We start from the raw sequence: 268,692 nt of genomic DNA on the forward strand, positions 1-268,692 counted from the left end.
TAGATAGTCGAGTTCCCTTCTTCCAAAATCAAAACAACTACTGAGAAATAATTGATCCTACGGCCGTGAGTTCGGCTGTACTGTCATCAATTCTTCAATGTCATCTCCAATAGTCACCGGCCTGTGTGACTGTGATCAGACGAATGTTAGGATCTGCATAAGGAAGTTGATTCTGTAAAAGCAGAACTTGAATTTCTATAGAAGGAGAGTGATTTGTAAAATAGGAAGTTGCTAAAATTTGAAAAAAAAAAAAACTCCTTGGGCTAAAATTTTTTTGAAAGGATTTGATCTTGCCAGATTTCTTATTATAAAAAATGTAAAAAAGGCTATGAGCTGGATGACAAACAAGTTTCCTTTTTTTAAAAAAAAGTAAATAAATAGTAAAATAAAAGAGGTCTCCGCATGAATATAGATCACACCATAGAACTGATTTTGTTATTTAAAAAGGTGCGCAAGTTTTCTCATGCAGCAATTGTGATGAAACCGATCGTTTTAAATAAAATTGTAATCACATTAAAAAGGGCAAAAGAACACTACAAGTGCCATAACTTGTGTACGGCGCTCACTTTGGTGTCATAAGTTTTTTTTGGATCACTTTAGTGCTAAAATTTTTGAAAAACGATCACTTAAGTGCTAAAATTTTTGAAAAACGATCACTTAAGTGCCAACTCCGGTGCCGTACACAATTTTTCGCCGGAAATCCGACGTGGCATTTTTTTTATTAATTTCTGAAGCTGACGTGGCTCGCCGGAGATTGGCACTTAAGTGATCGTTTTTCAAAAATTTTAGCACTTAAATGATCGTTTTTAAAAAAATTTAGCACTTAAGTGATCGTTTTTCAAAAATTTTAGCACTGAAGTGATCCAAAAAAAACTTATGACACTTAAGTGATCGTTTTTCCTCCGACTTGGCACCAAAGTGATCCGAAAAAAAGTTATGGCACCAAAGTGATCTCCGTACACAAGTTATGGCACTTATAGTGTCCTTTTGCCTATTAAAAAGGGCAAGAAAATTTCTCGGGCATCCAATGTAACATCATTTTTTCTTCTAACAAGAGAGGACCTTATTGGGAAAATCCCTTATGTTGTTTTGAAGATGACAAAATAATCAAAGGCTATTAATGTGTGTATTGGTTAAGTAGTCCTCTTACTACTTATACTCGAGGTCGCTGATCTGGCGAGGCCGAGCCCTTGCCGGCCTCAGGCGAGGTCGAGCTCGCTTGAGACTGGCGAGCTCGAGTCTCGTCACAGGCCGATGAGGCCGAGCTTGCCCGATTCCGGCGAGCCCGAGGCCTTGCCGATCTAGCGAGACTCGACCTCGCCAGATCCGACGAGCCCGAGGCCTTGCCAGATCAGGGAGCTCATCCTCGCCAGTGGCCGGTGGCCGGACGCCGGCCATCGTCGTGGCCGACCACTGGCCAAAAATAAAAGAAAAATTAAAAATAAAAATTGGATTTAAAAAAAATATTAAAATTAATAAAATAAAAAATAAAAAAATAATTAAAAATTGTATTGTATGAAAATTTTTAGTAATATAATTTTTAAAAAAAGTCATAAGAAATAATTTTTCCTATATTTAGTTAAATATAGAAGTGTTTTAGCAATATGGGTCGGGATCGGGTATGGATTGGGTATGGGTCGGGTCGGGTATGAGTCGGGATATTTACATTACAAATAAATGGGTCATAAACGGGTTAATGGGTCAATTTGGTTCAGACCATTTATGATCCAACCCAAACCTGACCTGACCCGACCTACCCGTTTAATAGGTCTAGTAAGAGGTGATATATGCACAAGCCACTATGCCGATGATGTCAGAACCAACAGCTAATATGACGAGCGCTCTACCATTGTTAAGAAAGCTCTGCTGATATTGACGGATCATTATTGATATTAAGGGTGAACAAGATATTAGGCATCTAGATGTCTACAAATTAAAAGGACTTTTAGATAAGGTGAACATCTATATTTTGCTTCTCCTACTATTTGAAATTTAACTTGTTACATTTTGCAAAAGTCTTTCATAGTTCCCAAACAACCTATTCGCTCTCTCCCCCCCCCCCCCCACCTCCCTTTCTAAGTTGTATTGTTAGCCCTAACAATTGGTATCAGAGTCTCGATGTTTGTTATTTGAAATTTTATACTTCAGAGCATAAAGATCTTGTTATATATAAATATAGAAGAGCTATTATTTCAAATTTCTTTTTGATGATAATCAATTCTTTCAATTCAAGATTTTTGGAATTACTTTATTGTTTTTAAGGATTTCTTTGTGTTGAATCGAAGTCTTCCGTATCTGTATTTTACTAAAGGATCTTCAATATTGTTAAAATTTCATGAACTCTTCTTCTTGGCTTTGAAAGATTTTTTTTCTAATTACCTTGATTACGTTCTTTGGGTAGAAGTTTATCTTAGTCCCAAATGAGCAAGTTTATTTTCAAGCATTAATGTTTATGGATTCTTCTAAACAAATGAATTTGCTCAATCTTAGTGTCTTAAGTTCGTCTTGTTCGTTTCTTACCCCACATGCTCTTACTACAAGCAAGAGGAAGGATAACCACAATTCTAACTCATCAATTCATTCATCTACGACAATCAACACATCTACTTCTAATGGAATGAAAAGTGCAACAAAAGCAATGGTCATGATGAATAAGCAAATAGTTGCTATGATCAAACATGGACTAGCAACTCCAACATCAAGAAGATCTCCTATTCAAGTAGCTAGAAAAGAATAACCACCAGCCCCACATTCTCCTACTCGTGACGATATCCATAGAAGACTTGCATTATGTACAAACTTTTCTTGTTGATAATGAGTATGAGAAAGGTAAAGTCGACACTAGTTTGCTCATAAAGAAAAAAGATGATGATATTCTGTAGATTCAAATATATGTTGATAATATCATCTTTGGATCTACTATCGAGCTGTTATGCAAAGAAATTGCTAATATCATGAAGGGCGAATTCGAAATGAGCATGATGGAAGAACTGAACTTCTTCCTTAGTTTACAGGTCAAAACAAATCAAAGCTGACCCTTTCATATTTCAAGAAAAATACGCCAGGAATTGGTAATGAAGTTTAGGATGGAAGTTGCGAGAAATGCGATACACCAATGGCACCATCAATCAAACTTGACAAGGATGAGAAAGGTACGTTCTTGATACACTCACTATCTTGCATATATTATCATGTTTTCTACAAGAAAATCTTAGTAGTAAGAGAATCCATCCATGCAAAGTTTGACGAATCTTCAATAACAAAATTAGTAGCGGCAAAGTTCATTGATAGCAGCAATTTTCGCTAATGAGAGCATATTTCGCTGACAGCAGCATATGCGCCTATTAAGCCTATAAATTGTGTTATTTTCAAAATTCTGAAAATTCTACTCTACGCATTGAAATCATAAATTATTGGAGATATATCAAAATGCTTTGAATGATACGAGCAAGCCCCTAAAAGCTTCATATTAAAGATTGAGTAGTTTCTTGATTGAAATGTTTATAGATGTTACTCTTATTTGTTCAAAAGCAAGGGCATGATACATGACTTAAGATTTTATATACTTAACATCATTTGTGCAAGAGTTTGTTGAGTTTCGTTGACACCTAATTTTTAGCCGACGCATCACACAAAGGTAAAAACTTGAGATTAGAATTGCTGATCGCGACAAGGCCTATTTCTCAACCAAAAAGAATCATTCAACACTTTTTCTTGCATAAGCGTATCATTTCCAAGTTGTTGCACTTTGATCTCAAAAAGTCAAAATGTTGACTTTAGAGCTGACTTTTCAGTCAAACTTTGACCCAAAAGTCAACCCTAGGTCAAATCTTGGTTTTTTGGCGTGAAAAGTCCCAAAATTGTGATGACATTTTCCTAACTAACCATTGCCTATTCTTTGATTTTTATGATTGTGTTCAAAATTACGAGATGTGTTCTTCATGAAAGTTGTAGTCGAGATCTTGAGCTTTCTAATTATATCAATTTCATTAAAATTAAAGCTCATTTGGTCATTCAAAAGTTTTATCAATGTGCCGATCCATTTTCGCACTCTGATCTGGGAATTTGCTTCCTTGAATGTGTTTTGCAATTTTAATGAATTAGAAGTCCTTTTTTGCAAAAACTTACAATTGAAAAGTTGTTCATTGGGGTCTTATTTTGTAAACTGGAGAGTATGAGGACCTAAAAGCAAATTTTATAAGGTCAAATTGGCAATAAATCAGACAAGGTCGGTTACGGCCTATAAAACAGTTTTCAGTGTAGTCCCCGAGAAAACATGTAATTTTCTTATAGTTCAAGGGTTTTTTTGAAAACTTCAAAACGTGAAAGTTGTTAATTACTGAATGAACTGAGATTTCTGTCAAACTTGGCAGGCTTTTGAAATTTCAAACTATTTTTACCGAATTTTACATCTCACGGGTTAAAACCGGGTCGAAATTGAACTGCCGGGTCATTTTGTCAAATTTCGGGATTTTCGATGCAAAACTGGTTTAAGTGGTCTTCATGACATTTACATTTCACATCCTAATCTTTCTATTAATGCCTGAATCATGTCAATTGGATTTCGTTTGATGGGCTAATTGAATTGAAACAGAATCAGTCCATATTTGAGACTAATTGAATAAGTGACCCTTCATTGGTTCATTTCTCCTTGTGTGACTGATTGTGAATCAAGGTCAAATGACCTAATTGCATGTTTAATTTGATGCTTATGCATGTATTTGTTAGATGAATGGATTGGTGCGATGCATGCTCGATGCTTAACCAATTGGGGTCGCCTAGAACCGAATTTAGGGGTTAATTAACGTTGATCATCGTTATGTGAATACAAATAGTGACCAATTGTCATCGACCATTAATCAATGAATCTTAGTAATTAGGAATGGGGGTTGATCGAAATGCATGAAAACCAAAAGGCTGACCCCGAGGCCATTCCGAATGCTTGATCGATGTGAACTTTATTGATTGTTTCGTTTAAGTGATTACATGTGAATGGATGAATGAAAAAAACGACACCACTAATGATGGCCATGCGAGGCGGTCCATGGAGGAGACGGCCGATGCTCACGAAGATGGTGATAAAGACCGATGTCCTATCCGGTCTCGAACTTGTAATAGCTAGTTCAATTCAACTAATCAACAAGATTGGCATAAATTTTTAATAATAAAAAATGGTTTCAGTTAGAAAGATCACTAAAAATCCAAAAAAAGAATCAAGTATAGTTTTTTTTATCGTGGCTTAGCTACTATCAATAATGAATAAGGGGCATCTGCAACGTTAGTGACTTTGAGAATACTTGAAAAGGGTTTACTACACACTTTGTATCCAATGGTCGGAATTGATGACCCGACCTTTGATGAGTGAAAACATAGGATTTCTTATGGCCTTGGTCATGAGGAATCGATTACCCTATCTAGGATAGGTTTATATCTTAGAATTCACATTAGTCTCAATAGCAAGCTTTTGGTGGCTCATGTCTTGAAGCTCAACAACAAAGCCATGTATATTCTTTGCACGACACCGTATCGAGTTTTCATTCCTCAACACCCGCAAGTTGCGGCTTTTCCTTTATTGTGCTTAGAATAGCTCGTCTCTTCAATACATTGAATGTTTAATTCCCGCACCGCTTCTCAATACATTGAATGTTAATTTTTATTTTCTAAACTAAGATAGGTTAGTATAGAATGCTAAATGAAAATCATAAAAACAGGATGCATGGACATTAGAATGGTGACAAAAGCCTCTTTGGACTAAAATGGTAAACCAAATTTGCATGATCATTTGGAAATCATTCAACTAGTTAGTGGTACCGAAAAGACATTAATAGCAATATTAACGTAAGCAAATCCCTGAACCTAGAAAACTTTAGTTGTGTGGAATCGAAATAAATCTCCCGTATCTCAATTGGGTTTCTAACCAACCCATTAGTAATTGTTAGTGGTGACTTCTTATAACACATGCTCATAATAAAAATGGGATAGTCCCAAAATGTCGCGCAAGGTATGGGGCTTGGGAGCACCCCAACCTATGATTTGATGAGCCTTTTGAGTCATTCTTTTTGGATGAATCAATCAATGTTCACATTCTTGGGTAAGTACCTCTAAACCCGTCTTGCCAGGGGTGGGTAGTGATAGACTGCAACTTGATTACGAACTTAGTGGACTTAAGCCATAAAAACTTGTTGGTTGATTCATTAACGTGGTTTACCTTGATGTGTAACATCCTGAATTTCGACCTATTTCCGGGATCCCACGAAATGGATATTATTTCTCATCTGATTTTAGTATGTCTCGCCCGGAGCTGGCCCTTCGCGGGATACTGACCAATGGGAAAGGCTAACTAGGAAAACGGTACGTAGACCGGGGACCCGATCGCGAATCGGGCACCGATTCCGGGAAATGGCGGGAAAGTATTTTGGGCTAGTGTGGGCCAATTCTAGGGAGGCGACGAATTTGGTTTGGCCAACGATGTACGATCGGATCGCAGGTGATTCCGCTCGACCGAGAGTGCGCGTGGCAAATAAATCCCGAACCTGAACCGAACGATCGTGACCCCTGGAATAACCAATAATTCCTTGTACTATCCCAGTAATCGAGACCGTCACGACTCGAGGGACCCTAGGTCGATACGCGTAACCCCTAAACAGCCACCCGTCAGTGAGAGGCTCTAAAATTCTGAATTGAGCAATTTTGATCGCCAAATTGGACCCGAACTTTGATGTCGAAATTATATGAGTGTTTGCGACTATTTTGCGAGGCCGACGTCATTTTTGAGTGGCCACACATATTTGGGGTCGGTACGGTCGAAAAATGGAATTTCGACCCGGGACCGGAAAATTACCGTTTTGCCCCTATGACTCATTTTTAGGGTTCCGAATTTTGGGCCATTTTTGGGGATTAAATTTGGATATTTTAATGTATATTTCAGCCCAATAATTCAAGGGGTGAAAGACCAAAACGCCCTTGGATATTTTGGGTTGGATTATTGAGAACCAAGTGTGTAAAGGGCAATTTTGGAATTTGGAAAAGTTGGTCAAAGTTATTATTGCCCAATCCTCTCTCTCTCCTACCATTTTCCTCCCCTTCAGCCGTGCACCCCCCTCCTTCCATGCCACTCCTCTTCTTCTCTTTCTTTTTCATCTTTGTTTGGCCGTGAGAGGCCCTCGCCGGAGGACCGCCACCACCGCCGCCGGAGCCGATCCGCCACCGCCACCACCTTGCCTTGCACCACCATCCAGCCGTCCCACTCTCTCTCTCTCCCTTTCCTCAGCTGCGTGAGCAGCCTCCATCGTGGACCGCCATCCGCAAGCCACCGCCGTTTGCGCCGCCGTGAGGATGCCGGAGCGCCGCCGCTGAACCGGGTCGATCCAGCTGCTGTTCAGCCCTTCTCTCTCCTTGTTCAGCCCACTTTTGAAGCCATAAACCTAGTGAGTGAAAATCCTAACCCTTAATTAGGATTATGTGCACTTTGGACAAGTTTTAGGGGTTATTAGGGTATTTTAGGGGTTGATTAGAGTGGGCTGATTTGGGCTGAAGTTATGGTGATTTTAAGGACCTAATGTGATGATTTAGGGATGGTTTAAAGGCTGTGGATCATTGGATTAGTGGTTGGTTATGTTTGGTTTGCTTGGTGGTGCAGAATTGTTGATTTCCGGTACGGTTACTGTTGCGTCATCGGATTTTGTTATTTTTGGTGTGACTTGTGTGGGCCGAATTTGAAGAAGTGTTGTTCCTGAAAGTTGTTCCCAACATCTTGATGTATAACATATTTTAATTTGGGAATTTTTGGAAATCGTTTGATGCCATTCGGAAGTCCATCTTTGGACCGAAATAAAACTGCCCGATTTACTGTTCACACGACCTTCGGGTCTGTTCGAATTTTTATAAATTTTTTTCAGGCCTATTTTAAAAATACTTCCTTCACAAAAATTGTTGGGGACATTGGTGGCTATAACATATAAAAATTTCAAGGTTTTCCAAAATGATTTGGGTACCGAATGAGTTGTATTTTGATGACCTGAGGGGCTGTCCACTACAAAAAAATAAGGTTTTAGCCACGAATTTTGCCACGAAAAATTCGGCAAAATTCGTCGCTAAATGAATTTGCGACGAATTTTGCGACGAAAAAAATTTCGTCGCTAATTCGGCGTCGCAAAATTTAGCCACGAAAAATTTCAATTTTCGTCGCTAATTTGCCACGAAAAAAAATTCGTCGCAAAATTCGTCGCAAATTTTTCGTGGCAAAATTCGTGGCAAAATTCGTCGCAAATTATTCGTGGCAAAATTCGTCGCTAATTTGCCACGAACTGTATTCGTCGCAAAATTCATCGCTAATTTGTCACGAACTATATTCGTGGCAAAATTCGTCGCTAATTTCCCCCGAAAAAACAAAAAAAAATTCTATTTTTTTAAACAAATTTTTTTTTGCCACGAAATGTATTCGTCGCAAAATTCGTCGCTAATTTGCCTCGAAAAAGCAAAAAAAAAATTATTTTAAAAAAAAAATTCTATTTTTTTAAAAAAATTTTGCCACGAACTGTATTCGTAGCAAAATTCGTCGCTAATTTGTCCTGAAAAAACAAAAAAAAATTTCGAAAAAAAAAAATTTTCAAAAAAAATTCTATTCTCTAGCTCAGAAATTAACAGGGATATAACCAACAAACAATTTAAACTGTCTATTTCTCTGAGACAGCTAAGAAATTAACGAGCCGGTGACGAAAAGATTACTATAGCAATGTGCAAGTTTGGTATCAACGCCTAATACGCAAATTTCCTGTAAAAACACTAAATGGGATTATCTATCGCCTATCACATATGTAATGGATTTATCTCGAGTCCTTTTTTTTTTTGCCGTGTATATCAATACTTGACTTTGGCTAAATTTCTCAGGTAACTTTAGACCTAAAAGAATCATCATGTAACTAACTGCATCCTTGTGTGTACATGCTTATTCTGGCTGCACCTATGATTTAATTCTAGGACATCTTACAAAAGGTATTTCCTTTGCATGACTTTCAAGCATCCGAAATAACTCCACAAATTCTAACAATATGTTGAAAGACCAAGCAGTTCCAGAAATGAGTACCATTCGGTAACATAGATATAAACAGCAAGTACCATCTATGTTCAAGGAAATGGAGATGTAAATGTGACAAATTCGGAGGGTAATATAAAAAGTCAGTTCACATAACTATTAATTGTCAAATGCAAACAATAACAACCAATTGACTGAAGAGAACTTAATGAGATCAAAATTACAGTGTCACAAGACCTACCTAAATGACAAGCATAAGAACAAAACTAGTCACTAACATTTTCTACTTGTTGAATTCAGATCCTATATACATTCAAAAAGCAACAGTCGACAAGATCATATAGGAGCATGAAACTACCTTGACTCCCCCTTAATTCAGAGATCATAATAAGATACGCCCACTTCACCTACAAGTCAAAAGACATATTTATTGGGAAGAATGAACATGGATACCAACAAGAAGCTACAACATTAAATCCTCAACTTAAGATTATTTCCAGTGATATCATGGACTATATGCAAAGTTGATATTATTCAAGTAATATCCACCATTTCTTGGAAAATAATCTCACAAACGACATTCAAGAACTGCTCAATTCGAAGACTCTGATGCTATGACATAATTGTCAAGAGGGTAAATCTCCCATTATCAAGAGAGAAAATAGTAGGGTAAACATAAACTACTGTCCATCAGCCAATATTACTGCCATCAATACCTATATCCATATGTATCCAAAAAAATTCCAACAAGAAGAGAACTACATCAGAAAACAAAAAAAACTGTTACGGTCCAGCATCTGACGTTTACTTTACACAAACTTACTGGTATATCAATATGTGTCAAATACTTTCATCTAGAATATTTTAAACTGGCTGCTTGCAAAGAAGACTGACAACATGATCTCCTGATGAGGTGCCCACAATTAGCATTACATAGCTTAGCTGTAATAAGAACCAAAAGACAGAACTCCACCACACAAAATGGCAATAAAAACTAGCAAATTTGAAATAATGAGGATAAGGAACTCTAGGAACAGAAAAACAGCAAGCATACTCCTCCTTAAACATTGTAGAAAAATCGTACGAAGAACCGTTCTCTAAACACAAAACTAACAAATGCTCAATCAAAACACATAGTACGCACTCGCACTACAAAATGAAAGCTTACAAGAACTACACTCCAGATGAAGGGAACAAGATACAAGACAGAAAATGCACCACTTAAATGCGACAGATCAGAACATAAACAATACAACTCCTAATAAAGCCAATTCTAAGCTTGTTAAACTTCCAAAAATTATAATCATCCATATAGCAACTGAGAAACGTAAAGGAAAATCACTTGATAACAAACAAAATTCTAATAGTAAACCAAAGAGCACCACTGATAAAATTAGTCTGCAGCTGAACTATGTATATTACCGGAAAACATTGGCAACTCATCAGCAGAAACCAAACTAAGCTGCTCACAAGCCAACAGACAATTCACATACAAGAATCCGAAAACCAATACAGATCAGAACTTCATTTACCTTGTTGATGTGGGGCAAAGAAGAGTCCCTTGCTTGTCTATCTTGCCAACTCGAATCGAAACAAGTGGCATGCAAAAGCATATGGCCAGTATTCCAACTTCTGCAGGCTCGAAATGCTGATGATTAAAAACAAAAGCAAATCCAATAAGCCAAAATCAAACAACAACTTGAACAAATTACCCAAACCTTCTCAATAACGGTCCAATCATGCAATATCTCATAAAGGACTCTGAATCATCCGTACGAAAATTAAAATTGAAAAGAGACTCCCTATCATCAGTAGCACGGTAAAGCGTTTATCCCTCACAGGCCACCAAAACGTAGCCATACATGCTACATACGCCGCGATTATCTCGAAATCAATCCTCAGGCAATGAAATAAGCAAAAAAACCCTAACGCTTCGAGCCAGATAGACACTTAATCCGGATCGAAACAATAAGTACCTGACTGAGGTGAGCCAACAACCGATCCGCAGCCGCGCTGCTCGACTCACTCGACTTCAACAACGGCTTAAATCTCTCATCCGCGCGGCAGGCCCCAACCACTTGCATATCGAGCACCTGCAGCCACTGCAGAACCCTATCCTCCCGATCGCTCCGCTGCATCAACAGATCTCCGTCGCCTCCCCCGATGAAGACGTCTGTCAGTCTCTCCGCCATCCCAATCTCCTCGGCTGCCCCCCTCGAGACCCTCGAGCTCGGCCCGGACTCCACCGAGGACGCGTCGATCGACGACAGATCGCCGGGCTCGTCGCGGTCCAGTCGCGTCCGGCGGTTCTCGCCGTTCTCTCCATCGCCGGAGCTAGCCATGGCGAATCTCGATCGCACCTCGCCGAATTCAGGCGAACCGCTGGAAGAAACTCGAGATAACGAACCGGAAAACCACTGATTCCGAGCTCCGAGGGGGCGGAAACCACCGGCGAGAGGCGAGAACAAAGGGAGAAGGGGGAGGGGACTATTGTTGCCATCCATCGTCGGAAGCGCCGCCGAATCGATCGGGTTTGGAGTCAGGAAAACCCTAGACGCGTGCGGCGATCGCCGGAGGCCGCAAGAAGCAGCGCCGGATTCGGGATCGGACCTGCGAATTCACGACGATGAGGCATCAAATTCGCCGAAGACGCAAGCAAATTAGAGGTTGGATTTTGTAGATCAGGGCGACTTGAGAGGCTTGGGGGTGTGGGAGAGGGAGGGAGAACAGCGAGGGGGATCCGAGAGAGAGAGAGAGAATCGGGGTGAGGGCGGGCAGATAAAAGAATTTAGCGACGAACTTCTGTGTTCGTTGCAAAATTCGCCACGGAATAAAATTCGTGGCTAAATTCGTAGCTAATTAGCCACGAATTTAGCCACGAAAATAAATTTTAACTTCACTTTTCCTGATTTTTTTTATATTCATGGCTAAATCTGTAGCTAATTATCCACGAAATAAATTCGTGGCACAATTCGTGGCTAATTAGCCACGGATTTAGCCACGAAAATAAACTTTCGCTTCACTTTTCCTACTTTTTTTTACGTTCGTGGCTAAATTAGTGGCTAATTAGCCACGAAATAAATTAGTGGCAAAATTCGTGGCTAATTAGCCACGGATTTAGCCACGAAAATAAACTTTCGCTTTACTTTTCCTATTTTTTTACGTTCGTGGCTAAATCTGTGGCTAATTAGCCACGAAATAAATTCGTGGCAAAATTCGTGGCTAATTAGCCACGGATTTAGCCACGAAAATAAACTCTCTCTTCAGTTTCGCCACGAAATAAATTCGTGGCAAAATGCGTGGCTAATTAGCCACGGATTTAGCCACGAAAATAAACTTTCGCTTCAATTTACCTATTTTTTTTTTACATTCGTGGCTAAATCTGTGGCTAATTAGCCACGAAATAAATTCGTGGCTAATTAGCCACGGATTTAGCCACGAAAATAAACTCTCTCTTCAGTTTCGCCACGAAATAAATTCGTTGCAAAATGCGTGGCTAATTAGCCACGGATTTAGCCACGAAAATAAACTTTCGCTTCACTTTACCTACTTTTTTTTTACATTCGCGGCTAAATCTGTGGCTAATTAGCCACGAAATAAATTCGTGGCAAAATTCGTGGCTAATTAGCCATGGATTTAGCCACGAAAATAAAACTCTCTCTTCAGTTTCGCCACGAAATAATTTCGTGGCAAAATGCGTGGCTAATTAGCCACGGATTTAGCCACGAAAATAAACTTTCGCTTCACTTTACCTACTTTTTTTACATTCGTGGCTAAATCTGTGGCTAATTAGCCATGAAATAGATTCGTGGCAAAATTCGTGGCTAATTAGCCACGGATTTAGCCACGAAAATAAACTCTCTCTTCGGTTTCGCCACGAAATAAATTCGTGGCAAAATGCGTGGCTAATTAGCCACGGATTTAGCCACGAAAATAAACTTTCGCTTCACTTTACCTACTTTTTTTTACATTCGTGGCTAAATGTGTGGCTAATTAGCCACGAAATTGATTCGTGGCAAAATTCGTGGCTAATTAGCCACGGATTTAGCCACAAAAATAAACTCTCTCTTCGGTTTCGCCACGAAATAAATTCGTGGCAAAATGCGTGGCTAATTAGCCACGGATTTAGCCACGAAAATAAACTTTCGCTTCACTTTTCCTACTTTTTTTACATTCGTGGCTAAATCTGTGGCTAATTAGCCACGAAATAAATTCGTGGCAAAATTCGTGGCTAATTAGCCACGGATTTAGCCACGAAAATAAACTCTCTCTTCACTTTCGCGACTATTTTTATTTTCGTGGCTAAATCCGTGGCTAATTAGCGACGAATTTGTTTTTCGTTGCTAATTCCGTCGCAAATTAGCCACGGAAAATTGTTCGTCACAAATTCCGTCGCAAATTAGCCACGATTTTTTTTTCGTCGCAAATTCTGTCGCAAATTAGCTACGGAAATTTTTTCGTCGCTAATTAGCCACGAATTTAGTTTTCGTCACAAATTCCGTAGCAAATTAGCCACGAATATTTTTTCGTGGCTAATTTTCGTGGCTAAATCCTCATTTTTTTGTAGTGGTCCGAGCGAACCGGATTTCGTCTGACTTTGAGTGTCAAAACGAGGTGTTTACGTTTAGAACTGGGTTTCGAGTTATACATGGAAAATGTTCATCGAGATGTTTTCTACAACATATCCAAATTTCAGAATTTTTGGAATTGATTTACTATTTATTTCAAATGGATTTCGGCCACTGTGTAACTGCTCAGTTTGGACCCGATTTTGTTCACTCTCGGTTTTTATCTCTCTCGGACTGATTGGTGGCTGTCCACATTGAGGCGTGACCGGATTTAAAATCGACAATGTGAGTATAACCTTCTAAACCCGGTCTAGGACAGTGTACATTTTTAGACGGACCCGGTTTAGTTTATTAGTGGTACGATTTGAGGAGAATTGATATTGATAGTTCGAGGCTGAGGTGAGATCGCGATTAATTTGATGGATTATTGTGGCGATCTAGTGGCGAATTGGAGGTCGATAATAGGGTGAATAGTGGCTGTCCCCAATAATGGATATTCGGATTGGTGTCATTAAATTGGAGATTTATTGGCTGAATTGCCGGGTATGCCCGGGTTGACTGGCTTATTGATTGTCATGCTCAATTGTTTAATGCCATGCCGCCTGACTGCGTGTTCAAGCAATGCGGTGTGTGATTGGCCAATCATTGATGTGAATGTTATTGCCCAAGTGCGTGAATTATGTTTTGGGTCACATGGTACTAGTTGGCCAAGCGCGCATGTTATGCGAATAAGTATGGGCAATTGATTGGCTATTTGAGCACGTTGATTTGGCATGTTTGTTGAAATGCCGTGCTGAAATTGAATGCTTATGTTGCATTGTACGACATTGCATGGCCACGCATTGTGTATGCCGAGAATGGGGCATGAGATGAGATTGTGTGAGAATGCGTGCCTGACATGAGCATGTGATCACCTAATTGCCCTGATGCGTGTTACGCGGGGTTCAGATAATAACTGGCTATGTGTATGTGTGATCACATTTCGCCCTGATGCGTGTTACGCGGGGTGTGTCGTCCTCATGAACTTTGAAGCAGGACGATGCCCGGTACGTCCGGAAGACGACCATCCTGATGCGTTTTACGCAGGCTCTGGTTCGTGGGGAGATCAGTGTTGCGCCTCATGCACTTTGTAGCAGGCTAGAGACACTGGGCCAGATCGGTGTTGCGCCTCATGCACTTTGTAGCAGGCTAGACGCACCGGGCCGGGAATTGTGATGACTCGAGTCGTAATGAATAATAATAATGGAGCATGAGCCAGTGTGCAGTGTGAGCCAGAATGAAACATGGCATGATGATGACATTTGCATGCATAAGAATGCATGGGCCAGTGTGCGAGTATGCAAGACTCGGTGAATGGCATGCGAGATGAACACTTTGAGTATGAGCATGCGTATGGCGTATGTGTGAAAATGTGTGCCACGTATGTGCCGTGATTATTATATCGAACTATTTAACCTGCAGGGTCAGCAAGGTAAGCGATCCGGGCTCAAGGGCCTAGGTCATTTGATTGACATCATTGTCGGTTGTTGTGTTGATTGCTTGTCGGGAGGTGCATGTTAGCCTAGTTTCGGTTTAGGAGGCCTACTCACTGAGATTCGTCTCATAGTTGTTTAAACCCCGTTTTTTAGACCCCTATTAGAGGATACCTGGTGTACCCAATCAATATAACGATCCGGAGCCCATAGAGCAAGATCCCGAACAGGTTGGCGAGGTCAAGTAGAAGGATTCGGAAGATGAGATAATCGAGGCTGAGTCCGTGTCATCAGGATTCGATCCCGATTAAGTTTCCTAGGATCAGTCTTAGCTTCCCTTAGATCGGGCCGGTAACCCTTTGATTGTAGCCCACCATAGACTGCCCCCTTGGCCACTTAGTCATTTTGTTAGTAGTGGCCGTCGACCCGCTTTTGTTTGGAGATTTGTATTGGTGTATCGTGGACATTGTATATGTTTTGAAGTTCAATGCAAGTCTTGATTATTAGGCTTTTAATTGTTCGTCGTTCCTGCTACCCTTGGTCATGTATTTTTTGTACGGGTGTTGTAATTATTGCTTCCGCATGTACCTTATGCTCTGTTTTGGGAGTTGGGTCAGCAACGCGTCCTGGGACGTCGCATCAAAATAGACCGGTACGTGGGTTGATCGCGCTTCGAGGGGTTCGGGGCGTGACATGATGCGCATGTCAAAGTCGTGTGGAAAATGAGATAAGTCCACTAACCATGTTTTAAATGGTTTTGAAGGTTGGGAGTCATAAGGGGTGGCATAATTGTAAAACCTTTATTTTATAGGAGGAGTTAAGATGTATGGAATGAATATTGAGATTATATTGACGCGGCATTGCTTTAGTTTGAGTGAATGTTTACTCGCTTTAGCACGACACAATTCATGCACAACCCGCGGTCTAAACCCCCCAATCACATTAGGAACCATTGGGAGGTATTGAGAATGGAACCCAAGTGAGCAATACTCGTGGTGATCCATTCCCAAACCTGCTTGCCTTGATTAGTAAAAAGTGCACCAATCGACGTTAATAGTGGGGGATAAGCTCATTTTATCTAATCAAGGTGGGAGCCTTAAGCCTTTAGAATCTCAACCTTTAGGTGTCAAACCTCACTTGTTTTCATACGATGTGTCTTTGTGATTGCCATTCTCCTTCATTTGGTAGGTTTCTATGTATTGTTTCGATATTTCCTTACCTCACTTTCATTTATGCGATTTAAATTTCATGACATGTTTTCTTTGTGACATGAGATGAATAATCGTGATGCGCTATTAGGCTTAGACAATTGGATATGTCCGAGCTCCGAATCATCCTTGTACCAAGAGCTCTTGTAGGGATATAGGAAGGTCTCGAGTCGAAGCATAAGGAGTACATTGAGATGAGGATTGGATACCTCATCTCACTCTTGTATGTGCAGCTGCGCATCGCAATGATCAAAGCATTGTCCCATTTTTTGAACCCTAAGACATCGACATTTGTCTTTGGTCAAAATGAATTGGACCCTACAATTGAGGAGTACGATATTGATGTTGGAAGAGTCGGTTCTTTTGGTCAAGTTAGTCCTCCGATAGATATGGATCACATTCCTCTTTTAAGTCAATTCCTAGGGGTCGATTGTTCCTAAATCAAAGGTGTCTTTAGAGGAAATTGCAACGCTCTCCTTTTCACATTCTTAGAACGACATTTCTTAGGTTTGCCTAAAGAAGCAGGTTATCTAATTCCAAGAGTTTTTCTTCTAGCATTCTTTGATTTTGTAATCTTTCCATACACAAAAAAGACTATGAATCCCTTAATAGTCCACATTGTTACTCTAATTTGCATGTTCAAGAGGTTCACCAACATGATCTTAGGTGAAGCCTTTGTGTCACTCAATAGATCCAAAACGAAAATGGTGGTAGTCTTAAAGCCCCTATTGGTCTACTCAAAATTTGGCTAGCCTCTCATCTCAAAGATTTCGGTTTAAACATGAAAATCCTAGGTGTTTGCAAAAAATTTCATTCTATCATACTTTCTGGTGATACAGAAAAGTTCTTCCCATATTGGTCATTTTCCATGTGGTTCAATTTTCTCAAGAATCTCTCTCCTAATCAAATCCTATGGCATATTCGTTGGCTAAGAATTCCCGAGGTATGCCTTACTAAAGGACTCGACAACCCAATCCCACTTTTGGGTCTTACGGGGTCTACATCTTATTACCCTTTAAGGGTGGTCCGTTGGTTCAAAAGATTCCACCATCCCTCAAGTTGAGGTTATATTGTTTTGACTATAGCAAAGATGTCTTCAAAAATGACCAAATTGCAAATTTGAAAGAAATGGTCAAAGGAATCGTCAATATGTGGAACGATCGCCGCCCTAAACCTATCTCATGATCAACAAATTGGAGTTAGAAGGAGACATGAAGATACACCATGCTACATCCATCGCTTTGTCAAGCCCGAACTCAAGATGGATATCCCCAACGTTCCCGAGAAGCCGACGCATATAGCCGACGCCACACGAGCTCTTAGGGAAAGGGATTAAGTTTTAGCTGAATTGGAACATTAAGCCCAAGAAAACAAACGGATTAAGCTTTAGCCAAATTGATAAGATCCATTTGGAAATTGGCTATATTCCATTGGAAATTCTCTCTTTATGCATTTTCAATTCCTTAGAGTGGATGCATAGGGTTTCCTATTATACATTCTCAGTAATGATGTAGTAGGATTTTCCCTTCATTTTACTTGTAGATGTATAGGGATTTTTTCATAAATTTTGTTGTAATTAGTGATTTTCCCCTTTCATATATTTTTCCGAAATTTTAATGGAATATAGATGGGGCATCTTAATTAATTATCATATGTTACCCCTTCAACTGCATAATTTCTTGTGAAGAAATGTTGATAAGAAATAATTTATATGAGATTGGGATCATATGAATACTTCTTATCTCTATTTCATTGAAAGAAAATATAAAATTGAAGGTTTTTATATTTTCTTTTTGTTCTTTTTTCCATATACTAACTTAACCTCTTTTTTGTTTTTATTAAACAAGGTAATAAAAAATGGAACGAGGGATATCCCATGTAAGGACCCGTTCTCAAGTTAGAATGGATCAAGAAGATGCCAACGTTCGAATCACTAATGTCGAGATCAACTAGCTCAAATAGCTGCCATGTTAGCGGAAATGAAAGTTGCAGCTTCACATGCTACAAATGAGGCACTGCCCATGCCTACTGTGCCACTTGAGCTGCAAATTGATGATCACACTGATAGGGAATAGTTGGAAATGTCACTGTGGTCACACCCGTCGTAATTGATCTCGAATCCACTCCAAAGAAAGAAACTGTATTTCCCAAGGGTGAGGAAAGTGCTAGATGATTGGCGAAGATTGAAGAACACCTATACATGCTGCAAGGCTATCAAATGCAAGGAGTAGACAAACTCTCTCCATATAGCAAAGTGAACACTACAAAAAAACTGATTTTTTCCGACGAAATTTCCAACGAAAAGTTTGGAAAAATTCGTTGGAAAACGAATTTCCAACGAATTTTCCAACGAAAAAAAATTCGTTGGTAATAGGTCGTCGGATTTGCGATGAATTTTATTTCGTTGGAAAATTCGTTGGAAAACTCGTGGCTAAATTCGTTGGAAAAATTACAAAATTTTTTTTCCAACGAAAAATTTGTCGTTGGAAAAATTACAATTTTTTTTTGGTCGAAAAATCGTGGAAATTTTTTTTCCAACGAAATTTTTTTTTTTTTTGAAAAATCCCCCTCGCCGCCGGCGAGGGCCGAGCTCGCCCAGATCTGGGCGAGCTCGAGCTCGTCGCCGGCGAGGCCCAGCCTCGTCGCGGGCTGGCGACGAGGAGGCGATCGAGAAAAGGAGGGGGAGAGGCGGGCGACGAGGGGCTCGGGGGAGCCGAGGAAGGGGTGGCGGCCGGGGAGGGGGCGGAGGTGCGGGGGACGGGGGAGTCGAGGGTGAGGAGGAGGCGGTCGAGGTGGACGAAGTGGCCGAGCTGGAGGCGGTTGGAGAGGATGAGGTCGGCGTCGCAGTCGGAGAGGGAGACGTAGGTGGAGTGGAGGGAGTCGGAGAGGTGAAGGACGAAACCGTGGTTGGGCCAGAGGTCATCGGGGGCGGCGAGGGCGGGGACGATGCCGACGACCTGGAGGAGGGCGGAGCAGTGGTCGCCGGCGACGCGGGCGTTGGAGGAGTTCATGGACTGGAGGAGCTTCAGGAGGATGCCCTGCGTGAGGGTCGCCATCTTCCCCGGTCTGCTCTCTCTGCTCTTCTGCTTCTGCTTCTCTGTCTTTGCGTGTGTACGTGTGTGGTGAAGAAGGTGAGGGACGCGACGATAGAAGAGAGAGGAGAGAGAGAGAGTGACTCTGTCACGAGATTCAAATTCAAAATCCCGCGAATATTACTAATTTTTCAGTGTGTATAATTTTCGTTGGGAAATTCGTTGGAAATTTCCAACGAATTTTCCCACGAAAATAGTACACACTGAAAAAATTCCCCGGAAAATTGAAATTCGTTGGAAATTTCCAACGAATTTTCCAACGAATATAAAAAATGCCGAACAAGACCGATTTTTTTGAATTCGTTGGAAATTTCCAACGAAAAAAAATTCGTTGGAAATTTCCAACGAATTTTCCAACGAAAATAGTACACACTGAAAAAATTCCCCGGAAAATTGAAATTCGTCGCAAAATTCGTTGGAAATTTCCAACGAAGTTTGCGACGAAAAATTTTTCGTCGGAAAACTCGTGGCTAAATTTGTTGGAAAAATTACAAAATTTTTGAATTACAAACTTCGTTGGAAAATTACAAACTCGTGGCTAAACTCGTGGCTAAATTTCCAACGAATTTTCCAACGAATATAAAAAATGCAGACTAATATCGGGTTTTTTTGAATTCGTCGCAAAATTCGTTGGAAATTTCCAACGAAAAATTTTTCGTTGGTAATTACCAACGAATTTTGCGACGAAAAATTTTTCGTTGGAAATTTCCAACGAATTTTACTTTTCGTTGGAAAATTTGTCGCAAATTTGCGACGAAAATTTTTTCATTGTAAATTTTCGTGGCAAAAATCCGATTTTTTTGTAGTGGAAGGTTTCGGAAACTTGCAAAGAACCAGAGTTTGTGAGGAAGTACGATGGCACTAGATGTCCCAAAAATCATCTGAAGTACTACTTGGGAAAGATGGCCCGATTCTCAGACAATATTTCACTCCTCATCGACACATTTCAAGATAGTTCGATGGGTCATGCTTTGTCTTGGTTCATCGAACTGGATTTAGAAAAGATTCATGGATGAGAAGACCTCGCTGATGAATTTTTGCAACAATATAAGTTCAACTTTGAGATCGTTCCTATTAGAGAGGACTTAGTACGAGTGGAGAAAAAGAGAATTGAGTCATTTAAGGCCTTTGTCCAAAGATGGAGAGCCATGGCATCACAAGCGAAACCATTGTTAAGCGAAAAGGAAACTATGCAGTTGTTCATAAAGATGCTACCTTGGAATATCTCCAAAAGCTTTATAATACAAGTTGCCTGACATTCTCACACCTCGTGGAGGTTGGCGAGAGTGGAATAGTCAATTCGTAATGGAAGAATACCCGAAGGTGGTGCTAGAAAATTTCCAATGAAGAAAGATATAGAATCTGCTATCGAAGAAGCATTCATTCAAAATCCTCGTGTCGAAGCCACGTTTGGCTCCCTCGCAAAAATCGGTTGTTCTATCTGGAAGTTCATCTTAAAGTTATGAACAAAAAGGGAAAGCACCGCAAAGGCAATTTTCTCCGTTGCCGAGACCATTATCATAGCTTCTGCCCATGCTCCTCGAATAAAGAATGGTAGCCAATGAGGTTCCACGAGATAATCCTCCAAAGTTCATCGAATTCGACATTACAAAAACTTGCAAATACCATTTGGGCGTGAAAGGCCATAGTACCGACAGCTCTTTGATGTTGAAGATCAAGGTCCAAAGTTTGCTCAACAAAGGGACCTTGTCTTTCAACGATGCTGTTTTGAATGCGCAACAAAATCCATTGCCCGATTATACCGAAGGTGTGAACATGGTTGAGACGAATGCAGTTAAGCAAGCCTTTATAGTAGATATACCCAAGCTGCATGAGATCCGGGTAGCTAGACACTATGAAAAAGGCAATGACATCTTAAGAGAAGAAAAGATGGTGTGCATATCCAAGATGATTGACATGGGAATAATCCAGAACATGGGAGAAGATTCGGATACCATGATGATGTCGGCCGTTATTGATCTATCTTCCAAGAATTTAATTTGCGATTTTGAAGAGAAAGAAGTCGAAGTCGTACCCACTAAGACAATAGTTGAGGAAATGGAGGCCATGAAAATCTCAATGTCGATCTTACACCAGAAGTGGTTAAACCTCTACCTGTCAAAGAAGATGAAGAGGTTGTCTCAAACACTAATTCTGAGTGATGTTAGAAGAACCCATTGGGATTACGATTACTACGTTAAATACTCGCTTCCTCCGAGTTTCTTTGTTGATCTTAAAGACATTGTCCCTGATGGATGGGGTGGTATGGAAGACATCCTGGAACATGAAGAAGGGAGGGTAGTTATGATAACTCCTATTGTGATTGACTTGTCCGAAGAAAATGCCTCCTATGAAATCAAGCCGATGGGGATAGAACCTATTGTGATTGACTTGACTGAAGGAAGTGCTTCCTATGAAATCAAGCCAATGGGTGTAGAGTCTGTTGTAATAGACCTATTGGTAAAAGACTTCGAGTCAATTGAAATCTCGAAAGATGACTTCGAGCCTATTGTGATCAAATTACTATCATTGTGAAGGATGAGGAAATAAGTATTGAAGTTACTCCAATGTTTCATCAAAGAGCTAATCCATGGAATTATGGAACGAATGAAATTGACGCCATCACTCGATCGGGTCGTTGTTATGCACCTTGAGAAGGGGTTGAAAAGAAAGCTATTGATGAAGTCTATTTACTCACCACAAAATCGAAGTTTCCGTAAAATGAAGTCTATTTACCAATGATAATGTCCTCGGTAAGACAATCCAAATATAAAAACCAAAAAAGAGATTAAATAAAGTATTCACTCAATAGATAGATATGCGAATAAATTACAAGATAGAAAGAAATATACATGACTTACTCGACTCAAACTTTTTTGCATTCTCAATGCACTCTTCAACATTAATCGGCACACAAATGGTTCTCAACCAATCTTGAGTGCAAATCAAAACTTCCACCACTCTAAGAGTCAAAGAACTTCGAAAGCCGTCAAGCACATGTCCTAATGTACTAAAAGTCGACTTTGAAGCAATGGTAGTCATAGGAATGGATAAAACATCCCGAGCCATCAAAGATAAGATTTATACTTTGACCCAATACTCTTTCACCGTCGCAACCTACCTTTCGCGTTGGTTTTGCAATTTAAATTCGAATTGATTCTAAAGCTTCTATGTAAGGAGTCACCACTAGCCTAATGAGGTCGGCTAGAAACCAAATGAGGCATTGGAGGATACCTCACTTTCTATGCAACAAGAGAACTAGGCATCAGGGATTTGATTACACTAGTCGTCTAACTAGTACTCTTTCGGTATCTAATCTTGACTATTTGCTAACCAAAGTGTCAAGGTAGCCAATCGAAGATCTTAAGGTCCGTCCTAACCAGTCTAAATATGAAAATAACAACCAGTATATTAGAAGTGCGCAATCAAATAAAATCAAATGAAAGAGCGCAAAGAGCGACCTAGCATCTTCTTTAAAAAAAAGCATGCAAAAGCTCTATTGAAAGCCCTAATGGCTCATTTAATTTGAGCACAATTTTTTAATCAAAGATTTTCTCACATTTTAAAAAGGAAACTACTCAAAATCTAAAATCTAAGCCTTATCCTAATTTTTTTTTAGGAAAAATTAATTTTGTTAAAAAAATAAAATAAAATTTTTAATCTGAATATGGGGACTCGGGTTGGATCTCTAGATCTAGGCTGAGTTGGAACCGACCTAGCTTCACCGACCCGAGTCGCCAAGCCCCCTAGCCGGATTGGGCCTGATATGCGAGCCTAGTCTAGCTCAAAATAAAATAAGAAAAAAGGGCAACCCCTAAAAACTAAATGGCAAAAGGACACTATAAGTGCCATAACTTGTGTACGGTGCTCACTTTAGTGCCAAAAGTTTTCGCCGGCTCACTTAAGTGCCAAATTGGAGGAAAAACGATCACTTAAGTGCCAAAAGTTTTTTTTGGATCACTTCAGTGCTAAAATTTTTGAAAAACGATCATTTAAGTGCTAGAGTTTTTGAAAAACAATCACTTAAGTGCCAATCTCCGGTGAGCCACGTCAGCTTCAAAAATTAATAAAAAAAATGCCACGTGGGATTTCCGGCGAAAAATTGTGTACGGCACCGGAGTTGGCACTTAGGTGATCGTTTTTCAAAAAATTTAGCACTTAAGTGATCGTTTTTCAAAAATTTTAGCACTAAAGTGATAAAAAAAAACTTATGGCACCAAAGTGAACACCGTACACAAGTTATGGCACTTGTAGTGTTCTTTTGCCAAAACTAAATATACTATAAACCCAACCCACTAAAAAAAACCCCAGCCCAAAACCATACTAAACCGACCTAAAACAAAACAGGCATGAGAACACAAGCCTGGCTCGACCCGGTTATGGCATGAATGACCCAGCTCGAAGCCCCCTAGCCTTGCGACACCCTTGTCGCAAGAGGGATGTGGCCATAGCAAGAGATGCCACCTGTCTTCACTCGGCTGAGGGTGCGTCGACTCGACCAAGCTAGGCCGAGTGCTCGGCTCCCGCTTGGCCGGTGGTGACACCGTTGGCTAAGAGCACCCCTCGGCTGAACGCAAACAACTACAAAAAACGATGTGGCAATGGGGATGCGTCGAAGCGACCAAACAGCCAACTCCCGGGAATGGCAAACAGTATAGAAACACCACAACATAATGCAACACGTACAGACGATTTGGTTTTAGCCAAAACGAGGAAACAAAAACCGGATCTCATTCAGGCATTTCCATGAATAGTTAAAGCACGCTACAAAAACGAAGATTTTTGGTTCAACCGAGACTCAAACCCGGGTCGGGACTCTCGACATATGACATATAGGAACACGGTAACAAAATACAAGGGCGACGTGGGCCGGAGCTCATGCGAGCCGCACGACCATGAGCTCCAACCCAGCATGCCCAAAACAAGGCAAACTAGAATGCCGGGAAAGGGAAAGAAAAGGCAAGGGCGGCGGCCTATGGCACTCCCTACTCAGCTTGGTGGCGACAAATAGGGGGGCGAGTTCTATAGATTGGACCACGTCCAATCGCCTCGCCTGCCTCCTAGCCGGGATCCTCGAGAAATCCACCGAATTGAACCAACAAAATGGGAAACTCACCGGAAAACTCGAAATCGTGGAAAAAGGGCCAGGGGCTTGGTGGTGCCGACTAAGGGGTAGGTTTGCATTGGTGACGACCAAGCACCGTTCAGCCGAGATAGATTTCGACTCCCACTTCTCTCATTCCCTCCCAGTCTCTCTCTTAGCTCTTGGTCTCCTCTCTCTCCCTCTGCTCTCAGCATCTCTCTGTCTCTCGGTTTTAAGGCTGACTGACAGGCGCGCATGGCTTCTACCACTACCAGCCTGTCGCGGCCAGTATGATCCCGACCAGCGGGTCACGCTGACCTCTACTCCTCTGCTCACGTCCATTCCCTGCAGCCCTTGTGATGGACAGGGAAGAAAAGGGTTTAAAGAAAAGCAGATGGGGCCGGGCCAAGAAAGAAGGCTGGGCCAAAAAGAAAAGGAAAAAAAAGAATAGGCCGGGCCCAAACGTGTTGGAAAATGGGAGGGGCCGAATTAGACCGATCCAATTGAATCGGGTCGAACCAGCCCTAATATTTTTATTTTTAAATTTTTTATTAATTTTTTAATTTTTTTTTTAAGAAAACCTTATTACTATTTGCTATTATATATTTTTTTATATTTTCATAAGGAAAAGACAACCTACTGAACCAACGAAATTAGGCATCAACATCCACCACATCAAAAGGTCAAGATTAAAGGTATCTTCACTTTCAACTTTAAGAAACCGATCAAGTTCATATTTGTTTTCATCAAGCACTATTTTCTTCGGGTAGAGAAAGCTTTTTCGCCAAGTTTGGATATCATACTCATTGTTACCTTCATTGTCATCAGCATTGGAACCACTACTACTAGTACTCACACTTAAACCACCAAAATTTCGTTTACTAGAAGAACCAACAAAGGATTGCTCATAAAATTCATACAAATGCTCCAAGGCAAGCTTCACATTATCATGCGTCTCATCAATTTTCGCTTCATCATCATAAATTTGCCCATAACAGAACTTCACATAATTCAACTTTTTTGTAGGATATAATGCAATCGCAATCAACGCCATCATATTTACTCTATCCAAACTCCCATAATATTTTTCAAACTTCTCTTTCATCTTTATATCCATAGCTTGAAGCTTAGGGTCCAAAGTATTTGCTGCATTATTCAAATATTTATACAAAAGAGCTATCCCCTCAAAATAATCATTTGAAGTAATATATGAACTCTTTGACATCTGTTTGGTGGCATCATAAAATTGTTGTAGAAATTTAGAAGGAATTATGACATTTTCCCAATCTTCATCTTAGGGAGAATCATTGTCAAACTCCCTTAAGAAAGTTAAATCTCTTCTTCCATCCTTTCAAAAGCTTTCATGAACTTTATGACGGTGTCTAACATTAGGTAAGTGGAGTTCCATCTAGTGGCAACATCAAGACAAACCGAACCCTTGTACATAATCCTTTCACTCTCAATACAAGATTGAAATGTTTTAGCTCTTATGGGAGAACTCCTCAGATTCCTAACTATGTTTCGGATACGTGCAATAGAATCGCGCACCTCATTTAATCAATCTCTTACAATCAAGTTTAATAAATGAGTAGTGCACCTCATATGTAAAACATCACCATTCAAGATCAAAAACCTTTCTCTTGAAAATTTTTCCTTCAAATAACCAACGGCCATATCATTGGAACTAGCATTATCCATGGTTATTGTAGACGTCTTATTTTCTATTCCCCACTTATAAATGCATTTCTCCACCATTTTTTCAATCTCCCTACTCTTGTGACTATGCCTCACCACAAACTTGATGATTCTTTTATGCAACTTCTAGTTTTCATCAATAAAATATACAATAAGACATAAATAGTTCAAGTTTTGAATGGAACTCCACATATTAGTCGTGAATGCAATCCTAGAATTAAGCTTATCCTCCTGGAGGATAAGCCTCGGTGTTAAGAAATATTACTTGGTGATAGTAGATGATTATATTATATTTACTTGGGTTATATTCCTTGCACATAAGCATGAAGCATTTTGATATTTCGTGAAATTTGCAAAAAGAGTTCCAAATGAAAAAGGGATATAGCACTACTTTAACAACTGATCATGATTGAATATTTGAAAATTACGAGTTTTTCAAAATTTTGTGATGAAAATGATTTTTGAGCACAACTTTTCTGCTCCCCGCCTGCACTCACAACAAATTGGAGTTGCAGAGAGAAATAATTAATCTGTCTCTACAATATATTGGCAAGAGCAATCTATATAAGCATATAAATATTAGACGTTATTTTACTCGAGATCATGATAATGGCAATTTGTATATTCATTTTCATGAATTACGACAGACCAATTCGGATGTATGAAGTCCTACTTGTTTCGCCTCTTCCTTTCTTCAGAGAGACGAATTGCAAAGCGACTAAGCGCATCTCCATTGGTGCCTTCTCCTTCAATCTCTTCAAACCTACCAGTCTCCAAGTTTACCCTCGACACCGGTTTCTGCAATAGCATCTGCCCTATTTCCATGAGCCTCTGTAGATTCTCCGGGGTCGCAACATCAACTGATGATTCTTCTCCGGTCAAGGTGTCAGCCTATTTCGGAGCAACCCGCATGAAATGATTTCGAAATAAGTCACGTGGTCGCGAGCCAGTCTAAAGCACTACAATGACCATGTTTCATGAAGCTAAAAGCAACGTTAGGAATCCATCTCGTACCTGAATCCGGAGGTAATTGTATTTGCAATGTAAGAACTGGAAGAGAGTTGACAAGTGAATATCGACCATATCGGAGCTCGCATCACTGAAGATATCAACTAACGGAGTGAAACCATTGTGAAAGATCCAATTGATGAGTCCCCATCTAGAAGCCTCGGTTGCACTATACTTCTCTTCATACTTGGCCACACCAGTACCAAGTGATAGCACTAGTATTTGATCGGTCTCTCTTAGATTTATGTTCTTGAACTCTTCGTTTTGCAAGAGGCTCTCTCTCCTAATGTGGCTCAGAGCAACTAGGGTCTGCAAAACACAAGATTGCATATTGTTAGTTTTCTCTTTTCTTGCTTCTTTTGGCCTGAGCTATTAACTGGTTTTGATAAGCTTTATAACAAACGAAACTTGATAATGTTACGATATAATTGAAAAAAAAAACTTTGCTTGTACTTTTCTGTCATATAGTCAGACACCAAATTAGGGCATCTTAGAAAAGTTTAGCAAATAATAACAGTGTAATGCCATTATGCATTCATAGTATCATGGTATTATACCCGAACCTTCATTCTCGTTCTTGCACTTACAGGATTATTTGCGGCGACCCCACCGTCAATGAGATCGAAGCTACGAGTCTTCCCGTTCTTGTCTCTAGTCTTGAAGCAGTGCGCCGGGAGGTACGTCGGAGCTGCAGAGGTGCCAATGCAAACATCCACCAACCGCGCATTCTTTAGAGGATTCGCTCTTGCCTGTCTCCCATCAATCGTAAGAAACTCGAAAGAGTCATAAGGAATTCAAACTAAACCGATGGTAAAAGGATCCATATCTATCTAGAGTCGGCAAAATCAGGGTTATACGGACGAGTTCGGGTTCTTACGTCGTTGGTAGAGAAGATGACCGGTTGGAGACGCTTGATGTCGAAAGCCGGGACGATGACATTGGTCAAGGTTTGACTGAGAGTGTTGTCTCCGAGCAAGCCGTTGACTATGGATCGCAACTTCTCACCGTCATACTTTGGCCCCGTGATTGCGTCCACCGAGCTTATTATTGAACTCATCAAGTCATTGCGACTGTTTGAAAGTTGAATAAGACACGTTATAGATTTCCATGAGAACCGGGATACAGTGAACATGATATCGAAAGCGAGTCCAACTGATTAAACAAATCCATACTACAAAATGAATGCCAATGTTATTAATCCGTAGTAAGTGATATCATTTGAAACGTTTGATTAATTAACAAACATCACTTATGATGATTATATTTATAGTAACAATTGCCTCTAAAAGGGGTACATAGGACTCTGGCGTGTATGGGATTGATAATTCTCCTTGCAATGAGTTCTTTTCTTGCACTCTACATTTATATTGCTTCCAACTAGGATTTTGTGCTTGTCTCATTAAGTAATATGAGGTTTTTATTTCAAAAAAATATAGTTTAATGAGCTTTAAATGTTTCTAATTATCAATTATTGAAAACTCTAACAGTATTTGTTACTCTTCCTATTAAGTATTTCTCCAGAAGATTATTCTTATTTTTCTCTCAATATTAAAATAAATTTGTTGATTACATAAAATTTCCCTATGTCATATAACAAAGATAATTAGGAGTTTTATAAGTATTATCGAGTTCCAATTTTAACATTTTCAATATATAATATGAACTAAGAATTCCGCCCTTATTATATTTAAAAGAGCAAGTGGTATACAATACAACAAGTAATTTACACCAAAATAAATATTCCGAATCTGTTCAAATAAAAGAATTCACTTTCGATTAACGCACAGACATACTATAGGCTTATCTGATTACAGACATTTTAAGCGACTTCTCCATCGTACTTTCCTCTTGAGATTATTCCTTGAATGTTCAAGTGACACAAAGAATTATATTAAAAAAGGAAAAGGAAAGGGTTTAACATAACTTACTTTTTCTGTGGAAATATTTCGGGACAATGCTCTAAGTAAAATTTATTAATGTCACAAGCTGCAAACATTGGACGATGGTCCTTATTTGGTGCTGAAATCATGGCCGTCACCAATCCACCCGTGCTTGTCCCTGCAATAATGTCAAAGTAATCTGCAATTCTCGAATCCGGTCCGTCCAGTTCCTGTATATTTCATCAACTTTAGACCACTGCTATGATCACGCAAAGGACTGTTCATATACATGTAAAACTACTCTTGTTGATTCCTAACAGCAGTTTAGAATGTGAAAAGGGGTGCTGTAATTTTTATGAGCTGCTTGGCAAACTCTTCACAGTTGCAACACACCATCAAATCCACACTAGCTTATGCAACTTTCGCCAAGCTGCCTCACCCAGCATTCAGCCATCTGCCTACACCGGCAGTGCGATCAGATTGGGATACTGCCACACTCGATATTATACTAGTCCGTTGTCGAAGGTCATCCAACATCAGCCACAGAGAAAACATTGACAAATAAAATAAGTGGATGCTATTACTTGAAGCTTGGATTCGAGAAAGGCAAGGATCGTGCCGGGAATAATCCCTCTCACACCGCCTCCATCAATGCTCAGGACCGTCACTATCTTCCCACTTGGAGATCCACTTCTTGCCATGGACATGACTGAGAAGCTCGGCTTAAGAAGATTGAAAACACAACGTGTAGTTCACAAATTAATCTGAAATTATTAACAGTTAAGAGACGTGCAGTGTGTGTATATATATATACACATTCATACATATACATATACATATACATATACATATCCTTGTAGTATTTGCATAGAATTTGCAGATGTTTGGGACGGAGTCTCGCATGGAGGTAGTTTATCTACTTCTCTGATTCTTGAAAGTTACTTCTGGGAAAAGTATATAATTCTAAGAACAAGAATATGCGAGCAGAGTCGAAGCTTCTCCTTTTGCTGATTGGGCCAACTGATGGAAGTGTTAAGCGGCAACCTTGGAAGAAGAGGGGAAGGTTTGCCGGCATCAAAGCTCTTTGATACCTATGATTCTAGTATTTTCACAGAAGGACGTTGTAGACGTTCAAGACGGAGTCTCGTATGGAGGTAGTTTATCGTATTCTTTGATTCTTGAAAGTTACTTCTAGGAAAAGTATATAATTCTATAAGAAAAAGAATATGCGAGCAGAGTCAAAGCTTCTCCTTTAGCTGATTGGGCCAACTGATGAGAGTGCTAACTGCTAAGCGGCAACCTTGGAAGAGGGGAAGGTTTGCCGGCATCAAAGCTCTATGCCTCTATAGCCCTATAGCTGTACAAGAGATTTGATAGGTTGAATGAAACTGGAATCTCATTGGAAGTTGTTGGAATAATGAACTCTCTCAATTGTGCCTATTCAGTTATCGAGCTGTTTTCTTTTGGCAACTTCTGTTTCTGTCACACCTTTTGTTGATTATTCCAAAGTCTTTCCATCCACTTTAGTGAAAAAAACACACAGTGATGGAGCCGAAAAAAATGAAGGAACACGTAAAGTCTTATGCAGACTTCAACTGGAGATGGCATGAATGTGAAGGGGAGTTCTACATTCCCATTTGTTTGTTTTTCTCATGCACCTGTATCTCGTATACCGGCAGTTTCCTATATCAATACGTGCCGGGCAAAACATAACTTAAAGTTATGCATAGGGACCCTATCTTTTATCCTGGACGCGTAATCCCAAAAATAATTTGATCTTCAAGCTACAACAAATTACCTTAAATTTACCATCAATTGTTGTTTCAAAAGACGGGTACGATTGCATTGCATTGGTCATATATACTCATAGAGGCACCATTAGATATCTATTGGTAGTGAAATAGCGGTACAGAACGCATTACGAGAGGCAACCAACTTGGCCCAAGGAGAAAAATGAGATAAAAAAGCTACTTATCGGACCAGGCAGTCAGTCAAAATTGCAATCCAGATTGCGCTACAAATCTGGATGTGGCGAGAGGATGTCGATCTCGACTGGACATAGTCCCGCACTCATTTAGGATCGGAGCTAAAACCATGCATAACATTGTTTTACTATAGGAAAAATGACATAAACAGTCCCTGAACTTTGGCTCAATATGCAATTTGGTTCATGAAGTTTTAATTTGTTCAATATAGTCCCTGAACTTTAGTCTAATGTTTAATTTGGTCGCTGAATTTTTAATTTGTTCAATGTAGTCTCTAGACTTTTGGTACATGATTAATTTAGTTCTTAAACTATATGAAAATGTTCAATGTAGTCCTGAGCTAAAACCATGCATAACGTTGTTTTGCTATACTAATGACTAAACAAAATTTTTTATTAGGCCTAACTAAACAAAGCCAAGCATGGGCCGCCATTACCGGGCCCATATGCTTCGGTGGCGCGTAGAAAGCAAGCTGGAGAGGGCGAATCCGATGCGTCGCGCAAAGCATGAGCGCACTGCGCACCCTGCGCATCCTAATTCCACCTGTTCCTTCTCCTCCTCCTCCTCCGTCGTTCTCGCCGTCGCCGTCGCGTTCGCCACGCGCATTGTCACTCCCGAGCTCGAGATCGGGGCTCACAACCCTGTTCTTCGCTCCACGGCGGTCGAGGGCGCAAGGTCCGGGGCCGAATCGCGAGCCTGCCATGTCGGATTCGAACTCGAGGTCTGACCCTGTCCTAGATTCATTTCGGTGCGTGCGTTCTGGTTGTTTGGTCACGTTGGTGACGATGACAAATGATCTATTGACTGTTCCAATCGATTGAGTGGACTTTCCGTGTCGTTTCTTTCGTTTCGATTGATTCCTGTGCGCGCGTTCTGGTTTTTCCCCGGTCACCTGTCAGCGTTGCTGCTGGTTTGGATTGCAACGGCGCTGCTCAATCGGTTCCGATCGGCGCTGACTATGCCGAAATCGTCGTCGTCCGTCACGGTGAAACGGAGTGGAATGCTGATGGAAGGATTCAGGTTTTCTATGCTTCTGGAATTCTCTTTAGTTGTGTAGAATTTGCTGATTACCTATTGCAATACAGAAGGCCCGTGTCGCACAGTATAGGATTGTTGCCCATTGTGCGACAAGCGAAAAGAATACAAATGCAAATGCTAATTTAATAGAGGCATCATTTTGGTGAATGATATCAGTTCTTGTCAAGTTATGTAGCTGCAATGCTGCGTTGGGGCTACATATGTCTGTAATTGCATAGTGAATCCACCATTACTAGCATTTGCTTGAGAATACAGCTTATTTTCATTCTGCTCTTTTCCTATGTAAAAATGGAACCTTTGATGGCAACGTAACATTCAGGGTGAGCCAAAAATATGATAGAGAATACCTAATGGCAAAGAATATCTACACTGTACCTCGAATGGTTCATGGTTTCTATACAGTTTTTATGATTAAGTGATCAATATTCATAACATGATAATACATGCCTAATAGGATTAGAGAAAAATCGTTACTAGGTTGTGGTTGCTCGGCATTTATTTATGAGTTTAAGCATATATATCTCCAATTGTGTTGGTATCTGCCATCTCTTGCCTTTTGTTTAAGAACTTGTTTCTGCCTCTTTCTCTATTTACCTTCGTTTGATTTATTTCATTACATTTAACAGGGACATCTGGATGTCGAATTAAATGAAACTGGGAGGCAGCAAGCAACTGCAGTGAGTATTTTATGTGATATGTTGTCCCTTTCTTTGGACTGACCAACTGGTTTATCTCCTTCTTCTAATGTTATCCCTGAAAGGTGGGTGAAAGGCTTTCCAGAGAAGGAAAAATCTCTGCAATTTACTCATCCGACCTAAAACGAGCTTTTGAAACAGCAAATTCGATTGCAACTGCTTGTGGTGGACTGGAGGTATGAATGTAGCGGGAACATTCTTGATCTGGCATTCCATTTAGGGTTAATACCATAAAAAACCCCAAATTATGCCCACTATAACACAAATACCCCGAACTTTTTAGTGTCACTAAAAACCCTAAACTTGCCTATTGTGACATAAATACCCTGAACTTTTGTTTGTGTCATAAAAAATAAAAAACTTATATCAGTATGACAAATATACCCTGGATGGAACTGAAATAGAGGGTATATATGTCACACATTTATAAGTTTGGGTTTGTTCGTGACACAAAAAAAATTTAGGAGTAATTGTGTCACCGTGGGCAATTTGAGAGTTTTTGGTGACACAAAAAAAGTTTGGGGTAATTGTGTCGCAGTGAATATAGTTTGGGGTTTGTTGTGGTATTTGCCCTTCTATTTATGAGAATTACACGTGAATTTTGGCATTATCCATTTGGTGGTACAAAAACCCAATATATACGTAAATTTCAGACAGTGATGTAGAGCTAAAAGATTTCATTAGATTTTATCTTTACTTGTTGGAAAGTTCAGAATGTTGTAAAATTTTTGTTTATTCTTACAATTCGATTAGTAATTGGGTCTTCAGAAATATCTTGAATATTTTTTTTTTCAAATGAGAATCTAGGTTATCGCGGATCCAAATCTTCGGGAAAGAAATCTAGGGGAGCTTCAAGGACTTCAGCTACGTGCTGCATCTAGTGTCTGTCCTCAAGCCTATAAAGCCTTTCTGTCGCCCAAGACAGATCAAGAAATCCCGGTGGGTTTTGATTTGCACTGACCTCAACATAAAGCGCCCAACTTTGGTCAAATTTCATTTTGCCACTAAGTTTAAGTGTGGAACTATCCATAATGTGGATTTTGCTAAATTCGTAGTTTTTGTCATTGGAGTTGTTAAATCGTTCAGGTGATGTGTTCTTTTCTATGTGTTGTATACACAGCTAAAAGATTTCAGTCCCATTTGTTAGCCTGTTTAACGGTTTCGCATCTTACATGTTCTTTGTGTAATCTGTTAAAGATAGTAAAGCTTGTGTCTCATAGGTTAGGTGTTCCTAGATAGACATTTACTGAGAAAGAGCTTGGCAGTCTGCAGGGTTCAAATTGGTTCATAAGTGGAATGTGTGACCAGTGTTTCTCTTGTTTCTTCTACACACAGGGCGGTGGTGAAAGTATTGATCAGCTTTATCAGCGCTGCACTACATGCTTGCAAAACATCAGTATGAAGCATAAAGGTAAGAGATCATTTATGTTGCTTATTCGCCAGAATTGGGGAGAGTTAGCTAAATGCTATGTTAGTAGTTTTATACATAAAGTGACTCCTCGCATAATGTTGACTGGGCACTATGATACTTATATTTTGCCAGTTTAAAATTCCCGTAGCTTCTCTCTAAAGGAGTTTTTCCTGGATCGCCTTTTTCAGTCTTGAAAACAAAGCATCACTGGACTTGCTGCACAGCTTTAATTGTTGTTCTAATGTTGCTGATGCTCTTTGCTTTTAAATGCCCTTTCTTCAGTTTGCTTGCTTTGTTATAGCTGAAGAAAGACGAAGATGATAATGACAATGATTTAAATTCGCTTTCTGTTTACTCCTAAAGAATTCTGATACAATTTAAGCTGGAAAGAGAAATTGCAAATAAAACTTTTCTTTCCTGCGCAGGAGAGCAAGTAGTAGTGGTCACTCATGGTGGTGTCATCCGATCGCTTCATAGGCGGGCTTGCCCAAAAACGCGGTCTGGTGGGAAGGTGCTGAATACTTCTGTCAACATTTTCCACTTGTCTGATGGGGACAAGTGGGTATTAAAATCTTGGGGCGATGTTAGTCATCTCAGGCAAACAGAATATCTTGAAACAGGGTTTGGTGGGGATAGATCTTCTGGTTAGATCACCTATGCTAAATGCTGTTCCAGTAGCCCTACTAGTAATGAGGTACGGTAAGACCAAAATCAGTGGGGAGAATCGAGAGGTAGCGTATATTGATTCTTCTAACGACAGGCATTATTTATCTTAATGGCCCAGAAGAGTCCCACTCTATGGTCACTCAACCGCAGTGTCCGGGTGCCCCAATTGTTAGAAGTGCCCACATAAATTTAAATTGCTTGACATAGTCAATTGTGTCCAGCCACTTACTCAACTCCTTTTATTAATTATACAAATCTGATAAATGCATCAGTACCTTCAGGTATTGGTAATTATGTCTGATTAATATCATTTGGCGGTTCTATATTTGCAGCTTTCTTTATAGGTTTCTTCTTGAGCGTTGTGCACTTAGCATGCACGAATTCATTTGGTGAGGTCTGCTTGATTGTGGTCTCCCTTGGATAGCTTTTCTGTTTTACCCTCTTATCGCCGATGTTTGGTGTTTTTGGTTCACTCAGCTCCATTTGTGGCATTCAGTCCTATTTCCATACATAAGATAATCTAAGGTCTGTCGAATCGTGGATAGATATATGTTTGGATAGTTTTTGAGACCTAAACCTGTCGGATTGTTTGCCAATTGTAAATCCTGGCATAAATACCACGAAGACATACACGAGTTTTCATCAGTTTCATTACATTGCATTCTCTATATTTTTAGAATACAAGTTTGCATCTTCGAGCCTGTTTAGCAAGCTGAAATGACCTAAATACCTTCCTTTAAAGAAAAAGCCCCAAAAAATTCCTACTCTCGGACCTCCCACCTACCAGCACCCTCCTCCACCACGGACCACCAAACCCGTTGCCTCTCACGACGTCGTCGTCACGGCAGGCCTTGAGAAATGTTCTTGAGAAAGACTGTTCAGCTAATGCATAGAGATTCTTGCGAGTTGTTCCTATTTGTCTCTCTTTTTCTCCCTTTCCATTTGTTGGATTCCTATAGTTCGTGAGCATTAAAGAGAGCATTGTGACATGGCTCAAGGGAGCGAAGGGCTCCGAGCCTGTCCGTGAACGAGACGTGGCCCGTCCATGAATGGGACGTGGCTCATCCATGGACGGGACGTGGCTCATTCGTGACTAGGCGCAAGCACCGTTCGCGACCCTTCAGTTCTCTCTGACACATGACCCTGCAGCTTTCCTTGGCAGGCGTCCCTTGAGCTTCTCCACGCCCCTAGGGTCTTTGGAACTTATTGTATAGCTATGTAATGATTATATCGGTTCAAACACCATTGTTGGATCGTGAGGGGATCAACGGATCAGATTAGACCCGCACTTGTATATATAGGGGACTTTCCCCCTTCATTTGGACATGATCATTCGCAAGGAAATACTACTACGATGCTTTCTCTCTATTCTGGTGAATCGAGTGTGTGAGTATGTAAGGCTAACTTAGGAGTGATCCTAAGGCTGCGCGAGTGTGGAATCGTTGTGAATTGACCAACCCATGACAAGTGGTATCAGAGCCTTCGTTCCTAACACAATCGCTGACCCACTTTCCAGTGCCGCAAATGTTCAAGGTGAGGACCGCGAGAATCGTGGAAGGGTGACTAAGAGAGTTGGCACCCAAACTGGGAGGAGTCGTGCTGCCCCCAGCTCGAGGGATCTAATGGGTGACTTGGAACGTCAAATGACGATATTAAAGGGAACCGTCATGGACGTTCGAGGGATAGTCGATGACCAGCAACAGATCGTCGAAGGAGTGGAGACCGAAAGGGAGGAGCTCTTGGCCGAGATGCAAGAGCTCAAAGCCGACATGGGAGAGCTCCGCGATGAGGTGCTGGGGCCCGTGACTCACAAGCTGCAGCAACGAGATGAGACTTGGGAGGCCGCGATAGCGGCCATGCGCGCTGAGATCACCAAGCTCAAGGGAAAGCTCGCGAAGGTAGAAGCAGCACGCGTGAATGGAGTGATTACTATGCATCTACGCATGGACGCACCCAAGTCGAGAGAGTTCAAAGGCTCGCGGGTGGCCAAAGACGTGGACAACTTCCTGTGGTTCATGGAGTGGTACTTCCAGGCCACGGGGATGAACGACGACACGACTCGGGAAAACACAACAGCGATGTATTTAGCTGATAATGCTTTGCTGTGGTGGCGTCACAGGTTAGACGATAGGAGTGGCGACCCTATCACGACCTAGGCCAATTTTGTCGAGAAATTTCGGCAAAACTATTATCTCACCTATACGGAGGAGGAAGCTCGCGACAATCTCAAGCGCCTTGAACAAAAGGGTACCATACGTGAGTATGTGAAGCGGTTCTCAAAGTTGCTACTCCAAATATCGTCAATGAATGACACGGAGGCGTACCACCAGTTCATGAGTGGCCTCAAGCCGTGGGCCAAACAAGAGCTCAAACGGTGCAACGTGAGAGATCTCACGACGGCCACTTCCGTGGCGGAGTTCTTAAAGGAACCTAAAGTTTCGTTTACAGCCAAACCTGACTTTCGTCCGATGGATAGGGCTAATGGTGGGGGAGACCGGAACAAATACAAACGCCCGAATGGAGGCAAGCCAACACAGGCACCACCTAGAGCCCAATTGGAGTCAAGCAGTTGGAGACAACAGAAGGTACACACCTTTAAGTTCTTCTTTTGCGACTGGCCACACATGACTCGGGAGTGTCCTAAGAGAGGCAAGCTGGCGACCCTATGCAAAGAAGATAAGCCGTGAGAGGAGGTGCGGTTGGGTTCGCTGCGAATCCTTAATTCAATTAAGGCCAAGGAGTCTAAAGGAATGATGTTTGTGGACGTGAAGATCAGGACTACCACGATGAGTGCGCTCATGGATACCAGTGCGTCCGACCTCTTCATATCCTAAGAGGCCGCAAAGAAGCTGAATCTTAGGGTCGAGAAAGGAGAAGTTGGTTGGCTCAAAACAGTAAACTCCAAGGAGATCCCGACTAGCGGTGTGGCTACGGACGTAGAGCTTCATCTTGGTCCACGGACCAGCAAGGAAGACATCGAGGTAATCCCCCTTGACGATTATGATCTTGTGCTGAGTTTGGGGTTCCTTGATCGTATAAATACGGGTGTAATGCCCTTTGCGGATTGTATATGTATTATGGACACACGATGCCAATGCGTGGTCCCAATCCATCGCAAGTCGGGACGCGATCGGAAGATGATCTCGGCTATGCAGCTTAAGAAGGGAGCAAACAAGGAACAAGGGCGAGGTGGCCTTCTTGGCAACCTTGAAGGTTGAGGATGATAAGGGCAAGGGCAAGAAGAGTGAAGTTCCAATCGAGGTGGCATACGTCCTCGATTCGTTCCAAGACGTGATGCTGCCCGAGCTGCCCAAGAAGTTGCCGCCTCGAAGAGAAGTGGATCATAGGATCGAATTGGTGCCCGATGCTCGACCATCGGCCATGGCGCCCTATCGCATGGCACCGCCCAAGTTGGAGGAACTACGGGCAACTCGATGCGGGGTACGTTCGGCCATCCAAAGCTCCGTTCGGTGCTCCGGTCCTATTTCAAAAGAAGCACGACGGGTCCCTCCGTATGTACATCGATTACTGGCGTTAAATAAGCTCACCATAAAGAATAAGTATCTGATCCCCCTCATTGCAGACTTATTCGATCAGCTTGGGGAATCCCGATGGTTCACCAAACTTGATCTTCGGTCAGGTTACTACCAAGTACGGATCACCGAAGGGGACGAGCCGAAGACCGCATGTGTAACACGATACGGGTCATATAAGTTCCTCATCATGCCATTTGGCTTGACCAATGCGCCGGCCATATTCTGCACCTTAATGAACAAGGTAATTCACTCGTTCATTGACCGGTTTGTTGTGGTTTACCTTGACGATATTGTTGTCTATAGCCGGACACTCAAGGAACACGTCGAGCACTTGAGTCTTCCAGGTCTTGTGTGAGAATGACTTGTTCGTTAAACGAGAGAAATGTGCCTTTGCCCAATGGGAGGTGCCGTTCTTATGGCATCTCGTTGGGAATGGACAAGTACAGATAGACGTGGCCAAGATCCGTACCATTGTCGAATGGGAACCCCCGACCAAGGTGACTGAGCTGAGGTCGTTTCTCGGCCTCACAAATTACTATAGACGCTTTGTTTGGGGATATTCAAGCATCATCGTGCCACTCACAGACATGTTGAAGAAAGAAAGGCCGTGGGAGTGGACAGATCAATGCCAAGAAGCGTTCGATCGGCTGAAGCGGGCCATAACCGAAAAGCCAGTGCTCGTGCTGCCCGATCATGCCAAGCCATACGAAATAGAGACTGACGCTTCCGATTTTGTGATAGGTGGTGTTCTCAAGTAGGATGGACACCCGGTGGCGTTCGAGTCTCGGAAGTTGAATGAGACCGAGCGACATTACATGGTCCAAGAAAAGGAGATGACCGCGGTGGTGCACTGCCTTCGTACGTGGAGGCACTATCTCCTGGGATTGAAGTTCATCATACGGACGGATAATGTGGCCACTAGCTACTTTCAGACCCAAAAGAAGCTGAGTCCGAAACAAGCTCGGTGGCAAGACTTCCTAGCCGAGTTCGACTACGTGCTGGAGTATAAACTAGGAAAAGCCAATTCAGTGGCCGATGCCTTGAGCCAGAAGATGAAGTTCGCTAACATCATAAGTCGACCCAGCTGCCCATGGATCGATCGTATCAAGAAGGGGCTCAGGCATATGATCCAACAACCCAGCAACTCATTGGGTACGCGTGGAAAGGCAAAACTAGGTAATTCTGGTGGGAGGACGATCTCCTCTACACTAAGGGACGACGACTATATATGCCGCTCTACGGGAAATTAAAGAAGAAAGTGTTGCGAGAGTGCCACGATTCCAAATGGGCAGGACATCCAGGGAGTCACCACACTATGATGCTCGTTGAGGACTAATACTAGTGGCCTCACATGCAGGACGACGTCGAGGCGTATGTGACAACATGCCTCGTGTGCAAGATAAGATCGAGCAATGTTCGCCATCGAGGCTCCTCGAGCCACTTCTCGTCCTGGAACGTTCATAGGAGAGTGTCTCCATGGACTTCATTGTGAATTTACCCAAGTCCGAAAGATGTCGGACCCTCATGGTCATAGTGGACCGATTCTCTAAGTACATGACATTCGTGCCTGCAACAAAGGATTGTCCGGCTGAGGAGGCGGCCAAATTATTCGTCAAGCACGTCATCAAATACTGGGGAGTCCCACGGAAGATCATGAGCGATCGCGATTCTCAGTTCACCGGGCGATTTTGGACCGAGTTCTTCAAGTTGCTGAGGTCGAACCTAAACTTCTCCACGAGTTTGCATCCCCAGATCGACAGGCAGATGTAGAGGGTGAATGCACTTCTCGAAAATATATCTCCGATACTATGTAAGCACAACGCAAGCAAATTGGGCGAGACTGATCGATGTAGCTCAGTTCTCGTACAACTTACAGCGGAGCGAGTCCACAAACCAGAACCCGTTCGAGATCGTGACGGGGCAGTGGCCACTCACTCCGAGTACAGTTGCCTCGGGGAATAGCCCGTCCGCATACAAATTCGCCAAAGAATGGCATGAACAAGCAAACTTGGCGCGGACGTGCCTACACAAGGCCTCCAAACGCATGAAGAAATGGGCCGTCAAGAAGCGACGGCATGTGGAATTCCAGGTGGGGGACCAAGTGTTAGCCAAGCTACACACGGTCCTCCGATACAGGGACATGCACAAAGACCTTATCCGTCGCTACGAGGGACCCTTTTGAGTGCTCAAACAGGTAGGGAAGGTCGCATACAAACTAGACTTGCCATCAAAGCTCAAGCTACACCCGATATTCTATGTAAGTATGCTCAAGCCTTTTCATATAGATGAGGGAGACCCGGACCGAGAGGAATCGCAGCGGGTACCGCTTGGGGTAAAAACCTTGTATGACCTAGACTTCGAGTGCATCATGGCTGACCGGATCATACGGAAGAAGTATCGGGCGTTGAGACGAGAATACTTGGTTCGATGGAGAGGTCTTCCAGAGAGTGTAGCAAGCTGGGAACCCTTCGAAGCTTTTTGGCAGTTCCAAAAACACATTGATACATTTCATGGCGAAGACGCAACGAGGGCGTCGCCCAATTAGGTGGGGGAGAATGACACGGCCCAAGGGAGCAAAGGGCTCCGAGCCCATCCGTGAACGAGATGTGACCCGTCCGTGAATAGGACATGGCCTATCCATACACGAGACGTGGCCCATCCGTGACTAGGCGCGAGTATCGTCCATGACCAGGCGCGAGCACCGTCCGTGACCCTTCTGTTCCCTCTGACACACGACCCTGCAACTTCCCTTGGTAGGCATCCCTTGAGCTCCCCCACGCCCCTAGGACCTCTGAAACTTCATGTATAGCTATGTAATGATTGTATTGGTTCAAACACCATCATTGGATCATGAGGGAATCAACGAATCAGATTAGACTCGCACTTGTATATATAACGGACCCTCCCCCTTCATTTGGACATGCTCATATGCAAGGAAATACTATTACGCTGCTTTCTCTCCATTTTAGTGAATCGAGTGTGTGAGTGTGTAAGGCTGACTTGGGAGTGATCCTAAGGCTGCGCGAGTGTGGGATCGTTATGAATCGACCAACCCATCACAATTGCATCCTCACATACCAAGTTTCTGATTCGACTGAGGAAGAATTAGATTAGCTTGTTTCTCCCTTCCTATCCTTCGTAACGAGGTATTTAACCTCGCCAAGATCGGAAAATATGTTCATTTTATTTTATCGTTCGACAAATCGCCACATCATTTTATAAGTGAAATCAAGTTGAATATTATACATACACACACCCCTAATGACATCACCTTGCATACCTTTGGGGTTGCTTACGTCGTGTGCGTATTTTACATCAAACAAGGCAAACAAGTTGAAAGAGATCAAATGGAACAAAACTAAGGTTCAAGAGTCAACTTGAATATTGAGCGAAAGTTTGAGGACCAACCATGCCATTTATCCCTTTCTTTTTTACCATGTTATCTATTAACAGACATTTGGTGTCAAAACTTGGTGAGAAGCATGATTTACTCGATTGTTATTTTCTTTAGGATATTTTCATTCTTCGCTCTCTTATTTATGAGATTTGAAAAAATTTAAGTCCTTGAATTCTCAATTTGTTTTATCAAATCCTTTAATTTTTGTGTAATCGAGTAATTTTGGTTAAGTTTTTTAACATGGCTGCTGGTACTGCTGCATTGTAAATATTTAAAAAAGAGAAAAAAATATGTTTGGAAGTTCTGCTTAATAAAGAGAAAAAAGAAAGAGCTGAATAGAGATACAAAAAGATCCCCCGATCACATGAGATTAGTGTTCGTGAGGATTGTTGCTAAGGCCACCCTGCCTTAGAAAAAGGTTAGTATCGCACAAAAGTAACACCAAAAGTAAGTTGCAGTAGAGTACAAACTTCATTCGTTTCACGGAAAAATAGATTATTCAAATTTTTTTTTCTAAAGTGATTGCTTATATCACTTATGAAAATGAACGAATGAAAAATATTTTTATAATCCGTAAAAATGTTCAAACATACATTTTTGTTGATAATGAAAACAATTTCCATTGACTAATTGTTTTAAGTAATACAAGCGATCGTTTTTATAAATTTTCCAAATCATTTTTTTTTCGCCAAGCAAACAAAACCTAAATGATTGACGCTTCCCAAGTTAGAAGTTGTTGGAAGTCCCGAGAAGAAAGTGAAGGTAGCCATTTACGAAGAGATCTCAACAGTCAGACGCTCCAAATTTGCGAAAGTCTAGAATTGCCAATGTTCATTAGTCTAAAAGTGTCGAGTTCAAAAGTGCTCCAAACTTACAAGTTACTTACAGCAAGGGGGATTAGTAGATTAATGAACAGTGATGAAACATGTTGAAATTCGGGTGAGGGGAAATTGACGGTGGACAGAATGTCTCATATCACAGGGACGAGGGCTAGTAATAGCTTGCCACATGTTACAAGGACACGGGCGACACCAAGCCCCACTAGAGATGGTTATACGGCAGGATACGTAAGTCGTGCCTAAAGAGTTCCGCCTATCAAGTCGAAACTGTAGGAGATATCATAGTCCACTCGGAATAACTCAGGATTCTGCCGCTAATTTTACGTCATTCTTGCATAAAGCAATGTTTTGTGGAGCGAACTTACAACAAATCCCTAAGTAAAAATACTTGTTAGTAAGTTTGGAAAATAATAACAATAATATACTTAATTTTGGGCTTAATTAAAAAAAAAGGATTAATACAACGAAAAACTCCAAACTGGTACACATGTAACAATTTTACCCCGAACTAATTTTTTGACCACCAAGGACCCTAAACTGGTACACCTGTGATAAATTTACCCCAAACTATTTTTTTGACCATCGAAAACCCCACACTGGTATACATGTGATAAATTTACTCCGAACTATTTTTTTTACCATAAAAAACCCTACACTGGTACACTTGTGACAATTTTATCTCTAACTAATTTTTTGACCACAAAAAATCCCAAACTAGTACACCTGTGACAATTTTATCCCAAACTAATTTTTTGATCACTAAAAACCTCAAACCGGTACATTTGTGACAAATTTACCTTCCGTTAATGTCCATTAAATTGGATTAATATCACCGAAAATCACAAATTGATAAACTTATGACAAACAAAGGGGTAAAATCCCAAACTGGTATACCCGTCAACTATCACGTGTCATCAACCTTAGAAATTTGACAGTAAAATTTAACGGAAATTAACAGAGGGTAAATTTGTCATAGGTGTACCAGTTTGGGGTTTTTAGTGGTTGAAAAATTTGTTCGGAATAAAATTATCACAGGTGTATCAGTTTAGGATTTTTTGTGATCAAAATATTAGTTCGGGGTAAAATTGTCACAAGTGTACCGGTTTGGGGTTTTTTGTGATCAAAAAAATAGTTTGGGGTAAAATTGTCACAGGTGTACTGATTTAGGGTTTATTGTGGTATTAGCCCAAAAAAAAGCACCAACTTTATTTTGAGTGACAATTTTGGCCCGAATTTTTTTTTTGTCTCATAAAAAATCACAAACTTTCACTTATATCCCAAATCTAGCCCAAACAATTTGAAACTTTCACATCACAAGGGCCTGATTTGAAACTCGAGTAAAATTTGGTGTCTTTTATTGAGACAAAAAAAAGTTAGAGTTAGAATTGTCACTCAAATTAAAGTTGGTGCTCTTTTTTGGAATTAGCCCCTAATTTTGCGTAAAACTGACCAAATTGTGCCACACGTTTTGTCCCTGCACAAGAACCTATGAGTCAAAAAAAAAAATTTGGTACCATGCAAACAAAACAGAATGCTTATAGACATGTTTCTCTTTCGTTTTTTTTAACGAAATGGTGACTATATATAAATTTAATAAGAGCAAATGAGTGCCATGCATATAATAGAGTTTTATGGAAAGCGCCATTGGATTTGTTAGATAAACGTGTTTAAGTTTAATTTATAAATATTTTACGGACAAGATTTGTGGGTGCAAAAAAACAGAAAAATCTGAATCCAATTTGGAAAGAGGCAACAGGCAAACCAAAACATTGAATCAAATTAAACAGGATACTTAAATTGCCTGGTAGTAATTAATCGAGAAAGGAAGTAAATTGGAATCAAAAGATTGGACCAAGCTACTAGACATGGTCAATAAAGAAATAGAATTATATATAGAGACGTAGGGTCAGTTAGTTTGATAAAAAAAAACCATTTTTCAAATAATTTTTTGACTTATCAAGTGTTTGGATGCTGGAAAACGAGTCGATCGACAAAAAGCCATTTCTATGATCTGAAAACAACAAATTTAGATTGGGGTAGAAAGAATTCATTTTCTTTGATTTCTTGCTTGTCCAAGTAAGAAGAATAGATCCCTTTATGTCTATTTCCTTATCTCTCATCAAATTTTTTCTTTTTTTTCTTTGATAACTCTATATGTTTTTTCCATTAATCTTGTCTACCATCCGGAAAAGTGCCAAAAAAGTCATAAACTTTTTGCATTAGTACCAATTTAATCCTAAATCTTTTTTTTGGTGCCAATTCAGTCCTAAACCTTTTGCATTGGTGCCAATTTAGTCCTAAACCTTTTTTTGGTGCCAATTAAGTCCTAAACCTTTTAAATTGGTGCCAATTCAATCATAAACCTTTTGTTTTTGTGCCAATTTAGTCCTTCCGGTCAATTTTGATCGGAATTTGCCGACGTGGACGCCTGCCGGCCGGTCACCGACGCCGACGTGGCACCGATGTGGACAACTTTAATAATATTTTAATATTTTTTTGAATTTTTATTTATTTTTCCTTTTTTTTCTTTTTTTTTCCACTTTTTTTTTGTCCCCCCTCCTTCCTCTGGCCGGTCGCTGGTTCGGCGACCGGCCAGAGGCCAGAGGCCTGCGAGCTCGACCTCGCCGGCCACTGGCGAGGGCGGCGGCCTCGCCCGACCAAGGCGAGGCTCGAGCCCTCGCCGGGCGAGGCCACCGCCCTCGCCAGTGGCCGGCGAGGTCGAGCTCGCCGGCCTCCGGGGAGGGCTCGAGCCTCGCCATGGTCGGGTGAGGCCCGACCTCGCCGGATCTGGCGAGGTCGAGCCTCGCCCGACCAAGGCGAGGCTAGCCCTCGCCGGGCGAGGCCGCCGCCCTCGCCAGTGGCCAGCGAGGTCGAGCTCGCCGGCCTCTAGCCTCTGGCCGATCGCCGGACCGGCGACCGGCCAGAGGAAGGAGGGGGGGACCAAAAAAAAAGTGAAAAAAAAAGAAAAAAAAGGAAAAAAAATAAAAATTCAAAAAATTATTAAAATATTATTAAAGTTGTCCACATCGGCGCCACGTCGGCGCCGGTGACCGGCCGCCGGTCGGCAGGCGTCCACGTCGGCAAATTCGGGTCAAAATTGATCGGAAGGACTAAATTGGCATAAAAATAAAAGGTTTAGGACTGAATTGTCACCAATTTAAAAGATTTAGGACTTAATTGGCACAAAAAAAAGGTTTAGGACTAAATTGGCACCAATGCAAAAGGTTTAGGACTGAATTGGCACCAAAAAAAGGTTTAGGACTAAATTGGCACTAATGCAAAGAATTTAGGACTTTTTTGGCACTTTTCCCATTTCTTAAATATACTTCATTGATGCTCACGTTCTTCTACATTCTCAAAAACACCGTCGCATATAGTATTTTACAAATATGATCTCATAATTTTTTTTCAATTTCTATGTAATTCTTGTTATTTTGATAGATTGCAGAATAGACAAAGAAGGTGTCGATATGAGTTGATTTTAGTGGATGCACTTATTATCAAATACCATAAAATCAGTTTGTTTTGTCAACTTGTTTTCAACAACAAATAAACATCGGAAAATGATTTATGTTTTCCAAATCTTAATTTCATGAAAATATTTTCCAACGACAGAAATTTCTTAGTGAAAAAAACAGACTCGTAATTATACTTGAAATAACGAAAAAGCAACCTAAAGTATCATGACAAAACCCCGCTTCTTTTCGAATGCGTGATTTTCTTTTTTTAATTTGCGAACAAATTACAATATGTAAAAAATTATATTCAAATAAGAAAAGCGACCATCCTCTCCAAACAAATAAAAGAGTTTCAAGAGAACACAAGTAGTTACATAACTTAGAAAATGAAAAAATCAAACGAGTGAATTCGATGGAATCCCGACCAAACAAAATTCTCTGCAAGTGCAATTGCGGGGCCCAGTGTAACGGTGGTTGTGGTGTTCAACCGCCGCCGTGATGACGGCAGTGGAGAGAGAGAGAGAGGTGACGTGGACTCCACGCTCGTCGAAGCAAAGTTGATTTTTTTTATTAGAACTATATTCGACAAAAAAAAAAAGACAATAATAATCTTATAATGTTTTTCGAGAATCATTTGGTCTGGTTAGGTTGGCACCGGGAAGGCGAAGGCCTCGAGACCGTGGAGAAAGGGATGCCTTCTGCTTTCTCCGTCATCGGTCGTTTATGAACTTTCCTGCGAAAGATCGTGATGACGACGAAGACGAGCGCGTTGGTCTGCAACTTCTCGTGTACTTATTGATCGTTCACACTGGGAGGACCGAGGTGACTACCAACGCCTCCGCATCAATGTTTTCGGCTATGACATGTTCAGAAACTTCATTCGAGACTAATGGGTCTCCGTTGCTTATTCGCCAAAACGGTTCGCACGTCATCGCTCACGACTCGGTTCAGCGCTCAACGGCGATCGAGGACGCTAGGTGCAGAGCCAAATTGCGTGCCTGCCATGTCGGATTCGAACTCGAGGTCTGACCCTGTCCTCTATTTTCGCCCACTTTTTCCTTTGCGTGTCGTGATGTTCCGCCCAATCTGGAGGAATGAAAACCTCTGGAATCAGTGAGCTTAAGTTATTTTTGGGCGGGTGTTCTGTTTTTTGTCATGTTAATGACTTGCTGCTAATAAAGCAAATGATCTATTGACTGTTCGTATCGATCGAGAGGACTTTCGGCGCTGTTTCTTTCGTTCACCTTGTTTCCGGTCTTTCGGACCGTTTTCCAGACGAATGTCACCGCGGGAGTGTCTGAATTTGCGTTCCCTGTTCGTCTTTTTATCTTTTACTTTTTTGTTTTTGTGGTAGCTTCTGTCTTCAAGTGCCTGAGGCTAACCTGTACTCTCTTTTCCCGGGTATTTGTCAGGGTTGCTGCTGATATGGACTGCAATGGCAATGCGCAATCGGTTCCAGTTGGAGTAGACTATGCTGAAATAGTTGTCGTGCGTCACGGTGAAACGGACTGGAATGCTGATGGAAGATTTCAGGTTTTCTATGGTTCTGGATTTCTCTCTAGCCTTCTAATTTTGTAGAAATTGCTGATTACCATATAGACGGTTGCATGTAGTACTATTTGATATTTGCCCTTTTGTGACAAACGAATAGGTTACAGTGCAAAGGCATCATTTTGGTGAATGACATCAGTTCTTGTCAAGCTATGTAGCTGCATTGGGCTACATATATCTGTAATTGCATTGTGAATCCACCAGTACAAGCCTTTGCTTGAGAATACTATGTTGATTTTCATGCTTCTCTTTTCCTATATAAAATGGAAACCTGTGATGGCAAGGTAACATTCAGGGTGAGCCCAAAAGATGATAGACAAGATGTAATGGCAAAGAATATGTACACTCTACCGCTAAGGTTTTATTTCTTCTATTACAGCTTTTGTGATAAAGTGATCAATATTCATTCCATGATAGGACGTGCCTAATAAGATCAGAGAAAAAGCATTACTGAGTTGTGGTTTCTCCGCATTTATGCGTGGGTTTAAGCAAATATATCTCTAATTGTGCTGATATCTGCCATCTTATGCATTTTGCTTAAGAACTGGTTTCTGCCTCTTTCTCTATCTACCTTCAAATTGCTTTATTTCATTACATTTAACAGGGAACTCTGGATGTCGAATTGAATGCAATTGGAAGGCAGCAAGCAATTGCAGTGAGTATTTTCTGTGATATATCATCCCTTTCTTTGGACTGACCAATAGGTTTATTAACATCTTCTGTTATTTTCCCTGAAAGGTGAGTGAAAGGCTGTACAGAGAAGGTAAAATCTCTGCAATTTACTCATCTGACCTAAAACGAGCTTTGGAGACGGCAAATATGATTGCAACTGCTTGTGGTGGACTAGAGGTATGTAGTGAGACTGTTCTTGATCTGGCATTATATCTATGAGAATTACACGTGAATTTTGGCATTATCCATTTAGTGTTACAAAACCCAACGTATACCTATATTTCAGATAGTAATGTAGAGCTAAAACTTTTCATTACATGTTATCTTTATTTGTTGGAAAGTTCATAATGTTGTAAAAGTTTGTGTTCATTCTTACAGTTCAATTAATGATTGGGTCCTCTGAAATACCTTGCATGTTGTTTTCAAATGAGAATCTAGGTTATCACGGATCCAGGTCTACGGGAAAGAAATTTTGGGGAGCTTCAAGGCCTTCAGCCACATGTTGCAGCTAGTGTCTGTCCTGAAGCCTATAAAGCCCTTCAATCGCAGAAGACGGATCAAGAAATTCCGGTGGGTTTTGATTTGCACAGAGCTTGACATAATGCACCTGATTTTGATCAATTTTCATTTTGCCACTTAACTTTCAGTATGGAGACTATGCATAATGTGGATATTTCCAACTTTATAGTTTTTGATGTTGGAGTTGTTCAATGGTTCAAGTGACATGTTCTTTTCTATATGTTGTATACACAGCTATAAGAATTTCAGTCCCATTCTTTTGACTGTTTAATGGATTCAGTCCCTTTCTTTTGTTTAATCTGTAAAACATAGTAAAGCTCGAATGTCTCATGTGAGCCATTACAAAACAAAGGATTACAACATAAACATTTATTAAGATTTTGGCAGTCTGCAGGGTTCAAGTTGGTTCATAAGTGGAATGCCTAACAGTGTTTCTCTTGTTTCTTCTGCACGCAGGGTGGTGGTGAAAGTATTGATCAGCTTTATCAGCGCTGCACTATGAGTTTGCGAAACATTAGCATAAAGCACAAAGGTAAAGAGATTATTTACGTTGCTTATTCCCCAGAATTGTGGAGTGTTCTGCTAACCAAAGTTTTATACATGAAAGTGGCTCCTTGCTTAGTGTGTGTTGTTTGGTCGAAAAAGCTCCATAACTTTCATTACGTAATAGCCCGAGAGAAGACAGTACTAGCTTCAGAACATAGCAGCTCCAAAAGAGTAGAGGGGGGATAAGATACCTATTCAAAGGTAGGGCTTTGTTGCGGTGGGGCTTTAACAACCCGATCCGCAACCTTATTACACCCTCTTTTGCAGTGGCCTATCTTCAAAGACTGAAACTTCTCCATACTGTTTGCGGATGATTTAATACTATTTCTGGATGGAAAAATTTCTGAGTGTCTGGATGTTGCCGCGGTTTTGCCTTGCTCCGAGCAGGCCATTAATCTCAACAAATCAGGTATGTTTTTCAGCAAAGATTGCCCCCAGAACTTGAGACGCAATTTGAGCTCTGAGATAGAAAAGACTAGGAAATACTTGGGAATTCCATCTAATTGGGGCTGTTCTAGAAAGGAGATGTTTGCCTGGATTATTGCAAGAGTTAACTCAAAATTAGAGGGCTGAAAAGAAAAGTTGATATCAAAGGCAGGGAAGGAAATTCTGTTAAAAGTGGCGGTACAAGTGATACCACAGTACGCAATATCCATATTTAAAATTCCCCTTTATATTTGTCATGCCGTTGAATGAAAGATTGCAGCGTTTTGGTGGAAAAACAGTGAAAATAAATGGGTTTGCATTGGAGAAAATGGGAGCTCTTGAAAGCAAGAACAGATGGAGGACTGGGGTTTAGAGACTTAATCAAGTTTAATGAGACAATGTTAGGGAAGCAAACATGGAGATTAATTCAAAACCCATATACTTTTTGGAGCAAGGTCTTTAGAGGTCTATACCATCCACATAGTGATTTTTTACACTCGTTGAATAGTGTTGACTGGGCACTATAATACTCATATTTTGCCAGTTAGAATCTCCGCAGCTTCTTTTAAAGGAGTTTTTCCCGGATTACCTTTTTCAGTCTCGAAAACTAAGCATCACAGGACTTGGTGAACAGCTTTAGTTGTTGTTTTAATGCTTCCTAGGACTTTACAGATGCTCTTTGCTTTTAAATGCTCTTTCTTTGGTTTGCTTGCTTTGTTATTGAAGAAGAAAGACTAGGACAATGACAAACATGATTTAAATGCGCTCTCCGTTCACTAAGAATTTCTCCTACAATTTAAGCTGGAAACAGAAATTGCAAATAAAACTTATCTTCACTGCGCAGGAGAGCGAGTAGTAGCGGTCACTCATGGTGGTGTACTCCGAACGCTTTATACGCGGGCTTGCCCAAATAAACCGCCTGTGAGGTTCTTGAATACTTCTGTCAACATTTTCCACTTGTCCGATGGGGACAACTGGGTCTTCAAATCCGGAGGTGATGTTAGTCATCTCAGCCAAATAGAATATCTGAGAACAGGGTTTGGTGGGGATAGAAGTTCTGGTTAGATCAAACTATTCTGGATGCTGTTCCGGTAGCCCTACCTGTAATGAGGTACGATAAGCCTTTCTGAGAGGCATGATTCACTCACTTGTTATTGTCTTAAAGGATAATTTCATTCTTGGTCCTCATGTTATGCCATTTGTCCAATTTGAGTCCTTGAATTCTCAATTTGCGATATTGGATCCTTTAGTTTTTGTCGTTTCTGAAATCGAGTCATTTTTTCCTTAATTAACTCAACCGTTCTAACATGGCTACTGAAAGGGCAATTTTAAATATTTGAAAAAGAGAAAAAAAAAACAGAGCATATGTTTGGAAAATATGCTTAATAAAGAGAAAAAAAGAGCAGAACACAAAAGGAAAAAGGATGAAGAAAAGTTTTGTTTTAAAATATAGTTTTAATGAGCTTGAATATTTCAAATTAGCAATTAAAACAAATTCTACCATTTTTTGTAACTCTTCCTATTAAGTATGTCATACCCTCAGGCTCCGTTTGTTTCGCGAAAACTATTTTCAGGAAAACGTTTTCCTCTTTTTCCGACGTTTGATTCGCGTAGGAAAATGAGTCATTGGAAAATATTTTTCTACCAAAACTTAAATTTAGGAAAATGATTTCCATTTTCGAAAATCAAAAGTTATTTTCCAAAATATAACTAGATAGCAGCGCGTGGACAAGCAACTTTATGTTTGGGCATGGGAACCCCAATGCTCATTCCCGCGTCCTTGGCAGTAGTGCCGGGACCCCGGTGTCCTGGGCCTGGGTCTGTCGAGGCTGGGCCTAGGATCATCTAAGTGGCGCCCGAGATCCTAGCATACGTGCCCAAGTCCATCGAGGCCGAGCTCGGGACACCGGTGCGTGGGATATGCTAGGCCCGAAAATTGCTGACATGGACGTCAGATGTTCTACACGGCACGATTAGCAATGACATGTACAATTTTTACAATTTTAAAAAAATCGAATTTTTTAATAAAATTTATTTTATTTCTTCTTTTCTTTCTTCCTCCGTCTGTTCCCGGGCCTCGCTGATGGCGGGCGATCGGTCATGGGAGAGGGCCGGCGACCTAAGGCCGACGAGCTCGAGCCTCGCTCGATCCCGACGAGCTCAAGCATTGTTGGCCTCGAATGAGGCTCCACCTCACCAAATCCGACGTGGTCAAGCTGGAACTCTAGTCTCGTCGACCTTGGACGAGCTCAAGCCTTCGCCCCGAGGTCGACCCTCACCGACCTCTCCTGTGGACGGTTCAGCCACTGGCGGAGAAAGAAAGAAAAAGAAAAGGAAAATAAAGAAAAAATAACAAATTAAAAAAATTATTAAAAAATTCGAATTCAAGTTTTTTAAATTGTGAAAGTTGTCCATATCACCACCAGCCATCCTACTAGCACGACCGATGTTTGTGTGAGCAATTATTGTAATCTTCCCACCCGAATAATGCAGGTCTATATAGGAATATCAAGATTTTCTTTACCAAATGACAGAAACATTTTTCCAGTTCATTTTCAGATTTTAACTAAACATCAGAAAATATTGTCATTTTCCAAGAAAATGACTTTTCGAAAAACATTTTCCTCGAAATAAACGGAGCCTTATTGTTTTAAATATCTCTATGTCATAAAAAAAACCAATTAGAAATTTTCTAATTATGATGAAGTCCAGATATTTTATATCATAAAGAATTTCGTCTTTATTTTATTTAAAAGAGCAAAATTCATATAAAATAATATACAATATAACAGATAATTTACTCAAAGTACATATTCCAACTTTACTCAAATAAAAGATTAAGGCTCGCAAAACATATGCATACGTGACATAAACATATACATATTATTATTTTTTTGTTAATACCACGGAAAACCTCAAATTGATACATTTGTGACAAATTTACCCCAAACTAATTTTTTGACCATCAAAACCCCAAACTGGTACACCCGTGACAAATTTACCCACCATTAGTTTTCGTTAAAATTTACTGTTAAATTACTGAGTTGGATGACAAGTGGTAGTTAACAAGTATACCAGTTTGGGGTTTTACCCTTCGTTTGTCAAAGGTGTACCATTTTGTGATCTTTCGTAATATTAATCAAATTTAACGGAAACTAATGGAGGGTTAATTTGTCATAAATGTACCGGTTTGGGATTTTTAGTAGTTAAAAAATTATTTTTGGGGTACATTTATCACATATGTGCCAGTTTAGGGCTTTTGGTGGTCAAAATATTATTTGATGTAAATTTGTCACAGGTGCACTAATTTTGGGTTTTTCGTGGTATTTGTTGGGAAAATTCTTATGTTGTTTTAACGATAACAATGACAATCAAAGGCTACTAATATGTGTATTGATTGAGTAGTGCTAGGTGATATATGCACAAGCCGAGATACAGATGTTTGTCATAAACAGCACCAGAACATTCTAATAACTATCTAGAGTGCTTTGCCAATACCTAAGTGAATAAAATATTGAATAATTGAAGATGTCTACAAGTTAGAAGATCTTCAGATAAGGGGGACATCCGAAAGGATCTTGATCGAGAGTGAACAAGTCGAGAAGAACGGGGATGTTCATGATGGCTTGGAGGTACAAAGATTGGGTGAATAGTTGGATGGACATGGTGATGGTGAACAAGCCTAGAATGATGATTTTTGGTAAAGCTTGGAAGGATCATGAAGATAAACAGCTTGGTAGAGTCAAAATTACCAATATGCTTGGAATGATTAGAAAGATGAGCATCATTATTAGGTGCAACGGATTTCTAAAGATCAGCAACATGAAGATGTTTCATCGAAGCTGAAGAGATCAGGTCATTCATGCTATTATAGCAACGGATCATTGAGTATAACCGTTGGTTCACTATTATAGTCGTTGAAGGGTGGAGCTGCACAACGGAAGATTGGGAAGTCTATCGGGGAACAGAAGCAAGCCTCTGTCAGAAATGTTAGAGCAATTAGCGTTAGGACAGTAGCTGCAGAAGCTATTTTAGGTAGCCTACAACTATTCAGGATAGACTGTATGGGCAATCCCATCCTCGGACAACAACACCAACGGATCTATAACGGCCAATTGATCTTCTCACGCATCTCCAACGGGAAGATTTAAGATGTCTATTTAAGAGAAAAGCTTCCAAGCCAAAATGTTAGAGAGCACAATATAGAATTCAAATATTTGCTTTGAGCTGCATTCTCTGTTGATATTGTTTCGTTCTCTTGAAAGATCTTCTCCGTGATAATCTTGCCGTTTAGTAATCGTGTGAAAGATTAAGTGTACAAAAGTAAGTGATATAGCTGAGTCCTGATAGTGCAATCAAGTTAAAGTTTTTGGTTTTTTAGGGTATTAGGCCCTTTTAAATTATTCCTTGATGTTCAAGTGACTCGAAGAATTGCTTACTTTTTCTAGGGAAATATTTCAGTACTATGTTCCAAGCAAAATTTATTAATGTCGCAAGCTGCAAACATGCGATAATTGTCGTTATATGGTGCTGTAATCACGGCTGTCATCAATCCACCTGTGCTTGTCCCTGCAATTATGTCAAAGTGACATGATTTCTCGCATCTGGTCCATCTAGTTCCTGTAAATTCTGTTGACTATAAACCACCGATATGATCACCATAAAAAAGAAAGACTATTCATATAAATGTAAGTGCTCATGTTGACTCTGCGACACAATCTGATACAGCTTCCTAATAATAGCTACAATGTGACAAGGGATATTGCTAATTTTATATGATACTTGACAAACTCTTCATAATTGCATCACCATCAAATCCGCGATAGTTTATGGAGCTTTCAGAAAGCTTCCCCACCCAGCTTTCACCGAGCTACCCATACCGATCTTGTAATCAGGATGGGAGACTGCCACACTTAATAGTATACTAGTTGGTTGTCGACCGTCCAACATCATCCACAAAGAAAATATTGACAAATAAAATAAGTGGATGCTATTACTTGAAGCTTGGATTCGAGAAAGGCAAGGATCGTACCGGGAATGATCCTTCTCACGCCACCTCCATCAATGCTCAGCACCGTCACCATCTTCCCGCTTGGAGATCCACTTCTTACCGTGGACATGACTGAGAAGAACTCGGCTTAAAGAAGAATCAAAACACAAAGTGTTGTTCTCAAATTAATCTGAAATTAATAGCAGTTAAGATACGTGTAATATTATATATTGATGGGAACCTATCCTTATGGTATTTGCACGGAAAGCTTATATGGAGGTAGTTTATTGTATTCGACGATTCTTGAAAGTTAGGTTTAGGAAGTAAATAATTCTATAAGAGTAAGAATATGCGACATGGGTAGAAGCCTCTAATTTCGTCGATTGGGCCAACTGATGGGAGTGCTAAGCGGCAACCTTGAAAGAGGGGAAGGTTTGCCGGCATCAAAGCTCTAAGGATGGGTGTTCTGTACCAGCTCGAACCCCCACGGCTATAGAAGAGACGGGATAGCTTGAATGAAACTGGAATCCTCTGGGAAGTTGGAATAAATGAGCTCTCCACTAGAGATGTGCACTGGTCCCTGTCCAACTAGGAATCGACCGGACCGGATTAAACCATCAATTTTGGGTGATTCCTAGTTTCAAATATTTGGAATCAGGAATGACCGATCAGGTTCCTGATTTCATAAAAGAAACTGGATCGACTAGACTGATTGACAGGCCAAAACTTCTTAACTTTTTTTAATTTTTTAATTTGAAGCCCTCTAATTAGTAAATTATTTTTAGTTTGAAGCACTATGTTGGAAAACTCTCATTCTAAGGAATAAAAGAAGTCACCGATTCTAGGACCGACCTTGAAACCAGATCCGATTGGTGGGTTCGGTCCTGTATGGTTTCAGGATAAGGTGGGTCGGTTATTGATTCTACAAACTAGGAACTAATGATGCTCGATACCACCCGTCTGGGTGGCGCTGCTGGAAAGGGCACTCTTCCTCTCGCAAAAGGTTGAGTGTTCGAATCCCGGGCGTCGCAGGGTGACTTAACCGGTGCACGTGTGTGGTGGCTAGCACGTGTCGCCTCCAGGGTTTACCTCCCGGCTGTCGGCCGTGCCGGGGTTCCCTGGGTTACCAAAAAAAAACTAATCATGCTCGATTCGATTTCAGATTCCAATATTAGAATCGACCCATCTTAGAACCGATCACCCCTTCTCTCCATTGTGCCTAATCAATTATTGAACTCTATCTATTCGTGACTTCTATTGTTGTCACGCCTTTTTTTATTGTTCCACAGTCTTTCCATTCACTTTAGTGAAAAAAGAAAACTATGGATCCAAAAGAAGAAAATGAAGGAAAAACTGAGGTATCCTATAAATTTACCTTGAAGACTGCATGGATCATGATTCCTATTGATATACGTGCTCATTATCATTCGAGACATAATTTAAAGCCATGCGTTGCGACCTTATCTTTTATCCCCGACACATTACAAAGTTAAAGTATGTTAAGAATATTTATAGTGAGTTTTAGTGGGAGTGGGACCACAGCCAACTGTTTTAAAAGCTTAAATTATTAGATGAAGGCGTGGTTTAATATATAATTACTCTAACACTCTCCTTCATACTTAGTCTGGTCATTTTTTGTCTAATACTAAGCGTGGACATATTTAATTGGGGAGACAAATGGGGCCTTGGAAGATTTGAAATCAAGACATTCAGCTCTGATACCATGTGAGATTTTGTGGGAATACAACGAATTGTTCTAAAAGCTTAAGCTATTAGATGAAGGCGTGGTTTAATATATAATCACGCTAACTTTCATGATATTTGAATAAACGATAATGTGTAGGGTTAATGTCCCAAAAAACCCCATACTGATACATCCGTGTCACATTTACCCCAAAATAATTTTTGTGTTATAAAAACTTCCGAATTGGTACACCCGTGCCACATTTACCCTAAAATTGTGCATCAATGCCACATTTACCTTAAAATAATTTTTTATGTCATAAAAAACAACAAACAGGTGCACTCATGCCAAATTTATCCCAAACTGATGCACTCATTGTTGACACCCGATTTTTAGCTCTTTATTTTTTTTCATATTTTCAAAAATCTCAAAATTAGGATTAGAAATCTTGGCCAAGCCTAGAAACCTATTTCTAAACCAAAAATGATTTTTTTAGCATTTTCCTGAATTTTTCTTTAATTTCTTTTAGTCAAAATAAGTGAGAAAATCATGAAAAATAGCAAATGGAATCAGAAAATTCCATAAAAATAGTCATTAGTCTTATTTTAAATCCAATTTCATTAATGAATCATCAATTTTGAAAAATATCAATCGGGCATGTGTTTTTCCTAAAATTGGGCAAAATTAAACCCGAATTGAACCAAAAATGCAATTAAATCTTTTCTAGTCATTTTTAAGTCATGGTGTCTTCACAACAAATGATTCTGGGACCTTGAATTACATAATGGTTGGTCCAATTGCACAATTTGTTAAAGAAATCAGAAAACCCCAAAATTCAATTGAAAATTAGGAATTTTTAAACCCAAATTGGGAATCGTGTCCAATTCGAAATTGTTGAACCATAAGATCATCATTTCTAGGGTTAATCAGATGTGGGTAATTCAATTTTGGCACCAATTTTGCCTAATCGGGTCGTTAAGACATTGAATTGAACAAAAACCTACTAACCCGAGTATAAAAATTTGAAAATCTTGGACATGATTATGACAAAAAATTGGGAAATATAACATGTTTGGGTTTAGAATATGATGAGGAATTCAATTTTGGGGTTTAATTTGGGAAATTTGGTCGAAATTGGACTTAATTCGAATTTTTAAGTAAAACCGGGCCTGCCGGGTCGACTGGGTCAGCCCGATCCGACCCGGTCAGTCTTCTTCCTTACCCGGTTTGCCTAGAATGCCCATAAAACCCAGAAAATATCTTCAGCCCTTGGACTTTGCCGACCTTCTCCGATCAATTTAACACGTTTTAATTGAGTTAGCCAGTTGGAGAATCTCTAGCTGGCGCTAGAGAATCGATCCAACCGATCGGAGGTCGGTTCTAACTGAATTTGGGCGGGAAAAATCGATGAACAAAAGTGTAAGAAACATAATGAAATGCATACAAGCTGTTCGACGAAATTCCAAAAAGAGAGAAGAGAGAGAACTAGAGAGAAGAGGAGAGAGATTGAGCAAGAGAGTGAGTTGAGACTCCCTGAGATCGAGCGATCGGCACTTTTCCGGTCGGAAAAGCGCCGGCAAATCGATCCCGATGGTGAATCTCCTCGCTAGAAAACATGCGACAAAGCTGACTGAGAGGCTCTAAAACTGAGCTTCGGCCAGGCAATCTGGGACTTTCTCGATGATACGAAGAACACTACCTTGAAGAACAAACGTCGGGGAATCGTTCCAGAGCCTTCTTACCTCTCAGAATTTCAGATTTGACATCCATTTAAGAAGGTAAAGTTCGTTTACAATTACGTTTTGACAAAAATCCAAAATATGTATTTGAGCTCAATCATGTTTGATCATATAATTTTCTTCGTGATTTTGAGTTTATTGATGTCTAAAACGTGTTCCTGATCATGTTTTACATTGTTTGATTGCAACTTGGATGGGATTATGCATTTGACTGAGTCGGCCGTCCATGAAAACCTTCGCCGGAGCTTCCTAGACCTCGTCGGAGCGTTTTTGTGACCAATCATCGCTCAAGTTAGTGATTTTTGACTATAATTCATGCTCTGATGATTGTTTTGAGCGATAGAAATGGCTAGGGCGCTAGATTTATTGATCTGAATGTTAGAACCAATTGTTAGAACTGTTTCGAGTTAGGTGTTTTAGATCAGTTTTTCGCCGACCGGCGATGGTTCGACGACGAACTAAGGAGGCTAGATAGTTGGAGGATGATATGGACTCAACATTACACCAATTAGAATGGTTAAAATCCCGCCGGAAGGTCGTCGAAGGTGACCTTGAACCGACGGCATCGAGAACATTTGAACCAGAATCATGCACACCACCTGTTCGAGGAAATGCCACAATGAAGAGAAAGAAAAACGGCACCGATTTGGTGCTGTGCTCGCCGGAGCGCCGACCCGCGCCGGCGAGTCCCGGTTTGACCAAGCCAAACCGAGTAAAATTGGGCCGGTCCAGTTCGCCATTTTCGGCGGGAAAATTAAATAATAAAAAAATCTAAAAAAAAATTCAAAATTCAAAAAATTAGAAAAAATTGGAAAAATCAATAAAAAATCATAAAAAGTAAAAAAATTAAAAAAAATTTCAGAAAAATTTTAAAAGTTGGAAAATTTCAATAAAAATTCAAAAATTTTTAGAAAATCCATAAAAATTCATAAAAAAATCAGAAAATCTAAAAAAGTTCAAAAATTCATAAAAAAAATTTCAAAAAATAATAAAAATCAATTCTCGGTTAATGAAATTCTCAGAAATTCAATTTCCGAAAAAAAAAATTTCAAAAACTCACAGAATGGTTCAAAAATACTGTGGCCAACCTTAGAAAGTGAAATTTGAATTTTTGGAAGTACCCAAGCGGCATTTTTAGAAAATCTCAAATTCAAGGGTTATAACCCCTAAAAAACACTAAAACTCTAAAAAAGACACAAATCATGGAATGAATAAGCCTTTAGGGCTTCATTAGGATTTGGATGTTTTTGGGTGCATTTTGATTTTTAGAGACAATTTAGGATTGTTTGGCTTGATTGACATTGATTGTGCATATTAATTCTTGATTGATTTCCCCGCAATTAGAATGGATAGGATTAGTGGATAGGCCTCGGAAACTTGTGTGACACGTTAGACATTATATCATTCTTAGGTACCGAAAGGGCGTTAGAGATTTCAATTTGGGATCATTAACGTAACCAAGTTCCCGTACTCAGAATCTCTGGTTCGTAGAATCGTGGTATTTCTCCCATACCCCGATTAGGTTTCTAGTCAACCTACCAATAATGACTAGTGGCGACTCCAAAATAGAGAATTTAGACTAAATAGGAAACTATCATCCGCTGTCACGTGAGGTATGGTCTGGGAGAGACCCTTGCACGGAAATACTTCCTTAGCGTGTAAACCCCGAAATTCCCAAAAAAAAGCTCGGCGCGACAGGCTTGGCGACTCCGCTGGGGAAGTTACCATTTTTAAGTGGACTTAGGTCTAGATAGAACGATACGCTTGTAATTTGTGCTCGCAAGGATCCTAGGTACGTCCCGTTGACAATTGTGTTAAATGTTTTTGCAAACGGGAGGTATAAGGGGTGCAGTCTGTGTTAACCTTTATTTTGCAGGATGGTGTCGGGAATGAATGTGAAATGATTATTTTAGAAGTGTCGTTTGATTACTAATTGCTATGCATGCATTTAAATAGTTTTAGCACTACACCATTAGCACACACCACCCGTGGCCCAACCCCGGCTACACTTAGGGCTACCTTTAGGAGGTATGTGTTTAGGCGAAACTGTGAGCCGATTGCTCATGGGATCGTTTAAATACAATACCGATCACTGAGATGGAATAATATTCTTTCACTTTAGGCTGATTGCCTATTGGGATGGAATCTCTTATCCATTAAGGTGGTGGCCTCAAGCCTTTAGAATACCTTACCCTTTTAGGCGTCAGAACCTCACTGGTTGCATTCGCTTGTCTTTGTGGTTGGTATACCTAAAACCAAACCGAAACATTTTGGTAAGCAAGTATCGTTCAATTTCCTCCTTTTATAATTTTGCAAATTAGTTGGTACATTTTCAAAAATGCCTAAATGGTTATCAATGATTGGTTTAAATGCCCTTTCGTATTAGAATGAATGATTAAGACGACGTACTCCATTATGACCATTCTTTCATTTTAGATAAAATGTATAGATTTGCGGCATTCAATTGTTTATCCATTCATTTCGATATATTCGAAATTGTAAATCATAGTTTAGGACTTTATGGTCTAAATGGAGTGTGACGAAATGGGCATTTACACCAAACATTGAATTCATCCCTGATTTCAACTATATGCTCTTTTAAGGCCTAAATGGATTTAAAGTGACATTTGCATTACTTTTTAAGTATGCAAGTATACTTTACCTCCATTTTACCTTAAAAGGACATATAATTGAAATGGAAGCATTAAAATTAATCGGTAATCCATGATGAATAATAATCAATTTCTTTTACGTGCTTTAGATCGAAATGGGGAAACTAGACATACAAGTCATTCCGATTCCAAGAAAGGAGCTTTTGGCATAGTGGGTAAACATGACAAAAGACAATAAAGCATACATGAAGGAAAGACTCGGGTATTTGTTCAAGCTCATCAACCTGGAATACCAAGTGAGCTTAATTCAAGCATTATCCAATTTCTGGGAAGTTACCATCGCCACATTTCAATTGGACGAACAAGAGAAGATACCTACGCACTGGAGTAAGAAGATTCTCTTGAACTTTTGCTACCAGCCTTTTCCATTGCATTTTGTTGATTACAGTTTCAAAATTCTTGTGATTTCATTTGCAGTTTTAGTTCAGTTGCAATTTCCATTCCTGTTGATATAGATGTAATCACGTTTTTCAATTCAATAAAAGTGATCAAATATTTTGTTAAGGACATATAGAAACGAAACCAAATCTATGATGAACATTGTCTTCGTTCGTGAGGCTTGAGGCTTTGGGTTTCTATATTGCTCCTCATTGCGAAAATGATTTTAAGAGCAAGGAAGTCTGATGATATGAGGACCGGCTCTGTCTTTATATTTTTTCAAAATAAATTTCAAAATGAATTTTCAAAAGGTTTTTCATAAGACGACATGCATTATTTTGCTTTGTATGTGATTATTAATCATGTTTGTTACATGTCAGGCATGAGCATTCGCATATCCATAATAGGTTCTTATGTGGCCCAAATCTTTCCGAGGGGATCGCTTGCGATATTGAAGAAGATAACGAGGATGAGGAATAGGTAAGAAAGGAATGGATTCGTCATGAAGAATCAAAGCCACTCACATTAGCGAAAATGATCACTGTTAATCTGGGAGATAAAGAGAATCCCAAGGAAGTTAAGATTGGAGAAAGTCTTCCCTCAGCAAAAGCAGAAAGAATCATAGATTTGCTCAGAGAATATCAAGATATATTCGCATGGTCTTATGCTGACATGACAGGCCTTGATCCGAGCATAGTTGAACATGCATTGCCAATCGATCCAAGTATTCCGTTAAAGAAGCAAAAACTTAAACGAACGAAGCCGGAATTGGCAAAGAAGATAGAAGAAGAAGTTATGAAATTGCTCAAAGTCGGTTTCATTGAAGTGGTACCATATTTAGAATGGGTTGCCAACGTAGTACCTGTAATGGAGAAAGATAGTCGAGTACGGGTATGCATTGATTATCGCGATCTAAATAAAGCAAGCCTTAAGGATGATTTCCTGCTTCCACATATCGATGTATTAGTGGATAGCACTGCTGAGTTCGAAACATTTTCATTCATGGATGGTTTCTCAGGTCCTCATGAAGAAAGAGGATAAGGCGAAGACATCCTTCATAACACTATAGGGCACATTTTGTTACAAGGTGATGCCTTTCGGTTTGAAAAATGCTGGTGCCACATATCAAAGGGCAATGGTAATTTTGTTCCATGACATGATGCATAAAGAAATCGAAGTATATGTGGACGACATGATCGCAAAATCCAAACAAGGAGAAGATCATGTTGAAGTGCTTCGCAAGTTGTTCGAAAGACTTAGAAAATACAAGTTGCGACTAAACCCCAACAAGTGTGTATTCGGGGTAAAATCTGGCAAACTACTAGGATTTGTGGTCAGTAGCAGAGGCATCGAAATAGATCCCTCCAAGATCAAGCCAATATACGATTTAAAGACTCCTTTTATGGCAAAAGAAGTGAGAAGCCTATTGGGGCGATTAAACTACATTGCTCGTTTCATCTATCAGCTTTCTGAGACTGCTAAACCATTCTTCAAATTGTTGAAGAAAAATGCCAAAGTGAAGTGGGATGCGGAATGTCAACAAGCCTTTGACAAGATCAAAGAATATCTGGTATGCCCACCAGTGCTGGTACCACCAATCCCTAGGGTTCTGTTGATCTTATATTTGACGATTCACTATGAGTCGTTAGGAGCGGTGCTTGTACAAAGAAGACCAAATGATGGTAAAGAACAAACCATTTATTACTTGAGCAAGAAGTTCACAACATCATAAATAAATTACCCGGCAGTCGAAAAGACATGGGTTGCATTGATTTGGGTGTTACACAGATTAAGGCAATACACCCTCCATCATCAAATTTTACTAGTGACTGAGAATGATTCGATCAAGTACCTTCTTGAGAAATCCTCCTTGGTCGGGAAATTAGCAAAGTGGCAAGTCTTATTATCTGAATTTGACATCATAAGTTCATCCCAAAAGTCAGTCAAAGGACGAGCAATAGCAGACATGTTGGCTGAAAATTCGCAGAATATCGCCAATCCTGAAGAACAACTTGATGATCGTATATTAACAATGGTCGACAATAAATGGACCATGTATTTTGATGGTACAACCAACTTATCTGGATCAGGAACTGGGGCGGTACTGATCTCCCCAGAAGGCCAACACTATCTGGTATCTGCGAAACTGGTATTTTCATGCGTGAATAACGTCGCTGAATACGAAGCATGCATTCTCGGCTTGCAATTAGCCTTCTCAATGAAAGTAAAGAGGTTGCAAGTATATGAAGATTCTATGATTATCATATTGCAAACAACTAGTGAATGGCAAACTCGAGATGTCAAACTAATTCCTTATCACAGATACTTAGAAGAGATGATAGAAAAATTCGAAGAAGTAACGTTCGATTATCTCCCAAGAGCTCATAATCATTTTGCAGATGCTCTTGCAACTCTGTCATCTTTACTACAAGCTGAAGATGGTATGAATATAAAACCATTGAGAATTAATATTCTTGAATAACCAGCTCATTGCATGATGGTCCAGGCAGAGTTTGACAACGAACCCTGGTTTCATGACATCAAAAGGTATCTTCAATCGGGAGTATTTCCTGAAGGAAGCCAACTAGGTGACAGGAAGTTTATAAGGAAGATAGCCAACAAATTCTTCCTCAGTGGTCAAACCCTTTACAAAAAATCATTTGATTCAACTCTACTAAGATGTGTGGATGTTACAGAAGCTGAATAGATCATGAAAGAGATTCATGAGGGTGAATGTGGACCACACATGAATGGACATCTCCTAGCCCGAAAGATTATGAGGTTGGGATATTATTGGATGACAATGGAAATAGATTGCATCCAACATGTGAGATGTTGTCATCAATGTCAAGTTTATGGGGACAGAATCAATGCACCGCCAAATGAGCTACATCAAATGTCTGAGCCATGGCCATTTTCAATGTAGGGCATTGATATGATTGATCCGATCAACCCCAAGGCCTCAAATGGGCACCGGTTTATTCTGGTTGCTATTGACTTATTCACCAAATGGATTGAAGCAAACTCCTACACGAATGTTACTGCCAAGAATGTTGCAAGATTCATTAGGCAGGACATCATTGCTAGGTATGGGGTTCTAGAAGCAATAATTACAGACAACGGTTCAAATCTAAATAACAAGATTGTGGATGATTTACTCGAATACTTCCACATCCGACATCTGAACTCATCTCCATATCGTCCACAAATGAATGGAGCAGTTGAAGCGGCAAATAAGAATATCAAGAAGATATTGGCCAAGACAGCTGAAAATTATCGTGATTGGCACGAAAGGTTGCCATATGCTTTGATGGCACACCGAACTTCAATTCGAACATCAACTGGAGCAACCTCGTTTTCCTTGATTTATGGAATGGAAGCAGTGCTACCTGTTGAAGCAGAAATTCCTTCATTAAGGATACTATCTCAATTGAAGCTTTCAGAAGCTGAGTGGATTCAACAAAGATATGAACAACTCAACATGATCGATGAAAAGAAATTAAGAGCTATATGCCATGGGCAAGCTTATCAGAGAAGAGTAGCTAAATCCTTTAACCGAAAAGTGAAATCAAGGCATTTCAAAATAGAGGATTTAGTAGTGAAGAAAGTCATCCTCAATAATTCAGATCCTCGTGGCAAATTCACTCCGAATTATGAAGGTCCATACATTGTAAAGAAAGTCCTTCCTGGAGGAGCATTGATTCTTATAGATATGGTTGGAACAGAATTGGTCTATCCTGTAAATGCAGATGCTGTCAAGATTTTCTACCCATGAAATGAAGACGAACATTCAAGAAGAGATTTGGGTCACTTTAGAACATGTGCATATCATGCATATCACGTATTTCATGAACATGTTTATCTATTTTGAAGAAGAAAGCAAAAGGAGTCCGAACTAGTCGATGGTTATAGAATCCCCAACAAAGTTGGCAAATGATAGAGGGAAGTATCATTTCCAATTCAATTTTTCTGATGATGTTCCCTAATGTGCTTTTCTTCTTTTTATCATCCCTAGGGAGACAAAGAAAAGGGAGCAACAAAAGAAGAATCCCCAGTGGAACCAAAGCAAAAATATGCAAACAAGAGGGATCTTGGTAAATTGATCAGACAGGTATCCCTAAATTGTGAGTGCATGTGTTAAAGAAGTTGGCTTTCTAAGAGAAAATCGAACTTCTTCTTCCTTAAGCGAAATGACACTAAGACTGAGCAAAACAAAACAGATTGTTTTGAAAAGAAAATACCTCAGAAATATTTCAAATCAAAAGTTTTGAAACACGCTTTCTTTGAGATTCCATTAAGAATCAAAATTCCCTAAAAGGGATAATTTGACAAAAGGCTTTGAAAAATTTCAAAGAAAAAGTTTGGATCAAATCAAATGGAAAGACCTTCAAATGATGAAAGGTAAGTCGTATCCAAACACGTCCCTTATACACTCAAATTCAAAGTGAAGGAGTGAGTGAGAAAAACTTATCCAAAGGAAATAGGGGATGTTCGCAATAATTACATGGATTGAAATGATGAAAGGCAGTCATTTCACTATCCCAAACACATGCTTATCCCTCGCAAACCAAATTTGAGCCTAAACAGTGGAGAAGATTTTCAAAAAACAACCCTATTAAGAACCACCCCACATTGGGGAAAATTAGGAGGTTTGTGGTTGACAGCAATGGAAAATAGGATCAAGAAAGATTCTATTGTATAATCTTGCATCAATCTTTCTGTGATAACTTCAGATGAAGTCATATGAGAGCTCTAGACATCCCAAAGAGGAAGAAGAGCACTTCATTTCTTATATCCAAACACATTACCTTTGGCAAAGCCCAATTGAGCCTGAATATTCATTTCAGAATCTTAAATTGGTGATCATCTCTTTACACTGGAGCATAAGCATATGATCCACTTTAAATAGATAAGAAACAAAAGGCATGACACAGAGTCCTTAGAACTCAAAAAGGTTAAAGGCAAAAGAATCAGGGGCATGAAAAAGCAGTGTGCCTGGTAAAAGCAAAGCCGAATGCTCAAGAAAAATGAAAAAAGAAAAGGAAATTCAAAAGAAAACTCAAAATAAAAAAGGTCATGACAAAGCAAAGCCAAGATCATGAGAGATCATAAATCATAACAAGTGAGAATGAGCAAAAGAAAAGAGATCGTAATGAATGTTTAGGGGACTCTAATCTTCGTAAAAAGAAAGATCCCTAGTGAACAAAAGAGGAAAGGGGTGGTGATGCTAAGAAGATCACCAATTTCATAAAAACCCTGAATTCAAACAAATGAGCCTTTTTTGAGCCTGCCCAATATCAACAATACAACCTCTCCCCAAAGACTCTTCAGATTGGGATGTTGAGAGTAGAAACATGACTTTATGCTAAGAAGTCATCGCTCAAAGAAGTGTATGCAATAATATCTTGTCTTGTCCTTGAGGTTCTTAACTTGTAGACCTGAAATAAGTTATGACGAAATCCTTTTTCTTGGCCTCAAAATGCCTATCCTTTGAATAGCTATTGACCAAGCCAACATTACAGTCCTCCGAAAGACCTTATCGGATCAATTAGATTGTATACATTGCGAACATCTCCGAACACCTGAGGATTGATTAAGAGAGATAAAATTGAGGGATATCAGACAATTCCTATTTCAATCAGATGAAGAAAAGACCAAGTTCATAGATTGAGACAAATCCTTTCTAATGAAGGTTTTCTAAATGACCATTTCAAGCATTTCTTGAAAGATTGCAAGCACTTTGTTCAAATAATTCCTTAAAAAGGAAATTTGATTGTCTGAAATGCATTAATGCAAAGAATGCATGTTTCCAGACCATGTTTCAAAAGGTTTTTGGTCAACTTAAAATCAAGTTTTTAAACAGTTTGTGGTAAGCTAAAAAAACCACACTTCAAACAGTTTTTGATTAATTTCAAAACCACTTTTCAAAATAGTTTTTGGTCAACTAAAAATCATACCAAGGTTAATGAAACCTTAAAATCACATAACTCATGATCAAGGCACTCATTGTTTGAAGCCTTCTCAAATCCTGCTGACGAGGAGCCCCAGGTACACATTGTTCAAGTTCTTTTCAAAGTCCTACTGACAAGGAGTCACTAGGCAATTTTCAAAGTCCTACTAGCGAGGAGTCACTAGGCAATTTTTAAAGTCCTACTAGCGAGGAGCCACTAGGCAAATTCTCAAAGTCCTACTGGCGAGGAGCCACTAGGCAATTTCCAAAGTCCTACTGACGAGGAGTCACACTAGGCAATTCCCAAAATCCTACTGGCGAGGAGCCACTAGGCAATTTCCAAAGTCCTACTGGCGAGGAGCCACTAGGCAATTTCCAAAGTCCTACTGGCGAGGAGCCACTAGGTAATTTCCAAAGTCCTACTGATGAGGAGTCACTAGGCAATTCCTAAAGTCCTACTGGCGATGAGCCACTAGGCAATTTCCAAAGTCCTACCGACGAGGAGTCACTAAGCAATTTCCAAAGTCCTTCTGACGAGGAGTCACAAGACAAATTTTCAAAGTCCTACTAGCGAGGAGCCACTAGGCAAATTTCCAAAGTCCTACCGGTGAGGAACCACTAGGCAAATTCCCAAAGTCCTACTAACGAGGAGTCACTAGGCAATTTCCAAAGTCCTACTGGCGAGAAGCCACTAGGCAATTTCCAAAGTCCTACTGACGATGAGTCACTAGGCAAATTCCAAAGTCCTACTAGCGAGGAGTCACTAGGCAATTTCCAAAGTCCTATTGGCGAGAAGCCACTAGGCAAATTTCTAAAGTCCTACTGGCGAGGAGCCACTGAGCAAATTTCTAAAGTCCTATTGGCGAGGAGCCACTAGGCAAATTTCCAAAATCCTACTGGCAAGGAGTTACTAGGCAATTTTTAACGTCCTACTTGTGAGGAACCACTAGGCAAATTTTAAAGTCCTACTTGTGAGGAACCACTAGGCAAATTTTCAAATTCTCAGGTGAGGAGCTTCAGGTGTTCATGGTTCGTGGGTTCGTCCTTAAACCACGAAATCAGAATAATCATCATAATCATCACCGCCATCAATTCATACTTTTGGATAAGCAACAAAGAGATGCTCACAAACAGGTAAGTTTCTCTCTCTCAATCATTAAGAACCTCTCAAAATGTGTTCTGAAAAGAAAACCTTTAGATTAGATCACGAATTTCAAAGGCAGGATCCCTAATCAATTGTTGTGAAATTTCCATTTTGTCTTGTTCATTGAGTCAACTAAAAATTCAGGTGTCACCTTGTCTTTGAGATCAATATGTAACGAGCTCAATCTCAAATAGGGCAGTTGTTGACACATGATTTTTAGCTCTTTTTTTTTTCATATTTTCAAAAATCTCAAAATGAGGATTAGGAATCTTGGCCAAGCCTAGAAACCTATTTCTAAACCAAAAATGATTTTTTTAGCATTTTCCTGAATTTTTCTTTAATTTCTTTTAGTCAAAATAAGTGAGAAAATCATGAAAAATAGCAAATGGAATCATAAAATTCCATAAAAATAGTCATTAGTCTTATTTTAAATCCAATTTCATTAATGCATCATCAATTTTGAAAAATCTCAATTGAGCATGTGTTTTTCCCAATATTGGGCAAAATTAAACCCGAATTGAACAAAAAATGCAATTAAATCTTTTCTAGTCATTTTTAAGTCATAGTGTCTTCACAAAAAATGATTATAGGACCTTGAATTACATAATGGTCGGTCCAATTGCACAATTTGTTAAATAAATCAGAAAACCCCAAAATTCAATTGAAAATTAGGAATTTTTAAACCCAAATTGGAAATCGTGTCCAATTCGAAATTGTTGAACCATAAGATCATCATTTCCAGGGTTAATCAGATGTGGGTAATTCAATTTTGGCACCAATTTTGCCTAATCGGGTCGTTAAGACATTGAATTGAACAAAACCCTACTAACCCGAGTATAAAAATTTGAAAATCTTGGACATGATTATGATAAAAATTGGGAAATATCACATGTTTGGGTTTAGAATATGATGAGGAATTCAATTTTGGGGTTTAATTTGGGAAATTTGATCGAAATTGGACTTAATTCAAATTTTTAAGTAAAACCGGGCCTGTCGGGTCGACTGGGTCAGCCCGATCCGACCCGGTCAGTCTTCTTCCTTACCCGGTTTGCCTAGAATGCCCATAAAACCCAGAAAATATCTTCAGCCCCGGGACTTTGCCTACCTTCTCCGATCAATTTAACACGTTTTAATTGAGTTGGCCAGCTGGAGAATCTCTAGTTGGCGCTAGAGAATCGATCCAACCGATCGGAGGTCAGTTCTAACTGAATTTGGGCGGGAAAAATCGATGAACAAAAGTGTAAGAAACATAATGAAATGCATAGAAGCTGTTCGACGAAATTCCAAAAAGAGAGAAGAGAGAGAACTAGAGAGAAGAGGAGAGAGATTGAGCAAGAGAGTGAGTTGAGACTCCCTGAGATCGAGCGATCGGCACTTTTCCGGACGCGAGCTCAAGTGCAGGGTCATAAGGCACAGGCACTAAGGGTTCGGACCCGGCCTAAATGGACCCGAGCATGGGTACCATGGGCCCAGGCCTGAGCACCGAGGTTCTGAGCCCGGCCTCAATGGACCTAGGTCCAGCCTTGATGGACTCGTGCTCGGACGTTAGAGACCTGGTCCTGGCCTCAATGGACCCGGGCCTGGCCTTGATGGACCCGGCTCGGGTGTTGGAGACTCGGGAACTAGTGTTGGAGTTTTGGTGTTCAAATTTAGACTTTTGGGTCCAAGCGCCAATATCTACTTATATTTTGGAAAATGTTTTCCGACTTTATCAAAGAGGAAATCATTTTCCTGAATTTAAGCATAAGTTTTCCATTGACCGGGAAAATATTTTTCATTGACTCATTTTCCTAAATGAACCGAATGCCGAAAAATGAGGAAAATATTTTTCGCTACATGAACGGAGCTTTAGTTGAACACCACTCGCCGTTGTGCCCTGTCGTTATCACTGTTGCAGCTGAACACCACAACAACTATTAAACTAGGCCCCGCAATTGCACTTGCGCAGAGATTTAATCCCATGGAAAAATTAGGATCGACCTTAGCCCCTAAACAAAAATATTGGTTAAATTGCATATATATTTTAGGTTCATTTTAATTGAGCTTATATAATTGCATTAAATTTGAATTGAATGGACTGTTATGGCGATGTTATGAGCTTAATTGAATTATTTGAACTAAACCCACAAGATTGTAATTTTCAGCCTAGCCCATTGAATATCCTTGTGGCCAAAATTACATGAGAGGTGTACTTTTTTTTTGTGATCGAATGAGAGGTGTACTTGGGATGCCTGATGAAAAAAGACATAGAACCAGAAATTGTGAAGAACTTTATGTTAAAGACCCTTCATCTCCAAGGCTGGGAAAAGAGAATTGATAACTTCACTCTTGGAGGAGGAGTTATGCCCGCAAGCTTAAAAGTCGGTTTTGACTTGCAAGAAAAAAAGGAGAGACTAGTAGTGGATTTTGGTGGTAGTGCGATAGGAAGAGTTGCACTTGTTGATTCAGGGTTATGGTAAATCATACTATATTTTGGATTGTTGGTTTTGGCGGATAGTGATTTATATTTCTCATCTTATGGATTGTTGTTTTTGGTGGATAGTGATTTCTATTGTTCATCTTTTACTTGAAATCATTTCATCACTTATATTTTTGTTGCTAGAAGAAATGAAACCAGAAAAATGAACAAAAGAAAAACAAGTTCTCGGGTAGACCCTGGAACCGGACAAGAAAAAGAGGGTAGGTTCCAAAACAAGTTCAAAGTCAAACATAGTAGATTCCAGGTTCCAAAAACTGGAAATCGGTTATAACAGGGTAGGTTCCATGTTCCAGGTATAGAACCTACCCATCTTGAAACCGATCAACTCTAGTCACTTTTATGTAAAATAAGCATATTATTATATTATTTTCCAAACTTACTAACCGGTATCTTTACTTAGGGATTTATTGTAAGTTTGCTCTATATAACATTGCTTTCTACAAGAATTACATAAAATTAGTGGTAGAATCCTGGATTCCAGACGATGACATACCTGAGAGTTTTAGCTTGATAAGCAGGATTTCTTAGGAATGACTAGACTTGTTAAAGGGGTCTTAAACCCATATATGACCCATTTAAAAAATAAATGAGTTATATATAGGTCACTCCAACTTTGAAAAGCCCATCTTAAATGAGTCTTAAAGTTTTAAGCCTATCATAAATGGGCCTTAATGGGTTGAGTATGGAACCCATTTTCAACCCATCCATTAAGCCCACATACATTTTCCCCCTTTTATAAAAATATTTTTTGTAAAAATCGAAATTATTTTTATTTTTATTTTTTTCTCTTTTTCTTTTCTCTTTTCTTTTCTTTCTTTTTTCTTTATTTTCGACCAGTGGCAGGCTGATGATCGGCCACCGGCCACAGGGGAGGGATGACCTCGCCGAAGGCCGGTGAGGCCTTGGGCTCGCCGAAATCAAGTGAACTCAGCCTCGTCGGCCTTGGGCGAGGCTCTAGCCTTGCCGATCTGGTGAGCCTCGAGCTCGCTGGCCCCGGGTGAGCTCGAGCTCGTCGATCCGGAGAGGTCGAGCTCACCCGATTCCGGCGAGGTGGAGCCTCGCCCGAGGCTGGTGAGGCTCGGCTTGCCGGAATCGGGCGAGCTCGAGCTTCACCGGCCTTCAACGAGCTCATCCTCAATTGTGGCCGGTGGTCGGCCACTGGCCAAAAATAAAGGAAACACAAAAAAAAAAATATTGATTTTAAAAAATAAAAAATAATTAAAATTATGAAAATGAATGCATGAAGTAAAATCAAATCAGATTTTATATACTAAACGTCGGAAAATATTTTCTAGTTCATTTCAAGTTTTAGCCAAACAATGGAATTTTTTTATTTTCTTGGAAAATGACTTCATGGAAAATATTTTATAAAAATGTTGCATTTTTCACGAAACAAACATAACCTTAATTTTTCTAAAAAAATTATAAACATTGTTAGCTAGCTTTGTATTGTATGAAAATGTTTTAGTAGTATAAATTTTAAAAAAAGTCATAAGAAACAAGTTTTCCTATATTGAGTTAAATATAAAAGTATTTTAGTAATATGGATCGGGTTGGGTCGAGTATGGGTCGGGATATTTACATTACAAATAAATGGATCATAAACGGGTTAATTGATCAATTTGGGTCGGACCATTTATGACCCAACCCAAACTACCCGTTTAACAGGTCTAGGAATGACTTACGTGTCCTGCCAAATGACTGTCTTTAGTGGGTTTTGGTTTCACTGATATCCTTGTAACACGTGGCAAGCCATTATTAGCCCTTGTCCCCATGATACGAGAGAACCTATCCATCGTCAACTTCCTCACACCCGAATTTCAACATGTCATCCTGTCTATTAATCAATATATCCCTCTCACTATAAGTAACTTGTTAAGTTTGGAGCACTTATGAACTCGACCCATTTAAGACTTCTGAATTTTGGCACCTCGGACTTTCACAATTCTAGAGCATCAACCGTTTGAGATCCCTCCATAAATGGCTACCTTCACTTTATTCTCCACACTTCCAGCGACTTCTAACATTTGAAGTGTCAACCATTTAGGCTCCGTTTTGTTTCGGGGAAAATGAATTATTTAGAAAATATTTTCTTAAAATGATCATTTTATATCGCTTACAAAAATGAAGGAACAGAAGATATTTTTCCAAATCGTTCATTTTCAGCGAAACAAACAGAGTAAAAATAATCCAATCCACTACGATCACTAGCTCCTTTTATGCTCTCTCTACTACAACTTACTTCTAGTGTTACTTTTGTGCGATAGGAAAATTGTCCAAAAAGTCCTAAACTTATTGTACTTTTGTCAATTCAATCTTAAACCTTTTAATTATGTCAATTGAGTCCTAAATATTTCCACATTTTTCCACAAATGAGGGTTCAATCGAATTCATATTACGTGCTTTGGTTTTGCGACATGAATGATGCATCATTGTGGCATGTTGGTTGTATTATTATCTGACGTGCAGGGAGGTGTATGAAGGATCCCAAGTAGGTTCGCCTGTGATTGTTAGTATGATTAGTTGTTTGTGTCAGGTATGTGTTGTCTGGAGGTACATGATAGCCTAGGTGGGGTTTAGGGGTGTACTTATTGAGATGTAATCTCATGGTTGTTTCAACTAAATATTTCAGAACCCCGGTCTGATCAATGAACCTTCCGCCGCCGCCGCAGCGTTTTGCAATACCGTTGCACACCGACATTAACCTGGTAGAGTACCCAACAGACGAGCAGGAGACTCAGGAGGATTCAGATTCAGAGGACGAAGAATCAGACTCGGAGTGGACGCCAAGTAAAGGGCGTTGGGGCAAGTGTAGGGGTTGTGGAATAGGCTTTTGAAGCGTACTATTTTTGGTGATAGGGTACCTAGGTTATTGATCCTTTTTTTATATCGGTGGTATGTAGTGGGGCGATGCGGTGTGCTTGTATATATGCGGTTTTGTAAATTGTGGATATTATATAAGTTTGAATGATAAATGAATTTGTGCATTCTCCTTGATTACCCCAGTTATTATCGTCCGGGTATTGGTGGTTTCCCCTGTTGATATAAATATCTGATAAGTTTAATTTGGGTCGGCGATACCCTGGGATGTCGCATCATTCGACCAGAGGAGAGTGTCGCGTGCTCGAAGGGGTTCGGGGCGTGACATATTCGCTAATCCTAACCATTTTAAACGAGGAGGAAATCAATCAATTATTAGAAGCATAATCAATTCAAGCCACAATCAACAATCCTAATATCGTCTCTAAAAGAAAAATCAAACAAAACAATCAATGCCTAATGAAGCCCTAAAGTAAAGGCTTGTTCATTTTGGGAGTTTTTTTTTGGGTTCTTTAGGGGTTAGACCCCTTTTAGGGTTTTTTAGGGGTTAAGCTCCTTTTACCCTAAATTTGGGATTTTCTAAAAATACAACTTGTGCATTTCCAAAAATTCTAATTTCACTTAAAAGGGGTGGCCACAAGCATTTTGAGCCATTCTACAATTTTTGAAATTTTTTTTTCGGGAAAATTTTTATTTGATTTTTTTACTTCCCAGAAGGCTAAATTTTTATTTGATTTTTCTAATTTTTGTATGAATTTTCAGAATTTTCTAAATTTTGGATTTTTTGGATTTTTCTATTTTTATTATTTTATTTTATTCCAAAGCAAACCGGACCGAACCGGTTCAGATCGGTTAGACCAAGTCGGACCGGCTTGGCCAGCGCCGGCGGTGCCCCGGCGAGAACGGTGCCCAAAACGGCACCGTTTTGCTTTTTCTATTGTAGCATTTTTACAAACATCTCAAGGGCATTAGTCTTAGTTTTCCATTTTCGGACAGCTACTTTGGGCCAATCTCAGGTGACCTTCCAGCCACATTCCGATCATTCTATCCGATCCCAAACCTTCACCAAATGATCCTTTACACATCCATACTTATTAGATTGTCATTGAACCTCCATAAGCCATTGCTTTTCAAGTTCAAACTTCTCTACTTAATCTGGAAATCATCTCCTAAAACTAAACTAACCTAACATGTTCTAACATTCAGATTATCAAACAGAACGTCCTAGCCATTTATAGTAATCAAAACAACAACCAGAACATCAAATAGGATTAGAAACACTAACTTGAATGGGCATTGGCTGCTAGAAAGCACTCCGACGAGGGCGAGCAAGTTCCGGCGAAGGGAATACAAGACCGTCTCGGTGCAAAATGCAAGTTCAACGATCCAAAATGCAAGAATCGAGCAAAAACTAATTAGAAACGGAAACATGGAACTTGTAATCAACAATACAGCAAAAAAATCGCAAGATCAACTAAGATTTAACTCGATTATTGACTTCGGCATTTTATCAAACAACTAACATACAACTGCGAAGGATTTTTACCTTCGTCGACGATGGCCGAAATGGAGTTTTCGAACCACTAGGCTACTTCAGTTTAGTTCTCCTACACTTGTACTATCACCCACAACGATCAGCTTCGCCAGGAAAGTCGCTGGTTGGTTGATCGGAGCTCGTTTTCAGGGGTTCTCAATCAGTTATTTGACCGGAATAGGAAAGCGGAGGTCACAGCCAGGGGCCGATTTGCCGGCGCTCCTCCAGTTAGGGCGGCATGGAACGCTCGGTTGGGGACCTCTGACCCTATCCCTCTCGCTCTCTCTCTCTCTCTCTCTCTCTCTCTCTCTCTCTCTCTCTCTCTCTCTCTCTCTCTCTCTCTCTCTCTCTCTCTCTCTCTCTCTCTCTCTCTCTCTCTCTCTCTCTGGCATTCGGTCGAATAGCTCCCCTCATGATAACTGGTTTTTCCGCCCCTTTTTCTTCTCTTCCATAAGGCAGTTCTCAACTCTAACCTACTCACCGATCAGTTAGAACGGATAATAATGGACAGCTGGAGATTCTCCAACTGTCCATTTCGTTTTTCACATGCTGGAATGAGTAGTTTTAGGTCAGTGAAGGGGCGGGGCCGAGTAGATTTTTTCTTTTCATTTTCCCGTGTATGCCCAGCCAAGTGAAGAAGAAGACCGACCCGGGTCGGTTCAGGTCGGATCCAATGACCCAACAAACCCAGGTTGGTCTAATTTTACAATTTTAACCCCATTTTGACCCAATTTCACGATTTTGACCCCAAATTTTGATTCCTTGACACTTTCTACCTTGAAATGTGAGATCAATTTGAGTTTTTATTTCAATTAGACCAAAAACTCCAAAATTTAGATTCGGATCAATTGGGCATTTATTCAATCCAGTGTCCAAATGATCTAATTAAGCCAAATTGAGGCAAAAAATTGAATTACACATGTTCAATTAACCCTATGGAAGGTATAAGTTTCAATCGAAAATTTCAAATTGAATAAGATCCCCAATTTGGGTATTAAAATCCCTAATTTTCAATTAATTTTGGGGCTTTTTAATTCCTTTTGTCAAATTGTGAAATTGGACTGACCAATATGAAATTTAAGGTCCCAGGATCAATTGTTGTGAAGACACCACAGCCCAAAAATGACTTAATTGGATTTTTGGCTCAATCAGGATATGAAATTACCCAATTTCGGGAAAAATATATCCCTAACTGAAATTTTATAAAATTAAAACTTCAGGACTGAAATTGGTATTAAAAGAAGACAAATGAATATTTTTTTGGAATTTTTGAATTCCATTTAGTATTTTTCTCGATTTTTCTCCCTTTTTAGCCAAAAGAAATCAAGGAAAAATTCACGAAAAATCTAAAAATTTTATTTTTTGTTTAGAAATAGATTCTTAAGCATGGCGAAAGTTCCTAATGCTAATTTTGTGATTTTTTTATGTAAAATTGAAAAATGAACAAAAAATCATGTGTCTACAGCGACTTCGCCAAATCCGTTTAGGTGGAGCCTTGCTCAAGCCTCTAGCGAGGCTCCAGCTTGACCTCGCATGTGTCCAATGACCGGCAGAGATAGAATAAAAAAGAAAAAATGAAAAGAAAAATAAAAAAATAGTTGAAAAATACGAATTATTTTATATTTTTTCCTAAGAAAATCAAATCACATTTTCTGTGTCAAATGGCAGAAAATATTTGATAGCTCATTTTCTGATTTTAGCCACATACCGAAAAATATTGTCAATTTCCTAGAAACTGACTTTCTGGAAAACATTTTCCCAAAAAAGAATGGTTTTGCGAAAAACATTTCTCGGGAAAACATTTTCCTCATTTTCTAGTGTTTAGTTTGCTTAGGAAAATGAGTCAACGGAAAATTTTTTCCTACCAAAGCTTAAATTAAAAAAACAAAAAAATTGAATTTTTAAAAAAATTAAATTAAATTAAAATTAAAAGTTAGTAAAAATTTAGAATTTTTTTTGCCTAAAATAAAATCATGAGGTTGAAATCATTTTCCAATAAAATCCAAATATCTAGAAAACGATTTTGATCATATATCGCCAAACAAAGGAAAACTAACCTTATTCCTAGAAAATGATTTTCAGGAAATCACTTTCCTGTATCATTAAGTTTTTCGCGAAACATATGACCTGCCATGGATATTGATGAGAGAGAGAGGGGTGTGACGTGGACTCCACGTGCGTCGTGGCAAAGTTGAACAGTTTTAGGTAGAGGAAAAGAAAAGTCAACGACGATAGGAACGATGTAAAAAAATTCGAAGACCTCGTGGGCTAGGTGTACCGGGGAAGACGAAGACATTCGGATCATAAAGAAAAGGACGCCTTGTGTTTTGTCCATTGTCCGTCATTTATGAACATTTCTATGAAAGATCATGCAGACGAAGACGCCACGGCATTGCTCTGCAACTTTCGTGTACATATTTATCGTTTACTCTAGGAAGACCAAAGCGAAGGCCAACGGCTCCAAATCAATGTATTTTGCTATAAAATGTTCTGCGACTCCATCAAGATTAATGGGTCTACGTCTGCTTATTGGCCAAAACACTTCGCACGTCGTCGCTCCTGAACTCGAAGGTTGGGACTCGCAACTCCGTTCATCTCTCCACGGCGATCAAGGACGCACGGCCCGGAGCCAGATCGCGAGCCTGCCATGTCGGATTCGAACACGAGGTTTGACCTCGTCCTTTATTTTCGTCAACTTTTTTCTTTGTTTGTCGTGAGGTTCCACGAAATTTGGAGGATAATGGAAAACTCTGGATTGGACGAGCTCAATTTAGTTTTGTGGGTGCGTTCTGTTTTTTCTCATGTTGGTGATGATGAGAACTCGCAGCTGATGAAGCAAATGATCTATCCACTCTTCCGATTGGTTCTGTGGACTTTCGAACACTACAAAAAAAACATGACTTTTGCGACGGAAAATTTTTCGTCGCTAATTTGCGACAAACTTTGCGACGGATTTCTAAATCAATCGCAAATTAGCGACGGAAAATAATCCGTCGCAAATTTGCGACGAATTTTGCGATGGATTTATTTTCCGTCGCTAATTTGCGACGGAAAATAATTCCGTCACAAATTCCGTCGCAAAATCCGTCGCAAATTTGCGACAGATTTTACGACGGAAAATAATTCCGTCGCAAAATTCGTCGCAAATTTGCGACGGATTATTTTTCGTCGCAAATTTGCGACGGAATAATTTTCTGTCGCAAATTAGCGACGGAAAATAATCCGTCGCAAAATTCGTCGCAAATTTGCGACGGAAAATTAGTCGTCGCAAAATTCGTCGCAAATTTGCAACGGAAATTTGGTCGTCGCTAATTCCATCGCAAATTAGCGATGACTAATTTTCCGTCGCAAGTTTGCGAAGACTTTTGCGACGGATTTATTTTCCGTCGCTAATTTGTGCAACGAAATTTACCCTTTTGCGACGAAAGTAGTGACGAATATTTTATCCGTCGCAATTTTGCGACAGATTTTGCGACGAAAAAGAATTCGTCACTAATTTGTGACGAAAAATTACTTTAGTCATATGCACCCCACCCGTCAATTTCTCTCTCTCAGTACTGATTCCTCACGTCGCCCGCTTTTCTCCCGCCTTCTGCCTCTTTCATTTCTCTCAATAATCCGTGCGCGCAGAAATCAATCTCGGTAAAGCTTTTCCACCGGTAAGTATCGTAGCTAATTTCGTGACTAAACATGCGACTAATACAGTCCTGTCCTTTCTATTCTTCGCTGGATGCGAATTTTTTTTTTTTATTGACGTTTTTTTCTTTTTTTGTTGTAACTCGATGGCCGGTCGCCGGACCGGCCACCGGCGAGACCTTGCCGGCCTTGGGGGGAGGCCGAGCGGCCTCGCCGACCATAGGCCGAGGTCGCTCGGCCCCCCCATGGCCGGCGAGGCCGCTCGGCCTCCCTCCATGGCGGTCGACCTCGCTGTCGCCCGGATCCGGGCAACGGCGAGGTCGACCCGGCGGCCATGGCGAGGCTGGTCGGCCTCCCCGAGATCCGGGCGAGGCCGCCGTGGCCGGCGAGGTCGACCGGCGGCCTCGCCCGGGTGTGGCGGTCGACCTCGCCGTCGCCCAGATCTGGGCGATGGCGAGGTCGACCGGCGGCCACGGCGAGGCCGAGCGAACTTGCCCCATGGCCGGCGAGGTCGACCGGCGGCCATGGCCAGGCCACTCGGCCTCCCCCAGATCTGGGCGAGGCCGAGCGGCCTCGCCGGTGTCAGCCGGTCGCCGGACCGGCGGCCATGGTGAGGCCACTCGACATCGCCGGCGTCAGCCGGTTGCCGGACCGGCAACCGGAGAAAAATATAAGAAGAAAAAAAAATTAAAAAAAATTCGGAAAAAATAAAAAATTATTTAAAAATGAATGTTAAGTGATTTTGCTTTTATTTAGGTACGTGTCCAATTGAAGGTCTCGCAATCCAAGTGAACGTTGAAATTCTCTTCAAATTAACCACTTTCTGCTACCAAGATTTCAGTCAAATATCTGGGTAAGGTAAGTCTTCTTTACATGATAATTTTTTTAATTTTTTCAATTTCAAAGTAATTATTGCGTGAAAAACAAAATTTTAATTTTCATAATTTTATGGTTTTAATTAAGAACAGTAGATATGATATTTTAAATATTTTACGAGATTTTTTTATTTTAATTAAGACACAATGCAAAGAGACAGGGCTTGGATGTATAATAAGAACTTACCTGGACGTCAAGGATTGACCGATGAGTTTCGTACTGGGTTAGAACTATTTTTAGACTTTGCTAGTACTAAATATGAGTTCATGGATGGAAATAAGTTAAGGTGTCCGTGTAAAAAATGCAGTAATGGTAAATTTAATGTGTGTGATAAAGTTAGAGAACATCTTTGTAGATTTGGGTTTACTCCGAATTATTATAATTGGACTTGCCATGGTGAACCATTTATATCTGATGAAGGATATCGAAGAAGTGACCAATTTTTAGTTAGGGAAGAATGTAGCTATTATGACCAATTGAACCCGTACGAGAGGATGGTGATTGATGTAGCTGGTCAGAATTTTATTTCAGAATCGAACCATGCAAGTACTAGTTTTACTCCTACACTTGAATAAGTGGGTACTAGTCATGCATCACAATTGGAAGAGATAGGAGTAACGGGTTTTGATGAGAATGTATGTAATGGAGCTTCTTCATCTAATCAGTTCTTGGAAGTGATGAAAGCAGCAGATGAACCTTTATGGGCAGGTTGTGACAATCACACTAAGTTATCAGTGACAGCAAGACTGTTAAATATCAAGGCAGAGCGTAATGTGTCTGCGGATTGCTTCAACTCTTTTGTTGAAGTAATGCGGGAAACAATGCCTCATGATAACATAATTGCAAGTGATTTTTACGATATAAAAAAGCTAGTGGATAACTTAGGTCTTCCGGTTGTAAGGATTGATGTATGTAGTAGGGGTTGTATGTTATATTGGAGAGATGATGAAAATGCAGAATCTTGCAAATTCTATAGCCAACCCAAGTACAAGATTAACAGGAGGCCAGGTTGTAATCAGAAGCGTAGACCATGCAAGCAAATGTTTTATCTGCCCTTAATCCCCAGATTGCAAAGGCTTTATGCGTCTCAAGCCACTGCTGAACACATGACTTGGCATGCAAATCATGAAACAGAAGAGGGTCTAATGTGTCATCCTTCAGATGCAGAGGCATGGAAACATTTTGATAAAACATACCCTGAGTTTGCGATAGAGCCTCGAAACATCAGGTTAGGTCTCTGTGCCGATGGATTTGCCCCATTTAGGAAATCAGGAAAAAGTTATTCATATTGGCCAGTTATCTTAACGCCGTACAATCTTCCACCCGGTATGTGCATGAAGACACCTTATATGTTTTTTACATTGATCGTGACTGGCCCGCAAAATCCGAAAAAGTTAATAGATGTTTATATGCAACCATTGATTGAAGAGTTACAACGGCTATGGGAGGAAGGTGTCCTTACATATGATGTTTCTACCGATCAAATATTTATAATGAAGGCTGCTCTTCTTTGGACGATAAATGACTTTCCAGCTTACGGAATGTTATCTGGATGGAGTACAGCTGGGATCTTAGGATGTCCGATATGTTTGGAGAGATCAAAGTCATTTAGATTAAAACATGGAAAGAAGCCCAGCTATTTTGACTGTCACAAACAATTTTTACCGATAAATCATACATTCAGAAGGAATAAAAAAGAGTTCATCAAGAATAGGACTGAAAGAACACGTCCACCATTGAGGTTGAACGGCGAGCAAATTTGGGAGCGGGTGCAGGACTTTCCAACTGTTGTTTAGAACCCTCACAGTACGACTTTTGCGTACGGAAGTACACATAAGTGGACAAAATGCAGTATATTTTGGGATCTACCGTATTGGAAGGCCCATCTTATTCATCATAATCTTGACGTCGTCATGCACATAGAAAAGAATGTTTTCGACAATGTCATAAATACCGTGATGGATGTCACCGGAAAAATAAAAAACAACTTGAACGCAAGAAAACATATGAGAGATATTTGTGATCGGCCAACACTAGATGTGAATGCAAGCAGCAGGGGACCAAAACCAAAAGTAGTTTATACATTGGATAAGGAGCAGAGGCGAGTTGTTTGTCAATGGTTGAAATCTGTGCAGTTTCCTGATGGATATGCTTCGAACCTCGGGAAATGTGTTGATTTGAATGAATGCAAGTTAACAGGTTTGAAGAGTCATGATTGTCACATATTGATGGAAAGACTAATTCCAATAGCTTTCAAGGAAGTTCTACCGAACTTTGTATGGGGCGCCATTACAGAGTTAAGCAATTTCTTGCATGATATTTGCTCGACAGTGTTAAAAGCATCACACATGGAGAAACATGGAGAGAGATATTCCAATTATTCTTTGTAACTTAGAAAGGATATTTCCTCCATCGTTTTTTGATTCGATGGAGCATCTCTTAGTTCACTTGCCTTATGAGGCCAAAGTTGCAAGTCCCGTCCAATTTCGATGGATGTATCTATTTGAGAGGTAATTTTTTTAAAAAATAAAGTTAAAATTACCTTATTATATATTATGTTCCGATAAGCTTCTTTCTATTGCAACTAGATTCTTATATCATTTGAAGAAAAAAGTGAAGAACAAGGCATGTGTTGAAGCTTCAATTTGTAATGCGTATATTGTGGAAGAAGTGACAACATTTGCGTCATACTATTTTGAGCCGCACGTGCAGTGCAAGAGGCGGAGAGCAGGCAGAAATGATGAGGGCCCCAGTGATCCCAATTGCAAAGCATTCTCTATTTTCAATTATCTGGGTCGACCAAGCGGCGCATGTCAGTTTCGTTACTTAACAGGCGAAGAATTGCATGCAACCCATACATATATTTTACTAAACTGCCCAGAAGTCGAGCCATACTTCGTGTAAGTGTAAATTTGCAAATATATGTATTGTGTGTCAAATATTTGCTAATATATAAATGGTATTTATATATTACTAGGATTTTCCAAACTTCAATGTATGGACTACCACCAAATGAGTTTGACCGTTTGTGCGATGAACAATTTGCAGCATGGTTCAAAACATATGTAAGTTGCCTATGGACCAAAACCAAGTTATTTAAATTTTATACATCATTTATTAAAATATATATTATTGACCTTGCGTGTGTAACCTTAGGTTCACAGTAATCATGATGAACTTGGAAAGCAAGGATTGCTATATCATCTGTCATGGGGTCCACAGTTAAGAGTACGAAGTTGGCCAGCATATTTCATAAATAGATATAATTTTCACACTCAAGAATATGGAATGAGAAAAGCCACAATGAATAGTGGTGTGTGTGTTCGGTCATCCAATGGTGGCAGTTCCAAAGATGATTTTTATGGCTTGTTGGATGAAATCATAGAGATAGAGTACCTTGGACCTTTAATGATGCGGGTTGTGTTATTTAAGTGCAAGTGGTTCGACCCCGTCAAAAGAATGAAGGTGCATACGAAGTTTAATTTGGTTGAAATAAATCACAAGAAAAGGTATATGAAATATGAACCATTTGTCTTGGCACAACAAGCAATTCAAGTATGTTATGCATTATATCCTAGTTTGAAACGTGACAAAGCTGATTGGTGGGCTGTATGTAAAATCAAAGCACGGAGAAAAATCGAGGAACACTGGAAGGATAGAGCCTATCAACAAGAGGAAGTTTGTAACACGGTTGAAACTGAGGAATATAACATTCCAACTTTACGAGATCCATGTGGAGCAATGATAGATGTGGATCCAACTGAAATTTGCGAATTAAATGTACAATATGGTTCAGAATATGATTTTGAGACAGATGATGAAGATGATGCTCATGAAGAAGATGACGATGAAGATGAAGATGAAGATGAAGATGAAGATCAAGACGAGGACGAAGACGAAGACGAAGATGAAGACGAAGATGAAGATTAAAATTTTTGTAACAAAACACTAATGATGTGTAATTATTATTGCGACAAGTGTTATTTTGGTTGTCATAATTATTATTATTGTTCATGTTATTATTGTTATTGTTATTATCATTATTGTTGTTGTTATTATTGTTGTTGTCGATTATTCATATTAATTAAATTGATCGTCGGAAAATTTCTCGCTAAATGCTGACAACTCAAATATTATTCGTGCGATGACATTTGCGATATTGTATTTTCCATTGGATTTGCATCGTTGCTAATTTCGTCGCTCATTTTACGATAATAACTTATTCGTGGCTACTGTTCATCGAAGATTTATCGACGGAAGTGAAATTCACGGCAATTTTTCGAATCCGTCGCAAATTTGCGACGGAGTCGAAAATGTCCTTTATTTTTGGAATCCGAAATAAATCCATCAGAAATTTGCGACGGAAAAATAATTCCGTCGCAAAATTTTTGACGAAAAAAAATTACGTCCAAAATTTGCGACGGAAAAAACAATCCGTCGCAAAATTTTGGAAGACCAAAAAATTACGTCCAAAATTTTTCGACGGACAATATTTTTCCGTCGCAAATTTGCAACGGACAAAAAAATCCATCGCAAATTTGCGACGGACCATATTTTTCCGTCGCAAAATTTTGGACGGACAAAAATTATGTCCAAAATTTGCGGTGGACAAAATACGGAGAAAAAATGTCCGTCGCAAATTTGTGACGGACAAAATAAATCCGTCGCAAAATTTTGGACGAAAAAAAATTACGTCCAAAATTTGCGACGGAAAAATATTGTCCGTCGCAAAATTTTGGACGGACAAAAACTTACGTCCAAAATTTTGCGACGAACAATATTTTTCCGTCGCAAATTTGAGACGGACAATATTTTTCCGTCGCAAATTTGAAACGGACAAAAAAATCCGTCGCAAATTTGCGACGGACCACATTTTTCCGTCGCAAATTTGGGATGGGAAAAAAATTCCCTCCCAAATTTGCGACGGACAAAAAAATCCGTCCCAAATTTACGACGGACATAAAAATGTCCGTTGCAAATTTGGGACGGAAACCTGCCCAAATTTGCGACGGACAAAAAAAGCCATCGCAAATTTGCAACGGATAAAAATTCCGTCGCAAATTTGCGACGGACCAAAAAATGTCGGTCGCAAATTTGGGACGGATTAAAAAAATTCCCTCCCAAATTTGCGACAAACAAGAATATGTCCGTCGCAAATTTGCGACGGACCAAAAAATGTCCGTCGCAAATTTGCGACGGACAAGAATATATCCGTCACATATTTGCGACGGCTAAAAATTCCGTCGCAAATTTGCGACGGATCAAAAAATGTCCGTCGCAAATTTGCGACGAAATGGAAAATCCGTTTCAAATTTTCGACGGATTCGAAAATGCCCTTATTTTTTGAAATCCGTCGCAAATTTGCGGCGGATCCTTTTTTTTTATGTCCGTTGCAAAATCCGTCGCAAATTTGCGACGGATTTTTTTTCCGTCGCAACCACATTCGTGCACGTTTCAAATTTTTTCGCCCGTCTCTCTCTCTCTCTCCGCCCTGCATGCTCACGTGCCCCGTCACGCCCACTCTTCTTTTCAGACTTTGTCCCTTCTTCCTTTTCTTTTTCTTTTTCTTTTTCTCTTCTTCTTCTTCTTCTTCTTCTTCTTCTTCTTCTTCCCGTTGTCATCGACGAGTACCGTGGACCATTTGCGCCAGCCCGCCGTCGCCGTCGTCGCCCTCCCGCCCGGCAGCTCCCTACCGCTGTCGCCGTCACCTTCGCAGTTGCCGTCATCGTAGCCGTCGCCGCCGCCGCCGTCGCCTGCCCGCGCGTGTGCTCGCCGATCGCTGTGGCTTCGCCGCCGGCAGCCCGGCTCGCCGTGCGCCTCGCCCGCCCGCCTCGCGGCCGCCCGGCGAGCCGACTCAAGGCGTCGCCGCCTAGCCTCGCCCCGAGCTCGCCGCGGCCCGGCAACCTCCCGGCGCCGTCGTCGCCCGGCCGCCGCCCGGCTCGCCCGTGCGGCTCCCCGCCGCGGCCGCGCGGCCGCCCGGCCGGCCCGAAGCCATCGCCGCCCGGCCTCGCCCAAGCTCGCCGCCGCCCGTGCAGCCGCCCGACGCCGCCGCCGCCTAGCGATCGCCGACGCCGTCGCCGCCCATCCTCGCCCGAGCACTTGCCGTCGCCGTCGCCGCCCGGCCCGTCGCCGTCCAGCGGCCGCGCACGACGCCATCGCCGTCCCGGCCTCGCCCGAGGACTTGCCATCGCCGGTGCCGCCAGTGCCGCTCGACACCGTCGCCGCCGCCCGCCGTCGCGCCCAGTCGCCGCCCAGCCGCCGCCGCCTGACGCCGTCGCCGTCCAGCCGCCGCCCAGCTCCACCTTCGTTTGCCCGACCGTGGCCGAGAGCCATGCCGAGCGCCTGGCCGACTAGCCACCACTTGGGCCCGCGCCCGTGCCGAGCCCCCCACTGGCCGAACTGCCATAATATAATTATTGTTTGATTTTTCTTGACCTTGAATCAAGTAAGCGACTCCCTAAACCCTACCTAATATAATGAGTATTAATTGGACTTGTTTAGGGATTGTTTAGTGTCGGATTGGTTGGCTAAGTTAGGGGCCGATTTCAGGATTGCATGTGGCTTTGATCGATGTTTAAATGGATATAATTTGTCGATTATGTCGCCGATTAAGCGTTCAATGACCATCGTGTCGTTAATTAAGCGTTTTTTCAGAAAATGCATTAAAATTGATAAATTCTAGATAAATTCATAAAAATTTCCAAAAAATTAAAAAAAGTCAGATTTTAGGAAAATATTAAATTTGGTGAATTTTTTTTTTAAAATAAAAAAACCAAAATTTCAAAATATCACAAAATTGCTTAAAATAACTGTGGCCACCCACTTTGAGTGAAATTTAAATTTTTTTAGGTGCCTAAAAAAATTTAAAAATAATAATAAAATAAAAAATTTCAAAACTTTAGAAAATTGCTTAAAATACCTGTGGCCACCCACTTTGAGTGAAATTTAAATTTTTTTAGGTGCAAAAAAAATTAAAAAATAATAATAAAATAAAAAATTTCAAAACTTCACAAAATGGCTTAGAATACTTGTGGCCACCCACTTTGAGTGAAATATAAATTTTTTTTGGGTAAAAAATTTTAAAACTTCACAGAATGGCTTATAATACCTGTGGCCACCCACTTTTAGTGAAAGTTACATTTTTTTAGGTGCCCAAAAAAATAAAAAAATAAAAAAAATTCAAAACTTTACATAATGGCTTAGAATACCTGTGGCCACCCACTTTGATATAAATTTAAATTTTTGTAGGTGCCCAAAAAAATAAAAAAATTTCAAAACTTCACAGAATGGCTTATAATGCTTGTGACCACCCACTTTGATTGATGATCATGTGGCCGAGAACGAAGATTATGTCGCTGAAATTGATGTTTCATGGTTGTTCTTGTACTTAATGAATTATTGTGTGGTTTGAAAGTGGATCGTGTGGTTAATTATGGCTATTGTCGGCTTAGCATGGCATATCGTGCTCATATATTGATGTTTGATATCAAAATGAGTGCGATTCATAGTATATTTGTTCGTAGGAAATTGCACGTCATAAACACTCGGCATTGGCTAATTAAGAGGGAACATTTTCTGCTTTTGAGCCAAAATGGTAAGCTTCGTCATGTACGTCATTATGTGTCCGTAATACGTGTTCATATTTTTTTACATATTTGTCTAACCTTCCTACTTGTCAGTATAAACGTAGAGGTCACATGTATAGAAGACCAGCCCTTTCCTCGTCTTCGTCCCCATCCCTTTCCTCTTCCCATGTCCTTTCATCTAACCATCAACCACTATATGCTGATGGACAATATGGACACGTTGGCCCTTCTTCCAACACTCAAGAACATGTTAGGGGAATTGGCCACATGCGAACTGAATCTCCTCTAATTCCATCTCCTTTAGATCTATCTCCTTCCGTTCCACCTTATTATCCAGCGCAACAATCGAATAATGACGGAAACACAGGTGAAGAAGATAACCGATTCATGCTATACCCATTTGGAGATTCGTAAGTACTTCATTTTTTTTTAGTATATGTAATATTTATGGCTTTAGATATGGATGTCAACTGAATTGTCGATGTTGCACAATATTCGTATGTTTGCAGATTCACGAATGCTCCGTTTGTTGTGAGGGAACTGAATAAAATAGTTAAAAACTATTGGATGGGGCAGTATATATACAGAAGTGTTCCACAAGAAGTGAAAGATTTGTGGTGGAATGAGTTCAAGGTAAGTTTTAGATATTCTATTTTCTCACCAACTAAGTTCGGTGTAGTATATTGATGGTTAACAATGATGTAAAGGGACCATAACAATGATACTAAAAGGACCAGATATTTTCCCCGAGATGAACTTAACAAAATCTATCGCCGAATTGTCTGGTGCATGGTAATGGATATGTGACCATCATAATAACTTTCAGTTTTTCTTGTATTGATTGCAGTGGAAGTTCAGGTGGGCTGAAGAGGAAGAGAATGAAGTGAGAAGAATTTTTCAGAAGAAAGTCAGTGATTTTATACGAAATGTGATGAATAGAGCGAAGATCAAGAAAGTGAAGCCGGCTTTCATTACAGCTGACAATTGGACGGAAATTAACAGAATTTGGAAAACTGAAAAGAGTCAGCAAATCAGTGAGCAGAATAAAAAGAATCGATCTTCTAGTTCTAGTGAAGGGTCTGCCACATATGCTGAGGGCTCTATCAACATTGGGGAGCATCGCAAACGACTGGTAAGTCTGTTAAATAAGTTATAAGTTAATTTAATTTAATTACTCATGTTTACATTTTGTAGGCACATGAATTGGGGACGGAACCCACATTTGCAGCTACATTTGAACGCACATTTCAAAAGAAAGATAAGACATGAACTGGCGATCGAGCAAAAGCTGTTAAGGTATGTAAGGTTATACTTTGGACTTTATGGAAACTAGAATGAAAACCGTGAATGCTTTTAATGTTTATGGTAGATATATATATGAAGTTATTTTATTTTCATCTATATTGTTAATGTAGGAAAAATATGATGAACTTTTAATGAGCAATGCTAGTGGTAGTTATGGTTGTGCTGCGTCTAAGCCTGAGGTTGACAGTATGGCATTATGGATGGAGGCAACGGGTGGGATGAAAAAAGGAAAAATATTTGGGATGGGATCCTTGTCAAGGATGTACATGCCGAATCATGCTGGAACTTCATCATCCAATGCGACTGGTCGAAGGAGGACACGACATGACGAGCAATTGACCCAAGAAGTGAACCAACTGAAAAATATAATTGTAGAGAGGGACGAAGAAATAAATGACTTGAAACAACAAATGCAAATCGTTATGCGACACCTCAACATCAATCGCGATGAGGTTCCTCCTGTACCTCCCGCCAATCCAATAGGTGATGGGCACAATGATGAGCGACACAATGATGCTGAGATTGATGATGATGATGATGATTTTCTTGGTCCTTTCTAGTTAAAATTCCCAAAATCGGGGGTAAGCTTGCTTCACAATCTTTCATGACATAAGTGCAGTTTCACCCAATATGTTCCTGCCCTACAATTACTTTTTGTGCACAACTTTCTTACAACTAGGTTCTTTGCTTGCGAAAAACTGAAAATTTAGAGATCCCAGGATGACATGCTTGTTAAAAAAAATCATGATATTTGAACATTGTAGAAATACATGCCTTAATTGACTTTGAGTCCTCTCTTCCTGGGAATTGATGTTGGTAATTCACCTCTCTAAGTCATTAAACTGTTGAATGCTGTTTGGACAAGGATCTAATTTTTCCTAGGTGACAGAAATACGGTTTACCAGGGTGAAAAAACTACAGTGGATGTCAAAGTTGACTCATATTCATACGTAAGAACATTGATGTTCGTCCTGAAATGTTTTTTTGTTAACCCTCTTACTTGTTTTTTTATACCTAGTTCCACATCCATGCATAAACAATTCTTTTATATTCTGGACTGATTGAATATCTTTATTTATGTATCCACATTTCATCAGGTGTCGACAAAAGTGACTGCTTTTGATGTCCTGTTGAGTACCAAAGCTGCCCAATCTTGTGTCTGGTTTGTCGATTTTTCGTTTTTTAAGCAGAATCTATGGTTGTCTCGCCTCCTATGAATGTTTTGAATGTATTATAAGATTGGATATCAAAAAGCATCATGTCAGACTTTGTAACTTTGCATATATCATTATTTTTTGCAGACTAGCATCTTTCCTTCAGTTATATTTTTCAATTATATGGCATTGTGTCTGGTTTGTTCGTTTTCTATTTCTGAAGCAGAATCTATGGTTGTCTCGTGTCCTTTGATTGTTTTCAATGTATTACATGATATTCATTAATACGTAGCTATTGATATGGACAAGATTTGATGGTCGAAATGGTGAAAAATTTGCGACGAATATTTAGAGGCGAATTTTGCGACCATTACAGTTCGTGGCTAATTTGCGACGAATAAGTAGCGACGAATCAAGTTCGTGGCTAATTTGCGACGAATACATTTTGCGACGAACAAAGTTCGTGGCTAATTTTGCGACGAATTTTGCAACGAATTTTGCGACAAATTTTGTGACAAATTTTGCGACGAATAAAGTTCGTGGCTAATTTTGCGACGGATTTTGCGACGAATTTCGTGACAATTTTGCGACGAATAAAGTTCGTGGCTAATTTGCGACGAATTATTTGCAACGAATTTTGCGACGAAATTTGTGACGAAATTTGCAACGGATTTTGCGACGAAATATGCGACTAAATTTGCGACGAATTTTGCGAGGGTTAGTGTTCGTGGCTAATTTACGACAAATTAATTGCGATGAATTTTGCAACGGATAATGTTCATGGCTAATTTGCGACGAATTTTTCGACGAATTAATTGCGACGAATTTTGCGACGGATAGTGTTCGTGGCTAATTTGCGACGAATTATTTGCGACTAATTTTGCGACGAATTTTTTTTCGTCGCAATTTTGCTACGGAAATTGAAATTTTCCGTCGCAAAATTTTGCGACGACCTATTAGCGACGGAATTTTTTCCGTCGCTAATTTCGTCGCAAATGCGATTTGCGACGGATTTTGCTTCTTTTTTTTCCGTCGCTAATCCGGCGTTTTTTTGTAGTGGAAGTTGTTTCTTTCGTTTCACTTGTTTGCGAATTCTTTCGGACCATTTTCCAGACCAATGTCACTGTGTGAGCGTCTTAATTTGCGTTTAATGTTCTTCTTTTTATCTTTTCATTTTTTATTTTTGTGGAAAATTCCAAATAATGACATGACGTGCCCTCATTTTCTCAAATAAGACATGAAGTGAACTTTATATCAAATAAGGGTCTGAAGTGGCATATTAGTCTCAAATAAGGGTCTGAAGTGGCATATTAGTCTCAAATAAGGGCATGAAGTGATCATGACATTTTCAAATAAGGGCCTGACCTCACCGGTCGCTGACCGGTGAAATATTATGGCCGATCAAGGGCATTTTTGTCAAAGACAATTTTAATTTTATATTATTTTTTTCTTTTTTTTCCTTTCTTTTGTTTTTTTCTTTTTCTTTTTTTTATTTCTTTTCTTTTTTCCTTTTTCTGGTTTTCTCTTTGTTCTTCGCCGGTGGCTAGCTACCGGCGAAGCCCAAGAAGGGCTGGGCGAGGGTCGCCCATGGCCGATCTGGCAAGGGTCGCCCTCATTGGCAATAGGTGAGGCCGTCCTCGCCAGCCATGGGCGAGGCCGGCCTTTGCCAAATTTGAGTGAGGCCAGTCTCGCCTCAGCGAGGCGACCCTCGCCCTGGGTGAGGCTAGAAAGACGATCGACTCTAACTCAATATCCGCAAGCTTGTCGGAATCCGAAACAATGTGAAAATAGGGGAAAGTTGAGGAGGAAACCCTTGGACTGATCGTGAGAGCCTCCTTCATGGCGATCGGAGCGTTGGCCGTAGCCATGGTAGCTCAGATTTGAGGGTCGAGGAAGCCTCGAGGCGAAGACATCTGGGAGGAGGGTTCCGGGCATTGGGGTGGGTGTTCAAGTCACTGCACAAATCTGATGCAGCGATGAAACCCTGAGGGGGGGAGGCCGACCCTTGCCCGATCTTGGCGAGGGCCGACCTCGGCCATGGCCGGCGAGGCAACCCTAGCCCAGATCTGGCGAGGGCAGCCTTGCCCTCGACGAGGCCGGTGAGGCCTGTTGCTGGCAAGGGGTGCCCTCGCCTAACCCTTCCCGACCTTCCGGCCACCGGCGAAGAACAAAGAGAAAATTAGAAAAAGAAAAAAGGAAAGGAAAGGAAAAAAGAAAGAAAAAAATTCAAAAAAGTTAAAAGACGAAAATGCTCTTATCATCATGAAAGTCTTGCCCTTTTTTTGAAACAAATATAGCCACTTCAGAGCCTTATTTGAAACAAAATTCACTTTAAACCCTTATTTGAGAAAATGAGGGTACTTCAAACCCTTATTTGGAGTTTTCCCTTGTTTTTGTGGTAGCTTCGGTCTTAATGCGTGTGAGGTTAACCACTACCCTCTTTCATGGGTTATCTATCAGGGTTGCTGCTGATCTGGTTTGCAATGGTGATGCTCAATTGGTTCCGATTGGCGGAGACTATGCTGAAATCGTTGTCGTGCATCACGGTGAAACGGACTGGAATGCTGATGGAAGATTTCAGGTTTTCTTTGCTTCTGGATTTCTCTTTAGCCTTCTTATTCTGTAGAAATTGCTGACTACCTATGACGATATAAAATGCGCATGTAGTACACTAGTTGATTTTTGCCCATTGTGTGACAAACGAACTAGATACAATGCAAATGTGTTTAGTTGATAGAGGCATCATATTGGTGATTGATATCAGTTCTTGTCAAGCTATGTAGCTTCATTGGGCTACATTTATCTGTAATTGCATTGTGAATCCACCAGTACAACTGTACAAGCCTTTGCTTGAGAATACTATGTTGATTTTCCTACTTCTCTTTTCCTATATAAAATTGGAACTCTCGATGGCAAGGAAACACTCAGGATGAGCCCAAAAGATGATAGAGCAAGATGTAATGGCAAAGAATATGTACTCTCCACCGCTAAGGTTTCATATCTTCTATTACAGCTTTTGTGAGTAAGTGATCAACATTCCTTACGTGATAGGACATGCCTAATCGAATTAGAGAAAAAGCATTACTAGGCTGTGGTTTCTCCCTATTTGAGTTTAAGCAAATATATCTCTAATTGTGCTGATATCTGCCGTCTCATGCATTTGGTTTAAGAATTGGTGTCTGCCTCTTTTTCTATTTACCTTCAAATTTATTTCATTACATCTAATAGGGAACTCTAGATGTCGAATTGAATGAAATTGGGAGGCAGCAAGCAACTGCGGTGAGTATTTTCTGCGATATGTCATCCCTTTTTTTGGACTAACCAACAGGTTTATTAACAACTTCTATTATTTTCCCTGAAAGGTGAGTGAAAGGCTGTCCAGAGAAGGTAAAATCACTGCAATTTACTCATCTGACCTAAAACGAGCTTTGGAGACGGCAAATCTGATTGCAACTGCTTGTGGTGGACTAGAGGTATGAATGTAGTGAGACCGTTCTTGATCTGGCATTCTATCTATGAGAATTACACGTGAATTTTGGCATTATGTGTTACAAAACCCAACGTATACTAAAATTTCAGATAGTGATGTAGAGCTAAAAGATTCCATTAGATGTTATCTTTAGGGATAAGTGCACTAGAAGTTCTAAAACTTATCAGGAAAGTGCAATTGAGTCCTAAAACTTTCAAAAAAATGTGATCAAGTCCTAAAACTTATCACGAAAGTACAATCAAGTCTTAAAACTTTCAACAAGTGCAATCAAGTCCTAAAACTTTTCACGAAGGTGCAATCAAGTCCTAAAACTTATCACAAATGTGCAATCAAGTCCTAAAATTTTCAAAAAGTACAATCAATGGAAGGACTTGATCGAACCAATTTGACAAGTTTTAGGACTTGTTTGCACTTTCGTGACAAGTTTTAGGACTTATTTGCACTTTTTGAAAGTTTTAGGACTCAAGTGCACTTTCCTAACAAGTTTTAGGACTTAATTGCACATTATGAAAGTTTTAGGACTCAATTGTACTTTCGTGATAAGTTTTAGGACTTTGAATGCACTTATCCCTTGTCTTTATTAGTTGGAAAGTTCAGAGTGTTGTAATAGTTCGTGTTCATTCTTACAGTTTGATTAATGATTGGGTCCTCTGAAATATCTTGCATGTTGTTTTCAAATGAGAATCTAGATTATCAAGGATCCAGGTCTCCGGGAAAGAAATTTTGGGGAGCTTCAAGGCCTTCAGCCACATGTTGCAGCTAGTGTCTGTCCTGAAGCCTATAAAGCCCTTCAATCGCAGAAGACGGATCAAGAAATTCCGGTGGGTTTTGATTTGCACAGAGCTTGACATAATGCACCTGATTTTGATCAATTTTCATTTTGCCACTTAACTTTCAATATGGAAACTATGCATAATGAGGATATTGCAAAATTCATAGTTTTTGTCATTGGAGTTGTTCAATGGTTCAGGTGATGTGTTTTTTTCTATATGTTGTATACACAGCTATAAAAATTTCAGTTCCATTTTTTTGGCTGTTTAATGGATTCACATCTTGCATGTTCTTTTTAATTTGTAAAACATAGCAAAGCTCACGTCATGTGTTAGGCTTTACATAACGAAGGATGGCAAGACAAAACATTTATTGAGAAAGATTTTGGCAGTCTGCAGGGTTTAAATTGCTTCATAAGTGGAATGTCTGATCAGTCATTTCTCTTGTTTCTTCTGCACACAGGGTGGGGGTGAAAGTGTTGATCAGGTTTATCAGCGGTGCACTACGTGTTTGCGAAACATCAGTATGAAGCACAAAGGTAAAGAGATTATTTATGTGGCTTATTCACCAGAATTGATGAGTGTTCTACTATCCTAAATGCGATGTTATTAGTTTTATACATGAAAGTGATTCCGTGCATAGTGTTGACCAAGCACTGTAATACTCATTTTTCTCTGGTTCGAATCTCCATAGCATCTTTTTTTACAGGAGTTTTTCCCAGATTACCTTTTTCAGTCTCGAAAACTACGCATCACAGGACTTGGTGAACAGCTTTTATTGTAGTTTTAATGCTTTCTAAGACTTCAATGATGCTCTTTGCTTTTAAATGCCCTTTCTTTGGTTTGCTTGCTTTGTTATAGAAGAAGAAAGACTAGGACAACGACAACCATGATTTAAATGCGCTCTCCGTTCACTAAAGAATTTCTAATACAATTTAAGCTGGGAACAGAAATTGCAAATAAAACTTTTCTTCACTGCGCAGGAGAGCGAGTAGTAGCGGTCACTCATGGTGGGGTACTCCGAACGCTTTATATGCGGGCTTGCCCAAATAAACAGCCTGTGAAGTTCCTGAATACTTCTGTCAACATTTTCCACTTGTCTGATGGGGACAACTGGGTCTTCAAATCCGGGGGTTATGTTAGTCATCTCAGCCAAATAGAATATCTGAGAACACTGTTTGGTGGGGATAGAACTTCTGGTTAGATCAAACTATTCTGGATGTTGTTCTAGTAGCCCTACCTGTAATGAGGTACGATAAGGCCCGCTGAGAAGCATGATTCACTCTCTTGTTATTGTCCAAGGATAATTTCATTCTTGGTCCTTACGTCATTCGATTTGTCCAATTTAAGTCCTTGAATTCTCAATTTGCGCTATTTTTTTGGTAGAAAAGGTTATTTAATCCATTCTCAATTTGCGTTATTGGATCCTTTAGAGTTTGTAATTTCTGTAATGAGTCTCCTTAATTAACTTAACCATTCTAACATTTCGACCAAAAACATTAATTAACCGTTCTAAAATAGCTACTGATAGGGCAATCTTAAATATTTGAAAAAGAGAAAAAAACAGAGCATATCTTTGGAAAATATGCTTAATAAAGAGAAAAAAAGAGCAAAACAGAAAAGGAAAAAGGTTGAAGAAAAGTTTTGTTTTAAAAAAAATAGTTTTGATGAGCTTTAATGTTTCATATTAGCAATTATCGAAAATTGTACCATTTTTTGTTACCACCCGCCTGGGTGGCGCTGCTGGAGCGCGCACTCTTCCTCTCGCAAAAGGTTGAGTGTTCGAATCCCGGGCGCCGCAGGGTGACTTAACCGGTGGCACGTGTGTGGTGGCTAGCACGTGTCGCCCCCAGGGTTTACTCCCCGACTGTCGGTCGTGCGGGGTTCCCTGGGTTACCAAAAAAAAAAAAAATATGTCCTTGGAAGACCATTGGCTCTGTTTGTTTCGCAGAAAACCTTTTTCCTAGAAAATATTTTCCTCATTTTCCCGCATTTGGTTCGCTTAGAAAAATGAGTCAACGGATAATATTTCCTAGTCAATGAAAAAGGTTTTCCTACCCTAAGTTAAATTCAGGAAAATGATTTCCTCTTTCAAAAATCAGAAATCATTTTCCAAAATATAATTAGGTATCGGTGCTTGGATCAGGAACTTTGTGCTTGGGCACAAGAACCCCAATGCTCGTTCCCGAGTTCTTGGCAATAGGATCCCTCACAATCGGGCTCAGGACCATCGAGGTTGAGTCCATGTCCATCTAAACCGTGCTCGATACCTTGGCATCTGTGCCCAAGTCCATCGAGGCCGAGCCCGAGACACTGGTGCCTAGGATGCTAGGCCCGGAAATTGCTGACATAGAAGTCAGCCGTCCTACACGGCACGACCGACGTTGATCTAAACAGTTTTTTTAATTTTTTTGAAAAATTTTGTATTTTATATTATTATTATTTTATTTTATTTTTGTCTTTCTTCCTTTGCCGATCGCCGAGCCTCGGCAATGATCGACAATCAGCATAAGAGAGGGCCAATGAACACAAGCATTGCCAACCTCAGGCAAGGCTCCACCTTGCTAGATCCGGCGTAGTCGAGCATTGCCGGCATCGGGTGAGCTTAACCTTGTCGGCCTCGGGCGAGCTTCATCTCACCGGGATCTAGCAAGCTAGAGCCTCACTAGAGGCAAGCGATGTCGACCTTCACTGGCCCTCTCTTGTGGCTGGCCATTGAGGCCCAGTGACTAGTTGAGGAAGAAAGAAAACGAAAAGAATGAAAAGAAGAAAAACAATAATAAATAAAATAAAATAAAAAATTTTATTAAAAAATCAATTTTTTAAATAATTGTAAAAATTGTCCACATCAGCTAACCATGCTAGGAGGACGGCTGTCAACCATGTCAACAAATTTGGTAATTTTCCTATCTTAATAGTATGTCTATTTAGGAAAATCTTGATTTTCCATACTAAAAGATAGAAAATATTTTCCAATTCAGTTTCAAGTCTCAGCTAACACACTAGAAAAATATTGACCTCTTGAAATTTTTTTTTTCAGAAATGTCACATTTTCCGCGAAACAAACGAAACTTAAATTAATATAATAACAATATTAAACATTTTCATATAGTGCAGGGATTAAATTAAATATATACCAAAAGTTCATGAACTACATTGCACAAGTTTAAAGTTTAGGGATGACATTATATATTGAAGCAAAGTTCAGAAGCCATTTGTGTTATTATCTCTATTTTAGTGTTTGTTTGAGGGAAAGTGTTTCTCTGAATCCGTTTTCCGGATTTTCACCCGTTTGGTTCACCGAAAATGGTTAGTCAACTGAAAACACTTTCCATTCAAGGAAATCATTCATATATAAAATTAGGAAAGTGAATTCCCTAATAAAAGAAGCTGAAAACATTTTCCAAAACTGCTCATATTAAATTTGCTAATACTTTTTCTTTTCTTTTCTTTCTTTCTTTCTTTTTTTCTTTTTTTTATTTTCTTTCTAAGAAGGAAAACATTCATGTATTTTCTTTTCTTAATAAAAATAATTTAAACTAATTTAGAAAATATAAATTTTTTGATAATTTTCACCATTAGATTTTCTTTACCAAACAACTGAAAAATACTTTCCAAGTCTTTTTTAGGTTTTAGCCAAACATCGAAAAATGAACTCATTTTCATGGAAAATGACTTCCTAGAAAGTATTAACATTTTACGCGAAACAAACGCATTCTTATACTCACTTGTCGTACCACAAGCTGGGGTAAATGCAACATGAGTATCTTCTTTTAAGGTAAATGTGGCACGAGTGTACTAGTTTGAGAATTTTTTGGACGCAAAAATTAGTTTGGGATAACTGTGACACGGGGATACCAGTTTGAGAGTTTTTGTGACATGGTAATTAGTTTGGGGTAAATATGACAAAGGTGTACCGGTTTGAAGTTTTTGCTGGTATTAGCCCTAGCCCTAATGTTTACGGTGTCTTACACTATTAATATTTTATAAGGATAGTTACACAAATGGTGCCTAAACTTTGGCTCAATGTGCAATATCGTCTCCAAACTTTTAATTTATTCAATATGGCTCATGAACTTTAAATTTGTTCAAAGCGGTCTTTAAATTTTTTGTACATATTCAATCTTGTCTTTGACTACATGAAAATGTTCAATAATGTCCTTGAATTCTGAACTTGAATTAATAAAAGGACAAAATAGAACATTTTCATATAGTTCATGGATTAAATTGAATATGTACAAAAAATTGAGGGATCATATTGAACAATTTTAAAGTTCAGGGATCACATTATATATTGAGCCGAAGTTCAGAGACTATTTGTGTTATTTTCCGGATACAAAGATACCCAAAGTCCACTAAGACAAGTCGAATTGGGCTTGGGCTGGTTGTTTCTCTAGGTGGGCCCATTTTACCGGGCCCATCCGCTTTGTGGCGCGTAGAAAGCAAGCCGGAGAGGTCGAACCTGATGCTTCGCGCAAAGCATCAGCGCACTGCACACCCCGCACATTCCAATTCCACCGGTTTCTTCTTCTTCTTCTTCGTCATTCTCGTCGTCGTTTCGCACATTGTCGCTCCTGAACTCGAAGATTGGGATTGAGACTCGTTTCATCGCTCAACGGCGATCGAGAACGCAAGGTCCAGAGCCGAATCGCGAGCCTGCCATGTCGGCTTCGAACTCGAGGTCTGACACTGTCCTCTATTGTGGTCGACTTTTTGCTTCGTGTGTCGTGACGTTCCGCGAAATTTGAAGGACAATGAAAACCTCTGGAATCGCTGAGCTCGATATATTTTTGTGCTTGCGTTCTGTTTTTTGGCATGTTGGTGATGATGAGAACTTGCTGCTGTCAAACCAAATTATCTATCGACTGTTGTTCCGATCGATTCGGTTGAGTTTCGATGTTGTTTTGATCACCAATGTCACTGTGTGAGCGTCTTAGGTTGAGTTAAATGTTCGTTCTTTTGATCTTTTTTGTTATTATTGTTAGCTTCTGTCTTCATATTGCGTGAGGTTAACCAGTACTCTTTCTTCCCGCTTTCTGTCAGGTTTGCTGCTGACTTGGGTTGCGACGGCATTGCTCATTCGGTTCCAGTTGGCGTAGCCTATGCCGAAATTGTTGTCGTGCGTCACGGGGAAACCGAGTGGAATGCTGATGGAAGAATTCAGGTTTTCTTTGCTTCTGGGTTTCTCTTTAGCCTTCCGATTTTATAGAACTTGCTCATCACCTATTATAATATAAAAGGTGCATGTAGAACAGTATTTTATTGTTGGACATTGTATGACAAACGAACAGGATACAATGCAAATGCTAAGTTAATAGAGGCGTCGTTTTGGTGAATGATATCAGTTCTTCTTAAGCTATGTAGCTGCATTGGGCTACATATATCTGCAATTGCATAGCGAATCCACTATTATTAGCCTTTGGTAAATGATATCAGTTCTTGAGAATACATGTTGATTTCCATACTGCTCTTTTCCTATGTAAAAATGAAACCTTTGATGGCAAGGTCACATTCAAGGTGAACCAAAAAGATGACAGGGAAGATGTAATGGCAAAGAATATGTACACTGTACCTCTAAAGCTTCGTACTTTCTATTACAGTTCTTGTGATCAAGTGATTTATAACATTATAGGACATGTCACTGCCTAATAGATTTAGAGAAAAAGCATGACTAGGTTGTGGTTTCTCCTCATTTATTTATGAGTTTAAGCAAGTATATCTCCAATTGTGCTGATATCTGCCATCTCATGCATTTTGTTTAAGAACTTGTTTCTGCCTCTTTTCGTATTTACCTTCGGTTACTTATTTCATTACAATTAACAGGGACATCTGGATATCGAATTAAATGAAATTGGGAGGCGGCAAGCAACTGCAGTGAGTATTTTCCATGATATGTTGTCCCTTTCTTTGGAGCGACCAACAGGTTTATTTCCTTCCTCTGGTGTTTTTTTCTGAAAGGTGGGTGAAAGGCTGTCCAGAGAAGGTAAAATCTCTGCAATTTACTCATCTGACCTAAAACGAGCTTTGGAGACGGCAAATCTAATTGCAACTGCTTGTGGTGGACTGGAGGTATGAATATAGTGAGACTATTCTTAATCTGGCATTCTATTTATGAGAAATACTCATGAATTTTGGCATTATCCATTTGGTGTTACAAAACCCAAAATATACGTAAATTTCAGACAGTGATGTAGATCTAAAAGATTCCATTAGAGGTTATCTTTATTTGTTGGAAATTTCAGAATGTTGTAAAAGTCCGTGTTCATTCTTGCAGTTCGATTAATGATTGAGTCCTCCGAAATATCTTGCATGTTGTTTTGAAATTTGAATCTAGGTTATCCAGGATCCAGGTCTCCGGGAAATAAATCTAGGGGAGCTTCAAGGCCTTCACCCACGTGCTGCAGCTAGGGTCTGTCCGGAAGCCTATAAAGTCCTTCGATCGCAGAGGACAGATCGAGAAATTCCGGTGGGTTTTGATTTGCGCTGAGCTCGAAAAAAAGCACCTGACTTTGGTCAATTTTCATTTTGCCACTAACTTTCAATGTGGAAACTATGCGTAATGTGTGTAAATATTTCAAAATACATAGTTTTCGTCATTGGAGCTATTTAAATGGCTCACTCGATATTATATACACAGCTGGAAGAATTTCTGTCCCATTCTTTTGGCTTTTTTGATGGATTCACATCTTAAATCTTCTTTTAATCCATAAAAGATAGTAAAGTTCTCATCTCATATATTAGGCATTACAAAAAGAAATAGTTACTAGATAAACATTATCAAGAGAGAGTTTGGCAGTCTGCAGGGTGCAAATTGGTTCATAAGTGGAATGTCTGATCTGTGTTTCTCTTGTTTCTTCTGCACACAGGGTGGTGGTGAAAGTATTGATCAGGTTTATCAGCGCTCCACTACGTGTTTGCGAAACATCAGTATGAAGCACAAAGGTAAAGAGATTATTCATGTTGATTATTCGAGTGTTCTACTAAGCTAAATGTGATGTTAATAGTTTTATACATGAAAGTGACTCCTCGCATGGTGTTTACCGGGCACTATAAGTTATACTTTGCTGGTTCGAATCTCCTTAGCTTCTTGTAAGGAGTTTTTCCCGGATTACCTTTTCTGGTCTCGAAAACTAAGCATCTCAGGACTTTGCTGAACAGCTTTAATTGTTGTTTTAATGCTCTCTAATTGTTGGTGCTCTTTTCTTTTAAATGCCCTTTCTTCGATTTGCTTGCTTTGTCATTGCAGAAGAAAGACGAAGACGAGACGACCATGATTTAAATGTGCTTCCTGTTCACTACTAAAGAATACCGATACAATTTAAGCTGGAAACAGAAATTACAAACAATTTTTTTTCTTCACTGCGCAGGAGAACGAGTAGTAGTGGTCACTCATGGTGGTGTAATCCAATCGCTTCATAGGTGGGCTTGCCCAAATAAACGGTCTGGCAGAAAGGTACTGAATACTTCTGTCAACATTTTCCACTTGTCTGATGCGGACAACTGCATCTTAAAATCCTGGGGTGATGTTAGTCATCTCAGCCAAATGAAATATCTGAGCACAGGGTTTGGTGGGGATAGAACTTCTGGTTAGATCGACCGGGCTGGATACTGTTCCAGTAGCCTACTAGCAGTGAGCTATGGTAAGACCAAAATCAGTGGGAAGAACTGAGAGATAGCATATATTGATTGTTCGAACAACATGTATTATTTTTCATAATGGCCCAGAAGAGTCCTATCCTATGGTCACGTAACCAAGTGTTTTGGGTGCCCCAATTGTTAGAAATACCCAGTTAAAGATTAATTGTTTGACATTGTAAATTGTGTCCAGCCACTTGATCATTTCTTTTTATTTGTGATAAAACCTCGTATATGGATTAGCATGGACAGGTAATGGTGATTATATCTGATTATATCTTTACTGGTTCTACATTCGTAGTTTTCTTTATGGGTTTGTTCTTGAGCTCTGTGCGTTTGGCAAGCATGGAATGCATTAGGTGAGGTCTGCTTGATTTAGATCTCCCTTGGATGGCTTTTCTGTTTTATCCTTATGCGTGGACGTTTGGTGCTTTTGGTTCACTCGGCTATGTCGGTGGCATTCAGTCCTACCTCCATACATGTGAAAAACTAAGGCCAGTCGAGTCCTAGATAATATGCTTGGATTGTGTTTGAGATCTGGCCAATTCTTGATCATAGGATAAATACCACGAACACATACACGAGTTTTTATTAGTTTTTATTAGTTTCATTACATTTGCTATTTTTTAAAATACAATTTTGCATCTAAAGTCTATTTAGCATAACTAAATGAGAAAATTTTAAATAAGGGCATGAAGTGCCCTCTTCAGTATCGACTGTGCCACGTAGGATAGTTGGTGTTAACTAGACCACATTAGTGATTTTCGGTTAAAATTGATCAGAATGACTAAATTGGCAAATCATCAAAAGTTTTAGAACTAAATTGGCACAATTGAAAGGTTTAAAACTGAATTGGCAAATTATCAAAAGGTTTAGGACGAAATTGGCCAAATTGAAATGTTTAGGACTAAATCGGTATAAATGCAGTAGGTTTAAGACCTTTTTGGTAATTTTCCCATGAGGTATTTTTCACCAAGATAAAAAAATCTATTTATTTTATTTGATCGCTCAACAAATCCCGAAATCATTTTATAAGTAATTCTAGTTTAATTAAAAATCTGTATACATATATGTATATATATAACATGCACCTGATGATATCACCCTGCATACCTAGGGTTGCTAATGTCATGTGTGTATCTTATATTGAACAAGGTAAAAGAGTTAAGAGATCAAATCGATAAAAAATAAGATTAAGAACCAAATTGAATATCAAGCAAAAGTTCAAGAACTAATCGTGCCATTATCCCCTCTTTTTACGATATTACATGCTAAGAGACACTGGGTATCAAAACCTACTGAGAAGCATGCTTTACCGAATTGTTATCGTCTTAAAAGTTATCTTCATTCTTGGTTATTTAAATTATAAGAGTTGTCCAATTAGTGTTCACGAGATTTATTGCTGTTGTCCCCCTACCTTACAAAAAGGTTAGTATTGCACAAGAGTAACACCAGAAGTAAGTTGCAGTAGAGAGAGCATAAAAGGAGTGAAGTGATTGTTAGGGGCATTAAATGGGTGGGTTGGGTCGAAAATAGTCAGATCCAAATTGATCTATTTAACCCATATTAATCCATTTTTATGCAATACAATTTTGATGACCCATACCCGATCCAATCCATACTCGATTCGTCCTATTTTATTAAAACACATAATTTAATCTCTTCGTGTTAATGTGTTTTTCTTGGCTTTGTACACCCATTTGACACCAATCGTTTTCTTGTCCTTCGGAAGATCATCAAGCTCGAATGTTTGGTTTTTCTCAATAGCTTCAATCTCATCATTCATGACTTTCCTCCAGTTTTCTTCTTTGGTGGCATCATCGAAGACAATCGGCTCACAATCAAGAAGGCATACAAGGTGAAGCTCATCGGTGGCTTCATAAAGCTCAGACAATCTCCTTGATCTTGCTAGTATCGGTTTATCAACACCATTTGAAGAAGTTGGTGATGATGGGCTTGACAAAGATATTGGAGAAGAAGGTGAAGAGTGATCCTTCAACTCCGTTTGGCTGGAATCACCATGAGCATTCTCTTCATCTTCTGAATTGTCTTCCCATGTGCCTTCTTCATCAAACTTGACATCTCTACTTATAGGCACTTTCAAAGTGTTAGGATCGAATAATCTATAGGCTTTGGATGAGGAGTCATGTTCGATAAAAAATGAGCTTTTTGCTCGTTTGACATCTTTGATCTTTTCTGGTCCGGGACATGAGCATATGCAATGCTTCAAAAAATTCTCAAATGCGAAACACTAGGTGTTTTGTCGGTCCATGCTTCTTGTGGAGTTACGCTTTGAAGTCCACATTTGGGACATCTATTTTGAAGGGAAGAAGGACATTACAAGTGTCAAAAGTTATGTACGGCGCTCATTTGATGCCAAAAGTTTCTTTTGGATCACTTCAGTGCCAAATTTTTTGAAAAATGATCACTAAAGTGCTAACTCCGATCTAATTGGTCGGAAATCCGACGTGGCTTTTTTTTTTATTAATTTCTGATGCCAACGTGGCTCGTCAGTGGTCCGGTCAACATGTATAGTCAGCATGTACACTTAAAAACGATGTAGTGTAGCTTATTTCCCCTAATAAGAATCCTAAATTCCCAAATTGAAAACCATAGTTGGCCGAATTCACCCTATTTTGGTTTGCCCCCCAAATAAGTGCTCAAGATTGCAAATGGAGGGCAAGAGCTTCAGCAGCGGCTCAAATTCAGCTCAAATTCACTTCGCTCTTTGGTTGCAAGCTGAGTTTCGTCCCGTCTTCCCCCACGATTCTGACTCTGCAGTCACCTAATTCTCTCACTTTGGCTATGAGCAATCCCAAACTCGCCTCACTCTTGCGGTTGTGGTGGTGACATGAAAGGAGGCTCATCACTCAGTCTCTCCCTTCCACCATTATCAAATTGGGGGGTGTGGGTCTGCTTGCTCTCGGGCAATTGAGATGAATTGCCAAGTGATTAACACTTCCTCCCTGTCTCCATCTTTGTGTTCCTCCTCCCGCAATCCCATCCCCAACTCCCCCCGTAAGTCGCTTCCTTCCCGCTCTTCTTTAACTCCCCTCGTTGCTCATGTCGCATAGTTACGCCTCCCCTGATTGCTGCGTTCGCTGATCTGTGGCCACCTCTTGGTCTCGCTGGGCACACCCACCATTGCTTATGCTGCTCTTTGGAAACCCCTTTGGCCTGATGAGTTCTTTTTTCAAGTCCATGTGGACTGCTTTTTAAACAATATACCATGTCACCTTTTTTTAATTATAAAAGTCACGTATTAATTTTGGCCGGAATTTCTCGCCGTTGGCACTTAAATAATCGTTTTTTTTTCAATTTGGCATTTAAGTGATTTGACGAAAATTTTAGCACTAAAGTGAGCGCCGTACACAATATTTGACACTTGTAGTGTCCTTCTTCCATATTGAAGACAGACCGTAAGCATAATAGCTTCACCCCAGAGCTCTTTAGGCCATTTTTTGCTTTTCAACATGCTTCGAACCGTGTCAAGAATAGTTATGTTATTTCGTTCAGCCACACCATTCTGTTGAGGAGAATATGGAGCCATCAAGAAATGCCGAATATCATGATCCTCACAGAATTTGTTGAATGTGACTGAAGTGAATTCTCCTCCATGATCAGTCCTCATAGCTTTGATCAAATAGTCAATCTCTTTTTCAGCTAAGTTCTTGAATTGTTTGAAAGTATCAAACACTTCTGACTTTTCCTTTAAGAAATGCACCTAAGTTTTTTAAGTAAAATCATCGATAAAAGTAACAAAATATCGATGATTACCATATGATTAAGGAATTATTCGCATCAGAATGAATCGGCTCAAGTGGCTTATTTGCTCAATAAGTTGCTTCTTTTGGATAGCTAGTTCTAGAATGCTTGCCAATCTCACACCCTTCACGTAATTGATCTGGATGATCAATATGTGGTAAGCCATAAACCATTTTCTTGCGGGAAAGCAAATTGAGTCAACTAAAATTGAGATGGCCAAATCCCAAATGCCACAACCATGAAGGATCATTGTAACATCCTGAATTTCGATCAATTTCCGGGATCAATGATATTGATATTATTCCTCAATTAATTTTAGTGAGTCTCGCCCGGAATGGATCCTTCACGGGATACTGACCAATAGGAAATGGCTAACTAGGAAAACGGTACGTGGACCAGGGAATCGATCGTGAATCGGGCACCGATTCCGAGAAACGACGAGGAAATATTTTGGGCCAACGTGGGCCGATCCTAGGAAGGTGATGGATTTAGTTTGGCCAATGACGTATGATCGGATCGCGGATGATTCCGCACGGCCGAGAGTACGCGTGGCGAACAAATCCTGAACTAAATCCGAACGATCGCGACCTTCGGAACTAGCGATAAATCCTCGCGTTCTCTCGGTAACCGAGACTGTCACGACCCGAGTAACCCTAGGTCGATACGTGTAACCCCTAAACAGCTGCCCGTTAGTGAGAGACCCTAAAATTGTAATTGAGCGATTTTGATCGCGAAATTGGATCCGGACTTGGCATCGAATTTCGGGGTCGTGTGCGACTATTTTGCGAGGACAACGTCATTTTTGAGTGGCCAAATATATTTGGGGTCGGTACGATCGAAAAATGGAAATTCGGCCCGGGACCGGAAAATTACGATTTTGCCCCTAGGCCTATTTTTGGCATTCCGAATTTGAGGATAATTATGGGACATTATTTTGGCGAAAATAAGTGGATAATATCAGCCCAAAAAGATTGAACCAAAACGCCCTTAGATATTTTGGCTTGGATTAATATGGACCAAGTGAGAGAGGGACAAAATGGGAATTTGGAAAAAGTTGGTCAAAGTCTATTAGAGGCCAATAATGTTCTCTCTCTCCTCATTTCTTCCCATCCAAGCCAACACTCCCCCTCCTCTCCTCTCTCCCTCTCGCCGGCCACCCTCTTCCTCTCTCTCAGCCAAGTTCGCCGACCGCCGGAGCCGCCGGCCGCCGTGCCGCTTGTCCACCGAGCACCACCACCACCCGACCGACCTGTTTTCTCTCTCTCTCCTTTCCCCCTAGGCCGCCGGACCAACCCCTCGGCCGCGTGGAAGGAACCATTGCCGCCGCTCGCCGGACCGCCGTGGGAGAAGCAAGCCGCCGCCGTCGTGAACCGCCGCTTGAGCCGTCCGTTCTCCTCGCCGGTTCAGCCCCTTTGGAGCTTAGGATTAGGTGAGTAAACTATCCCTAAATCCTAATTAGGCTAATTAAGCATTTCTAGATGGGTTTAGGTTAGTTTAGGGATTAATTAGGTTGGAATTAAGTTTGATTAATTGCTGATTGTTGGAGGCTGATTTGGTGATGATTTGGGGAGTCCAATGGAGTGTTTTGAGGATAATTGTTGGCCTAGAGTGAACCGATTCGGTGTCTGTCCATAAGGTGAGCGATCGGACTTAGGTGGATTAATGGGGAGCTTAAGTGTGAATTGGCCGTGAATGCCATGTTGTCCGATTGATGGTTGATTTGTGTTGATTTAGATGCCAATTTCATGATGTCATGTTGTGTATTTATAGTGGCCGAATATGAGGTGGTATAGAGGGCCTCGAATGTGCGAACTTACGTTATGTTAATCGCACGATTTAAGTGCCATTGGTGTGCCGGGTTCAATTTGGACTAAATTGACGAATTGGGAGACTTCATGGGTTATTTTGAAGTTGATTTATAGCCGAGAATTACCGGAATTAGTGGCTGCTATATGATGATTAAATAGCCTAAGTTCGAGCGATTTGGGGTTTAATGAGAATAATTCCCGAACATGCTACGTTTGAATGATCTAGTGGCTGATTTGTGCCCATTGGTGATTAATTTGATGAGGCCATGTTGAGTGTCTTGTGTGTGTGGCCGAGAATGAAGTGGCATGGCGAACCTTGAGTGTGCGAGCTTATGTCGTGCTAGTTGCATGAACTATGTACCAATGATATGTCGAAGCCTAATTGCATTGAATTGCTTGTTTGGGCGTGCTAGTATGTTAATTTGGGCATGTCGTGGCTGGTTTGAATTGAATAATTCTTTGGGCATGCTAAAGTGTTAATTAAGCACGTCATGAGGCGAATTGGGCATTTTGAAATGCACGTTGAATTGGCATAATTATTTGTGTGCCTAGAATGAAATTGGATGCTCATTGTGCATCGTGTGATTGCCCGAATGCTAGATTGCATGGCCATGCATTTCCCTTGCTGAGCATTGGCTCGAGATGAGATTTGTCCGAGTATGCGTGCTTGACATGAGCATGTGATCACCTAAAATGCCTTGATGCGTTTTACGCGGGGTTCAGATAAAACTAGCTGTGTGTATATGTGATCACTAAGGGCCCTGACATGTTTTACGCGGGGTCGATTCCGTCCGGATGCGTTTACGCGGGACGATGCCCGGTACGTCCGGAAGACGGCCAGCCTGATGCGTTTTACGCGGGTTTTGGTCCGTAAGGAGATTGGTGTTGCGCCTGATGCGTTTTACGCGGGCTAGAGACACTGGGCCGGATGCGCATTGCGCGGGCCGTGAAGTGTTGTTGGCCCGAAGCGTTTTTTTACGCGGGTCGGGCCCGAAGCGTTTTTACGCGGGTCGAGATATTTGGTGGCCTGAAGCGTTTTTACGCTGGTCGATTAATAATGAGAAATTGGCCGTGTGCAAGTCTGCATAGTTGAGCCGGACCATGAGCATGACATATGTGTGCCAGAGTGTGTTGAAAGTTGTGCATATCGGTGATTTGTGTGCGGTACATGCACTAATGAGCATGAGCATGCGTATGGCGTACGTGTGATCAGTGTGTTTGCGTATGTGCCGTGAATATTATTATTATGAAATGCCTAACCTGCAGGGTCAATTGTGTGCTCGATCTGGGCCCGAGGGCCTAGGTCTGTTGTTGTGGCTTTGATTGTTGTGTTTTGTTTGCCTGTCAGGAGGTGCATGTTAGCCTAGTTTAGGTTTAGGGGGTTTTACTTGCTGAGATTCGTCCCATTGTTGTTAAAACCCAATATTTCAGACCCCCAGCCATGAACCCGGGAAACCCGTCTCCTCGTTTTGGGATACCCAGTCACGTGGATAATCAGCAGGTGGAGTACCCTCTAGGAGACGGTCGAGTTTATGTGAAGCACTCGAGTGTGATTTGGGTTGACGAGGGCGGAGTACTCCTGAAGCCCTATTCGTACGTGGCGTGGACGTATCGAGATGGTTTAGAGGAGACCGGCCCACTGAGGAGTTTTGACATCCCCTATGATGGCATTGGTGAATGGGACCCTTCGGCACTCAAGCCTCCCGATGGCGAGATCGTTGATCCCGAGAAGCCGGATAAGGAGCCACCTGTGGTGACCCCAGTGGAGCCGCAGGCTGTACAGCCATTGCAAGCGATCCCTCCGGAGCTCGAGTCAGAGGACTCAGGAGATAGTGGAGTAGAGGATGACCCTTAGGCGCCACTGGGCTAGTTTAGGGATTGTGTAGAGTAGGTCTGACCGGTCGCTTTTTGGAAGATAGGTCGACCTCTAGTGTAGTTAGACTAATCCAACCACCTATCCCTTTTTGGCGTGTCGGTGGTTCTTGGAGGCTCGTCTCGCTAGGTTTATTGTATTGGAGTTTGTAGGCTCGGTTCGATGGCATCGGTTTATGTATATGTTTCCCTGATTAATGTAAGTTTATATTTTGTAATGCTGGTTGATGCCCTACCCATGGTCATGTGTTTTATTTTGTACGGGTTTATATATATTGCTTCCTCATGTGCAATGCTCTCTGTGTTGGGCGTTGGGTCGCACTAAATTCGACCTAGGAAGGGATGTTGGCCGCCGTGGAGTTCGGGGCGTGACAATCATCCACGCATGCCTTTAAGCATCAAGTCATTTCATGTTTTATATTGAGAGTTAACATCTTGCTCTTCGACATCTTCACATTTGTAATCATTTTATTATTTTGGTCTCTTAGCACAAGGCTAAGGTCTTTCATGTTGATAGTATAACATTTCTCCAAAAGTTGTCCCAAACTCAAGATATTACTTGACATTTTAGGTACATAATAAATATTATATTTAAACTGATGTGCACCATTCTCCAAACGAATTAGAATTGTACCTTTTCCTTTGACAAGAATTTTAGGAATTATCACCGAACGAGACTTTCCCCTTAATTGTCTCATCTAACTCAGCAAACATCGCCTGCACCATGTGGTTGCTTGTACCGGTGTCCAAGTACCACATATCATTTTGTCTACCTTCATCTTCTTTAATGCCAATAAAAGAACTTGCTCGGCATCATTCACCAAATTTGCCTTTTCATCTGCTCCGCCGCTTTCTTTGCACCAACAATCAGAAGGATAATGGCCAACTTTATTGCAATGAAAACATCGAATTTTAGATTTATTATACCATGGGCTTCTCAAGTTCTTTCCTCTTCCATGAACGCCTCTTTGATTCTGGTATCTACTATCGTTTCAAGCAACAACTCCTCTGCTTTGTCCACAACCTCTACCTTGAAAGTGACCTTGGCCTCGACTTCCACCACGATCTTGATTAGTCCCTCAAGTTTGAGCGGGATCTTTTTTTTACTCCTTTTCATTTCGGATGGTCAACCGAGTTTGGAGTAATTCCTCCACCGGCTCATGCTTGTTTCTTTTGAATCTTTCTTCTTGGGCTTGCAATGAAGCCAGAAGTTCATCAATCCTCTTCGATTGCAACGGCAATGTGATCATACTTCTTGTCTAAGGACCAAAGAATCTTCTCAATAGCTCGAACATCGAGAACATCTTCACCAGTCTTTTTCATCTGGTTGACAATCGCCAAAACTCTTGTAAAATAATAAGCAAAGACTCTTTCGTATGGATTACCTCGAATTCGCTTCTCAAAGTTTGAAGACGAATCTTTTGAACATTTTGTACTCCTTGATGTGTGTTGTGAAAATATCCAATGTCTCCTTAGACGTAGAAGCATTCAAAATCTGCTCAAACATATAATCACCTAAAGCTCGATAGATGATTGACAGGGCATAGTTCTTTTGCGCGAATCTTCTCCAAATCATTCTTCCAATTTTGACTCAAGGTAGCTTCATACTCTGGCTCATCATAGCTTGTGTTGACAAGTTCCCACACACCACAGGTGCCGAGTAGGGCTTTCATTCTAACAGCCCAATTACCATAGTTTTCTTTTGTAAAATGAGGGTATTGTGTGGCACCCTCAATCCGACGTCGCTTAATTACGCATTATTGGATTTATTTGGTCTCGTTAGGCATCAATCAAGAGGGTAAGACCCATCTTACCACATTGAACCTTGATTGATTTTGAGGATATTGCACATTAAGACAATATGTGCATGATTGGTGTCCTATAATTGATTAACCTATAGTTTTCATTTAAATGCAACTTCTATAAGCCTTGATTGAGATTAGACAAATTTTGGCCTTATCTTGGTGGCTTGGGCGCCACTTTTGGGGAAGAAGGAGAAGAGGGCCCACTTGATTAGTCTCTAGAATTGATTTCCCCTAGCTTATAGCATGTGCTCTTGTCTAGCATTAATGAGACTAGATGTAGATATTTTCTAAATGGCTTCTTGTCCATAAGTTTGCTTGGTTGGGAGCAAATTAAGGAAAGACTATGATAGCCTAAGCTTAAAGCCATTGAGTGCAAGTGAATTATTGGCTTCTCCCTCTTCTTGCAAGACCACTTAAGAGGATAACACTCTCCTTTTTCTCATTCATCACTCTCACTCACTCTCATTTCTCTCATTTCTCTCTTTCTCTCCTTCCCTCTCATGCCACCACCATCACCGCCGACCATCACCACCGTCGGGTCGCTGCCGCCTCGTCGCCACTCACCACCACCACCGCCGCTCGCCACTCACCGCCGTGCCGCCATCCCTTCGTTGCCACCATCGCCGAGCCGCTCACCGAGTTGTCGCCACTCACCACTCGCCGCCGTGCCGTCGTCCGTGCCTCCATCTGAGCCGCTCATCGTCCACGCCGCTGCCATCCATGCCATGTCGATGCTCGTTCGCCGTCGCCTTTCACTCTTCACCACCCGTAGTTTGAACGGTTTCGTAAGTGGTTTCTCTATACTTTGGCTAGGGCACTATTCTACACGTGTTGGACTTGGGTTTAGCCTTGCTTGAACTTGTTCTGTCATGGGTTTGGCTTGTTGAATGAAGGTGATAGTGGTTGTTGCAAGTCCATTTAAGCTTCTGGAATTGAGCTAGATGAGCCAAAATTTCGTGAGTATCAACTAGAGCTTGAATTTTTTAAGTTTGGTTTGAAACCTAGATTTGCTATTGATGTACCTCTTCAGTTTACTATTTTTGTAGAGATTCTTGTAGGTCGAATCTGAAGTTATGTTCCTCACAAAAGTTGTTCTTCACATCTTGAAGTTTAACATATTTTAAATCTGGAATTTTTAGAGTTTATTTGGGTCGTACAAAAGCTCATCTTCAAACCATGTTTAAACTGCCTAGAAATACAGTTTTTCTGACCTACATATCTTTTCAAATTTTTATAAATTTTTTCAGATCTATTTTCAACAAACTTCCTTCACAAAAGTTGTTAAGGAATTTTCTATCTATGACATATAAAAATTTCGAGGCTTTTAAAGGTGATTTGGGTACTAAAAGAGATATATTTCGAGGATCGAGTTGTATGTTCTAACGAGCTGATTTCGGGTCTGAATTTGAGTGACAAAACGACATGATTACAGACTGAACTGGGTTTTGTGCTCTGCATAAGAAATGTTTATCAATGTGTTTTCTGTGACATATCCAAAATCTAAAATTTTTGGAGCTCATTTACAATTTATTTTGAAGGGATTTCGGTTACTGTGCAAGCTGCCCAGTACCCAATTTCAAAGATGCACTACTTTCTTTACGTGTGATTATTTTAGTACATTTTTATGTGTGAGGAATTTAGATGTTCTAAGTGCGTGAGTATGAAACACTCTTGCATTGGCCTAAGTGGAAGATAATAATTGGCTTGAGTGATTGATATGCTTGCCTGATCACATAAATGGTTCCGTACTCGTATGATTGCAAGGGACAATGCCCAATGGGTTTCGGTTTCCGTTCGCGATAGAATTCGGAACGATGCTCTTAATTGAATGCCGTATTCGAGTGAGGTTGAGATGTTGCCGTGCCCGATAGGGTGGGATGATGCCCGGTTATGCCAGATGACCACCGACGTGAGTGTCGGTCATGGCCCTGAGCGGTCATAATAATTAGATCAAGTGTGGATGCATTGTGTATTAATTATGTGGTATAACGTGTTCTTGATTACTATGTATAATTGTCGCATGTCGATTAGAAGCAAGGCTTCGCGTGTGATTATTGATTGTGTTCTTGGCATGATTAAGATGATGGATTTACTATTCGTGTTTCCGAGGCGAGGTTTCATCCTACTCGAGGTTTAGAGATTTCACTTATTGAGTTTTGCTCATGTGTTGTGAATTAAACTTTTTCAGGACCTTAGGATGGACACACAGATAGTGCGTTTTGAGGTCCCAGTTGACCAAGACGTAGAGATCATTGAATTTGTAGCACCAGGAACGGATACGGTGTATGAGGAGTACGCCACGACCATTTGGGTCGATGAGGTGTTCTTTTTGAGTTAGCCCTCGTGAATAGAGGAGCTAGGTTTAATCCCGACCCCTTTTGTTTGAATCGGAAAAATGCCTGTAGTTATGAATTTGTATTTTGCTAACGTCCGATTGTTAACATGCATATATATATATATATATATATATATATATATATATCAAGTGTGTTTTGCCTATGTGTTTTCTTTGCTATCCTTTATATGTTGTTGATTGGGTGATGTTTAAGTACGCTTCCGCATGTGCTTAATTGAATGATAGAAGAAACAGGTCGGCGATGCCTTCTGGGACATCGCATTTCAATGACCGCTCAGCTGTCACGCGCCCAAGGCTCAGTGGATAGGGTTCAGGGTGTGACATATTGAAGAGGAAGTTGAGTGTTTATTGAGGCCATGATCACAAACCGCATGCTCTGTTACCAATTTGATGGGATAATTTGAAGGTAAGACACTCACAACTCAAGGAAGAGAATGAGACCTACAGGCTTTTTACTTAATTCACCTTATTCCACCTAATCATAGACGTTTACAAGACTCGCCGATTTATAGGCTTGTTACATGATTGTTACTCTTACTCTTAAATGACTCATAAATATATCTACCATTCCAAAAAGATAGATTCTTGGGAATTTACGGAACATTGATTAGCCCTAGTAACACAAACAGACTCTTGAAAACAATACTACAATAAAGATGTCGCGACCTCCTCGAATCGGCCCTCGATCGCCAAAGGGGTTTGGCTAATGGATTATTAAGTTAAATCTAGATCGAGCTCTCCCAAGCCCAAACTAATTTGCGACGTAAGTTTAAGTTGTTAACATGCAAATCATTTTCATCTAGAAGTCACCACTAATCGATTTGTGGTGGGTCGATTAGGCACCCAAGTAAAGCATGGGAGAAATGCTTCACTCCTACAAACTAGAGATTCAATGAGTACGGGGACTTGGTTACACTAATTGACAAACTAGTACCATTTCGGTACCTAACCTTGTTCAATTACCACCTGACTTGTTCTCACTAACTGGGAGTCTCAAAATTCCATCCCTAATCAAGCTAAGGGAAGCAACAATCAATACTTGAACCTAACGTGCATAATCAACCACATGCGAGATTAAATTGAATGCGCAACTCAAAGTGTGTGAATCAGGCAATGTGCAATCAAACATAACGCTAATCACGCAAAAGGGGCAAGAAAAGTCAATTCCGGAGCCCAAATAATATTTTTTGATTTTCGAAAATTTTAAATTTTTTTAAATTTTTTTAATAAAATAAGAATTCCGGACCGGGTCTCCTGACCCGATCCGCCCGACTTCCTTACCCGGCTCTCCGACCAACCCGGGACCCCCGTTTAGCAATTTCTTTTCTAATAATTTTTTTTCTTTTCCCTCTTTTTCTTTTTCCTTTCTTTTTTGTTTCTTTTTCTTTTCTTATTTTTCTTTTTACTTTTTTCCTCCCCTTCCTCCATGCCATCTGCCCATGCACGTGATCTTCTTCCCCAAACTTCTCTACTTCAATGGCCCTTCACCGAGACCTCCCCATGCTTCTACCGAGACTTCGCCGGGGGCCCCCCATCGTCGCCCGACGGCTCGGCTCATGCTGGCCACATCGACGACCGCCACCAGCTCTACACCCTAGCCGCTGGCCAACGCGCCTACCAAACGGTCGATTGCAAAAACTCGATTTCCCGGCCCCCGAACTCGCGGTCATGAGAGTAACATTAAACCTAAGCAACCAAACATACACGACATGGAATAGAAAATAACGAACTTACGGGGGTGGCCTCGAGCCGTAGGCATCACCGTTGACGAAAAGCTTTCCGGCGGGTGGGAGGTGCACAAGTGGCTGACTCGAATCAAGGAATTTGGGAAGTTTCTAAGCGAATCTTATGACTGAGAAGCAAGAACACAAACAAAACACTTTGCAGTGAATTAAAATATATTCTCCACCGAACTTCCATCGTCAGCCGCCATATCCTAGCACCATTGTCATCCATCAACTATTCAAGATTTCGCAAAATACGGTCACAACGTGACTGGACCAAACATGGCATTTAAAGGGACTCGATAGAAAAACCGCTTCGGACTCATTCAGGCTTGTTACGAGGCCTTTGCTTCACCGACCCACTTCATCGTGCATTCATACGGCTCATAAAAAAAATACAAGGAAGAGGGTGGACAGAAACACGAAACAGGGGATGCTTGGATTCAGACAAAATCGTAGATTAGTGCCATGTGACTCCTAGTGATAGGCATGCCAACATAAGAGAAAGGCATTTACAAAATCGGTTTAAACATTTCAGCAAACAGGTGGTGACCGCAGATTGAGAGGAAGATATTGACCTTTTTTTAAAACTCGAACTCAAGTCTGGACTCAAAGGGAATCATTACGAAACAAACGAAATCAAACATGAAAGCCGCTCAAACTCAACATGCATGTCGACTTAAAGAGACCGAGACTTGACTTCACGGTTCGACCAAAATGGCGCTAGGCAATGGGAGTTCACGGGAATGAGTTTTTACCGTTAAAATCCCTACCCAGCCCGGAGACGGTGGCTAGCGGGCGAGCTTGAGATGAATCGAACTATGACCGACCGCCCCGCGAGGCCTCCGAGCCGAGATCCTCGGGAAAAGGGACTCGAGCCAACAAGAAACTCACCGAAGACGTGGGAATCGGCAGAGAGGAAATGTGAAGGAGGGTGCCGGCAGGAGGTTGTCGGACGGCAAGGATGGAGGTGACTGGTCGGGTAAGAGGTAGAACGAGTGCGTGAGGCCAGGAGAAAGAACCCCGAACTGTGTGTCCTTGTAGATAAAAAAATGTCCTCTTCGAGCTCCTCACTCCTCTCTCTCTCTCTCTGAATCTCTCTGGAACTCTCTTCTCTTCCTCTCTGTTCTCTCCTCTCCCTTTTTCTCTCGAGCTCTCTATTCCTCTCGGTTCCTATCTCTCGGTGCCTTTCTGGAACTCTCCTCTCTTAACTTCCCCTCTGCATGTATTGATTGTAGGTTTTCCTTTTTCGTGTGAATGTCGACAGAGACCAGAGAGATAGCAAGAAAGGCGCGCCCCTCAGTCCATGGAAGAGCTCTCCCTCTTGTCTTTTCCTTTTTATCTTTTCCTTCCTCCTTCCTTCGTTCTCCTCTGGCTTCTTCTTTTTTTTTTCTCTATTCTCGTTCTTTTTTTGGTTTGCGCAGAACCCCTCTTTTTCGTCCTCTTCCCCCATTTCTTCTTTTTCGTAAGTCAAAGAGGCAGAGCCTCTGTCCATGGGGAAGAGCTCCCTTTTTACTTTCTTTTTTTCCTTTTTTTTTCTTCTTTTTTTTTTCTCTTTTCTTCTTCTTTTTTTTTTACATTTTTATAATGATTTTTTAACACAAAATAAAAATAAAATAAAATAAGAGGAAAATATGTTTTCACTAAATTCTATTAATGCAAATGCGCCTGCCAATTAATTTAATGAAAATATTTTTGTTTAGGGATTAAAAATTAAACCCTAAATTTTTTATGCGATAAAACCCTAAATGATTTAGCAAAATTTAGGTGTCAACAGCTGCCTCTCTTTGAAGGGGAGCTCGAAGAGGTTCCCTTCAAAGATAAGAGACACTTAAATTTTGTTCATAGAGGGCATGGGAAGATGCATGCGTTATGATTTGACTTGGATTTTTTTTTTTTATACCTGCCACACCGTGTAAGAACGGGCTTTTGGCTAAATAAAGTCTCACCATATAAAGAAATAAACTCTGGGCTACGAAAGCTCGCCAGGTCGATAAGGTGTTATGGGCTGCAAAAGCACACCGTGCAAAGAAAAGGACTCTGGGCTGCGAAAGCTTGCCAGGTTGAAGGGGTGCTCCGGGCTGCAGAAGCTCACCGTAAAAAGAAAAAGACTCTGGGCTGCGAAAGCTCGCCAAGTCGAAGGGATGCTCCGGGCTGCAAAAGCTCACCGTGCAAAGAAAAAAACTCTGGGCTGCGAAAGCTCGCCAGGTCGAAGGGGTGCTCCGGGCGTGCAAAGAAAAAGACTCTGGGCTGCGAAAGCTCTCCAGGTCGAAGGGGTGCTCCGGGCTGCAAAAGCTCACCGTGCAAAGAAAAAGACTCTGGGCTGCGAAAGCTCGCCAGGTCGAAGGGGTGCTCCGGGCTGCAAAAGCTCACCGTGCAAAGAAAAAGACTCTGTATTGACATTTAGGGACTAAAACCCTGTAAACGTCGGAAATTCCACCTAGGGATTAAAACCCTATGAGCAGCTAAGATCCCGCCTAGGAACTAAAACCCTATGAACGACAATAGGAACAACACCTTGAAGGAACACCTAGGGACTAAAACCCTATGAACGTCTAAGATTCCGCCTAGGGGCTAAAACCCTATTGAACGACAAAGGGAATAAAACCCAGAAGGAACGCCTAGGGACTAAAACCCTATAAATGTCGAAGATTCTGTTTAGGGACTAAAACCTTATGAACAGCTATGATCCCGCCTAGGGACTAAAACCCTATGAACGGCAACAGGAACAACAGCTTGAAGGAACGCCTAGGGGCTAAAACCCTATGAACGTCGAAGATTTAGCGTAGGGACTAAAGCCCTATGAGCAACTAAGATCCCACCTAGGGGCTAAAACCCTATGAACGGCAATAGGAACAACAGCTCGAAAGAACAACTAGGGACTAAAACCCTGAAAGCACGCCTAGGGACTAAAACCCTATGAACGGCAAATTGCACTCAAGATTTTGAAATACCTAATGTTTTTCACTCGGGATTTTAATGCCTAAGGTTTTCACTTAAGACTGTATGTGCCTAAGGTTTTTCACTTAGGGCTTTATGTTGTAAAAAACGTGGTTTAAAGATAGACCAGTGGACCTTTAGAAATCAGGGTTTCGGAAAAGACCTAGAACCTTTTGAAATCGGGGTTTAAGGGAAGACCCGGAACCTTTTGAAATCAGGGTTTCAGGAAAAAACCCAGAACCTTTTGAAATCGGGGTTTAAGGGAAGACCTGGAACCTTTTGAAATCAGAGTTTCAGGAAAGACCCAGAACCTTTTGAAATCGGGGTTCAAGATAAGACCCGAAACCTTTTGAAATCGGGGTTTAAGAAAAGACCCAGAACCTTCTGAAATCGGGGTTCAAGGTAAGACCCGAAACCTTTTGAAATCGAGGTTTAAGGGAAGACCCGGAACCTTTTGAAATCAGTGTGTTATGCAATAAATGCATAAACCTTTGCATTGCGTGGTTTAAGGACAAACGCACAAACCTTCAGAAAGCATGATCTCGCATGGGGAAGACTTCTCATGTAAGAATGGTTTCGGGCTGTTAGAGCTCACCATATCTGTCGAATATTGAGAAAATTTCGAGGAGGCATCTGCACATCTAACAGGACGTGTTATAACAAGTGCTCTGGTAGCGAATGCGTACCAGGCAAGATAACGTCATGAGAGGCCATATCAAAATGGTATCATCAAATGAGAAAGCATTGATTGCATGAGCGATTCAAGCTAGTTTCGATTGTTTGGAAAATATTTTGCATCAGTCAACATAACAAGATTGTCATCAGGCTTGAGAAGTGTCATTAATTATCAAATTCCCTTAGGAGAAAGTCTTTTGTCAAAATGATCATAACTCATGAAGAGAGCCCATTAAGCCTGCCAAACAAGAATTCCTTAGTCTAAAAGGGCTTCTCACATACTTTCAAGAAGTCTGTTTGATCCCATCCATTAAGGCGGTAAATGGTATGATCGCTTATTACTCCTCTCATTACCAGTGTCGAAGGTTCGGAGAATCATTCGCAATAAGTACACATTGACCAATCCATGAGGTCTTTTGTAAGGACTATAATGCAGGCTTGGTCATGGTTTCAACAACGGATAAGCATCAATGGCTAAGAAATGAAATAATCATTGATCATCATTTTCGTCAGGTTTACAAGTCAAGAAACCTTAAGATAAGATAAGATAAGACAACCTTGCCTCCACTTCTTCAAGCGACAGCTTCTTTGTAAAGTCCTTATTTTCACTTGAATCATCCCAATCAGAAGAGACTTCGGGAAAGGGTTGTAATGTTGGTTCAGTGAAAGTCTTGAAAGGCTCAAAAATTCTCAAATGGGATTTAAGAGTTGGTGATTATCATGGCATCATTACCGTATCATCTAATCTTTTCGAAGGCACTCGACTTTTGAAATCCGACTTGTCTCGAAAGTCCATTGGCTAATCATTTCAATGCAAGAGCTTTGCTCTTTTCTCTAATGGCGTTTGCACTTGCCATGATCTTTCTTTCTTTCTTTCTTTTGTAAGCATTTTGCTTTTGACATGTTTTTTTACAAGAGAACTTTTCTCTGGATGTGACCTTTTTTTTTTACGGGCATTGGCCTTGCTTTTACTAGGCATACTGCTTTTTCATGCCCCCTAACTTTCATTTGACTTTTGCTCATTTGAACATTTTGAGCTCCTAGGACTTTCGAAATTTTTTTACACGCTATCACATAAGTACCAATTGCCTTGGTAAATTATGCGCCTTGCCCCAGTGTGGGGAGACAATCACCACTCGGGCTTTTGAAATGAATATTCAGGCTCAACATGGCTAAACAAAGGGTATGAGTGTTTGGGTAGAGAAAGAAATGCCCTTCTTCATTTTGGGATGTTTCGAGCTTCCATAAGGATTTACCTGAAGTTACCACAAAAAGATTGATGCAAGTAAGGGTAAAGAAATCTTTCTCATCTTTTTCACCATATAGTGTCAACCAAAATCTCCAATTTGCCCCATTGTAGGGTGGTTCTTGACAAGGGTATTTTGTGAATTCTTCACATTTAAAGGCTCAAATGGGCTTAACTATGATCACCTATAGTGTGTAGGATAGACGAAAGAAATGCTTCTTTTCACTTTGATCCATGTACTACTTGCGAATGAATCCCTCGTCCTTAAACAACACGAGTTTTCTTCTCCACTCAACTCTCAAAGTATTTACGGGACGTGTTTGGGAATGGCTTGCCTTTCTTCATCCTAAGCATTTCTCACTTGGCATTATTAACATCTCCTTTCATTTTGTTGAGATCAGTAAAGTTGATTAATCTCCATAGGAAATTTTGATTCAAAACGAATGATCCATCAAGCATAAAGACAACCTTTGGATAAAGATGATGTTTAGAATTTTTGTGAAACGTTTTCTTTCACAATTTCTACTTTTGTGCTCTCTTTTTTTCAATTTCCATTTTTGTGCTTGTTTTTACAAAATCATTAAAACTCTTTTATTTTGTAATGAAAATTCTCTATTTGACTTTCATTTGAATTTTGGGAGAAGGGTACTTACCTGCGGCATGGCAACTTGGTAACCCTGTAAAGAATAAGAAAGAATGTGTCAGTGCATGAATCTTTATAGATTGAAAAATTGAAAACGATATACCATTACCCTTTACTTGCACTTGTCCTTCGGGTATTTGATGCCTCCTATCAAAGGAAAATAGAATCATGTTAGAATTGGAATCAACATGGGCAATTGGAAACGATACAATTTACCCTTCATTTGAATTCGCCGTCTTGGGTGTTTGACAACTCCCTTCATTTGAGTCTGCTTCCTTGTATGTTTGGCAACTCTCTTCATCCGCTTTCATTTGCCTTTGACTTTCGGCATTGTTTCGATATTTGAGGGCATTGTCCCTTGGATGCTTTTCCCCATCTATTGCATGTTTCCTTGGTAGGAGGTGTCGCCTCCGCGGTCAATGTGCGCCTTTGTCTATGAGAGATGAGACATGTTAGTTCGATCCTAAAATTGAATTGGACTAATTTAGGAACGATACACCCTCTTTGTGTTGAATCGAATGACTCCGCTTTATCATGCATCATGGGTGAGGGTTACTGCCGTTTGAGTGACCTGCCCTGTTTATCACCCTGCAAAAAAGGGAAATGGAACATGTTATCTCCATTCTCGATTGAACTTAATTTAGGAACGATACATCCTTTTGTGCTAAATTGGATGGTTTTGTCACGATTTGTTGGCGGGAGGCGTTGCCTCTATGGTCAGTTACACTCCCTTTCAATGTGTGTTGCCTCATCATGCTTTATTGGAAGAAGTTGTTGTCGCCGTGGTCAAACACATTATTTAATCTGCAAAACGAGAGATGGTACAAGTCATTTTCCATTTTCAATTGGACTAATTTGGGAACGATATACACCCTTTTCTTTTGGGATGGTGCAATTATGGACTGAGTTGTCCTCCTCATGCAATCCTGTCGATTCCCGGGAATTTGCCTTACATCAACTCTTTTTCTCTTCACGAATTCTGCACAAAGGGAGGAACAAGTCATTCTTTAAATAAATCGAATTTAATTCGGAACGATTACAACCTTTTACTCGGGGGCACAATTTGATGATTGATTCTTGCTCGTGTACATCCACGCCTTGAAGGATCATTTCGCGAACCACCAATAATCATCTCCACGCTGGATTAAATGCCAAGAACTATTTGAGGGCGCAAGAGTTGCGGCTACTAATGCTCAGCAATTCCAAATGGATCATAGCTCATTCCTCTTCTTGTCTTTTGACAATATCGTTTGGATAGTCCGCATCCATATATGCGGACCCGCCAAAGAGCTTCCCATGAGTTATAGATGTCACCAACCCAAGAAGTAGCCTTGGTGCCGAGGAATCTTCGCACATTTCTTCTTTTGAGAGGGTTGTCAAATTGATATGAGATTCTCCAAGATGAGAAATTTCTATGGACTCTGCTCTGAAAACAATAGGGATTACTTGAAGCACAAATTTTAAGAGCATTGCTTCATCCACGTTGACGATTGAAGAAAGAAGTGGATTCACAAATGTGACCCTAAGGTCAAATTTCAAATTTAGGAATGTTCAGATGTCATCCCTCCTCGGTCTCATTTCCCGAAAATGGTGAAGCGTAAAGGCTTAGTGGATTCTTGAAATGGAGCTCTTTATGAACACTAGGGTATCATCATCTATGCCAAGAGCCGCAAGTCCTTCCATCCTTCATCAGTGGGAGACTAGCCTTTTCCATATTGCTTCAAGGCAAGCATGAGAGATCGTGATGATCTCTTACCATTAATCAAATTTGTGATCTCCTTTTTTAAGCTCCCAACCATTGGCTCGAATTCTGGAAATATAATCAAGCAAAGCTGGTCTTCACTTGTGTCGGGGATCCCTATCAGGCACAATGTCGTGGTGCGTATCAGACCTTCACGCCTGAGAAGCCTTCTTCTAATGTCCACGATTGCTAGTAGCGGAAAGTTTCCCCGGTTTACAATGTCCAGAGAGACCTCAACAATGAAAATTATTCCTCCAATCTCGTGGTTCTCGGAGCAACAAAATGAGAAACTTTCTGATGAAACCATCATGGAATCTCACTCCTAGCGATATTCAAGTTGTCCAAATGCTTTGGAGCAACCTTTTCAATTCGTCTTTTCACTGCTAGGATGCATGCCTTGCAACCAACCAGGAATAAAATGCCTTAGACGCTTCATGGAGACCAGGGACATCAACTAAATTGCTGCAATTAGTAAAGTCCAGCTCCATCTAAACCATCCACATTTGTCAAGTCGTACATGCGCTCCAACGCATTACAGTTCACCATATTTGACTCAAGCAAGCTCGCGAGAAGTGGAGGCAGATACAATGAGATAAATCGAGTTTTTTTTTTTTAGAAGTACAAGGCTCTCTCAGACCGGATGGAAAGTTGAAAAAATCATTACGACCCAAATCCAAATCCTGCAAGAAGGCAGTCCTTTCAAAATTATCGGGGATTCTTCCCAAAAATCCCCAAGCATGAGCACTCATTTCCTAAAGCCTTAGTTGCTTTGAATCCAGAAGCCGCCTCTATTCCAGTTTAAAATCTCAAGGATGTGAGCAGACTTCATCATGCACATGTTTGCATGAATCAAACGCCAATCTGATGTGTGTTCCAAGAGATTACTTATGGAGTTTGAGAAGACAGACAGTATACTTTGAGACTTCAAGAAATTATTTCTTCTAGACCCAGTGAGTAATGATTCTTTTCTTCTGTTATCCATCTGGCAAGTACAATGAGAATCACTTTGTACTCTCTACGACACAATTCCTTCGACGCTCATGCCTTGCTGCATGTGTCTCGAGTTCAAAGGGGCCACACTTTAGTTTTGTAGGGAAAGTGAATGCCAATCTCGAACAACCCTTTCATTTTACCTGTTTTCATGAAAGAAAATGTAAAACAAGTCAATTGCTACATGAGAAGTTCTTATTGGAACGACGACATTTTACCATCCCAGAATGTTTCTCTCGAGTCTCCGTGGAAATTCAACCCATATGGGTAGATTGCAGCATCTCCAATTGGACCCAAAGCAAAAAGCTACTTATGACCTTGAATTTGAGTTGCATGATTTACAAAAACATTCAATTTGGTTCACAGTCAATGCCCAAAACGCGAAACATGATTTCTACTAAGAACAAAGACGATGACAAAGTACAAAAAACTCTTGCATAGAAGAGTGCAATAAACAAATCTCGTCCTAGCTTCTAAGTTCACTTCTTGGCGTGGTCGAGCGAGAAGATTCCAAAGAAGGGTCATTGCGTATAACCTTCAAAAGGAAGACAATGTCAGTACGTGAATGAAAAAAGTGATCTCTCAATGAAGCCGCCTCTTATAACGAAAGCAAGGCGACGATACGTGCCCCATGGTCCCTATTTGCGAGGATTTGGTATTTCGCCAAGGTTTCGTAGTAAGAGGAGACATCATTAAAAGATCAAATCGTGGCTATCAATCGAACGCCCATTCTATTCCAAAAGTTTTGTGTGCAAGATGTGGCATCAATTGTGAAAAACTTATTTGACTTCGGTTTTTGGAAAGACGAGACAATTCTTGTTTTAAGAGAAATACACAAAATGTGATTTGAATCCCGATTCCGAAATGTGAACAAGAAAGAATTTTGTTGAAAATGTGATTTCAATTTTATGCCCCAAAATACAATCTTGACTTGGAAGAATTTCTATACAAAACGTGATTTTAAGCCCATCATTGAAAATTTAGACAAGATCATCTGTTTTGTAGGGCCAAATCGGAGATATTAGAGATTTATGCTCAAGGCTCACTGTCAAGAGTGATTGCCTGAAATTTTCAATTATAAGCTTATATCACCTAGGGCATTCGATTGATTTCCACGAATTTCAAAAATGAAAGTTTGAACCAAAAGTGAACAAGTAAAGAGAGAAACCATACTTACATTGGATGACAAACTTTTAATTACATAAACATGCGAATGTAACGTGCGGCTGATTCCTACTCTAGACGGCTTAACAAAGTGAAGCTAAGAGGGTGATTTGACCATCGCAGTCTCGCGTTGGTGTCAGGTCCTCTTAACTCCGGCTTAGTCGAAAGAGATATCCTATAGTCACGCGGTCTCGCGGACAAGGATAAACACTTACGACACCAAGAAAGAATTTTTCGGGGAAAAGAAAGGCAACCTCTACATCGCAGTCTCGCGTTCAAGGTTGTATCTTTCTTAACACCATCCTAAAGTATCCTATCGCGGCCCGGGTCCGGCAGCATGGTTGTGTGTGCAACAGTGTAGTGCCGAAACATTTAAAGTATGCACAACAGTTTATAAACAAATGACACTTCAAGAGTTCGAAAAAATAAAAATTCATTCCCAAACCCCAAACCTGCAAAACAAGGGGTCAACAATCACTCATCATCTTATAAGTCCCAACTGCAAGAACATTCACATTAGGGGCATAATTGAACAAGATAAACGGCCTAAGTCCACTAAGAATTCTATTCAAGTCCCCAGCGGAGTCGCCAAGCTGTCGCGACCTCCCCGAATCGGCCCTCAATCGCCTAAGGGGTTTGGCTAATGGATTACTAAGTTAAACCTAGATCGAGCTCTCCCAAGCCCATACCAATTCGCGACTTAAGTTTAAGTTGTTAACATGCAAATCAATTTCATCTAGGAGCCGCCACTAATCGATTTGTGGTGGGTCGATTAGGCACCCAAGTAAAGCATGGGAGAAATGCTTCACTCCTACGAACCAGAGATTCAATGGGTACTGGGACTTGGTTACACTAATTGACAAACTAGTGCCCTTTCGGTACCTAACCTTGTTCAATTACCACCTGACTTGTTCTCACTAACTGGGAGTCTCAAAATTCCATCCCTAATCAAGCTAAGGGAAGCACCAATCAATACTTGAACCTAACGTGCATAATCAACCACATGCGAGATTAAATTGAATGCACAATTCAAAGTGTGTGAATCAGGCAATGGGCAATCAAACATAACGCTAATCACGCAAAAGGGGCAAGAAAAGTCAATTCCGGAGCCCAAATAATATTTTTTTATTTTTGAAAATTTTTTAATTTTTAATTTTTTTTTTAATTTTTTTAATTTTTTTTAATAAAATAAGAATTCCGGACCGGTTCTCCTGACCCGATCCGCCCGACTTCCTTACCCGGCTCTCCGACCAACCCGGGACCCCCGTTTAGCAATTTCTTTTCTAATAATTTTTTTTATTTTCCCTCCTTTTCTTTTTCCTTTCTTTTTTGTTTCTTTTTCTTTTCTTATTTTTCTTTTTACTTTTTTCCTCCCCTTCCTGCATGCCTTCTGCCCATGCACGTGATCTTCTTCCCCAAACTTCTCTACTTCAATGGCCCTTCACCGAGACCTCCCCATGCTTCCACCGAGACTTCGCCGGGGCCCCCCATCATCGCCCGACGGCTCAGCTCACGCTGGCCACATCGACGACCGCCACCAGCTCTACACCCTAGCCGCTGGCCAACGCACCTACCAAACGGTCGATTGCAAAAACTCGATTTCTCGGCCCCCGAACTCACGGCCATGAGAGTAACATTAAACCAAAGCAACCAAACATACACGACATGTAACATCCTGAATTTCGACCCATTTCCGGGATCCGACGAAGTGGATATTATTTCTCATTTGATTTTAGTACGTCTCGCCCGGAACTGGCCCCTCGCGGGATACTGACCAATAGGAAAGGCTAACTACGAAAACGGTACGTAGACCGGGGACCCGATCGCGAATCGGGCGCCGATTCTGAGAAACGGCAGGGAAGTATTTTGGGCCAGTGTGGACCGATTCTAGGAAGGTGACGGATTTGGTTTGGCCAACGACGCACGATCGGATCGCGGGTGATTCCGCTCGACCGAGAGTGTGCGTGGCAAATAAATCCCGAACCTGAACCGAACGATCGTGACCCCTGGAATAATCAATAATTCCTTGCGCTATCTTGGTAATCGAGACCGTCACGACTCGAGTGACCCTAGGTTGATACGCGTAACCCTAAACAGCCACCTGTCAGTAAGAGGCTCTAAAATTCTGAATTGAGCAATTTTGATCGCCAAATTGGACCCGAACTTCGATGTCGAAATTCTATGGGTGTTTGCGACTATTTTGCAAGGCCGACGTCATATTATGTTGGTCACACACATTTGGGGTCGGTACGGTCGAAAAATAGAATTTCGACCCGAGACCAGAAAATTACTGTTTTGCCCTTATGGCCTATTTTTAGGGTTCCGAATTTTGGACAATTTTGGAAAATTATTATGGATAATTATGAGTCAAAATTCAGAATTATTGATTGACCAAAAGGGCCCTCAATTATTGGATGAGAGTGATTAATGGCCATTGGATCAAAGGGTAGAATGGTCAAGTGTCCAAGATTGTGACAAATGTCTTCCACCTTTGACCATTTGACCACTCTCTCTCTTCCTTCATTCCATCTTCCACGGCCACTTCCTCCTCCTCTCCCTATTTTTGCCGTTCACTCTCTTCTTCCCCCTCTCTCTCACGCCTCACTCTCTCTTCTCTCTTCCCTTGGCCGTAAGGCGACCACCGCCGGGAGCAACGTCGCCGCCTGTTCACCGCCAAGCGCCGCCGTGAGGACGCCGGAGTGCCGCCGCTGAACCAGTTCAATCCAGCCACTGTTTGGCCCGTTTTTCCCCTTGTTCAGCCCACTTTTGAAGCTTAAATCTAATGAGTGGAAATCCGAACCCTTAATTAGGATTAGGTGCACTTTGGACAAGTTTTAGGGGTTAATTAGTGGGGGCTGATTTGGGCTGATGTCGTGGTGATTTTAAGGGCCTAATGTGATGATTTAGGGATGGTTTTAAGGTTGTGGAGACTTGGTTTAGAGGTTGTATGAGCTGGATTTGCTTAATGGTGCAAGTTTAATGATTCTCGGATTACTGATTTTACTGTACCTCTGCGCTTTGTTATTTTTTTTGTGATCATTGTGGGCCGAATCTGAAGAAGTCTTCCTCATGAAAATTGTTCCCAACATCTTTAAGTATAACATAGTTTAATTTGGGAATTTTTGGAAATCATTTGAGGCCATTCGGAAGTCCATCTTTGGACCGAAACAAAACTGCCCGATTTACTGTTCACTCGACCTTCTGGTCTGTTCGAATTTTTATAAATTTTTCCAGGCCTATTTTCAAAATATTTTCTTCAAAAAAATTGTTGGGGACATTTGTGGCTATAACATTTAAAAATTTCAATGTTTTCCATAGTGATTTGGGTATTGGCTAAGATGCATTTTGATGGTCAGGTGGCCTGACCGGACGGATTGATTTTTGTCTGACTTCAAGTGACAAAACGAGGTGTTTATGGTTTGAACTGGGTTTCTAGTTCTTCACAGAAAATGTTCATCGAGATTTTTTGTATAACATATCCAAATTTCATAATTTTTGGAATTTATTTACCATTTATTTCAAATGGATTTCTGTCACTGTGCAACTGCCCAGTTTGGACCCAATTTTGTAAATTTCCGGTTTTTCTCTCTCTCGGACTGATTAGTGGCTGTCCTCTTTGGATCCGAATTTGATTAAAATGGACTAAGTTGAGGTTAATCGGATTCTTGCCATGAATGGTCCGAATTAAGCGATTCAGTGGCAATTTGGTACTTGATTGGGTTCCATTGTGTGGTGACACGTGTGTATATTTGTTGGCCAAGATTGATATGATATTAGTGGGCCTTGATTGCGCAAGTTTTTGTGTGCACCAATGTTGTGAATTGGGTGCCGTGCTGAATTATGTTTAATTGAAATTGGGCATGCCAATGAAATGCTGGTTGATTATGTTATGGCACAATTGAATATGTTGGTATTATGGAAGTGCATGCCCGTATTTGAAATTGGTGCTCGTTATGCATCGTGTGATTACCCGAGTGCGGGAATTTGCATGGCTACACATTTTGTGTGCAGAGAATGAGCATGTGTGATCACCATAAATGCCCAAATGCATTTACACGGGGCTCAGATAAAATTGGCAGTGTGCCGTGTGATCACTTAAGGCCTTCGAGTCGTGGCCTTCGGGTTGTGCCGTCCTGATGCGTTTACGCGGGACGATGCCCGGTTCGTCTAGATGATTAAGGAGATCGGTGTTGCGCCTGAGGCGTTTTACGCGGGCTAGAGACACTGGGCCATATGTGCTTCGACGCGGGCCGCGGAGTGTTGTGGGCCTTCGGGTCGGAATATTTATTGGCCTTCGGGTCGTGGCCTTCAGGTTGATTTACAAAATTGTTAAAATGAGCCGCATGCCAGAGTGCATTGCTTGAGGTAGTTCATGAGCATGGCAAATGTGTGCCAGAGTATGTGACTGATGTGTGTGCCGGTGATTTGTGTGTGAGGCATGCACTATTGAGTATGAGCATGCGTGTGGCGTGCGTGTGACCAGTGTGTCGCGTATGTGCCGTGCTTTATACAAAATGCCTAACCTGTAGGGTCAGCGAGGTAAGTGATCCGGGCTCAAGGGCCTAGGTCATTTGATTGACGTTATTGTCCATTGTTGCGTTGATTTGCTTGTCGGGAGGTGCATGCTAGCCTAGTTTCGGTTTAGGCGGCCTACTCACTGAAATTCGTCTCATAGTTATTTAAACCCCATTTTTTAGACTCCTGATAGAGGTTGCCTGGTGTACCCGATCCATATGAGAATCCGGAGCCCATAAAGCAGGATCCCGATCAGGTTGGCGAGATCGAGCAGATGGATTCGGAGAATGAGATAATCGAGGCTGAGTCCGAGTCATCAGGATCTGATCTCAATTAAGTTTCTTAGGATCAGCCTTAGCCTCCCTTAGGTCGGGCCAGTAACCCTTCTGATTATAGCCTCACCTTAGACTGCCCCTTGGCTACTTAGAGATTTTGTTAGTAGTGGCCGTCGACCTGTTTTTGTTTGGAGATTTGTATTGGTGTATCGTGGACACTGTATATGTTTTGAAGTTCAATGCAAGTCTTGATTATTAGGCTTTTAATTGTTCGTCGTTCCTACTACCCTTGGTCATGTATTGTTTGTACGGGTGTTTTAATTATTGCTTCCGCATGTGACTTATGCTCTGTTTTGGGAGATGGGTCGGTGACGCGACCTGGGATGTCGCATCAAGATAGACCGGTACGTGGGATGATCGCGCTTCGAGGGGTTCGGGGCGTGACACGACATGGAATAGAAAATAACGAACTTACGGGGGCGGCCTCGAGCCGTAGGCATCACCGTTGACGAAAAGCTTTCCGGCGGGTGGGAGGTGCACAAGTGGCTGACTCGAATCAAGGAATTTGGGAAGTTTCTAAGCGAATCTTATGACTGAGAAGCAAGAACATAAACAAAACACTTTGCAGTGAATTAAAATATATTCTCCACCGAACTTCCATCGTCAGCCGCCATATGCTAGCACCATTGTCATCCATCAACTATTCAAGATTTCGCAAAATACGGTCACAACGTGACTGGACCAAACATGGCATTTAAAGGGACTCGACAGAAAAACCGCTTCGGACTCATTCGGGCTTGTTACGAGGCCTTTGCTTCACCGACCCACTTCATCGTGCATTCATACGGCTCATAAAAAAAATACAAGGAAGAGGGTGGACAGAAACACGAAACAGGGGATGCTTGGATTCGGACAAAATCGTAGATTAGTGCCATGTGACTCCTACTGATAGGCATGCCAACATAAGAGAAAGGCATTTACAAAATCGGTTTAAACATTTCAGCAAACTTGCATGGACTGGTTGGGTGTCGCGAGATTGCTGGAGTTAATGAGACGACTGCCGAACACCATTGAGATCACTTGAAAACCTGCTGTAATCCGCCTAGAGTTGCTGAGCACGTTGAGATCACTGGAGTAACTTGGAAACTTGCAGGAGCACCATCAAAGCCGCTTGCGTTGGAAGGCTGGTCGATGTCATCGAGGAAACAAACCAAGGCTGAAGACGACCGGGAAGGTCAAGTGGTCGTTGTGGAGGTCGCTGTAAATCATGGCTGAGCATGAAGGCACAGCAACGTGAAACAGCCACGGCAAGGGAGCAAGGTCACAATGGAAACCTCTTATGACTGAAATAGGGACAACTCTAGTTTGTATTGTGGTCTTTTGGGTGGGTCTCCCTTTTCTTTCTTTTTCTTCTGTTTTCTGTTTTCTGAACCTCCTTTTGTCGTCTCTCAGTGCGGTTAACATTTTTGGCGTCTATTTCAATGTGGTGAACTTGAATCTCGATTCTCCAATGGTTTCTCTTTTGCTTTTATATAATGGTCACGCTTTTTCCACTCTTTCTTTAGCTAATATACTACCTATAACAGTATTTTGACCATATTATCTTTAGTGGGTCCCACTTTTTCAACATCATCTGTTATTTAGTTTTTTCTTTTCTTTTCTTGTGGGTTCACCTTCCTCCTTCTTAATTTTCTCTATTCTCTCTCTCCCGAAGGTAATTTTGGCCATATCTTATTCCTCTTAGTTGAATCTAATCTTGGTTCAAGTCTTGGTGGTAATTCATCAATTATCCAGAAATGAAGATAACCCTCTCTCATCTCAATTCCGCTCCAAAATATTTTTACATTTTCCAATTAGCCAAGAAGATGGAAAGAAAGGGGAGAAGAAGAAGAAGCTTCAAAGTCAAAATTTTATTTTTCTTGCTCTCATCTAAAGTAAATGGAGCCATTTCGTTGATGGGTTTGATCTTTTTCGTTTTCTTTGTTTTCTTCATCGGCTACTGAATTATGACAGACAACATGACTCCCAACACAGTCATCGTCAACTGAATTATGACCATAAACTACAGGAACATCATAGTCCTCCTCCTCCTCCTCCTCTCTCTCTCTCTCTCTCTCTCTCTCTCTCTCTCTCTCTCTCTCTCTCTCTCTCTCTCTCTCTCTCTCTCTCTCTCTCCGCCTTTGATCTCTCCATTTCTTGTTCCTCTTCTTTTTCACCGTGACAAACATATTGAGTAACCTTTGCTTCAGCTAACCACTCTTGACTCTCTTTCTCCCATAGTCTCACCCTCAGCACACCATTTCTTCTCTTTCATCTCTCCCTACTTCACTCTGTCTCAACCACATAAACTATCCTTTTAAGCTTCGCACAAACCACCTCGATAAACTGTTTTGGTACTTGGATTGATACGAGAGAGAGAGAGAGAGAGAGAGAGAGAGAGAGAGAGAGAGAGAGAGAGAGAGAGAGAGAGAGAGAGAGCGTCATCCAACCACATGGCGAGCATTCACCCGTGGATCTTTTCTCATTCGAGCTTCATCCACCCCTGGTTCACCAAGACCTACTCTTGGGATGCCGAGACCCTCACCAAAGCCTGCCACCACTACCACCACCTCATCCAATAACTCTGACACTCTCACCCCGACGTCATCACCCCCTTCCTCAAACACCACTTTGAGCTTGTGCCTTCTACCCCTGCCGCTGCCGCCGCCACCGCTGCTCCCTTGGGGTCTGACCAAGAGGCCATAGCGTGAAGCACAGCGAGTCTCCATTCCGACCACCAATATGACTACTAACATCGTCTGTTGAGAGAGATAAGATGGAAGGTGGGACCCACAAGAAAAGAAAAAGAAAGAAATCAAACGAACATCACATTTGAGAGAAAGAAAAATGAAAAAGATGCTGAAAAAGTGGGACCCAAGGAAGATAAACACTAAAATTGGGAGTGTATTAGCTAAGAAAGAAGTGAAAAAGCGCGGTCCTTATATAAGTCCGAATCTTATTTTTTTCTTTCAATCTTCTCTTTCCTTTTTTTTAAAAATTGAGTACATATTCTTTTAAGATACAAGCCCCTCCTCCTGCGATTACTTCCTTATAATTTTTCCGAAGATAAAGATATTCTAATTATCTCAATATAATTCCCATGGATATTAACTTTATTTCTTCTTAATTTGGTTAGAAAATGTAGCCTTGCCAAATCAAGACCTCTTAAGTACACCTCTTATGTAATTTCGGCCACAAAGATATTGAATGGGCTAGGCCGAAAATTACAATCTTGTGGGCTTAGTTGAGATAATTCAATTAAGCTCGTAACCTCGCCGCACTAGTAAGTTCAATCTTGTCAAGCTATGTAGCTGCATTGGGCTACATATATCTGTAATTGCATTTTGAATCCACCGGGACAACTGTACAAGCCTTTGCTTGAGAATACTATGTTGATTTTCCTACTTCTCTTTTCCTATATAAAAAAATTGGAACCTGTGACGGCAACGAAACACTCAGGGTGAGCCCAAAAGATGATAGAGAAGATGTAATGGCAAAGAATATGTACACTCTACCGCTAAGGTTTCACATATTTTATTACAGCTTTTATGAGTAAGTGATCAATATTCCTTACGCGATAGGACATGCCTAATAGAATTAGAGAAAAAGCATTACTAGGTTGTGGTTTCTCTGCATTTGAGTTTAAGCAAATATTTCTCTAATTGTGCTGATATCTGCCATCTCATGCATTTGGTTTAAGAATTGGTGTCTGCCTCTTTTTCTATTTACCTTCAAATTTATTCCATTACATCTAATAGGGAACTCTAGATGTCGAATTGAATGAAATTGGGAGGCAGCAAGCAACTGCGGTGAGTATTTTCTGTGATATGTCATCCCTTTCTTTGGACAAACCAACAGGTCTATTAACATCTTCTATTATTTTCCCTGAAAGGTGGGTGAAAGGCTGTCCAGAGAAGGTAAAATCTCTGCAATTTACTCATCTGACCTAAAACGAGCTTTGGAGACGGCAAATCTGATTGCAACTGCTTGTGGTGGCCTGGAGGTATAAATGTAGTGAGACTCTTCTTGATCTGGCATTCTATTTATGAGAATTACACATGAATTTCGGCATTATCCATTTGGTGGTACAACACCCAATGTATACGTAAATTTCAGACAGTGATGTAGAGCTAAAAGATTCCATTAGATGCTATCTTTATTTGTTGGAATGTTCATGATGTTGTAAAAGTTTGTGTTCATTCTTACAGTTTGATTAATGATTGGGTCCTCTGAATGATCTGGCATGTTGTTTTCAAATGAGAATCTAGGTTATCAAGGATCCAGGTCTAATAGAGAGAAATCTTGGGGAGCTTCAAGGCCTTCAGCCACATGTTGCAGTTAATGTCTGTCCTGAAGCCTATAAAGCCCTTCGATCACAGAAGACGGATCAAGAAATTCCGGTGGGTTTTGATTTGTGCAAAGCTCGACAAATGCACCAGACTTTGGTCAACTTTCATTTTGCCACTAACTTTCAATATGGAAACTATGCATAATGTAAATATTGCAAAATTCATAGTTTTTGTCAATGAAGTTGTTCAATGGTTCAGGTGATGTGTTTTTTTCTATATGTTGTATACACAGCTATAAGAATTTCAGTCCCATTCTTTTAGCTGTTTAATGGATTCACATGTAAAATATTTATTGAGAAAGCTCACATGTCATATGTTACGCTTTACATAACAAAGGATTACATGTTAAATATTTATTGAGAAAGATTTTGGCAGTCTGCAGGGTTTAAATTGCTTCATAAATGGAATGTCTGATCAGTCATTTCTCTTGTTTCTTCTGCACACAGGGTGGTGGTGAAAGTATTGATCAGGTTTATCAGAGGTGCACTGCGTGTTTGCGAAACATCAGTATGAAGCACAAAGGTAAAGAGATCATTTATGTTGCTTATTCACCAGAATTGTGGAGTGTTCTACTATCCCAAATGCCATGTTAGTAGTTTTATACATGAAAGTGACTCCTTGCATAGTGTTGTCCGGGCACTATAATGCTCATATTTCGCTAGTTCGAATCTCCATAGCATCTTTTTTAAAGGAGTTTTTCCCGGATTACCTTTTTCGGTCTTGAAAACTAAGCACCACAGGACTTGGTGAACAGCTTTTGTTGTTGTTTTCATGCTTTCTAAGACTTTACTGATGCACTTTGCTTTTATATGCCCTTTCTTTGGTTTGCTTGCTTTGTTATAGCAGAAGAAAGACGAGGATGAGGATGACCATGATTTAAATGCACTTTCCGTTCACTACTAAAGAATTTCTGATACAATTTAATCTTGGAACAGAAATTGCAAATAAAACTTTTCTTTACTGCGCAGGAGAGCGAGTAGTAGCGGTCACACATGGTAGTGTACTCCGAAGGCTTTATACGCGGGCTTGCCCCAATAAACGGCCTGATGTGAAGTTCCTGAATACTTCTGTCAACATTTTCCACTTGTCCGATGGCGACAACTGGGTCTTCAAATCTGGTGGTGATGTTAGTCATCTCAGCCAAATAGAATATCTGAGAACAGGGTTTGGTGGGGATAGATTTTCTGGTTAGATCAACTACTCTGGATACTGTTCCGGTTGCCCTACTAGTAATGAGGTACCGTAAGACTTGCTGAGAAGCATGATTTACTCACTTGTTATTTTCTTAAATGCTAATTTCATTTTTGGTCCTTACGTTATGCGATTTGTCCAACTGAAGTCCTTGAATTCTCAATTTGCGCTATTGGGTCCTTTAGTTTTTGTGATTTCTGTAATCAAGTTATTTGTCGTTTATTAACTTCTCCACTTTAAAACATGGCTATTGCCACTAGTTGCCCATCCCTGCCACTTTAAAGGGAAATTTTTAATATTTAAAAACGAGAGAAAACAAGAGAGAATATGTTTGGAAAATCTGGCTCTATAAAGAGAAAAAAAGAGCAAAACAGAGAAGCAAAAAGGATGAAGAAAAGGGTCAGGAGCAAGTCGAGGAAAGCCCATTGCCACTAGTTGCCCATCCCTGCTACTTCTGTCTTGGCTTTCCCCTGCCTTACGGTAAGGCCAGCATCCACAGAAGTCTAGAAGTGAACGAAGTCTACAAGTATTCGAATTCAAAAGTGCTCCAAACTAACGAGCTACTTATAGTAAAAGGGATTGTCGGCCGCGATAAAGGGTACCCAAGATCTCCATAATTAGAATCTGGAACACTATAATCTAGTAGAAGAAATTTGCACACCTAATGCGAAATAGCGACAATGTGCAAGCAAGTCCTTCTCCTCTATTACCCAATAAGAGTGCCCCTCACAATTAGTGCATTAGGATTAGAGAAGAGACTTGAGCACTATTTATAGAGTTTTCAACTAGGCTCTCTCATCATAGGCCGGGCTTTCTCGGTCCACACTAGTCAGTCTCATATTAGATCAATTAAGAATCTTTAAATCTTACCTTATTAGACCAATCCCGTAAAACAGTAAATTACAATCTCAATTAATTTAATTCATATCAGAAAAAATCTTACAATATGTTGATTAACAGACGGGACGAACAATGTTGAAGTTTGGGGGTGAGGAAATTAACCATGGATAGATTGCCACGTATTTTGGGGACATGGGCTAATGACGGCTTGCCACTTGTTACGAGGACACGGGCGACACCAAACCCACTAAAGATGGTAATGTGGTAGGACATGTAAGTCATCCCTACAAGTCCCGTCTATCAAGTCAAAACTCTAGGGGATATCTAGTCCGATCGAAATAACCCATGACTCTGCTTCCAATTTCATGTTTTTTCTACCAAAAGCAATGTTTTGTGAAGCAAATTTACAACGAATCTATAAGTAAAAATATTTGTTTTGTGAGCTTGGAAAATAATCAGAATAACATATATATTTTATATATAAATGATCAAATTGGTTATCACGTTTTATCCCTGCACGAGATCCTATGGGACCTAAAAAACGGGTTACCGTCCAAACGATGAAGAATGATTAATATAGAGTTTTGATAACAGCAAAGGAATGGCATGCATATAATAAAGTTTTATGGCAAGCGCCATTGGATTTGTAAGATAAAGAGATAATGTTTATTCTATAAATGGGTTAAGGACAAATTTGTTTCTACAAATTAAATAGAAAAATCAAAATGGAATTTGAAAGTAGCAACAGTTAATCATGAAAGCAAATAAATTTGAATCAATAGATCGGAACAAGCTACTAGACATGATCAATAAAGAAATAACTTGGAATAACAAAAGGCAGCCTGTGTGCATACAAACAGCCACCACAAAAATTTGGCCCGCAAACATTGAAATTTTGTCTCGCCACATACGGGTGGTCTCGGACATAAGAGAACTTATGTCGCCTTAATGAAACTCGTCTCGCCGCAATCAAGCTCATCTTGTCACAACAAAGGTCATGATATGACGTCATTCGTCTGGTGCAAGAAAATGTGCTGTTTACATTAGGAGCAATGAATGATTCATGAGGCGCTTGAGCTATTTTTTATTGTTCGACATTATTTTTTGACTTTGTTTTTAGTTTAGTCCTTGGACTTTACAAAAACGGGTTCAATATGACCCTTCCATTAATTGTTCTTTCATATCATGTGACTTTTTCCGATGTGGATTGCTACGTGAGTAATGACCAGACAGAAAAATCACATGACTCAGACACCTCATGTCCTTCTATTCAAGCCAACAAAAATTTGTGGTCCTTTATTCTTTCTAAGTCCTTTCTTCTTCCCCTTCATTACTATCTATGACCACCGTTACTGTCATTGAGCACTACCGGGATCATTTCTGGACATATAGTTTGCGAATGCTATAGGTTATGCAACATTTGCAATGCCTCTATTTTGAAACGGGGCCTTCAAACTTGAAAATTCTAATGTGACGGTCTAGTTATTGCTGGCTGCCCTACGTATCACATTCGGTGATCTCGCATGGATAATTTTAGATGAAATGATGCGGTTTCACTTAGTTTTCTGAATTTTTTTGTTTTTAATTTATTTTTTAAATTCTCTTTTGCGCACGAGTTACTGTTTATCATCTGCAAGCTCAAAATCTTAGCCAAAGCTCGTCCGTCACTCGTCCGTCACTGCCCACTGCTGCCTGGACCTTCAATGGCTCTTCGACCCTTGCTCGACCACTACCGGTCACCGTTGTGGCCTCCAGCAGCATAGTCCTCAACCTCGAAGCAGTAGCGTACGTAAGAGGCAGAATTGACCCTCACGGCCATCTGGTGTCTTCAACCCATGAAAGATGGATTATCATCTATGACTATAGGTCATCAACCTTTCATATTTTGTAACTTTGTCTTCAACCATGAAGCAACCAAAATCCAAACTTCTTTTTTGGTTACTGTTCAACGTCTTTTTCTTTTCCTTCTTTTCTTATTCGCAAGCACAATTACAACAGCTACTACAAGTCTACGACTTCAAGAAGCTCTCTTGAGGAAGACAACCACCGCACGATGAGCAGCGGCACTACCTCTGACGAGGAGCAGACACCGCGGGGATCTCATCTCCCTCACCTCTGTTCGCCTTCCTCCGAAATTATCACGCTTTTTCTACTCATCTTTTAGTTTAGACACTCCTTTATTTTGTATTTTGACGATAGTATCCCTCGTGGGCCTACCACTTCTGGTACAACTATACAAAAGCGATCCTTTTTTTTCACTACAAAAAAACTGGGATTTTGCCACGAAAATTTCCGACGAAAAAGTTTTCGTCGGAAATTTGCAACGACTTTTGCAACGAAAACTATTTTTCGTTTCAAATTTCCGACGAAATTAGCGACGAAACACTTTTCGTTGCAAATTTCCGACGATTTTTGCGACGAAAAATTTTTCATCGCTAATTTCCGACGAATTTTGCCACGAATTTAAAGTTTCCGGGCAATTATTTCACTATGTACTATTTTCGTGGCAAAATTCGTGGGAAATTTCCCACGAATTTTGCCACGAAATTCAAACACCCCTTATGTTGGTGGCTTCTTTTAAATTCGTGGCAAAATTCGTTGGAAATTTCCGACAAATTTTGCCAAGAATTTAAAGTTTCGTCGGAAAATTATTGCACCATGTACTATTTTCGTGGCAAAATTCGTGGGAAATTTCCCACGAATTTTGCCACGAAATTCAAACACCCCTTATGTTGGCGGCTTTTTTTAAATTTGTGGCAAAATTCGTTGGAAATTTCTGACGAATTTTGCCAAGAATTTATAGTTTCGTCGGAAAATTATTGCACCGTGTACTATTTTCGTGGCAAAATTCGTGGGAAATTTCCCACGAATTTTGCCACGAAATTCAAACACCCCTTATGTTGGCGGCTTTTTTTAAATTTGTGGCAAAATTCGTTGGAAATTTCTGACGAATTTTGCCAAGAATTTATAGTTTCGTCGGAAAATTATTGCACCGTGTACTATTTTCGTGGCAAAATTCGTGGGAAATTTCCCACGAATTTTGCCACGAAATTCAAACACCCCTTATGTTGGTTCGTGGCAAAATTCGTTGGAAATTTCCGACGAATTTTGCCACGAAATTTAAATATGCGGTATGTTGGCGTCTTTTTTAAATTCGTGGCAAATTTCGTTGGAAATTTCCGACGAATTTTGCCACGAATTTAAAGTTTCATCGGAAAATTATTGCACCGTGTACTATTTTCGTGGCAAAATTCGTGGGAAATTTCCCACGAATTTTGCCACGAAATTCAAACACCCCTTATGTTGGCGGCTTTTTTTAAATTCGTGGAAAAATTCGTTAGAAATTTCTGACGAATTTTGCCACGAATTTAAAGTTTCGTCGGAAAATTATTGCACCGTGTACTATTTTCGTGGTAAAATTTTTGCCACAAAATTCAAACACCAAAAATTCAAAACGCCAGGCCAAAACCGCGAAAACCAAAAAATATCGCGCCCCAAACATAAATAAAGGCAAAAAAAAAAACACAAGAGGCCCAACTTTTCCCCCGTTTTCCTCCTTCCGCTCCCCCCCCCAGCGCCACTGCTACTGGAACGGCTCTGCAATCGCGCACCCTCCTCCATAGCTTCTTCCTCGTTCAAGAAAATCTCGCCTAAAACCCTAGGCGACGACCGGACCCCCGAAACCCCCCGGCCATCGGAGCTCCTCCTCGCTCGAGCTGCAGCTTCCCCATGGAGTGGAATCAGGAGACGCTCCAGTTCCTCTCCCAGTGCTTCCTCCACACCCTCTCCCCCTTCCCCCGCCCCTCGCCGCCAGGCCGAGTCCTCCCTCGCCGACGCCGCCGACCGCCCCAGCTACGCCCTCGCCGTCCTCCGCCTCGTCGTCGAGCCCTCCGTCGACGAGCAGATCCGCCAGGCCGCCGCCGTCAACTTCAAGAACCACCTCCGCGCCCGCTGGGCCTCCTCGCCTACCCCCCACGACGCCGCCGCCGCCGCCGACGCCGAGGCCGCCCCGGCCGCCTCCTCGGCCCCGATCCCCGACGCCGAGAAGGAGCAAATCAAGGCCCTCATCGTCCCCCTGATGCTGTCCTCGTCGGCCCGTATCCAGACCACCCATGGTGCGATTCCGGCCTCGGGGGGGGGGGGGGGTCGCGGCTGCGATTCCGGCGCGGGGGGGTGGGGGCGGCCCCGATTCCGGCCGGGGGGGTCGCAGCCGTGATTCCGGCAGGGGGGTCGCAGCCACGATTCCGGCGAAAATTCAAATTTATCAACGAAAATTCAAATTTACCAACGAAAATTCAAATTTTCGTCGCCAAAATTTGCGAAAAAAAATTTCCGACGAATTTTTTTGTTCGTGGCAAAATACCGGGTTTTTCAATTTTGCCACGAAATTGAAAAAAGCCGCCTATGCTGAAAATTTTAATTTCGTGGCAAAATTCGTGGGAAATTTTCCACGAATTTTGCCACGACTCTCTTTTTGTCGCAAATTACCAACGAAAAATTAAAATTTTTTATTGCAAAAAATTTCCGACACCGAATTAGCGACGAATTTTTTTTCGTCGCTAATTCGTTGGAAATTCGTTTTGCCACGAATTTTATCACGAAAAATTACCGACGAATTTTGCCACGATTTTTGTAACGAATAATTAGCGACGAATTTTCCAACGAATTTTCCGATGAAAATTTTGCGACGAATTTTGTTACGAAAAAATTTCGTCGCAAATTACCAACGAAAATTTAAATTTTTTGTCGCAAAAATTTGCGTCGACGAATTACTAACGAATTTTGCAAAATTTTTCGTTGGAAAATTCGTGGCAAAACACTTGTTTTTTTTGTAGTGTTTTATTATTTGGTCAACTTTTTCTATTTTGTTTTTTCTTTTATTTCTTATGAGTCCCACTTTCCTTCTTCTTTCTTTTTTTCCACGCCTATGACGTCCGCTTTTGCAAATCGTCTTTTTGTTCTCTCTTATAGTCTATTGTCTTCTTTCTATGCCTCCCGCTCCTTCTTCGTCTTCTTCTTCTTCCATACACCCCATCGTCCTCTGTTTTCTATCTATGATACCAATCCCGTCATCCTCCACACTTTCAATTATAAAAAGAGCATTGATTTTCTACCACAAAATGGGGAAAACAGCATTAGAGAGAAAAAAAATAACCCAATAAAAACATGATTTTCAATTCTAATCAGAATTGGGCGATCAACTACAAAATTGATTAATTCCAATCAATCACTTTCGTAAAATTAGTTTTGTTGAAAAGAAATTTCCAAGAAACCTAATTCTTTTCTAAGTTGTAAAGTAAAATCCATAAAAATTTTAACATAGATACTTCTTTAACAAGATCACTTACTTATAAACTTTCACTTTTTTGTGTATATCACCATCACTTATTTGCTTGACAAAACTTTTTTCTACAACAGTAAAATCCAAAAATAAAAAGGAAAACATTGTGCCTTTAATATATATATATATATATATATATATATATATATATATATATATATATATATATATATAGATTACCCACAATAAACAAAAAAAACATGAATTAGTTAATTATGGTAACTAGATCCTAAATAGAAATGAAAATAAAATAAAATAAGGAAAGTAAATTGATTTGGGGCCACACTTTAAATTGCAATTGAATCATTGAGGATAATTTTGTCTTTTCAATGGAAAATGGAGTGGATTAGTCGTATAGGGGGTGGAAATAGCGTGGCCCATTATTTAACGCTTTGATTATTAAGTGTTAAATTCTTACTTGCATACCTGCATCATCACTTTTCACATGTTAGTGGTTTAGGCTTAAAATTAATTCAGATTGCTTGCAAAATATTTTTGAATTAAAGAGAAAAGGTACCTAGACGTTAGATTTATTTAGCGTAATCAAGTCACCGTATCCATGAAATCTCTGGTTCGCAAAGTAAGATGTCCTCCCCATGACCAAAAAAAAAGGTAAGATGTCCTCTCACATTTTATTTGGGTTTCTAATCGACCTGTAATAAATTAGTGGCGATTCCTAAATTAGTGGTAATAAACTGATTTCTAATCGACCTGTAATCGTTTGGACCAAAAAGAAATAGAAAGGTGTGAATGGTTTTTGTGGATTCCAACGCGTCTAAATTAACAGAATCATCAGCACTGTTAAATTTTTTAATTGAAAGAGTGCCGTACACAACTTTTGGAAATAATTGAGAATATGTTGAACGATGAAAAAAATTTCAAAGTCCTTTTACTTTAACATAATAATAATCCAAAATGTTCTTCCAGAATCTTTTGCTCTTATCGGCTTTGCAAAACTTTACAGATCATGAAGAAGAGGATGCCTTGTTCTTTGTCCTTTGTCGGGGTCATTCATATAGTTTCTATGGAAGATCACTTCGTCATTTTCTATCGTTTAGTCTGGGATGACCGAGACGAAGACCGACGCCTTCGAAACAACCCCGAACTGCGTTATTCTTCAACTTCTTCTACAAACTATTTAACTCGCACCAACCCCAGAAAAAAGGTCAAATTAGAAACCTTCCTGGAAAGAAGTTCTTTTTCTCTCTCACAAATTGAAGTTCGACAGCAATGGAGGACGTGATGCATACAGTCAAATCGGCTGGGCCAGCCACTCACCATGGTTTTGATTTTATAAAACGACGTCATTTTGGACTACATTACAAACTTGTTAATAGATTCTTTAGCTCTACATTGATAGAGAGCCAATATTGGTGGTGCTTTCTACTAGTTATTATATAGGGAAAATTTCAATTAAGGACCCAAAGTGAGTTTTTTTTCTAAAAAAAGGACTCCAAGTGGATAATGTCTCAATTAAGGACCCAAAGTGCCCAAACCAGTCTCAAATAAGGACTCTAGCTCGCCGGCGGGCCAAATGTTCGCTGGCAAGCGAGCATGAGACATTTCCGGCGCTGGAATAGGGGCAATTTTGTCTTTTTCTTTTCTTTCTTTTTTTCTTTTTCCTTTTTTCTTTTTCTCTCTTCCCTCTTGTGGCCATCGTCGGCGACGTCCACCGGCCTCAGGCGACGGCCGTCTTTGCCGGCGTTGGGCGACGGCCGCCCTTGCCCTCGCCAAATTTGGCGACGACCGCCCTTGGCCTCGTCGGATTGGGCAAGGGCGAGGGTTGGCCTCGCTGGATTGGGCGAGGACGAGGGTTGCCCTTGCCGGATCTGGCAAGGGTGACCCTCGCCCGACGCCGGCGAGGCCGAGGGCGGCCCTCGCCAGCCCAAGCAAGGGCAAATCTCGCCGGCCCAAATCTGGCGAGGGCCACCCTTGGCCTTGCCAGCCCAAGCGAGGGTTGCCCTCGCCGGCGTCGGGTGAGCCACCTCGCTTGGGCTGGCAAGGCACCTCGGCTGGGTTGGCGAGGCTTACGGCGAGCGCCGCCCTCAGCCTCGCCGACATCGAGCGAGGGTCGTCCTCACCAGATTCGGCGAGGGCGTTCCTCGCCAGATCCGGCGAGGGTGGCTCTCGCCCGCCACCAGCGAGGGCCACCCTCGCTCGCCCAGGCGAGGGCGGCCGTCGCCCGACGCTGGCGAAGGCGGCCCTCGCCTGAGGCTGGCAGACGTCGCCGGCGATGGCCACAAGAGGGAAGAGAGAAAACGAAAAAAGGAAAAAGAAAAAAAAGAAAGGAAAAGAAAAGAAAAAGACAAAATTGCCCCCATTCCGGCGCCGGAAATGTCTCACGCTCGCCGACCAGTTAGCTGGGGTCCTTATTTGAGACTGGTTTGGGCACTTTGGATCCTTAATTTAGACATTGTCCACTTGGGGTCCTTTTTTGAGAAAAGAGACCCACTTTGGGTCCTTAATTGAAATTTTCCCTATTATATATCTCAATTCCCCAGGAGAGTCGTATGCTCAATCAGCCAAAATGTGTGAAGGTCCCCCTTGTCGGACATTGCTTGACATAAGCAAGTGTGTCTACTTATTAAAGCAAATTTTTATATAACTACGGGATACAACACCGTTCATTATGTGCAAGAAAATGTCCCTTGGACCGCTTTTAATTGCTCAATAACGTTCCTTAACTTTGTTTCTAAGTTTAGTCTTTCAGCTAATTAAAATAGGTTCCATATGCTTCCATTAATTGTAACCCCATATCACGTGGCTCTTTTCAATGTGGATTGCTACTTCAGCTATGATTGGAGAAAATGACATGGCTCGGCATTTCACGTCCTTCTATCTAAGATTTCATTTATTTCGTGAAAAATAAATAATTTAAAAAACATTTACTAAAAATAATCGTTTGTATCGCTTGAAATAATTAGTTAATGAAAAATGTTTCATTATCGACAGCAATCTATAACTTAACATTTTCGTTGACAAAGAAAATACTTTTCATTCATTTTTTTGGTAAGCGATACAAACGATCATTTTTAAGAAAGTATTTTCCAAATAATTTATTTTCCGTGAAATAAACGGAGCTTAAGTCAGCAAAAATTTTCTCATTCTTTTTTCCTGTTCTCCATTTTTTATCATCTGTTGTCGCTATCCATGACCACCATTACCACCGTTATGTAGTACCGAGATCATTTGGTGGACACATGATTTGCGACCACAACAGCTCATGTAAATCTCTCTCTCTCTCTCTCTCTCTCTCTCTCTCTCTCTCTCTCTCTCTCTCTCTCTCTCTCTCTCTCTCTCTCTCTCTCTCTCTCTCTCTCTCTCTCTCTCTCTCAATTTCGAAACATGGTCTCAAACTTGAGGTCATCGCAATCTCAGATAGGAGATCACGAGTGTCCCAACTTTCAATCTGAGGTTGGAAGGGCCTCAAATTTGACTGAGAGAGAGATGGGTCGTTGCCAAGTTGGCAATTCCGAGGTCTAGCTGAACAATGGTTGCGATGTTCAACCGCAACACTGAATGGCAGGCCACGGAAATGAGTGGCGTTCGACTAAGGTGGCCATGAATAGTAATAGTAGCACGACACTTTTGTTTCTAATAGAGAGAGAGAGAGAGAGAGAGAGAGAGAGAGAGAGAGAGAGAGAGAGAGAGAGAGAGAGAGAGAGAGAGGAGTGTAAGGTGGATCAAATAAAAAGAGAGGTGTGATGTGGACTCCATGTGGATTTTGTTGGGGAAATTTGATTGTTGATGAAGATAGAGTAGTAGTTTATAGTTTTTTGATGCTTTGATGCTTGATAATGATGATTGTCCTTAAGGATTATTTGCCTCCACTATTGTTGTTGCCGGGTTTATAACAAATATACCTCCAAGATATAAACCAAAGCCACAGAGAAATGAGTTTAACAATTACTCAATTTCTGTCTTAAAATTTCACTTTGAATATATTATCAAACTTGGGAAAAGTCTCAAAAAAGTCATAAAACTTTTGCATTGGTGCCAATTGAGTCTTAAACCTTTTGTCTTTATGCTAATTTAGTTCTTCCAGCTAATTTTGGCCAGATTTTGCTAACATGGAAGCCGGCCAACCGGAGATCAATCGCCTGCGCTAACGTAAATAACTTTTAATAATATTTTAATATTTTTTTGAATTTTTACTTTTTTATTTTATTTTATTTTTCTTCTCCCATCCTCCCTCCTCCAACCGGTCGTCGAACCGGCGACCGGCCAGAGGCTAGAGGCCAGCCACTGGCGAGGCTCGCCCTCACCAACAACGGCAAAGGCGAGCCTCGCCATGGCTGGGCAAGGCTGGATCTTGCCAGATTCGGCAAGGTTGTGCCTCGCCCAATCGCCGGCGAGGCTCCAGCCCTTGCCAAAGGACGCGAGGGCGAGCCTCGTTGGGTTTGGTGAGGTCGAGCCTCGCCAAGCCATGGCGAGACTCGCCTTCGCCATGGCCGGTGAGGTCGACCTTGCCGGCCTCTAGCCGGTCCCCAGTCCGGCGACTGGCTAGAGAAGGGAGGGTGGGGGAGGAAAAAAAAAAGAAAAATAAAATAATAATAAATAAGTAAAATTCAAAAAAATATTAAAATATTATTGAAAGTTGTTCACGTCAGCGCCGACGACCGGCTGGCTTCCACATCAGCAAAATCAGACCAAAATTAGTCGGAATGACTGAATTGGCATAAAGACAAAAGGTTTAGAACTTAATTGACACTAAAAAAAGGTTTAGGACTCAATTGGCACAATGCAAAAGGTTTATGACTTTTTTGACACTTTTCCCTATCAAACTTGTGCGTGAAAAGAAAAGAAGAGGGAAAGTTGTGAAGAAGAGAGAGTTGTCATTATGAATACTTGTGCTATTTACAGACAACCAATCAATACATATGTTGAGAATAAATACCTTATCCCTAGCATCGCCACTTTTCATAATCAATCATCATCACTTTTCATAATTAACCACTACTTCTCTTCATGTCAACAATCACTTCTTTTTATGTGTAACTTCTTTTCATGATAACAAACTATTTCAACATATTCAAGCTTGTTTAAACTATTAGCATTGTCATCACCATTAAATTTTTTAATGGAAGAAAAACTTCGAGATAAGGTTGAACAGTTGAGGGATTGAATTGAAGAAAAAAAATCAAGGACATAACAAACAATGAAAAATAGTGGAATGGGTCTGATTGGCTTGGCATCCGGGAGGACGAAGACCTTCAGATCCTGAAGAAAAAGATGCCTTGTGCTTTGTCCTTTATCGGTCATTTATGTAGTTTCTGGGAAGATCACTTCATCATTCTTTATTGTTTACTCTAGGAAGACTGAGACGAAGACCAAAGGACGAAGACCTTCAGATCCTGAAGAAAAAGATGCCTTGTGCTTTGTCCTTTATCGGTCATTTATGTAGTTTCTGGGAAGATCATTTCATCATTCTTTATTGTTTACTCTAGGAAGACTGAGACGAAGACCAACTTCTTCGAAACAACCCCTAACCGCGTTGTTCTTCAACTTCTCCTACACGCTATTTAACTCGCAGCAACACCAGAAAAGAAATCCAACGACAAACCTTCCTGTAAACAAGTCTTTTGTTTCTCTCCCCCGAATCAGAAGTTCAACAGCAATGGAGGACGCAATGCACATAATCAATGCGGCCGAGCCAGCTACGTCTTGTTCAGAATCTAGGTACGATCTCTCTGTCTCTCTCTGTCTCTCTGTCTCTGTCTCTGTCTCTCTCTCTCTCTCTCTCATACACACATATTAAAAATTGTGATTCTGCTAGGGATGCTGTGGAATTGAAAGGTGACAGAGACGCTCAATCAGTTCTCATCAGCATAGACTCTGCTGAAATCCTCCTGGTGCGTCACGGACGAACAGATTGGAATGTTGAGAAAAGAATTCAGGTGCGGACCGATACAGACTCGATCTTCATAATCGCCTTTCCTTTAAATTACGAGTTCGTCGACAAAAGTCTTGTATATTAATGTTTCTCTTTTATGCCTTCAATTTTTAAGAAGGGGAAAAAAGAAAAAATAGAAGTTCAACCCATCGGAGTCTAATATTTCAGTTTTTCTCTCGCTTTATTTTCAATCACATAACCTACTAAGAGATAGTAGGGGTCAAAATATCTAATACGCTTGTTGCTAATCCTAGGATTGTGTGGGCTTCAAATTACTTTAGTTTGATATCAAGTTTAATTCGCATCGAGAGTTAAGAGTGGAGTCCAATGATGTAATTTATATCCCACCTTGCCTTTTTTTGTTTTGAACTCGTTCATGTCCATCATTCTACTTACCATGGAATTGTCCAATTATTAAGTTGGATAGGGCAAATACTTGTTTGGTCTCGATCTCCTATAAATTGAGATAATCATGACCATTGATCTTATGGATCACACATGGATCCACCAAATTCAATGAATGTGATTGCACCTAATTTATAGACCTCGGTCCAGTCAATTAGCTCTCTTTTGAGGAAGCTTTCCTTGGGTACTCCTGGCGTACTAACTTGTTAGCCCACTTTACATGAGCTGTTAGAATACTTGGGTCTCACATTATTTAGCAGCCCATGTGATCTAACGGCTCATATGGATTAGGCTAAGGTAGGCCGGTAATATTTAAGTATTTTCCCTTTTTGAGCAGGGTCATCTCAATGTGGAATTAAATGAAGATGGGAGGCGGCAAGCATGTGCAGTAAGTGGACTTTTCTCTCTCTCTCTATATATATATCCCTTTGAAGTTGAATGATCTAATGGGTTTCACTTTCTTCTTACTTTATTTCTCTCTTGAATCTAAAAGGTAGCTGATAGACTATCCAAAGAAGGTGAGATCTCCACAATTTACTCGTCCGACCTAAAACGAGCTATCGAGACATCAGAACTGATTGCAACTGCTTGTGGTGGAGTGAAGGTATGGATGTGTCACGATATCTTCATCTAGCATTAGGTTTGATGCCACTTACCCATCACATAAACAATATTGATGAATGCTATTCAACAATTTAAACTCATAATACGAAACCAAGCCACAATTTATGCGGCTTTAAAATTCTTTCCATACTTGTTTCAATCAGTCAAACGTTTCCTTGATAAGAAAAATTCTTCCTGATTTGAGCTGGATGTAGCTTTTTACACCTGTTTAAAAAGTTTCCTAGTGCTAAGTCTCCTTTCCAATGAATTCATACCCTCAGACTTCCATAATAAGAGTGTAAAACTGCGTTTTGTAAACTGTTTTGTCTCCCCATCCTTCGGTGCTTTGATGTAAATATCATTTGGTACTATTGCCTGCATCTGGAGCACTTTAAGACATACATATATTTCCTTGCATCCACTCAAAGAAGCATGTGAGTAACTAAGCATGCAGTTCTGTCATCTTCAATCATCGAGAAATGGATTCGACTATCACTAACTAAGAATAGGCAACACACTACTTAACAAAGTGATAAGCTTTAGAATGCTTTCGAAAGAGGTAACTTTAACGCTTTGTTAAGGTAGAAGTGGCTAAACACTTCTATGAAATTTACTGAATCTTTTCTTGAATCGAGACTAGGTTATCAAAGATTCAGATCTACGGGAACAAAATCCAGGAAAGTTGCAAGGCCTTAAGGAAAATGAGGCAGCTAAGGTCTATCCCCAGATTCATGAGGCCTATCGATCCAGCAGATGGGAACAAGAAGTCCCGGTATGAGCTCGACCAAAAAATTAAATGGTTAATTGCTCGATTATTCTCATTTAAACCTCCCTAAACTTTAATGCGTAACTACTTTCCCATGCGATTTATTTGCAAATTGAACAAGTTCCAGAATATGATGTCATGCCAGTGTAGAAGCAAATTGAACTAACTATTTTTCAGTGCCTAAATGACACTTGCAAGTGAAATGCGAGGAAAAAATTGTAGTATAATTTGTGACTTTCATATGGTTTAGAAGATGGTAGTTAGGGTTTCATCCTTTTCTGTTCCTTTCACTATGCTGGACAAAATGCGTGAGAATTTTCGTCCCTCTCTTTTGAGTTCATTAACTGGAGTCAAACTCACATAATAACCCCATTTGTTAAGAACATATCATGTGGAAGAAAAGGATATTAGATTATGGGAGAACATGAACTTCAATTTGGTTCATCAAAGGAGAATAATCTGATCAAAGGTTCGCGTTGATTGGTGCTACACGCAGGGTGGTGGTGAAAGTAAGGAACAGGTTTACCAGCGATGCACGGCTTGCTTGCGAAACATTGGCCTGAAGCACAAAGGTAAACCAATGCTATTGTGAGATTTTGTGACATCATTGCTAAACGTTCTACAAACTTAAGATGTTAGATGAAGACACGGCTTAATATCTAATTATTCTATCACTCCCCTAGATGAAGATAGGCAAATAGAGGCTTGGAAAGATTTGAACTCGGGATCTCGTACTCTGAGACTATATGAGATTTTGTGAAATCAATATCAATTGTTCTAAAAGTTTAAATTGTTAAATGAATGCATGATTAATATTTAATTATTCTATCAATTATCAAGAAATATCATCGTTAATCCATGTTGATGCCATTTTTTAATTTCATTCTGCACAATAAGATTAGAGTCGGAACCATGTAGATAGGTGGACCGCAAAACTCATTCGCAAACTACTTCGAGCTTACCCACAAATGAAATTTAACTAGACAATTGCCCGACATCAATGATTTTGCAGAAACTTCAATAAGATAATTGTTACACATAGGATAGACTTGTGGTAGCTTTTACTAATTGTTAGAGTACTGAACTATTAAACCACGTATTAATCAAACAGCTTAAAGTTTTGCAATAAACAGCAGTGGTCCCATAGACTTTAAACTAATGTTGGCTCTCCTAACCTCTGATTTCTGGATTTGTCACCACTGGCAGAAGCCTAGTAATATTTTGTGAAGTCATGGATAAATAAGATTAATATATCTATGTTGCTTATTTGCCAAAACTACACACTTAGCCACCAAATTTAAGTACACAAAGGGTAGATATCTGCCCGTCGTTTATGTCTGTCTATACAATTACACATTTACATATATATGAATGTGCATGTTTATTGACCTTCGAGCTTATGTCTGGATGCATGCATGCATGTGTGTGTGTGGGGAGAGAGAGAGCATCTTGGGTGGCTTGGAGCAAAAATTGCTACTCCAATGATTTATAAATCTGTAACTAGAGAAGTGACTACCAACACATACTTTACTTTATTAATTTTAGAGAATGATACAGGATTTTAATTAGCTTGGAAGTATCGGCAATCGAAAATGAACCTGCCCTTCACCGTGCAGGGGAACGAGTAGTTGTGGTCACTCATGGAACCATATTCAGGTGTCTTTACCGGCGGGCTCGCCCGGACGAAACTTGTTTCGGACCGAAGGTAAAGAACGGTTCCATCAGCATTTTGCACTTGTTTGGTGGGGATGACTGGGTCTTAAAGTCCTGGGGCGATGTTAGCCATCTCAACAAGATAGAAGAGAAGCTCTAGCTCTACTAGCATTTGAGATATATGGTGAGACCTAAACCAGAAGAGTCATATCGTCACTCAGCCAAAGCGTGCGAGAGACCTACTCATTAGATATTGCTTGACAATTGACAAAGACAAGCGTGTCCAGTTACTCAGGCAATAAAATTTTCCGTATTATTATAGAATATGACACCATACATTAGGTGTAATACGTTTAAGTGCTGATATCTATGTGTTGTAATTTTCAATGTGCACTTTCGCGATTGGTTGTGTTTCTACTGAAAAATGTTCTGTCTAAGCAAGCATGACCGTGTTAATGACCAACTTGGGTATCACTTTTGATATGCATAGGGTGCTTTGGAGGAAACTTACCGCTTGAACCACCACTAACCGATCACCTGTGAGCATAACAGTAGAAGTAGGGGTGAGCGGTTTCAGGTTCCGGGTAGGTTCCGCCTGGAACCTGGAACCTACCCTCGGGTACAGGTTCCTCAAAATGAGGAACCTGGAACCTACCCATCGAAACGTGGAACCTGGAACCTACCCTGTCACAGGTTCCAGGATCGGTTCCAGGTTCCAACAGGTTCTTTTTTTTTAATTTCGTTTTGAATTAAACAAAACGAAAATGAACGCAATAGTAAATCATCTGAATGATACATACACAAATGCCCTGATGTGATACTCAGGGGATATAATGCCAAGTTTACAAATGCCCGGATAGAACTAAACTATAATTGCCCAATACCAATTGAAGGGGAAAGATAGGGTAACTACCTTACTGTCGGAAAATCCTCCAACACCAGCATCAGCATTCCCAAGTCCGTTATCTTTGGCAACTCTTAAAGAATCAGTTGGCGAGTCACGGACAGTATCAGAGCTTGAACTCTGTTTCGATCTCCCTGCAGCCTGGGCCTTCTCAATAGAAAAATTTTAAGTAAGAAATCATGAAGATGGCTGAACCACTTAATTACAGTAATAGCATGAGCTACCTGGCAAAAAGCTATGACTAGTTCCTGTCTCAAAATACAAAATCGAGATCCAGGTCCAGTATAGTTTGCAACACGAGGAGTTAGTCTCATCAAGTCAAGAAGATAGTGCCTAAATCAAAACAAAAGAAGATATTTGCATAAACACGCTTGATGGCAAAAAAAGGAAAACTACAAATCCAGCAAAAACATGGACAAAATGGTTATAAAATTAAAAAAAACATACAGGACTACAAAAATCTAGTGTGACAAAAGAAAAGTAAGCTAGCAATGTACAGCATTAACATTTATGACTAGGTAGTATAACAAATAAGCAAAAACAGTTCTTGGACCTAAAGATAAGTTATAGTAATCTTCTCAGATAATTCACGGATGTGTCATCCTTCCATATAGGCTTGAGATGAAGGTAATGGACGTTGGATGAGCAGAGAGAGAGAAAGCGAGACCCATCTGTGCAACAGTGCTCTAATGCTTGGAGATATAGAGAAAAGGGTAAGTAAATGTATATCAGACACTTCCTTACTTACTATGCTCATATCACACTCATAACTTCCATGTATCTCTTGCCTCAATAATATGATCATATTTGACGTTTTGTTGTCTTCTACACATCTAACAATTCCCAAGCCAATGCAAACCCATAGAAAGCTCCAAAGGAGTTGACTTGCTATGGGATTTCAATCTCGGCACATTACAGTAAATATTTATAGTTAGAGGTTCAGAGGCCACCAAAACACATTTATACAACTTTACGCCAAGAGCAGCATTATGGAGTCAATACAAGAGAAGAGACGCAGTGTTGATAGAAACCCAAAGAATTATACTGAGACAAACATACTCTTTTAGCAAAAGCCACTAAAGTAGTTGGAATTGCAGATATTAACGACATAAACACAGAGTGTCAATTATATGCAGCATCAATCAGTGATCAGATAAACCATTGTCATCAAACCTTAGGAAAGCTCACAGGCAGCAAAGAGTAAGAAAGACCACTCAAAATTATTATACCTGAACCAGCTAGAATAAAAAGACAAGAGCATCATTGTTGATTTAGATAGAGGAGAGAATGTTATACATGTGCAATCACCTTTAGCACTGGGAAATTCTTTCCATCTTTGATATAGTAGTCCCTTATCGATACCATATTTGTGCCGTTATAATCTTGACGAGTCACATACCTCCTATCTGAAAGCTACACCAACATCAAATGATGATTTAAAAGTTGTTGATGTGGCTTATCTAATCACAGAATGCAGAATAATCAGTCAACCACAAGAGGAATATAATGAAAATGTCAGTAGTCAGTACCAATTGTTTTACTGGCAACGCAAGTAGAGCATTTAGAGGTTCTAGAGCTAAGTCCCAATTGCCAACCAAGGAAAACCATGAAAAATCCAAGGAGAGACATTACCCACCAAGTGAGAATCTAAAATGTTAGATTTACAACTGCCTTTTGCACTTATCTATTACTGCCAAGTGAGAATCTACAACATTGGATTTAGTACTGCCGATTGCACTTTGTCTTCTCCTCACCAATCTTATTCAGGTGTTACTTGCAGCCACAGGGCTTCTAGAGTAAGGATTCCTCTTTCATGCTCCCTAAGTTAGCCTCAGCAAACTAGACAGCTACAATTCAAATTTGCCTATAATCCCATTTTCTTCAGCTAACAAAGAGACTGCATCTGATAAAGCTTTTGCAGAACTATCATCTTCGCCTTTTTGACTATCCAGTACAAGAGATGCTTGTGCGTGCGCAATCCGAACCTCAAAGAAATACATATTGGCACCTCTTCGCAAACCCAGACAGCCAGGGCTTTCGAACACAATTTATGCAGTCTCGCCATGAATTAGCAGACAAAAACTAAGTGACGACCAAGAAGTTCACTTTCTCTACAATGCAATAGGGTTTCACTTTCAACCTCACAAATGACGCGTCCTCCACTTTCGCTGAGCTCCATCTTCACTTCCCTCGCAAGTGCTTCCGCGGCGACCTCGCCGGCGCTTCTGCGGCGACCTCGCCGGCCTCTCCTCGGACATCAGGTTGGCCGCCCTTGGCCCTGTCCTCGCCGGCAGCGTCGAAGAGGAGGAACGACTCCAGGACGCTTCGCACCAACTTCTTGCTGTCCATATCGCTGGCAATCTCGCGCGGCGCGTTCTAGCGAGCGAGCGAGCGAGACGGACGGCTGGAATTGCACCTCCGAGGAGAGACGGTGGGAGCCCGCCGGAACCCTAGCGGAGCGCGAGAAATGCAGAAATGCTCGCGGGTGGAAGTGAAACTGAAGGGAAAGAAAGGACCAAATAATAATTGTAACCTATTTTAGGGATCCCGGTTCCGGTTCCGGTTCGGTTTCTATAGGAACTGGGAACGGGAACGGGAACCGGAACCGGAACCGGAACCGCCGGTTCCTAAAAATGGGGAACTGGGAACCGGATCCTCTCTTCATGGAACCGGGAACCGAACCGGACCCACCGGTTCGGTTTTGCGGTTCTCGGTTCTACCCGGGAACTGCGCTCACCCCTAAGTAGAAGCGAGTTCGAAAGAGTTTAACATCCTCGTGTTGAAAATAAGAGTTATCATCTCCTCGCAAAGCGGCCGTTAACTTTCTTGTAAATCACCTTCAAAGGGTTTAATCTTGAGATCCTTCATTCCCTGCACATGAAGATCTAATTCCTTCTTAAAGTTAATTCATTTTGCCCCCGTCAATGCAATTAGAAAATGGGCACAAGCATCCCAAGTAATTTAGTTTAGTCTCATGGTTCTTTCTTATCCGCAAGTGCATTTTGTAGGGAGTTTTAGTTTTGGGCTTGTCTACTGGCAAGAACTTATTGTATCCATTGTTTGGGTTCATGATATATTAAAAGCTGCAGTCTGCTACTTGGTCTGGAGCATTGAGCCCATAAAGGATGAGCTGCCACAACATGAGTGTTCTTAGCTCCATTGATTTTTGGAATCTATTAATATTCTTGGTTTTAATTTATATTAGCAACGAACATGATACTGCAGTTTACCCACCTGCGCATGGCCAAGTTGGTGGGCGCTTTCCTTCCCTCCTTAGAGGTTCTGGGTTCGAATCCCCGCTCGGTTCCATAATTTAAGTTGGGGCCCCTGGCGGTGGGTTGCTGGACTAGTCTCCCCCGAGATATAGGCGCCCCGATTACCTGTGCGGGCTCGTCCCCGGGGAATGGTGGCAGATCCTCGGTTATAAAAAAAAAAAATGATACTGCAGTGGTGAATTTGGGCTCTGTATTTGTGGGATCATTTGACTCTTCTTTCAATGATTCCTTTTAAGGCATGCTAAATGTAGGTAGCCTCCAATTTGTTTTTCTTTTTTTAATTCACAAAAGATAACATGGGGAAATAATAGACATGAGAAATAATTTGAACTAGAAAAAGGACCGAAAGTCATGGTGGGGAAGTAAATTAATCCATTGATCTCAGCTAGTGGCACATCAAAACCTACAATAGTGAACTTTTCATTAGAATTTTTAATATTCACTGGCTGCTATTCTTTATGTGGAAGATGAATTTAAGATGTTACTATATTTAAGGATAAGATGATTTCGGTTGATATAATATAGTACATCCCTCTGATTGTGTAACAATGATCGCCCTTCACCTGTTCATAGACTCGATGGCACATTATCAGGGGGTCGAGAGCGCACGAGTGTAATACACACGCCCGATCGTCGAGTTTGCGTAATCTGATATACCAAGAAAAGATTATGAGAGTACACGTTATGGAATCATTTTTCAGTCAATCTTATAAAGTAATTGCTCAAATAAAAAGGAGTTTTGGCTCAAACGACAACAATCGACGTGGATGAGAGAAAATAGAACGATGGCCGGAGGGGATTTTGGCGCCAAACATGGATGAGAGAACTCATCATCGCCTTGCTGTGTCGCCATCATTCTAATCCAGAGTCAAACCGGCCGGTTTTGTGTGGCAAAAAGTGCCATGATAATGTCAATGTAAATTCATGTATTTGCATTTGAGATCCAGACAATTTGGGGCACTGAGTGCTCGAACTCATGTTGTTAGTAAAAAAGGCCTTGTTTTGGAAAGTTAAAAGCGGGAAAAGTGTCAAAAAAAGTCATAAACCTATTATATCGGTGCCAATTTAGTCCTCAACCTTTTTTCGGTACTAATTTAGTCATAAATCTTTTGTCGTTGTACCAATTTAGTCCTAAACATTTTATCATTGTGACAATTCAATCCTTCAAGCTAATTTTGGCCAAATATTGCTGATGTAGATGCTAGCCAACCTACGCGGCACCGCCAATGCTGGCATGGACAATTTTAATAATTTTTTTTATTTTTTTTATTTTTTCTTTCTTCTTCCTTTTGTCGGTGACCAGCCACCAGCCATGGCCAAGCGGGCAGGCTAGCCTCGCTCGGGCATGGGCCACCGAGGCTCGATGAGGGTCGACCTCACCCAGGCCAGATTTGGCGAGGCCAACCTTCACGCGGGCGAGGCTACCTTGGCCTAGGCGAGGGCCGACCTTGTTGGGGCTCGCCCTTGCCTAGCTGGCGGCGACCCTCACCCGGGCAAGGCCAGCCCACCTGGCCATGGTCAATGGCCAGTCACTGGGAAAAGGAAAAAGAAAGAAAAAAAAGAAAAGAAAGAAAGAATCAGAAAAATAAAAAAAAATCAAAAAATATTAAAATATTATTTACAATTGTCCACGTCAGTACCAGTGGTGCCACGTAGGCCAGAAGGCATCCACGTCAGCAATATCCGACCAAAATTAGCTTGAATGACTGAATTGACACTATATCGAAAGGTTTAGAACTAAATTGGCACAAATACAATAAGTTTAGGACTTTTCTAACACTTTTCCAGTTAAAAGTTGAGGGAAACATGAAAAATGTCATTCGATAAGGCTGACCGAAAATGAGATAGTTTTCATTTCATGGTACAAGCATAGTTTTGTGCGAAGTTTGATCGAAGACGTTTGCCGTTTCGATGAAAAACATATGCATTTGATTGATTTCATTCCCAAAGTTATTCATCCAAAATGCACATGACAATTCTAAGATCATTTTGTGTTCGACTGTGTCTATAAATAATAGAAATTCAAAATATAAATACTAAAGACACCCTCCTCTGTTCAAAATATATATTCCTTTTATTTGAGCCTTCTAGCTCCGGCGGTTACTCCTCACCTTCATCAGACAAGATGTGGTTACATGTAGGAGTGGGTAGATCTAATCCCGAAATTGGTACTCTAAAGGCGAAGTCAAATTTGGCACGGTATGCTTTAAACTGCAAAAGCTTATAGTATGGACTAGCAGCAAGATAAAGAGATAAAATATAAGACCTTTAATCAAACAAATTGTGAAACCTGATCCTTTACTTAGATTCATGCAATTTCCTTTTCTTTTGGATCTGGTGAAGTGTCATGTCTAAGTTGAATTAGGAAAAGAAAAGGAGATAAATCATGAATGAGATGCAGATAGTCTTTAGGAGCAATTATGGCCGGAGGGATTGGGTGGGTGGCAAGATGATGATGGTGGCCTTGTAAGGAGAAGTTTATTCTTGCATGCACCTGATTTATGAAAATTCAATGCTTATCACGAGCCGTCACAATTTACTCCTTCGCGGGTGTAATCGAATTTATTAATGATTTGATTGCACCGAACTCTTATGAGTTGGGTGCATGTACTATTGAGATGGTCTCGTCAACGTCATGAAATTTATGGAAATGCTAGTTATAGGTCATGACTTCAATGAAATGTATCAAGTCATTAATCAACAAAATCCCGATTCAATTTATTGCTCGACATGTCGTTGGAGAACTTGGCAAACATTAAACCTGAGGAGAAGACTCTCGAGATTGCCATGGAAGCCCATAAAAGGAGGAAAAATATAAATCATCTCGATGGATACATGCGAAAGACAAAGAGACTCTTGTGTGGAGAATTCACTGTATCAATTCCCAAAGGCAAAAGGCAAATTGCAATTGCATCACATGTGAGATCATTGGGTGACGCCGAAATGATAAATACAAGCAGTAATTTCAAAATGCAATTGACAAGATCATTGTTGCACTCCTTAAGGATATTGGCAGCTTCCTTGATGTCGGAGAGCCGCTCTGGCTCTCCTCCGTGAAGTTGGAGGTCTTGGCAAGGACGCGCTTCGTGTAGCCCAGGCGGAGGCCTCCATGATGTGCCACCGAGGGGATTTTGGCATGGTGAGGATCCCGATGGCGAGTAGGACTGAGGAGATTGCTCCCATGCCGAGCATAACATGCCACCCAAGGTTGCGGTGGAACTTGGAGAAGGCATAATTGGAGATGTAGCCGAGGACGGTGCCACCGTTGATGAACACCTCAACCGCCGAAATGACGTATAAAAAAGCAATCACCTTTTTAACTTTAATATTTTCCATGACAAGAAGAATGCAGTCAAACATGAAAAAGACAAAAATTGATGACAAATAAATAAATGAAAAAGATGCTACAAAATTTTAAAATAAAAAAGAAGAAAAGAAAACAAGTGAAGGACCTCAAAGATGGAGGTGAGGGAGTCCGGGGAAGGTAGGGGAGACCTTAGCAATGTAGACAGGGGTGATCATGAGAGAGTGGCCGACGCCGACGTGGGCAACAAAGCGGTCCAACAGGAGGAAGGCATTGTTGGGGGCGAAGCCCATGAGGAGGGGTCTGGCGAAGACAATGGCCCCCGCCACCATGATCGTGTAGAGGCGGCCAATCCAGTCAAAGGTTCACCCTGCCATTGTCAACCCGAGGAGCAAGAACACGTTGAGGATCCCCATCAGGACCTCAACTTGCATGTCAGTTTTCCTCTTGTCATTCTTTATGTGTGCCGTCGCCTTGCTCATCACTCCTATGTCTGCCAAAATTTTAAAAAAAATAAGAAAATCTTATTTATAATTACAATGTTCCACATAAATCACAACCATATACAAGAAATTGAAAAAATAAAAACCATCCCATGCCTTTTCCTCCCTTTTTCTTTAAATTTTTTTCCCAATATATATGGTTATAAGATAAGAATAACAAGAAATAATAAATGGAGCGGACTTTATTCGAAATTTACTTGTTGGCTAAAAAAAAGAAAAAAATGGATGATATTATCCCAAATTAAGTAATATCTTTTTCTTGTTTTTTTTCATTTCATATGCATTAAAAAAATGACCTTTGGCTATAGATCTATCATGTTTATCAATTATAAAGCTGTACAAAAAAAAAGTGCAATGACTAAGATATAACCTAATTATTATTTTTTTTCAACAGAACTAAGTTGCAAGAAATTGATTCATTGTATTGAAAATTGATCCGCGGAGATATATTTCTAAACTTTATGGACAACCATAGGGTGAGTCTTCCAATGCTTCACAACATCTGACACATTGCTAGAGAGAAGACTGACCATAATCGAGCAAAATGGAGGTCATAGAGGCCGTGGTGAAGGCATACTTGTTCTGGTGCGGCTTCTTTGGAGGATCAAATTCCTCGATCGACTTCACTTGGACATTGTCGCGACCTACCCCCGTCCCGATCGGGTTTAGGCTAAGAGGTATTTGTCGATGGATGTGAACAACGATTGATTCATTTGAAAGACAAACCAAATGGTTCATTAATCCAAAGACCGAGGCACTCCCAAGCCTCACACCTTGAGCGACGAGAATTTTTTTTAATTTACGTATTTGATTAGAGTCGCCACTAGCCATGATCAAAGGTCGGCTAGAAACCCTGATCGAGACGCGGGAGTGTCGTCTCGACACGCGCGAAAATCAGAGATTCTAAAATTCGGAGGCTTGATTACACTAGCGATTTAACTAGTGCCCTTTCGGTACCTAAACTTGAATTTTCGCAAACTAACGTACTGGGCAGCCTATCGAAAAAACTAAGATTCCACCTAACCGTTCTAAAAATAGAAAATAACAATCAATGTATTAAAAGTGCGTAACCAGATAATCATGAAGAAAATAAACAACCAGCGACCTAGCATCGTCTCTAAAAAGAAAATGCAATCAAAAGTCATAAGGTAAAGCCTAATGGCTTATCCGATTTTTGAGAATTTTTTAGAGGGTTTTTCTCATTTTTCATTTTGTTTGAGTTTTTTAACCTAAAATCTAGTGAAATTAAGCCCAAAACTGATTTCTGAACATTTCCTAATTTTCTGATTTTTTGGGGAATTTTTCCGAATTTTTCTGAATTTTTTTATTTTTTTTAATTTTCTGAATTTTTTAATATTTTTTAAAGATTTTTTTAATTGATTTTTTTGGGATTTTTAAACATTTTCGATTTTTTTGGAATTTTTAATATTTTTAAAATGTTTTTGAAAATTTTAAATTTTTGAAAATTTTTATTAATAAAATAAAGATTCCGGACCGGGTATCCTGACCCGATCCGCCCGACTGCCCGACCCGGGTTACCAACCCACCCGAGTTTTCAAATTTTGATTTTTTTTTTCTATTTTTTCCTTCTCTTTTCTTTTTTCTCTCTTTTCCTTTTCTTTTCTCTTTTTTTTTTTCTTCTTCATCCCCTCCTTCGTGCTTTTCCCAGAACTCCCCTCTTCTTCAATGGCCCTCTTCACCGAGAATGTCTTTGCCAAGGCCCACGCCGGGGTTTTGTCGGGGACACCCACCGTCGGCCGTCGGCTCGGGCCACGAGCGACCGCCAGTGCCGGCCAACGCTCCGGCAACCACACCGGCGGCTAAAACCGGCCACAACTCCCCGCCAACGAGCCAAAACTCCCTTTCCAATCAACCAACTTTAAGCCCCAAAGACAGAAACTAAGCCTAAATAAACAGGCATACATGCACAAACCAAGGCCTAGAATATTGAAACGGTGGGACTCCAACCCAAGGAAATACCAGAAGCAAATAGCGGCTCCGATTTGTACGCTCATCCATGGCCGATGTGGACAAACGACAGAGTGTGTCATGAAAATCGAAGGAAAGCACAAAGTTAGTCACTATTCAGCATACATGGGCACTAATAGAGCATGAAAAACCGAGTTCTAAGCATCAGTGTGGTAAAAGGCCATTTTGGTCTCCATTTAGGCATTTCGTTGAACATGTGAGGGGCGTTTGAAAAACGGGGTCACAGATCCAATTTTGACGAAGTTTACAGTTGATTTTCAACATATAACATCTATACCATCCTCACTGGGCGTCAAACAAATGTTTGCCTCGGTCGACGGGGCTGGGCAACCACCGAATAGGCTCGGTGTGCCCGGAACCCGAGAGGAAGGGGAAGCAAAAACAGGGGAAGAAAAGGATGCAAAACCCATCTGGTTCGGGGCTGACTGAAGAGAGGCGAGACAACTGGGGGCTCGGTGGCGGCTCAGGCGACGTTCCAGCGAGTGGGTGAGAGTCGGATCTCTCCAATTCCCCTCAACTCTCAGTCGATCTCCTCTTTCTCCCCTCTAACTCTCTCTCTGTTCTTGGCTCGCCAACACCAAACGCGATGGCCGGGGGGATGGACGTCCGGCGACGGTGACGGCTCACTGGGAGGGGGAAGAGACTTGCCGGCCACCCTCCTAAGGAGGAACCAGAGCGCTCTCCTCTTAGACCCCTCCCTTTCTCTCCTCTCAAAAACTCTCTCGGACGCTCTATGTTCTCTCCCTTCTCTCTCTGATTCCTCCCCTGTTCACCGAGCTCTCTTCCTCCTTTTAACGCCGAGAGAGGAGAGGATAGCTCGGGACCACGGCTATGCCTTTAGCCTCTGCTCCCTCGGCGTCGTGCGGCATCTGCACTGCGCGTCGACGTTCCGTTTTGTTCTGTGCCCGCCGCTCTCCTCTGCTTCGTTGCAGAGGGAAAAGGAGAAAAGAGACAGGAGGTGGGCCGGGCCAGGCCAAAGGTGAGCAGAGTTGGGCTAGCCCATGTGAAGAAAGGGAGAACGGCCCGGCCGGGCTGATTTGGTACGGTCAAACCGGGTCGGACTGGCCCAGATTTTTTTTTAACAAGAAAAACATGTCTAATGAACCCTATTAATGCAAATGCACCTAATGTCTATATGCTATGCAATTTAATGAAAATATTTGTGTTTATGTATTAAAATTAACCCCCTAATTTTATATGTAAATGACTTAGAACGAACAAGCAAAAATTAGATGTCAATAGCTGTCTTTCTTTGAAGGGGAGCTCGAAGAGGTTCCTCTAAAAAAAAAAAGAGATTTCTAAATTTTGCTAATGGAGAGCATGGAATGGCACGATGGCTAAGACATGAGGGGTGATTGGATTTTTTTTTTAAGGAAAAATAAATAAATAAATAAATAAAATAAAATAAAATAAAAATATGCCTAGGGGCTACAACCCTATGAACGTCAACGGTTCCGCATCGGGACTAAAGCCCTATGAACAGCAAAGGGGATAAAACCCTGAAAGTACGTTTAGGGGTTAAAACCCTATGAACGGCAAATGGGATAAAATCCTAAAAGTACGTCTAGGGATTAAAACCCTATGAACGGCAATAAGAATAGAACCTTGAAGGAACGCCTAAGGTTTCTCGCACAGGGCTTGATGGGCCTAAAGCTTTTCACTTGAGACTTGATGTTGTACAAAGCATGGTTTAAGGACAGACCCATGAACCTTTTGAAATCGAGGTTTCACGTGAGGAGACCTGTCATGCAAGAATAGTCTCTAGCTGCTAATGCTCACCATGTTAGCCAAATTTTGAGGACATTCCGAGGAGGCACCTGCACATCTAACGTAACGTGTTATAACAAGTGCCTTGGTAGCGAAGGCGTACGAGGCAAATTCATAGAGAACATCATTACTGAGAAAGTGTTTATTGCAATGAGCAAATCAAACTAACTTCAATTATTTGGAAAACATTTGGCATCATTGAACCTCACGCAATTGCCATCGGATTTGAAAAAATATCATCAATTCTCAAATTTCCTTGGGAGACAAATCTTTGTCAAAATGATCTTGACTCATGAAACTGGCTAATCAATTATGCCAAACAAGAGCTCATCAGTCAAAAGGGACTTCTTACATGCTCTCGAGAAGGCAGTTTGATCTCATCTATTAATGTGGGAAGTAAACATGATCTCTCTGTATACCTCACACTACCAGTGTTGAAGGCTTCGAGAATCATTCGCGATAAGTACGTATTGATCAATCCAAGAGGTCTTTTAAAGGACCGTAAAGTAGGTTTGATCATGGTTCCAACAAAGGATAAACATTATAGCCAGGAAATGGAATGATTGTCGATCTGCATCTCTGCCAGGGTTACAAGTCAAGAAACCTTAAGATGAGATAAGATAACCTTGCCCCCACTTTTTCGAGCAGTAGCTTCTTTAGGAAATCCATATTTTCACTCGAATCATCCTAATCAGAAGAGACTTCGGAAAAGGTTGTAATGTTGGTTTGGGTAAAGGTTTGAAAGGCTCAAAAATTTTCAAAAGGGATTTAAGAGCTGGTGATTATCATGGCATCATTACCATATCATCCGATCTTTTCGAATGTACTTGACTTTGAAATTTAATTTGTCTCAAAAGTTCATTGGCCAATCATTTCAACATAAGAACTTCGCTCTTTTCTCTAATGACTTTTGCATTTGCAATGATTTTCTTTTCTTCATGCAAGCATTTCACTTTTGACTTTTTTTTTTTACGAAAGAATTCTCCTCTCGATGCTCTTTTTTTTTTTGAGCTCTTTGAACTTTCAAGACATTCTTTACATTGTCACATAAGCACTATTTTCTTAGGTAAATCATGTGTCTTGCCCCAGTGTGGGGAGATAATCACCACTCGGACTTTTGAAACGAATATTCAGGCTCAACTTGGCTGAACAATGGGTATAAGTGTTTGGGTAGAGAAATGAATGCTTTTCTTCATTTCGGGATGTTTCAAGCTTCCATAAGAACTCACCTGAAGTTACTACAAAGAGATTGATGCGAGTGAGAGTAAAGAAATATTTCTCATCTTTTCCTCCAAGGAATGTCAACCAAAACAACTAAGTTTGCCCCATTGTGGGGTGGTTCTTGACAGGGTATTTTGTAGAAATTCTTCAAATGTGAAGGCTCAAATGGGCTTAACTATGATCACATGTAGTGTCAAGGATATAAGAAGAAAATGCCTCTTTTCATTTCGGTATGTGTACTAATCGCAAATGAATCTCTCGTCCTTAAACAACACGAGTTTCTCTTTTTCGCTCCTCTCAAAGTGTTTACAAGGCATATTTGGGAATGGCTTGCCCTTCCTCATCCTAAGTGTTTCTCACTTGGCATGATTAACATCTTCCTTTCATTTCATTGAGATCATCATGAATTGATCAATCTCTACAGGGAATTTTAATTCAAAATGAATGATTCATCAAGCATAAAGGCAATTTTTAGATGAAACGACATTCCAAACATTTGCATAAATTTTGCTCTTTCAATTCCCACTTCAGCGCTTGTTGTTTCTCAAAAACATCAAAAACTTTTCCTTTGCGATGAAAATTCTCCATTTGACTTCCCTTTGATTTTAGGAAAAAGGATACTTACTTGCGGTAGGTCGACTTGGTAACCCTGCGAAGGACAAAGGAGTAAGGATTAGGAATCATTTGAGATGTACAAAATCAGAACGATACATTCTACCCTTTCTTCGCATTTGACTTGCTGAATACTTGTCAAAACCGTTCCGTCAATCGCGGGTCAATTCATGAATCATCTGGAACCTGCAAAATGAATTTGTGTGCATGGATGCATGATATGCATGACATGCCCATGTGAATAACCTACAATGACTTGGATCAGGCCTCGGATTTCATTCAAGGAAAATACTTCTTCAGCGAATCGGCATTTACAAGCTTTGGCAACTCTTGGCCATCCATTTCTACAAGAATTAAGGCGCCCCCAGGTAGCGCTTTTTTAACTACATACGGACTCTCATAGTTTGGGCCAAACTTCCCGCTCGGTGCCGGTATGGCGGACAGCACTTTCTTTAGCACGAGATCTTCGGCTTCAAAATGTCGAGGTCGGACTTTGCGGTTTAAGGATTTTGCAACTCGCTTTTGGTAGCATTGACCATGACACAAAGCCTTGAGTCTTTTCTCATCAATCATGTTCAACTGATCATGTCTCTGTTGAGTCCACTCTTCCTCAGAGAGGCTGACTTGTGAGAGAATCCTTAATGAAGGAATTTCAACTTCTACAGGCAAGACAACCTCCATTCCATAGATAAGCGAAAAAGGAGTTGCCCCTGTCGAAGTACGAATCGAGGTTCAGTACGCCATTAATGCATAAGGCAACCGCTCATGCTAGTTACGATAATTATCAGCTATTTTAGAGAGAATCTTCTTGATGTTCTTGTTAGCCGCCTCTACAGCTCCATTCATTTGTGTGCGGTAAGGTGAAGAATTCAGGTGACGAATATGGAACTCGTCAAGTAAGCCATCCACAACCTTGTTGTTCAAATTTGAGCCATTATCAGTAACAATCACTTCCGGGACTCCATAGCGAGCGATAATGTCGCGACGAATGAACTTGGTCACGCTTTTGGCAGTGACGTTGGCATAGGAACTTGCCTCGATTCATTTGGTGAAATAATCAATGGCCACCAAGATGAAACGGTGTCCATTGGAAGCCTTGGGATTAATTGGCCCAATCATGTTGATCCCCCACATTGAAAAGGGCCATGGCTCAAACATTTGATGCAGTTCGTTCGGCGGTACATTAATTTTATCTGCATAAATCTAGCACCGATGGCAATAACGAACATGCCGGATACAATCAGCCTCCATAGCCATCCAGAAATAACCCAGCCTCATGATTTTTCTGGCCAAGAGATGACCGTTCATGTGTGGACCACATTCCCCTTCATGTATTTCTCTCATCAACTGATTGGCTTCTTTAGCATCAATGCATTTCAACAAAATTAAGTCAAAAGACCTTTTATAAAGAGCATTGCCACTTAAGAAGAATTTGGTGGCTAGCTTCCTAATGTATTTCTGATCAGCCAACTCACTTCCATGAGGGAATTCACCCGTTTACAGATAGTTCATAATGTCATAATACCAAGGCTTCCCATTAGGTTCATCGGCGATCACCATACAGTAAGCCGGACATCTTAGAATTTCAATTTTCAAAGGCTCAATGTCCAATCCTCCTGTAACTTGCAGCATCGATGACAACGTGGCCAAGGAATCGGCGAACTGATTCTACGATCGAGGCAAATATTCGAAGACGACCTCATCAAATTCCTTTATCAACTCCTCCAGAAATTCATGGTAAGGGATTAATTTGGGGTCATGGGTCCGCCATTGACCCTCTGTTTGCAGAATGATGAGGGCGGAATCACCATAGACTTATAGCTTCCTAACTTTCATGTCGACGGCCAACTACAGTCCCAGTATGCAAGCTTCGTACTCTGAGATGTTATTAGTACAAGGGAACACCAATTTGGCGGCCACAGGATAATGTTGACCCGTCGGGGAAATGAGAACTGCCCCAGTCCCAGAACCAGTCAAATTAACAGCACCATCGAAGTACATGGTCCACTTATCACTCGCTACCTCTGAAATGCGCTCCTCTATGGGATCCGACTGATTATGGTCCCCAAAGTTTTCGGAGTTTTCTGCCAACATGTCAGCTATGGCTCTTCCCTTGACGGATTTCTGTGCCATACTGTGGACATCAAATTCGGACACTAGAACCTGCCACTTAGCTAGCTTTCCGACCAATGCGGGTTTTTCCAGTAGGTACTTGATGGGATCGTTCTCAGTCACAAGTAAAATTTGATGATGGAGTGTGTACTAGCGCAAGCGATGCAATACCCATACTAAAGCCACGCACGTCTTCTCGACTCCAGGGTAATTCATTTCGGAGGAAATAAACTTTTTACTAAGATAGTATATAGCACATTCTTTACCGTCACCCGGCCTTTTCTGGGCTAGCAAGGCTCCCAATGATTCGTCATGAATAGTCAGATAGAGTATTAATGGCACCTTCGGAACAGGTGGGACCAGAACTGGCGGGTGAGAAAGATATTGCTTTATCTCTTCAAAAGCCTTTTGACAGTCGGTATCCCACTCGATCGTGGCGTTCTTCTTCAAGAGCTTGAAGAAAGGTTTAGCAGTCTCGGACAATTGAGAAATGAACCTCGCCACATAATTCAACCTTCCCAACAAACTCCGAACTTCGTTAATAGTCGAAGGAGGTTTCAAATCACAAATGGCTTTAACCTTCGATGGGTCAATTTCAATGCCTCGACTACTAACCATAAACCCCAATAGCTTCCCAGACTTTGCCCCAAACACACATTTGTTAAGATTAAGCCTTAGCTTGAATTTTCGGAGTCTGTCAAATAATTTATGCAATACCTCGATGTGATATTTTCCATGTTTGGATTTAGCAATCATGTCGTCTACGTAGACCTCTACTTCCTTATGCATCATATCATGAAATAGGGTGACCATTGCTCTTTGGTACGTTGTCCCGGCGTTCTTCAAGCCAAAAGGCATTACCTTGTAACAAAAGGTCCCCCATGAGGTAATGAAGGAGGTCTTACTTTTATCTTCTTCTTTCATCCGAATTTGATTGTAACCAAAAAATCCATCCATGAAGGAAAACAGCTCGAATCTCGCAGCACTGTCAACCAACACATCAATGTAAGGCAACGGGAAATCATCTTTTGGACTTGCTCGATTCAAATCGCGGTAGTCACTACAAACCCCAACCCAACCGTCTTTCTTCATGACAGGGACAACATTAGCGATCCAATCAGAATAGTGCGACACCTCTACGAAGCCCACTCTTAACAACTTCATGACTTTTTCTTCTATTTTCTTGGATAATTTGGGCCTTGTTCTTCTGAGCCTTTGTTTCTTGGGCGGGATATTCGGATAAGTTGGGAGAGCATGCTCTACGATTTCCTTATCTAATCCCAACATATCCGCATATGACCATGCGAACATGTCTTGGTATTCCTTCAACAGCCCGATCATCCTTTTAGTCTTAATCTCGGAAAGGCTAGCTCCAATCTTAACTTCTCTAACATTCTCCGAATCACCCACGTTTATTGTGATTGTAGGCTCTACGGTCAACGGTTTAGATTCTTCATGGCAAATCCAATCTCGTTCGATGCTTCTCTAATCACAGTCCTCCTTGTCATCATCGGACCCAGAGGAATTTCTGTCACGCAAATTCGACTTACAAATGCACCTATCATGATTATGTGGAATGCTATGCCTGAGATGCCACGAAAATGTTATTAATTAGATTGACAAACATTATTGCAATTAATGATATGCATCTGTTTTAAAATCATTTTGAAAGAGTTTTCAACATAGAAAATGAGAGATCCGTCCTCATATCCTCGGACGTCCCTATCCACAAAGAATTTTGAAAACTAGGAAGCGTGTGGAAGTCCAGGCCTCAAAGCATCATCATCAGACTGGTTTGGGTACTTGCACACGTCCTTAATAAAACACATTCATGATTCTATTAACAGGATAAGGCCGTTTACATGACTCGAGGTCTTGGACCGACAGCTCGCAATCCAAGATTTTGATTACAAAGGAAAGTAGCAGCTAGACCTAAACAAACCTCCCATGAAAGGGATGAACATAGACTTAAACAAAATGAAACCGGAAAGAAAAGCAGCATCCCTACTCATGAGGGTTGGCGGTGGCCACAGAAGGCTCGGCCTCTTCATTTGCCATGACAGCACAAGCAAACTCCTCCTCGAACAAATCAACTAGACCAAGGATAGCCTCTTCTTCCTGCAGCAGCTTGGGTGGACCCGGAAAGATCTCTTTCAACTCTGGAAGAAGCAAGCCCTTCTGACCTTCCTTTAGTCCAAACAGATTTCCACGACAGGCCTTAAAGCATCATCATCATACTGGTTTGGGTACTTCCACACGTCCTTAATAAAATACATTCACGATTCTATTAATAGGAGAAGGCCGTTTACATGACTTGAGGTCTTGGACCGACGGCTCGCAATCCAAGATTTTGATTACAAAGGAAAGTAGCAGCTACACCTAAACAGACTTCCTATGTAAGGGATAAACATAGACTTAAACAAGACGAAACCGGAAAGAAAAGCAGCATCCCTACTCATAAGGGTTGGCGGTGGCCACAGAAGGCTCGGCCTCTTCATTTTCCATGACAGCACAAGCAAATTCCTCCTCGAACAAATCAACTAGACCAAGGATGGCCTCCTCTTCCTGCAGCAGCTTGGGTGGACTCGGGAAGATCTCTTTCAACTCTAGAAGAAGCAAGCCCTTCTAACCTTCCTTTAGTCCAAACATATTTCCACGACCTCTGCTACCTCCATGAGTAGCTAGGCCTTCATAGTCACCACGGCCCCCTATAGTTAGTATGGCCTCCACGGCCATCACGACCTCTACGATTACCTCGACTTCCGAAATCACCTCGTCTTCCATGGTTATCTCGGCCACCAGAATTGCCTCCATAATAAACTAGGCCTGCTATTTTGCGCCACTTGAAAACCTGAATGGGTTCTTTGATGCCTTGTCCATGCAGTCCTAGGCCAGCTCCAGGGATATGACCATTTTCGAGCAACACCCTACTCGACATCATCGAAGGCTTAGCCACTTCTGGGTTGCGCATAATAGTTCCCACAGGCATATGGACCACCAATACTAACTCCAAAGTCTGATAGCTCGATTCAGCCTTACTCTCGGGCTCTATGTACGGGATTGCAGTGTCGTGGAAAACTTTAAAGTCAGTTTCTCCGTGAACAGTTACCAGCTTCCCTTCCATGATGAATTTGACCTTCTGATGCAAACTCGAGGGCACAGTTCCGGCGGTGTGTATCCAAGGTCGTCCCAGTAGAAAATTGAACGCACAAGGAATATCCAGGACCTGGAAGTTGACCAGAAAAAGGACTGGACTAATCAGCAATTCAAGCTCGACCTCACCAATAACTTCCTTTTTCATACCGTCAAAAGCACGAACGGTAGATTTAGATGACAAAATTTTCTCTTCACTCACTCCCAGACGACAAAGGGTGGCAAGTGGGCAAATGTTTAATGCAGACCCATTGTCAATTAGCACTCTTGCCACCATTCTATCACGACACTTAACCGAAATAAGTAAGGCCTTGGTATGGTTGCGGCCTTCGGCGGGGAAGTCCTCGTCAGCGAAGGAGATTTGATTTTTCAGTAAAATAGACCCAACAAACTCTTCTAATTGACCATCATCGATGTCCTCCGGTACATGCACTTCATTAAGGACTTTTAGTAGTGCATTTTTGTGCTTCTCGGACGACTTAAAGAGATCCAAGAGAGAGATTTGGGTAGGCATCTTTCTTAACTGGTTCACAACGTCAAACTCGCTCGTCTTGACAATTGCCAAGAATTGTTTCGCTTCCTCGTCTGATACGGCTTTCTTTTCAACTACCCCACCGGGTGCATAGCAATGGCCTGAACGTGTGACGGCATCAATCTCGTCCGTCCTATAATTCCAAGGAACTGCCTTGGGATTGTAACTCAGGGTCTTTTTTACTATCATGTCTTCCTCATCCTCCGGCGGGAGCTCAATCACCACTGGCTCCATGACGTAATCATCGATCTGTAGGGTAGCGAACTCTTCGGCCATAAGATCGATGACTACATGCTCGGCACCTCTCTCATCAAGCGTGCATAAATCCTCCTCAACAGACAAGTCAATGACTACGATGGGGGCGAATATCCTTGGGTAGGTCATCCATACCCCCCATCCATTAGGAACAACATCCTTGGGATCGATGAAGAAACTCGATGGGGGCGAATATTTTACCAAATAGTCGAATTTGCCGCTAGGTTGACCCAGTGTGTCAACCACCTCCCCATTCTCGTGGGCAATCTTCACGAATTCGTGGTTCCAATCAACATTGCTAGCTTGAGGTCCATAATCATCATCCGAATTCTCTCCTTCACTATCGATTACAATTAGACTATCTGATGCACCATCCCAGTCAACTTTCATGGTTCCAGGCTCGGAAATGTTTAGACAGCTCCCTTCATTGTCATTTACGGTCCGAAACACAGCTTCGCTTTTATTGGCTGCTTCTATAACTTTTAAAAGCTCAGCAGCCATCTTCTCAACTTCCTCCTCCTCAATTTCACAAACAAAGTCCTCAGAGGATAGGTCAAATACGGCTGTCAGCATCGTCATGTCGTCCGACTCTTCTTCTTTAACACCTCGGATGACACCCATATCCACCATTCTAGAGATGCATTCCAACTTCTCTTCCATTGAGATCTCGTCTCCTCCTTCGAAGTGCCCAGCCAGTACGAGTAACTCGTATAACTTAGGGACGTCTACTTTGAAAGTTTGCTTAATCATGCTCATCTCTTCCCCAATCATGTTGACACCACCAGCATGGTTCGGCAAGGGATTCTATTGGACATTAGGTGGCGGTTCCCCGAATGACAAAATACCCTTGTCTATTAAGTTTTGAACTTTGTGCTTAAGCGTCATGCAATTGTCTATATCATTTCCCCTCTCGCCCATGTGAAACTCGCAGCACTTTGACAAGTCGAATCTAGGGAATTTGGGAGGGTTATCTTGAGGAGTCTCTTTAGCTACCATCCCTCTCCCTAACAGCATGGGAAAAGGCTTTGACAGGGGCCTAGGGAGAGGAGTGAATTGCCTCGGTGTCTTTTTCTTGAACTCGTAGTTCTGATGCATCCCTCCTCGAAACACCGGCGGGTTTTGAGAAGATGTTAAGGGGGGTCTTGTCACCACTGGAGCTTGCACATACGCCACTTCTACCTCCTTTTCTTTCCGACTTGGGAATTTTCGACTCGTTCCTTCATTTAGCCTACCATCACGCATCGCTCCTTCCACTCTTTCTTCAACCTCCACTAACTGGGGGAAAGTCAGGCATCCAGAACCAACCATCTTCAAATAAAAGTCATTGGGCAATGCTTTGAGGAAGACATCCACTAGCTTTTTCTCATCGAGAGGAGGACGGACCTGAGCAGCCAAGGTGCGCCACCTTTGGGCGAACGCTCTGAAAGACTCACTCCTTTTCTTCTCAGTCCGAGTTAGCACTTCACGAGTCGAAGCTATTTCAGTGTTGTACTTGTATTGGAGGATAAATACCTCAGCCAACTCCTCCCATTTTTCCATCTTCTCCGTTTCCAACAACACATACCACTGTAATGCTGGGCCAGCCAAATTCTCTTGGAAAATCTGAATCATCAGGGGAACATTCTGGGCATACCTTCCTATTCGATTAAGATAGTATTTCAAGTGGATTCTTGGGTCTCTCGTCCCATCATACTTGCTAAAATCAGGGATCTTGAACTTCTGAGGAAAGTTCATTTGCGTATATCGAGACAGATTCTCGATCATATGCTCTTCATACCCTTGCAATGCTTGTAGCTTCTCCTCTATCTTCGCGAGCCTCTTGTTATGCTCCTCCTCCATACGGGCCGCAATGGCTTCTGAAACGGGATCAAGTTCTACCACTACGGGTGCGGCATTCAATGTCTCCCCGACACCATTCCTCCTTACAGACCCCTCTTCGGGATCGGGGGCAGCTTGTGGCGCGGCTTGATTAGCATTCGGCGCAGCCAGTGCGGCTCTAACTTCATTGGTGAACTGTGTGAGCTGAGCAGTTAGCTCATTGATCTTGTTATCAAGCGCGGTAAAACGAGCATTTTGCTCCTCGATGTTCATCTAACACTCTTGAATGTGTGCAAATAGGCGATCGCCACGAAGCCGTAGTTTCGGGACCTGGTTTTTCGTAAAATAAAACAAGAAGGCCAAATTAGTACGCAGTAAAGCGAGAGAACGAAAATTGCACACCTTTTAATTTTTAATTTTCTTATGATGAAACTAAAATAAGAAACCTTTTTTGCACAAGTCGCACCCCGTGTAAACAGTTTTTTATAAAAATTTCATTGTAAGAAATTATACAATTAAAAGAGGGTAACATATAGTGATTGATTAAAATGCTCATGTCACGTTCCATTCAACCTACAAAAGAGGGAATTTCACTAATTACATCAAAATTTGTGAAAGGAGATCCCTATACACCCGCTAAATAGTAAAAAGCATACCTAAACATTTGCTCTAAAAGTTCAAGTAAGGAAAAAAAACCCTATACATCAATTCTAAAACAATTAAAAGAAAATCCTAAAAAAAACTAATAGAACATGACTAGTTTTGGATATAGGGCCTCTTCACAGCAGATTGCGAACGCGCTTGTAAGCTTCCTGCCAATGTTCTGCTTCAGCCAGGGCTTCGTCTCTTTCTCTTATGATCCGCCCCATTTGAGTCTCCTTGGGGGTTGCAATCACAGGGAATTTTGGGGTGGTGACGGCGAGCTCGGGCTCGACATGTCGTGCAATGTACTCCTTTGATGCATAATGTTCCTTCATAGATCCTTGCAACTCCGTGACCCGTTCGACGTCCTTCGGTTGGCAACAATAGAGTATGTCGATGATTCATTTCACCTCGTTCTTCAACTCCTCGAGTTGGTCCCCCTTAACAACCCCATTGCGAAAATCGAAACGAAATAAACCCGACTTTAGAGGGGGGAGGGATTTCTTGAAGCACATAGAATTGACGGGCGACTCTTAAAGGATAATAAGAAGTCGAGCCCGTCAAACCTAAGAGTGGAATTGGGTCACTATGGCCGCTTGTAAGACATACCTTAGGGAAATGAACCCAAAGGGCTTGCCAAAGAATTTGCTTAGGTGTAAGATTCTCGAGGAAGTTTACCCAATTACGAAAGGTCCAAGGACGAAGGAATTTTTCTATCTCTCTGAATTGGGTAAGGGGATTTATGTCTTTACTAACATGAGGAATGGCTAAGTTTTCTCCAAATTGTTTCAAGTGAGACACAAACCAGACTTGGAGAATACATAAGGGGGCTCTAAGGGCTACACGCTTATCCTTCTTGAAATGATTGAGAGAGATGAACATTTCAGCGAGGATCATGTTGGTAAACCCTTTGAGGACGGGGATCCCATCGATAACATGGATGACAATGGGGTCCATTATTTTTTGAGTGAATGGAAAGATGACAAACCTGAAGAAGCCTAATAGGAAGACTTTAGCGGATTCGGCTCTAGGACTAAAAAGGAAGCTATGGAATCGTTATTCAAGGAAAGCTAGTGGGAGACCCTTGAAATTTCTATTGAGGAGTGTCCTAATTTCGGGTGGCGGGACCCCTAGGATTTGACTCAAATGAGGGACTGGATCCACGCCTAAAGAAGGATCCACGACACTAAGGGAAGGGACATTGCCTATGATGATTTGAATTTCCTCCAAAGTCGGGGTTAATTCGTGACGATCAAACACAAAGGTCGATGTTTCGGGGTTCCAAAAGTGGGCTAAGGCCTTGATTAAGGCCACTTGAGGCTCTATATGCAAAAGAGAAAGGAGGTGACCGATCTTTTTTTCCACGTAGTTCTTCTTGCTCGCATCGAGAGCATCCCACATGTCTAACAATGCTAGCTTCGGGATCGAGAGGAGCCGAAGCTCATCGAGGCCCATGATATCTAAGCCTAGGGGCATTTAAATCAATTACTATTTATTACGAAGTAAATTTAAATTCGCATAGAAAAAAGGGTTGCAATTGTTGAACGCGAAGGAGATATAAACCTTTACCAAAAAATGGTGGATATGTCAAGCACAAAAACAAGTCGCATGCCGACTCGTGAGGCTCACTAAAGGTGGGAGTTCTAAAGGCTAAAGGTCCCCATCCCAAATAGATCAAAAGAGTTTTCCCCATTCCGCACATACATCGGACAGTCCTCTTTATCACTATTTGAAAATGGGCAGAACCAAAATGGGATAGCCATGGGTCCTTCCCTGCACGGTTTCCACACTTTTGGCACCTCCTATGGGTTTCCTAAGGCGATCGGGGTTTTAGATCGCGGGTTGTTTGTGCAAGGTGTAGTGCTAAAGCAGGTAAAAGCATGCACAATATTTGATATCAAAATAGCACTTCAATTTTCATTCACACATACATACACCCTTTACACGAACCTGCAAAACAAGCATGTCAACAATCACTCCACCCCTTATAACTCCCTACCTACAACAACATTTAACACAACGTTAGCGGACTTATCTTGGCCTTCTCGAAGCGCTGCCACAAGATAACGTTAGTTAACAAACAATTGCGTTATATTAGGCCTAAGTCCTCAAGTCCCCAATGGAGTCACCAAGCTATCGCGACCTACACCCCATCCCGATCGGGTTTAGGCCAAGAGATATTTGTCGATGGATGTGAACAACGATTGATTCATTTGAAAGACAAACCAAATGGTTCATTAATCCAAAGACCGAGGCACTCTCAAGCCTCACATCTCGCGCGACGAGAATTTTTTTTAATTTACGCATTTGATTAGAGTCGCCGCTAGCCATAATCAAGGGTCGGCTAGAAACCCTGATCGAGACGCGGGAGTGTCGTCTCGATACGCGCGAAAATCAGATATTCTAAAATTCGGAGACTTGATTACACTAGCGATTTAACTAGTGCCCTTTCGGTACCTAAACTTGAATTTCCGCAAACTAACGTACCGAGCAGCCTATCGAAAAAACTAAGATTCCACCTAATCGTTCTAAAAACAGAAAATAACAATTAATGTATTAAAAGTGCGCAACTAGATAATCATGAAGAAAATAAACAACCAGCGACCTAGCATCATCTATAAAAAGAAAATGCAATCAAAAGCCCTAAGGTAAAGCACTAATGGCTTATCCGATTTTTGAGAATTTTTTAAAGGGTTTTTTCTCATTTTTCATTTTTTTTGAGTTTTTTACCTAAAACTAGTGAAATTAAGCCCAAAACTGATTTCTGAACATTTCCTAATTTTCTGATTTTTTTTTGGAATTTTTCCGAATTTTTCTGAATTTTTTATTTTTTATTTTTGAATTTTCTGAATTTTTTAATATTTTTTATTTTAAGATTTTTTTAATTAATTTTTTTGGGATTTTTAAACATTTTCGAATTTTTTTGGAATTTTTAATATTTTTAAAATATTTTTGAATTTTTAAAATTTTGAAAATTTTTATTAATAAAATAAAGATTCCGGACGGGGTCCCCTGACCCGATCCGCCCGACTGCCCAACCCGGGTTACCGACCCACCCGAGTTTTCAAATTTTGATTTTTTATTCTATTTTTTCTTCTCTTTTCTTTTTTCTCTCTTTTCCTTTTCTTTTCTCTTTTTTTTTTTCTTTTTCTTTTTCTACTTTTTTTTTTTCTTCATCCCCTCCTTCGTGCTTTTCCCAGAACTCCCCTCTTCTTCAATGGCCCTCTTCACCGAGAATGTCTTTACCGAGGCCCACGCCAGGGTTTCATCGGGGACACCGACCGCCGGCCATCAGCTCGGGCCACCAGTGCCGACCAAAGTGCCGACCAACGCTTCGGCAACCACACCGGCGGATAAAACCGGCCACAACTCCCCGCCAGCGAGCCAAAACTCCCTTTCCAATCAACCAACTTTAAGCCCCAAAGACAGAAACTAAGCCTAAATAAACAGGCATACACGCACAAACCAAGGCCTAGAATACCGAAACGGTGGGACTCCAACCCAAGGAAATACCGGAAGCAAATAGCAGCTCCGATTTGTACGCTCATCCATGGCCGATGTGGGCAAACGACGGAGTGTGTCATGAAAATCGAAGGAAAGCACAAAGTTAGTCACTATTCAGCATACATGGGCACTAATAGAGCATGAAAAACTGAGTTCTAAGCATCAGTGCAGTAAAAGGCGATTCTGGTCTCCATTTAGGCATTTCATCGAACATGTGAGGGGCGTTTGAAAAACGGGGTCACATATCCAATTTTGACGAAGTTTACAGTTGATTTTCGACATATAACATCTATACCATCCTCACTGGGTGTCAAACAAATGTTTGCCTCGGTCGACGGGGCCGGGTGACCACCGAATAGGCTCGGTGTGCCCGGTACCCGAGAGGCAGGGGAAGGGGAAGCAAAAATAGGGGAAGAAAAGGATGCAAAACCCACCTAGTTCGGGGCTGACCGAAGAGAGGCGAGACAACTAGGGGCTCGGTGGCGGCTCAGGCGACGTTCCAGCGAGTGGGTGAGAGTCGAATCTCTCCAATTCCCCTCAACTCTCAGTCGATCTCCTCTTTCTCCCCTCTAACTCTCTCTCTGTTCTTGGCTCGCCAACACCAAACGCGATGGCCGGGGCGATGGACGTCCGGTGACGGCTAACTGAGAGGGGGAAGAGATTTGCCGGCGACCCTCCTGAGGAGGAACCGGAGCGCTCTCCTCTTAGACCCCTCCCTTTCTCTCCTCTCAAAAACTCTCTCGGACGCTCTCTGTTCTCTCCCTTCTCTCTCTAATTCCTCCCCTGTTCACCGAGCTCTCTTCCTCCTTTTAACGTCGAGAGAGGAGAGGATAGCCTGGGACCACGGCTGTGACATTCTGAAATTCGACCCATTTCGGGATTTATGAAATGAATATTTCTTCGATACACTTTCAGTAAAATCTCACTCGGAAATTGATCACTCTCGAGATACTAACCGTTAGGGAAAGGCTAGCTAGGAATTAAGTACGTGGACCTAAAAACTTGATCATGGATTGGCACTTCGACCATAAGATTGACGAGGGAATATTTTATACCATTATAGACCGATCCAAGGATGGCTATGGAACGATTCGCAAATCTTATATGATCGGAACGCAAGTGATTCCGCTTAACCATTGTATGAGTTTCGAACGATCCTAAACCTAATCCGAAAGATCGTTTCCTTCGGAACTAGTGATTGACCCTCGCAATTACATGACAACCGAGATCGCCATGGCTCAAGTAAACTTAGATGTGGCTCGATGTCATCGGCCACGTGTCGATACGCATAACTCCTAAAAGCCGCCCGTTAGTTTAAGATACACTAAAGTCGCGATTGTTGGATTTTGGCCATTAATTAGAATATGAATTGGGATGTCGAATTTTCAAAATTTCCACGACTAATTTATCGGACGTCGTCTCATTTAGCGTGGCCAACTATCGGATCGATTGGAATTATCGGAAAAATCGAAATTTGGACCGGGAGTGGAAAAAGACCATTTTGCCCCTGGGTTAATTGAGCACTTTTGAAATATTGAAGGGCAATTCGGACAATTACATTTCCCTCCATAAGCGAAAATTTGGACAAGAATGCCCCCTCTCCTTTTTGCTTATTCCTTAGTTGCCCTTGGATATTTTCCCCATCTTGCCTTAAAAGACTCATTTGTGGCTTTTGGATCTTTGATGAGATTGATAGGTTGATCTTGGCCCTTGATTTATGTGAGTGGGGTAGGTAGATAATAATTGACCTTTGACCCTCTCTCTCTCTTCTCATTCCCGGAGCTCTCCCTCTCTCTCTCTCTCTCTCTCTCTCTCTCTCTCTCTCTCTCTCTCTCTCTCTCTCTCTCTCTCCTTGGAATCGGCCGAAGCTCCAAGTACCATCACCTCCACCTTGCTTCTCTGGTTCAGACGCCATCGGACTCGCCACCTGAATCACCGGCCAGCCACCCGTCCGGCCGACGGAGTGCGCACTATTCACAAAAGCCTGAACTAGCCCAGAAACCAACTGGAAAACACCCATTTTCCCCTCTTTCTCTCTCTCTTTAGGCCTCACTCCTGGTACCCCGACTACCACCATCTTGTGTTCGTTCCAACCATCCCAGCCTGGTCGCCGGAGATTCCCGTCCAGCCCTGTTCACCGCCGGAGCTCAGTTTGCCTGTTCACCGATTTTCTTGCTTAAACCCTTGGTAAGTGACTTCCTAATCCTTGGTTAGGCTAGTGGGTTACTAATGGCATGTCTAGGGATGAATTAGGGGCTGTGGATAGTTGGTTTAGTGGTTGTATAAGCTTGATTTGCTTAATGGTGCAAGTTTAATGATTCTCGGATTTCTAGTTGTTACTGTACCTCTGCGCTTTGTTATTTTTTTTTTTATCATTGTGGGCCGAATCTGAGGAAGTGTTCTTCATGGAATTTGTTTTCAACATCTTGAGGTATAACATACTTTAAATTCATAATTTTTGGAAGTCTTTTGGGGTCATTCGAAAGTCGGTTTTCGGACCATCTCAGGGATGCCGGAGTTACTGTTCACCCGACCTTCCTGTGTGTCCGAATTTTTATAAAATTTTCTAGACCTTATTTCAATAAACTTCCTTCACGAAAATTGTTTAAAACACTTGTTTCTATGACATATAAAAATTTCAGATCTTTACAAAGTGATTTGGTTACTAAATGAGTTGTATTTTGATGGTCTGAGGGGCTGTCCGAGCAAACCGGATTCTGTCCGGATTTGAGTGTCAAAACGAGGCATTTACAGTTAGAACTGGATTTTGTGTCCTTCATAAAAAAATGTTTATCAAGATGTTTTATACAACATATCCAAATTTCAGAATTTTTGGAGTTTATTTACTATTTATTTCAGACGGATTTCGGTCACTGCACAACTGCCCATTTGGCCCCGATTCTGTGCATACTCGGTTTTTCTCTCTCTCGGGGACTTTTCGGAGATTTTGTTACAAAAGAAAGGCGAGGCTTTTTAATTGATGATTACAGACTTAGTTGGCATTTGGTTAATTCTTAAAGATAAGAATCGGTAATGGTTGTTGAGTGTGTGCATGGTCACGACACATTCCGTCTAGGCGGGGGTTCTAGACGTTGCCAATCGCGGTGGAGGTCGGATCGATGCTCCTTTATGGAATGCCGTCTGGGCGGGGGTTCCGGACGTTGCCGTCACCGAAGTAGCGGGACGATGCCTGGTTACGCCAGAAGACTGGTGGGGGTTCGGTGGCCCGAGGGGCCGTTAATAATCTGGACAATTATAATCGTGTGTTATGCATTGGGGAATGCAATGTGCTTGTGTTGCTGTTGAGCATGTCTGGATTAATAACCGTTTTATGCACGTTTACGTCATGTGGTTGTATTATGTGCTCGTGGAGCGAATTGCCATGTTATGGCAGTATTCTAACGTGCAGGGCGTGTGCATGTGCCATGGCGAGGTAAGGATGCTTGTGATTGTCTATGGCACATTGTTTGTTAGAATTGCACATTTAGGATTGTCCGGAGGTACGTGTTAGCCTAAGCGAGGCTTAGGTAGTTGCTTATTGAGAAGTATTCTCATGGTTGTATAACCAAACCATTTCAGACCCACGACCATGACTGATCCGGAGATGCCACCGGAGTACCGTGATGATCTAAGGATGGGATTATTCTCCTCGTCTCTTTTTGGAGTACCCCTTTTGTAGAGGAGTTAAGCTTACCCACCACCCAATCCTTTTTGTTATGAGTGGTGTCTAGATGGTGGCCTCTAGTAAGGCTTGTAATTGCTTATTTGTGTTTAACGCTATGTTTATAAAATGTATTTGTTGATGTGTTTCGATTGTCTCTCTATTATCCCGTTGGATTACATGTTGTATGGAGAGTTCGTTTTGCTTCCGTTTACGCTATTCGTTAGCGTTTGGTTTGGGTCGGCGATAAATCCTGGGATGTCGCATACTTGACGACCTCGGAGGGATGTTGGCGCGCTCGCGGGGTTCGAGGCGTGACAACGGCTATGCCTCTGGCCTCTGCTCCCTCGGCATCGCGCGGCATCTGCACTGCGCATCGACGTTCCGTTCTGTTCTCTGCCCGCCGCTCTCCTCTGCTTCGTTGCAGAGGGAAAAGGAGAAAGAGACAGGAGGAGGGCTGGGCCAAGCCGAAGGTAAGCAAAGTTGGGCCGGCCCACGCGAAGAAGGGGAGAATGATCGGGCCGGGCTGATCTAGTCCGGTCGAACCGGGTCGGACTGGCCCGGAATTTTTTTTTTTTAACAAGAAAAACATGTCTAATGAATCCCATTAATGCAAATGCACCTAATGTCTATATGCTATGCAATTTAATGAAAATATTTGTGTTTATGTATTAAAATTAACCCCCTAATTTTATATGTAAATGACTTAGAATGAATAAGCAAAAATTAGGTGTCAACAGACATTGCCATTGACTTTAGAATCACTGCATGTGTCTTTTAATACCTACAAAGTAAGCCAATTGGCACCTTATGTAAGTCAATCGGTGGCATACGGCTGCAAGAAAAACTTGTGTTGAATGAAGTAACAGAAGAAAACCAACCAAAAAAGAAAAATATTACAAATGATACAAGAGAACATAACTCCTTGCCCAAAATTTAAAAATCTCGCTATGAAAGAGGAAGAGAAAAGAAAACTTACATTGATCAATCCTTTGCGAGCTTCTTGAAGCTCATCATTGCCGTTACATTTCTTTACTATGAGAGCTTGATTTGGTGCTTCTAGATTGTCAAGATTCCCCTCCTGTTCCCTCTGATCCGAAAGCATGCCTCACCAAATACTTGTACTCTACAAAGCATAAATAATCTCAACACCGAAATTCCATAAACGTGCAACATTCAGAAGGCTGCCACACATGATCTAGCGAAAGGAAAGAGGATGTCATCACCAAAAGTAGAGCCCGGCAGCACAAATATAGACAATTAAGTCACGTCTACTACTGGAATCCCTCGTCATATATTATATCCAAAAAAAATAAGGTTTCCGAAAATTTAAGTATTCTTGCAAAGTTGATAAGTTTTATCATACGGTCAATACGTAGCCTGTCATATCTTCCATCCATATGTCTATTTATACCGTTGATAAGTTTTATCATATGGTCAATACATAGCCTGTCATATCTTCCATCCATATGTCTACTTATACCATCAACACTGTCCATCTGGAGCTATATTCCTCAAGACTACTGCGTTCCATTTACGAAGCTAAATGAACATATCACAGAAGTGGAAAAATATTTTCCTGAATTGATATTGCTTTAATTTTAAATGCTAACTTGTCAAGTATGCATAATGCATCTCTTGGTATCTTCATCGGTCCCTCTAATTTCGGACAACAAGCCAATCCATTCAAGAAAGTCATGTATTATCTGTCATAAACCCCGATACTTAATGAAATATAATTTTGGTTTTCTCCAATTATATAATTCTCATTCCATTCTCCTAATCACGAATAAAATCATTCAATTTACTCATGTAATGCTTATGGATAGTCAAAATCAAAATAATAAATACACGATGCTGGCATGCGATTATGTTAATATGCTCTTAAGTCAATCAACAACAAGCACAAACCCGTCTGTCCTAGTTCAGACACCAGTGTCGGTCAACTGAAAAGAAAAATAATAACCTTGAAATCGAAAGCTGAAGAAACTGTCGCCTGAACTCGCTGCGAGTTGAAATAGAAGGACTTCCATGCACGTGTCGTTATCAGAAACCATGGTGGCTACCAAAAGATTCGATTTTGGCCATGTTAAGAACGTTCATCGAACGAAATCCCAGCCACGAACTCCGTTTCACACTGAAACGCGAGTTCAAAGGAAGAATCTTTTTCTGTCGATACGGTCGTCGGGAGACAGTGCATGATGCAACAACTTGCGATCAGTCAAAAAGCAGCTCTTACCTTTTTCCCACGAGTGACCATGGCAAAATGCAGTTTCAGGAGGACGAAGGTCGGTCGTGGCGAACGAAGCCGAAGTGATTGAATTTGAATTGATGGACGAGGGAGCTTTGAAGAAGAAGACCGTTCCTCTGTGAACGGAACGGATATCCCTTAAATCCGCCGGCCTCAATGTGCGACGCTAACCGATTCTGTTAGATCTACTTAAATTAAGGAGGATGAGAAGCTAAAGGGAGCAAAAATTGCCAGAGAAGCGGACAAGTATGCCATCCCCATGGAAAGCTTGACATCCATCTTCACTAATCCTTTTCATTTACTAGATTATATCTTTTATATTAATTGCAGCTAAAATAAAATATTTCGGGCTAATTATAAAAAAGCACTAATTTTACCTTGAGTGAAAATTCTGGCCCGAACTTTTTTTTTGTCTCGATAAAAAGCACAAACTTTTACTCGAGTCTCAAATCTGGCTCCTGTGACGTGAAATTTTCAAATTGTTCGAGTCAAATTTAGGATTTAAGTTAAAATTGATGATTTCTTGTGAGACAAAAAAAGAGTTCGAGTCAGAATTGTCATTCAAGATAAAGTTGGGGCTTTTTTTTTGGAATTAGGCCAAAATATTTCTTGCTACACTTCAATTTTTTTCTTATTGTTACAACTAAAATGATATCTAACGTGATTTTCACATAACAGGATACAAATTTAATTACTTAATTCAGTACAAAATAAGTCATCTACACATGGACAATTAACAGAAAAATCACTTCAATATGATCTAATTCTAATAACTCTAATTAAGGCCAAATTAAAAAAAAATGACAAACTTTATTAAGAAAAAAGATCAAGTAGAGTTTCTATTCACCCCTCAAATTTGTTAATTGTTATGTCTCGTCCGATTTAAAACTAATAGAAGTCCAAATCTAGAAAATATCAAATATACTTTAAGCTTTCCTGGTATCATTTTTCATGTTACTTAAGGCTATTTCTTGTAATAATTTTACACAACTTAAATGATCGATAAGTTTAGCATGAGCTATAGCTGTCCAAATTAATTCGAAAATAAAAATTTGTGATCATCTTGTGACTATCCACAAATGAAATAATGTATTTAAATTTTTTTAAGTATATTGGATTCGATTAACAAATGCCAGATTAGAGACTTGAATGGTGTTCAACTATGGCGGCCATGGATAGCGACAGGGGAAGACGAAGACCATATCGAACGAAAAAACAGAAAATTTTCGAGAACATATCGAACGACGGAAAACAGTTCAAAGTCCTTTTACTTTAACATAAAGATTCCAAAATGTTTTGCCAGAATCATTTCGTGTGATTGGCCTGGCAACGTGGAAGACGAAGACCTTCACATCATGAAGAAAAAGATGGCTTGTGCTTTCTCCATCATCGGTCGTTCATATAGACTTTCCTATGAAAGATCCGTCGGACAGTTTTTATCGTTTACTGTGGGAAGACCGAGACGAAGACCAATGCCTCCGAAACAACCCCACACAACTTCTTCTGCGCACTTTTAACTTACACCGTATTGTTAAAATATTTAAATAATAAATCACACATTATTGATCTGACAGTTTAAATTTTTAGAATGATTGGCAGTGATCCCATAAAATCTCACATGATATTAAAGCTGAAGGTTTCGAGGCTCCGATTGTCTCCTCAATTAAATATTTCTACCCTGAAAAAGCGGTCAAATTAGAAACCTTCCTGGAAAGAAATTTTTTTGACTCTCAAATTGAAGTTCAACGGCAGTGGAGGACATGATGCAAGGACTTAAAATTGGCCAAGGCAGTCACTCCCCGTAGATTTTTAAATTTACTCTTCAAACTTTTTTAAAATGGGTTCCATATGCCCTTTTCCATTAAGGGTTAATACCACAAAAAACCTAAACTGATACGTCTGTGATAAATTTACCCTAAACTAATATTTTGACCACTAAAAATCCCAAACTGATACACCTGTGACAAATTTACTCCTTGTTAGTTCTGTTAAATTTTAGTGTCAAATTGATTTGTTAAATAACACGTGGTAGTTGACGGATATTCCAATTTTGGGTTTTACCCTCCATTTGTCACAGTGTACCAATTTGTGATTTTTTTTTATTAATCCAATTTGACAGAAACTAACGGAGGGTAAATTTATCACAAATGTACTAGTTTGGAGATTTTGGTGGTCAAAAAATTAGTTTATGGTAAATTTGTCACTAATGTACCAGTTTGGAGTATTTGATAATCAGAAAATTAGTTTGGAGTAAATTGATCACGGATATACTAGTTTAGGGTTTTCATGGTATTTACACTTCCATTAATTGTGACTCCATAACACATGGCTCTTTTCGATGTGGATTGCTATGTAAGCTATGACTGGACCTTAACCATGCTCGGCACCTCATGTACTTCTATCTAAGTCAGCAATTTCTGGTTCTTTTCTTCTTTTTTAGGTCTTTTTTACTCTAGTTCATTTCTTCCTCAGCTGTTGCCGCCATCCATGACCACCATTGCAGCCATAGAGGAGTATCCAGATCATTTGGTAGACACGGGATTCGCGACCACTGCAGCATATGCAACTACATTCCATTCCAATAATCCATAAAACTTGGAAAAAAAATCAATTCATGTTCCACCATCAAATATAACAATAAGTCATTCATCTACATTGTTCACAATTAGATTTTTTGGGGGCTGGCTGGGTATATTAATTTTGGGGTGACTAGGTATATGACTTAAGTATATATATTTTTTATAGATGTACATTTTGACTCCTAATTTATTGAAAATGTTTAAAATTGACCCATGCATGTCGGGATGCTGGACTCGCATGTCGCTGGCGTGTCCAGAGCGCTAACCACGTGTCGAATGTCCGACACTTGTTGACCACATGTCGGTCGCATGTCAGAGGTTATCGGACGCCTGACCATGAGAGAGAAAGAGAGACAGGTCATATCCAAGTTGACAATTGCAGGGGCCACGGCAGCAAGTGGCGTTCAATTGAGGGAACGATCACGTCGGAACCTTCCGACCATGAAAAAAGAGATGCCTTGTGCTTTCTCCACCATTGGTTATTTTTAAACTTCTGTATGGGCTACCAGCCTACCACACCGCGTTGTTCTGCAACTTCTCGTGCACGCTACACCAAGAAGACCAAGACAAAGACCAGCGCCTTTTGCAACAAGCCCAAACCGCGTCGTTCTTCAACTTCTCCCACACGCTATTTAACTCGCACCAGCACCAGAAAAGAAGTCCAAAAAGAAACCTTCCTGAAAACAAGTTTTGTTTCTATTTCTCTCCCGAATCTGAAGTTCAACAGCAATGGAGGACGAAATGCACATAGTCAAATCGGCCAAGCCCGCTGCGTCTTGTTCAGACACTAGGTACCATCTCCTCTCTCTATCCCTCTCTCGTATTTCAAATTGAGATTCTGCTATGGATGCTGTTGAATTGAATGCTGACAGAGAAACGCGATCGGTTCCCATCAGCGTAGACTGTGCTGAGATCGTCGTGGTGCGACACGGGCAAACTGACTGGAATGTTGATTATAGAATTCAGGTACGGACAGTAGACAGACTGAAATCTTCAAGCCTTAAATTTGTATGAAGGGGGAAAAAAGCAAAAATTGCAGTCTAATAATTACCTGGGCCTTGGAGGAGACTCACAAGCTATTCATATGGGCTAGCCCGGCCATGCTATTAATATGCACGAAAATCAGGTAAAGTATCAAAAAAAGTCCCAAACCAATTGCATTGATACAAATTCAGTTCCAAATCTTTCAATTGAACTAATTTAATCCTAAACCTTTTCATATTGGTACCAATTAAGTCTATCCAGTCAATTTAGACTGGAAATCGCTGACGTGGATGCCAACCATCCTACATGCCGCCTATGTGACACGGCTGGCGTTGATATGAACATTTTTAATAGTATTTTAACAATGTTTTAAAAAAATTCCCTTTTTTTTTCCTCTCTTTTTTTTTCCTTCTCTTTCTTCTACAGCCGATTCGGCCACCGGCGGTGAGGGCTCGACCCTCACCAACTCTGGCGAGGGCCATGACGCCCTCACTAGCTTTGGCGAGGGCCGCCCTCACTAAGTCAGGCTTGGGCTCGACCCTCGAGGCCGCCAGGCTAGATCTAGCGAGGGCTTGATCCTCGTGGCTTGGGCAAGGGCGACCCTCGCCAGCCCTCATGGCCGATGGCCGAACCGGCCATAGGCCAAAGAAGAAAGAGAAGGAAAAAAAAAGAAGAAAATTTTTAAAAGGAAAAAACAAAGAAAAAGGGATTTTTTTTTTTAAATTATTAAAAATGTCTACGTCAACACCGGCTATGCCACGTCAACACCGATCATGCCACGTAGGACAGTAGGCATCGCCTGCAGGCCAAAGAAGAAAGAGAAGGAAAAAAAACGAAGAAAATTTTGAAAAGGAAAAAACAAAGAAAAAAGGAATTTTTTTAAAAAATTATTAAAAATTCAAAATATTATTAAAAATGTCCATGTTAACGCGGCCGTGCCACGTAGGACAGTCGGTGTCTATGTTAGCGATTTCCAATCTAAATTGGCCGGATGGATTGGATTTGTTTCAATGTGAAAAGGTTTATAATTAAATTGGTCTAACTGAAAATTTTATGACTGAATTGGTACTAATGCAATAGGTTAAGGACTTTTTTGATACTTTACCCCCACGAAAATCTACGGTGCTCAAGACGGCCGATTTGTAAGTTCAACCCATTGGAACAACTCGGGTGTTGACTAATCCTAGGAGCGCGTTGGACTATTTCTTCAGTTTGATATCATATATTTAATTCACTTCGAGAGTTCAAGTTGAGCCCGCTTTATCTTCTACCTTGCCCTGTTCTGATTTGAACTTGTTTATGTCTCTCTGCTTACCATGGCATTCTACAATTATAATTTCGTTGAACATGGCAAATACTTGTTTGGACTCGATCCTTATGAATCGAGATAATCACCACCCTTAATCTTGCGGGTTACACATGGATCCACAAGATTCATCGACTGTGATTGTACTTAATCCAGGGACCTCGGTCCAGGCAATTAGCTCTCTTTTTTAGCCAATTTTTATTGGGTATTCCTGGCTTACGTGTCTCAATTGCCCACTCCACATGATGTAATAATCCACGTGATGTAACGGCTCATCTGGAGTAGGTTAACGTGCTCCGGGAGGACTTAACCATTTCAATTTCGAGCAGGGTCATCTGGATGTGAAACAAAATGAAGTTGGGAGGCGGCAAACAAGCGCAGTAAGTGGACTTATCTCATGCACTCTATCCCTTTGGAGTTGGAATGATCTCATGGGTCTCGCTTGCTTCTTACTATATTTCTATCTTGAAACTAAAAGGTGGCCGATAGACTATCCAAAGAAGGTGAAATCTCTGCAATTTACTCGTCTGACCTAAAACGAGCTATCGAGTCAGCAGAAGTGATTGCGGTGCTTGTGGTTTGGTGGAGGTATGAATGTATCACCATATCTTCATCTAGCATTATGTTTGATGATATATCCATCGCGTAGACAGATATCCATGAATGCTGTTTGACAATTTAAACTCATAAAACCATATACCGAGTCACAATTTATGCAGCTTCAAGCATCTTTCCATACTTGTTTCAATCAATCAATCGTTTCCTTGATAAGAAAAATTCTTTCGTGATTTGAGCTGGATGAAACTTGCTACACTCGTTTAAAAACTTTCCTAGTGCCAAGTCTTCTTTCTAATGAATTCGTACAGCCATACTTTCCATAATAAGAGGGTAAAACTGTGTTTTCTGTCCGCATCCTCCGGTGTCGTGCTGTAAATATCATGGTATTATAACCTGCATGTGGAGCACTTAAGACATGCATATATTTCCCTGCATCCACTCAAATAAACATGTAAGTAACTAAGCATGCAATTTTGTCATCATCAAAATCATCGAGAAAGAGATTCGACTACTCCTAGGAATAGGCGACACGCTACTTAATAAAGTCACACACCTTAGAATGCTTTCGAAAGAGCTAACTTTAATCCTTGGCAAAGATAGAATTGGCTGAACACTTCTACGATATTTACTGAATCTTTTCTTGAATCAAGATTAGGTTATCAAAGATCCAGATCTACGGGAACAAAATCCCGGAAAGCTTCAAGGCCTTAATGAAAGTGAGGCAGTTAACTTTTATCCACAGATTTATGAGGCCTTTCGATCCAGAAGGTGGGATCAAGAAATCCCGGTATGAGCTCGTCCAAAAATTAAACGGCTAATTGCTCATTGATTCTCACTTATGCCTCCCTAAACTTTAGTGCATACCTATCTTCCCATGTGATTCTTTTACATAAAGAGTTCCAGAATATCCTGTCATGTCTTGCAGAAGCGAGTTGAACTGGTTATTTTTCAGTGGCTAAATAACACTTGCAAGTGAAATGCAAGCATAAAAAATTTAATATCGATTTGTGACTTTCGTATTGTTCAGAAGATGGTAGCTAGGGTTTCATCCATTTCTGTTACTTTCACTATGCCGGTCATATGAGTGAGAATTTTAGTCCCTCTCTTTGAGCTCATTTAAGGGAGTCAAACTCAGTAACCCCATTTCTAAAGAACATATTCATGTGTTAGAAAAGGCTGTTAGATTCTTGGAGAGCATGGACTTATATTTGGTTCTTCAAAGGAGAATTGTATGATCAGGGGTTCGCATTGATTGGTTCTACACGCAGGGTGGTGAAAGTAAGGATCAGGTTTACCAGCGATGCACAAATTGCTTGCAAAACATTGCCTTGAAGCACAAAGGTAAACCAGCGCTATCATGAAATATTGCCATTAATCCATGTCTAGCCATTTGCAAATTTCGCTCTACACAATAACTTGTGATAGCTTTACTAATTGTTAGACTATTTAACTGTTACACCACGCATTGATTAAAATAGCTTAAAATTTTTGAGAGACATGTAGTGGTCCCATAGAATTTACACTAATGTTAGCTCTCATAACCTTTGATTTCTAGATCTGTCCCTACAGGCCACAGGTTGTGGCCTGATAATATTTTGTGAAGTCATGGATACATAAGATCAATTTGTCTATGTTGCTCATTTGCCAAAACTTCAAAGTTAGCCACCAAATTTAAGCACACAAAGGGTAAATATCCGTGCGTCTATAATTGTCTAAAGATGCCTATGTTAATATATATGAACGTGCATGTACATTGAACTCTCAAGGTTATATCTGGATGCATGCACGCATGCATGTGTGTGTGTGTGTGTGAGAAGAGAGAGAGCATCTTTGATGGCTTGGAGCAAAAATTGTTGCTCCAATGCTTTATAAATTTGTAGACCAGACAAGTGACCATCGACAGACACTTCATTCTAATTCCTTGATAATTATACCTAGATAGAGTTTAGTTTGCTTGGAAACATCGGCAATCGGAAATGAACCTTCCCTTCACCGTGCAGGGGAGCGAGTAGTAGTGGTCACTCATGGAACCGTGCTCAGGTCTATATACCGGCGAGCTCTCCCAAAAGGAGGTCCCGCACCGAAGGTACAGAACGCTTCAGTCAGCATTTTGCACTTGTTTGATGGGGACGACTGGGTCATAAAGTCCTGGGGCGATCATAGCCATCTCAGCCAAACCGAAGAGAAGCTCTAGTACCATTTTGAGACATATGGTGAAATCCAAAATAGTGGTAGGCAAATATGGATACTTTGCTTGAGTTGTTAGATGTATGCCCTAAAGTTATCATGTAATAATTACATGTTAGGGATTTAAGTTGTATTTTCAATTTTATTATTTATTTAATGACAAGGACGTATTCATTCATTTGTCTAATTATTTAAATATATGAATGATTCCGTAAGATCAGTTGTGACTGGATTTATTCTTGAGATGTTAAGAATATGTGCGACAGGTTCACAGTTAGACTGAATCTTTAAATTGTTTCCGATCGATGGATCATTGAGTAGATATTAATGATCCTGTTGAGACTGGTGTGTTCTTAGCTTCACCATCAAGTATTGGATAATTAAGGGAATGACGAATCACGAGTCATTAGATATTGCGATGCCCGAGTTAGAACACAGGTGCTTGTATTAGACAAGTTCACTGAACATGACATGCATAGAACAATTAGCAACATGGAAGCTTTTAACGTGGTCAATGACTAATCGTTCATGCTCTGGTCTTGTGTAAATAATCCTTAGACTTGAGGCATAGTATTGACTTATATGTTGGATGGTTATGGTTCACAGGTGCGCATATTGCCGATTCGTTGATCCGTTTATGTACTTGATGGCCATAGTTCGTTCACATACGAAGTTACACGTGTGCGCAAAATGGAATCTGTCCACTTGTTATACGCAAGGTACAATAATGATGTCCAACATTGACCTTGCATTGAAATCCTCGGCCGGGGCTGTAACCGAGAATGAACTGTTCATGTCTCATATAAAATGCATGTCAATTAGGTTTGTGCATATGATCGAATTGGTCGCTTAACAGATATTTCATGGTCTTTGTTTGATCGGGATATAGTAAAACAGAGGGATTGAATTACACTGTAACCAAAGCTAACAGGTTCATTATGTTCTTAAAGCATTCACACTGTTTGGGTAGCCATGACATATTGCTAGATGTCAATCATAGCTTGTAGGACCTAGAGGTTGATCGGGACAATTAATTTTCTTGGGAGTACTAATGTATTAGTGCAATTCCTATTACCTACTCAGTGATAAATCTAGGGATGTCACACACCATAATCAATTTAGGATGACGTTGTACGGAAGAGACGATATTGCAAATATATTTGCAATCAAATTGAGTCGGACTGAAATTAAATTAAATGTGATTTTATTTTATTTTATTTTTAGCCATGAGTGTACGTGCATATGATGCATGCGCAAACCTAAAGTGGACACATGTTAATGTGCCAAATGATCTTGCACTCTCAGTTTTATAGAATTAAATTAATTAAAAGTGCATGATGACCTTATGCAGCACACGATCAGCAATGGTGATGATCGTGTGTGTTTTAATTATAATAAATTAATATTAATTAATGGTGCATGCACACGGTCAGCAATCACCCACGGTTAGCAACCGTTGCTGGTTGTGGGTGATTGCTGACCGTGGGAATCACCCACAACTAGCAACGGTTGATGGTCGTGTGCTAAATGCACATGCGATCAGTAACTGTTGCTGATCGCACAAATAAGTGGGATGAGCAACAGTTGCTGAAGAGTGAGCAGATAGAGTGCAAGTGAGAAGTGCAATATGTGTGCTACGTTTTCTCTCTTCCGGTTCCATGATTGAAATATCGAGAGTGCGGAGAATTGTTGCCACGAGATTGCTAGCACAATTGTAGTGGTGATTACCCGCAAGTTCTTTATTTCGTTTGTCGTGCAATTGGTGGTGTGTCTGAACTAGAGGTCCGACGGTTGTGAGGCTCGAACCATAGAACATCCGAACTAAAATCGTTTTGGGCACTCTACGAGAGGTAATCCGTTTAACCCCCTATGGTCTTCCGATTTTTTATTGAAACGCACGAACAACGCCTTTGGAGATACATGTATGGTTATATCTTTTCGCTACATTTATATTTAAATTAACTATCCATGTTCCATAGAAAACCAACATAGTTCTGTGTCCATTTCAATCCCGCGGAAGAGTCATGTCATCACTTAGCCAAAGCGTGCGAGAGACCCACTCGTTAGACATTGCTTGACAATCGACGGAATCAAGCGTGTCAAATTACTTGGGCGGTAAAATTTTCCGTATTCTTATAGGATATGACACCATATCTTCGGTGTAATACATTTAAGTGCTGATAACTCTATTACATCTAGTAAGTATCTTCAGTAATTTTCAGTGTTTACTTTTGCCAAGCAAGCATTGACTGTTTTCATAAACAGGACTGGCATCACTTGACATACATCAAGTGCGTCGGCTGAAAGATACCGCTAAGAACCGCCATTGGCCGACCACTCGGGAGCATAACAGTAAAAGCAAGCTCAAGGGACTTAAGATCTATGTTGAGTTAATACCACCCTAAACTACGTTTTTAACCACCAAAAATTTCAAACCGGTACAGCTATGATAAATTTATCCCAAACTAATTATTTGACCACTAAAAACCTCAAATCGGTACACCTGTGACAAATATACCTCCCATTAAATTGGATTAATACCACCCAAAATCACAAATTGCTAAACATGTAACAAACAGAGTGTCATCCAACTTAACAATTTGACGGTAAAATTTAATGAAAACTAACGGATGATAAATTTGCCACATGTGTATCAGTTTAAGGTTTTTGGTGATCAAAAAATTAGTTTGAGGTAAATTTGTCACAAGCCAGTTTGAGGTTTTTGGTGGTATTAACCCTTGAAATAAGATGCTCACCGACGTCATGAAATTTACGAAAACAACCCTTCAAACATTTTCAAGAGAGTACTCTTTGTAGGGTATGCACTTCGTTTCTTAGTAATTTGATTCCTCCCGATCTTGTCTTGCGAACGAATTTATTGTAGTATTCGATGCAAATTTGTTCAATTCTATGAAAATAGATCGGCAACCACTAGGTAAATTTGGGAGATGTGCCATGATTTCAATGAAATGAATCGACTAATTAATTTGGAAAATCCCATTCAATACATCATCGAAATGTCCTAGTGAGAGTAGAGCCAGCTATCATTTGATCTTAGATGGCTGTTATTGAAGCTATTTTTTTTGTCATTACAGGATACGACATACTCATTAGGCGAGAGAAAATGTGTTTTCTACTTGGGTTGTCAACGATTCGGGTTTTCTGAAACCCGAGCTAAACCGAATCATTAGGAATGTGCATTTGCTTCGACCCAAACCGAAAACCCGGTTCGGTTTGGGTTTTGTTTTTTTTTTTTTTTGTGGCGGACCTTTGTCCTCTATGGCCCACAAGATATTGGAAAAAAGAAATAGATTTTGCCTTTATCCTTTCCGATTGACAAAACCGTTATATTTGATTTTCTGTTTTTCAAAAAACACCAAACAGCAAATCACAAAACTCCTCCACCCGACGACCCGCCACCGCCAATAGATCTCGCCCCGTCACCTCCAGCAATTGTCTCACCATTGAGCTCCGCCACGGCACTCATGCCGCCGCCTACGGAGCCCCCTCTCTATCAGCCACTTACAGCACACGAAAACTCAACGCCACACAGCACCACCCCTCGGGCGCCCAATGCATAGGACCTAAGCGTGTCGTTGTTAATAGAGTCATCTCCTTCGATCTGGTCGAGACACCTCTAGATCTGGAGACTTGATGGGCCATGGATGTGTCGGGCCTTCAGATCTGGTGGAGACGCCTTCAGATCTAAATGCTCGATGGGCCATGGAGGCTTCTGTTCTTGAGTTCAAGATAGCGAAATCCTTGTCGCTATCTTGCTTCCTCCTCTAAATGATGCTTCGGGCATGGTTGCTACAGGTCATACCTTCTCTCTATCTCGTAATAAACGAAACTTGGTTCCGTTCAGTTCTACTTCTCAATCTCATAATAAAAAAAATTAAATTTGTTTCGGGTTCAATTTGGACGAATCGAACCGAACTAGCCAAAGAAAAAGCTTTTTTTCCCATAATCGGAACTGAATAAAACCCAAACCAAAAGGGCTCGAAATTTTCGGGTTGGTTTGGATTTCGGTTTGGTGACACCCCTACTTTCTGAATTAGGAGTACTGATTCAAGAGGTTCTCAAACTATTTTTTGTTGTTGTTCATTAATTTTACTTTTAATTTAGTTCTCAAACTTTTTATAATGGGTTGGATGGGGCCTTCCATTAACTCTAACCCCTTATCACATGAACCATCTCGACGCGGATTGCTAGTAAGCAGTGACTGGATAGAAAGCAACATGGCCGATACGTGGTGTCATTCTACCCAAGTCGGCAAAAACTTTCTCATTCTTTTTTCTTTTTTAGCCATTTCTACTTCTCCATCATTCTTCCTTAGCCGCTGCCCCAATCCATGACCACCCTTACCCTAGTCGCGCGTTACTGAGATCATTTCGTCGAAACGTTTCGTGGTGTTCAACTATGGCGCCAATGGATAGCGACAGTAGCAGGGAGCTTTGGTTCTATTTGAGAGAGAGAGGAGTGTGATGTGGACCAAAGAGAAAGAAAGAGGTGACAACAGCTTGTCCAAGTTAACAACATCATCATCTTCACCATTAGATTTCTTAATGCAAGGATCACGTCGAGGCAAAGTCGAACGGTTTAGATCAAGGACCATATGGGACGATGGAAAAAAGTTCAAAGAGCCTATGCCTGATGTGATCGGGGAAGACGAAGACCTTCACATCATTAAGAAAAATATGACTTGTGCTTTTTGTCCATCATCGGTCATTTATAACTTTTCTATGACATATCAATTCGTCGTTTTTTAGCGTTTTTCTCTGGGAAGACGACCAAAGCGTCAAGAACAAGCCCACGCGGCTTTGTTCAACTCCTCATCCACACTGTCAAGAAGTTTTTCTCTCTCTCTCTCTCTCTCTCTCCCGAAACTTGAGTTCAACAGCAATGGAGGACACCATGCACACAGTCAAATCGGCCGAGCCAGCCACGTCTTGTTCAGACTCTAGGTACGACCGGTCCCCTCTCTCTCTCTTTCTCTCATTTCAACTTGCGATTCTGTCAGGGATGCTGTTGAATTGAATCATGACAGAGACGGTCAATCGGTTCCCAACAGCGTAGACCGTGCTGAGATCGTCGTCGTGCGACACGGACAAACAGAGTGCAATGTGGAGAAAATCATTCGGGTACAAACCGAAGACAGACTCGATCGTCATGGACAATAGTTTTGCGTATTATCTTTTTCCTTTTTTGGTGCCTTCAATTCGTCAAGAGGGGATGAAAGAACCTCCATGTGCTAGAGCTTCGCACGGAATTCTACCGTGCGCAAGACGGCCTATTAGAAGTTCAACCCATCAGAGTCCAATAGTCCCCCCTTTTTTTCCCCACGTTTGCTACTAACTAACGGTAAAGGGCCGAAGGAACTAATGCGGGTGTTGACTGATCTAAGACTGAGTTGGGTTCAAATTAGTTCAGTTTGCTGTCATATTATTTTCACTTTGACAATTCGAGTTGAGTCCATTAACGTGTCATCTCCCACCTTGCCCTTTTCGGTTTTTGATCTTATTTATGCACATGTTTCTGCTTTCCGCCGTACTCTAAAATTATAATTAAGTTGAACAGGGAAAATACTTGTTTGGGCTCGTTATTTCATAGATGGAGGTAATCAAAATCGATGATCTTGTGGGTCACACATGGATCCACAAGATTCAACTATTGAGATTGCGCTTAATCCATGGATCTTGGGCGAGAGCTCTCTTATGAGCGAGCTTTTTTTGGGTACTCCCGGCTTATATGGTCGTGAGCTCACTCCATATGGGCCATTAGATCACGTGAATCTCACATGATGGCGTGGGCTACCGTAGGTCGAGAGTATATTATAATTTTCCCGTTTGAGTAGGGCCATCTGGATGTGGAATTAAATGAGGTGGGGAGGTTGCAAGCACATGCAGTAAGTAAACTTATCTCATGCTCTGTATTCCTTTGGAGTTGGAATGATCTAATGGGTCTCGCTTGCTTCTTACTTTTATATTTCTTGAAACTAAAAGGTAGCCGATAGACTGTCCAAAGAAGGTGAAATCTCTGCAATTTACTCGTCTGACCTAAAACGAGCTACCGAGACAGCAGAACTCATTGCAATTGCTTGTGGTGGGGTGGAGGTATGAATGTATCAGAATATGTTTTTATCTAGAATTATGTGTAGTAACAATTAGCCACCACATAGATTAATATCCATCAATGATATACAACAGTTTAAACTAATAAATAAGATACTGAGCCACAGTTTATGCAGCTTCAAACAATTTCATAAACTGGGTCTTGTCTCTGCATCCTTCGGTTGTGATGTAAATGCATTCCAGCACTGTAACCAGCATCTAGAGCACTTTAGCCATACGTATATCTGCTTGCATCCACTCAAATAAACATGCGATTAACCAAGCATGCAGTTTTGTCATCATCAAAATCATTGAGAAAGAGATCCAACTGTTACCACCTAGGAATAGGCGACACACTACTTAACAAAGTGATGCAAATCAGAATGCTTTCAAAAGAGATCTTTAATCCTTTGTTAAGATAGAAGTGGCTGTACGCTTCTATGAAAGTTACTGAATCTTTTCTTGAACTAACATCAGGTAACCAAAGATCCAGCTCTACGGGATCGAAATGCAGGAATTCTTCAATGCCTTAAGAGAAGTGACGCAGCTAACGTCTATCCCCAGGCTTACGAGGCCTATCGATCCCACAGGAGGGATCAAGAAATCCCGGTATGAGCTCGATCAAAAATTAAATGGCTAATTGCTCATAGGATTCTCATTTACCTCCCTATACTTTAACATGTAACCATCTTCTCATGCGACTTTTTTCCAAATAAAAGTTCCAGAATATGCTATCATGCCAATGCAGAAGCGAGTTGAACTGATTATTCTTTAGTCTCTAAATGACACTTGTTGAACTGATTATTCTTTAGTCTCTAAATGACACTGGCAAGTGACATGCATAGATAAAATTTAAGTATCAATTTGTGACTTTCAAATTGTTAGCTAGGGTCTCATCCTTTCATGGTCCTTTCACTATGCTGGACAAAAGGCATTTTAGTCCCCCTCTTTTGAGCTCATTGAGGGAGTCAAACTCACCTTAACCCTATTTCTAAAGAACGTATTCGTGCGATAGAAAAGGATATTAGATTCTCGGAGAACATGAACTTCAATTTGGTTCGTCAAAAGAGGACTGTCTCATCAGGGTTTCGTGCTCACTGGTTCTATGTGCAGGGTGGTGGTGAAAACAAGTATCAGCTTTACCAGCGGTGCACGACTTGCTTGCGGAACATTGGCTTGAAGCACAAAGGTAAAGCAATGCTATCATGAAATATCGTCATTAATCCATGACGATGCCATTTGAGAATTTCGATCTGCACAATAAGATTAGAGCCGGGTACCTTGCAGGGTAGTAGAGCTTAAAACTCATTTACAAACCACTTTGAGCTTACCCGTAAATGAAATTTAACTAGAGAATTGCACGACATCAATGACTTTGCAAAAACTTTATTAAGATTATGCTTTACCTGGGATAGACTTGTGGTAACTTTGCTAATTGTTAAGAATATTCAATGATTACACCGTATCGTAGTTAAACAACTTATTTTTTTGAACAGCTGGCGGTCGTCCTAGTAAAATCTACACTAATGTTGGCTCTCCTAGCCTCTGATTTCTAAATTTGTCCCTGCATGGTGTAGCCTGATAATATCTTATGAAGTCATGGATACATAAGATTAATGTGTCTATGTTGCTTATTTTCCGAAACATAGACTTAGCCACCAAATTTAAGCACACAAAGGGTAAATATCGATGCGTCTATAATTGCCTAAAGAGGCCTACTTGTATGGCTGCGTCTATACTACTGCAATATATATATATATATATAGATGATGCGTGTATACTAAACTTTGAAGGTTAAGCATGTATGCATGAATGCATGTGTGTGTGGAGAGAGAGAGAGAGAGAGAGAGAGAGAGAGAGAGAGAGAGAACATCTTGGATGGATTGGGGCCAAAATTGCTGCTCCAAAGCATTATAAATCTGTAGAGTAGAGAAGTGACTATAAACCCACACTTCACTTCTAATACCTTGAGGAGGAATATACAGTTTTAATTAGCTTGAAAACATCGGCAATCTAAAATAAACCCTCCCTTCATCTTGCAGGGGAGCGAGTAGTAGTGGTCACTCATGGTAGCTTTCTCGCATGTCTCTACCGACAGGCTCACCCTAATGAAGGTCGTCCAGGAGCGAAGATCCAAAATGCTTCCGTCAGCGTTTTTCACTTGTTTGGTGAGGACGACTGGGTCATAAAGTCCTGGGTCGATATTAGCCATCTCAACCATACAGAAGAGAAGCTCTACTAGCATTTGAGATATCTGGGGAGACCTACACCAGAAGGGTCATATCGTCACTCAGCCAAATTGTGCAAGAGACCCACTCATTAGACATTGCTTGATTATTGACATAATCAAGCATGTCCAGTTACTTGGGCAAATAAACTTTTCAATGTTCTTATAAGATTTGACACCATATGATACGTTTGAATGCTGATATTTACATTATATTTGATAAGTATCTTCAGTAATTTTCAATGTACACTTTTGCGATTGGTTGCGGCTCTATTGGTTAATGTTCTCAGCAAGCATTGATCGTGTTGATTCCCAAGATTGACATCGCTTGATATACATCGGGTGCTTCGGCTGAATGTCACTGCTCGAACCACCACCAGCTGATCACCTGAGAGCATAACAGTAAAAGCAAGCTCAAAAGAGTACAAGATCCTCATGTCCAAATTAAGAGTTCTTGTCTCCTCGGAAAGTCACTAAAATCCGAAAGCGGCCATCAACTTTCTTGCAAATCACCTCTTCAAAGAGTTCGATCTCGCCAACCTTCATTCCCTGCCCATTCGACAAATGAAGATCTATTTCCTTCCCAATGTTCATTGTTTTTCCCCCCATCAATGAGGTTAGAAAATCAATTGCGGCTTCGAGATTTCTTAGTTACGAGCACAAGCATCCCCAGTTATTTTAGTTTAGTCTCATGGTTCTTCCTTATCTGCATAAGGCCTATCTTTCTACAAGTGCATTTCGTACGGACTTTTAGTTTTGGGCTTCATAACATACTAAAAGTTACAGTTTGCTACTTGGTCTAGAGTATTGAGCCCATTGAGGATGAGTTGCTACAAAATGGGTCTTCTTAGCCCCATTGATTTTTGGAATCCATTAGTACTCTGGAATTGCATAAAAAAGACCAAAATCAACATGGATATTATGTAATTAGCTATGATCCAAAACGGAAAATTCAGCTAAGAAATGTTAGGATTAGGCGCACAAACACAACAAAATAAAAAATAAAAGCGAGAAAGAAAATCGAAACACAAGATTTATCCTGGTTCACCCTTAAACTAAGGCTACATCTAGCAAATGATTGCATTATAATTAGCACATTCCACCTCTCTATTACAACCATCAATTACATGAGAAATAGATTATATATACTTAGTAGTTATTTATGGGTCCAAGCTCAAATTACCAAAAAAATACAAGCCCACACCCCCAACAAGCAATTCGACAAAAGAAAATTATGTAGTTGAAACAAAATAATTCTGCTTATGCTTTCTATATCGGCCATAGGGCAATATGAATGATTGTCATTGTGGGCAAGCTAAAATAGAATACCTTTGCGTATTAAGAACTAAATTGGCTAAAGGGTTGGGTCATAATTATTATGGAGAACCCGCATGGCCCAACGATCTTATATATTTTTCCAATAGTAATTTTAGGTACTATTGCATGTAATGTAGGCTTACTTAGCATTTATGTTAGTGTTCCTGATTTTGGATGTTTAATAGGAAATCGTACTAGCGACTAACGTGATATCACAAATCTAATTACCATCTTTGTTTCATTGACGGAAAATTCATTCTCGATATCTTCCAATTGCCTACATGTTGGATTAAAATGGACCATAGTCACGTAATTTCATAGAATGGTGGGGTGTGATGGAGAAACAAAGCACCTTAAAAACTCCAAACTTGTTAATGATCCAATGGCTCATTAAAGACCATCACGAATGGCCCATGTTTCTAGGGTTTTAGTTTCCCCATTCGCACGATGGACCATATGGTCAGTCCCCACGATTTAAAAGAAGGTTGAAAATCAATTCGACAGAGATGTCTTGTTTTTAATGAAGCAATTTTTCTTTTCTTTTCTTAGTGAATTTCGGCCCTATAATTATGGGATCATTTGACTTCTGCTTCAAGGATTCCTTTTAAGACATGCCAAATGTTGGTAGCTTTCTTTTCTTGTTTGTTTTTTGCCTCACAAAAGATAACACGGGGGAACAATAGACAGAAGAAATAATTTAAAACTGAAAAGGGACCAAAAGTCATGGTGGGGAAGTAAATTAATCCATTGATTTCAGCTAGTGGCCTTTCAAGACCTACAATAGTGGACTTTTCATAAGAATCCTTATTGGCTGCACTTACATATGTGGAGGATGAAGTTCAAGATGTTACTATACTTAAGGAGAAGGCGAGTTCGGCATATATAATCTAGTACATCCTTCCGATCGTGTAACGATAATTGCCCTTTACCTGTTCATAGACTCGATGGCATGTCATCAGGGGGTCGAGAGCTCACCAGTGTAACAGACACGCCCAATCGGCGAGTTTGCTTAATTCGATGTACCAAGAAATAGATTATCAAAGAGTAAATTAGGGGAATAATCTAGTCGCTCAAATGGAAAAAGCCTTTTGGTTCGAATGACAGCAATCGACGTGATTCCGGGAAGAAGATAGGAAGTTGGCCCGAGGGGATTTTTGGCGCCAGAGGCTGAACATGATGGACGACAGAGCTCATTATCACATTTGTCAGTGTCACCATCATTGTAATCCAAAGTCAAACCGGCAGGTTTTGTGTGGCAAAAAGTGCCATGATAATGTCAACGTAAGTTCACGTATTTGCATTGGAGATCCAGACAACTTGGGGCACGAGTGCTCGAACTCTTGTTGTTAGTCAAAAAAGCATTGTTTTGGTAAGTTACAAGTTGAGGGAAACATGGAAAATGTCATTGAATGAGGGAAAAGGGATCCTAACGGAAAAAGTAGTGAAAGGATTTTCATATTATAGTACTCGAATAGTTTTGTGTGAAGTTCGATTGACCACATTTGCTGTTTCTGATGAATAACATATGCATTTGATCGATTTCGTTTCCAAAGCTATCATTTGAAATGCGCATGACGATCATCAGATCATTTTTTGTAAACGATTATATATATATATATATATATATATATATATATATATATATTCCAAAGACACACTCCTCTGCTAGACGCGTGTGATTCCGATCACTCATACTCTCAACCAAGAGTGATGCTTTGTTCGAGCCATTTGACTCTGGCGATTACACATTGCCTTCAACGAACAGGGTGTGGTTACATGTAGGAGTGGGTAAATCTAGTCCCGAAACTGGTACTCTAAAAGTGAAATCAAATTTGGCATAGTATGCTTCAAATTGTAAAATCTTATGGTATGGACCAATACTAAGGTACCATCTGATATTTGAACGGTTACCACCCCAACTAGCAGCGAGATTAAGGGATAAAATATAAGACCTTTAATCAAGTAGATGTTGAAACCGGATCATTCACTTAGATTCATGTCAACTTTCCTTTTCTTTTGGATTTGGTGAAGTGTCGTGTCTAAGTTGAATTAGGAGAAGAAAAGTAGATAAATCATGAATGAGATGCATGCAGATAGCCTTTAGGAGCAATTATGGCCGGAGAGGGTGGATGGGTGGCAAGATGATGATGGTGGCCTTATAAGAAGAAGTTTATTGTTGCATGTACCTAATTCATGGAAGTAACACATATTGCAAGCCGTCACAATTTGCTCCTCCAAGAGTATCATTGAATTTATTGATGGCTCGATTGCACTGAACTCTTATGAGTCGGGGGCGTGTACTAATGAGATGGCCTCACCGACATCATGAAATTTACGGAAACGCCGCTTCAAACAATTTCAAAAGAGTACTTTTTTTAGGGTTCTGACTTTGTTCCTTAGTAATTTGGTTCCTCCTGATTTTCTTTAAAGGATGAAACCCTTTAAGCGTCTATGTAAATTGATCTAATTCCTATAAAATAAATTGGTAACTTCTAGGTAAATATGCGAGTTATTTGTCATGGTCTCAATGAAATGAATCAAGTAATTAATTAAGCAAATCCCTATTCAATGTACCGTTCGATATGTCATTGAAGAACTTTTTCTTTTTTTTGGGTCGAAAACATTGAATAACTTGGCAAACAACAAATTTGAGGAGAAAACTCTCGAGATTGACATGGAAGCTCAAAAAAGGAGGATATTTATAGGGCCAATTCCAAAAAAACAGCACCAACTTTACTTTGAGTGATAATTCTGCCCGAGCTTTTTTTTGTCTCCATAAAAAATACCAATTTTTACTCGAGTCCCAAATTTGGCCCCCGTGATGTGAAATTTTGTTCAAACTAGATTTAGAATTTAAGTAAAAGTTTGTGATTTTTTATAAGACAAAAAAAATTTGGGCCAAAATTGTCACTCAAGGTAAAATTTGTACTTTTTTTTGGAATTAGGCCTATATATATAATTTCCATGGATTCACCCGTTAGACAAAGAGCCATTCATTGTATCAATGCCCAAAGGCAAAAGGCAAATTGCATCATGCATGAGATCAGTGTGTGACCCCTAATTAAAGAAGGATTTAATTTTCTCCCTTATTTTCTAAAATACGTTCATATTACACCAAGGTTTAGCAAGTCAACTCGAGTTTTGGTATAACCGGTCAATCTTTCGCTCGCACTTCTATCCATTTATTTATGAAAATGGACAAGAATATAATGGTTTTAAGAGTTGACAAGTGGAGGATTTAATATATAGTTGATGAATAATTTCTCATTATTTCACATGCGTATACGCGTGGTGCCAATTGCCATGGAAGCTCGAAAAAGGGTGATATATATATATATATATATATATATATATATATATATATATATATATATATATATATATATATATATATCTATATATATATATAATTTTCATGGATACACCCGTTAGACAAAGAGACTCTTGTGTGGAGAATTAATTGTATCAATGCCCAAAGGCAAAAGGCAAAATGGAATTGCATCATGCATGAGATCATTGGGTGACCCCTAAATAAAGAAGGATTTATTTTTCTCCCTTATTTTCTAAAATACGTTCATATCACACCCAGGTTTAGCAAGTCAACTCGAGATTTAGTATAACCGGTCAATCTCTTGATGCGTACTTCTATCGATTTATTTATGAAAATGGACAAGAATCTAATGGTTTTAAGAGTTGAAAAGTGGAGAATTTAATATCATATATATATATATATATATAGTTGATGAATAATCTCATTATTTCACGTGCGTGTACGCGTGGTGCAGATTGACAATATCCCTCGAGTTGTGATGTATGACCACCATACCTTGACAATGAAAACAGGGGTTAAATTATTTAATTAATTTTCAAAGTCAAAGCCTCCTCAAGGGGGGCTTCATTGCAAAAGAAATAAAAAAAAAAAAAAAGGGCCCGGTCAAATTAATTGTTTATTTTTTTTTTATTTTTTTGACCGAAAAAATTACTTATTTTTTATTTTATTGCCATTTTTTTGGTAATAATGTTCGTTGGCCGAAAAGAAATCATAATGAAGTTCCCACATTTTCCTTTTTAATATTTTTTAGAGTTTTTTTGGGTCAGATTATATTTTATAGAGTTTAAGTAGTATTAAAATATCACCGCTCTTACTTACCAAAAAAAAAAATATCACAGCTCTTCCTTACCAAAAAAAAAATATCACAGCTCTCGATCTAAATAATTCTATTTAATTAGGAGAAACCTATTAAATATGAATTATATTGATAGAATCGTGGAAAAAACTATGGCAATATGAATATCATTAGCAAATGTATGCTTTATTCACATCTTTATTTTTTGTAATAACATCAGTATACGTATGTCGACCGTCTCTGATAATTTGCACGGGGCTGTAAACGTACCACTTCATCTACGTGAAGTAGACGAGACTCCATCCACGAAATGCTCGGGAAGCTATTCCGAGTATAGTAAATTCTACGACTCGAACATGATGTCGCCGCATTCAAAGTTCAAACCAAGTATTTAGAATGGCCAACTTCAATCAGTGCTCCCGAATTATTGCCTTGTGCATATGTCTTTGCGTAGTTTGATTGTGTCTGCCACAAACGAAGTATTCATATCTTTCCCCATTATCGTTTTTTCTCCTTTTCCTTCATCCTTTCCTGTTGTTTTATTCCTTTTTGTTGCTTAGAAACAAAACATAAATTTTGAAAAAAGACAAAAAAGGGAAGGAGAAGTGGGTATTGGATTTCGTTTCCTTCGCTTTGACCATGGAAATGGTCTTAATTCATGTCATTACATTGATACATAATTGCACGTGCTAAACATGTCTAAATAATATGCCCTTTTGAAGATTTCTATGGCTTCAAGATACTGACCAGGAGAATAGTTTGAGGAAGTCGAGGTACGGTGGCTAGGGGACCTTTCCTATGAGCAAGACGAAGGCATTCAAAAGTGCACCAACTAAGTAAAGAGTCGTTTTCAGCTTCCGTGAACAGAAAGAAGCTTCGTTTTTTCACCTCTTCTTCACTTGCCCATCAAGCTATACCTTAATGGGATTTTAGTGTACGATTGCCGATGTCGAAAAGATAGAGACCCCATCCGCGTATCATGTGAAAACCAGTCTTATTTTGGGTAATATGCGGTTCGTGCATCAAGATCAAAGTCAAAGGCAGGAAAAGAGATGTTTAGAAGACACTCGATGAGCAATTGGAGAAGAATCAAAAGGACGGTACGCATTGGGTGGTTCTTAGGGTTTATTTTCTTATTCATCAGGGATTTTTCGGAGGGAAAAAATCTAAAAAAATATTTATCTTATTAACCATGAAAAATATGGATACGTGTCGTTCTCTAAGCCTTTAATGGGCCCAAACAAATCTCTTGTTAAATTTATAGTCAAGCTATACATTAATGGTATTTTACTATATGATTGTCGACGTCGAAAAGATAAACCCCATCAGCGTATTATGTGAAACCAGTCTTATTTTGGGTAACATGCGGTTCATGCGTCAAGATCAAAGTCAAAGGTAGGAAAATAGATGTTTAGAAGACACACAATTGAACGAAAATTTTATCTTATCGATCATGAAAAATATGAACACATGTCGTTCTCCAAGGTCCTTAGTGGACCCAACAGATTTCCTGTTAAATTTGTAGTCAACAGGGGTTAATTGATATCGGACATCGTGCCTTGTTTTTGGCGGTGTAATACATGGGTCCGATGGGAAACGGGTCGATAAATGCTGCTTTTTTTATAAACAATTTAGGTGGGGGTTGCAAGTAAGTAAAGATTGGTATTGAATGGGAGAAGGTCAGATGTCGCTATCATGGGATTGACATTAATTGATGCCTTCCCCTCTCTATCCATTAACTCCCAATACATCTCTTGTGATCTGGCCGCTCCTCCCTCCTTTTCATATACAATGCAAAATTGATATTCTACGTGAGTTCTTTTCTTTTCTTTCTTTCTTTTTTTTTGGTATGTATCCAAAACCAATCATTTTGTGCCTTGAATTTTAGTATTATACTTTAAGTCAGGCATGTCTTCAATCGTGGATAGACCTATCAAATGTGCGGGTCGAGTCGGGTTTGAGTCAGGTCGAAAATAGTCCGATCCAAATAGATCAATTTAACTCGTTTTAAATCTAATAATCCATACATGACTAGACACGTATTGTTAAAACACTTCCATATTTAACTCAATCTAGAAAAATTCATACCCAAACTAAGATGAGAGTGCAAAGTGAGCGAGCGCGAGTTTGAGTGGAGGCGAAAGAGATAAGTTGAGTTTAAATAAATTATAAACCCATTTACGGCCCATTTAACATCCATATAATGTTTTTACACATTTATGGCTCATTTACTGAATATAACTAACCCATTATAACTCATTTGTTGATATATGAATTAAAATATAGGTTTATGACCCATTTTGATAGGTCGAATCATGAGTTAAGATATATTTGAATGGTTACGAGGTAAACAGGGAAAAAATTCGAATAAGTGATCGATGTGACAGTTCATAAGGAGAGCAATAGAAAAGTTTGTTGTAGACAAGTAATATAGTAGGGATTACAATTATATTGGAATGGTTACGAGGTAAACAAGGAAAAAAATCGGATAAGTGATCGATGTGACAGTTCATAAGGACAATGATAAAAAAGTTCGTTGTAAACAAGTGATATAGTAGGGATTACAATCCCTTGACATTTCTTTGGTATTTTCCGACTCTTAGTTACACTCGGAAGTATCACGAGAGTGTTTAGCCCTTACAAACTCTCTCATAGTGACTCCCATACTCTTTTCTTTTTGCTAACAATCGGAAACCCTAACTTAGTTTAGGGAAAATTTCATTTTGGTACCCAAAGTGGAGGCATTTTCTCAAATTGATATCTAAAGTGCCCATTCAGTCTCAATTTGGTACCCAAAGTGCCCATTCAGTCTCAATTTGGTGTCTGAGTTCGCCGGACGGTCAAATGCTCACCGGCCGGCAAGAAATTTACTGTTCCGGCTACCGGAATAGTATTATTTTTTTTACTTTTTAATTTTTTTCTTTCTTTTTTCCTTTTTCTGTTTTTTTTTCTTTTCCTTTTCCTTTCCCTTTTCTTTTTTTTTTTCCTCTCTTCCCTCCGCCGCCCATCGTCGTGGCCGGCGGAGGTCGCCGGTGTTGGGCGAGGGCGGCCCTTGCCCGCCCAAGCGAGGGCCAACCCTTGCCAGATCCGGCGAGGACGAGGGTTGCCCTCGCCGGATCTTGCGAGGGTCGCCCTCGCCTGTGTTGGGCGAGGGCGGTCCTCGCCTGGGCTGGCGAGGGTCGCCCTCGCCTGCGTCGGGCGAGGGCCGCCCTTGCCTGGGAGGGCGAGGGCCGACCCTCGCCAGATCCGGCAAGGGCGAGGGTTGCCCTCGCCAGATTTGGCGAGGGTCGCCCTCGCCGACGTCGGGCGAGGGCGAGGGAGAAGTCGATGAAGATGGTGCTGGACTCGCTGGCCTTCATCGCATCGATCTCCGCCGAGTAGTAAGGAGGTCCTCTCGAGTTCGAATCCAGCGTAAAGCTGCACAATGTTGTTCCCTCATCGTGAATCGACAGACACAAGCAGAGACCGTTTCCATCAGAAGGGAGATGGGGAAGGGGAAGGGGTTACCTCTTGAGGAAGTCGAGGAAGACATCCTCGACCTAGACGGCCTTGCGGTCGACGAAGTACGAGTCCATGTCCGCACCGGAACGATGACTTCTCCTTCTACACAGCGGTTTCCTTCCGAGGGTTTGGAACGGAGGAAGAAGGTCCGGCAAGGGTCGGCCCTCGCCCAACGCAGGCGAGGGCGACCCTCGCCCGACGCCGGCGAGGGCAACCCTCGCTAGATCCGGCGAGGGTCGGCCCTCGCCCAACGCCGGCGACCTCTGCCGGCCACGGTGGCCGGCAGAGGGAAGAGAGGGAAAAAAAACGAAAAGGAAAAGGAAAAGGAAAAGGAAAAGAAAAAAAACAGAAAAAGGAAAAAAGAAAAAAATTAAAAAGTAAAAAAAATACTGCTCCGGTAGCCGGAACAGTAAATTTCTTGCCGTCCGATGAGCATTTGACCGGCCGGCGAACCCAGGTACCAAATTGAGACTAAATGGGCACTTTGGGTACCAATTTGAGACTATGTTCACTTTGGGTATCAAATTGAGAAAAGACCCCCACTTTGGGTATCAAAATGAAATTTTCCCCTTAGTTTATAGCAATAAGACTAAAACCAACCTTTCGATGGTACTTATTCGGCCCAATTCCCTAAAAAACCCCAAACTTTAGCCTTTGTCCCAATTATATCCCAAACTTTTTTTTGTCTCATAAAAAACCCCAAACTTTTACTTTTGTCCCAAATCTACCCAGTTAACTTTTAGTCCAATTTTTTAATATTATTTTTTATTTTTTCGAATTTTTTTTATTTTTTTTTTCTTTTCTTTTTTCCTTTCCTTTTTTTTTTGTTTCACCTTCTGGCCAGTCGCCGGTCCGGCGACCGGCCAGAGGCCGGCGGGGGCCGGCGAGGCTCGGCCCCGCCGCCGTTGGGAGAGGCCGACCTCGCCAATAGCCGGCGGGGGCCGCGAGGCTCGGCCCCGCCGCCGTTGGGAGAGGCCGACCTCGCCAATAGCCGGCGGGGCCGAGCCTCGCCAGCGGCCGGCGTGGCCGAGTTCTCGCCAGGATCCTGGCGAGGTCGGCCTCGCCTAGCAACGGCGAGGTTCGGCCTCGGCCGACCTCGCCGTTGCCGGGCGAGGCCGACCTCGCCGCTGCACGGCCGGGCCGAGCCTCGCCGAGATCTCGGCAAGAACTCCGGCCGCCGGCGAGGCCGATCTCGCCATATGCCGCGGGGCCGAGCCTCGCCATGGCCGGGCGAGGCTCTGCCCGCCCGCCGGCTATTGGCAAGGCCTCGGCCCAGCCGCCGGGCGAGGTCGGCCTCGCCAAACAAGGGCGAGTCCGACTCGCCGCTGCGCCGGCGGGCCGAGCCTCGGCCCCCGCCTCTAGCCGGTCGCCGGACCGGCGACCGGCCAGAGGGTGAAACAAAAAAAAAAAAAGAAAAGGAAAGGAAAAAGAAAAGAAAAGAAAAAATAAAAAAATTGAAAAAATAATATTAAAAAATTAGATGAAAAGTTAATTGGGTAGATTTGGGACAAAAGTAAAAGTTTGAGGTTTTTTATGAGACAAAAAAAAGTTTGGGATATAATTGGGATAAAGGCTAAAATTGGGGGTTTTTTAGGGAATTGGGCCGTACTTATTCATCCTTTTTGGGACAAATACAACTCGAATATGACTATAGCACCTTTGGTGCAGTAACGACTATTACATTAAGTGTCGATATAGGTTTATTATTACCTATTATAGGTTTACCCTTTATAATATTTAGGCATATTTGTTTACACTTAAGCAAAAGTATTGCTTTTCGAAAATTTGAGAAATTATGAAAAAATTATATCCTAATCTACATATTAACATTTGGGTGATGTGAAAGCTGTAGGCTTTTTGGATTTAAAGAAAAGAAAAATGCATGGGCCACGATATTTAAATTAAGCAAAATAAAAATGAAAAATAAAATGTAAAAATCAATCTAGACAGGTTTGAATATTTCATGACATAGCTGATTACGTGTTATATAATTGTACATTGATCGAAGCATGAACCCGATGCATGTTCGCCTCTTGGCATCAATCAAAACTCTTCAATAAAGAGTTAATATGCGAAATGAAACAAAATTAGGTTTGCACGTGAATGGAGAGTCTAGTTTAAACCATCGATGAAGAGGGAGGCTCCATGCACTCAAATGCTATGAATTTTTTGTTACAAATCACAGCTCCGAGACATTCGTTATGGAGGATTTTTGCTTATTTTGAATACTTAAATAAGATTTTTTTGGGGGGAAAACCTAGGAAAGATTTTATATATTTCTTTTTTTAGGAAAGATTTTATTTATTTAATACAAAATCTTTCCTCAGGATTTTGAAATTTGAAACAGCTTCTTTTTTAGTAGATTTTGTAACGGAGAGAGAGAGAGAGAAGAACAGCAGATAAAGTTATATCGTAAAGTCCAAATAATAAAACCGTATTAGGTATTTAAAATTAACATTCCCCCTTTGCTTTTGGACTTTTGCTGTTTGACTTTAAACCGCACCCCGCATATTATCACCAAATGAACAAGAACGACAGTACAAGTTTGTACTACGGTTGAATGTTTATATTATATGTCAAGCTTCATGTAAACTTACATTTCAATATTAACCATTTGATGATGATGATGATGATGATGATGATGATGATACATAGCATGGCCAAGCAAATAATCCATGATCAACATCTTTAATGACATGACATCACCTTGGAGTATCATTTATGGTGAATGATAATGGGCTAGCGTATTGTACTGGATTATGGTTCAAATGATTTTAAAGTTCAGATGGTCTCAAAATAATGATAATAATGGTGATAATGATAACATTTATGGTCTCAAAATATCATTTACGAAAATGTTTAGATTTGTCTAACTATTATTATTATTATTATTATAGTTATTATGATGATGATCATGATAAGAAGGCCACAATATCCCTTGCAAAAGCGTTTCGATGTTGCCTAATTGCTTTTGCTTGCATCACACATTTGGTATGTGTTTAGAAATTGCACCTAACCCATTTTGAGATTGACCCGAAAGCAAAGATATTCCGTTACTTTTGCCTTTGAACCGACGGTAATGGGTCCGATTTCTATGTTGAAGAACTCGGGTTCAAGTCGAGGCTTGAGATGCCATTAGTGAGGGGGTATGGTGCTAATTTTCCCTTAGGTATAACCAACTAATTATGTTAGTTAGCCGGATTATAGAAACAAGAAAAAGATCGCACTTCCCTTGATAAGTGAGATAGTGTCATTGGAATTTTGCCTTCATATAATCATATTCAAATTTGATTCATGGAACCACCGATCATATTTTTGAAACTCAAATGGAGCCTATAATTAACCGGTAAATAAAAAGCACGCAAGTAACATTTAATTTTCACATTGAAAAATGAGCAACATATATTCGGATGTTCAACATCGATCTAATCTATCCGAAATGACTTTCTGTTTTCTCAAATCCTATTGCCTGCGTATCTTACCTTTTTCCCAATTCAAAACACAAAAAGCCTTTTGCGACACACGGACTATCACCAAGTAATTTCATATGATGCGTTTTACGATAATTTTATTTTTAAAAAGCACCATGAAAGTGAAATGACATTATTTCATTAGAAATAAATTTTAAAAAAAAGCCTCTTTAGACCTTGACCATATGACTAGGACTCAACTAGCTATACACATGCATATATACATATTATTTTTGGCCATAATTAATTGTCTTATGTGTGATTAGCTTGACGCTTAATCTGAGTTTTGGCAGTTGTATACACAAACATACATCTCTTGCGGCTCACGCTGCTGTCACGCGTCGGGACCACACACGTTCCCCTCGCCCGCCCCTACACCATGTACAGGTCAAGCCACATTAAATTGGATTGTTTTAACTGTCACCTGTTTAATTGTTTTCTTTATATATATTTTCTTCCTCGGTCAAGATTTAATTTAAATTTTATAAAAAAAATTCAGCTCAACGATTTACGAATTATCTTAATTTTTTGGGTTTATATCACGAAAGACCTTAAATTATGATAAATTTATCCCAAATTAATTTTTTAACCACAAAAAATCTCAAATTGGTACATTTGTGATAATTTTACCCTCCGTTAAATTGAATTAATACCGCGAAAAATACACTAATGACAAACGGAGGGTAAAACCCTAAACTGGTACGCCCGTTAACTCCCACGTGTCATTTAACAAAATGATTTTACGGTAAAATTTAACGGAAACTAACGGAGAGTAAAATTATCATAGATGTACCAGTGTGTGATTAGTTTGGGGTAAATTTATTATTTTTAAGGTTTTTTGTGATATTAATCATAAATTTTTTTTATATTTGGGGTTTAAATCGGGAAAATAAGCCCGAAAAGCAAAGCGGCCCGATCACCGTCTTTTTTCCCCTTTTTATCTCCTCCTCCTGCAGATCTCCACCTTCTCAAAAAAAAAAAAAAAAAGGTCGCACTCTGTATCTGTACACACACTCTCTCTCTCTCTCTCCTCTCTTTCTCTCTCTTCTTTCTCTCTCTAGCGCTCTGTGCGTAAATCCTTGTTCCGTTTCGCTTTTCCCTGTTATCGAAGAAGACGAGCTCCGAGCCACGCCATTTCCCCTCTCTCGCCCTCCCCGAATTCAAATCTTCATCCACAATGCTCTGAGCCGCCGCCTTCGAACGAAATTCTCCCCTGCATTCCCCGTCGTTCGAGGCGAGGGCGGAAGGCGGCGGCGGCGGCGGCGGAGGCGGCGGCGGCGGCGGCGGCGGAGGAGGTGGAGGAGGAGGAGGATGGGGCTCTGCACTTCGAAGCCCGCTCCCCAGCCCGATCTCTCCTCTCCCGCGCCCGGGCAGCGAGGGATTGCCGCCGCGAGCGGCGCGGCCCCGTCCGGGGACGAGCGGAACCCTAATCCGAGCTCCGCCAATGGCGGCGACCCCAGCGGGGGCGGTGACGGGAAGGAAGGCGAGGAGAACGGTAGGAAGTCGCCCTTCTTCTTCCCGTTCTACAGCCCCAGCCCGGCGCACTACTTCTTCTCCTCGAAGAAGTCTCCCGGGCGATCTCCGGCGAACGCGAGCGCGAACTCGACGCCCAAGCGGTTCTTCAAGCGGCCGTTCCCACCGCCGTCGCCGGCGAAGCACATCAAGGCCGCGCTCGCGCTGCGGCGCGGGACGGCGAAGCCGAACGAGGCGGCGATCCCGGAAGGGAGCGAGGCGGAGGCCGAGGGGGGGCGGGTGACCGGGCTCGACAAGAGCTTCGGGTTCTCGAAGAACTTCGTGAGCAAGTATGAGCTTGGGGACGAGGTTGGGAGAGGGCATTTTGGGTATACTTGCCGTGCAACGTCCAAGAAGGGTGAGCTTAAGGGTCAACAGGTTGCTGTGAAAGTCATACCGAAAGTAAAGGTTTGATCTTCTCCTTTGTTCCTTTCTATGTATATCGGAAATTTTTGTGGATTCAAAAGTTAGTATAGACGCCGGTATAAGTGATGTTTTGTTGAGCTTGGAATTCATTTTCCCCGTGCTGTCTTCTGGGGGGGTCCCGTCATCTGTGATTCCCTGTAGTTGCTAAAGAATAACTCTGGTATGTTTTCCTGGAAATTCAACCGATATGATGTGAAATGGGTCTTTTGAGAGAAGGTGAAGGATCGTGTCGAGTCCTGTCCATTCAGAGGTTCTCGTGTTTGTGTTGTATCACATTCGGGTGTGACTTGATTAATTTTTTCTCATATGGTGTCCTTGAGTTGTGTCGTTGTAATTCCTAAATCACCTGTGGTAGATGAGTTTTATGTCACCATGGGGGGACGATCTGTAGAACAGTGGCAATTCTACCGCTAACTACTGACGAGTCGAGACACATTCGTGCTTTGGTGATTTTAATCTTTTGGGTCGGTTTGTAATATTGGAGATGATGTCGAAGCCTACAGAGGGACTTGTCTGGTTATTCTGTTTTTGGCTTCTGTCTTCAAGCATTTCTGTGGAATTGATGGTATTCCCTTTCAAGTTGCGTTGTTATTGGTTCATTTATCATATTATAATGCTGCAATGTCAAGCGAAGTTAAGCAAGACAAACTAGAAGTTCAAAATAAAGAATGCAAACTCTTGGCCCTAGCGTAGTCCTTGCCTTATTTTGAACACCTCCGCCAGATCCTTTGCATAGCATATTGTTTTGTAGATAATACAGGATGTCACTTTCGATTGAATAAAGTTGGACAGGCCGTTCTATCTATAATCTATAATTTTAATATTGGACTTTAAGATACATACTCAACTGTACTAGAAGAACATAGATCTGGAAGGACAAAAATGACCTCGATCATCTTTAATGTTGCCTCCACAACCACAACAACGGTGTCTCCTGCTTGATTTCTTTCTTCTGGAATTCTGTAACTTCGACTTTCAGATGGAAGTAATTCAATTGGTGAACCTAATGGCCTGATTCGTGAACTTAGCAATGAGCTATATCACTTACAGTGTGGTTATGCTAATTTTGTAGGTTCTTGTTGTTTGATTGATTAACAGAAAGCACTATGTTGCAAAGAAAGCAGTAGCTCAAGCCAAGTCACTACAATAATTACTTCCAATAACTTAAAACACTGAGTTGTGCATGCAACTTTATCTAGGGGGCTTTTACCCCGCAGGACTTAGAGATAGCCTTTTGGGATCCATCCTTTGCTGCTCTGTCTGATCAGCAGTGGGCACTGTACTCATTGCATCTTTCTGTTAATGAAAAGTTTCTTTTCATTTATTCATTTGTCTTCAAGAAGGGACCAAAATGTTACTTTCAGCTGGAGAATAGGTTTTATTGATAATGGAAAAGGAACATTTATTTATGTTATGAGCAAAGTACACAAGAATTATGGTGATAAGATTGCAAAGAAATGCACATCCTGTTTGGTATCTCCTGATTCGGCGTATGCTCTAGACTCTGGAGGATTTGGCTTTACTTAGAAGAAATTGGTGAAGCACATCTTTTTGGTGTCATGTTCCTATTTGCTAGTATTCCCTCCTTGAGTTTGCCTTATTTTAGTTTTCATTACTTGGTTAAAGCATGGAAATTTTGTTAAGTACCACAGTTTTTTCCTTGTCTGTTTCTTAAGTTTCTGATGGATCTTGATATTTGTTTTCCTTTAGATGACGACAGCAATTGCTATTGAGGATGTGAGAAGGGAGGTCAAAATATTGAAAGCTTTGACTGGACATGACAATCTAGTACAGTTTTATGATGCATATGAAGACCATGATAATGTCTATATTGTAATGGAGTAAGCTCTCTTTGCTGGACTTTATCTGAGCCTTTTCTGCTTTATTATCATGTTGGAAGTGTAAAATTTTTTGGATGTTTTTATACTGTGACTCAAAGCTTTGGTAATTTAATGCATCTTTCAGGTTATGTGAAGGAGGGGAACTCTTGGATAGAATACTTTCTAGGTAATCTTTTGTGCTAGTTTCTTGTATTCCAGCTGTAGATAATGATATAATACTTTCTCGGTAATCTTTTGTGCTAGTTTCTTGTATTCCAGCTGTAGATAATGGGTGTATTTATATAGATAGATAATCCATAAAAATGGAGCTCTTCTATTGCCAGAGGCTCATTTTCTGGTGTCTTATATGATCAGGGGCGGGAAGTACTCGGAGAATGATGCAAAAGCTGTTTTGATACAAATACTAAATGTTGTTACTTTTTGCCATCTGCAAGGCGTGGTGCATCGGGATCTGAAACCTGAGGTGGTCATGTCCTCCTTTTCTTTTTGCATGGTTGTTTCATATGTACTGAGGATCCTCTCTTGTGTGAAATTTGTCATCTCATTTTCGTTTTACAAAAGAACAACCTCTCTTCCTAATCCTGCTCTGTAGTTTTTGTTTCTTCCCCAAAGTAGTCCTTGGACTCTGTGTCCTAGTTCCTATTCAGCCTTAAGAAGTTTCGGAAATGGACTCCTTATTGGTCTATCTACTTTATTATTGTTGCCTAAATTGTAGTACATCCAACTAAATTGCAATTCTACCTTTTCCTTGATTTAATGCAATAATTTATACTCAAGTTTGTAAGAGTCGTAAAGTCAACAAAATATATTTAAGATCTTCTAGAAACTGTGATTTTAATTTTTTTTTGGTCAAATTGTGCTTGTAATTTGTTGACTCACATTTCATCAACTTTTTTTTCTTGAACGCTTGAATTAAAGGAGTCTGTAGAATGATTTTTTTTTTAAATGATATTTCTGTTATTCGTATGCATGACTATGAGTTGCATGATATCAAGTTACACAGTGTTGAAGACAGTTTCATGCTTGCACGTAGTTACCTCCCCATAATTATTTTCTTTCGCCATAATGTTCATTTTTCTAAATTTGTATCCTATTATGTTGGATATAAAAATCATCTGATCAAGGGAAAGGTTCTAACTCTGATTGCTGGCCCAAACTTCTGTTTAACTTACACAATTTTAATTTCTTTGGAAGAGAGATATAAACCGAAAGAGTGAGGAATTGCTTTTGAAATGCTAGCCATACTTTTGCTGCTTTGCATCAGCTTTCTCAAAATAGTTTTGATCAATCTATTCTCATGGAAGCGTGCCTAATTGCTTGATCAGAATTTTCTCTTCTCGTCAAAGGATGAAACCTCAACTTTGAAGGCCATAGATTTTGGTTTGTCAGATTTCGTGAAACCAGGTATGCATTACCCTTTAGTTTATAGCAGCTTTGGTGCCTCAGTTTGAGGACTCGGGAAATTACCTAATGTTGAGAATCATTCTAATTGCTACACAGATGAACGGCTAAATGATATTGTTGGCAGTGCATACTATGTAGCTCCTGAAGTTCTCCATAGAGCTTATACTAGCGAGGCAGATGTCTGGAGCATAGGCGTAATTGCCTATATCCTGCTCTGTGGCAGTCGTCCTTTTTGGGCCCGGAGCGAGTCCGGGATCTTTCGAGCTGTTCTAAAAGCTGATCCAAGTTTTGATGAACAACCTTGGCCTTCTCTATCCTCCGAGGGAAGAGACTTTGTGAAGCGCTTGTTAATTAAAGATCCCCGAAAAAGGATGACAGCTGCACAAGCTCTAAGTAAGTTTCATCTGCCAATGAAGGTGCTGGCTTTTTTTATGAAGTAATTCTAACATTTTTCTTTGTCAGGCCATCCGTGGATAAAGAATTATAAAGATATCAAAGTGCCTCTAGATATTCTTATATTCAAACTCATGAAGACATATATGCGTTCATCCACTCTCAGGAGAGCTGCTTTGAGGGTATGTAAAATAATGTAACTTGGCCATCTCTGAATTTGTCTGTTCTGGAAATGGAAATAGTTCCATGGATAAACTGGTATATAATTCAAAACATAGTTCAATGAACGTGGACCAACTGATTTTCATGCAGGATTTTCATTGTGATTGCAATGAACTTATATAACTTCATATCTACTGTTTGTTCACAATGAAATGGAAATCAGAACATCTCTGTGTTGTGTTTTTTCTGGACAAGCTCCCGATTCTTTTCCTCATACTAACTGTATAATTGTACCATTTAAATTGCTTTGCCCTTGCTTCAGAGCTTCGAGCTGGTTCTATTGTGTGCTACAGCAGATTTTGTTGCTTAGATTAGGAAAATTTTTCTAGGAAAGGAACTTGGCATGGTATGAATAACAAAGGAGCAAGACTTAGCCTAGTGGTGGTTCACTCTTACCAAGATCAAAGTCTTGGGCTTGAATCCAATCTTCTATGGCTAATTTTTGCTCCCTTTTCTCTTAGTTTTCCTTTATTTAGTATTTTTATTGTTTAGGGTACGTAGATTTTTAATAATCAGTTTGTCGAGTTATAAGTGGCAAAAGATGATTAAAGCAAGGGTCGTATAGAGATGGCTTATTTTATAGACTTTGACATCAAATCTGAAGGAGAATCTAAGACAGTAGCAAGAGAAGGAGCTACAATGAGATAATATGTGGAAGAAGGGATGTTGAGGCATGCTTTAATCTTGTATGAAAGAGATTATACTTAGTTTACTGACAGTTTGGTCATGTGTTTGTTACAGGCTTTGTCCAAAACATTGACCGGAGATGAGCTATTTTATCTGAAAGAGCAGTTTGCTCTTTTTGAACCAAGCAAGAATGGTACCATAGGATTTGAAAACATTAAAATGGTAGGTATCACCTTTCGGTAGTGTCATTGCTTTTCCCCTCTGGTTTTAATGAGATAGTGGTCTTACGCACTTTGGTCTTGCCAGGCCTTGATGAGGAATGCAACGGATGCTATGAAAGAATCTCGCGTCCCAGATTTCTTGACATCAGTATAGCCCTCGTCATCGAGCTTTGTGAATTTTGTACCGTTTTCTGGTTTTTGTCAACGGGTAGTAGATCTTGAATGTTGAACTTTTCTTCTTTACCTTGGGACAGCTTAGTGCACTTCAATATAGGAGGATGGATTTTGAAGAGTTTTGTGCTGCTACTCTAAGCGTCCATCAACTTGAAGCTCTTGATAGATGGGAACAACATGCTCGTTGTGCCTATGAAATTTTTGAAAAAGAAGGAAACCGGGCTATTGTCATTGATGAGTTGGCTTCGGTACGTTGTTGATGTTAGCTACTTTGCAAGAATTGGCAACTATATAGTCACCATGCATTACATTTTTTTGAGCTCTTACGTGTTATCTGCACACTCTGTGATTTGCATGGTTTTCAGTTCTTATTTTATCTTTTGGTTGGCTTCTCTTTTTGCCCGTCGACAAGATTGCCTGTAGCTCCTGCAGCTTATCAGTAATGAGGTTATTGAGTAACTTTATGTGTATATCCATGATAGTCTAATATTTAGTTTCTTAAAGTTGCTTGTTTCCATGTAAATGCGGACTGTAAGATGATATTCTAGCCTGATTCCTGCTAGTTTTATATGGTACATGATCAGATTGTCTATAAGCGATACGTTCTCATACTTCAGAATCTGTATCTGGCTATCGACATCACCCGACATCTTTTATCTTGTTGCAGGAACTAGGTGTGAGCAGTTCAGTCCCCGTGTATGCTGTACTCCACGATTGGATCAGGCATACCGATGGAAAACTGAGCTTCCACGGCTTTTTGAAATTGTTGCATGGCGTCTCGAGTCGAAGTCTTGCAAAAACTTAGTAAGCAGATACATATTCTTAAGTTCAAGCCTGTACTCGTCCTACCCGAGGTTTCCTGTGACAAAGTGACGATCTTGCAGAGAGGAAATGCATGTCGTTCCCATGCATTGGAAGATACATACGGTTCGGCGGTGTTTGACCAGATTGGACAGAAGTATTTTTTCGGTCTTAGATGCAATGAGTGTGCATAACCAGAAGTATATTACTAAGTGTCACGCGGTCCGAAGTGAAGCCTAGGCATTTGTGTTTTCCCTCTTGTAAAAAGCTGTAGCCGAGTGTGTCAATTGCAGGTGAGAAGTATTTCTCAAACTCAACTGTGGTTTAGAGAACTGATTGTTTAACTGATTTTCTGACATATTGGACTGCGCTGACTTACCAACAATCCCAAAGTATCTTGCTCCTACTTACCTCATTTGATCTAAACTCTCTCTCTCTTTTTCTCTCTCTCACTCACACAAACACCCATGCACCTTGCACACTAACGGGCGTTAATGTTCATTAGGTATTTGATTAGTAGGGATGCCTTTTCTCTTATTGAGTTTCTGGTCTTAAGAGTGTTGAATCTCTCATTGATACAACATAAGTTTAAAACAAGGGTTAATATAATTAAAAACCTTAAATTGGTACATTTGTGATAAATTTATTTTAAACTAATTTTTTGATCATAAAAAATTTTAAATTGGTACATTTGTGACAAATTTACTATATATTAGTTTTCGTTAAAGTTTAATGTTAATTTGCTGAGTTGGATGACACATAGCAATTGATGGGTATACTAGTTTAGGGTTTTACTTCTTTGTCTGTCACAGATTTATCTGTTTGTGGTTTTTCGTGTTAATAATCCAATTTACAGAGGGTAAATTTGTCACAATTGTACCGGTTTAGGATTTTTGGTGATAAAAAAATTAGTTTGGAGTAAATTTGTCATAGGTGTATCAGTTTGGAGTTTTTCATGATATTAACGACAATAATTTATATTTAAATGTTTTTGTGGATGATGAAAATATTTTTTTTGTAAGCTATATAAGTGATATTTTAGGAAAATATTTTTTAAATCATCTTTTTTCGCAAAACGAAGGCATCCATAATTTCTGGAGGTATGGTTCCAAGGAGCAATAGGTTCTAGATTTCTACATTTATATACAAGAAGCAGCATCTATTTTCTAATAATCGAGATTCATACTTAAAGTACGCGGTTGAAAATGAGATTTCTCAACATCTCCTCTCCTTATTCAAAAGCACACATAATACCATCCAAGAAAGAAGGAGAGGAAGACCACGCATCTTTTTTCGTCCACTACAGGTTCAAAATCATATGTGGCTCAATCAGGTATATAGTACGAGTTTAACTTCTAGGTGTTTTACATCTATATACAAATACAAGACTTTAGATCATTTAATTTGTCGCATATGGTGTTAGACCTTCTATACATTGATTTAGAACCCTCATAATAACTTTCGTAGTAGGTTATGTATGGTGATTTTGGGGAAAGAACAATAGAAGTGCCATAACTTTTGTATAGTTCTTACTTTGGTGTCAAAACTTTTCGCTGAATAATTTTAATGCCACATTTGAAAAAGAAAACGATCACTTAAGTGTCAATTCCTATTTAGATAGTCAGAAATTTGACTTGGCAATTATTTTATCAATTTTTCCGACTCACGTGGCTCACCATGCGTGTCCATTTAGCATTAATATTCTCAAACAGCGTCTTTTACATATTTGCCCCAACTATAAACCCTAATTTGGACAATTCAAGCCATTTCCCCAAAATTTTCAAACCCTATTTTAGACAAGAATTGATGAAGCCAAGCACGATTGATCGAGTATAGAGGACAACCTAAAGCAATCAAGGATTGAACCTGAACAAGACAGCCATGAAAGCAATTTTGAGGATTGGAGTTTACAAGTGAAGCAGTGGCGGCCGCTGCATGAGCTTTTAGCGATGGTGTCTGAAAACAGGGGCGAATAGAGGTTGCCTCGGCATTGCTATGGGCGCAACAAAAAGTAGCGTCGGTGATGGTTTTCAAGCAACTTGAGGACAATGAAGAATACCCAAGATGAAGAAAACCTTGAACTGAGAGAGTTTTGCTCCTCGTCTTAGTCTCTCTCGGTGCACTCTATTCTGTAACCTCCGGCGTGCTCGTTAGTAATGGCCTCCAAAATTGAGGTTGCGACTAGTGATTAAGACGCCAATAGGAACTTCGAGGTTGTTGACACCTATTTTTAATTTGCCCAAAATTAATTACACAAAATTTAGGAATTAATTTTCTTTAATTCCTAAAACAAAAAAATATTTCTATTTAAATGCATTGCATATAGACATTAGGCATATGTGCATTAATAGGGCCTATTAGAGCATATTTTCTTAAATTTAAAAAAAAAAAAAAGGAGAAGAAATCGAGTCGGGCCGGGTCGGGGCCGGGCCAACCCGGCCCGTTTCTCTTTCCCCCCCCCCCCCGCGCGGGCCCCCGACCCGCTCCCTTTCCTTTTCTTTTCTTTCTCTTTCCCCTCCCCGCGGGCCCAGCCCGCTTCTTTCTTCTTCCTTTTTCTTCCCCTCGCGCGACTGGGCCTGGCCCGGCCCAGCTCTTCTCCTCCTTCCTTCTCCCCCCGTCGCTCTCCTTCCCCTGTTCTGCCCTGTTGCTGATGCAGATCGGCGAGCGGCGGAGCAGCCTCGCCCGTCCCTATCTCGGCGAGCGGGGCCGGGCGGCAGACGCCACCGGGATCGGCATTGATGGCTGGCCCGTCTTTCCCGATTTCCGGGCTCTCTTCCTCTCTTCCCTGTCTCTCTGCACACTCCACAGAATCGGCCCCCCCTCTGCACCGGCCTAATGGCCGCGAAAGTCATGGTAGGAGCAGAGGCCGGTGCAGAGCATTGAATGGAGCAGAGAATGGCGTCGTCGTCGTCGGATATACAGACCAGAGAGAGGAGAGAGAGGGGCGGTTTTTCTCGGTCGGTTTGAGCAGAGAGAGAACAGAGAAGCCGTGAGAGAGACCCAGAGAAATTGAGCAAATTCTAGGGGGAGACGGAGCGAAACAGAAGAAACTGAGAGCTCTTCAGGCGGCCACCACGACTCAGCCATCCATCCCCACCGCCGAGCCGACGGCGGCGACACACAGAGGGAGAGAGTCCCCGTCGGCCAATTTTGGGAGAAAAACAGAGAGAGAGACCGTGGGAGAGAAAGAGAGGATTGAAGAAATTTTTTTTTTGATCTTTGGTTTGCAGGTGGAAGAACACAGCCGCAGGAGTCCCCCAAACGAGCCAGAGTCGCCGACGATCCACCGAACCGACGTCGCCGGCCGGTTGGTCATTCTCGGCCAAAACAGAGCACCGGAGGAGAGGGAGAGACAGAGAGAGAAATCGGAGAGAAAGAAGACATACCGAGGTTCCGCCGGAGCAAAAGAAGAGCCAGCAGTGTCGCCGTCGCCCCCCTGACCAGCCGGAAGCCCCTCCGTACGCGCCGTCGACCGGTGAGCTTTCCTGGGGTCCCGTCCACCTCTGTTCTCCCCTGTTTTTATACTCGGTTTGGCTGGGACCCGCGCCGGCCGTTTCGCACGAGTCCCGGCCCATACCGCCGTCCCCCGCCGTCCGTGTGTCGTCACCGAAGGTATGTTGGGTCGCCTGAGTCCACCAGTTCGCCGGAACAGGTCGGAATATCTCTGTTTTGGTCACGCACGCCGAGTGTTTGTTGAAATGCCTCAGTGAGGCCGCTTTTTAATTCTGTCGCCGGCCGGCCAGCGGTGGTCGAACGGCAACCCAGGTGGCCGGCGAGGCTTGGTGGCGTTCCCAGAGGCCGGTTTTGGGCCGGCGGAGGTCTGGGTCGGCCGGCGGACGGCCAATTTTGGCCCCGCCGGCGCCCCCGCGTGTCTGTACACGCTGGGCTGACCCAACCTGGATCAACCGATCCGACCCGGGTCAACGCCCTGGGTCGGATCCGTTGACCCGGGTCGGTTCCGACCCGGACTGGGTCCGCGACCTGACCCGGATCAACTTATCCGACCCGGGTCAACCTCCTGGGTCGGATCCGTTGACCCGGGTCGGTTCCGACCCGATCCGGATCAACCGACCCGACCCGGGTCAACGCCTGGGTCGGGTCCGTTGACCAGGGTCGGACCTGACCGACCCGACCCGGTTATTATTATATTATATTATATTATTTTTATTTTTATTTTTTTTAAAAAAATTATAAAAAATTACTTTTTTTTTTCGTATTTATTTATTTATTTTTTTTAAATTTTTTTTTTTAAATTTGTGTGATATATTCTAAATGTTTAATTTATTGTAGTATTATTATGCATATTTTTGTCTTGTTTAAATTAGACAAGTTTGAGATTGCGCGGTAATATTTTGCATGTTAGTTTTTATTACCGTTGTATTGTTATGCATGTTTTTAATACAATTGCATGAGTTGTGTTTTGAATGTCATCTGACTTAGTTAAGGTTAGAACCTTAGGCTGCATGAATTATTGTGTTCCTGACTGCTGATCGTTTCTGATTATGCACTCGCTTGATCACCTCACATGTTAGGAGAAAGGTCCTAAAATCAATCCAAATTGCCTGACAAATGTTTTCAGAAATGAACAGGGTAAAAAGGTACCGAAAGGGCATTAGTTATCCAACTAGTGTAACCAAGTCCTCGAACTCAGTTAATCTCTGGTTCGCAGGAATAGGGTGATTCTCCCATCACCCTATTTGGGTTTCTAATTGGCCCACCCCAAATCGATTAGTGGCGACTCATTGATATAAATCACCGGCATGTTAAGAAACTTAAACCCTAAGTCGCGATATGGTATGGGCTTGGGAGAGCCCGAGTTAAGTCCCAAAACTAGACTTAGCACGTACCAGGCGAACGCCCCCTTTTTTGCATGTTCGATAAAAAAGGGCGCGGGAGTTCGGTCGCGACAGAGGTTCCTTGGCTGCTAAAATCAAGCACCGAGAAAATTACCAAAATAGTCCTAAACCTGTTGCAATTGTGCCAATTTAATCCTAAACTTTTTTTTTTTATCAATTTAGTCCTAAACCTTTTGCATTTGTGCCAATTCAGTCTATTCAGTCAATTTTGGCTGGCCGACACTGATGTGGCAATTTTTAAAATTTTAAAATTTTAAATTTTTTTTCCCTTTACCTTTTTTTTTTCTTTCCTTCTTTCCTTCTTCCCTTGGCTGGTCATCGGCTAGGGGCTAGACCTCGCTGGCACTGGCCAAGACGAGCCTCGACCTCGCCGTCGTGGGTGAGGTCGGCCATGGCGAGGGCAATGACCTCGCCGTCACGGGTGAGGTTGGCCATGGCGAGGCTCGACCTCACCAAATCTGGGAGAGGCTCGACCTCGATGGGTCAAGTGGAGGCTCGACGACCATGGCCATAACAGTTGAACAGAAAAAAATGCCAAAGCAAAAACATCCCAAGAGGTCGGGGGTGGGGATTGATACTCACGGCGTTTGAACTACCAGGCGGCCTGTTCTGGTTGCGCGACGACATCGAGAGAAAACGACGAAAACCCACGGACAATTGGATTTGAGGTTGCTCGAGGGGGCGTCGACTGGAGTCACATTTCATTGACCCAAATGCGGAACCGGAGCTCAACGGTTATGGCCATGGTCGTCGAGCCTCCGCTTGACCAGTCAAGGTCAAGCCTCTCCCAGATCTGGTGAGGTCGAGCCTTGCCATGGCCGTCATTGCCCTCGCCATGGCCGACCTTGCCTGCGATGGCGAGGTCGTCACCCTCGCCAAAATCTAGCGAGGTCGTCACCCTCGCCATGGCCGACCTTGCCCACGATGGCGAGGTGACCACGCCAGCCCTAGCCCCTGGCCGGTCTAACGACTGGTGACTGGCTAGGGGAAGAAGAAAAGAAAAGAAACAAGAAAGAGAAAGAGAAACAATTTAAAAAATTAAAAAATTAGAAAATAATATTTAAAAATTACCACATCAGTACCACCCGACCAAAATTGGTCAAATGGATTGAATTGACACAAATGTAAAAGGTTTAGGACTGAATTGACATAATTGTAATAGGTTTAGAACTGTTTTGATAATTTTTCCTCAAGCACCAACGGAGCTTTAAACAAGATTTAATCACTTCGCGATTCTCGGCTACAAAAAAACAAGGGCGAATAGAGCATAGGGTGGCGTCACCGCTCCCTACTTTGCCGTCAACGGCCGATGATCCTTGCTCTCACCCGGTGACGGGCCCCAACCCATTAGTGCAGCAAGTTCTGAGTGCAATATTCAAGCTTGAACATAAAATTGAGACCAAAGAAAAGAATAGATCGTGAACCAGATAGGCAGCAGCCACGAGCCCTCAAAGTTACTAATTTGAAGACTAACCTAAAGTGCATGATGAGAAGCAAGCAGTGAGCAGCGAAGACCGTCATTTGCCGCCGTCAATCCAAGTGAACCCGTCGTGGACCAATGAAGGAGTCGCCAGATCTCTATTTGCCCCCACCTTTGACTCCGCTTGCGATTTTCACACTGAGCATTATGTTAGAATAATTAAATATTAGATCACGTTTTCATCTAATAGCTTAAGCTTTTAGAACAGTTGATAGTGATCCCACAAAATCTCACATGGTTTCAGAGCTGGAAGTCTTGACTTCAAATCTTTTTAAGTCCCAATTAAATTAAGCGCGAGTGGGATTGTTAGAATAATTAAATATTAAATCACGCATTCATTCAACATTTTTGGAGTGGCGAGTAGCGAGACGAACATCGTCCTTTGGTTAAAAAGAAGAGAGGTGCTTGAATTTTCAAGTTGGCTTTCCTTTTTAATAAAAAAGCCACGTAATTATATACAATTAATTAAAAAAAGGATAATCCCACGAAAAACCCCAAACTAGTACACATGTGACAAATTTATCATTCATTAGTTTCTGTTATCTTTTACCGTTAAATTGCTAAGTTAAATGACACGAGACAGTTGACGAATGTACTAGTTTGGGGTTTTACCTTCCATTTTTCACAGGTGTACTAGTTTGTGATTTTTTTTGTATTAATTCAATTTAACGGAGGTAAATTTGTCACAATTCTACTAGTTTAAGGTTTTTGGTAGTCAAAAAATTAGTTTGGGGTAAATTTTTTATAGATATACCAGTTTGGGGTTTTTCATGGTATTAACCCTTAAAAAAAGCCACGTTGGAATAAACATCTAATTAAAAAAGTCATGTAGACTTGTGGCCGTAATGTGTCATCGGAGGCACTTAAGTGATAGTTTTTCTTCAATTTGTTACTTAAGTGATCCAGTGGAAAGTTTTGGCATTAAAGCAAGCACCGTACGAAAATCATGACACTTATAATGTCCTTTTTTTGTGATTTTGTGGATACCGAATTTGGTTCTTCATGGAATTTGGGTTTCTCGTTCATCGTTCAAGAATCAATAGAGAGCTTTCGTTAACAAAATGGGTCATTCAAAACAAACGATAATACAAATCACAGCGAAAGAAGAAGGGGTCGACTATTCTTTTATCATATATGGATTTTCGGTTAATTCCACGAAAAACTCCAAACTGATCTGTGACAAATTTACCCCGAATTATTTTTTTTGATCACAAAAAACCCCAAACTGGTATGCCTGTGACAAATTTATCCCGAACTATTTTTTTGACTACAAAAAACCCCAAACTGGTACACTTGTGATAATTTTACCCCAAACTAATTTTTTGATCACCAAAAACCCCAAATTGGTACACCTGTGATAATTTTATCTCGAACTAATTTTTTGACCACTAAAAACCTCAAACTGGTACATTTGTGACAAATTTACTCTCCGTTAGTGTCCGTTAAATTAGATTAATATCACAAAAAATCACAAATTGGTAAACTTGTGACAAACAGAGGGGTAAAACCCCAAACCGGTACACCTGTCAACTATCACGTGTAATTAAACTTAGTAATTTGACAGTAAAATTTAACGGAAACTAATGGAGGGTAAAATTGTCACAGGTGTACCAGTTTGGGATTTTTGGTGGTCAAAAAATTAGGGTGCGCATGAAATCATTTATGTTTATCTATTTTTCTATTTTTCTGTTTCCAGAAACAGGTTTGGAACAGAAATTCGTTTGGTAACGCAATTTTACTTTTCTATTTCTGAACAAATTTCTATTCCAGAAATAGGTTTGGAACATAAATCAGAAGTAAAAAAAAAATTACTTTTCTATTTCTAGAACAGAAATGAGAAATAAAAACTCTTCTTACCGCTCGCTGTCGCTACTAGCCGACCACCCCCTTGCCACTCGCTATTGCCACCGACCGCCTCCCGCCACCCCCGGCCGCCTCCTGCCATCGGCCGCCTCCCGCCGTCGGCCGTCGGCCGACATCCTTCGCCGACCGCCTCCTCCCACCGTCATCCTCTGTTGTTCGCCACTGCTTAACGTCGGCTGCAACCTGCCCACTGCCGCCTCCTGTCGTCCTTCGCCGCCACCTATCGGCCGGCTCCCCCTACCGCCGGCCGACCACCGGCCATCGCCTGCCGGCCGCCTCTTGCCGCTGACCACCGTCCTTTGCCGCTGGCCACCTCCCGCCCGTCGGCCGCCTCTTGTTGCCGACCACTATCCTCCGCCGGCCGACACTGGTCGCCGTCCTCCGCAACTGGCCGTCGTGCTCCACCGGCCGCCCTCCGCCTCCGACCGCCTCCCACCGCTGGCCGCCCACCACCTACCGCCGTCCTCCACTGCCAACCACCGTGCTCCACCGCCCGATGCCCGCTGCCTCCGGCCGCCCTCCGCCCCCGGCAACCGTCGCTGCTATCCACCGCCCGGCGCTGATTGCCTCCTGCCGGTCGGCTGCCTCCCACCGTCGGCCATCGTCCTCCGCCCCCTGCCGCCACCCGCCATCCTCTGCCGGCTGCTCAGAAGGGAGAAATTTTGTGTTATTATTAAACGAATTTCTATTTCGGAAACATAAATTTTGTGTCATTATCAAACACACATTTTTGCTCAGAAACTCGTCCATGGAATAGAAATACAAAAATCTATTTTTGGCCAGAAATTGATTTCTGAAATAGAAATGTTACCATGCGCGCCCTTAGTTTGGGGCAAATTTGTCACAGGTGTATCAGTTTAGAGTTTTTCATGGTATTAACTCATGGATTTTTGTTAGGTTTGCTGCTGGTGTAAGAAATACTTAATACGTCCACCATTATGATTGACGGTTTAAAAAGTACAGTAGGTGCAGTTCTATCTCTTTTTCAAAGTTTATCACTTATTTTCTTCAAGAATCTGTCTTGGATCCATTCGCAAAGCACCCGGTGTAAGAAAAGGATCACCACGATCTCCCGGCGAAGAACATCATCCACTTTCATATTTTGCTCTTTCTGTCGTTGTTTCCTATAGTCTTGTCAATTTGACCCCGCGGGGTAAAGCAGCTCCAGGGACAAAAATAAGGTATTTTTGCAAAGAATCTCATGAAATTTGAATTCACCTATCAAATGCCAGAAAGTATACAAAAAAATTCTAAACCTATTGTATTAATACCAATTCAGTCTAAACCTTTCAATTTGACCAATTTAATTATAAACATTTTGCATTTGTGTTAATTGAGTCAATCTGACTAATTTTAGCTAGAAATTGCTAACATGATCTGGCACGACTAGCGCTGACATAGAAATTTTACAATTTTTGCATATTTTTTCTTAATTATTTTTATTTTATTTCGGGCAATGGTGACCCCGGCCATAATGAAAAAAAAGAAAAGAGAAAGAAAAAAGAAAAGAAATAATAATAAATTAACAAAAAATATTTAAAATTTATAAAATTTGTCCAAGTCAGTGCCAATCATGCCATGTAGGACGGCTGGCATCCATGTCAGCAATTTTCGGCCAAAATTAGCCAAATACTCAATTGACACAAATGCAAAATGTTTACAACTAAATTGATCAAATTGAAAGAATTATGACTGAATTGGTACAAATGTAATAGATTTAGGACTTTTTTGATACTTTTCCCATCAAACACTGCCTCCAATTTTGAAACCTGCAACTTGCATCGTGATTATGCCACTTTGACATCAATTTGTATCCTTGATATCCTACTTGTTTTAGAAAGGGGAAATTACAAAAAGTATCTTGAATAAATACTTACATATAACAAATCATCATCATTTCTGAAAATCTTATGTTTGCATCTCCTTCGGTCTGAAAGCACACATTTACCCCAAATGCTACATCCATCTCTTTCCCCTCCCTCTCCCTTTCTCCACCCTTCTCCTCACTTAGTCACACGTAGCTCTCTCTCTCTCTCTCTCTCTCTCTCTCTCTCTCTGCCGCTGCCACCGCCTTTGGTGCCCCTCGCCTTGACGAGCCACCCTCTTTCCTCTCTCTCATGGAGCTTGCGGCTTGTGAGCATGGGAGGTTGAGTCGAGCTTGACTGAGATGGGCTCCGGTGAGCCTGGAGTTTGGCCCCATAGAGCTCGCACGAGCCTGGCGATCTCCATCACAGAGCTTCATTGCATGGCTTGCGGTGGCCATGCGAGCTCTTTCACAAAGGCGCAGGCGCCATAGGAGACTAGGTCCATATTGGGTTGCCTAACCTCAATCTGGACGAGATCTGTGGTGTCGTCTGCCCCACAAGTTATTGTGAAAGTGGGGTTTTGAGGACGCAAGTTGATGTGAAAGTGGGGATGAAATTTGATATGTGGATGCAAATCTCATGAGATTTTTTGCTATCATTCTTTATAAATTAAAGTCATCGTTCCTTGAAAAAGACCCAAAAACTCTATCATACACTTCTCCCTCCTCCACCATCTCTCTCCTACCCCATCACGGCCGGCCACCGCCCTTCGACCTAGCCTCCTGTCATCAACGTTCTCGAGGTGGGGCTACCCGATTTGGTCCAGATGAAGGCCTAGTCTCCCATTGGGGACTTGCGTGCTTTGTCACAGAGCTCGCCAAGCTTGCGCAAGCCTTGGGATCGAGCCCATCCAGGTTGATGTTGAGCTTGCGGCTTGCTCGAGCTCCCATGGCTGCGAGCTATGAGCTCCGAGAGAGAGAGAGAGAGAGAGAGAGAGAGAGAGAGAGAGAGAGAGAGAGAGAGAGAGAGAGAGAGAGGAGAAATGGTGAGTCGAGGCGAGGGGCTTGGCTGCAAGAGGCATTGGAGGTGATGTGGGGCGACGGTGGCAATAGCAACAAGGGGTGGAGAGAGATACTTTGTTGTGCAGTGCGCACAAGCATGAGAGTGGATGAGGGAAAATGACACCACAAGTGCTATGATTTTTGTATGGCACATTCACTTGAGTGCTATAATTTTTTTTTTCCGTTGGTAAGTCGTGTAAAATGCTCATTTGAATACTATAACTATTTTGCTAATCACTTAATTGCCATATAACTTTGGGTTAATACCACGAAAAACCCTAAACTGGTACAGTTGTGACAATTTTATTCCAAACTATTTTTTTGATCACAAAAAACCCCAAACTGGTACACTTGTGATAAATTTACTCAAAACTATTTTTTTGACCACCAAAAACCCCGAACTGGTATACTTGTGATAATTTTACCCCAACTAATCTTTTAATATTATTTTTTATTTTTTCGAATTTTTTTTTATTTTTTCTTTTCTTTTCTTTTTTTCCTTAATCTTCTTTATCTTCAATTTCTGGCCGGTCGCTGGACCGGCGACCGGCCAGAGGCGGAAGTCGGTGAGCCTCGACCTCGTCGGTGTTGGGCGAGGCCGACCTCGCCGTTGCATGACGAGGTCAACCTTGCCAGCGGCCGGTGAGTTCGAGCCTCGCCAGAGCTGGCGAGGGCTCGGCCCCACTAGCCACTGGCGAGGCTCGACCTCACCGGCGCTGGGCGAGGCCGACCTCGCCAACGGACGGCGGGGTCGAGCCCTCGGCAGATCTAGCGAGGCTCGAACTCGCCGGCCATTGGTGAGGTTGGCTTCGCCCAACGCCGGCGAGGTCGAGCCTCGCCAGCGGCCGGCGGGGCCGACCTCGCCGGTTTCCATCTCTGGCTGGTCGCCGGTTCGACGACCGGCCAGAGGTTGAAGATGAAGAATATTAAGGAAAAAAAAGAAAAGAAAAGAAAAGAAAAAAAATTAATAAAAAAATTTGAAAAAATAAAAAATAATATTAAAATATTAGTTGGGGTAAAATTGTCACAAGTATACCAGTTCAGGGTTTTTGGTGGTCAAAAAATTAGTTCGGGGTAAATTTGTCACAAGTGTACCAGTCTGGGGTTTTTTGTGGTAAAAAAAATAGTTTGGGGTAAAATTGTTACAACTGTACCAGTTTAGAGTTTTTGGTGGTATTAATCCTTTAACTTTTCAATCAATCAATTGAGTGTCGTAACTATTTAAAAATGTTCACTTACCACAAGTGCCGTACTAGTTTGGATTTCCGACACTTGGTGAACGTTTTTTTAAAAGTTATGGCACTTGAGTTTATTTTTTTTAAGAAATCATGGCACTTAAGTGATTGAAAAAAAAGTTATGTCACTCAAGTGAGCGATCATAAGAAAGTCATGGCACTTGTGGTGTCCTTATCCCGAGTGGAGAAAAGAGAGCAAGGGGAAAGAGATGGGCGTAGTTTGGAGTCAAATGTGTCATTTGAATTTGGAGGAGATGCAAATTGAAGATTTTTACAAGTGAGAATAGTTTTTGATACGTTTTGCTCAGGTTTTTGTAATTTTCTCTAAAATCTTTGCTACAGGTTGAATTGTTATTCATAAATCTTCTAGGGCAAATTGATTTTTTTTTTAATCAGCATGAGAGGCAATGGGTGACATTTTCTGCAATAACTATGTTGGGTTAGTTTTTCGTCATTTTTTCATTACATTATTAGAGTGCCGATCTTCACCCTCTCCAATATTTGCAAGGGGCTAGGAAGTGAACCTGATCAATAGCCACGGAGTTCTCTCGTTTTCGATCTGTGCATTAGAGGTCGACTCAGACTATAGGGCAAGGTACAAAATATTATTTTTAGAGGGTTAATATCACGAAAATCCCCAAACTGGTACACTTTGTCATAAATTTACCTCAAACTAATTTTTTGACTGCCAAAAACTCTAAACCGGTACACCTGTGACAATTTTACCCTCCACTAGTTTCCATCGAATTTTACCGTCCAATTTTTGCGTTAGATGACATGTGGTAGTTGAAGGGTATTCCGGTTTAGGGTTTTATCCTTCCTTTGTCACATGTGTATCAATTTGTGATTTTTCATGGTATTAATCCAATTTAATGGAGGGTAAATTTGTCATAAATGTACCTGTTGACACATGATTTTTGGCTCATTTTTTTCATATTTTCAAAAATCTCAAAATTAGGATTAGGAATCTTGGTCAAGCCTAGAAACCTATTTCTAAACCAAAAATGATTTTTTTTAGCATTTTCCTGAATTTTCCTATAATTTCTTTTAATCAAAATGAGTGAGACAATCAAGAAAAATAGCAAATGGAATCAGAAAATTCCATAAAAATATTCATTAGTCTTCTTTTAAATCCAATTTCATTAATGCATCATCAATTTTAGAAAATCTTAATCGGGCATGTGTTTTTCCCAAAATTGGGCAAAATCAAACCCGAATTGAACCAAAAATGCAATTAAATCTTTTCTAGTCATTTTTAAGTCATGGTGTCTTCACAACAAATGATTCTGGGACCTTAAATTACATAATGGTCAGCCTAATTGTACAATTTGTCATAACAATAAAAATCCCCAAAATTCAATTGAAAATTTGGAATTTTGAGCCCAAATTGGGAATCGTGCCCAATTCGAAATTGTCGAATCATGATACCATCATTTCTAGGGTTAATCAGATGTGGGTAATTCAATTTTGGCACCGATTTTGCCTACTCAGGTCATTAAGGTATTGAATTGAACAAAGACCCAATAACCCGAGTACAAAAAGTTAAAAATCTAGGACATGATTTTGATAAAAATTGGGGAAAATCACATATTTGGGTTCAAAATGTGATGAGGAATTCAATTTTGGGGTTAAATTTGATAAATTGGGTTAAAATCGGGTCGAATTTGTAAATTTAGACCAACCCGGGTCTGCCGGGTCAGTTGGGTCAACTCGACCCGACCCGGGTCAGTCACCTTCTTCACCTGGTTCGCCCAGAACGTGCCAAACCCAGAAAAAAATCAAATTAAACCCGCGACTTCGTGAACCTTCCCTGATCGATTTAGCACGTGAAAATCAAGTTGGCTAGCTGGAGAATCTCCAGCTGGCGCCAGAGAATCATCCTAACTGATTCTAAGTCGGTTCTAACTGAATTTGGGCAGGAAAATTGATCAACAAAAACGAAGGAAAACTGAACATTAGGTAGAGGAAGCGTTCGACGAAATGACTGAGAGAAATAGAGAGAGAGTTAGAGAGAGAAAGAGAGGGATTTAGAGAAAGAGTGGGTAGAGGTTCCTAAGACCGAGCGATTGGCGCTATTCCGACAGGAAAATCGCTGGCAAATCGATCCTTGTAGTGAACCTCCTCACCGGAGGTGCCAAGGCGAGTTGACCGTGAAGCTCTGAAACCGAGCTCCGGTTGGTCAATCCAGGACCTTCCCAGCGAAGCAGAGGTCATCATCATCAAGAACAGACATCAAGGAATCACCCTGAAGTCGCCAATTGGTTCAGAATTTCAGAAAAGCTCCGGCGAAGAAGGTAAAATTTGTTCACAATCATCTATAACATGTTTGACAAAAATCCATAATAGGCACTCGAGTTCCATCATGTTTGATTATGTGATTTTCTTTATGATTTTGAGATTACTGATGCTTAAAACATGTTTCTGATCATATGTTTCATTGTTTGTTGCATCTTGGATCGCTAAACCGTGGGTCAGCCTTTGTAAACCCCTCCTTCGCCGGAATATCCAACCTCACCGGAGCCCTTTTCCATGGCCAATGGCCATTCAAGTTAGCATTTCTGATCTTCTTTGATTGTTATGATCGTTGTTTGATTGATAGAAACGGCTAGGACGTCTAGTTAGATAAACTAAATGCTTGAAATGCTTGTTAGAATAGTTTCAATGTTAGATTTTTAGGTTCGGTTTGCGCCGGCCGACATTTGTCTGGCTGCAATTTGGTGAAGCTAGGTGGTTAGAAGAAGTGTGATAGTTGATCTAGGAGCCAAGGAAGTGGCAGGAAAACCATTGGAAGGTCGTCGGAAAATGATTCAAAGTTACAGCCTTGAGAACTTGAGAATGAGTATCATGCACACCATGTGTTTGTAAAAATGTCCCAAAGAGAAAGAGGGAAACGGCACCGTTTTTGGCACCGTTCCCGCCAGAGTGCCGGCAAGGCGCCAGTCAAGCCAGTTCGACTTGATTGAACTGGTTGAACCGGGCCGGTTCGGTTCGTTTCTTGGCGGGAAAATAATAAAAAATTTAAAAAATCTAAAAAATTCAAAATTTCAATAAAAAAAATCAGAAAAATCTAAAAAAATTAGAAAATTTCATAAAATTCATAAAAATTTCAAAAAATTAGAAAATTTCATAAAAATTCAAAATTTTTTAGAAAATTCATAAAAATCCAGAAAATTCCAAAAATACAAATAAAAAAATAAAAAAATGTAAAAAATTCAGAAAATCTAAAAAAAAAATTGGAAAATTGGAAAATTCATAAATTTTTTCAGAAATTCATAAAAATCAATTCTCGGTTAATGAAATTCTCAGAAATTCAATTTCCGAAAAAAAAAATCAAAAATTTCAAAAATTCACATAATGGTTCAAAAACACTGTGGCCAACCTTGGAAAGTGAAATTTGAATTTTTGGAAGTGCCCAAGTGGCATTTTTAGAAAACCTCAGATTCAGGGGTTATAACCCCTAAAAAATCCTAAAACCCTAAAACCCTAAAAAGAAAAATCATGAAATGAACAAGCCTTTAGGGCTTCATTAGGATTTGGATGTTTTTGGGTGCATTTTGATTTTTAGAGACAATTTAGGATTGATTGATTTGATTGATATTGATTGCGCATTTAATTCTTGATTGATTTTCCCGTAATTAGAATGGATAGGATTAGTGGGTAAGCCTCGGAAACTTGTGTGACACGTTAGACATCGTATCGTGCTTAGGTACCGAAAGGGCGTTAGAGATCTCAATTTGGGATCATTAATGTAACCAAGTCCCCGTACTCAGAATCTCTGGTTCGTAGAATCGTGGTTTTCTCCCGTACTCCGATTAGATTTCTAGTCAACCTACCAACAATGACTAGTGGCGACTCCAAAATCAAAAATTTAGATCAAATAGAAAATTACCATCTGCTGTCACGTGAGGTATGGTCTGGGAGAGACCCTTGCACGGAAATACCTCCTTAATGCGCAAATCCCAAAAATTCAAAAAAAAAAAAACGCGGCGCGATAGTACCATTTTGGGATTTTTTGTAGTCAAAAAATTAGTTTAGCGTAAATTTATCACAGGTGTACCAATTTGGGATTTTTGGTTATCAAAAAATTAGTTTCGGGTAAATTTATCACAGGTGTACCAGTTTGGGGTTTTTCGTGGTATTAACCTATTTTTATAATGCAGAGGGCATATAATGACATTCCACTAAGAAATGCAAAAACACAATTGAGTATTTCTCCCCAAGTGTTTTTGGGTCTTGAAATTGATGTTAAACAGCTGGCAAATGCTTATATAGAAACCTTCTAGGGTCATAAAAGTTGGCGGTTCCACCTACACTTTAAATGATGGGCAACTTCGAACAATCATAACTTTTGATCTGGGAGGAGTTATGACACGTACTACATATCAAATCAAAACCTTGATTTTTGAGCCTTCAAAGATTTTGGACGTGTTTTGTAAATTTTCGGGACTCATTTTGAAAAATTTCCCCTTTATCAATATTTTTCCTTAATTATGTTATTTGATTTTAATTATTTAATTGTGTTTCTTAAAAGGTGACCTCCCTATAAATAGGTTCATAAGATATTGTAAACAATACTTCATTATTTAGAATAAACATTATCCTTTTGGTCTTTTCCAAATATATCTTCCTCTGCGTCATTTAGTATCAGAGCAGGTCTCTTTTGTAATGATGACTAATAACGTCAATGTCAATATCCTTGTCGCTAAGGGCCGTGAAAATGAGCCTATTAAACAGGCTGAGTTCAACCACATTGCGGAACAAACCGAACGGAGGTTTCAAGACTTACTTGTCATCCATCGTTCGTCCACCAACCCCATACCGGGTAATTTTCTGGCTGAACATGCTTAAGCCGCTCAAGTTCCAGAAGTAGCTACTGAACATGGGGAAAATCCCCTACAGAGGTGACGAGCCTATGTCAAGGACTTCGAAGAAGAAGAAGAGTTCCTAGACGGCTTGTTTGTGGAGGCCATCAGAACGGGAGATACTGATGAGACCCCAACCTTCAATGGCAACTTGAATATCGAAGACTTTCTAGACCGACTCTGGAAAGTTGAGAAATTCTTTGATGCCATGGAGATCGAAGAGGACCACCAAGTATAATTGGTGGCATACAAGATGAATGGCGGCGCCTAAGCTTTGTCGAAGCAGACACAACTGACCCAACGCTAACAAGGAAAAGCTCCCATCCGAAAGTGTAATAGGATGAAGCAAATATTGAAGGTTTGGTTCCTCCCAACCAATTATGAACAATTACTATTTTAGGAATTCCAAAATTGTAAGCAGATTGCCTACACGGAGGAATTTCTCCGACACTCTGCTCGCAACAACCTGATTGAGTTAGAGGCACAACAGATTGCCAAGTACATCAATGACTTGTGACTCAACATTCAAGACTGTGTTTCACTACACCGTTTGTTCTCTCTTAAGGATGACCAAGAAATCGCCTAAAAGGTTAAGATGCAACTGGAGAGAACTAGCCCCACTAATCGGGCTAACAGTGATTCTGCTAGTGGATTATTTGGAAAGGGGACAAAACTAGATGTTTCAAAATCATCCAACCAGTAAACTGGCAATATGAACCGAACTTCAGGGAGTATTGCTGGGAAACTCAAGGAACCAGTCGCTGCAAACAACCGTAATACTAATCAGACTATCTAGAACCCATATACCAAGCCACAACCAATCAAATGCTACAAGTGTAATGAACTGGGCCATTGTTCAGGCGACTGCCCATGGTGGAAGATGGCCAATGTTGTTGAGCACGATTGCGACATATACAAAGATGAATGAGTGGATGAAGAAGAAATAGAGGATGATGTGGGCAAGCATGTCAACTGCGTCATCAGGTGATTGTTGTTTGCCCTGCGAAGAGAGGACACCCAACGGAATAGTCTTTTCCGTGCCTGTTGTACTTTCAAAGTTGTGGGCCGCCTCAAATTTTTACTTAACTCATTCAAGTACCCTTAATTGCGTTCGCCATGTCATTCAATAAGAAACTTTTTGGAAAAAAATTACTATTTCTACCGCTACTCTCTTTAATAGTAAAAGGAAAAATGGAAGATGGAAGAGGAATTTTTTTATAAAAGTAAAAACACAAAAAGGGAAAGTAAGAGCCGTCATGTCCCGAACCCAGTGTGCGCGCAACATCCCGCTTAGGTCGATAATAGTGCGATGTCTCAGGACTCATTGCCGACCCAGAGAAACACTAACGATCATGCACAAGCAGAAACAAAATCAAACACCCTATACAACAATTCAATTACACGGGATAGTAGGGAACTCGCTTGAACACATAACAACAAACATGGTCATACACTTGGCATACTTACAACATTTATTTACACAACCATACACTAGGCCATTAACATTAAACCACGTTCATAAAAAATGGCCGGTGGTTGGGTAGCCTAACTTCCCCATACCAAAAGAGGGTTCCTCAAAAGACGGGCCACTACACCGATCACTTGTCCTCACGATACCCTGGTGGCGTCTCAGGTTCAGCCATGTCATCATCCTCCATAGGCTCCTCTGGCTCGAGCTCTTCCTCCAACTCGGACTCCTCAGGCTCTGACTCGGGATTAGGTTCCATGGGTTTTGGCTTAGAGATAGAGTCTTCAGGAGGGTCTTCAAGGTCGATGACTTTGCCATCCGGGGCAAAAGTCTCCGAGGGATCCCAATCCATAGCGTCCGCACCGCCGTGGTGGGGACCTTCAAAGCCACGGATTGGGCCAATGATCTCCGCCCCCATCCGGTAATACCAAGCTAGGAAATGGTGGGGCCTCCAGAACTCTAAGCCCTCATCTACCCATACTGTAGTAAAATGCCTAATGTATGCCATAACTACGCCCACTGGATACTCGGTCTCCACATGATCCGTATGCATGGGGACCCCAAAACGTCGAGGTGGCAAAGTCATGGTCAGGGGTTTGAAATGGTTCACGATTAATTATGAGAACGAGTCTCAATAAGTGAACAACCTAAGCCCCGCATAGGCCAACACGTACTTCCGGACAAGTTTAAGCACGAGATTCAAACTATCAACATGCCATGACAATAACAGACATCCCTACCTCATCTCGAAATATGCACAAGCCTTGCATGTTAGTCAAATCGCAATAATGCAGCAATAACTCACGGACACGTACAATCCCGGATATGACTTACACATGCACGTGTACTAGCAATAACCGAACATGATCACATCTCAGTCTCGATACACTGCATACACCAATGCACAACACGCACCCGCTTTTCCGTTCAGATTATTCACAACCCGCGTAAAACGCATCAGGCTGGCAGTCTTCCGGCTTAACCGGGCATCGTCCCACGTAACACGCCTTAGGACAGGTTCAATCCCCGCGAAAAGACGCATCAGGGCTTAAGTGATCAAACGTATACTCCGTCACATAATTTATTATCATTTCCCCGCGTAAAGACGCATCAGGGCACTTAGGTGATCACACACGCCACATGACTCATTCAATTCTATGTCATTCACGCGCTCAAACATCACTCGAATGTGCTCAATCACCAGCAATACAAATCAGTTTACACGCCCACCAAATCAGCCACGGTTCCACCAATTAAAGCCATAAATACACATTCACAATCAGTCACCTATGGGCAACAACAACCAGCCACCAATTCGTCACATCTAACACACAAATCGAGCATTAAATCAGTCCACTAGACAGGCAACAACCAGCCACAACATTACTCGCCATTCCAACACATTTTAGTCCACATTTCATTTTATTTACTAATCAACATTAGTCCACCAAACCAGCAGCTAAACCAGCCCTGAACAGCCCCTAAATCAATCTCCAAAACACCACAAATTAGGCCGTAAACCGACTCAGCTCGTTCTATCCCCCCCAGCAACTAAGTCAGCCATAAATCCACCTCTAACAGCCTCTAAACAAGTCTATTAGTACCCAATATCCTAGAGAAGGTTTAGGGAGCCACTTACCTCAAGTCTAGACAAGAATGTCCCAGGGAAAGGGGCAGCAATAAGGTCAGCAGAACAACAGCAGCGGCGGTCGGCAGCTTGGGCGGCACCAGCGGGAGAGAAATGGTAGTACCGAGGCTAGTGGTGGTGATGCTGAGCTGATGGTGGTGGCAAGGGAGGGTGGTAGCGGCGAAAGCGGATGGCGGCTAAACCGGCGAGAGGCGCAACCCGCCTTGGCTGGAAAACAGCCGGCGACGGGCTGTTCCAGGGCAGCAGAGGCGGTGCTGCACGACCAGGGGAAGAGTTGGGGTGTTAGTGGTGTGACGGTAGGGTGGAGCGGCCCTTGGCGGTGGCTGGTCCGGTGAGGAAAAGGCTGGTCGCTGGCTGGAAATGAGAAGCAGAACAAGAATCAGAAGTGAAGAAGAAGTAGCAGTAGCGAAGTAGAAGCAGAAGCAGAAGCAGAAAGCAGAAACGGAAGCAGCAGCAGCAGCGAAGTAGCGAGGGGCAGAAGCCAAGAAGGAAAAGAAGAAAAGAAGAAAAAGAAGAAGGGGAGGAGTTGGTGGAGTTAGTGGGGATCAGCGGGAAGTCAGCGGGCGAAAAAGGGAAGAGAGAGAGAGAGAGAGAGAGAGAGAGAGAGTGAGAGAGAGAGAGAAAAGAGTTTATGAAAATGGGATGAGTGTGGTGGGTCAACCACCCCACTTCAAAACTCTATAAACTATCCTCACTGTACCAATCCAAGGGCTAAGATTAAACTTCCCATTTCATTATCCAAATCCAATGGTCAAGATTGGTCAACTCCACTAACTCCTAGGGGCAAAAAAGGAAATGAACAAGAGGAGAAAGGGGCATTGTGGTCCAATATTTTCGGCCAGCATGGGGACAACAACTTTATCAAAATGCCCTTCCATTTTTCAAATGAACTCAAATAATCCTAGGGGCAAAATGGTCATTTTCCATTCCCGATCCAAATTTCACTTTTTCGACAAATCCGAGTGGCCCTAAGGTTGGCCACGCCAAATGTGACGTCATCCAATGAATTAGTCGTGGCTTTCGAGAAATTCGATTCCCAAGTCCGGATTCCAAGTAATGGTCAAATTCGATTAAATGCAACTTTAGTGTGTTTCAAACTAGCGGGTGGCTTTTAGGAGTTACGCGTATCGACTCGTGGCCGATTCGATATCGGGCCACATCTAAGTTTACTCGAGTCATGGCGACCTCGGTTGTCATGTAATTGTGAGGGTCAACCACTAGTTCCAATTGACGCGATCGTTCGGATTAGGTTTAGGATTGTTCGAAATTCATACAATGGTCAAGTGGAATTACCCGCGATCCAATTATACAACATTTGCGAATCGTTCCATAACCATCCTTGGATCGGTCTATAATGGCTCAAAATATCTCCTCGTCAATCCTTATGGTCGAAGTGTCGATTCACGGCCAAGTTTTTAAGTCCACGTACTTGATTCCTAGCTAGCCATTTCCTAGCGGTTAGTCTTCTCAAGAGTGATCAATTCCGAGTGAGATTTAACTAAAGTGCATCGATGAGATAATCGTTTCATAAGTCCCGAAAATGGGTCGAATTTCATAATGTCACAAGAGCTCAGGGTTTGCGAGAATGTTTGATCCTTTGTGGATTAGTGAGCGTGATTGAATCAACGATCACGATCGCAGGTCGTCACGGCTCTTTGGGGATTATACCGGCCGGGAATCGAACCCGAGTCTGTACCGTGGCAGGGTACTATTCTACCACTAGACCATTGGTGCTTTCTTTGATGGTAATTGAAATTAATTTAATTTAAGGGTGTGTTTGTTTGAAGAAAAGTGTTTTCTGGGAATTTGTTTTTCGGACTTTCACCCGTTTTGTTCGCCGAAAATGATAAGTCAACCGAAAACACTTTTCAATCAAGGAAAATATTCATGTATAAAATTAAGAAAGTGAATTCCCTAATCTAAGAAGGTGAAAAGAATCAGTGAAAATACTTTTCGAAATTGTTCATCTTGAATTTGTTAATATATTTTCTTTTCTTTTCTTTCTTTTTTTTCTTGATTAATGAAATTATTCTTATAAAATATTTTTATTAAAAAATTAAAATTTTAATATTTTTTATTTTTAAAAAATCGAATTTTTTTTTATCATTTTTAATCTTTTCTTTTTTTTTTCTTTCGTTTCTTTTTCATTTCCTTTTCTTTTTTCTTCTTTCTTCGGTCTTTTCTTCTTTTCTCTTTTCTTTCTTTTCCTTCCTCTTCCTTCCTCCGCCGGCCGTGTGCTCGACGATGGTTAGTAGCCCGATGACTGGCCAAGACGCATGCCGGCAAGCTTGCGGCTTGCTAGCTCGAGCTCCATCTAGGCCGGCGAGCTCGAGGATCAACTAATCCAGGCAAGCTCGAGCTCGGCCGAGGCCGGCGAGCTCACGGCTCACCAAATCCAGGTGAGCTTTGGCTCAGCTGATCTTGGGAAGGTCGTGGCTCGCCAGATCCAGGCGAGCCCAAGCTCGGTTGAGGCCGACAAGCTCATGGCTTGGCCAACGCCGCTAGCTCGAGCTCACCTATGACCGTCGACGGCCGATCACAGCGGAGGAAGGAGGAGAAAGAAAAGGAAAGAAAAGAAAAAAGAAAAGAAAGGAAAAGAAAATTAAAATTTTGATTTTAAAAAAAATTTAAAATTTAAAATTTCTATTTTTTTTTGGCCTTAGTCATGAGATTGAAATCATTTTCCAATGGAATCCAAACATGAGAAGACGATTTCGATCATATATCACCAAACAAAGGAAAACTAATCGTATTCCTAAAAGATGCTTTCCGGAAAATCATTTTCCTTTATCATTGAGTTTTCCGCAAAACAAACGCAGCCTAAATTATAAAAATCAACCTACCATATTTAAAAATGCTACTCCTAATACCTACATACCTAAGAAACCTGTTCATAGCTTTCGTGAAGCATTTTCGAATCCATGAGTATTAATTGTGCCGACACTTGATAATAATCATCAGATATTCTATTTTTTCAAAATATATAGTTCTATCATTTTACATCTTGTACGGCCACCAGATATGAAAATATTTTTTCGAAATGAAAAAAATAAATTCACGTAAAAGTGACGAAATATTCCATTAGTTATCTACCAAACAGGCTTTTTATGCAAGAAGAAAAGAAAGATGCTGGACGCGTGACGACAACTCCTTTGAGAAAATATTGGGTAGGCCGACCCCTTTATGTTACCATGGGACCAGCCAATCATTGATCGCCATGTGTGGTAGATGGGTCCCACTTTGTTAGATTTTTCTTAAAATATATTAAGATTTTCGTAAATGATAATAATTTGTTATATGTAAGTATTTATTCAAAATACTTTTTTGTAGTTTCCCCTTTCTAAGATAAGTAGGATTTCGACAATGCAATCACAATGCAAGTTATGGATTTCAAAATTAGGGGTAGCATTTGATGGGGAAAGTACCAAATATGTCATAAATCTATTGCATTGGTACCAATTAAGAAAGATATGGCATGAATCACTGACATGGATGGAGGCTAACCAATTCTAACCAATTCTAAGTTGGTTCTAACTAAATTTGGGAGGGAAATCGAGCTACAAAAAATTGAAAAACTGAACATTGCAGACGGAGGCTATTCGCTGAAATGCCAGAGAGAGAGAGAGGAGAGAGAAACAAGGCGAAAACAAAGAAAATCTAGAGAGGGAATAGGGAGTTGAGGTCCCCTGATCGAGTGTCCGGCTGGTGGTGGTCGAATTCACCAAAAATAATTCCTACTCTCTAAATCACAAATAAATTGTACTTAGGGTGAGCATCCACAGAGACTGACAAATTGTTAATTCTTTGAAAACCAAGTAAACAATAAAAGCGAAACTAAAAAGGGGGGTTTATGCAGAATAGACTTAAATAAAATAAGCAAACAGAAATTAAAGAAAATCAGATTATGCAACATCTAGCAAAGGTAATCTCATTCAAGTTCGGAAGTTGATCATTGAGTCAAAAGAATAATCTCAAACACCGCAATAGACTGGTTATGGTTGTTGAAACGCTTCTAACAACCTAATCTTTCCTTAATATTAGATTAACCGGACACGAGCCTGTGATTAATCCCTTATTAACGAATAACCCCGACACGCGCCAAGGATTCAATTCGCTAATAGCATGAAAAACGAGAAAAACCCAACCCTAGCCAATAAATCACACACGTAACTTATTCAAGCTAGATCATATATTCTTATAATACAACTTGAAAATCTGGTTTTAATCAAGTCATATTATTTTCTATTATTATTAAAACACCTAAACAATTACGGGTTTGGATATTTCAATTGGCAAACTATCACTCTGTCAATTGCACAACGAGCTCTTATTGTAACAACCAACAAAGCAATGGTAAATAATAAAACAGAGAATATATAAATACTGCAGAAATTAAGAAGGAGGATTAAGTTCAGATCTCACAACTTGAATGAACTTGAACTTTGATAATCCTTTGCTAGATTAAAAAGGAGTTAGCCACACATGGCTAAAAAATGCGCAAAAGAGAAAATAATATGTTTCTGAATTTTCTGGAGTCAAGTCTCCTTTCCCTCTTGCGTTCAACCTCTTAAATAAAAAAAAAAGTCTAGAAAAAGAAATTCTATCCAACATGGAAAGAGAAAAAAAAAAAAGGCAAAAACTTCTCCCTAATGTCCCTAATTAAGAGTTCTATTTAACTACAAAAATCCTCCTCAATCAGATCTGGAAAATATGGAAATTAATGGCCAAATCACGTCCCCAAATTCTGCGCTAGCTTTACATCCGCGCGATCTTAAGCCGTGAGTATGGATCTCTCGAAAATGGATCTTTTATATGCAGAATCCCAACCAACAGCTCAAAAACACATCAAAAGCGTCCAAAATCTTCGCGATTGCATCATTCACCGTCACCTAATCACAATGCATAAAAACAAATAAATTCCACTCTATTTATTTGAATATTTGCCCAAAATACTACCAAATATAATCAAAATATAAGTCAAATATACACATCATCAAACTCCCCCACACTTATCCAATGCTTGTCCTCAAGCATAACCCAAATCTGTCAACTAACAACGTCTAGCCATCACTCGCACAAATCCCTCATTAATCCATGATTCAACATACTAAAAAAAAATAATAAACTCAACATAACCAACAAGTCTCAATTTCTCAAGCAATAAATAACTTATTTTAATAATTCTTATCATCATAAAACATAAGGCTCGAACATTTTTAGAATATTCACACAAATGAGCTTCATATAAGTTAATGCATAAAGAATCATCCCTCAACCTGCCAAGTCACAAATTTCTCACAAATTCAAGCAATAAACAAGAAATTGAGGTGCTTTTAAATTATTGCAACACTTTTAGGCTTGCTTAGGGTGTCATAGACCTTTTGACGCGAAAGTAGACCAGTTGTGGTGGTTATCCCCGGTTACTCAGCCCATCACAACCCTAAGTGGCTACTAGCACTGCTCATATTCTGCTAACTTTTTTTTGGCCTGAGTGTCAACATGGGGCGCATTAAGACCCCTGGTTACTCAAATAGAGCAGAACAGCGGAGCAAACATAATACTTTTCTCCATTTTTTTTTCAGCAACCTCATTTCCATCACATTTTCACATGTGAATAATTATGTGACTAGGCAAGTTTAGTGAAAATTCCATATGCATATGACGTAGATTTAAATCAAGCAAGTTAAGCATATTTCACCTCATTAATTCAAGCCTCATATTTTATGATAAGAAGAACGACCAAAATCAACCATTTATTTCACGAAAAATTAAGAATAAATCTGGTTATATTAAGTTTATTACATAATCTAGCATATTTTATCAATTCGAGACAAGAAGAGTTGCACAAATTCAAACTAGAAGTTAATGATTTAACTAGATAAAAGCTATCATCAGGGACAAACAAAGTGATAAGCAAGTTCCTCCCCCACATTTAATAGACACATTGTCCTCGATGTGTAGGAAAAAGAAAAGCACAAATGGAAAAGAAAGAGGAGTTTAACTTCCCTGAATGGTGGAGGATATGGAATCACGGCAATCTAAGACGGGCAGCTGAAGTGGACGGAGAAACTGTGCCCGTGTCGGGAGCTTGAGTAGTGCACTATTCCTGTGGGGAAATCAGACAAGGCACGATGGGCTATCTTTGAAGAGTTTTATACCTGGCCTGGTGGGCTGCATCTTCAAATCGCAGGGTACTTTGAAGCGCTTCTGCTTGTTGAGACGAGCTCTGGTTTTGCATTGGTAGGGCGGTAGGTGGTGGAGAAGCATGAGTAGACATGTATGAAGGTAAATAAAAGAACAGAAAATTAGGGTAAATTATTGGAGAAGATGACAGTAAATAAAATGAACTGAAAATGAACTAGAAATAAGGCGTGGGCACGCCTTAAACTTGGGTTGCCTCCCCAAAGCGCCCTTGTTTAACGTCCTAGGCTAGACGACTTGCATTTTCATTCCCCCTCATTAACCATGTCCAGGGTTATTTCCTTTTTCCTATGAGCCTGAAACCCTTCATAAAATGGCTTGAGACGATGTCCATTCACTTTAAAAACCTTGTTTGTCTCTAGGCTCTGTATCTCCACAAAAACAAGACGATATGGAGACATGCCTATAGGGGTTTTGTAGGCTGTACGATAAGCCCAGGGTGCGTCATCCAACCGTAAGCTCCAGTCTTTTCTATTTGGATTGATTGTCTTTTCAAGTATGGACTTAATTTCTCTATTCGACACTTCGGCTTGTCCATTCATCTGTGGATGGTAGGCAGTGGAGGTGCGATGAGTTACGGCATATTTGGTGAAGAGTGCTTCCATGATGCGATTGCATAAATGAGTCCCTCTATCACTGATAATTGCCCTTGGCGTTCCGAACCTAGCAAAGATGTGAGTTTTGACAAAATCTGCTACAGTCTTAGCATTGTCGGTTCGTGTAGCCTTGGCTTCCACCCATTTAGAAACATAATCTATAGCAAGCAGAATATAAGTATGACCAAATGAAGGTGGAAAAGGACCGAGAAAATCAATACCCCATACATCAAATATTTCACAAATAAGTATAGGAGTGAGTGGCATTTGATCTCCGTGTCCTAAATTACCAGTTCTTTGACAATTAGCACAGGACTTACAGAACATATAAGCATCACGAAATAAAGAAGGCCAATACAGCCCACACTCTAATACTTTGCGTGCTGTTCTCTTGGGTCCAAAATGACCTCCACAAGCACAAGAATGACAAAATTTCAGAATTGACTCAACCTCTACCTCAGAAACACATCTCCTAATAACTTGGTCAGAACAATGTTTCCACAAATAAGGATCATCCCATACATATCCCTTGTTATCCTATCTTTTTCGGACCTAGTTAATTCATTAGGGAAGGTACTGGCTACTAGGTAATTTACAATATCAGCATACCAGGGAACTGTACTTTGCACAGAAAATAAATACTCATCGGGAAAGTCATCTTGCAAAGGTTGTGCTTCTTCAGCGATAGGTAATCGACTAAGATGGTTAGCAACCAGATTTTCAAACCCCTTTTTGTCTCTAATCTCCAAATCGAATTCTTGTAACAAGAGAATCCATCTGATCAGCCTCGGTTTTGCCTCCTTCTTCTTGAGTAAGAATTTCAACGCTGCATGATCAAAATAAACAATCACTTTAGTGCCCAATAAATAAGAACGGAATTTTTCTAAAGCAAATACAATAGCTAAAAGTTCTTTTTCCGTCGTGGAGTAATTGCACTGAACACTATCCAGTGTCCTTGAAGCATAGTATATGACATGTGGATTCTTCTCAATTCGCTGTCCTAGAACAGCGCCCACGGCTCTGTTGCTTGCATCACACATGATCTCGAAAGGGTAATTCCAGTTTGGTGGCTGGATAATTGGTGCAGAAACCAAAATTCCTTTAAGAGTATCAAAAGCTGCCTTGCACTCTTCATTGAACTCAAATGGGACATCTTTTTGCAACAATTGACACAAGGGTTGAATGATCTTGGAAAAATCCTTGATGAAGCGCCTATAAAAACCTGCATGCCCAAGAAAAGAACACACCTCCCGCATACTCGCGGGGTAAGGCAAGGATTTAATAACGTCTATTTTAGCTTTATCTACTTCAATTCCTTTAGCAGACACAATATGTCCCAAAATTAACCCTTGATCGACCATAAAGTGACATTTTTCATAATTCAACACAAGATTAGACTCCAAACACCTCTTCAAAACTTTTGTTAGGTTAGCCAGGCACTCATCAAAAGAATTACCATAAACAGTGAAATCATCCATAAATACCTCTATGATTTTTTCAATATAATCAGAAAATATGCTAACCATACACCTTTGGAAAGTGGCTGGGGCGTTACAAAGCCCACACGGCATCCTCCGGTAAGCAAAAGTTCCAAATGAGCAGGTGAACGTTGTCTTTTCTTGATCTTCGGGTGCAATTGGAATTTGGTAAAAACCTGAATATCCATCAAGACAACAATAATGAGTTCTACCAGCCAACCGTTCAAGCATTTGATCAATAAATGGAAGAGGAAAATGATCTTTTCTAGTTGATGCATTTAATTTTCTGTAATCTATACAAACCCGCCACCTGTTTTGAACTCGGGTGGGCACCAACTCACCATCTGTATTCTCAATCACTGTTATACCTATTTTCTTGGGTACTACCTGAACTGGGCTTATCCATTTGCTGTCAGAAATTGGATAAATCGTACCAGCATCTAACAATTTCAAAATTTCTTTCTTTACAACTTCCATCATAGGCGGATTCAAATGCCTTTGAGCCTCCCTAATAGGCTTACTATTTTCTTCCAATAGGATCCTATGCATGCATGTAGATGGGCTTATTCCTTTGATATCTGCAATTGTCCATCCTACAGCCCTTTTATGTTCTTTTAACACTTCAATCAACTCTTTCTCTTCTCCCTTACTGAGTTTACTTGAGATGATCACTGGGAGAGTATCCCCTTCACCTAAATGCATACTTCAAATGGCTGGGCAGCGGCTTTAATTCCAATTTAGGAGGCTGCAAAACAGAAGGTAAAAGAATGGTGTGAGATGTAGGCAAGTCCATAGAAGGACTAGATCTTACCTTAGGCTTAAGTGGCTCCAATTCGTACACTACTTCTTGCAATTCATCATCAATTAAAAACTTTCTTTCAACCTTACCAATGCTGTCCAGACTCATACTTTTGCAAAGCGCAACCATTAACTTGTCATCCTCACTTAACTCAAATGTCTTTTGAGTTAATGGTTCAATAATATCAATGCTGAAAACACAAGATACATCATCAGGATATTTCATGACATCATAAACATTAAATTTAATCACATCACCATCAAATTCCATAGTTAATGTACCATTATGCACATCGATCTTTGTTCTAGCAGTACTAAGGAAGGTCTTCCTAGCAGAATATCAGATGAGTTTGAGGATTTGTCATCCTCCATATCTAAAATAAAAAAGTCTGCAGGAAAAATCAGACCATTAACCTGAACTAACACATCCTCTAACACACCTTTGGGGTAAACAATTGACCTATCGGCAAGTTGAATTACTACCCCGGTTTCTTTTAATGGACCAACATTTAAAGAAGAATAAATGGACCATGGCATCACATTAATTGAAGCTCCCAAATCACACATAGCCCTTTTTATTCCCACATTCCCAATAGTGCAAGATATAGCAAACATACCTTGGTCTTTGCATTTGGGGGGTAGTAATTTTTTTTGAAGAACAATAGACACATTTTCCCCCACACTTACCTTCTCATACCCGGTCAACTTTTTCTTATTAGTGCACAACTCTTTAAGAAATTTGCATACCTGGGTATTTGCTTAATTACATCAAGCAAGGGTATATTCACCTCCACCTTTCGGAATGTTTCAAGAATTTCTTCCTTCTCCTTTTCCTTCTTTGATTTGGCTAATCTTTCTAGAAAAGGAGGTTTGGTCTCCAAAATTTTGGGCTTCTCAGGTACAGACTTCTCAGGCTGCTCCGTCTGTTTCTGAACTATCACCTCTGTTTCTTTCTCTGATTGCAAGCCGTACTCACGTCTTTTTCCAGCAATAGGTTCCAGCTCTTTTCCACTTCTCAAGGTAATTGCACTCACATTTTATTTTGGGTTCACTGTTGTTTGAGAAGGCAATTTTCCTTGAGACCCCAGCTTGCTTAGGGACGTTGCCAATTGGCTAACTTGATTCTCCAAATTTTGTATGCTCGCCCTTGTCTCCTGTTGAAATTGTTGAGTGTTAGTTGCAAGAGATTTAACTATCTCTTCAAGAGACATACCTGGTGCTGAAGAATTTTGCTACGGTGGGGCTGATGGTCTTTGCTGAAATTGTTGGAAATTTTGCGCTCTAGATCCATAACTAAAGTTTGGGTGATCTCTCCATCCCGGATTGTATGTATTTGAGTATGGAGGACCATACTTCCTTTGTGGTAGGCTAGGAAAATTCCCAACGGCATTTGCTTGTTCAGGGGTATCATCTTGCAAAGTGGGGCACATATCCGTAGAATGATGGTATAAGCATAAATCCCACACACTTTGGCTTGTTGTGTATTCCCTACAACCAAATTTTGAACCAAAGAGGTTAGTTGATTGATTTTGCTCTCAAGGGAAGATGCATTTACCTCATTAACCCTTCTTGAGGGTTCTTGGTGAGACCCAAATTGCTGGTAATTGGCAGCCATGGTAGTAATTAAATCACGGGCAGCTTGGGGTGTCTTGTTGACAATAGCTCCTCCACTTGCGGCATCCATCATCTTTCTCTCCATGGATAATAATCCTTCATAAAAATACTGAATAAGGGCCTGATCTGGAATTCCATGTTGGGGACAGCTTGCACACAATCTTTTAAATCTCTCCCAATATTCATGGAGAGTCTCCGTATCCCGTTGCTTAATCCCACAAATTCCTCTTCTTATTCCAGCGGCTCGGGAGGCAAGAAAGAACTTGTCAAGAAAAATATTTACCATGCCTGTCCATGAAGTAATAGTCCCCGGAGGTAGATAAAATAGCCATTCCTTGGCTGCATCAGCTAGAGAAATGGAAAGGCTCTCAGCTTAATTTGCTCTTCCGTTACTCCTTGTGGTTTCATGGTGGAACAAACTATATGAAATTCTTTGAGATGTTTATGAGGATCTTCATTCTCTAATCCACGAAAAGTGGGCAGCAAGTGGATTAAACCTGATTTCAACTCAAATGGAGCCTCCATATTTGGGTAAGTGATGCACAAAGGCTGTTGATTGACTGGAGGGGCCGCTAATTCTCTCAAAGTCCTATTTTCTTCAGCCATCTTTTCTTCTTGATCAGATTCGCTGGAAGAATAAGGCGGTTCAGGGGATGCTTCGTCTGTAGGCGCTAAAATTGTAGATGAAGACGCTTGTTTTCTTAATTTTGCTTCTTTTCTTAACCTCTTAGCTGTCTTCTCTATCTCAGTATCGTACTGGAGTTCACCTATACGATCAGACCTGGTCATCAAAGAATAAAATCAATTAAAATTAGTCCCCGGCAACGGCGCCAAATTTTGGTGGTGGTCGAATTCACCAAAAATAATTCCTACTCTCTAAATCAAAAATAAATTGTACTTAGGGTGAGCAGAGTCGAATCCACAGAGACTGACAAATTGTTAATTCTTTGAAAACCAAGTAAACAATAAAAGCGAAACTAAAAAGGGGGGTTTATGCAGAATAGACTTAAATAAAATAAGCAAACAGAAATTAAAGAAAATCAAATTATGCAACATCTAGCAAAGGTAATCTCATTCAAGTTCGGAAGTTGATCATTGAGTCAAAAGAATAATCTCAAACACCGCAATAGACTGGTTATGGTTGTTGAAACGCTTCTAACAACCTAATCTTTTCTTAATATTAGATTAACTGGACACACGCCTGTGATTAATCCCTTATTAACGAATAACCCCGACATGCGCCAAGGATTCAATTCGCTAATAGCATGAAAAACGAGAAAAACCCAACCCTAGCCAATAAATCACACGCGTAACTTATTCAAGCTAGATCATATATTCTTATAATACAACTTGAAAATCTGGTTTTAATCAAGTCATATTATTTTCTATTATTATTAAAACACCTAAACAATTACGGGTTTGGATATTTCAATTGGCAAACTATCACTCTGTCAATTGCACAACGAGCTCTTATTGTAACAACCAACAAAGCAATGGTAAATAATAAAACAGAGAATATATAAATACTGCAGAAATTAAGAAGGAGGATTAAGTTCAGATCTCACAACTTGAATGAACTTGAACTTTGATAATCCTTTGCTAGATTAAAAAGGAGTTAGCCACACATGGCTAAAAAATGCGCAAAAGAGAAAATAATATGTTTCTGAATTTTCTGGAGTCAAGTCTCCTTTCCCTCTTGCGTTCAACCTCTTAAATAAAAAAAAAAGTCTAGAAAAAGAAATTCTATCCAACATGGAAAGAGAAAAAAAAAAAGGCAAAAACTTCTCCCTAATGTCCCTAATTAAGAGTTCTATTTAACTACAAAAATCCTTCTCAATCAGATCTGGAAAATATGGAAATTAATGGCCAAATCACGTCCCCAAATTCTGCGCTAGCTTTACATCCGCGCGATCTTAAGCCGTGAGTACGGATCTCTCGAAAATGGATCTTTTATATGCAGAATCCCAACCAACAGCTCAAAAACACATCAAAAGCGTCCAAAATCTTCGCGATTGCATCATTCACCATCACCTAATCACAATGCATAAAAAAAAATAAATTCCACTCTATTTATTCGAATATTTGCCCAAAATACCACAAAATATAATCAAAATATAAGTCAAATATACACATCATCACCGGCACCGGTGAACGGAACGGCGTCGACGAATCGATCGTTCAAGGAGGACCTCTTCCTCTGTTGATCAGTGAAGAACTGATCGGGAAGCCCTGAAAATCCGGCTCGATCAGCGAATCCAGAGCTCTTCTGACGAATCTGACACCACTAGGTTGAAGTTCAAGTGTCAAGAAACAACTCTATTGGCGCGGATCCGTTCGGCAATTTCTTTTGATCATTGAACGAAGAAGGTCATTAAATGGTATAAAACTGAGTCGGCCGCCATTGATGAACCACACCGGAGCTCGGAGATCATCGCCGGAGCATCGCCGTGGACATAGGTCACCCAAGTTAGCATTTTCTGACCTTGTTTGATGATTTGGAACTTATTTTGATCGACATAGACGGCTAGGGCGAATAGAATAGGGATTTAAAGCTTTTGATGAGTACAGTTTAGGACAGTAACAAATTGGCATTTTCCGACGAGATTTTCACCGGTCGGTGACGGTCCGACGGCCAATTAGTTGGTTTAGTCTGATAGAGGATGATATGAACTTGACACAGAACCAAAAATCAATCAGAAAGGTCACCGGAATGGTCGTCGGCGAAGAGCTCAAACTGGCGGCTTCGAAGATGTTCAATATAAAATCATGCCCACCAACCGTTCGACCAAATGCCTTAGAGAATAAAGGGTAAAACGGTGTTGTTTCTGGCGTCGTGCCCGTCGGAGAAGGTGACCAGCGACCGGTGCCGGCGAGGCTCGGTTCGGCCACGTCGAACAGGGTTGAACTGGGCTGGTCCGGTTTGTTTCCCGGCGGGAAATTTAAAAAATAAAATAAAAAATCTAAGAAAAATCACAAAAAAATTAAAAATCACAAAAAATATAAAAAAATTTAGAAAATTCGAGTATTTTAGAAAAATAGGAAATTCACAGAAAAAATTAGAAAATTCATAAAAATTCAAAAAATTTCAAAAAATGCATAAAAATTCAGAAAATACAAATAAAAAATGTGAAAATTTTAGAAAATCAATAAAAAATTCGAAAATTCGAAAATTCATAAAATTTTTCAGAAAATCGTAAAAATCAATTCTCGATTAATGAAATTCTCAGAAATTCAATTTTCGAAAAAAAAAATCAATTTTTTTTTTAAATTCACAGAATGGTTCAAAAACACTGTGGCCAACCTTAAAATGTGAAATTTGAATTTTTGGAAGTGCCAAAATGGCGTTTTTAGAAAATCTCAAATTCAAGGGTTATAACCCCTAAAAAAACCTAAAACCCTAAAAAAGTGCAAATCACAAAATGAATAAGCTTCTAGAGCTTCATTAGGGTTTGGATGTTTTGATTGATTTTCATTTTTAGAGACCATTTAGGATTGATTGATTTGATTGACATTGATTGCGCATTTAATTTTTGACTGATTTTCCTGCGATTAGAATGGATAGAATTAGTGGGTAAGCCTCGGAAATTTGCATGACACGTTAGATATCGTATCGTTCTTAGGTACCGAAAGGGCGTTAGGGATCTCGATTTGGGATCGTTAACGTAACCAAGTCCCCGTACTCAGAATCTCTGGTTCGTAGAATCGTGATATTTCTCCCATACCCCGATTAGGTTTCTAGTCTACCTACCAATAATGATTAGTGGCGACTCCAAAATAAAAAACTTAGACCGAATAGGAAATTACCATCCGCTGTCACGTGAGGTATGGTCTAGGAGAGACCCTTACACGGAAATACCTCCTTAGCGCCCAAATCCCGAAAGAACCCAATAAAAAGCGCAGCGCGACAGGAATGCTGATGCACCGTGCATGCTCAAAGAATGCATGTTTCAAAACTTTTTTTGTTGAAATTCTTTGAGATGATTTTTGAAACAAACTTTTTTTGTTGAAATTCTTTGAGATGATTTTTGAAACAAACTGTTTTGTTTTTGTTTTAGCTTTCCCGTCAACCCGCTTGGGGAAAAAGAAGTTCAATCTTTTCAGAAAAGTAAACTCTCTTTAAAAAAAAAAAACCAAAACCGTTTTGTTTTTGTTTTTTTTTTTTCGTTCAAATACTCGATCGTTTTGCTGAGATTCCTTTTTAACTTGATGAAAGTCCTGCAAAATTAGGAATCAAGTGTTAAAATTTATTTGAGCAATTCTTAACAACAATTGGAACGATTACCGCCAATTCTCTTGTATGTTTCCACTTTGATTCTAGTGGAGATTTTCTTTTCGTTGCTTCCTATCTTTGAGCTCCCTGGGGATGGCAAAAAGGTAGAACATATTAAAAGATGATATCAAGGAAAGTAAATTGGGAACGATACTTTCCTTTATCTTTTATCAACTCCGTTGAGGATTTTGGAGATCTTTGATCATCTTAAACTCCTTTTGTTTTATTCTGCAAAAATAACAAACATGTTTATGATATGAATGATATGCATATGCTTTAGAGTAACCCAAATCATTTCATTTCATGGGAAGAATATCTTGACAGCATCTGCATTACAGGATGGGCCAATTTTGTTCCAACTATATCTACGAGAATTAATGCTCCTCTTGGAAGAACTTTCTTGACAACATATGGACCTTCATAATTTGGGTTGAATTTCCCACGGGGATCTGAATTATTGGGAATGACTTTCTTCATTATCAAATCTTCCACCTTAAAATGCCTTGGCTTCACTTTTCGATTGAAGGATTTTGTAACTTTCTTATGATAGGCTTGTCCATGACATATAGCCCTCAACCTCTTTTCATCGATTATATTGAGTTGTTCACATCTCTGATGAATCTATTCAGCCTCTGAAAGCTTCAATTGAGATAAAATCTTTAATGAAGGAATTTTCACTTCAATGGGTAATACCGCTTCCATCCCATAAACCAGTGAAAATGGAGTTGCCCCAGTTGATGTTCAAATTGAAGTTCGGTATGCCATTAGAGCATATGGCAGCCTTTCATGCCAGTCATGATAATTTTCAGCTGTCTTAGATAATATCTTTTTAATATTCTTGTTCGTTGCTTCCACTGCTTCGTTCATTTGGGGGCGATATGGTGATGAGTTCAAATGTCGAACGTGGAAATGTTCAAGCAAACCATCCACAATCTTGTTATTTAGATTTGAGTCGTTGTCAGTAATGATTGCTTCTGGAACTCCATATCTGGCAATGATGTCTCGCCTGATGAACTTTGCAACATTCTTGGCGGTGACATTTATGTAAGGATTGGCTTCAATCCACTTGGTGAAATAATCAATTACGATCAAAATGAAATGATGCCCATTCGAGGCCTTGGGGTTGATTGGGCCAATCATATCGATCCCCCACATCGAGAATGGCCATGACTTTAACATTTGGTGCAGCTCATTCGGCGGTACATTGGTTCTGTCTCCATATATTTGACATTGATGACAACATCTCACATGTTGGATGCAATCCGTTTCCATTGTCATCCAATAGTATCCCAACCTCATGATCTTTCGGGCTAAGAGATGGCCATTCATGTGTGGCCCACATTCGCCTTCATGAATTTCTTTCATGACCTGTTCAGCTTCTTTAGCATCAACATATCTTAATAGGACTGAATCAAATGATTTCTTGTAAAGAGTTTGACCGCTAAGGAAGAATTTAGTGGCTATCCTCTTTATAAACTTTTTATCTCCTAGTTGGCTTCCTTCGGGAAATTCTCCAGTTTGGAGATACTTCTTGATGTCATGGAACCATGGTTCATTTTCAAATTCAGCTTGAATCACCATGCAATGAGTTGGTTGTTCAAGGATGTTGATTCTCAAAGGCTTTACATCCATACCATCTTTCACTTGCAGTAGAGATGATAACATTGCAAGAGCATTCGCGAAGTGATTCTGAGCTCTTGGAAGATAATCAAATGTTATTTCTTCAAATTCCTCCACCATCCCTTCTAAGTATTTATGATAAGATATCAACTTGGTATCACGAGTTTGCCACTCACCAGTTGTTTGCAATATAATGAGCATAGAATCTCCATATACTTGCAATCTCCCCACCTTCATTGAGAGGGCTAATTGTAAGCCAATAGTACATGCTTCATACTCAGAAATGTTATTAGTGCATGGAAATGTCAATTTTGCAGATACAGGATAATGTTGGCCGTCTGGAAAAGTCAGCCCTGCCCCAGTTCCTGATCCAGATAAATTGGTTGCACCGTCGAAATACATGGTCCATTTATCATCAACCAATGCTAATAAACGATCGTCGAATCGTTCATCCTTAGGATTAGTAGTATTTTGGGAATTCTCCGCCAGCATATCCGCTATCGCTCATCCCTTAACTGATTTTTGTGATGAACTTATGATATCAAATTCTGATAACAAGACTTGCCATTTTGCTAACTTTCCAACCAAAGGGGATTTCTCAAGTAAATACTTGATTGGATCGTTTTCGGTTACCAGTAAGATTTGGTGATGAAGAGTGTATTGCCTTAATCTGTGCAACACCCATATTAATGCAACACATATCTTTTCAACTATTGGGTAATTCATCTCTGATATTGTAAACTTCTTGCTTAGGTAATAAATGGCTTGCTCCTTACAATTGTCCGGTCTTCTTTGGACAAGCACTGCTCCTAATGACTCGTGATGAATCGTCAGGTATAAGATCAACAGAATCCCAGGGATCGATGGTACAAGGACTGGCAGACATACTAGATATTCTTTGATCTTGTCACAGGCCTACTGACATTCTTCGTCCCATTTTACTTTAGCAGTTTTCTTTAGCAATTTGAAGAATGGTTTTGCAGTTTCAGAAAGCTATTGGATAAATCGGACAATGTAATTTAATCACCCCAATAAACTTCTCACCTCTTTTATCATGGAAAGAGTCTTGAGATCATATATTGCTTTGATTTTTAAGGGATCTATTTCAATGCCCCTGTTGTTGATCACAAATCCTAGCAATTTGCCAGATTTTGCCCCAAATACACATTTATTGGGGTTTAATCTCAACTTGTATTTCCTAAGTCTTTTGAACAATTTCCGAAGCACTTCAACATGATCTTCTTCTTGTCTGGATTTTGCAATCATGTCATCCACATATACTTCAATTTCTTTATGCATCATATCATAGAACAAAGTTACCATTGTCCTTTGATAAGTGGCACTAGCATTTTTCAAACCGAACGGCATCACTTTGTAACAAAATGTGCCCCATGGCGTAATGAAGGATGTTTTCGCCTTATCCTCTTTTCTCATGAGGATTTGATTATATCCAGAAAAGCCATCCATGTATGAAAACGTTTCAAATCTAGCAATACTATCTACCAGTACATCGATGTGTGGAAGTGGAAAGTCATCCTTGGGGCTTGCTTTATTTAGGTCACAATAATCAACGCAAATCCGTACTCACCCATCTTTCTTTAATACGAGAACTATGTTAGCAACCCATTCTGGATATGGTACTACTTCGATGAATCCAACCTTAAGCAATTTCATCACTTCCTCTTTTATTTTCTTTGCCAATTTCGGCTTAGTTCGCTGAAGTTTCTGTTTCTTTGGAGGGATACTTGGATCGATTGGTAAAGCATGTTCAACTATGTTCGGATCGAGGCCTGGCATGTCGGCGTAAGACCATGCGAATATATCTTGATATTCTCTGAGTAAATCAATAATCCTCTTTGCTTCTGCAGAAGAAAGACTTTCTCATATCTTAACTTCTTTGAGATTCTTTTTATCATCCAGATTGATGGTAACTGTTTTCTCTAATGTAAGTGGCTTTGATTTTTCATGACGAATTCATTCCTTCTTGACCCATTCTTCATCCTCATTATCCTCTTCGATATCACAAGTGATTTCTTCCGAAGGATTTGGGTCACGTAAGAACCTATTATGAATATGCGAATGCTCATGCCTGACATGCAACAAACATGGTTAGTAATCACATATGAGGTATAACAATGCATGAGTTTTCATGAAAAGGCTTTTTTGGAAATCCATTTTGAAATCCATTTTAAAAGAATGGAATGATAGATCTAGTCCTCATATCCTTGGACTCTCCTGCTCTTAATCACTTTTAAAACCAAGAGCAGTATAGAAATCCAAAGCCTCAAGCCTCACAAGTGAGGGCTATTTTCATCATAGGTTTGGTTTTATTTCCATATGTCCTTATCAAAACATTAGACACTTTTATTGAATTGAAAGGTGTGATTACAACCACATCATCAGGAATGGAAATTGCAACTAAATTTGAAATTGTAAACAGGACTATTATGAAACTAGAAACTATAAAAGCAATAATGCAATGGAAAACATATCAAGCAAGTAAAAGGTCGAGAGAATCTTCCTACTCCAGTGCGTAGGTATTTTCTGCCTTGGTCATTAACATTCTCCTCAAATAAGCCCAGTAAAAGAGGTTCTTTTTCTGTGCATAAATCCTCCTCCTGAAGTAGCTTGGAGGGTCCAGGAAAAGTCTCTTTGATATAGATCTGGTAATAAGGAAGCTCCTTAGCTTACCTTTCCATATTGACGGATTAATAATACGATCACCTCGACTTCCATAACTTCTATGGTTCTTCTGATATTGGCTTTGAATTTCCTGGTGATTATTAGAGCTTTCTGTGACATAACCTATTCCATGTCTCCTTTTTGCAGCATGAGATAATAGGTTTCTTGATCCCTTGGGCTTTTGACCCAAGTCCTTGACCAGGAGTGAATTCATATTGGCATAATACCTTCCTCGACATAATAGATGATGTTGAGAGTTCTGGGGACTTTATGATACTTCCGGCGGGAATTTGCACCATCGAAATCATTTCGAAGGACTGATAGCTCGGTTCCTCCTTTACCTCAGGCTCGATATATGGTATCACACTTTCCTTGTAAGTGGTGAAATATGTTTCTCCATGTACGGTAATCATTTTACCGTTAATGACAAATCCCACCTTTTGGTGGAGATTGCAAGGGATAGCACCAGCCATTTGAATCCAAGGGCTTCCTAGCAATAGGTTGAAAGTTCTAAGAATGTCCACCACTTGAAAATCAATTAAAAAGGGCATAAGGCCTATATTTACCTCAAGCTCAATATTACCAATGACATCTTTCTTCATTCCGTTGAACGAACGAACAGTTACCTTAGAAGGTTTAATAAATTCTTCACTGATCCCCAAGCGATGCAGCGTGCTTAGAGGACACAAATTAAGTGCAGAGCCATTATCAACCAACACATGTGATATTTCTTTGCCCCGGCATTTAACGGCAATGTATAGGGCCTTGTTGTGTGAACGTCCATCCATCGGGAAATCTTCATCAGAGAAAGTGATCTGATCTTTTAAAAGAATAATGCCAACAAAATCCTCCAATTGCACTTCATTGATTATTTTCGGGACATGTACTTCATTAAGAAGCTTCATAAGCACCATTTTATGACTCTCCGAGGTTTTGAAGAGATCTAGCAAGGAAATCTGTACTGGTATCTTCCTTAGCTGCTCTATTACTTCATACTCGCTTGTTTTTATCATTGACAGCAACTGCTTCACAACTTCCTTAGTTACACCCTTTTTCTCATGTTCACCCTCTTTTGGGACGTAACACCTCCTCGATCGAGTTATTGCATCAATTTGTTTAGGTGCGTAATCCCAGGGCATGCACTTGGTATCAAACTTTTCTTTTGGAGGCAAAGTAATGATCACAGGCTGTGTCTCATTTTCTTCGATCACTAGTTGATCAATTGGAAGTTGAATGGTAATTGGTTCAACATGACCTTTTTCTTCCTCGTACTTATCCACTTCATCAAGTTTGATTAGAAATGGTGTGATCATGGACACTATGCTTCTGTCGGTTTCATCTGCATCCATTCCGCCCCAATCATCAGGTGTGATTATTTCGTTCTTAAAAGCCCAAGAAGGGGGTGTGTATTTGACACGGTAATTGTACCGGCCACTATCCTGACCCAAGAAGTCCACAACTTCGCCTTGCTTCCGTGCTTTGTGCACGAACCGCCTATCACCTCGGCGTGTCTTTCTCTTCTTTTTCTCTTCTCGATCCTCTTTTTCCTCGAGACTTAATTTGTTAATTGAAACCTCGTCCATGCCGCCCCATCCGTCAGGCACGATAACCTCGTTTTTAAATGCCCATGGAGGTGGGGTGTATTTAACGCGGTAGTTATATTTGCCACTGTCTTGACCAAGTAGGTCCATAGTTTCACCCTGCTTTAGTGATTCTTGGGTAAAATGTATTTCACCCTGACGGATCCTTTCCTTCTCTTTTTCATATTGATTCATTTTGTCTTCGAATGTAATTTCATTCCTAGGATTCAGCTCATCATCCATGCCACCCCAACCATCAGGCACAATTACTTCATCTTTGAATGCTCATGGTAGAGGGGTATATTTCACTTGGAAGTTATACTACTAGAGTCTTCTCCCAAGTTGTCTACAATTTCACTTTTTAAAAGTGCTTCATGACAGAAATGGGCATCCGCTAATCGAGAAGCTTTCAGCTTGTCTTCATATTCATCTTCATCATCAAACCTAATTATTTCTTCTTCATCTCGAATCATATCATCTCGAATCATATTTACCACATTTTGCTCAGGAAGAGGATTCTGATGTACATTTGATTCGCGCTCTTGAAAGTTAAGTGTCTTCTTATCGATAAGCTGCTGAACCTTATATTTTAGAGCGGGACAGTTATCTACGTCATGTCCCTTTTCTCCCATGTGGTACACATAGGTTTTTGATTCATCATACCAGGTATACTTTGTAGGATTATCTCTTGGCACCTCTTTTGCCACTAAATGCCTTTCTAGAAGCATTGGTAATAACTTTGACAGGGGTTGCGGCAAAGGTGTGAATTACCGTACAGGCCTTTTCTTTGGTTCAAACTGCCTTGGGTTCTTCCAGGTGGTGTTGGATTGCTTCGGAAATGGCGTCTGATGAATATTTGGGCTAGACACCATAGCTACCTCACGAATAGGCTCTTTGTCTTTCCTCCCAGGAAAAGGTTTCTGTGTTGTCATTTCTTGGGCTTTCTTCTCTTTCAATCTCTACTCAATCCTTTCACCCACCTTTACCAGCATGGTGAATGTTTGACAGCCTAACACATGTAGCTTGTCGTAATATTCAATTGGCAATGATTTCAAGAAGAGTTCAATGAGCTCATCCTCACTTATGGCAGGTTTTACTTGCAAAGCAATAGCTTTCCATCTCTGGGCATAAGCTCGAAATTCTTCATTCTTTCTTTTCTCCGTTATGATGTGATCCTCCTTAGTTGGGATTACTTCAACATTAAATTTGTATTGGCAGATGAATTCTCCTGCCAAATGATCTCATTCTATGAAATCTTCTATGTCAAGTGCAATGTACCATGCCAGGGCTGCTCCTCTTAAGTTGTCTTGAAACATGCTAATAAGAAGTGGCGTGTTGTCTGTTGACACCTGATTTTTAGCTCATTTTTTTTTTCATATTTTCAAAAATCTCAAAATTAGGACTAGGAATCTTGGCCAAGCCTAGAAACCTATTTCTAAACCAAAAATAAATTTTTATGATTTTCCTACATTTTTCTTTAATTTCTTTTAGTCAAAATAAGTAAGAAAATCAAGAAAAATAGTAAATGGAATCAGAAAATTCCATAAAAATAGTCATTAGTCTTCTTTTAAATCCAATTTCATTAATGCATCATCAATTTGAAAAATTTCAATCGGGTTTGTGTTTTTCCCAAAATTGGGCAAAATCAAACCCGAATTGAACAAAAAATGCAATTAAATCTTTTCTAGTCATTTTTAAGTCATAATGTCTTCACAACAAATGATTCTAGAACCTTGAATTACATAATGGTCATTCCAATTGCACAATTTGTTAAAGAAATCAGAAAAACCCAAAATTCAATTGAAAATTAGGAATTTTGAGCCCAAATTGGGAATCGTGTCCAATTCGAAATTGTCGAACCATGAGCCCATCATTTCTAGGGTTAATTATATGTGGGTAATTCAATTTTGGCACCAATTTTGCCTAATCGGATCATTAAGACATCGAATTGAATAAAACCCTCCGAATACAAAAATTTAAAAATCTTGGACATGATTTTGTCAAAAATTGGGGAAAATTACATATTTGGGTTCAAAATGTGATGAGGAATTCAATTTTGGGGTTTAATTTTGAAAATTGGGTCAAAATTGAGCTTAATTTTCGAGTTTAGTCAAAATCGGGCCTGCCGGGTTGACCGGGTCAACTCGACCCGACCCGGCTACCCTTCTTCCTTACCCGACTCACCCTAGAACGTGCCAAACCCAAAAAATTCTAACTCAAACCCGCGACTTCGTGAATCTTCCTCGGTCAATCTAGCACGTGAAAATCGACTTGGCCAGCTGGAGAATATCCAGCTGGCATCAGATATTCGATTGAACCGTCGGAAGTCGTTGGAATGAACTTTGGGCTGGAAAAATCAATGAACAAAAAGGGGAGAAAAACTGATCGCGAAGGAGGGAAGGTGTTCGAGAAAATTCTCGAGAGGAGAGAGAGAGAGAGCGAGAAAGAGAGAAAACGAGAGAGAGGTGGAGTTGATACTCCCTGAGGCTGAGTGATCGGCGCTTTTTCGGCCGGAAAAGTGCCGGCGAATCGGTCTCCAGAGTTGAGTTTCCTCACCTGTGATGATCAACTCGAAGTTGGTTGCCGGCGCCTGAAAATCAAGCTTGGCCAGTGTGTCCAAACGTTCCCTGATGAGGCTAAGACCACGGATCAACAGTCCAAGTGTCAAGAAGGAGTTCTACGGCGATTGATCAGCTCGAAGACTTCATTTGATTCCTCGACGAAGCAGGTAAACTTCGATCCTCGTCACTGTTTAGATGAAATTCCAAAAAACACGATTCGGTTCAATCTTGTTGTTCACGCCATTTTAATCGTAGTTTACTCTTTCTAGATGTTTAAAACATGTTTCTGATCATTTTTTCATGTTGTTTGATTGCATTTTGACCGTTGAATATGCATAAAATTGTGTCGGCCACTATTGATGAACCATACCGGAGCTTGGAGACCATCGCCGGAGCGTTGCCGTGGCCTTAGGTCACTTAAGTCAAGTCATTCTTTACATTGCTTGATGTTTTGTTAGTAGTTAGAACCGATTTAGACGGCTAGGGCGGTTAGAATTAGGATTAGTATTCTGAAAATTTTGTTTAGAGCAATTTGCAAGTTAGGTTGTTTAGGTCGATTTTTCGCTGGCCGGTGGAGGTCCGGCGACGAATTGGATAGGTTAGATTGATAGGTGGTGATGAAGAGATAACACAGAACCGAAAAACCAGGCAAAAGTTCGTCGGCAAGCTCGTTGGAGCTTGGCCTGAAACGGCAGCCTAAAAAATGTCTAATGCAAACTCATGCACACTAGGTGCTCGACAAAATGCCACAATGAAGGTGAGGAAAAACGACACCGTTTCGGTGTTGTGCTCGCCGGAGCTCCGACCGGCACCGGCGACGCCCGGTTCGGCCAAGCCGAACCGAGTTGAACCGAGCCGGTCCGGTTCATTTCCCGGCGGGAAATTTAAAAAAATAATAAATAAATAAATAAATAATCTAAAAAAATTGAAAAAATCAATAAAAATCAATAAAAAATTTAAAAATTTTAAAAATTCAAAAAAATTCATAAAAAATACAAAAATTTTGGAAAACAAAAAAAAAATTCAGGAAAATAAAGAAAATTCACAAAAAAAATCAGAAAATAAGAAAATTCATAAAAATTCAAAAATTCTTAGAAAATCCATAAAAATTCAGAAAATTCAGAAAATACAAATAAAAATATGTGAAAAATTCAGAAAAAATCTATAAAAAATTAGAAAATTCGAAAATTCATAAAAAATTTCAGAAATTCATAAAAATCAATTCTTGGTTAATGAAATTCTCAGAAATTCAATTTCCGAAAAAAAAAAATCAAAAATCAAAAAATATTAAAAAAATCAAAAAATAAAAAATTTCAAAAATTCACAGAATGGTTCAAAAACACTATGGCCAGCCTTAGAAAGTGAAATTTGAATTTTTCGAAGTGCCTAAGTGGCATTTTTAGAAAAATCCCAAATTCATGGGTTATAACCCCTAAAAAACCCTAAAACCCTAAAAAAGACACAAATCATGAAATGAACAAGCCGTTAGAGCTTCATTAGGGTTTGGATGTTTTGATTGATTTTGATTTCTAGAGACAATTTAGGATTGTTTGGTTTGATTGGCCTTGATTGTGCATTTAATTCTTGATTGATTTTCCCCGCGATTAGAATGGATAGAATTAGTGGGTAAGTCTGGGAAACTTGCATGACACGTTAGACATCGTATCGTTCTTAGGTACCGAAAGGGCGTTAGGGATCTCAATTTGGGATCATTAGCATAACCAAGTCCCCGTACTCAGAATCTCTGGTTCGTAGAATCGTGGTATTTCTCCCATACCCCGATTAGGTTTCTAATCAATCTACCAACAATGACTAGTGGCGACTCTAAAATCAAAAACTTAGATCAAATAGGAAAATTACTATCCACTGTCACGTGAGATATAGTCTGGAAGAGACCCTTACACGGAAATACCTCAGCGCGCAAACCTCGAAATTCCCACACACAAAAAGCGCGGTGCGACATTGTCTAAATACCTCGCCATCTTGTGGAGGTAATACTTCAAATGACTTTTGGGATAGCCAGTTCCATCATAATTACTCACGAACTCTGGTTCCTTATAATTTTCCGGAACAACTACTTTCGCACACGGTGAAAATTTGTCGAACCTTTGCAGTTCATATCCCTGACTTGTCAAACATTCTTCAATTTTGGCCAATCTTTTGGACTCTTCCTCATCCTTCACTTTAGATGTCTTCTTAGCCAGATCTTCTTCTTCCAAATTTACTACTTCAGGGGTAGCTTTTGGAGGATTTTCTTGGACTGGTTCTTTACTTCTAACTGGTTCTTCAATAGGAGTTTCCGTAACATTAGAAATTCCAACATTAGGAATGGTAGGATAAGATCCTCGTGAAGCAATGATAAAAGCTTTCATTTCCGCCATCATGGTGGCCATTTGAGTCATTTGGTTCTCAACTTCAGCTAGTCGGGTACGAGTTTCTTCTTCCACCATTTTGGTCTGCGAACGAGTTCGGATTTGGGTTCTTCTTTCTTCCGTTTCTATGTTACCTGCTTTATAAAAAGACATGGTATTAGCATGATGAAACAAACATGAAATCCTACATCCTTTAAATTGCATGGTTTTTCTTGTGACTAACAAGGATAAGAACTTTTATACAAGCCTTAGCCTTGTATAAAACCTTTATCAATATCTTTCTCAAGCAATCATACAATTCAAAGAATTGTAATCCATGATGACTTTCTTTTTCGAAAATGTGTTTAAAATTTCATCAAACTCTTGTTCATCAAGCAATTGCTTCAACTTTGAAAGTTTGTATTACAATGCTCTAAATCAAAATGGGGGAACTAGCTTAAACAAGTCTAGGCTTCTTCATAGCTAAGGTAGCTTCAGCCTCTTCATATTCATTCCATTCTTTAACCCGTGCTTCCCATTCTTCTACATCGATCAAAACTTCTTCAAGAATATATGGCTCCACATCAGGTGTATTCGGCACAATGTACTCTGGGACATATGGCTCAATGAGATTAATGGTAATGCTCAATGGCACATACGGTTCAATGTCAATTGGACGCTTAGCTTTCAACCACTTTATGTATTCATTGGATGCCAAATAGAGCTTCATCTCTCATTTCAAACCTTCTGGCCATTCCACCATTTGCTCAGTTTTTTTTTTGGTAACCCAGGGAACCCCCGCACGGCCGACAGCCGGGGAGTAAATCCTGGGGGCGACACGTGCTAGCCACAACACATGTGCCACCGGTTAAGTCACCCTGCGGCGCTCGGGATTCGAACACTCAACCTTTTGCGAGAGGAAGAGTGCGCTCTCCAGCAACGCCACCCAGGCGGGTGGTACCATTTGCTCAGTTGATCTCTTCAAATAATCGACAATTTTGTCAACTCATTTTTGCAACTCTCTACATTCTTCTTTCGATAGGAATCCTTGTGGTATCGCAAACGTGAACTCCTTGGGATGCAAACCAGGTGGTATGTGTTGGATCATTCCAAATTTTCACACAACTCTTAATGGGCAATAGGCGGTTCCACCATTCAAACCAAGCAATGGTACCAAATTGCCTTCTTGACAAGTAATTCGAGCTTTGACTATCTTTGGCCACTTGATTCTCCATTGGAATTGCTCGGGAGTCAAGGCTCTGATGAAGTTAGCCCACTCATGGAAGGAGTATTTTGGTAATTTCTCTTGGATTTTAAGGTACCTTTCAATAGGATTGATGGCTGAACAAATTTCTTGAATGCACATGTGTCGTTCCCAAGGTCGAATATGTGAAACGAACCATATAGAGAGTAATCCGGCTGAAGCTTGGAGTACACCTTTCTCTTGGCTTTGGTGCTTGTTCAAAGAAATGATAGTTTCCGCTAAAAGCATATTGGAGAAGTCCTACCTTAAGCAGGCTTGCCTAGCAATTACTGCAACTAGAGGATTCAACCTAGTTCTTGATGTAGGGAATAAGATGAACCCAAAGAAAGCAAGAATGAAGACTTCCGCAGAAATATTCCCGATTTCCTTTGGCAATTTGGAGTACTTCGCCATTAGAAAGGATAAGGGAAATCTCCCAGTAGTCGACTTAATCAGCTTTTCCACTTGAGAAGTCTTCAAATTGAGGAATTTAGCTATCACACTTAGAGGCTTTAATCCAATCGGGGGTTCTATAATTCTTGGTTTGAAATCAATCCCAATGGTAGCTTTATATTCTTCTAACGTTAGCACCATTTCGTGTTCTCCAAGTTGAAATGTAGTAGTGGCGACTTCCCAAAAATGGGCTAACGCCTGAATTAAGCTCACTTGAGGTTTAAGGTTGATAAGCTCAAATATGTATCAAAGACTTTCTTTGACATAAACCTGGTTGTCTTTGGTCATATTTCCCCACCATGTCATGTCAAAAGCTCCTTTCAATGGACTGGAATGACTTGTATATCTAATTTCTCCATGTTTGATCTAAAGCATTCAAAAGAAAGTTTTTATCAGTCACCATGAATTACCAATTAATTTTAGTGCCTCCATTTCAATCATATGTCCTTTTAGGGTAAACTGGAGGTAAAGTACATTTGCATACTTAGAAAGTGATACAAAAGTCACATTTAATCCATTTAAGCCTTAAAGAGCATATACTTGAAATGGGGATGAAATCAGTGTTTGATGCAAATGCCCTTTCGTCATGCTTCATTTAGACCATAAAGTCCTAGCCTATGGTTTACAATTTCGAATACATTAAAATGAACATTCGGCTCATTAAATTGTACATGTCACATTTTGAGCACATCATCATTCGAATTACATTGAAAATTCGCCATAGACCTATACATTCCATCTAAAAAAAAGCCAAATGGAGCATGTTTCCCTAATCATTCATTCTAGTACAAAAAGGGCATTTAGATCAACCATTGGTTATCATTTAGGCATTTTATTCAAATTGTGTCAACTAACTTGCATAATTGAAATTAAGAGAATGGAATGGAACGATACTTACTCACCGAAACATTTTTGTATGGCTTTAGGTAAACCAATCACAAAGACATGCAGATGCAACAAGTGAGATTTTGACACCTAAAAGGGGTAGGATATGCTAAAGGCTTGAGGTCACCACTTTAATGGACAAGGGATTCCATTCCAATAGGCAATCGGCCTAAAGTAATGGAATATTATTCCACCTCGGTGATCGGTATTGCATTTAAACGATCCGATGAGGAATCGACTCATAGTTTCGCCTAAACACATACCTCGTAAGGGTAATCCTAAATGTAGTCAGGGTTGGGCCACGAGTAGTGTGTGCGAACGGTGTAGTGCTAAAGCAATTTAAAGACATGCATAGCAATTTAATTACAAACAGCATTCCAAAAATTCAATCAAATCATATTCAATCTCAACACCATCCTACAAAACAAAGGTCAACAAAGACAACACCCCTTATACCTTCCACCTACAAAACCATTTAACACGATCATTAGTGAGACGTACCTGGGATCCTTGTGCGAGCACAAAACACATGCATATCGTTCTATCTAGGCCTAAGTCCACTTAGAATTTAGGATTTCCCCAGTGAAGTCGTCAAGCCTGTTGCGCCGTGCCTTTTTCGAGCACGCTAAGGAGGTACTTCCATTTGTCACGAATGGGGAAACTGTCCTCGAACGGGCTACTAAGGTCCGATGCGGATATTTCGCCCATACGTCCCACAAACATCCCATCACTAGACAAATGGGGGGTCTCTCCTAGACCATACCTCACGTGACAGCGGGTTGTGATTTTCTTATCATTCTATTCAATCTAGGTTTTTGATTTGGAGTCGCCACTAGTCATTATTGGTAGGTTGACTAGAAATCTAATCGGGGTACTGGAGAAATACCACGATTCTGCGAAGCAGAGATTCTGAATACGGGAACTTGGTTACGCTAATGATCCCAAATCGAGATCCCTAACGCCCTTTCGGTACCTAAAACAATATGATGTGTCTAACGTGCCACACGAGTTTCCGAGGTCTATCCACTAATACTAACAATTCGAAATGTGAGAACTTAATCAATTAATATAAGCAACACAATCAATTGCAATCAAACAAAACAATCCTAATTTGAATCTCTAAAATGAAAATCAATTCAAAACACCCAAACCCTAGTAAAGCCCTAAAGGCTTGTTCATTCAATGATGTGTGTCATTTTAGGGTTTAGGGTTTTTTAGGGGTAAAGACCCCTAAACTAAGGATTTTCTAAAAATGCTGTTTAGGCATCTCTAAGAATTCTAATTTCACTTGCAAAGGTTGGCCACTATGTTTTTGGGTCATTCTGTGAATTTTTGAATTTTTTGAATTTTTTTTTGAGAATTATCTTTTCCGAGAGTTGATTTTTATGTTTTTGAGAAATTTTTTAATTTTTTAATTATTTTTTAATCTTCTAATTTTTTTATTTTTTATTTTTTTATCATTTTTTTTAGATTTTCTGAAATTTTTTAGAAATTTTTTAGAAATTATTAGAGTTTTCTAATTTTTTTAAGAATTTTTCTGATTTTCTAAATTTTTATTTGATTTATCTAATTTTCTAATTTTTTAATTTTTTTTTTAATTTTTAAAATTTCCCGTCGAGGTGAATGAACCGGGTCGGACCGGTTTGACCCGGTTCGGTCAAGCTGAACTGGCCGGCGTCGGTGCCAGTGAGAACAACGCCAAAACGGCGCCGTTTCAATCCTTCTTCATTGTGGCATTTCTCCGAGCACCTAGTGTGCATGTTTCTTCGTTTTGAGTTATTGAGGTCACTGGTTTGAGCTCGACTCCGGTGACCTTCCAGTGAGCTCTTTGTCATTCTAATTCATTGAATATGAAGATCATGTTTCCCCCTATCAACCTAACTTGACTGACTTGTCGTCGGACCACTGCCGGCCGGCGTAAAATCGATCTAAAAACTTAACTTGCAAACTATCGTAAACTAGCTATCCAAGCCCACAGATTATCATACAAATCGCCCTATCTGTCTACGTCAGTCCAAATCAATAAAAAATCATCAAACAAGGTGAGAAAATGCTAACTTGGACGGCCTATGGCCATAGGGATGCTCCGGCGAAGGTCTCTGATTTCCGGCGATGAGGTTTCAATGTCGGATTGATTCGTTTATTCCATTTAACAACCCAAATGCAATCAAACAACACAAAATATGATCAGAAACATGTTTTAGACATCAAAATGTTCAAAATCATCAAAGAGATCGCATGGATTTTCACATTAAAGTCAAGCTCATTATCTGGAATTCTGGAAAAAAAAAAACCGTGGCAATGATCAGAGTTTACCTTCTTCGAATGTAGCCGAATCGGAGTTCCTGGATTAATCGGTGTCTGTGGAGCTA

General features: G+C 40.6%; 12 protein-coding genes, 2 long non-coding RNA genes and 2 pseudogenes across 18 annotated transcripts; 9 read left to right on the forward strand and 7 right to left on the reverse strand.

Annotated features, from left to right (window-relative positions):
* Positions 1–9,329: 9,329 nt before the first annotated feature.
* On the reverse strand, positions 9,330–11,801 carry LOC115664191 (uncharacterized). Of its 3 annotated transcripts, none has more exons than XM_030586131.2 (3): positions 11,011–11,801; positions 10,567–10,682; positions 9,330–9,441 (listed from the first exon to the last, which is right to left on the reverse strand). In XM_030586131.2, exons 1-3 carry the CDS (start codon positions 11,536–11,538, stop codon positions 9,438–9,440), a joined length of 648 nt encoding a protein of 215 aa, XP_030441991.2. In that variant the 5' UTR covers positions 11,539–11,801; the 3' UTR covers positions 9,330–9,437. The 3 variants fall into 3 exon arrangements, with proteins under 3 accessions (XP_030441991.2, XP_056169633.1, XP_056169634.1); XM_056313658.1 differs by lacking the exon at positions 9,330–9,441 and adding an exon at positions 9,724–9,939; XM_056313659.1 differs by lacking the exon at positions 9,330–9,441 and adding an exon at positions 9,725–9,923.
* A 9,050-nt stretch (positions 11,802–20,851) lies between these two features.
* LOC130138860 (uncharacterized) lies at positions 20,852–22,264 on the reverse strand. The gene is made up of 2 exons (XR_008817132.1): positions 21,568–22,264; positions 20,852–21,489 (listed from the first exon to the last, which is right to left on the reverse strand). It is a non-coding gene; the product is annotated as an uncharacterized LOC130138860 (long non-coding RNA).
* A 4,557-nt stretch (positions 22,265–26,821) lies between these two features.
* Positions 26,822–37,662, reverse strand: LOC115685894 (uncharacterized). Its single transcript, XM_056313599.1, has 10 exons — positions 37,087–37,662; positions 36,537–36,772; positions 35,620–35,788; positions 31,918–32,096; positions 29,625–29,787; positions 29,089–29,270; positions 28,038–28,230; positions 27,748–27,909; positions 27,167–27,469; positions 26,822–27,043 (listed from the first exon to the last, which is right to left on the reverse strand). The coding sequence occupies exons 1-10, from the start codon at positions 37,660–37,662 to the stop codon at positions 26,822–26,824; spliced, it is 2,385 nt and encodes a 794-aa protein (XP_056169574.1).
* LOC130134422 (phosphoglycerate mutase-like protein 4) lies at positions 31,517–35,160 on the forward strand. The gene is made up of 7 exons (XM_030611028.2): positions 31,517–31,746; positions 31,925–32,045; positions 32,690–32,740; positions 32,824–32,934; positions 33,566–33,697; positions 34,094–34,169; positions 34,595–35,160. The coding sequence occupies exons 1-7, from the start codon at positions 31,532–31,534 to the stop codon at positions 34,816–34,818; spliced, it is 930 nt and encodes a 309-aa protein (XP_030466888.1). The 5' UTR covers positions 31,517–31,531; the 3' UTR covers positions 34,819–35,160.
* Positions 37,663–46,711: 9,049 nt separating the features above from the next.
* On the forward strand, positions 46,712–51,040 carry LOC115685895 (phosphoglycerate mutase-like protein 4). The gene is made up of 8 exons (XM_030611031.2): positions 46,712–46,853; positions 46,986–47,088; positions 47,478–47,598; positions 48,221–48,271; positions 48,355–48,465; positions 48,727–48,858; positions 49,264–49,339; positions 50,624–51,040. Exons 1-8 carry the CDS (start codon positions 46,814–46,816, stop codon positions 50,842–50,844), a joined length of 855 nt encoding a protein of 284 aa, XP_030466891.1. The 5' UTR covers positions 46,712–46,813; the 3' UTR covers positions 50,845–51,040.
* LOC130134482 (phosphoglycerate mutase-like protein 4) lies at positions 46,789–95,268 on the forward strand. Its single transcript, XM_030611034.2, has 8 exons — positions 46,789–46,913; positions 77,741–77,836; positions 92,187–92,307; positions 92,955–93,005; positions 93,089–93,199; positions 93,906–94,037; positions 94,450–94,525; positions 94,970–95,268. The coding sequence occupies exons 1-8, from the start codon at positions 46,789–46,791 to the stop codon at positions 95,188–95,190; spliced, it is 933 nt and encodes a 310-aa protein (XP_030466894.2). The 3' UTR covers positions 95,191–95,268.
* A 3,207-nt stretch (positions 95,269–98,475) lies between these two features.
* On the forward strand, positions 98,476–134,847 carry LOC115677142 (phosphoglycerate mutase-like protein 4). 2 transcript variants are annotated; one of them, XM_030611035.2, is made up of 7 exons: positions 98,476–98,667; positions 99,030–99,150; positions 99,810–99,860; positions 99,945–100,055; positions 100,321–100,452; positions 100,853–100,928; positions 101,354–102,336. In XM_030611035.2, the coding sequence occupies exons 1-7, from the start codon at positions 98,648–98,650 to the stop codon at positions 101,575–101,577; spliced, it is 735 nt and encodes a 244-aa protein (XP_030466895.1). In that variant the 5' UTR covers positions 98,476–98,647; the 3' UTR covers positions 101,578–102,336. The 2 variants fall into 2 exon arrangements, with proteins under 2 accessions (XP_030466895.1, XP_056170128.1); XM_056314153.1 differs by lacking the exons at positions 99,810–99,860; positions 99,945–100,055; positions 100,321–100,452; positions 100,853–100,928; positions 101,354–102,336 and adding exons at positions 132,938–132,988; positions 133,072–133,182; positions 133,448–133,579; positions 133,975–134,050; positions 134,497–134,847 and having other exon boundaries at positions 98,517–98,667.
* On the reverse strand, positions 121,995–122,945 carry LOC115685893 (uncharacterized; annotated as a pseudogene).
* A 4,370-nt stretch (positions 134,848–139,217) lies between the features above and the next one.
* LOC130138711 (uncharacterized) lies at positions 139,218–139,673 on the reverse strand. The gene has a single exon (XM_056313600.1). It carries the CDS (start codon positions 139,671–139,673, stop codon positions 139,218–139,220), a length of 456 nt encoding a protein of 151 aa, XP_056169575.1.
* A 6,658-nt stretch (positions 139,674–146,331) lies between these two features.
* Positions 146,332–150,683, forward strand: LOC115685900 (phosphoglycerate mutase-like protein 4). Its single transcript, XM_030611040.2, has 7 exons — positions 146,332–146,579; positions 146,677–146,797; positions 147,536–147,586; positions 147,692–147,802; positions 148,442–148,573; positions 149,064–149,139; positions 150,184–150,683. Exons 1-7 carry the CDS (start codon positions 146,518–146,520, stop codon positions 150,378–150,380), a joined length of 750 nt encoding a protein of 249 aa, XP_030466900.1. The 5' UTR covers positions 146,332–146,517; the 3' UTR covers positions 150,381–150,683.
* A 340-nt stretch (positions 150,684–151,023) lies between these two features.
* LOC130138771 (uncharacterized) lies at positions 151,024–151,459 on the reverse strand. The gene is made up of 2 exons (XR_008817072.1): positions 151,349–151,459; positions 151,024–151,271 (listed from the first exon to the last, which is right to left on the reverse strand). It is a non-coding gene; the product is annotated as an uncharacterized LOC130138771 (long non-coding RNA).
* A 6,570-nt stretch (positions 151,460–158,029) lies between these two features.
* On the reverse strand, positions 158,030–181,719 carry LOC130138770 (putative polyol transporter 1). Its single transcript, XM_056313829.1, has 5 exons — positions 181,439–181,719; positions 180,452–180,598; positions 180,212–180,256; positions 158,737–158,836; positions 158,030–158,196 (listed from the first exon to the last, which is right to left on the reverse strand). The coding sequence occupies exons 2-5, from the start codon at positions 180,575–180,577 to the stop codon at positions 158,069–158,071; spliced, it is 399 nt and encodes a 132-aa protein (XP_056169804.1). The 5' UTR covers positions 180,578–180,598; positions 181,439–181,719; the 3' UTR covers positions 158,030–158,068.
* Positions 181,720–185,100: 3,381 nt separating this feature from the next.
* Positions 185,101–189,546, forward strand: LOC115685901 (phosphoglycerate mutase-like protein 4; annotated as a pseudogene).
* A 4,276-nt stretch (positions 189,547–193,822) lies between these two features.
* LOC130134391 (phosphoglycerate mutase-like protein 4) lies at positions 193,823–197,932 on the forward strand. 2 transcript variants are annotated; one of them, XM_030611037.2, is made up of 7 exons: positions 193,823–194,301; positions 194,358–194,478; positions 195,192–195,242; positions 195,340–195,450; positions 195,925–196,056; positions 196,561–196,636; positions 197,490–197,932. In XM_030611037.2, exons 1-7 carry the CDS (start codon positions 194,240–194,242, stop codon positions 197,687–197,689), a joined length of 753 nt encoding a protein of 250 aa, XP_030466897.1. In that variant the 5' UTR covers positions 193,823–194,239; the 3' UTR covers positions 197,690–197,932. The 2 variants fall into 2 exon arrangements, with proteins under 2 accessions (XP_030466897.1, XP_056169803.1); XM_056313828.1 differs by having other exon boundaries at positions 193,825–194,301; positions 194,409–194,478.
* A 13,123-nt stretch (positions 197,933–211,055) lies between these two features.
* On the forward strand, positions 211,056–218,155 carry LOC115685898 (CDPK-related kinase 5-like). The gene is made up of 11 exons (XM_030611036.2): positions 211,056–212,009; positions 213,738–213,868; positions 213,993–214,034; positions 214,223–214,331; positions 215,194–215,272; positions 215,369–215,665; positions 215,735–215,847; positions 216,629–216,736; positions 216,821–216,883; positions 216,990–217,157; positions 217,577–218,155. The coding sequence occupies exons 1-11, from the start codon at positions 211,401–211,403 to the stop codon at positions 217,712–217,714; spliced, it is 1,857 nt and encodes a 618-aa protein (XP_030466896.1). The 5' UTR covers positions 211,056–211,400; the 3' UTR covers positions 217,715–218,155.
* Positions 218,156–225,879: 7,724 nt separating this feature from the next.
* On the forward strand, positions 225,880–235,389 carry LOC115685892 (extensin-like). The gene is made up of 2 exons (XM_030611025.1): positions 225,880–226,575; positions 235,294–235,389. The coding sequence occupies exons 1-2, from the start codon at positions 225,880–225,882 to the stop codon at positions 235,387–235,389; spliced, it is 792 nt and encodes a 263-aa protein (XP_030466885.1).
* Positions 235,390–268,692: the final 33,303 nt, after the last annotated feature.

Source organism: Syzygium oleosum, unplaced genomic scaffold (assembly GCF_021117445.2).
Source record: "Syzygium oleosum isolate NSW1041296 unplaced genomic scaffold, Sole_v2.1 Sole_v2.08, whole genome shotgun sequence".
Taxonomy (NCBI): domain Eukaryota; kingdom Viridiplantae; phylum Streptophyta; class Magnoliopsida; order Myrtales; family Myrtaceae; genus Syzygium; species Syzygium oleosum.

Excerpts from the sequence above, each read along its gene's own strand:
- LOC130134482 (XM_030611034.2), top strand. The coding sequence starts at position 46,789 with ATGAACTTTCCTGCGAAAGATCGTGATGACGACGAAGACGAGCGCGTT. Across the intron at positions 93,200-93,905 it reads CTGCTTGTGGTGGACTAGAG|ATTATCAAGGATCCAGGTCT; the intron begins GTATGAATGTAG and ends ATGAGAATCTAG. Across the intron at positions 94,038-94,449 it reads AGACGGATCAAGAAATTCCG|GGTGGGGGTGAAAGTGTTGA; the intron begins GTGGGTTTTGAT and ends TTCTGCACACAG.
- LOC115677142 (XM_030611035.2), top strand. The coding sequence starts at position 98,648 with ATGTCGGCTTCGAACTCGAG. Across the intron at positions 98,668-99,029 it reads ATGTCGGCTTCGAACTCGAG|GTTTGCTGCTGACTTGGGTT; the intron begins GTCTGACACTGT and ends GCTTTCTGTCAG. Across the intron at positions 99,861-99,944 it reads GGAGGCGGCAAGCAACTGCA|GTGGGTGAAAGGCTGTCCAG; the intron begins GTGAGTATTTTC and ends TTTTTCTGAAAG.
- LOC130134422 (XM_030611028.2), top strand. The coding sequence starts at position 31,532 with ATGAGCGCACTGCGCACCCTGCGCATCCTAATTCCACCTGTTCCTTCT. Across the intron at positions 32,046-32,689 it reads ATGCTGATGGAAGGATTCAG|GGACATCTGGATGTCGAATT; the intron begins GTTTTCTATGCT and ends TACATTTAACAG. Across the intron at positions 34,170-34,594 it reads CATCAGTATGAAGCATAAAG|GAGAGCAAGTAGTAGTGGTC; the intron begins GTAAGAGATCAT and ends TTTCCTGCGCAG.
- LOC130134391 (XM_030611037.2), top strand. The coding sequence starts at position 194,240 with ATGGAGGACACCATGCACACAGTCAAATCGGCCGAGCCAGCCACGTCT. Across the intron at positions 194,302-194,357 it reads ACGTCTTGTTCAGACTCTAG|GGATGCTGTTGAATTGAATC; the intron begins GTACGACCGGTC and ends CGATTCTGTCAG. Across the intron at positions 196,057-196,560 it reads GGAGGGATCAAGAAATCCCG|GGTGGTGGTGAAAACAAGTA; the intron begins GTATGAGCTCGA and ends TTCTATGTGCAG.
- LOC130138770 (XM_056313829.1), bottom strand. The coding sequence starts at position 180,577 with ATGCTTTCGGATCAGAGGGAACAGGAGGGGAATCTTGACAATCTAGAA. Across the intron at positions 180,257-180,451 it reads CTCGCAAAGGATTGATCAAT|GTATTAAAAGACACATGCAG; the intron begins GTAAGTTTTCTT and ends CTTACTTTGTAG. Across the intron at positions 158,197-158,736 it reads CTCCATTTTGCTCGATTATG|ACATAGGAGTGATGAGCAAG; the intron begins GTCAGTCTTCTC and ends AAATTTTGGCAG.
- LOC130138711 (XM_056313600.1), bottom strand. The coding sequence starts at position 139,673 with ATGGGTGGTCTGGATACGGGCCGACGAGGACAGCATCAGGGGGACGAT.
- LOC115664191 (XM_056313658.1), bottom strand. The coding sequence starts at position 11,538 with ATGGATGGCAACAATAGTCCCCTCCCCCTTCTCCCTTTGTTCTCGCCT. Across the intron at positions 10,683-11,010 it reads TGTTGGCTCACCTCAGTCAG|CATTTCGAGCCTGCAGAAGT; the intron begins GTACTTATTGTT and ends TTTAATCATCAG. Across the intron at positions 9,940-10,566 it reads CTTTGCCCCACATCAACAAG|GAGATCATGTTGTCAGTCTT; the intron begins GTAAATGAAGTT and ends GCACCTCATCAG.
- LOC115685895 (XM_030611031.2), top strand. The coding sequence starts at position 46,814 with ATGACGACGAAGACGAGCGCGTTGGTCTGCAACTTCTCGT. Across the intron at positions 46,854-46,985 it reads GTTGGTCTGCAACTTCTCGT|TTCGCACGTCATCGCTCACG; the intron begins GTACTTATTGAT and ends TCGCCAAAACGG. Across the intron at positions 49,340-50,623 it reads CATTAGCATAAAGCACAAAG|GAGAGCGAGTAGTAGCGGTC; the intron begins GTAAAGAGATTA and ends TTCACTGCGCAG.
- LOC115685898 (XM_030611036.2), top strand. The coding sequence starts at position 211,401 with ATGGGGCTCTGCACTTCGAAGCCCGCTCCCCAGCCCGATCTCTCCTCT. Across the intron at positions 215,666-215,734 it reads GACAGCTGCACAAGCTCTAA|GCCATCCGTGGATAAAGAAT; the intron begins GTAAGTTTCATC and ends TTTCTTTGTCAG. Across the intron at positions 215,848-216,628 it reads TCAGGAGAGCTGCTTTGAGG|GCTTTGTCCAAAACATTGAC; the intron begins GTATGTAAAATA and ends TGTTTGTTACAG.
- LOC115685900 (XM_030611040.2), top strand. The coding sequence starts at position 146,518 with ATGGAGGACGCAATGCACATAATCAATGCGGCCGAGCCAGCTACGTCT. Across the intron at positions 146,798-147,535 it reads ATGTTGAGAAAAGAATTCAG|GGTCATCTCAATGTGGAATT; the intron begins GTGCGGACCGAT and ends CTTTTTGAGCAG. Across the intron at positions 147,803-148,441 it reads CTGCTTGTGGTGGAGTGAAG|GTTATCAAAGATTCAGATCT; the intron begins GTATGGATGTGT and ends AATCGAGACTAG.
- LOC115685892 (XM_030611025.1), top strand. The coding sequence starts at position 225,880 with ATGAGAAATAAAAACTCTTCTTACCGCTCGCTGTCGCTACTAGCCGAC. Across the intron at positions 226,576-235,293 it reads TCAGAAGGGAGAAATTTTGT|ATTGCCTACACGGAGGAATT; the intron begins GTTATTATTAAA and ends AATTGTAAGCAG.
- LOC115685894 (XM_056313599.1), bottom strand. The coding sequence starts at position 37,662 with ATGAAGAGGTCGGACGCACTGGTATCCATGAGCGCACTCATCGTGGTA. Across the intron at positions 28,231-29,088 it reads GAAATATTTCCACAGAAAAA|TCGCAATGACTTGATGAGTT; the intron begins GTAAGTTATGTT and ends ACTTTCAAACAG. Across the intron at positions 27,910-28,037 it reads TCATCTTCTCTACCAACGAC|GCAAGAGCGAATCCTCTAAA; the intron begins GTAAGAACCCGA and ends GATGGGAGACAG.